The sequence below is a fragment of the Symphodus melops genome (assembly GCF_947650265.1).
Source record: "Symphodus melops genome assembly, chromosome: 1".
Classification (NCBI taxonomy): domain Eukaryota; kingdom Metazoa; phylum Chordata; class Actinopteri; order Labriformes; family Labridae; genus Symphodus; species Symphodus melops.
The window spans coordinates 51,330,890-51,575,544 of record NC_136691.1 but is presented as its reverse complement, the minus strand read 5'-3'; the positions used below and the strand labels follow the sequence as shown (position 1 = coordinate 51,575,544).

The 244,655-nt window shown below is 40.8% G+C and overlaps 4 protein-coding genes and 1 long non-coding RNA gene across 12 annotated transcripts; 1 reads left to right on the top strand and 4 right to left on the bottom strand.

The window, feature by feature from the left end:
• Positions 1–39,733: 39,733 nt before the first annotated feature.
• plk2b (polo-like kinase 2b) lies at positions 39,734–45,416 on the bottom strand. The gene is made up of 14 exons (XM_079371770.1): positions 45,191–45,416; positions 44,984–45,091; positions 44,757–44,873; positions 44,368–44,497; positions 43,987–44,170; positions 43,650–43,848; positions 43,394–43,541; positions 43,063–43,157; positions 42,627–42,759; positions 42,400–42,480; positions 41,963–42,122; positions 41,475–41,604; positions 41,240–41,350; positions 39,734–40,842 (listed from the first exon to the last, which is right to left on the bottom strand). The coding sequence occupies exons 1-14, from the start codon at positions 45,368–45,370 to the stop codon at positions 40,651–40,653; spliced, it is 1,968 nt and encodes a 655-aa protein (XP_079227896.1). The 5' UTR covers positions 45,371–45,416; the 3' UTR covers positions 39,734–40,650.
• Positions 45,417–46,156: 740 nt separating this feature from the next.
• LOC306838745 (adenine nucleotide translocase lysine N-methyltransferase) lies at positions 46,157–52,017 on the bottom strand. The gene is made up of 6 exons (XM_079367090.1): positions 51,954–52,017; positions 49,278–49,458; positions 48,143–48,247; positions 47,848–47,988; positions 47,711–47,761; positions 46,157–47,207 (listed from the first exon to the last, which is right to left on the bottom strand). Exons 2-6 carry the CDS (start codon positions 49,443–49,445, stop codon positions 47,016–47,018), a joined length of 657 nt encoding a protein of 218 aa, XP_079223216.1. The 5' UTR covers positions 49,446–49,458; positions 51,954–52,017; the 3' UTR covers positions 46,157–47,015.
• Positions 52,018–52,556: 539 nt separating this feature from the next.
• Positions 52,557–64,348, top strand: rab3c (RAB3C, member RAS oncogene family). Of its 2 annotated transcripts, none has more exons than XM_079339215.1 (5): positions 52,557–52,664; positions 54,446–54,670; positions 58,031–58,149; positions 61,443–61,567; positions 61,939–64,348. In XM_079339215.1, the coding sequence occupies exons 1-5, from the start codon at positions 52,647–52,649 to the stop codon at positions 62,127–62,129; spliced, it is 678 nt and encodes a 225-aa protein (XP_079195341.1). In that variant the 5' UTR covers positions 52,557–52,646; the 3' UTR covers positions 62,130–64,348. The 2 variants fall into 2 exon arrangements, with proteins under 2 accessions (XP_079195341.1, XP_079195342.1); XM_079339216.1 differs by lacking the exon at positions 52,557–52,664 and adding an exon at positions 53,037–53,239.
• LOC306821059 lies at positions 54,681–60,993 on the bottom strand. Its single transcript, XR_013778744.1, has 3 exons — positions 60,720–60,993; positions 59,305–59,542; positions 54,681–56,727 (listed from the first exon to the last, which is right to left on the bottom strand). It is a non-coding gene; the product is annotated as an uncharacterized lncRNA (long non-coding RNA).
• A 2,417-nt stretch (positions 64,349–66,765) lies between the features above and the next one.
• pde4d (phosphodiesterase 4D, cAMP-specific) lies at positions 66,766–237,057 on the bottom strand. Of its 7 annotated transcripts, none has more exons than XM_079366591.1 (17): positions 236,883–237,057; positions 227,751–227,809; positions 215,056–215,294; positions 90,039–90,230; positions 87,599–87,635; positions 87,421–87,497; positions 87,055–87,104; positions 81,825–81,937; positions 74,535–74,628; positions 73,834–74,009; positions 73,615–73,713; positions 73,348–73,512; positions 73,014–73,113; positions 71,174–71,328; positions 70,910–71,032; positions 69,380–69,562; positions 66,766–69,293 (listed from the first exon to the last, which is right to left on the bottom strand). In XM_079366591.1, the coding sequence occupies exons 2-17, from the start codon at positions 227,793–227,795 to the stop codon at positions 68,766–68,768; spliced, it is 2,376 nt and encodes a 791-aa protein (XP_079222717.1). In that variant the 5' UTR covers positions 227,796–227,809; positions 236,883–237,057; the 3' UTR covers positions 66,766–68,765. The 7 variants fall into 7 exon arrangements, with proteins under 7 accessions (XP_079222717.1, XP_079222718.1, XP_079222716.1 ...); XM_079366592.1 differs by lacking the exon at positions 236,883–237,057 and adding an exon at positions 236,325–236,456; XM_079366590.1 differs by lacking the exons at positions 215,056–215,294; positions 227,751–227,809; positions 236,883–237,057 and adding an exon at positions 209,069–209,849.
• Between the last annotated feature and the right edge of the window lie 7,598 nt (positions 237,058–244,655).

The window sequence follows — 244,655 nt, the reverse complement described above, 5'->3', positions numbered from 1 at the left end:
AGATGGAACTACAAATTGTTATTTTTAAAGACGAAATAACAAATTGCATTTCACAGTGAACCATTCGAATCATTTAATCAAATTATTAGTAGATGTTTGATAATTCAAGCTACAACACACACAACAACAAGTTATAAATGACAGTAAAAGTGATAAAAAGGAAGGTCAGATTAAGGTCTAGATAGTTTTTGTTGTCTATACAGTCTGCCTGCTCCTAACTATATCATATTATATTCATATTACAATGGACAGAGCGGCCTGGGAGTGAAGCCAAATATTTAGCACTCCAGTATATCTAAGCTGCAGCACAGGTCATAAACCCTGCGTGCTCTATGATAACAGGACACGGGTCAAACTATAAAATCCAAATGCACATCAAAACAGCTTCTTCAAACCCTGTGCTCATAATAGTTATCATGTGTTAAATTCATCTTTTTCTCTGAGAAGTTACTTTATAATAAGTTATTTGATGCCATTAAAACAACATGCCGTGATTGTAACCTCTGTTGACCAATTAAAATAAACGTAAGAGACACTGAATTATCCGTAACCATGAGTATATGCTTGAAACCCACGTTTTTTTATTTGTAGACATCAACACCTCGACTCTCCAACGGATACTGCACAGACTCTGGAATATTCTCAATATGTCAGCGGCCATCAAAAGCATATTCTGGCTTTATTATGTTGAATAGACGGAGGCTGACGCATGTTGTCCATTATATACAGTCTATGCTCCTAACCCATTACTTGAACATTAGAACATTACCTGACAGATACTTCTAGCAGAGACAGAACATAATCTGATCACAGTCAGACTGAAATGTATACTTTTATACCTTCATCCTTTGGTATAAAAGTATACTGTGTAGCACATGTAACTCATTCTGGCTGTTATGCAATGCTGACAACGTCACACAAAGCATCTATAAGAGTGTTTCAGTCCAGATGCTTTACATTAAAAAAAAGTCTTGCTCCTTTCTGCACTTTCACTCATACTTACACCTCCAGGCCTCAAAATTGACTTCATTCTGTTGTACTAGACATGTATCGGTGTCTCTCACGTGCTCATACACAAGTACATAAAAACATGAACAAGATGGCAAAATAAAAAAACAAACAAACATATCTTCCCAACTTGAAGAGCATCCATTTAGTTACTGAAGGGATTATTTTGCAGTATTAGGGCAAATTAACCACAGCGTATAAGGAGGCTACAACTGTAACAGCTGCAGTGGAAGTGTAATTCCACGTTATGCTTCAGAGAGGTGCAGGTGATATAATCATAGCTGCTGTTTTTATCACTGAGGAAAAACGCTCATACAGTGAAAGATTAAATTGAACTTTCCTTCCTTTTGTAGGTCTATAGTTTATTTGCACTGCTTATGTGACACCCAAATTTCCCCCATTGGGGATCAATAAAGATTATCCTTATCCTTATTAGCACCTGGTGAAGAAGGAAATTTGGTTCTGCTGCACACTGTATGTCGATGAATGACAATGTTTAGTTAAGTTAAAATACTTCAATTGTATGTTCCAGTGTCCACACCTCATGTGGCCCTGATCATAAAGGAAGGGCCATCAGTGAACCTTTAGATGGACTGGAGACTATGGTGTTCTTGTCTACTCTTATGGGCTCTATATAGCATGCTTACACTTTGACTGACAAATTACGCCTTAAATTTTTTCTTTTTATAGCACAGACAGTTGTGAGAACTTAGCGTGTAGTCAGGGGTCTTTGATGTGTGCATTTAAGTGCAAAGGTGGACAATAGTAATACTTGTATTTTTTATATCGTAAATTTTTTAGAGTCTCGTGGAAGTTGACCCCGTGGCTCAAACCAATATGAAAGAGTTAATCCATTAATAGCACGGCATCGTCTGAATAAAATGTAACTATCTTCTTACTTTTCAAATATTATGAATAAAAAAGGACCCAATATGGAGCCTTGAGGGACACCGTTTCATATTATTTATTGACAAACATCAGCGTGGACGCATTGCATTCTACCATGTAAACATGTTTACTATTAATCAATTATTTGGAAACAACCAATGTTCAAAATCAGAATCTGCTTTATTGGCCAGGTATGCTTAAACACACTAAACTGTGCTCTCTTTGTACAGAGGTATAACATTAAATACCAACAATAAAAACAAAAATAAACAAATAAGCAGAGAATAACATGTACAAGTCTAAATGTTAATCAACCTCTTAAAAACATAATCAAGGGGCATCAGATAGAGTCGGGGATACATTTCCTGTCCCCCCCCAAAAAATATTTTAAAAACAAACAAACATGAGTTTGTTTTGAGTCTGTTGTATTGACAAAGTCTTTTAAGATCCATATTGTAACAGCGACTGTTCTGCTAGTCATTCCTCTATCAAAGTGTTGTAATTCATTATTTATAGATTACCAATAAGGCTTGGGCAGAAATCATCTCCAGTGTAGTTACAACTGAATATGCACTGAATGGTCCTGTAGAGTTTTCAAAAATGTACAGGACTGGATTCACCTTTTCATAACGTCCCTAAACATTCACATATACTGGAATTGTAATTATTCATTTAATCTTTTACAAAACAGAACATTTTCTGAATAACGGGTAGATTTCTTTCATCGTGAGACAGACTTACTCTGAATGAAGCATGATTCATTCAGAGTAAGAGAGGTCTCCATCTCTTTAACTCTAATGCATTCATTAAGAGCACGCACACGAATCCCTCGGTCTGGTGGGGTTATGTGGTGTCTTCTCAGGTTTTGCTGTGGCTGCTGAGCTGCTGAAGTGCATGCTATAACCAAGGGCCTGAGTGTTAGCAGAGCTCCATCTCTACTCGACCCCAAGGTAAGTCAAACTACATACGTAATCTTGTTTTAGTCAGAATTAACACTGGATACCACACTATCTTCTTTTCACTGCTTCAATAAAAACTAAACAGTTGATGAAAAGAAACTATACAGGTTTTAAATCCAGATTAGACCTACGACTCTTTCTTTGTTGTCTGCTTTTCCATTCATTTGCACTTTTATTTTAGCTTAGTTGATTTGTTTTATAAGTCATGCTTAGGCTAAATATTTGTTTTGTATCATTTTATAAATGTTACAGTCACACTTCGATTAAAAATATGTAAAAACAGGGGGCGGATTCTGCTGATTCTGTTTCTGATCTAACACTCTGCTGTGCTTGACCAATCAGACACGTTCAGCAATTCAGGGGCTGCATGTCCTTTTGTCAAAAGCCCCCAGACATTTAGGAAATATATTAACCCCAGCAGGGCCTTTTTTAGGGGTAGATCTCCACCCCAGCATTACATTTCTACCCTAATAGATTTGATGGAAACACACGTAGTTCCTAAAAAAGATCATAGTTCTGGATGATCGTTCCTAGTGTTGACAGGGCTAGTGATAGATACATACTACAGTGTTTATCTGTGCACAGCTTGTGTCAGAAATGTCATTTAAATCCTGTAGTACAAACTTGGCAGTTCAGCAGTTTCTCTGCTCATTTTCCCTCTAAATGTTTGGAACGCTGAACAGCGAGAGCACACTTCAAGGCGGAGAAACAGTGAGTGGGCACGTCAATTTCCTCTCTTTCTGTAGTCAGACGCAGCATCGACTTGTGTAGGTGTTTATATATATCCGTAACTTGCGTCATGCTTCTGAACTCACATGTTTTATATGAGATTGCCTCTCTTTAAACTTGTTTTTTAAACAGCTGCTGTGGAAATGCCCATATCTGTGAGGATGACGCAGAGGGGACACTTTTACTAAAACATGTGTTTCCCATCATTACTCCATATATAAGAATACAGACATAGACATTTTCATTCAGTAAATGCAGATTTTAGGATTTTTTTTCAGATGCATCTCTTCCAAAACTCACTCACATGAGATGCTGCAATTAAAGGCTGTGAGGTGGAGCTGCACTGAACCTCATGAGAATCTCAGAGCCACTTCTCTATGAGGCGAGAGAGAACGTCTTTCACACTTTAGGCAGGAAGTTCTTCTCTGAAGCTGTTTCCATTCAAATGCACAATGTGAAAAGTGATGAGCAACACGCCAAATGTGAAGGATAGAGGAAACAGCTGTGTTGTCACGGATAAGAGGCTGCTCGTGACGAGACATGAGGGTGATTCTGTCTCCATGGTAACCGAAGATTCTACCATAGGAACAGTTTGTGAAAGAGGAGAGAGACAGAAGACGTAGAGGCTGAAAACTTGGGAAATTCAATGTCACACATCTAACTCCCATTCCTACAGACACATTCTTCCAGTTTCCAAATTACAAAGGAGTGCTGTCTCTCCGCCTCCTACACACCAGCTCCCAAAATTATTCAGGAAAAAGTGAGTGGGTTTTCTTTTACAAGTTCATTCAATAGTTAGGCCATCAAAATCTAGACAATCATGTCCCATTTAATGGCACTGATGTGAGCCGACAAGGCTTTTTGTTTTGAATTATAAACTGTCATAGCTCTATGGAGTATCCGATTAACAAGATGTTTACCGCTCGCCTGTTTATTTTTACTCTTTAGAAAAAGACAATTACAAGAACTTATCTTTGCTCAGATCATTAAGATTCAAGATTAAAACTTTTGATTGTTATTGTGCAAAACAACTACACAGGGAAACATCGCCCCAAGCAGCATAGTGCAGAAAGCGTATTAGAAATAGGATGACTGAGACAAAAACTGACAATTGGAATAAAACATCAGAAGGCATGTCAATGCAAATGCATTTACATCGTGGAATAAAAACAAGCTCAGATAGATATGAAAAGAGTCACCACTTGTTAATAGATGATCTTAAGCATTGATGTGTTCAAAATCTAAGTTCCTGAGCAGTGACAGGGATCTGGAACTGATCCTGCTCTTTCCTCCCTGTGAAGGCATAAACATGAGCAAAGTCAGAATCAGAATCAGCTTGACTGGCCAGGTGCACATAGCAACATACGCACATACACACAACACAAACATGCATGCATGCACACACTCAAAGAATTTGACTTTGGTGGACTGTGCTCTCTATGTATGAAAGTACAACAATAAATATCTACAATAAACACTAATTAATAAAAGACTAGCATATACAATACTAAATGAGATTAATGCAATGCAGTGGTGAGTAGAATGATCTAATGGGTTTGTTTGTTCTTGTTCTAACACTTCCACCTGTCAAATGTCCTACATGAACAAAGGTCTATGACATGTTTAAGGGATGAATGTGTAAACATTGATGGAGTTCTTCAGTTCCCATTAGACCCATGAGAAGTTTTTCACTACATTTTCAATCAAGTTTGGTTGAGTTCACAATCATCTGGTTCATTACAGAATAGAAATATTGAATATTGTTATATTTTGCCTACATTTTGGTATAAAGGGATGAAATAGACGTGTCATCCATCTTTATAGTTGTTTTTTTTGTGTTTTACAGTCAATGGCCTCTCTTCATAGAATGTTTCATGTGGCTGACGTGACAAAGATGATGCTGAAGGCTTCCCCCTTTGTCCATGCGGTGTGTCAACACACTTCAAGTTGTTTACACACACACACACACACGCATCCACCCACATGCATACACACGCACACGTCAGCATCCAGAGGCCTCAGCCGATTTGCCGTCTCGTCAGTTAATTTGTGTCTTTGCACAGATTGTTCTCATTACAGATTGTGATTTTAATATCCAGTTGGTACACGCTCTGTCGCCAAATAAATAAACATATCACAACAAATCTTCCTGACCAGGACAAACTTGATGAAGGATTGTGAATGATATTAAATTCTTCCTCACACATTTTTGCATGCTTCATTTCCCATTTCAAAGGCAGAAGATCAACACACAGAGGAATGAGATAAGGACATAAAACACTGTGAAGTGCCATCCTTTCTGATAAAAAAAAAAAAGCACCATAAAATGGATTTAGGGTGTAGCCTGCAAGTTGAAGAGCAGAGGAGAACATTAGGACCTAATTTTAGTCCAATAATTAGTGCTGCCTGATGGTAACTTTTGATGTTTGGCCATCTGGCTCCAGTTCTCTGTGTAAGTTAAGTAACGATTAAAGGATGAAAGCCAAGCTGTTGGAGGACCTTCACTTTAAAAGACCCGTCGATGATTGTCGCTACAGTTCTCTGAATCTATAATGTCTTATATGTATTGCAGTTGAATGGATATGACTATATTTTCTCGATGAATTTGACTTTAAAGGAACAAGAAATAATTTCTCCTGTCTTCACATTGACACACTCCATTACACTGTGCATTCAAATCACACTTATCTATAGTGAGGGGGCTGCCTTTCATCATTATCTCCTCTGTGCTGAATAGGAGGACGCTTATGTAAAGAGAAAGTTCAGATATACTCACAGGTGTGTGTGTGTGTGTGTGCGTGTGGAAGTAAAAGCCGTCTGTGGAGTGTGATAAGGGAGCATAAAAAAAAAAACTATTTCCTATGCTGGAAAGTTGTATCCCCTCGCCTGAAACGGCAAAGCTCTGATTTGCGCTGTTCTCTCACTTCGCCCACATCAGATGTCTGATGGGGGACGATGCTGCAGAGCTGATATCAGATTGTTCTCTGACAAAATATCTCCACATCTGTCTATCTCTGGAGGAGTTTGAGAGAGTGTTCTGAATCTAATGAAATTGAAAGAAAAGAAATGACAAGGGAAGGATTTTACAGCGAGGGCTCTCGGGGAAAAAAGGCTCCAAATTTGTTGGACGGAGGGGCAACCAAGAGAAACTATCACAAAATATATCCAGAATGTCTCTTCTATGTTTACGTGTGACTCACTGATAACCCTAAACAATGCAGTGTTTGAAGTTCCACGCTGTGATGAAAATGTCGGACCTCCCTGCGTTCTCTAATCTTGCTTTTATCACTTCTCTATTTGGAGGGCATTATCAGGAGACCGTAGGTGGGTCGCTTGTGTGTGGAAATCTCTGGTGGAGTAGTGTTTAGTGTTACATTACGTAATGGCATTGGTTTTCTAAGCAGTGCTGCAACCTGTCCTACATATTTCCATTGTCTTAAATCCCTCTCTGCCTCCATCTATTCCTCTCCTCCCTTTCTTATGCACCACTGGAAATAAAGAAGTTTAATAGTGCTTAGAATTAGGCCCTCAAATTCTGTTTCCTGTTCCCAGTTACTATTGGGGTCGATTATTTGAGGGCCAGGAAAGGTCACAGAAAAGAAGCAGATTGGAAAGACGCTTCCTTATCCACAGAGGAGACAAAACAAACACAAAGCAGATTAATATATCTCAGAGATTCTAAATATAGAGCCTGTGTAACATCCTGAAAACAAAGACGACGCTGTTAACTGCCATCCGCCTCGCTGCTCTGATCGGTTTGAAACGTGAGAATGCACATGACAAAGGTCTGCTTGGCAGAGAGCCGAGATTCTCTGCGACAAAGTGTTTGTGACAGTAAAGTGTTAGAAAATGTCTTGATTGATTCCGAGTGTTTGCTCTTAGCTGCAATCGTTTGTAAGCTGCTTTTAATGCAACCTTTTACTCTAATTTAATCCAAACTGTTCATAAGAAATGCTATAGAATGCAAGTACTTAATTACAGGATTTTCACTGTTGCAGCTGAGAGAGAGAGAGAGAGAGAGAGAGAGAGAGAGAGAGAGAGCAGCAGCTGTTGAGCAATGACAGATCTCTGAAGCCAAATCATTTGAAATACTTGGTAATTCACAAAAAGCACACTGAGGAGGATTTCCATTGAATTGGGGGTACAAACCTAATATAAACCTAAAATATTCCCTCTCCATTATCCCTCATAATGAAGTGTGTGGTGCTGTCTGTATGGGCACAGACTCTGACCTCTGTTCTGTCAGGTGTTCTCATCAAAGTGCTTTCAGTCAGTCATTGTGCAGCACACCCAGTAGATCATGACTGCATGAAAATATATTGATCAGACATCGCCCACTCTCTACCCTGTCGCTCTGGAACTTACATTAACACAACTTATACAAGTATTTAGCGACCTGTGAATTTGTGTGTCCCAGCAGGATGTTTGAATGCAACACTAAGCACTGTGGATGGTTTTATTACTGCTTTGGGGAGTAACTACTGTAAAACAATCACAAAAAAACCATCTCATGTCTTTGTTTGAATGCCTCGTTCTTTAATAGTGGTCCCTCTCTTTACTGTACCTCTATGTCACTCGACCACTGCTGCTCTCCCTCTTCCTCTAGCAGCAGCTCTAGACTGGAGGAGGCAGCCTATGAGCTGAGCATCGACATCTAAAGGTGCCGGGGACATTCTGATCAAACAATCAGAATAACAAACACATTTGAATCCTTCTAATGCATCGATGTGAGGAGCAGGGAAATCAATCTAATCAAACACAATCAAACAAATATTTTTTGCTCAGCCCTGTTATTGGTTGTAAAGCGCACATGTAATTAGAAGGGTTTTAATGTCTTGACACCATAGTGAAGAAGAGCTTTTAGTTCATGCCTAAACATGTTACATGTTGTTGAACAGTCACACCTGCCAAACGAGGCTTCTTTGATTCCTCCACAAAGGCCTCTGGAATGAAGGTGTTCCAACATGAGGTTCCCGCAGCTCTTATGGGATGTGCTCAGCACACCCCTCTGCCCTCCGATTCACAAGAGAGGTGCTCTCTAACCTGGGTGGTGGCCGACTTTCACAGTATTGTTTCAGGCCTCCCATACTCCGCCATTTTGTTTCCTGTGGAAGAAAAGGAAGTCCTGCCTGCAGCTGTTCCCAGCGTTGTATGCTAAAGAGCTTTTGCAGGCACTTGTACACACACACACACACACACACACACATACACACACACACACACTTATAAACACATCCCTTCCTTCGTGTTTCCCCTCGACCGAAACTAAGGATACCTCGCTGAGATGTGATGATGACCCCAAGGGATGATGGGAAGAAGCCAAAAGGCACGTCTGCTTTCCTTTTCAAGACAAAAACTCTTTCCCGTATGTTTAGATTCATGTGAGCAAAAGTTTTCCTCAAAGGATGTTGCAGCACACAGAACATTTCTTACAGGCTCAAACACGAGCTGTGGTTAGACTCATATACACAATCAAGTGTTGCAAAATTACACACTTATGCTGAGTAATTAAATTAAAGGTCATGTCAGGATTTGAACCTTATATAATAACGATTAAGTGATTATATAAAAGGCACCAAACCCAAATTATCCAGCAACTTGTTCTCAACACCCCCAAAGTATTAGTGTTTACAATGTTAAGAGCATGCTCACCTTGTGGGAAAGTCTCAACCATATCACAGACATCAGAGCCTCGTGCATTATAAGGCTGATTGAGAAGCCGTGGGAAAACACCTATGACCCACACTCACTGATGAGACTGATGCCCTCTAGTCTGCTTGTGTAAAGGGCCTCCAGAATGGATGTTGATCCTTTCTGGGCATCAACAATTACATCACAGATAATACAATTGGTGAGATACCTTATCAGCTCCGGTTATTGTTTCTGTGCACTGAGCCTGATAATCCTGGGGCCTTTTAGCAGATTTGAAGTCAACTTTAGAGGTACTAGCAGGAGATATACCATATAACAGAAGCAGAAGCTGTGTGTTATGTGATGAAGATAAACATTACTTATAGGTAAAGTGAAACTTGTTTGCTTCCCTATTTTTGTTGAAGCAGGTAAACTGGAATAAACCTCCTGACACCGGAGCAGACTGCTTGACCCTTTAGCCAATCAGCTGCGTATCTCACCCTTCTAACAAATCATTTGCAATTACTCATAGTTTGCTTAAGTCTGCAGGAACCCATTTCAATAATTAAATGTCCTATTAATAATTGTGATGTAATTGCTTTCCACTTGGCCCACTTTTTCCCACGATCACAGAGTACAGGCGTGAAACCCTGAACGCTCTCGGTGTTAGGCAGGAATCCACCCTGGACGTTGTGCTAGTCCATCAGTCTGAACATAAACCTCGTCATTTACCCACGAGCAGTTTGGACTGTGGTTCATTTGATAGAGAGTGCGGGAGGAAGCCAAGTGATTTGGAGGAAACCCATGGAAACACGAAAAGAAGCATGAGCCATCTTACTTTTCATTATTACATAATGTTCATAATCCACTTCAGAAATTTCCAGTAGGAGTTTTTATGCTAATTAACTCAGACATTATTCATGCTTTGGGGACCAAAACATTACTCACAGACTAAGAGAAAACTAAATGTTCTGTGTTGGGAATGAATGATGGTGATGTCGGTCATATTTGAGGAACATTACAGTGTTACTATATGTAGATACTTGTTGCTTTGATCACCACATTTTACACTCACCTCCTGTTGCCTACTGCCTATTAGTTATAGGATGACTGATGGAATTTATTTGATTAAACGTAAACGATTAATTCTGAAAACCTCCGCTGTTGAGTAATTAAGCCAACGCAAAAAAAAAAAAGAAGTTTCAACAAGCCAAGGAATCCATTTAGTTACTGTAATAGCTCAATTCTTTATTAATTAAAATGTTTGAATATTTTTAAATATTGAGGATAAGGATTTTGCATTAATGTATATAGTTAGGGGAGTGGCTGAGTTGAGTGAATGGTGGTTACGTTTATTTGCTTCAGCGTGATAAATACACATATTCACCTCGTTGTCTGTTTCTAGATAACATTTCCCAACACCTCTACAGAAAATCAATAGAGCCTCAACCTCACTTCGTTCGTTTACATGCACACCTGAGTCGAGCAAAGGCCCTTTAATTGCATCACTGTCCTTATTCCAGTGTGCAAGAGCTGGAGGAAATCAAATTATTAAAGGGATCGTTTCTGACTACACTACAGTAGTACAGTCTTTTAGCTAGTTACTACTGAACCTTCTTCCTGTTGACCTATGACATCCCATACCAACTAAGTTGGTGGCAAAACGGTTGTATGTTGGGTTGTGAAAACATTTTGGCAGACACAGCAAAAACTGTGTCTCCTCGTTGGCCCCATAAAATGTGATTCTCACTCTAGCACTGGCCATGTAGATACCTTCATCTTGTTCTGACATTCGACTTCCAGCCAGGTCAAAGCCTGGTGCAGGAACTGTGGAACACGCTCTTAACTAGGCAAGTTTGGAGTTCATTGAGGTTCATCATACATTCAACAGTAAATCGACCCTCAACTAACGTGTTCGTCCGAAGTCGAGTAACCCGACTTGGGATTTCTGCTGAACCTTTTTTAATATCCTGTAAAAGTGAAGACATAGACTACATCCAAGTTTTGTAGTCCATGACTCAATCACGAATGCAGAGAAGGCCCTTCTCTCGTGAATACTCTTCAACAACAAGAAAGGATGCTCGGAGTGAAGGACGTAAAAGTACATTTCAACCTTTTCCAACTGGCAGCAATACATGATGAGCAATTCATGTGACTAATGCAATCAAATGACTCTTGAAGTGTTCTTGACTTTTCTATCTTGTTAAAAAGAGGTACGGTACTCAATATTCTCAAACCCGCCTTCAAAAAGAACACAGTACTAAAGTGTTCGTAAAGCTAAACTCACATTCCTGTAATTAATCAAACTTCCTCTCCCTATCCTTTACTCTTCCTCTGGAGGAGCTGACTTCCTCTGTTCCACCACATGCTTCCTTTAAGGAAGGATGCCTGACACCTCCTCCACTCTGAAGGGCCCACCCTTTCCTCACACTAAAGTCGGCCAGCCCAAGTTAAACAATGAAGCCGATTGGCTGTGCAGTATAAAAGCACTTTTCCATACATTTAGTCCTGATCACCTCTCAGTGTGGAGTACAATAAGGAATTTATGTGCATTATAGGTGAGCACGTACACATTCTTTGTGTGCATGTGTCACGTATGTGTTAGGTGGGGGCGGGGGGGAGACGGCGACCAAAGAAACGTCAGAATTATGAAAAGAAAATGACTCTGAGACAATGTGGTGTCTCAATATAGCCACCAGTCAAATTCTAATGTAATCTCATGTTACGCAACATAGGCAGAATTTTACACCATGTCACCAGGAGGTAATACTCCCTGGACCTGAGCATGATGTTTGAGAGATTTCATCTGTGCATGTGGCGCTCGCATCTGTGAAACAATATCTTATTATTGCCACTCTCTGTAACAAATTCATAGTTGAATTAAAATGGGGACAACATGATGAAGCCGTCTTCTTCGTTATCTTTAAGGGTGGCTGGATGATCTGCACAGTTGTAATAACAGCAGGTAAGCACCGGGGGCACCATCCACCCACGCAGGGCAGCTAAATCTGTGGATTCGTTTGTGAGTCACAGTGAATAAAGCAGTTGCTCTCTGACTAAAGGGGGGGGGGGGGGGGGGGTAGAGGAGGAGGAATGCGAAATGTTGGTCGGCACAAGAAACAGAGAGGAGAGGATTAACTTGCCCGAGAGCGAGCATGTTTGGTGAGTCACCGCTGGGATCCCGTGAACACACAGGTTACTGCAGCCTCTTCCTCAACATGTCCAGAGGAAGCCTCTCCCACGAGGTGAAGAGGTGTGAGGCAGGGAACTTCCTCCTGCAGGGGGACATGTGCATTTGAAAAAGGTGTGGATGTAGTTGGGGTTAGTCATGCAGAACTGGTGTCACTAATTGTTGGTAATTAATTGAAGGCCATTAAATGTTTAGTAATTAAAAAGCAATGATGTGCCAACGACTCACTGTAAAAGAAGAATTGAATGTGTTGGAAAAAAACCCAGTGGTCTGGTCTTACCTTCAAGCACTTGTTACTCTTAGCAATGAAAACCATACACACATCTCCCCCATTTTTTTTTTAAATGGCTTCATCACTACATTGCTGGCATACTTTAAACATTGGCTTGTTTTCTCTGCAAGGCGTGCACCGCATTTTCACACTTGTGTGGGAATGTCCCTGTGAAGGTGCCTCGGCTTGCACAACCGCCATCTGAATGAATGCGTAGTTTTCACACACACCTGTGAGAATCTGTTTAACGTAGGGAGCAGATATCGTAAAAAAGCCTCATGTAGTCACTTCCAGGTTTAGCGACGGGTGACGACAGAGGATGCGAGAGCGAGAGAGATGACATCTTACATCTTTCTTAAGAGTAGAGATTGTTGAACAGGGACAAAACAAAAAAGTAATATAATATTCTACGTTAAGAGAAAGACAGTTTAAATGCAAATAGAAGAGTGCAAGGTAAATCTAGCCTTTAAATACAGTTTGTTCATTTGAAAAAAGTTGCTAACCAGGACTCGATTCCACGATTGTAGGATGATTGTGTCCCTCTATAGGCATGTATAGCAGCTATGGTGTCACATTCACACGGCTGCAGAATAAATCAGGAAGCATGCACCCTCCTCTGATTCATAGGCTTTGTACAAAAGGACTCTGCTCCCACACATAAGAGCACACACAGCCTCGCAGTTTATACCAGAGCTTGAAGATGGATTTGAAAAAGACTGGCTACTGTCTTGTTAAATAACCAAACTTTCATGTTATGGACAGTCCTAAAAAGTGGGTTTTCTGACGTCTTCTGCCAAATAAAAGAGACTATTTTACTAAAGGTCAGGTTATGCAGGAGGGATAAGAGGATAGCTCATATGATCTAACCTTTATAATCCTAAAGCAGATCTGGTAGGGAACTTAAAACACTAAGTACTTTGTGTGTGTGTGTGTTTTCGGAAATGCACTATTTAGACGCAGCAAGTAAACACACGGTGGAGATAAGATATCAGATTCATCTTGCAGCCCAGGGATTGGTCAAGGCTATCTCAAAGCAACAATTATCCTCCTTCAAAATTAAATAAATATTGTTTCAACAACTCAACATTTTTCAAAGATCTTGTTTCTTGTGCATTTAAAAGTTGTGAAAGTACAACTTTTCCAGTTTGGTCTTCAGGACTTCCTGCTTTGTGTACAATTCGATGACATGACTACACATGGGATCTTAAAATTCCATCTGAAAGTATGAACACACATGTGTTAAACTGAATAAAGTAATGTTTAAAGTTGGTGTATGTTCTCTGGAGCCTTATCCCAGAGAACATCATCTATCTTTATATCTAACTACTGTAAGTAGCACAACATTTTTTAACATTTCCCAGGAGCTGAACATGTGAATGTAATTGGCCAAATTGTTCACCTGCCAGCCCGCTAAAATGTCCACCCCAGCCTGCTCACACTCCAAGTGAGCAGGCTGGGCTGTTGCTGTTACCAGTTCTTGACTGATGTGAGCTCTGCCAGTGTTTTCTTGTTTGTTGATACTATGAACATGTCCTATTCCATGCTGCTTTGACATTCATTTTAGAGTTAGGTCTTTAACCTGCTTTTCATAAACTCACTTACGATAACACTTGCTATCAATTGGTGCTATAAAAATAGATTAATTGTCATCATATGTGGGATTTTGAATTTTCTCTAGCATCCTTCTTATATGTTTTGCTAGCCTAAGACCTTCCACCCCCTCCCATTGGACGGAAAACGTCAGGCTGTGAGGCTCATACATGAATAAGCAGCTCAGGAAGATTTCAAGCAGGGCAGGTTGTCCTGAAACATTTTAGACATTTCCAGGAGTAAACTGAAAACAGCAATGGATGCTTGTAAGATTAGGGAAAAGTCACTACGACTAAAACATCTTGCTTTCACTTACTCTTACTAATGGTTATTGGGCCTTTGGGTTATCCAAGCATGCATGTGGTGGAAGGCTGAGTAGATTCAAGTCTAAATAGACAGTCCATCATACAGAAAGTGTAAATCTCATTCAGTATAGAATCTGTGTCCTTGGGCACTTCAAAGGTTGCAACATGAGAGCACATTCTACACAAGGAGCAGTCTGCACACCCAGTAATGACACAAATCAAACTGTTTTGTTGGGTTACATATCAGTCAGGTCTTAATTAATACTGTACTTACCACATAATGTAAAAGAGTGTCACATCAGGACAATGTGATGCATTACATCCCAAACCTTTTGTGACACTCGCCTCCCTCAGGCCCTGCAGGGTCAAATTCACAAATCTGTGCAACAGCTGAGGTTTAAAAACTCCTGAAGCAAAACAGGAAAAGGCTTTGTTGAATAGGCTTTCTGTTGGGAGGTAGTTAGGAAAATAAAAGTGCACACAGATGCTGACCTATTTACACTCTCTGTAAACGGAGTCAAGCACCAGAGGTTGTCACCGTGTCCATGTCGTTCTACAGCAGCCCACTTTTTTTTCCTTTTTTTTTTTTAAGATTTGTTTTTGGCTTTTATTATAGAGGGAGGACAGTGGATAGAGTCGGAAATCAGGGAGAGAGAGTGGGGAGAGACATGCGGGAAATGGGCCACAGGCCGGACGCGAACCCGGGCCGGACGCGAACCCGGGCCGCCCGCGCGTGAGGACTGAGCCTCAATACATGGGGTCGCGCGCACTGCCGCTGCGCCACCGGCGACCCCAGCAGCCCACTTTTAAAGGGTAGTCATTCACAGGTTGAGGGTATGCTGTAATTCCCTGCAGTGGTTTCTATTGACAAACACTGTGGCTGTTTATAAGATACACTCTAAAGTAGACGTCATCCAGTGTGTCAGAGTTTGACAGTGTTCCTGCTCTAACCCTGTAAAACAATGAATGAGGTAACTCCAACAGGCTAAAATGGCCTTTCTGCTAGGGATGTTTTGAAAACACCGAGGAAGGGGGCTGGGGGAGGTGATGAGAGGAGAGGAAGGGGAGGAGCTCAGAGGCCTTGGTTCCCACTGACTGTGTGCAGCTGCAAGGGACAAACAATGATGTGAAACAAGCAGGGAGAGGAATAAACAAGGCCACTCCCTTCTGCTCGGCCCCTGTGTTATCTTCACGATAGTTAGACAGCCGGTGTTTGAAAAGCTGAAACATCATGATCATCACGCGCTTTCCTCCAACCTCTAACGTTTCTCTCCATTCCAGGCTTTTCCAAAATTAGTAAGTCGTCACTTCAAGTAGGTCGGACATGCATCAACCAGGAAGAAACAATCGGAACAAGTGTTTACAAGACCAAAATAACCAATAACAACGGGCTTACACCGACCCTTGTGACCGGCATGAAATCCTGTTCTACTGTGAGGGACTTGTCTCTTCTGTTTGAAGTGTCGACATGGCACTTGCTCCCTTAAAGCTAAAGCACTTTCAAACAGGTGTCATCCTTTTTCAGATTCAGATTTATTTGTCCTTTGCAGGAAATGTGCTTTCACCCTTGTACGAGAGACACATAAACGGAAAGACCTCAAGATACATAAAGACATCACATTACATCCTCCAACATACACATTTAACACAGAAAACAGAAACATCGAACCATTTTCCGTAGGGTTTGTATGTAAATAAAAAAAAAGGCACTGCAGTAGAAAAAAGATGTCAAGTGTGCACATGGCTTTGGCAGAATGATGTTAGCACACATTGGTTAACTCATAGCTTCACATTGTAACATAAATTGACACAGAATGATCTAAACACACTTGTGTGACATCCAAATAAGCCGAGTAGGCTTATTTGGATGTCACTAAAGGAAAGATAAACCTGAAAGTTATCTTTCCTTTAGTCCAGCTCGCACTTCTCACTCATTGTAGACAATCATGACTACTGACTGACATATTGATTTCTGCTGTATATATGTGTGTGAAATCATTCTGTTTTTAAAAAAGCTGAAGTCTCTTGGCTTGTTACACATCAAGAAAAGAACGAAAAATCTTTATAATATGAAATATCAGCCAAGATAGATGTCAGAATAATGTTGTGCTTCTGCAAATTATATATGTGCAGTTATTGTGCGTTATACGTCATAACAAGCATCATGTTTGATCGAGCTCACTGCATGTTAATCATCACCTACGATGTAAGTTCTTTAACCACATCTTATACCTCTTGTCTCGCATCGCAGGTTCTTCTGGGTAGTTGGTGGAAACTTCCTGCTTTGATTGATTGATTGATTAGGTTCAGTGTGCCGACTTATGTGAATTAATATTCTAACCACAATGTGTTCCCAGATATTTGATGTTCTTTCACTAACATTATCAACCGTATACATGTCAGTGAAATCACCAACAGAGGTAGAGCACATTGTTCTAGTTAATATCCCTCAGTATCCAGTTGAGCTTCCTGTGTGCTCTGAGTCATCAGAGAGAGAGAGAGAGAGAGAGCAAATTACAATGTCCTCAGTCTAAAACACTGAAGTGTGACTATTTTCTGTTATATTTTCAGTCTCTACAGTCTGTCCACCAAGCTTCCTCTGCCTCGTTGACACTGCAGGTTGCACAGTTTGCATCAGTCCAGCTTCAATTAAATCACTTCTGTGAACAACAAACCAGTTAGAGAGGATACGAGTAGAGTTTGGGTATGCAGAAGAGATTTATAGATCCTGATATATCAAGACACTGATTGCAAAAAGCCAACATGTGTTGCATCATCTCTTGAGATGGTTCTGATTTGCATGTTGAACACAAGCGATACAAGTATGCCAGCATCTGAACACTGACAATGTAAGGCATCATAGTCCAAACACAGTAGTTCTTTAGAGGTTCAATTAATTTATTGCACATAGCAATAATCTTCTATTGCAGTTAATATATTTGATAAATGAGTCACTTTAGGTTCCTCTCTATTTGCCCTCTTTTATGCCTGACATAGCCAGTGTTCTCCCGGCCTGCTCCCCATAGTGTTTACCCACGCACTACAGAGAAAGAGCCGCCTCTGTACCCACAACCCATCATCTGGCTCCCACCTCTGTTTACCCAGCGACATGTGTCCTCATTAAATGTGGAGTGCAGCTGGTGAGACAACACGCCGGGGATTGTTGTCCTGAAACCTTGTGGTTTGTGGAGGAAAGTTCACCACATCAGAAGGCTAATGGTTTAGCTGAGGACTGCGCTTAGCGAACTGCACATCATGTTGTACAAGATGAAGGGAGATTAATTTTTGTCAGGGGGAATCAACAAGCCCACCTGAAAGTATTCAACAAAACATTGTTTTGTAGTCTATTTAAAAAAACGTAAGTGTCCATAAAGTCTGTGTTGCATTGCACGGAGAATTCTGCTAAATGGCTTGCAGACGGTCGAGAAAAAAAGAAGAAATTTGTGGGATATGGAGAGGAAGAAAACAGAGTGGGTGACCTTTAGAGGACAGACTGTAGATTGGAAAGAGCAGCACCATCCTTTCAAGCTCTCTGACGAGTCACAGAGGATTCTGGGCGGCTTAACTGGTAGTAATTACATGTTACCCGATCTGGATAAGAGGACAGAACAGTCAGCAAGGGCAGAGTGTGAGAGCAACTGACCCTGTGTCTGTCTGTTCAGTAAAGCTAAAAAAAAAAAATCATGGCTGCAATCACCATTTTAAGACGAAATATATACTTACAATTAGTGCTCAAAAATGTCAGTGCATTCTTGAAATGCACACATCAGAGAATGTTTTGGCTGTTTCAAACAGCGGCATCTTACGTTCTTATCAAAAATTCATTCTGTTGATGTTTTCATTTTATTTATTTCCTCCAGGATAACAGTACAGATGACACTGTTAGGCAGGATCTTAATTGTATGATGATTCTGTGATCTGTTTGAAGCAGAAAGTCACAGTGACAGACGTTCAATGACCCCTGTGTAAGTGCTTTTTACATTTCCTCTTCCCGTTTCTCCTCTAATCTGTAAATCTGGTGCACACAGCACAGCAGAAGCCGAGCTGTCAATCACAGCATGTTACCTTTTCGTAGCATCAAAGAAGTCATTAAATTAATTCTCAGAAAAAAAAGGGTGAACTGAATGTTAATACTGATCATGATGATACAACAAAACATTTTTATGACAAGCATTTTAATTTTAAAGTCATGTGCAACCTGTGAAGGAGGCGGGGTTTAGGACCTGTAAGTGCAAGAAGTTGGTAGGGCAAATTCTATCAGACTGTTAACATGTTTTTATGTGGTGTGAAAATACACATTTGAATATGATTATTATCATTATGATGATTATTCTGTGGCTTTTGCAGCAGCCTAAATCAGACACTCAAGTTACTGCAGTTTTATTGCACCTGCTTTCATTGTTCAGGTTGATGCTGATATAATTCTCAATCTTCATTTTTAAGTAAGATCACGTAATAACACCAGCAGCACAACCAATATCAACATTCCTGTTTGCATAGTTTGCAGTGGTATCTTTCTCATAATGCGGCTGCATATCACTTTTTCTTCATTATTCACTTTATTTGCTTTTATATCCTTGTGTCTCAGTGTTGAAATGATGCAGAGGCAGCATTCGCAGGGATTCAGCCGTAGGAGCTCCCAACGTTGACAGAGTTGACCTTAAGAAAGGTGCTATGAAACATCATCTGTGTCTGCGTGTCACCATGGTTACAGTGACAGAGAGCACGCAAACCTGAGCTTTAAAGACACACACAGGGATGTGACTTACAAAGGTCGAGTTTGTCATGAAAACAAGTTTCAAAGAACTATGCTGCATGTCATTTTCTGATCAAGTTTTTCATTGAGTGCATTTATTTCAACTATTTTAATCCTAAGGGCCTGTGTCCACAGAAAGCATGTATTGCTGTTGCAGCATCAGATTTACAGTTTACAAGACAATCTTGCGTTTTCAACTTTTTGTCTACTTGACAACAGCATTTCAGCTGTATGATAATGGGAGATTTTGAAAATAGCACTGTTTCAGTCACCATGCAGACTGGTAAAATGACATTCCTTGATCCGGTGCGACTACAACAATAGCCGGCTCCTGAGTTCTGTTAGCGCTGCTCACTCCCAGTCGACATTTATTTGAGTTTGATTCTCTTTGTAGTAACGGTTACTCGTCGTACCAATCGTCTGCCAACATAATATTTGTGTTTTATCTGATTTTGTACGTTTATGTGTGAAAACATTGAAAACATTAACTTTAATAAGTGACCATGATAAACTCTTCTGTTTACATTGTTTCACTTTTGATGTTTAAATAATGATGAGCTGAAAACAGAACGTACATAAATCATTTGCAAACCACCTTTTTTTTCATGTGAACAAGTTGGGTTTAATTCTGCTGTAAATGTTTGCGTTGTTATTTGTAGCCTAATGGGGATCTATTAGCTTGTGGAGCTCGCCTTAAGTGGCCACTCCAGGAACTGCAGTTTTGGTACTGCACAGCACACACCTGGCTTAGAACAACACTACAATACAGCGGGTACATTGAAATATGTTTGACAGCAGAATAGCTGTAAGTGCCTGCTCCAGGGTCCCATTGTCTTGGCTAGCACACTTTTGCACATTTCTTGACGTATATGTTTCAGCTGTGTTGAAAAACCATACACTGGAAACACCCTGTTCGTTTTTTTTTACCCAACATCAACATTCTCTGTGATTTATATTCTCATTTTGTATTCTTCATAAAACATGAACAGAGGTACTGCGGTGATGTAAGCCTCCAACAGTGATGAAACCATTGTAGTTCGAGGGAGCGGTTGATGAATGAATTTAACATTTCAAAGTGTTATCTGAACCTTGGGAAAGACCTCCACACACTGATCAAGAGGAGGAGGGGAGCATTCATTTTAGAATGTTACGCTGGAGTTGCATAATGTGTGAAACAGCAATGTAACCTTTGTGGCGTAGACTGTCGCAGGAGTTGCTATGCGACCCGGAGAAAGGCCATAAAGCAGAGATGAAAAGGGGGCATTCTATAACAAACTACGGGTCACATCTGGTCATATAGGTCAAAATATGTCAGTCCCGCATTTGCAACATGCCGATCCCTGTGGTGAAACTGTTGCACCTTGTGAACTCTCTGCACAAGAATGATTGTAATGTTTGGAATCAATGAACAGCGGAAATTACCTGCTTTGGTATTTAAAGAATGGAGCTCAACAGTTTCACACGGTCGTGACCAGTGACAAGCCAAAGATAGACTGCATTCTAATGCTTCCTCATCATGTCAGAGTGTTGTCATGTCTCATTAAAAAAAAATATCAATCCACCTTCTTCAAACAGTCTACAACGTTTTTAACAAGAACAAACACGTGTGTCCGTATCACCTAAAATCCCTTCACTGGCTCTCTGTTCATTTTAGAATTCATTTTAAGATTCTTTTAATTACTCTTGAGGCCCTTTCTCACATTCTGAGCTTTTAATCCCTTGTGAACCACGATGCAGTCTGAGGCCCTCTGGCAGAGCCCTACTGGCCAAGGTTCCTAGGTCCAGGCTACAAATGAAAGGGGACAGGGGCCTTTGCTGTCAGAGCACCCAGACGTTAGAACAGCCTGCCAGAGGAGATCAGACTTCCACAGTCAGTCCCTTGTTTTACATCTCTTCTTAAGACATTCTTTTACCAAAAATGCTTTTACTCTGTGATTTTGATTTCACTAGTCGGATTTTATCGTTGGTTTGTTAACTTTCTGTTGCTTTTATTGTCTTTTGAAAAAGCCCTTTCATACTTGTATATACACGAACTATACAAAGAAATATTATGTGGTGTGAGCGTGCTTTCATAATCTCGCCTTAAACAATGCCTGCCACATTTTAAATAATGATTCCTATAACTGCATGGACTGTGCAAAGTCATGGTTGTCTAATCTGTGTTTTAATCTTCATCTCTTATTTTGAGTGTTTTTAATGCAGTGTTTCCTCCCTTTGGATAAGACATGTCTGTTAAAAGAATGGCAGAATATCTAGGGCAATATGGATACTATTTAATGCTTTGTGTGCTTCTCTGTGTACATGAAGATATCTTTGTTTCTATTGTTTGAATCAATGTCAAACGTGTGCAGCAAGATGAATCCAAGTCCAGGACAATTGTAGATTGTGTAATTTATTGGAAATGACTTTAAGTCCCATGCCTGTCGGTTAGCAAAGTGATATCATATCACGGCCTGTAGGGAGACAGCATATAGTGGCGGTAAAGTCACAAGTGTGATGGCGTCAGGATTTGTATTCCGTATAAGATTTACCATCGCCTTCAGTTCTAAGAATATCCCATAGCCACCTTTCTATTACATTTCCACCATGTTCTCGAGTCATGCAGATATATCAGAGACACAAACGTCACACAATCTCTCACTCCTTGACTCAATCATGTCTGAATCTACTTGTGTTGCTTCCTGTCTCACATGGTTGCATTAGCCGACTCCAATTTTGCAAATGTCACTGATGTTGTAGGAAAAATGTTGCCTTTGTGCAGACGGCTCCCAGCGATACATCACTTCTCTGCTTGATGCACTGAAAATACCACCACTCACTTATGTCTAGCATTTTATCTCTTTCATGATTCATGATTCACCTCCTCGACCCCTGCACACCACTTCCTGCATTCAATCCTCAGCTCGGCTTTTTAGCTTTCAGAGATTTCTTTTTTTGTGCCCTTCCCTATGTTCTTTCCTCTCTGACGAGCTTCCTCTTCCACTCTCCACCCCTCTTTACTTTATCTCTTGAATTTCTATCTACTCCTCTCTGTCTCTGCCTCCTGTGCACATTAGTATTCTGTTCAGTCCCAGTCAGTCTAAGCAGGGAGGCTGTGGCTGTCTGCTCCTCTGGTTTGAACCCACTGGAGTGAGGCATCCCAGCATGGCAGAGCGTCTCATTCATCAGCGTGCAATTACTCAAGCAGACAAACAAGCTTGCACAGAAACCCTCAGCTTAATCTCGACCTATCTCTCTATCTCCCATATTCCAGCCTTCTATCTCTCTCCCCCTTCTGTGAGCTCGTGAGGAGTGCTTTTACACTGCGAGGTGCCCTGAGTGCAATTGGCGCTGACAGATTTCATTAGAGCTGTAATGCAGCCTGTCTCAGCGTCTGCCTTGATAAGTCCTGCAGGACAACACAGATCTCAGACATCACGACACAGCAAGCGACAAGCAACACGGCTCTCAACAGCAGGTTACACAAGCAGCATGGCGAGGCAACAAAAAAGGAGAAAAGAGGCACAGCATTACACATCATCTTGACAATCACCTTAAAAATTGCAAACGGAGCAGCTATACTACCAAAGTTCAATGGAAATGTTGTGCAATTACTCCGGTCAAACAACGGCCCTGCATGTGGAATCCAAATGCATCATGCTCTTCGCGTCCTGCAGGATTGGGATGCACCGCAACATCGTTTTTCGCCCTGAAAAATCTGCTGTATCTAAGAAACCCAGATGGTATTTGTAAAGACATTCAAATGTTCAGTGGAGCAGAGTATGCTAATTCCCACGTCAATACCAACTCAGGCAAAGCAGGGTGCTACAGCTCCTTCTGGGGAAACAGGATTTCAAACAAATCCTTAATGACAGAAAGGAAAATGCCAGTCACTCTCTAAAAACTACATATATGGCTGCTCGACAAATCAACAAATATGACCGCTCCCAAATACAACGTATGGCTGTTGGAGAATACCAATTACAGTCATGCCATTCAAAACATGAAATGCGTAGTTTACTTTGTGAAATGGTCACAATTGGTTAAGCAATATTACAACGTTATAAGAAAGCAGTTAATCAGTCGGTTTATATCACAGTTGGATCCGATTCTTTTTTGGATCAGCAAATTAACATCTATATTTATTCTCCGTGCATTAATGCCCTGTGATGTATCACATTGTCTCTGTTTTTGCCAGATCACATTTACTAAATTATGTCTTTGGTCACGTTTGACGAGTGACACACAGCACAGTGCTCAGCTGATGTGCATACCTGCAAAACAGCTGCTGTAACTCCACAAAACTTTCAAATGCATGGTGAACATGTGATGGACAAATCTGTCAATGAAGCTGTGCACACCTCGGATAAAGATTGTTTTTGTACACCACTGACTAACTTCCACTGTACCATCTCATTTTAACACAGTCCATCCAGATGTTAGGTTTTTTTTCTCATTATTTTCATTTCCTGCTTTTTTTCCCGCCCTGAATCTCGACCACCAAGATCCAGACAGCTCAAGATCGTGGATCGCTCCCTTCCTTGACTCTTCTGCGTACTGTATTCAAAATAAAGTACTCACAATGGAGTGATGTTTTTTTAGTGAAGTTCTTGATAATTGGGCAACTGCAGAACTAGTAGGTGCAACTTTTACACAAGAAATCTTAATCTTGTGTAAAGTGCACCCTGCTACTGACAGTGAATTATTGGAAATAAAACAGGATACATAAAGCACAAGACATAATACTTTCATGTGTTTTTTGAAGGTCATACCTCTCACATCACTTGTCCATGGCTGGTTGAACGTCCCTTTTGTCTTCTCAGGTGAATCATTGTGATGAACCCAGTACACTTTACTGCATGGATACTCAGTTAGTAGTTCTTGTTTCCTGCTTGCCATTGAGTTCAGGCTTTTATGTCTTCTCTCTGTATAGTTTTCTCTCGTGTAATATAATGTCTGGTTCAGAAGGTCGATTTGTGACACAAAGCTTCGAGCACATGGTAGGAATAGGCATTAAACCAGCGATCACACTGCTTTCTGTGTGACCCGTTTGTCCTCATTATGTCCTGTCTAGAATGATCTGTGCAGGCCTGTGACTCAAGGTATTTGGAAAAGCAAATTGCCTTTTCAAATGGAGACTTTTCTCTCTTTTTATTCGTCAGCCTGAAATTAATTTATGTCCCACAAAGCCTTTTCAAGCACCATGACAGTCTTTTTTTTAACCGTCGCCCTGTGAGCTTGAGGGTCGACACCCAAATACTCAAATGCATAAAGCCTTGGGTGTATGAATCATTTTTCTGGTTGTCATATTGTCGTATTGGAAGGAAGAATGCATTTTCTACAGGAGTTGTTGTGAGTCACTAATTGGTAAAGTTTGTTAGCTGTGAAGTGTATATTTTATTCACAGAGAGCTGTTTGGTGCAGCTTCTTCTTGATTCTCATTTTTCCGCCTGCGTGCAGTGATGAAGTGAGTCAGACCTGCATGCTGGTTCATTATTGAGCAACTGATAACTGGTGTGAACAGGCTGAAGGCATTCAAAGCAATTACCTCACAAAAGGAAATGTAATTAAATGGCGTGCAGGTGTGTGTGTGTGTGTGGATGTCAGTTTTATACTCTATCGCTTCATAAATCATCAGCTTTATCTCCAATCTGAATTTGATTAATAAAATTAAAGAAAATAACTTCAATATGTTTCTATTGAGTCATTTGTTGCGTCATGTTTTAATAAACTGCATTCGAAAACTGCTCTTTTAGTTATTTCCATTTTTTGACTAACAGTGTAATTGGTTTGTGGTAAGACAATAAAACGCAATCCCCCAAAATAATTAAAGAAGTTCATTAGCACCATTTATACAACAGTTAAAGATTGGGATGTTCCTCGCGACTTATTTCAAAGACGGTTAGACGAAGCAATGTGCTCTGCTTTCTGAGTGTCTTACTAAAATAAGCAGACACTCACAAAACACTCAACATTAACGAGGCATCACATGCCATGACATGGCAGCAGGTAAACAATGACAAATGTGGGGCTAACATTAGCAGTGCTAGCACCACCAGCCTTTAGCTCTCCTTGCAGGTTCACATCGACGTGCCTGTGCTGGTTACACACTGCTCCAGTTGAACTTTTCTATCCAACATTTCTTGATCTATATACTGCTAAATTGCGCTGCTCCTACAAGATGCTATCCTTTCACACTGCCAGTTTACATTCTATTACCTTATGGCAGTACGGCAGAATCCAATAAACCCAAATAATGTCTAATTCCCTGAAACCCACCACTGCAGTTTCCTTCCAAAGAATCAAGTGCACCTGTCGAGGAAAGCTGGGACAATGGGGTAAAATGAGCACATCTATCATCTCCTCTGAACCGTTCCCATCTCTTTACCCCTGACCTGTTTCCTGTTGTGCAGGAAGTGCAGCTAAATCTGCTCCACCCACTGGTCAGAGGGTAAACAGTACATTAGACAGAGAAACAAAGAAAAGGCCAAGTGGAGGGAGGTGGGAACTAATGAGCGATCTGTTACCAGGACTGATCCAAACCAAGATAGACTTATTGAAGAGGTAAAGTTCGAAAATAAATGCATCAAATCAACCAAACAGACTTGCCAGATTTGACAAAGAAATCAAGGTCTCTACAGCTGCACATTTCGATGGTGAGAGGTTAGCAAGGGCTCATTAAGTCAGGAAGCAGTCTGGCAGGAAGAGAAATACTGAGTTAATTTGGGCTGCAGGAAGTCTTGTGCTTAGACAGCTAACTCTTTCCTGCTGGAAGGAAAGGTGTGATCACTTACACACTCACTGATCTGCAGCTGCAGACCCTTTTATGTTCCACCAACAATCCATTCTTACAGATGTTAGTATAACTGGAGGAAGGCTTTTTTCATTCCACCAACACTGTCTAAAAGGGATGTCACTGTACTGCTAAAGTTCTTGCACCCTCAACAAGCTTTATCACTTGACCCTGAAGGGTCGCAGTGGGCAAACGATAAATGCAGCTAACATTAGTATAGAACCTTTTAAGATTGGAAACCTTTTTTTTTTTTTTTTTTTTAATTTTCAGGATTCTTAGCAACAAAGGGTCTGAGTGTCTAATCAACAGATGCTGATTCTTAGGCTCATGCCTCTGTTTGTATACTGCTGAAACTCTACCTTTGTAGTTGACTTATTAACATCATGCTACCCAAAAAAAAGTGTTTGATGTTGGTATGGTTTTATTTGGGAGAACTTTTCAGTAAAGCCCCTCCTGGGCCATCCAGAGAATGTCCCGTAACAGCACCACTGCTGCTTTGTCCTTCTGACTTTCCTACTTCACCTGACTCACAATACAGAAAAGATCAGGGGTTGTATAGTAAGTTTACTATGTCCTTTTCTTATGCACTGTTTAATTAAAAAACAATGACAGGTCCACACAGCTCACCATCACAGAACTTAAATGGCCCTGGCGTTCATCTGCAGCAGCTGTCTTTCATGGAAAACCTGCCAGTAAAATGTGCTTTCAGTCAGCGAATCAAAAGTGGTAGACCAGCTGCTTAAGAAGTGGCACTTCACAGCAATAAACCAAAAACCAAGCAGTGGCATCTGCAAGTAAGAACTGGTACCCACTGTATAACACCAGAGACCACAATAAAAGGACATATGCTGACAGATCAGAGGCATATTTGTCATGTAAGGAGAGGCATACCGCTGGCAAATGCAGGTGAAGCTGCACCTCACTTAAATAACCCTGATATACTGACACAACTGAACCAAGATACCTGTTAGTATCCCTCCCAATGAATGATTCTTAAATTTGTGTACGAGAGCTTTTTTTTTTTCAGCAAACTTCACCGACAGAAGTTTCTCTATTGATTTTGCAGTGTCACCATCATGGTGCTAAGATCGATCAGGACTAAAATGATGTTAGGTATGGTGACCATTACTGGACATCATTTCCAGATTTGTACCCCTACAGTAGGTAGATCTATAAATGTATGTACACGTACAAACAAAGTCACCTGAACCTGATTCTAAATGACATCTTGCTATAATTACCATAATAATAATCTTGATGTTTTACAGAATGACAGATTGGACATTTAAAGCAGAATCTCACAAAAATGTCAAGCATGTTAAAGGGACCAAAAATGTCCCAGTTGCCAGAGAGCATCGGGGGATAAATAACATTGAATGGTGAATTCCTTTGAAAGTAAGTTTCTGGTTTGGATTTGACCAGAGATCCTTCAATTTGAAAGCATCAATAAGTGATTTATCGTCCACATTTAGGAACAAGTAAAACGTTCATCACTGTCGGAATGTGACCTTATAGTAAGTAAGTACTCTTGGGATACTAATAGAGAAAATGTGCTTATAAGTCAACTTTTAATTCAGCTCTCCTCGCAGTATAAATGATTCAGCGTAGACATGAGAGAAGGCTGAAGTGAGGGAGTTTCACATCGGTCCCTTTGGCTGAACAGTGAGCTGTCATTTCTGCTCACGTCACGTTGTAAAAGCTGCTCAGAGCTTCACTTTCTGTGAACTTAAATCTCTGCAGTCTATTCAAAGAGACAAAAACAAAACAATCTCGACACCCTCCGCTAACATGGACAAAGTCCCCTCTAAAAAGCCTATTATGTAATGTGAAAATTGGAACGCAAATGGCACCTTTCTTGTCATTTGGTTGTAAATTTACCCATCAGCACAGGGCATGTCAAGCCGCCACTGTTAAGGTCAAGTTCACTGTGTTTCATAGGACAGTTAAGACCTTTTCTCAGGAACTTTTAACTGACAAGATCAAATGCAAAAATCGTTCTACTGACAGTCCTACTGAGAGCTTTTTGCTGGCACAAGAAACTTTGGTCTCTGTCTCGCTGCTCCATGTGGAGCACAATCATGAAAAAAGTGACGCAAGCATGAACACATATAAACCACCACTTACCGGTGCATTGTTTTCTCTAATTGACCTGCTATACAGCCTACGCGTTCCCCCAGTGATCGGAGTCTTGATTGCTAATAGACTGAAAGCACAAGTCCTGCTGTGAAAGTGCTGCGTCACCTCGTCGTCACTCCAGTCCCCGAAGGTTGCAACAATCACATCCCTCCACTAATCCTCCCATCTTCTAATTGCACAACAGTCATACGTTTTATTTTAGCAGCTCACGGTGAAATAAAACACTTCTATCTGCTCAGCCATCCCTCCAAGAGTCAATGTGCTTTTATCGTTTCGATCGTTTACCTACACGTTTAAAACATGAAGGAATACTACGCTGAGTTTAAAGAATCGTGGGTAAACAAGTCCTAATTTGGATCAACTGGTATTATGAAGCGATTGTTGTTTTATTAAAATCTTAACACCTCTAACGTATTTGACTGTAAATTTCTCCTCAAATATGAATTAAGATAAATACATTTATAATTAGAATAGCCCCCAGTACTAAACCTTGTGGGACTATAGTCCTGACCCCCACTTTGGGAACCAGGGGCCGTATATCCAGCCAGCCTTTATGTGAAAGTGGTTTTAAATGCAGGGGGATATTTTTTACTGCTTGAAGTGTTTGGCAGTACAGAACAACACATTACTAAACACAACATGTCTCAGATGTCTTACACCATCTTTGAAAAGTAAAAGCCTTATTCATTTTTAAAAGACATCAGTGCCTGAAGGCCCCAAGCAGTAAAATGTCTCTGGTTGTGTGATGACGGAGTCACTTCTTGTCATTTAGCGGTGTCTAGTCAGTGCGTCACATTTTATTTATGTTCAGTCACAAAGAGGGAGCGAAGAGGGAGGCGTGTGTTAGGGGTTAAGAATCTTACGCCTACAGATGCAAGGTTTAGTTTTACTGCCAGCTGGAAATACTGTAGTCTGAATCCTGGGAGTAGGGGTGCAAACGTGATTTGATTTTGTGAGTCCTTTGACTGGTGACTAATGACAATAACTGGATGTAGAAATCCAGATGAGAGGCAGCTGGAATTTGGCATTGAAATATGTTTGAGACAAACTTCTGCGGAAGACTGACTCACAACTTATGAAAGAGAAAAAAAAAGGCAGAATGGAAATGTGCCACGTGACGTGCTACATGTGCAGGTATTGAATCAGAGATAACATCACCGAGGATCCTCTACGTGAATTACCCTCTATTTCTGGTCCTTGCTTGAATTGTGACAGTGACAAAAACAAAGTAATTACAGTGCTCATTTCCTTTCTGCTGAATTTCCTGGCTGATGAAAATACTTTTACAGTTGTTACACGTGCGAGTATCTGTGTGCAAATCTTGCCATTACTCAGCGTGCTCCCATCCCTGAATGCTGAGACAAACACATTAAACTGGAAGATTTTTTAATGCGCCATTTCTTCAGAAAAGATAGCCGGTGCCTGCCTAATGACTTCAGACGTACACGCATCTCCACATGGTATCAGGCTGTTATTATCTTCCTTGGGTTTCGGACAATGAATACTCAACATTAAGAGACATGAAGAACATAGAAAAACAGCCTCTTCGGCACAGAGATGGCAGAGGCAGATTGCAGAGAAAAACACTTGAAGACACAGAGGGTTACACAAAGTATCTTCCTCATTCTTGATCTGGGAGGCTTGAAGGTGGGACTCTGAGGCATGTCTGGACTTGTAGGTGCTGCTAGAAAGCCTTGCTTGTGGAAATGGTTCCCTAGGCAGATCATATTTGAGTTTGAAGGGTAACGCAGGAGAATGATTTACACCACTCTGTCAAGAGCTGAGACAGCTGGAGTTGTTAATGCAAAGTGTTGTTGCACTGAATACAACAAAACTCACATGGCTGGTAATAAACTTACATCCATTCTCCTTTCCTCGACAGTTTTTACTTTGTGTGATTTAAGGCCGAAGGGGCTATAACGACGATGAGTGTGTAGTAAAAGAAGATTGAGTGATGAGTCGTTGTCCCCCCCCCCCCCCGAAACCATCTTTCAACACGTTTCATTCCCTAGAAACGCCCAGCTCTCCAAGAGGATACACAGTACTTATTATATTCTTTCTTCAAGCATAATAACAGTGGAACAGGCAACAAAAATGTACAGCCATTAAATTCTAAGTGAGGCAAACAAGTACACAACACAAAGATATACTTTCATTTAGAATTTTTACTTCACTATTATTGTTTTCACACAATGCTAAATCATAACCAAATGTGTCTCATGAGAATAAAATATCGAGCCAGTCGAGACCGTACATTTTGAAATATTATTTACATCTTGAGGCTACCAGTAGCAAGGGAAAAAACATTTTTGTTTTTGTTTTTACAGGCAGAAACCTCGAGCAGAACCAAAGTCATGGATAAACAAGATAGAATATAAATGTTTTAAAAATCAATATTCATCAGTCTGATATGAATGTTGAAGCTTCCATGTAAGGATGATCATACCTTTGAGTTTAGTATAAACTTAAACATGGTTGAATGAAATTCTTTTTTCTTTTACACAAACTGAAATCCTAGGAAATAGGAAAGGAAATTAAACATATTAAAGTGTATATTAACAACTTCTAATTCAGCATGAATTATCCTTGAGTGAGGTCAGCAGCCTTCTGAAACTAGAATTGGGAAACATTAGAAACTTTATCTTTTAAAAAAAAAGAAAAATCCTGCCAAAAATGTCAGCTCGACAGAGGTTAGGCTTTCGCTTGGGGAAACACCTCCAACTTCTAGCTTTTGGAAAGTTTCAAAGTGTTAAACTCTAATAGAATTCTTACTTGTACGAGTGTATTTTACAGGTTTTGACCAAGACCAAATAAACGTATACTAAATAAATTCAAAGTGGGGGACTATACAGGATGTTTGTCCTCTCGTCTTGTGAGTGAACCAGCTGCCTGCATGTCTTTGATCCCACAGAAGAAAACCTGGGAATACCCCAGTGCTTAAAGGAAAAACATCAAAACTCCAGTGAAACAAGGATGAAGCGTCACTGTGCCCTCACTCTGCCTGTTTGTGCAAATCCAGTGCATGTGATATATCAAATAGACTTTAAAGGTGTTAGTCAGGCATAGATGATGGTCTGCAGGTGGGCTTTTAGCTGACACACGCACCAATGCACAGACAAAACTCACAATTAAGTATCAGCCCACTGTGGACTGAGAGTGAGTAAAGCTGTTTGTCTGCACTGAGCTGTGGTAGTCACACAGGTGAAACTAAGAAAAACCTCGCAGTGCGTAATGACACCTGCTCTCTGGTGAGGAGAGTAAACTCATCTGTAAACAGCATGTCCATGTATGGACACACTGGAAAACCCAAACAAACTCATACAGACGGGTTACTTTTAAATAATGAATAGTCCCCCACTTTTCATTTATTTAGTGTACGTTTATTTGGTCTTTCATCATGAACCAAAACCTGTAAAATACACTCGTAAAACTGAGAATTCTATTAGAGTTTAACACTTTGAAACTTTCCAAAAGCTAGAAGTTGGAGGTGTTTCCCCAAGCGAAAGCCTAACATCTGTCGAGCTGACATTTTTGGCAGGGTTTTTCTTTTTTAAAGATAAAGTTTCCAATGTTTCCAAGTTCTAGTTTCAGTTTTGATAAAGAGTGTTTGAGAGTGACTTTTGCTCAGATTGAGTTAAATTAGATTTGAAGGCCACAGTAGATTTAAGTCAACTTCTTCATTTATAAGAAAACAATACAGTTATTGACATTAGTCAACAATTTAAAGGACTAAATTGAATCACATTTTGGTGAAGTATGAACACATTTTATAAGAATAAAGTTTATTTATTTTTTTACCTTTTCATTCTCCTGTAAGACAAAGATCTATCCCCCGTTCAGGAAACCAGTGGAAACACGATGACACAATGCGTGTCATAACCTGCACAGCATCTGATGTGTAACGTCGTCACCACCTGCCTATTTCTGGATTTAATTCTTTATTTAAGTCTTTTCTAGCACATCTAACACACTATCATACAATCTGCTGCTTTTCTATTTCCCCCTCTGGCCATATTAAAAATGAAGGCTTTGTGAGGCTGCTCACCCCTTTGCCTCTTTCTTTTCAAACCCGTCAGGTGAAGTACTAGTTTTTTGTTTTCTTCAAATTTGAGCCTGCCTTGTTCTTTATCTTCCAGTCCTCCACTCATCTAGCTGATTGTTCCCGTCTCCTCTGCAGTGAAAAACAGAGGATATCCAGAAGGATGTTCACTTCCCCTGAAAGAAATACAAACAATGACGACCGCCACCATCAGCCTCGTCCATGTTAACAGTAAACGGACTGACAGTTTGTCATCAGCTATTGTGTCACTTTTAACAAGTTGACGGTTTATTCACTTGTTCTCATGCATTATTTTAGAACATGGCTGCTGCTGCCCATTATTTCTACTACAGTCAAACTGTCTTTATGTGATACAAAGCTTTCCCCTCTCACTCAGCCTGAAGTTCACTTTAGAAATTTCATGGATTCTTGTAGCAAAAAAAGGCAAAATTAGAGTTCAAGAAACTGAATTAGTAATGTTTTTTTCGATGATGAAATAAAAGATTATGGATTGAAGTGAGAGTGGAAGTGAGACAAAATATACATGATTCCAGTAAATGTCATTATGGCCCACTAAACAGGTTTTCTCACCAATTATTAGAGAGACATGTCACTACTTTACGACTCCTCAAAGTGGAGCATATGACATCATTAATGAGGGTAAGGTGAACAGAAGCTGATTGGCCAAAGAAGTTGACGGCAGGATAAAAGAAGAAGTCGGTGAAAAGAAGCTAAAGAATAACTTTAAGAGGGCAAACTGACACCAATATGCAATCGATATACATTAATACATGACCTTTTAAAGTCGTTTTATACTCATCAGTTCATCAGATATCATGATGTCTCATTAAATTATTGTCTCATCAGTGATGTCGAGGTATTTTTGTTATCGTGGGCCACATATCACAAGTCATCCTGTGGTTCCCATCACAAACCGGGCGGACAAATCATGTGGATACATGGAGGTTGGCGCTAAGGGAAGGAAAGTGCTCGTTCAAAATGGAAAGGGGTATGCAAAACAGTGGCAGCCTGACAAGTTCCACAGCAAATGAGTTCATGTGAAAGTTAAAAAACCAAACAAAACAAGACCCGTCTCTAAAAAATACGACACGCAACAACAAACAACAAAAAAAAAAGTAATCAACCTGCAGCAACCTTCGTTTTAATCCGACAAATCCCCTCCATAAACGTAAGCCTAATTTAACCATCTGTTTTTCTGGCCTGCTAACAAACATTTTGCAGAGACGTGTCGAATGATTCAAAGAGCGTTCATGTTTATGAGTGATAAAAAAGTAACTTCTCCAACAAATGTACACACTGTTCAACTATTCTCACCAAAACATGAACACAATGCCGAATGACTCACAAAGAGCAGCCACATGACTTACAACTGCATGGATGTTTAAGAGCAGTCGAGGATGAAGAAACCTGTTCCCATGGAAACAGTAGTGCGTCTCCCACTTAGCTCAATGGGAGAGCAAGTGTGGACTACCAATCTATTACCAGAGATGATGCATTGATTTGCTCATAGATGGGGCCGGCAGACGTTTTTTGCGCGCTAAAGTATGTAGTAATGAATGAATCGGAGCATGTAGACACACAAAGAATGGAGGTATATGACTGCAGACACAGACGTGATGGCAGAGAATTCAAAGAGATGGATCTATTTTGTTGTTTTCAGTAACCACATGCGACCCCACATGTACCATTTGAATGAACAGCACATGGTCCCTCTGTATTGTTAAGATGGTTACATCTTCACAGAATATATTGCAGCGTTTATCTCTGATACAAAACTTTGATTTGAACATCCTTTCCTGAGGCATTTACCAGTGAAACGCGTGCTGCAGAGGGCTCGGGGAGTGCTGAGGGTGCACGGGCTGTGGTGGCACAGACCTTCCAGTTACAACCGCTGAACAAACTTTGCTGCAGCCAGTCGCCAAAACTTCTCAAACTCTCTGCAGAAAGTGCCGAGTAAATAGTTGTAGTAAATGACTATTCAGGAAAATGGCGTTGAAGTAATATCTAGTTTACAATTTAAATGGCTCTAAATTTGGGATTCTGGGAAGTATTCACATTGTGGAAGCTGTCACACTGAATCAAGCTTTAACTGTGTACCAACTATGTTGCATCTGCTGGCCACACTTTGACACATATAAATATGAAAATACATGATTTACATATTGTATTGTTGCTACATAAACACTTCCGTAGCCTGTCTTGCAGTGATTAGGAGTTTAAAACTCCATTATGAATCCAGAGAGGAATATTAACATTCAGCTCTTAACTTGTTGAGCAACACAGTCCCACCTAAATCCTCGGAGAGAAGGGGTGTGTATCTGTGTGTGTGTGTGTGTGTGTGTGTGCGTGTGTGCGTGCGTGTGGATTTGCTTTGTCCTTCTATCTCCTCTGTGAGTCACAGGATTGAAACGCTGCTTTGAAGCCTCTGGTGTTTCCTCCCTCCACAAGGCAGGGCTGTCTTTAAACACTTGCCACACTTCACAGACCTTTGCTAAATGCTCGGCTTTCCACATGTCATGATTCCAACACCGCTCAGATACCAATGCAGCCTTGAACCACATTCATTCACGAGTCATCCAGATGGTATGATGCAGGAGGAATGCACATATTTCTATCAATGTTACTGACATTGTGTGTTTGATGTCCTGCTGAGCCACAATGTAAATAACAATGGTTAAAGTATGTGTCATATCAGCAGAAACAACTGAGTGTTTTAATGACGGAGGTTGAGCAGCTCTGTGATTGACATAAACATCTGTAATAGATGTGCAGCTGATGTTTATAGCAGTCTTTAACTTTCTCTGCTGGTGACTCAAACATTAACTGTGTGCATTAGCTGGATTCTTATTTCGATGAGACAGACGTTCTTTGGCATGGACATCACAGATACACTGGACGAACCAGATGCATTGTTCAAGTGTGTTAGCATGCCTGCTAATTCTCAACACCTGTCCACAGCAGTCAACATTTGACTTCTTCTCAACAGTCAATATAGTGCAGTTTTCCACATGTGACACTGTTGTAGATTCAGCTAAAAAGAAATAAAATGTTATTCTGTCCATCCGGGGTGAGCAGCTCACCCTGAAACAAGTTTAAACTTTGCAAAGTGGAATCTGAGCATGAGAAACGAACAATATGGCACACCCTCTTATTCGCTGGTATGGATGGAATGTAATTTTAACTTTGTTGCATGCTGCCAAAGAAGAGCTCAGGCAATAATTAACTTCCAAGCCAATATATCTCAGTGATCTGTTAAACTGCGAGGCTGTAATGACAGGATGCGGAGGTTGACCCTGCAGGACTTTTTTTGACGAGCTTTGCTAACCACAGGAATGAAAAACCAAAAGCCACATTTCTGGCGTGTTCTGCTGTTGCTTCCTCCCCTGTATTGAACTGAAGATCGAACCGTTCTGATTGTGTTGTTCTCTGTCATAGCATAGAATTGCATGCTAAAGAGGGCTGTGATCTTAATGCATATCATCATACATCTGTATTAAAACGGACTCTCAACAGTTGGAATTTTCTTTTCTCTTATAGCCATTATATTTTACCTTGGTTGGCTTTAACTACCTCAGTGTGCTGGATGGCTGAGAGAGTTTTTCTTTCCCCTTCAGTCTTGTCTTCCTGTCTTTGTCAGAAGGCGTCCCACACACAAGCATGGGATTTTTTCATTAAAGAAGTCAGCGGGTCATTACCCTGTTTCTAGAAAGTCACATTACCTACTGACATCACAGAGGAGGAGCTGGTTCAGTCAGATAAGACTGTCAGAGACTGAACAAAAACACATCTTTTAGTCATTTATAATCATCGGCCTGTGATGTTCACACGTTACATACGACAGGGTTCACAACAAGCCCTCAGCAGCGTGACGTAGGCTGTATGCAACGGTTCATCTGGGTTCACTCCATCTGAAATAGTCTGAGACGTGTGACTAATTTCTGAATAAAGGAACCCTCCAGAAGGTTATGTGGTAATTACATGCTTTAAATAAAACATGAATTCCAAACATCCCAGTAGTGAATGAAGCGCGTTATTAATTTCATTTATGAAAGTCGATTTCCTCCATTAGGGTTTTAACCATTCCTTGATTTTAATTTGGCTCCTGAGATGATTGAAGACAGGGGTGATATTAGGATCAGACTTTTGCTCAGTAACATGATGTTAGAGGAGTTTTACACCATACAATACTTTGTAAGGAGATATTTATCTTCAGCATCATTTACCTCTGGGTATTTCTGGTATTTATTGGGGAAGGGAAGATTTTTTTTTTCTGCATCCTGACAGGGAATTAGAAGTGAAATGATCACTGCATTTACTCAGTGGAGTATTTTATACCTACTAATATTACTACTGCAAAACCAAATTCCCTTTCCTTCTGAACAAAATTAACCTACTAAATATAACTCAAGCACATCTTATTCCTATTGCCTACATTATTTATTAAAATTGCTAAAAGCAACAATTCAAATCCCAATCACAGTCGCCATAAAAGCGTGTGTGCATTAAAAAAACATTTGGATTGTGAGGATAGCAGTATTTGGGACAGAAAGACACCAGCAAGCTAACAGCTGTCTTCAAGGTTCAAGGTTCAAGGTTCAAGGTTCTTTATTTCTGTAGTTACTTTGCATGCACCACTTCACAAAAGTTTCTTATTTTCAGCTTACAGTGCTAACTTACAGTGTTAATGGATCTCGTTCCGGTTCCGACTGTTCTTCCGTTCCTCGTTCTCTTCATTGTTCTCATTATCGACAATGTTTTAAACCTACAGGTCCTCCACATAAGCATTTAGCATCGTCATTGTTAGCTGGAATTAGCGGTCTCTGATGCTGGCAGCCAATAATCCATTTCCGTTTCATATCGAAAATAATATTAAGGTGCGCTCAACAGACAGCTGACTAAGCGTGTTTATTGGTGTTGTAAATCCTCACCTAGAAGGTGTGAAAAAATGCATACATTTTTGGGTAGCCTGAGTACTTTGAAGCTGTATCTGCCAATGAAATTGCAGAACAAGAAGTTAAGATTGACGTCATTAGCGAACTTGATTACTGAGTTTGTACCTCAAATTTAATTAGCCTATACTTTAAATAACAATGCTTATATGTAATTTCTTCATACTTTAAAAATAAAATGGATTTATGTCTCAATAAGTAGGCCTTCAAGGCCATATCATACCCCAATTCTAACTGCCCACTGTCCTACCTCTACTTTGAAGGCACAAAAGCCCAAAAAGACATTTAAAAAAACAACTTTGAGATTTGAGATACTTTTTTTTTAGTCAAACCTGTGTTGTACTTCCAACATTGACTTCTTTGCTTTGCTCATCTCTTGAGTCAGTTCGGTAGGCCTCAACAAAGGATGAAGCTACAGTCATCCCTGTACTCAAAAAAAGACTAATTACTTTAACATATTTTAATACACATTTGTATAAAATCTCCATGTAAAGTAATTAGATTAATCCATTTGTATTTTAGTGCTTTTTAAAATTAGATTACCAAAATACAGTTCAGAAAATTACATAATGACTGGTAAAACAATAAATAAAACATAATGTTAACATTAGATATCGTCACCCATTGTTCGTACCCTAATGGCCAACTAAAATCTTTCTTGTTAAACCATTTTATGCTACTCTCATTTCATGCCCAACCTGGTAAATAAAGTATATATTAATCTAATTAGATTAAATTATGTCTGATCACAAGTATGATATATTTAAATAAAGCAAACATATTTATTTTATGCTAAACCAATTGATGCCCAAAAGCTGTTTTATGAGTGTGCTCTATCAATACATCTGTTTTTGTCCACATAGTAGGAGGAGAGGATTGCTGACATTTGATATGCAAAGGCCTTCTAATCCCTCAGGAGCTTCCCAGTGTATGCACATATCAAAGTAGAGGTTTTTCTTTCTCTCTGGCAGAATGTGCCTACTATCACTTTTAATGCCAAACTGACTCACTCTTCTGCCTGCGGAAAACTTTATGATAGAAGCTGAGGTATAAAGATCCCCGCTGTCGCTTCAGCTTAGACTCATCGCAGAGCTAAGATAGCCGCACACACAAGGCTTTTCCTGTACTGTCAGCGGGGCATAACAGAGGAGCAGCTTTTTGTGGGTTATACTGAAAATTTGCAATCTCATTAGCATTTTTTTAACAGTAGTGACAGTAAGAACATCAAGTGAATGCACAGTCATAGCTTTCTAAACTCCACAGGGTTTTCTAATTAGTTTTCTCTATGTATTGTGCTTAAAGGCGTGGAGAAGGTTTCCATGAGACCAGTTGAGCTAACATTTGCTGAGTCACAGAAGAGATTCAGACATGACCTGAATTTCAGGAATCATTGCAATAGTTAAATGTACACTGGACTAAGAGACAGTTTCACTCCACAGAAACTGTTTTTTCCTCATGCCACCCAGCAGCCTGTTATTATTTTTCTTCATTCAATTTAATCCATGTGATGGAGTAGATCTACTCCATAGCGCCAGGGGGTAGAAATGCCCTAAAAGGCCAGAAAACCTCACATCAACAACAAAATCTATTTCTGTCAGACTGAGGAATCCATTCCATGGGCCATTACTGTCAAAACACAGGCACTCAGACCTAGAGGTGTCGTCATGAATAATTCCTGCTCTTTCTTCGTGTAGGCTACTTCCTGTTCTATCTCCGTCTGTGGGTATGTTCATGCATGAGGCATTCATTATTGAACTCTGAGAAACACAGATATTGTTGGCAAAGTATCTAAAGGGATGACTCAAACATCCATGTGAGACTGGAGGTAGATTGATGTTCAACAGATTAAAGTCCTCGTGCAGAGAACATCGAGAGCCCTGCTGAAAGTCACTCAGATTCAGACCAAATGAGCAATCATTTATCAGAGTATGTCAGGGGTGAGTTCTGACTTTTATCTTTGACTTTTACCAAGTGGCTAGTGCTTGCTTGTTTCCATGGTTACGATCAGTGAATGGGAAGGGATATCTAAGAATTGTAGACACGCTGTCTAAAAAAACTCTGATGCAATTGCTGACATAGTATAGTCTGCGTCATGGTGGCAGCATGTGACTGTTCAGTATTTATTTCCTACCTGCCTACCTGTTGTTCCGTGCCCTTGTTTGTATGCAAAGTAATGTGGGCCTGTCAGTATGTGTAAGTGTGCGACAAGGCCGGCCACATTGCACTGTCTCTGCCATCTGTCTTGTACCACCGATGAGGAAAGTTTTGAAAAAATAAACAACCTTGTAAACAAGCCATCCATCTCTCTCTCTGCCCTTTTCCTGTTGCAAAATCATTTTTTTAAGATTACATACTTGCTTTGAATTGGACCAGAGCACAGATAAGAGTGTAATTACTTCTGAACACACCGTACAGTGCATGAGCACTGTTTATCACATACGAAACGAGGACATAGCTTACTTTCAGGTTGGGCTTTAGAAATCAGAAATGAGGACACAACATGGGATATTTTTCTTTACAAAATGCTTTTTATTATTAAATAAATAAATACTACACAATAAGTTATGTAGGACAGTTTCTACCAAGGTGGTAATGGCTCTTAAGTGACCCTCAGAGGATCCTTGGTACTGTTTTTTTTTTTTTTTTTTTCCATCATTCTCTCCTCCTGCACCCCCCCCCCACACTCATCATCCCTGTTTCTCAGCTCAATGTGCTGTGTCCATCTGTCAGTAAAGAGAACAAATCACAGTTTTTCAAAGTTAATGTGATGATACACCCATCCCACTCACTCGCTCACACACACACACACACACTCTCTCACACATAAAACACAGCCGGACTTTGCAGCTTCCGCAACCATTAGCAATCATTTCTCTGCACTGCTGAGTGGGCTGTGACATTCACTGTACATCATTTACAGGCTTCCACAGTTTAGCTCTGGTTACACTCAGAGCATCATTGTCTCTATAAAACAGTATCCACAATACTGTACACATGTAAGCTGGTGCCAGCCCAGCATTTGTCTTTGCTTTCCAAACATCGTACTTTTCCCTCCCCTAAAAATATGAGGTTCACATTCGTACCAACATACTCGCTCCAACACGCTCAGTCTTTCTTCTCCTCTTACGATCAACATACAAATCAGCCCTTTAGCATTCGATTTCAATGCGCTACATTTCATTTCCTCATCCACAGAGTCTGTCTGTATTATTTCCCCACTGGCACCTCTGCTGAGTCACGAAGGTGCAACAGAGTCAGAATGTTAATTAACTTTTCACAGGTCCATCCTCTTTTGTCTTTCCAGCGCAGATCCTAGTTCCACTGCAGCACTGCAGCAGCCGAACGTGTAGATCAGTCTTTTTTGTTTTGTTTTTTTTATAAATAGTCCAAACATATGATTGTAGGTTTAGCTGGCTCTCTGCAGAAGCATGTTGAGAGAGTAGACCATGCGTTCTCGGAGGTCGTTTGGGCAGCCCGATGTCAGCAGGGAACTCAGCTTGAAGGTTTTGGAGACACGATCCTCATTGATGTACGTCAGCATGTACTCGTCCCTCTGGCAGCACAGGATAATCTTGGTGTGGTCATGGTAAAAGTTGATCTGTGGAGATGGAAAAGGTTTGTTATTTATCAGGTTTTCTTTGTAGGAATTAGATTTGTGTTTTACTTGATAGTCAAGCCCTGATTCTATTTTGTTTGGAGGTTGAAGATGTTATTTCTTAACACACAAACGTGAGTGTGACCGAAGTGTTTACGTGTATGTTTTTTTTTCATACATTTTAGTGTTCTTTCATGTGATTTTACGGCGTTCATTTTCTTTACAGGTTTTATTTCTTTTTTTTTTTTTTTAGATTTACTGTGCAGCACTTTGGGGAACTTGGGCCAAGCCCACATGAATTCACAAAACACTGAATACTGTGTTATGCATTGCATCTCAACCGTGCTCTTCTGAGCATGCCCAGCAACGGCTGCACTCCTGTTATAGTGCTTTTGTTTACCTGGAAGGTGCCGTCGTTAAAGAGCATCATGAGGGCGCGGTCGGACTTGAGCCACTGCAGCAGGTAGAGTCTGGGCATGTGCGTGTCTGTAGTACTACCCAGGTCCCCACCCTGAGAAAGCAAAGGAGTCACACATCAGGATTAGACAGGCTGCAACATGAAAGATATCATTTCCAATGCTGCAGGGAAAGAAAGACAAAAGACAGAGGTGTGGAGGATTAAGATATTTACTTACATCCATCAGGTTCTCTTCCATGTAGTGGGAAAAGTACTTGAGCACAGTCACCTGGCCCACAAAGTGCTCGGGAACCTCGCAGGTGGGGAAGACGGAGCGCTGACCCAGCTCTGCATAGTAATGGATGGTCCTGCAGAGATACAAAGGAGATCAAGAGTTAATCAAGCATTCAGATAAACAAATGTCCAACAAAAAGAATGCATCTCTTCAACATTTTCTAAACTTTTTTAGACAAACAGATTTCTGCGCATCCTTGAAAAAAGTTCAGGATAGTTCTCAGTTGAATATGAGCACTTTGTTTTTCTGACTTTCTGGCTGAGTGAATCAAAAGTTACAGCAATCCCTTCACTTTGGTACACTTTTCAAACCAACTAACTGGTTCTTCAATGCACTCCAGCGTGCTCAAACAAGCTGCCTCCATTATTTTCTGTGACTAACATATTTCAAACTGAAGGTGGAGTGCTGTGAAAGCTTGAAAAAGTGCCTACTTTCTGTCTGGCAGGAGGCTCATGTGAGTGCCGTTGTTGAAGAGTACTCCCACGGTGTGATCAGACAACTGGTAGCCAAAGCCGTACTTGTTGGAGTAGTCCACCCATTTAGTCACCCATTGAAGACTGCAGCTGTTTGAGCTCTGAGGAATGTCGTCCGCTGCAGGGTGAGAGCACAGAGGACGTTGAGGATTAGAATACAATTACAGGAAGGATTTAAGGATGGCATCAACTGAGTAACCTTGAAGGACCCCTGACTTTGATGAAACACCAATGAGATTAACTAACATCCAAAATTTCCTAAAGCTCCCTTAATTACAAACTGTCTACTTCAGGTTTTATACAGCAACACGGTGCTGGAAGGCAAGTTAAGTAACAAAATCAGGGAGTGCATCTTGTAGAACATGAATCTAAAGTATTGCAACAACTGAACTCACCTTTCGGCATATTCTCCAGGCATCCTCTCAGCACACTTGCAACAGTCTCAGCTACACTTCCTGTTGTGCTGTCTTCTAGGCCTTTAAGAAAAAACAATTAAAAAAAAGGGTCATTTAACTTGTTGCCTGCATCAGCAGTGCATTTTTACATTACATTTTTGTTTTCTATATAAAAACCCATTCATGTAGATGCAGGGCTGCAATCGTGTGTAACAAGGTGAACTTACATTCGCTGCTGCTGCTGCAGCTCCCCAGACTCCCCCTGACGATGAGGCGGATGGTGTCTCGCGTTGTTGGAGACTGGCTCTCTGTTGCCGGGGCGACAGGGTTTTCAGCAGATGGCGGAAGTAGACTTCCATTCTGAGGTGAGAATTAATGACGACAGGACTGAGAAGCTGCGAGTTTAGATCATCTCTTCCTACTATGACTCAGCCGTCACCCACAGATTCATAGTGATTGGCTAAGAGGTTGAAAATAAGTGCTTTACAGTTTGTTCGAAAGCTGTGCTTGTTATAAAGCCAAGTCCTGCATCAGAGTGAGTCACTGTAATCTCTTGCAACATGAAATCTAAAATCAACCTCTTCACTAAGTAGCTTTATGAAAAAAATGTGCCAGCAATATATCCAACGCTGTGGTAGATATTGAGTTTTCTGTTGCTCTTACCTCAGAGATGTTTTTGCTCTGTTGTTGGCTGATCACAGTTCTCTGAAGGTCGTGCTGCAGTTTGTAGATCTCCTCTTCCTCTTTGGTTAATTTATCTGAAAATAAGAAAATGACAGAAGACAAAAAATAATAAGAGCATGGCCTCCTTAAACTGAAGCTAAACTGACATTCAAGCAAAATCTGCTAACATGTTTCATGTGCTTGCAATAAGGTAAAAAAAACATTTTATGATTTCTGCCTCATCAAACTGGTATAAAAAAAAACATTTTGGCTGAGACAAGTCTCTGTACGTTTTGGTACATGAGGGCTTAGAGGCTGATGTAATACTCACTCAGAGTCTCGTAGTATTTGACCTTGTCTCTCTTTCCACCAAACAGTGCGGCGGCAGCTTTCTTGAAAAAGCTCTTGGCTGGACTCGAGACGTGGAAATCTGGTGTTGAATGGCAACAGCTCGCTGGCAGGCGCTCTGGACTGAAGCCCTGCGTGGAGAGAGATAGTAGGTCAGTGTGCAACTGGTGGTTCGAGGGTCACTGGTGTAGTCATCGACGTGACATATACAGAGGAAGGAACAGATGATGGCGTCATACCTGCGTGAAGAAGTCGTGCCTCAGAATGTGGTCCAGGTTGGGTCTATCCTCTGGGACCTTTGCTAGCAAGCTGGCAATCAACTGCTTAGCTTGTGGTGACAGGGAGGAGGGCAGGGAGTAACGCGCCTCTCTTATACACTTATACGTCTCCTTCAGGTTGGTGGTTTCAAACGGCGGCCTGCCCAACAACATAGTGTACCTGTCGAAGACCGGTAGAAGTCAGCCAATGTCACTGAAATGAACTTAAATCTGACAACAACGCCAACTCAACAATAACTAGTATTTACAAAAACCGACATGAATTATTTAATGGTTTATTTAAAGTGTGCTCACTCACATTACACAGCCTAGGGCCCAGATATCTGATTCACAGCCGTGGCCCTGCTTGTTGAGCACCTCGGGGGACAGGTAGTTAGGAGTTCCACAGATCGTCTTCCTCCTGTTTCCTGCTGGCTCCAACTTGGCAGCCAGACCAAAGTCCCCGACCTTCAGCTCCATTGACTCACTAACAAAGAAGTTACCTGCAGGGAAGAGAGGCGATGAAATGATGAGCACTCAATATGAGATCAAAGGCTAAATAATGCACTGATCCTCTTCAGGGTGGATCGAACAAAAGCACGAGGAATAAGTGAGAGTCATTCTCTGTACGGAATGCATCTCGAATATTGTGCACATAATGTCGGTGCAATATGTTGTCACTGCTGCATGGATTCCTTACCAAGCTTCAGGTCTCTGTGAAGGATCTCTTGTTCGTGCAGGTACCTAAGTCCAGAGACAATCTGTCGGAGATAATAACGCACCTCTGGCTCTGTAAGCACTTTGCGAGCCTTCAGGATGTGAGCCAACGACTGCAAAGAGTCAGAAGAGAAAATGATTAAAAGGACTTTTTCCATAAGTGCAAATTTTTTCATACATACAAATGTTTCATCTTTTAAAAAATAAAAAGTATCAACAGCTGAATAACTGTTTAAGAATCATTCTAGCAGAGGAGGAATACCTAGCACCTATATGCTGCCTCATTGACTTTAGGTGCAATGCAGCTGTTATCCAAATTTCCATCACACCTGTAGTGGGGACTTAACTCCCCTGTCAGGGTGTTGTACTTACTTTTCTACTGCAGTATTCCAACAGGATGTAGATGTTCTCCTTGTCCTCAAAATGATGATAAAAGTGCACAATGTGTTTATGGTGCAGAACTTTGTGCAGCTCAATTTCTCTGTCAATCTGTTGGGACAAAGAGAAAAATGGTCACGCTGGTTATTTAAGGTAATTCTGGTAGATGTATCAAGACAAATCTGTGCGCGCAGGCACACACCGCAGCCGCGCGCGCTTACCTTCTCGCGTTGATGAGGTTTGGAGACGCGCGCGTGCGGGATGATTTTGGCTGCATACACTTTGCTGGTGGAAAGGTCGGTCATCTCATAGCACTTCGCAAAACCTCCCTGAAATGAGGAAAACAACGTTATAATGCTGCGTCTTCACGTTAAGTGGTATATCCACAAAAAAACGAGAAGTTGACAGATTCTGTGCGTAAGAGCTACCTTTCCCAAAACTTTCCCCCGACAGTAGCACTTCCCCGTGACGGGATCCGTGATAATCCTGGCCATCTCTGAGGGCGCACTGCGCTCATCCATCTTCTTTCGCCGAGGTTCGCCCGACCTCTGCGTGGACTCACACATACTGCTGCTGTTTTTCTGTGGGGTGTTTCTCTGTACTTCCATGAGAGATGTCTTCTACCGTTTCAGACTCTTCAGAATGAAGAACGGAGCCCGTCCCTGAGTCTTTTATACTCTGGCACCCTCCTCCCCCCCCCCTCCCGCTGTCTGCCGCCCTCTCTCTGACGTCACAGTGTGAAAGGAGCGCATGAGGTCTGAATAATATTGATTACCAATGCGTGTACAGTGGTGTTGATGATGGCACTGACACGATAAACGGAAATAAAACAGTAGAGGTTTACCTATAACTCTTAAAGACGGATTGATTAGATCTGCAGTTTCCATTAAAGACAGTAACAATAATATTCCCCAACATGTTTGTTTGCCTTGTTTTCCCAATATGTTCATGGAATCTGAGCATGCAAACATTTTGGGACAAAATATTGTTAAAAGGTGTTTAAAGTCTGACGCATCTGGACAATAAAGTATCTACAATGCAGAGGTTTAACACTATTTGTATTCCATTCAGGCTCGCCTTCTCCTGTGTGTCTGCACCAAAGTCAGTTTGGGCGACTAGCACCCTCTGGTGGACATATTGGATACCATTTAGGGTGCAAAGCAGTTTATGCCATTGAAACCATGTTAACTCGGTGTATATATTATTTGCAATACATAACTATAAGAAACTGACATGTTGGATTTGAGGAAACGATTAAGTAGTCTGCGAGTATATGAACCTGGCCCATAAACTATAGACGTATTAAAGTCATACACAAATAGCAAAATAATCCAGAATAATAATCCTACAGTCACGTCAGGTACTTGAGTAAGACAGTTCCAGTCATGGAAGATTTGTTTATTTGTGTGTGTGATACAACCAAAAAAACAGTCAAATACACACAATCTGAGTTACACACATAACCACAGTTCTTACACCAAATTACATTTTCTCTACATCTTCTGGGTGATGTGCTTTTCATTTTAAACATGGGGGTTTCTGAGGACATCTTTTAAAGAAAGGCAAAGAAATTCACCCTATGAATGTAACTTATCGACAGCCTCACAAAAGGAACATGGGACACAATGAAGTTAAACAAATATTGGGAGGGAGAGCTGTTTGACATCAAGCTACATTCCAGACAGCAGAGCATGTTGATATTCACATAAATGCTGTGCGCATTATGACAGTGTGTTCTGGCAGTGAAAAGATTGAACATATAGTGCAGCTGGCCTGAGTGATGTCAGTATCATCCTGACATCTTGTCTGGCTTAGTCAGAGTCTTCTCATCCATGTGATGTTCAAAGACATCTTTCAAAAGGACAATCTAAATTTAACCAGCACACATGTTTTTCTCTCCTTCACCTCTCCTTATGTACATTATACTATATACGTTTTAAGTCTAATGCTAATGCTAACTGCACAGGTTTAACTTGTAATTATGTTTACTCTTAGTCACATAGGGGCTGCTAAATCTTGTTTGGGGATTTTTGTATACAGAGGGGAGGGGGGACAGCGGGTGTGTATTGTAACTAATGTCTTGTGTCCTGCCTGTCTGTATACTGCTACTGGATGCCTTGAATGTCCCTCGGGATCAATAAAGTATCTATCTATCTATCTATCTATCTATCTATCTATCTATCTATCTATCTCTGATCAGTGATTCTAACTAAAAAAAAAAAATCACACAAACATTATTACCAGTAGTGCGACTTATTCCACACACACCGTGTTGGTCAACTTCCTCAGGTGTGAGCGCACATGGCTTATGTCATAGGCAAAAGTCTGGTCGAGACCTGAGCCGGCACTGGAGTGATGCAGCCAGTCAGGGAAAGGAAAACGACAGGCAATGACCCAGGCGTCATCAGGAAGCTCTTTCAACAGCTTCTCACCGAGAACCTCCATCTAAAAATCAACCGTAAAAGGTGATTTTGGTTGCTATAAGAAAACAAATACTATGTATTTTTGTCAACACATTTACAAAACTCCTAAACATTTTTTAAAAAATATTTTGCTAGTTGGGTGAGCCAATGTGAAAACGAAGCAGGTAATATTCAGAAGAGTTCCCTGCAAACAAGAGGGCAGCATTCATGACGTTTACAACACAGGACCTGGGACCAGCATGCTCGTCGTGAATATATACTTCTTTTTCTGATTGTCGGTATGTTCGGCAAGCAGGAAGCATTGATATAAAGCAAAAAAAAAAAAACCTCAACAAAATGTCAACAAAGCGTCAGGCTCAGATGATTCGTCTGACACTTCTGCACTGTCCTTTTCACGTCATGTCCTGCCTTCTGACACCCTCCCCTCCTGTCTGACAGGGAAAGTCTACATATGTGGACAAACAACTCATGCTTTAAATGTCTTATACAGCGACAAAAAGTGAACAGAAATGCAAACACACTCACCACTCCTGGAGCAAGAAAAGCTGTCACATTGTTGTATGGAGATAAATCCATCTATGAAAACCCAAACCACATAACGATTTCATCATAAACACTTTCATGAGGCTTGAGAAAGGAAACACATCTTGATAAAGTCTTACCTTCCAGAAGTCTTTTTTCACAAAGGTAGCCTGACTTGAGGGGATTCCTTTCCAGTGCGCCTTGTACCTGGCATAGGACACTAAAATGGAGTTAATCTCAAACCCTGTGCACCGGAAACCAGCGGAAGCGGCTGCATACACCTGCAATTTAAAAAAATGAATCATGTAAAATACAACTACAGCACGCATCAGTAAAAACAAAGCACATGAGCGTTGACTTTCCAGACTTGATTTAAACTAATATATGCTCTCTAGTTTTTGACCACGTGATACGTCACTACTTCCACTCACTAACCAGTCTTCCGTCTCCTGATCCCAGATCTGCTAATCGTCCTGTTCGTCCTTCAAGCAGCTTCATAGTGTTCAGTGTCTGATCTTTACTAGAGGGCAAATAAGGAACCTGGACCACAGTGCAAACATACTGTAATTCAATACATGTGTGATCACATGACAACACTTTCTTCGCTATTAAATCGTCAAATACATGAAAAGGTGGATGCTTATTTTTAAACAGAATTTCAACTGCTCAAATAAACAAATACACTAAACTATTTATCTAGTTTATTGTAGATGAGTGTTGCATTCAACTTTAGAGAGAATTTCACTTGAAGAATTTCACCAGCAAGTTAGTAAAAACATTCAGTCCAGTTTTTATGATAATCCAACCAAACATTACATCAGCAACATCTTTCTTTGTGCAATTTCAAATCAAGCTCTCTACTGTTCACAGCAGTCAGGTGTTCTGAGTGCTGTGACTATAACCTTGAGTCAGATCTCCCACTCACTGTCAGAGGAACTGGTTCACCATATCTGGCTAAATGACACACTCAGCAGGGTTCTCTCTCTCTCTCTATGCTATCGTTCTTCTATACCACTGTGATAAAGAGGGTTTAATCTGTGATCTTCCCTATACCACTGTTCATCCTGCAAGACATGTTTGAAGGGATATACTGTACAGCAGCTGGCAGGATAAAGAAAGCGTCAAGACAATCATTTTATTTAAAAAAAAAAAAGAGAAAAATTATTTTACAAAAGATTTTTTTTTTTTAAATCAAATCTTAAGTTACCAACTTCTGATGATCTTCTCCTGATCATCATCATGTTTTCTTGTTCATCTTGTACTGACAGTGAAAGAAAAATAGGGCTATTATATCACAAAAATGGAGTCCTGCACAATATGTCCTCCACCGTAGACGATTGTGCAGTTCTCCCTCAAGCATAATCACTTTAGAGACTTACCAGTTTCTTCTTTATCCACATTTGTTGTTAGCACGGAGCACTACGCTCCAAAATAATCACATTATTGTTAATGGGCAACTTATGTAATGTCAATGGATTTTGTTTGAAACCAAGATGCAGTTTTTATTTTTGAAAGATAGAAATGAAGCAAAGCAGGCAGGCAAAAAACAGAAAAAGGATATCTCAAGAACCTTGAGGTTCAATGGGATTTTGCGAAAACCAGGCAGAGAAAAGAGGCTCCAGACGCCGTACAGGCCTGTGAACACAACGCCGGTGCAGGCCGACACCAGAGGATGGGCTCTGGTGGTAGGAAGGACGTTGCTGTACTCTTGCAGGATCACCTCTATGGAGTCCTCCATTTCAAACAGTCACCTACAGTACAAGGTACAACATAGCGCAGCTTGATTATGGCAGTATTTATAATTAGGATTATTTTGACTGATACTGAGATCAAGATTACTTGAACAAGATCTGCATCGCATCACGTCACATATCGTAATGATGGTGGGGGAATTGATAAAGTACAGTATCTCAATATTTTGCATGGCAATGTTATATTATATATATCAGCCTCAAGTATCAATATAATTTTATCCCATTAAAAGCAAATGTGTGTGTTTTTTAAAATTGCTTAAAGGGTTTCACAATTCATTTTGAAGAAGTTCCATTGTTAATTAAAAATGTCGTCTATACATGTTTGTGTTCAGTCCAGTTTGATTAGACTGAAATACTGACAGTTCAGAGTGTGAGGTGCATGCAGACTTTTACAGGGTTTTACTTTGACCACACTGTTGGTCAGTCTGTAGGCGTCACTCCTATTGTGTAGAAATAAAAAGACTGAAGTGAGATTTTTTCATACTTCACAAAATAGTTTTTAATTACGTTTAATTTAGTGGTCATAATATGCCATTTAAAAGGTTACATTGTAACCGTAATTGTATGGCCATTCTCAGCCCATTGTGATAATATCGATATCTTGGGGCCTAAACTGTGGACCAAAAAAAGAGCACAAGTCATGCAGAACAATAATCCTAATCTCAATTACTGTATATTGTTTTCATGATCGTGAAAAGCAGAAAATTGTTGAAATTGTAAGGTGCTATCACTACTACTCTGGCCACGTTGAAATCTGCAACTACACCAAAGAAGATTTTGTTGGTACCATAACAGTCAGCATGTACAAGGTCTACTTACAAAATGTGGGTGATAATGGATAAACTTCAGTCACTAATTGGATTAGCTGTCTTTTAACAATTTTCACAGCTTTGATAGTTTCATTGACTTTGACTGCAGTGACTTTTTTTTTACATTAAAACTGATCATTTCAAAGGCTAAAATGTCATATTGAATACACAATACATTCAATCTGAAAAGTTATTTTGTATCACAGCAGACTATCTATAGGTACTTTTGTCAAAATAAGGGTAGTTCAACGTTAATGCACTAAAGAGTTTTTTTTAAGTCGCTATGGTGAAATAAGGTTTGAAGGAACTTTCAGTGTTGACTAACTTTAGCTCGCTTGCTAGCTTTTAGGAGGTTCACTGTCTACAGTCATGAAAAAGTGGGGCCAGAATTATGATAAGCATGGATGAGATTCAGAAAGTTTTCAAAAGAAATAAATGAACGGTTGCCATTTACAAAGTGTTAACTACTTTTAACAGATGCCAAATGAGAACATACTGTATATGCTTTATGTTCGTGTATGTCATTTTTACATTATAATGTAGAACCCACTGGTAATGATTAATGAACATAAACAACCCTCTCAATAAAGCAGCTAACATGGATGCAAGAAAAGGCTGCATTAGTGACAAAGCAAAAGACAACATTTATGGGGGAAAAAAAAAATCGGGGAAAGAGAGAGAAAGTTGGGAAGCAAACCCAGGCCATGAGGGACCAGGACCTCCATACATGGGACGCAAACACTAACCACTAGGCTACCAGCGGCCCAACAAATCAAACATGTTGACTCTGTCCTGTCATTGATCAAGACTATTTACAGGTCAAATATAAAACAGTCACTGCTTACTCACAAGTTAAAAAGCTATGTCATAAAGATACTGAAACATTATATCAGTATATCAGAAAATCTCAAAAAACAAGATTGACTCAAAGGTTTTAGTCAAACGCTTTTTAAGAAACCACATATTTAATGAGTTGCCCTTTCTCGTTCAAAGTCAGTGCTTTTAAGAATTCATTGTTTGGTGTAAAAGCTGCATTAAGGTCTTAAGAGTGAAATCTGTTCAAGAATTTTATACACGAGATGGTTCAAAATACATACTATAATCAGCATTCATTGTATGCTAAAAATAGTTTGGTGTTTGTCATCTAGTTTCTGCCCATGATAAAAATAACTAAAGAGTGTCCCTTTGTAAACAGAAATAGCTCACTTGAGTAAAGACCAATGCAGCAACACTTATTTGATGTCTGCAGGTTTTGCTCTGTTAATCATGAACCACAGGGAAGCCTTTGAGAGCAGCCAGGAACCAAATATAACCAGAGCACCTTTACCAACAGCAGGGGGTGCCACTGTGGCCTTTATCATTCAGAAACCTCTAGAAAAGTTTTGTTTACCACGATGAGGTCATGAATTTACAAACAGCACGGTTTGTGAAAGGACAGCAAGTCTCACTCAAGGAACACAAAGCAACAACCCTCACAGGACTATTCCAGAGAAACACGTACAAAAAAAAAACAGATCTCAGAATTCCTGAATTTTTGCAATTGCAAATAATTTATAATCCCTGATAGTACACCTGCTTATGAGACAGGTTATGGAAAATAATGGCACGGCTTACGTACATTTATAAAGTTACAACTCGAAAACATGTAGATGAGTAGAGACAGACAGTGATTTCTCAGCCTACCTGACCCCGCCCCTCTGCTCTGCATCTGCGCGCTGAGTCTGCAGATCATCCAGTCAAAGGGCGATGTGTCACACCACAGCCCGCCCTGTCACTTCATACTCAGCCTATCAGATGCATGCTACTCTGGTTACTGACTGATACTCGTCATGCCTAGAAATGAATCAAATCTGTAGTCCACGCTTATATAAGGTCTGTTGTGTCTAATACTGTGCTGTTTGCTGCATGGTGGACTATCATACATTATGTCGGCCTCTAGTGTTAGTCAGAGAAAAGAAGATGGTTATTAAAATAATACACTGATGTTGTGAAAATACTGGTCCTCACTCACCTATACAAAACGCTACATGTCTACTTTTGTGTATTTTAAATTGATCATGCATGTATTATAATCCGCCTAATAGAGGGGCTGATTTGATTACAATTGCAAATTGAAGATGCTCATTTGTTTGCACTTGCACTTCCATTGAAAGGCCCACAGCAATGATCAGCACTCAGGCCTCTCTTATTTGCACAGGCGTTTGTTCTGCGAAGCAGGGCTTGCTGCATGGGCGGGGGGACGGCGGAGAGAGCGTCCAAGAGTGACGCAAAAGAAGAGGCCATTATATTTGCTTCCAGTAAAAATGCTTCCAGCTGGGAGTTTATTGTAGCGATAAGGGCGGGTTTGAATACAAGTGCATTTAGTTGAGACCTAAAATGGACCTGTATGGGAAGGTAAGATGCATGATTTTACACCATGAAAAACAAACAAGCGAGGGAGCAGTGACAGACTTTATAGGTCTGCAATTGTATTCTAACATTTGTCTTTCTTTTGCATGAATCAAAACGAAGGTAGACAATATCTCGAGTTCTTTTCCCTAAAACCCACAGATGTTATTCCTGCCTTTCCACAGCTGTGAAGCGCTGCATGCTGAGTAATGTAGTCAAATAGCTACTTTTTAAACCAACACCAGCATCAGCGCTGATCAGCCGCAAAAAACTACACTCCCCATGTTTTCGGCCCCCAAAAACCAGGCTCGCGCTGACGTCAGAGCACGCGAACCAAACGCACTTTTCCCTTTATGCTCGTGCTCGTCTCACGCGAGTCAGCCTCGTCAGCGCAGGGGCGCGTGCCACATCTGAAGCGGAGGGGACAGCTCCCAGGTGCTGAAACTGCTCGGCGCTCCAAAGAGAAAAGAGAGAGACGCGGAGGGGGGAAGAGAATCAACGCCTGAATCTGACATTTATATAAAACGCGTATTCTGCAAAACACGGGCACATACAGATAGAGCTCCAGGCCTTCAAAACAGGTTTGTTCACGTAATGTCCTCAACGCATTGAGGTAGTTTCATTTATTAACAGCAGGCTAATATGGAAGAATTCCATTCAATGGTTAAAAAAATGACCTCCTGCCCAGAGTAGCTAGGTTGATATTAGCTGGCATGCAGCTCCCTCTGTCATTTTATCGAGTAATTTCCGGTTATATCCAATGCTTTTATCTCCGTTTGTGTGAATGCCAGCATTGCAATGATCTTTCAAAGCGGTGTCCTTGCAAATACTGCCTCGGTTGTGTGTTTTTATTTCATGCACGGAAGCGAAACCCGGTGCAGGATGAAGGTCCAGCATCTTTTCTAAAAGGAACGGTTGATAGGAGAGACTGGGTGTCCGTGTTTGGCTCTTAGGCGCAGTGGCTTTGTCAAAACATTCACCTTGGAGCAAAGATGACTCTGCGCTTGTCATTTTGCTCCCAGTCCTCATGTCTTCTTTGGTCTCTGACTGCTGACAGCTTGCACAGAGATCCTGTGTATAGATGCATTACTTGAGTTAAAAAAAAATGTATTTAAAAATTTCTTGACACAATATGGAAGCAAAGCAGCTTATAAATTGAAGATTAAAGGGCTTCAACGATTTATAATCAGAAAACAGAAGCATGACAGCAGCAAAAAGAAATTGTTTTAAGACTGAAACAAAATACATTTGCCGTTTTTTTATGAGCTCTCTTTGAGAAAAAACATCTGAATATTTTACAGTTTATACAATGACAGAGTCACAGTAGTATCCATAAGCTTGACACCACCATTACCAATCTCTGTAGTTGAATAATTTTAATGATTTTGCATAAAAAACCTCTTGTTTAGAGAAGGCAAGCTCAGCATTTTAAAACCCTGCTTATCTGATACTCATCAATACAACAGCTTGCTGTGTTGGTCATGCTGGTTTGCCTGACACAGCCGTCTGTCACCTCTGATCTGTGTGGCCTCTAGTACAACTAGCATTCACTCTTTGTGCAACATCAGGCTCTAATGCTGCTTTGTAGTCACTGGTCCGGGGAAGTTCACCACTTTGAAGTTACAGTTCAAAAAACTAGTGAGAGAGAACTAAATAAAATGTGTTTCTCATTGGTCCACATCTCCTGTGCGTCACCGTTCTGAGAAGCTTCACACTAACTCAAGGTGAAGCGCTTTCTGCAATCTGTTCAGCATCTCTCTTTGTGGGCTTTTTTTTTTTTTTTACAGATGGCTGCCACCCAGGATGTGAAAGGGAAGGGAGAGGGAGGGGACCAAAACTTTGACTACATGTTCAAGCTGCTGATCATCGGCAACAGCAGCGTGGGCAAGACGTCTTTCCTGTTCCGCTACGCAGATGACGCCTTCACCTCGGCCTTCGTCAGCACGGTGGGCATCGACTTCAAAGTGAAGACCGTGTACAAGAACGACAAAAGGATCAAGCTGCAGATCTGGGTATGAAATATTCAAATAAAGCATTAAACATTTAGAAGAGAGCCACAAAATGTTTGATTCTTGACCCAAACCAGATGAAAATAGATGGAAAAAAGGTACCACAGATTCTATTTCTGCCCACCTTGCACCTAATGCTTATTACTCCGTTTTTTCTTCATTATTCCTTCCATTTTCAAAGCTAAACTCAGAATATGATTTATCTATAATCCATATTTGGAAAGTTTCCAGGTTATAAAATAGAACGGGTGATAGTTATTTCTTTCATTAGGATTATTTTTTTTCTATGCAATCCTAGCACACTAGTATTTATGACTAATTCAAATCGAGAGCATTTGATTTGAAACCCACTCATTGTCTGGAAGAAACGTGTTTCATGTTGTCCTCTAAGGTCTCCTGGAGGACTATCAAAGCTCCAAGGGGGAAGGGGCTCTTCAGAGATGCCCTCCCCCCTCGTCCCTCCTGCTCTTACAGTCTTTGTGTTCCCGCTTAGTGACTCCTGTTTCCATAAGGCTGTCAATCATTGCCCAGATCCCACCTTCTCGTGACCTCTGCCCATATCTCTCTGCTGATCAATACAATTCAAGGACTGTGACAGGCTGTTAGACAAAAAAAAAAGTCCTGCATGCATGGCATCCTCTATGTGCATTCATTCAATTCAAGTCAGGGGTTACATGCTGTCAGGACTGATCGTGCTTACTTTATATGCTTGGACATACTTTGCTTTTCATGTCTGGTTTCAGGTGGGCTTTGCACTCGAAGTATAGAATGAACAAACAGAGCTAACGCTACTCCTTTCACCAATTTTGCGTTGTACAATAAAGACTAACAAAATAAAGTGTAATGTTATTACAAGGGATCATGCAGGTGGACAACAATTATTAAAAATGTTGCCCTTTAAGTCACATGTAACGCCATCCAGCTAAGTCCTTTTATAATAATACCCTTTACATATCAGCTCATCAATTCACAACAGAGTATGTTCGTTTCTTCGTTCCTTATTCTGAAAAACATGTGGCACATCAGCTGTGTGCGTTATTTGCATAAAACTCGAGGAAAGGCAGATATGTGTTGTCTTGCGTTAACACCAGGATGTAAGAATGGAGGCAGATGGAAGTCTCAAATTTCCTGACAGGAGACTAGTAAGTGTTACTTTGGCACACGGCGGGGAGGGAACACAGAAGCAACACCTCTCATTGAATGTGTGGGAAACTGAAGATTGTCTGAGGGTGGTTTAATTAGGAGTTCATCGGATCTGTTGAAGCATCCTGTAATACCTCGGAGACAGTGAGGGGACTGATACGTAAGCCCTCCTCTTGTTACTTTCCATCCACTCATTCTCATTGTTCCTTCACTAAATGTCAGCTCTCCTTCAGAGGTTTTGCGCTCCCTTGTCATAATAGTTGTCACTTGCAGCAATTAGCCATCCGCCAGACAATTAATGTTTGCTTATCAAAGAAATAGACAAAGAAGAAGCGGCCCAGCAGGATGTGAAAGCTTGATTTGAACAGTCGAATGAGGGGCTAATAGGACTAAAGTGTTTTTTATCATTAGCAAAGCTGAGCACATTCAGAGGGAAAAGGACCACTATGGTGTCCGCATAATTGGCCTGTCCTTCTTTAATTGGGCTCAAAGTGCTGAGATCTGCAGTACTGTAAGCGGCCATTTAACGAGATGGCTGTTGGTCTAATGTCACTGAGGTCGTCACAAAACAAATCTGTTGAGAGATGAAAGCAGAAAAATGAATTTCAGAAGCATCCCCATTATGGTATTAAGTTGAACTGAATGAAACCAAGCGTCGCCGAGAAGAACTTGGTGAAAACATTGAATCACTTTCCTGAATGAAGAGGAGTTCAGGCGACTGTCAGCCTGCGCTCACTACAGCTCCACTCAAAGTAATCAGCCGCTTCTTGGATTGATTTCTGTAGGGCTGCGGACCACGAGCAAAGCGTTTCGAGGAGCTCAGATTCACGGGACTCAGCATCTTATTTTCTGTCCCGCTCCGCCTTTTTAACAGGAAAATCGGCTGGAAACGCAGAGGTCATTGTCGGGCACTCGAGCTGAAATCAATAGGATAATGACGTCTAAGAATACATTCACAAACACAAAAAAGAGCTGCAGAATACTTTTAGAATTGGTGTCATGACTCCGTGCAAGCTAAAAACGTTCAGAATTTTGCCCTACAATGGACGCTTCCATCCTCTGACATAACATTTAAAATGGAGCCTTTTATCTGCAATTCTAGAGTTACTGTAACGCGACAAAAGGTGCTATTTCTGGTGTGTGTGTGGACGCTCTGCAGAATGTGAGCTCTATCTCTGTGGTGTGAAGGTCAGAGCTGTCCCCTGGCTATAACACACAGCACACTGTTGCAGCCATGTGCACAATGACGGGAGGCACAGCCACCGTGGCAAATACAAATCCTGTGCCGCCTGTCGGGGCTTCTGTTTAACGAGATCCAAGTGGAGCAGCCAGAAGTCGTCCATCATGGTCCACGGAACACATGTGAACACACACTTGTTGTGGGTGGGAAATCAGCGCAGAAAAACATGCGGCACAAACAGGAGGCTTGTTGTTTGGAGTTTATTGTTACATAACTTATCATTGAACAAACAAATCTACGCATCCGTTTACCACCGCAGAGGAAGAGAAAGAACACGGACGCATCCCCTCCTTCCTTTTTATGGACAGACTCCCTACAGAAGAGCTTCATCTGTCTGTTTCAGACCTTATTAGCATTTTCATTGACATCTCGTAGCAAAGAGCTGCAGCGTGCGCTTGTTTCCAGGGTAATCTGTGTACAATGAACCACTCCTCGAATGCTGTGTAATCACTCCCTCGCTGTGCCTTTGAGCAATTCGTTCAACCTTATCATAAACCAGCAAGCAGTCTCTCCACGTTTGTAGCATTTCAGCCTCTATTTTTAGCCCTTTTTTTTTTTTTACCTCAGAACAGAATGCTCTGAATCCTGCTCCACTGACTGTCCAACACAGCCGAGTGATGATTTTATTGAGGAGAGGAAACGATCAATCACTCCAGCCTTAACTGAATTGCTGTTTTTGGCATCTTATCAATGCAAAGCCAGTGAGGCAATTAGCATAATGATTGTTTCCACATCATGAACACGACAAACATTGCCTCAAGTAGATGTAGAAATGTAGCTAACGCTCTAAACTATGCTCACATTTGAATCAAAGAATATCTTAGTGTGTATAAATAGCTGCAGATTAATAATGCACGCCGCTCATTTACCATTTCTGACTTGCATATATGTGCTGTGCAGCTGCAGGGTCATGTCCATGTTTCCGAGCCTGACAGTGTAAATATCAATCAGCCGGCTAACATCATGTCGTCTGTTTGTAGGACACAGCAGGCCAGGAGCGCTACAGGACCATCACCACTGCTTACTACCGCGGGGCCATGGGCTTCATCCTAATGTACGACATCACCAACGAGGAGTCCTTCGGCGCTGTGCAGGACTGGTGAGTCTTTGCAGACACTTTTTTTTTTTTTTTTAGTTTTGGTCTGTTTTTGATTTCTTCTCTTATCCTGTTTCCTTCTGATTTTATTGTCACGGAGACAGGCCTTCCTGTGCTTCCTTGTAATTAAATCACTAGATATCCAGCTCGCTTGATATTGAGCATACCCGTCCTCTGTCTCATATTTGGCAGTCTTGTTGTGTGATTGTGGGTCTTTGTCCGACTTGGAGGTCATTCCTGAGTCACGTAACCATCTGCAGGCTGGACGGCAACTCTGAGCCAAACCCAAATGTCACTGATTTATGATGAGGCATTGACGTCTAACCCAGGACTTGGAAGATGGCGTTCAGTTGGCAGTGGAAACCAGGTTTCTGGGTTAGGATTCTTGATTAAGAAATAACAAAAATATTGTCCTGCTGGCATGAACGGCACAGCTCTGTAGAGTTTCAGTCCTGCAGTTAGACATTAAATGTGTGCTTTTATTCCTCCTCACACAGACTCTCTGCAGATGTTGTGGTGAGAAACTGTCATCTTACATTTTATTTACACCCCGCTGTCCTGCGGTTATCGCTCTCTGCCAGGCTGCAGAGATTACAGAGCGCAGAATGAGCATTTTTGAGAGAAAGACTTGTGAATCATCATGGCTTTTATTCCCTTGATGTTACTTTTCCATCAGCTGCGAGTAAATGATGATAGGACTCACATTGCTATAGATGGTGATATTTCTGCAGTTGACGTATCACCTACATGCCCTATTTAGCCCTATGACAATCTCTATTAAGGCCAGTGTCTGCTTGGCTGTTATTGTTTAGCTAGCAGCAGTTCACAGCTCCTTTAGCAGCAGCTGTCATGGTGAAAATAGCTACCTTTAGCCTGAGTGAAAACACATTCACAGTTATTAGCTGGGCTATTGTTGAAATTAAAAGCATGCTTCATGTTCAAATGTTCCGTTAGCAGCCTGACTTGTATTGAAATAAATGCCCCACTAAAGGAACGAGGCTTTCTTGTAAAGAGAGGTCAGAGCCAGACACACCTATTATTCTTTTACAGCCCGTCTGACATTTTGATGGACGACTGCAGTCTGAGCACTGTCTGTGAGGGGTTTCGTAATTAATCGACCAAAGTGTGTCACTGGCAGAGACTATCCTGAGGACTTACCTGTGAGTTTACCAACCAGACAGAGCACGGATCAGCCAATGAGAGCAGAGAGTGCTGGGTTTTTTCAACCGTCATATAAACAGATATATTCCTTTCTGCCTTTGCCACAGGCTTAAATCCCACTTTCTCTTTCCCTTGTTCCTTGTGACAAGGTTGTTGAAAAAAGAGGTAGTTGCCATGGCAATGGCTCCTTCTCCGACTGTGGCTGAATTAAGCCTGTGACGTGCTCATTTCCTGCCTGTGACAGAGACGGGATGAAGAAATATAGAAATGCTGACATAAAATCTTGGACTTTGAGTTTTGAAGATAAATCTTTGCAGAAGACGTTTTATTGCAGCAACCCAAAGAGGAAATTAAATATGCTTTTCCCTCAAAGCCTTTTCTTTGTTACGCTGGTAGACTTGATACAAACACCGTTGTCTTTTTGTCACTGAACATGGTCAGCAGTTGAATTTAAACTGACCCACATATGAACCACTACAACAAGTCTGAACTGGACAGAGAGGAGGAGGAGTGCCAGCATCATGCTGCTCTCGCTCTCTCCTCTTCATCATTGTTTCTTCCTGTCTGTCTTACTAGCTCTCTCTTTCTACCGTGTTCAGCCTGTGGTATGTAAGCTGCCCTACTTTTAGTCAAACTGCTACACCACAGGAGATATTTTTGTTCCCTAAAATCCCCCTCCATATATGTTTGGAGGTTGGAGCAGTGCAGGCACCATCATCTCTGCTGGGCAGTAACTTTCCTGCGCAGTAGATATGGATGTTAAAGCTGTTGTCATGCAGGAACATTTGACATGAATCACCTTTCTTATAAGCAGAACAGTTTGTATGTTTCAGGAAATATCTAAATCTACAGCATATGATAATCAGATTGTCCTGTCTGAAAGATAACTATTATAAACCCATCGCAAATAGTTGTCCTTATTTGAAGTTTTAAATATCTGTAATCAACATGTTTCATCCTTGCACAAAACAAACGTATAACCCTTAGAGGTGTGAAGTTAAAGAAGAAAATGATCCCGCTACTGCCCACTCACGACTTGAACTGTGCTTTCACTCTCTTTCTGACTTTAAGGGCCCCAGTGACCAAACACAGGCTATCTTAATGATGGCTGTAGGAACTAAGACAGAGCTCAAACAATCATCCACCCACAGTGAACATTAGCAGCTTTTCTGTGAATTTGGTCATTAGGATGAAAAAACGTTCAATGATTTTTTTTTGTTGTTGTTTTTTTAAATAGAGTAACAAAGGTAATTGATCTCAACATTTTAATCCAAGTCACCAATCAGATGAAACAAAAGCTAATTGCCGTCAAAAAAACAAATGCACATGTAGGATTAAAGTTATGAAATCAGAGCAAATGAAGCATGAACTTATTAAATTCTACTTAAGCTTCTTAAACAGAGGAAACTTACCTTTTTTTAAGCACACAGTAAAAACTATCAGGAGTGAGGAGGCATTCACATGAAGCCAGCCAGCTCCATTGTTCCCAAACTGAGAGTCTACAGCAGGTGAGCCAGCTACCCTTAATGGCTCTGAAGCTCCGCCCATCCAGGAAACACAGAGCCAGGTAGAGGAGAGTCAGAGATCGAGTGGGGACATGAGTTCCTGTTTGATCATTAAAGTTATTTATGAAAATATCGAGGCTACATACATTAGCTTCTGATTGTTTTAACTCCTATGTCACAGTGTCTCTCATTTGTGATCAAACATCCTTGTGGTTTTTAGAATTGCTTTTTTGTCCATCTTCTGTATTTGCCTCGGTATCATTATGAAGGTGTGATATGTATCTATATGTTTAATGACTGAATTCAACTTAAGTTTGCATTTTGAACGCTACAATCAAGCAGCAGACCAAGAAGTGTAAATATTAACCTACATCTTCAGGACAAAGCTGTTGACCCACTTTTTCTCTGCCTCCATCAATGACTCAAACATTACATGGTGCAAACAAAAGATTATGTAATGACATGTTCATGACCGGTCCAAATGGGCGAACACACTTTACCACATGTCCTTCTTGTCTGCCATCTTTTGTGTTCATTTCCGGGGGACCCATCTAATCATAGCTGCACAAAAAAACACAACAACAGCGGCTATTTAACGGTGAGTTTTCTTGTTTTTGTGATGGTGTGCAGGTCAACCCAGATAAAGACCTACTCATGGGATAATGCACAAGTGGTGCTGGCTGGAAATAAATGTGATATGGACGATGAGAGAGTGGTGTCAGTGGATAGTGGCAGACTGCTGGCAGAACAGTTGGGTAAGTCTCACGAAGACATTCACCCCGTGTATGTTATCTGCATTGGCGTGTATCATCATAACACTGTTATGAAACACAATTGAGAAATAGAGGACAAGCATTCACAGTCTTATCACAAAATATTTAACCGTCAAACATTTAAAAATCGTGTCTTTCATGGCATTGACTAACGAACTATAATGATTGAAATGTTAGGAGTATTTAACTTTTTGTGCTTTTCAGTACGAGTGGCTGCTTGTCCATCTTCTCTTGCTGCCGGTATTCGATTAGCCTTAACCTTTATGATTGTACATAATCTCCACCCTCCTTCTATGACATACAGTTCAGCCTTTTTTGACTTTTTTTTTTTTTCCGCTCATTCTCCGCCCAAGGTTTTGAATTCTTCGAGACCAGCGCCAAGGACAACATCAACGTAAAGCAGACCTTTGAACGCCTCGTCGACCTAATTTGCGACAAGATGTCCGAGAGCTTGGACAGCGATCCGGCCGTCACTACGGGAGCCCCCACTGCCAAACTCACAGACAGCGCTCCACCACTGCAGCAGCCCGGATGCAACTGTTAGTGACCGACGTGAGGGGAATCAAAGAGAGGGCAGTGCAGGTCCTGTAAGGTGTCAGAGCGTGCAGAGTTTTTGTTTCTCCCTCAGCGTTATCACTCCTGCTAGTGCTGCCTCCCCTGGACTACAGTTCAAACCCAGTTTAGTAGTAGAATTACAAAATGCTGTCATTATCTCTCAATCACCTTATATCAAGAGCAAATAACCAGACAAACAATCATAGCTGTGTCAAATGTGTAACACGACAGGATACTACAGCATAGAGACACCATATTCCCATTCTTCAGCTCATTCAGTTATAATCTGAGTGTGACCGATCAGGCCATAATCAGGTGTACAGATAAACCTTTAGACCCTGAGAATCTTTAGGACCTAGAGTACTAATAAAATGAGGGATAGAGTGAGTGCTTTAATAGTTCTTATTTTTTGTACAGTATGTATTTTACTTTTATAGGATTACTTTTTCTCCTAATGCTGCCAAATCTATGATTTTGTGCACTAAAGGATGTAGCGGCTTTCTTTTGCGTCCAGAGTGTGTGGCTGTTGTGTGTGTCTGTGCAGTATGTGGGTGCATGAGTTTTAATTCTGAGTGTGACTTTTGTCATCAAAAAAAAAAAAAAAAAAATCTTCTACCTTGGATAAAAAAAAGTGGCCTTTTAGCATCTCCAACACGGCCTCTGTAGGTTCCTCTGTCATGCTTTCTTTGGGAATGAATCCAGTGTGTTATAATGTTGATGTGAGTAGTACTCCACAGTTTGCCGTCTGTACATGTAGAAGTGTGATTTCTCGATTAGTGTATCTGTAAATCTTCAAAGAAAATATTTCTATGTGCTTTGCCTCTAAGATGACCCTTTATAGTTTGATGCGATGAGCATGCTTAGGAAAACTCAATCATAAGTACTGTTTTGTCTTCAGATAGAATCAAACTATGATAGTGACTATCCAACAATTTTTAAATAAGAGTCTCACACTGATAAGGCACAGAAGAGTCTATAATAATCTACTGATCAGCTCTGGCATGGAATAAACAGCCATATATTAATCACATTGCTTAACTTTTGAGTCTGCATGCTAAATGTCATGTTTATGTGCTGAAAGTGTGTCCCTACTTCAAGAAAATACATTACAGATGTACAGCTGGAAACAGCTGGCATAAACAGCACAGTAGAGCTCATAATAAGAACTTTAATCCGTAAAGTATAAAAGTTGTAGTTTATTTTCAAATGCCTCTCAGTTGTGCATCTCAACTTGAAAAAAAAAAAAAAAAACACACACATATGTGCCAAAACATCATCGTTCCTTTAGCATTGTTGGTTGTTTGTTGCATAGTCGAAAAAAATCCCCCAAACATTGCATGAAGTCAACCCTGACTTATCCATGTAGATTTCTATAATAAGATGTATATATCTATAAATATATATCTCACTCTGTGTTACAGAATTAGAAGCATTGTCACAGCACTCGCTGTGACATGCAATGGGCCAATAAGTGCAATATTTTATGAATGAAACCCTGTACATAGTTTCTCCTGTCCTCTATGGTGTGTTTGAGCGACAGTATGGTCAGAATGGCTGATGTACAATCTGGTTGAAAAAAAAAAAAAAGTGTGTGTGTGTTGTTTAACTGCAGCCACTGAATGTGAGACTGTGTGTGTGTGTGTGTGTGTGTGTGTGTGTGTGTGTGTGTGTGTGTGTGTGTACCTGCCATATTGACCAGATAAATGACGTGATATCGTGTATTGTTTGTGGATACCTTTTGTACAAATATATTCACGTACTATATGCTGTTCTGCTAAGTGTTGAGTGTTGGTTAAAGTTGTGTTTTCATGTCAAAATGCAGTGTTATTGTGAGCGATAGTCAGGGAGGTAAACTTAGTCCATGCCATATGCCATACTGTAGTAACACCAAGAAAAAGGATACACTTACAAGCCCCTGTGCATCTGTGTGTACACATGCCCTGTGTGTGTACATGTGTATGTGTGTGATATATCATTGAAATGCTAATAGCCATGAAATGAGTCATTCTACTGATCTCCAGCCAAGATTAATTAAATAGAGGAAATGTTATGTGGCAATTTGGTGCCCAAAAAAGATACTCTGGGTCACTCTCATTTTAGATCAGTATGACTTTAACTATAACGGAATATATTTGTTTCTTGGAGTGCAAGCAAAGTAAGAAATATGTTTTTGAGATTATAGGAAATAAATTAAATTATATCACTGAGTCTCTGTGTTTCATTTGTCTCTCATTCTGCTGTCCTCTGCTCTATGTAGTCTTTAGTAAGCAGCAGAAGCCTTGCTGTATTACTGGACAGTGTGCGCCACCCAGTGTTTGAGCACTGCAACTGCAGCATCGTGTCATGATCTAAAAACGACTTTTTAGTGTTGACTGACATTTTCTTATAAGCAGTCGATACAAATATCTTTGCCTGGAAGTTTTCTTCATGTGACGCAATATGACGCTTTTTGCATCACATGAAGAAAACTTTCAAGCAAAGAAAAACACATTTTTCTCGTCTCAGGGCAAAATGAGGGCTGGATTCATGACCATTCAACACTACTACCATGTTTCTAATGATACACAGCTTCATGCAAATGGGTGAAGTATCCCTTTAAAGAGTGTTCAGCTGCTTATATTTTCCTGAAGTTGTATTGTAGGACCTTCATTTTAGGATAAAGATGTGTGTACAAGTCCTACGATGTATTACATGGATAGATAGCATAAGACAGACTCTCTGTTATAGGTCACAGGTCAATTCAGGTTGAGGCTCCACTACCTCTACTTACAGTACATTAATTATTCCATACACACAACTGTACCAGCTTTATCTGTACCAACTTATTCTAATTTGTGAGAAATAATTTTGCAATTAAAATGATTTCACAGATCGCTGTTCAGTGTAAAATTTTGAGGAAGCCAGACAGTGCACGTCATCACCTTTAGAAGCTTCTGGTTACACTGGCACATTATGTTCATTTTTAGCCAAGGCGTGTGACAAAATGAATTGAAGAATGAAGCTGACCTTCTGATAGGTGTATAAATAGAGATCTCTGAATGAAGCTCCAGACAAAAATAAACTGAGCGGACCCTCTGGTGTAGGTGTGAGACACATCTCACACCCGAATGTAATGCCAAATGTGGAGCTTGTTAATATACTCACACTCTCCTCTTTCATCAGTAAACCAGGACAAACTGTCACATACACGACCTGGAAAAAATGACTACAAATCACGAACATGTAGGCAGAATCAACCCATGCTTTTATTTAATCCATTGCATATAAAAACTTTTTTTTTCATCATTTTTCGTTTTTCTACACAAAGTTGTATGATCTACAGTGCTATCCAATAGACTGCAATTAACAAGTAATCCATTAAAATAACAATTTAATTGTCTTGTGAAACTTCCAGACAAGTTGGCATTCTAAAGACATAACCCAAAAAATAATTGTCCTGAAGACCTTTTTTTAAAGTTACAGTTTGTGTTTTTCCTTTCATACCATAAAAATAGAACACAGAATGAGAAAAGAACCCACTGTTTCCATTGGTCCAGGGCTGTTTAGAATCTACAGTATGTGTGTCAAAACAAGAGTCCCTGTTTCGGGGACAATGATGCACCCACCCGAACCCTTATCCAACCCCCTCCCCCCTTTACTAAAGAAACAGACTAAACCCTCATCCTCTCCAGGCAGAAAAATGTCAGTGGTTTTGGATATTGCAAGTAATGACAGTGGAAGTGTGGGCCGAGCATAGATAAGCAACACACTGTCAGTGTTTCAGCCATAATTAATGCAGCAGTGGCTGAACATGCAGATGTGTCTCAAAGCCTCTGTGCGTTGTAGACCGAGGTCGAGCAGAAACGACACACTCCTGTGGCATCCTGTTCAGTGTTTGGAGATGCGATTAAACCTCGTGGATGCAGAACACACCGCAGTAACTCTGCACAGACTGCAAAGTTTCTCCAGTGTCTTTTAAACCCGACGGGCCACATCACATCTTTGAGTGTATATCCAGGGCGTTAAGGAATGTGGACGTTGTGCACGCCAGGTCTACAGCAATTTGGACTCTTGGACATCCGGCTATAGGCCACACATCACTCAAGTAGTAAATCTCCGACTCGTGGCTGGCCCGAATCCCTGCGGAAATTCTGCACTGACGACATCAATTACAGTGCCATCGATAGAGCAATTTGTGTTTGGCTGTGATAGTAAAAAGGCAACATGTTCAAATTCACAACATGAGATCAGGCCAAGCCGAGCCACACAAAGATTCACTAATGCAGCAAAAGAGAACTAGAAAATCAAAATAGAAAACAAAAAAGGCTAAACGTAAATGACATGCGTTGAATTTAAGGCACAGCCCATGGGCCAAGGAACAGTTTCTTTTTAAAAAACAATTTGGCTTTCCCCCTCTCTTCACTGAACTAGTTCTCAGGTAAGCAGACGTGTCGATGGATCACTTTTACACCGAAGCTCATGTGTAAGAAACATTCTCTCAACAAGAGGTACATAATACAGCCACACCATCACCAAAAGGGATGATAAGAATCCACCATTTACAACAAACGGCATTATGATAGTAATAACATTAATAATTATATATTATATACAGCACAATAAATATATGTTTGTAAACAGCGATAAAACCAGAATCTTTTATTACAGGTAAGGGCATTGGGTGAGGATGAAAAGGACAGAGAGGAAAATAAAAATCTTGGCACAAAATGAAAGATTAAATAAAAAGGTCTGAAATGACACGTTATTCAAACAAGCATTCGTAGAAAAAGCAGTGTGCAGTATTTCAAGTTTTTTTCTTGTTTTTTTTTCTTACACATTGTTTTTGTATGTACACGGAGAGGGAGGAGTCGGATATTTGGGTATTGTTACTGGCAAGCCTGTTCTGAGGTTTATGCTACAGTGAAATATTTACTGTACCACCTTTATATTGCAAAACAAACAAACAAAAACAAGTCAACGTATAGAAAAATATAGCAATAAATAATAGCATCAGGTGTCAAGTGAACGGTAAGAAAACACTGAGAAAGAAGGAGACGCTTGAAGGAGTGTTTTTGGCGAGTTTCAACATACAAAATGTGAAAGTGGTGATATGAGAATATATCAGTTTATTAGAAGAACGAGCAACGAGAGGATAATGTTCTCTAATGACGACTGAACGGAGCTGATTGTCTAAAAGACAAAACAGCTACTGTGTTTCATGTTGCGATGTAAAAAAAATGAGTTTGTCGAGGAATAAAAATGTCACAAAGAAAACAAAGTGGCAAAAAAAAAATCAAGCACATGTGTAGCTGCTGCTTACGTGAGAGTTCAACACATGGGCACAAAGAACGAACGGAAGGGCAATAAAAGCTTCTCAAACATTGGTATCAATTCATCCCAGTAGTTATTATTTCTGGATTCTCAGAGCACTGATCAAGCTTCTACAAAAAAAGGTGCTTTTTGTATCAACTACAAAGCATTGCATTGTCTCAGAATGTGTTCAAAAGAACTGCAGGCAACAATAATAATAATGATCAGAATAAAATTCAAAAGGCTTCATCCACATCACTCTTCCTTTTAGAGTAAAGCATAAGTCTTCAGGTTACTGCTTCCTTATCAGTGAAAATGTTCACAAAAATAGCAGTGATCATGAAAACACTCCAAATTTAAACTCACAGGATGAAGCAAATATGAGCGTAGTGGCATGGGTATTGTAGTTTTAAATGCTATTGGTGCAAGTGCAAACACCTCAGAGCACACCTTAAGTAATCCAGCCGTGGAGATATTCAGTGAAGTGAACATACTCCGAGGTTCACTACACTGAATATCAGAGACACATTTCATGTCACCCCATTGGTTCCCAAAAGTTCTTTCGTCTTCTTCGCTAACAAAACAAAGCCTAAGATAGCAAAAGTAAAGTCTAGAAAATATCTGAATCTTACATACAGTACAATACAAAAATTAAAGAGGTCTAGGACAGCGTCACAGCTGTGTAGAGTTGAGCTTTGTATCAGTCAGGATTCTCAAGGAAGACTTCCACACATAGAAATGTGTCTCGAAAAGCTCCCCGGTGTGCTGCAGCTTTCATCTCTGCTCCGTCCCGTCAGGTTTTCAGCAGAACGGCAGCTTTAAATGCCTCCTAATTCGCAGTGGTGAGGAGATGGCCTAGCCAAGAGGGGGGATTCTTCTTGAACACACCGATGAACCGTCTCTGGAGTAGAGTATGGGCACTTGATAAAAACACAGAAACACTGCTAAACTTTCAGGCAAGGCTGAGAAGAAGCGCAGGGAGGGTAAAATTGATATCATGTGTGGTATGAACGCCGCCGAGCAGGCTGGGAACTGCTCGTCCATGTCTATGAACAGAAGCTTATAACGGAGAGGTGTAAACGTGAAATAAAGACACACCACTTCAGTACAAACGGGAATGGAAAGGAGGTTTCCTGAGTGCAAAAAAACTTGAAGAAAGTACCGTAGGGCGTGTCTGAAAGCTGACAGGAGGAGTGGTCACGGTGGAGAACGCACGCTTTGGAACCATAAACATAGATGTATAAAAAACACAAACTGCACAAAAACCCCAAAAATATTCTATAAATAATCTGTCATTACTAAGAAGAAAAGTTCATCAGGTGCTGTCCAGACACTGCTATGTGTGGGGGTGCTTTTCTTTGTCCTCCTCCTCCTCTTCCTGCCGTACCACCTCCTCCTCCTCCACCACCACACACGTTTGCGAGCAGGGTGTATCCCCCTCCTCAGGTACCACCTCATCCTCATCCTCCTCCTGGTCCTCCCCCACCTGTTCGTCCAAAGGAATCTCTGTGGATTCAGAGTCCTGCGTACAGAGTGTTTTCGAGTCAGTACAGCTGTTTTCCTCCTCCTCCTCCTCCTCCTCCTCCTCCTCATCCTCTTCCTCCTCGGGCTGGCTACCGCTGTCTTTCTCAGTGTCTGACTCCCCGTCCTCCTCCAGGGTGAGCTCAAACTGGAACTTGTCCCCTCCTGGGGGTCGAGTGCCGTCTTCAGGCTCATCCAGGGTAGGAGAGGGGCTTTGGGGGATGGTGCTTTGGTACCACTCCCTGTTGTCCTCCAGCGTGTCCAGGATGTCCTGGGCGTCTGGGTGGACCAGGTCAGCCCACGTCTCCCATAGAGGGTGAACGATATAGTCGATGAAACCCACCTGCAGGGTTCACAGGAGAAAATCAAGTCGTTCAGCGTGTGTCTATAAGCACAGTTACTCTTGGGTACTACATGTTTGTGCATTACCTGGCTCTTTTCTACTGAGGCGTTGTGTTTGTCACACATCGGGCTGATCTCCATGCCTCGCTCCCGCTCTCGGTCGCCCTGGCTGAAGAACTCCTCCATGATGCGATCCGTCCACTGCCGGTACAGCTGGAGAGGCTTGGTGGGGTTGCTCAAGTCTGCACAATGCACCATGTTCTGGAGGACCTGGAAATAGCAAATAGCAGGGTCTGAAACACCGGGCCAGGTCGAGCAGACACGATCCCTGACGCACCCCAGGTAGGAGCGTAACACTGAAATATTAGACCACAACTGTGAAGTCAGTTTGTTGGCTTCAGAGATGGAACAGCTGCACAGCTAACCTTGATGGTGAAGAGAAAAGTAACCAAAGTTAAAGATGAAGGATGCAATCATGTGACTGTATCACATGCTTAGAGTGTTTTAAAGAAGTGGATATAGCAACTACGAGTCGACCATTTGTCAATGGACCATCATTTCAGAGTCTTTGGTTTGGTAATAATTTCAGGGAGGATTTCGTGTTCTGACTTTGGAGCCACGAGTGTCAACATTAGTCAACATATTCTGCCTCAAGTCTCTATCTGCATAATAATAATAATAATAATAATAATAATAATAATAATAATAATAATAATAATAATAATAATACATTTTATTTGTAAGCGCTTTTACAAGAGCTCAAAGGCACTCTACATGTAAAAATCACAATGTACAGTTAAAAACAGAAAAAAACAGTATAAGACAGAAAAACAGAAAGAAAAGAAGGGAAAGAAGAAGTTATGTATTAAAAGCTAATTTAAAAAGGTGAGTTTTGAGCATGGTCTTAAAAGTTGGGAGGTGTGTGCAGGAACGGATGGGTTTGGGGAGTGAGTTCCAGAGGGAGGGGGCAGCGATGGAGAAGGCTCTGTCTCCCCAGGTTCGGTGTTTGGTCCGTGTAGGTGGGGAGAGGATGTTTCCTTCAGATGAGCGGAGGTCACGGGAGGAGGTGTGGTGGTGAAGCAGGTCTGTGAGGTAGGGTGGGGCCAGGTTATTTAGTGCTTTGTGTGTGAGGAGGATGATTTTGAACTGTATGCGGTGAGTGATGGGGAGCCAGTGGAGGTCACGGAGGACGGGGGTGATGTGGTCTCTGGAGCGGGTGTGGGTGAGCAGGCATGCGGCTGAGTTCTGGATGTATTGCAGTTTATTGAGGAGTGCATGGTCAGCCTGCTATGGTAGCAGTTTTTATCATAGTTGACCAAGTCCCTCAGCTCATCTTGTTTGATTGTAAATGTAGCCTTCACTGGACCATGGATGTGAAAAAATACTCGTAAAAAAAATATTTTTCTCATCTCCATATGATAGAACTACTTTTTAAAACGAGTTAAGTCGCCCCCTGCTGGTCATCAGATAGAAGGCAGGTTTTGCACACATTTGCATTAGTTTTCCTTTTGAGACCAAGAGGCTGCATCCACTTTTCAAAGACAGGTCACTCATTTAAGAAACGTTCACATCCCAGCATCACGGTGATGCTGTTAGTGTTCAGCAGCGTCCACTGACCTGTATTCTGTCCGAGTAGTTGTCCAACAGCAAGACCCCAGAGCTGGTCACCTTCTTGGTTTCCACCATCGTTTTCAGATCAGCCAGGAGGTTCATGTGCTTGGACATGTCTGTTGCTAGTACCTGGAAAAACATAAACAACAAACTGTTCGTATGCAATCCAGACTACAGTCATTGAATTGTATCGTACGGATATCGTTTCCCTGCTAAAGCACTAACTCAGTTGACTTCACAAACCAGAGGAATGTTCATCTTTTCACTTACGATGTCAATGACCATCTTTCGCAGTGATTGTCTTTGTTTTTTGGTCAGGTTTTGGAAGATGTCACAGTTCTCTTCTTGAAGAAGCTTGAAACCGACTGCTAGATGGTGGTTTTCCAGCACCGACGAGTCATTGTACATCAGCGCTAGCTCGGAATCTGAAACAAAGGACATCACTCATTATTAAAGTGTGTAGAAGTGTGTTTTGTTGCTGGTTTTTAAAACAAGGGGTGACAATGTGTCAGGAGCAAGGTTATCTTAAAAGATGTCTCATTTTCCCACATTTGAACATCTATCATCCATCTATTGCTCAGTGATTGGCAGAAGAAAGCACCAGCGTGTTTCCCTTCTCTGGGTCATCTGAAGGTCCTCTATCTGTATTTAGATTTTCCATTAGGATGCATTAGTCTTGGCCTCAGAGGAGGCACGCAGCAGACGAGAGAAAGGGGATCCTGCTCTGTCGCTCTGTGGCTGACAGAAGATCATTCTGCTGGCTCCTGACACGATGACTCACACTGCCTCCTCTGCAGGGATTCCCCATTTGGGCTTATGGGAAGCACAACACTTTTTGTGCATTTAGTGTCTAGACTGTCTCGTCGGCTCTGATAAAGGTTTAGTAATACCCTTACATAACACTCCTAGTGGGTCAAAGAGTGGCCGTTTAAAGTGATACCCAGCGGATATTAACTTTATTGGTGTTCTCCTCTAAATTGTAAAGTCAAGGCGATATTTGTGGAGCCTGCAGCCGTGAGCGAGCGAGTGAGTCAGTTTCAGCAGAGGTTCAGTCGCTCGCCTGAGGACGCTTCAGTAACAAACACATGATCTCCATTAGTCTAGTTAAAGGCTCACTTCACTTCACGTCAACAATGTCCACAGTGCCAATGAGACTTTTCCACAGTTGCTTTGAAAATCTTCAGAAAATGTCAGGACAGCGTGCATCTCACACACAGGCTCACCCTGACTTCATACTGAAATGTTACCAGGTGGCTGGCAGGAAGGAGTCTCGGTGAAGTTGTTTGTGTTCCCACATGCAGCCCTTGCCTGCATATGTTCAGGAATCTTGCAAAAGTGTGAGAAAACCTCAGTTCTCCAAAACCCCTAATTGGAGAGATTTATCTTGTGGTTTTCTTTACTAACATAACGATGTGAAGTAAATACAATTATATTTCTGGTTTGTATAGAAATCACATTTCAGAAATATATAACGTTGTTGCATTTAGTGTGTAGTGAAAACCACAGAAAAGTTTTATCAGTCTACATTGTATAGCAGCCTTTTTTCTCGACCTTTCAAAGTTTTGTGAAAACGGGTCCAGGTTTGTGACGTCATCTTTATGAGATGACGTCACAAAGTTTGCCACACAATAATCAACCTGGTAATTATCAACTCTTTCAGCCACATCTACTTTAGACTACAATTATGATTAAACAGCTCAAGGCTAAAAGCTTCTGTTGTTGTTTTTATTTCTGTGAACATGTTAGCTTGAAAATGTGTTTTTAAAGGAAAATGGCAGCATTCAGAAAAATATTGATCTCTTCTCTGCACTGCTCAGCCCAGGCATCACATGTTGAAGCTTACACACCCGACTAAACAGCACATGCAGGTGATGCCACGCACGTGTGCCTCGAAATGTGCACCACTTCTGCTATCAAGGTACTGGAATCATGCACCAGAGTTTGGTTCAGACAAGAACATTAATTCATGTGAGACTAATGAAATCATGATTGTGAGGTTCCAGTGTGTGTGTTCCCACCTTGTTATCAGGCTGAGTGTGTGTTCATGTTTGTGAATGACACTGCTGAGGCACTGACGTAGCTGCTAACACGCCGCTGTTTTTAGACTCACTGGTGTTGATGAGGAACTGGTTGGAGACTCCAGGATGGTCCACGTCGTGAATTGCACTGGCGAAGATGGCAGCAAGGATCTCGAGGTCTGTGAACACAGCCTGGAAGAAGAAGAAGAAGCAAGCAGAGGGGGTGGAGAGGGAGGGAAGGAGGGTGGTGATAAGCCGATCAAATCATTGGACGAAAAGAAGCATTGATTGGACTTTGAGCACGAGTTTGATTGAAGCTGATTGTAGAAGCGTGCTGTCCATGTGTTCATGTGCCACATGTGTGTGTGTGTGTGTGTGTGTGTGTGTGTGTGTGTGTGTGTGTGTGTGTGTGTGTGTGCGCCTCACCTCCAGGGCAGGGGTGGATAGCAGCACATGTGTTGACTGGGTGACGTCAGCAGCATGAATGTTGTTATGGTAGGCCACATCTCCGTGATAATGGTCTTCTAAGGTCATCAGGTAGGTGATAAAGGTGTCGAGTGGAATCTTAAATGTTTTTAACAAGTCTCTCTCCTGCAAACGTGGGAGAAACACACAAGAGGAAATCGTGAAGTTAAGAAGGCAGCGTTTCCTTGTGGGGAAAGATCATGAATAAAAAAAGAATTGGTTGCCCACCTGGAATATCGTGTACATCATGACTGTTAGTGGCCGATTCCCAGAAAACTCTGAGATTTTAAAAACATTAAGGCCCCATTTATTAACATGCTCCAGCTCCTGAAAAAAAGAAAAGACACAGTAAGAAAAGGAACAGTATTTTTCTAAATCCATACCACAAAGATTTTTCAGAAAGTGCTCAGCTCCTGCTCGGTCGTTTCCCCGGCACAACAAACCCACCTTAGCTAGTTCATCCTCAGTCTCCGTCTTGACTCCGAAGCGAGGGATGTTGGAGTTTGTGAGGCTGGACGAGTGTTGTAACTTTTTAACCCCGCTGATCTGAGACATGGGCTTGTTCTTTTTCTCCTTTTCTTTCTGCGTCTGTGGGGACGGCATCTCCACTTCATGCTGCTTGTCTGCACAGAAGCAGATAAAAAAATAAGGGGGAGGGTTAATATGAAGATGTTTGAGTCTGACATTATATCATTTATTTTGTGACTATTTTATAAAGACAGATGAGAGGGGAAACAACTGAAGGTTATGCTTTGACTTAAATGTGAAACATTCAAAATATCATGAGGCGTCATAAAGTAGTGACGTGATGGGTCCAAATTTCAAGGAAAATCTGTAAAGGGCGCCTCATTGTTTAAATTCAAATATCAATACTATGAGAGAGACGATAATGACATTGGGTTTGTCAAAATCCCTTTCACTCTGTGATAGACAAAGAGTCCTTAAATCATCACTAGACTCACTGCTATTGTGTTCAGCTCATGGCTGAATGATGCAGCACAGTTTTTTTTTCTTCAGTGGTAAACCTGTTAATAGCTCTCACACATTGTGGAGATGTGATGCCAAAGATTTTTTTTGTTTTTTTGGGGGGGAGGGGAGATTTTGTACTTTTCCAAACCAGTGAGTCCATCATCTTCTTCATCACTCACCTAGGAAGGTGCTGGAGATGAACTCAGACACCTGGTTCCCCGAGCGGCTCATCTCTGATAGGTGAGTCAGCTCCCGGTTCAACATCCTCTTGAACTGAAAGAGGGACAAACACAAATAAATGAGTGGTTTTAGAGTGGCATATAAAAAAAAAAAAAAAAAAAAAATCTTTTCTATTAACAAATGTTTAATCAGAGGTATCTGCAGCTCGGTAATTCACAGACAACGGAGCATGAAAAGAACCGAAACAAAAAAACATAAACATGTATACAATAAAAACACATTTTTATGATTTAGTTTGAACATCATAGACTCTCGTTATGGCTGGAGTATTTTTCAACAAGAGATTCATGAAATGTTCCGTCGTAGGAGCTGTTACCATGAATGTCCCCATTTCTGGGTTAAAACACACATTTCCACACACACACACACACACACACACACAGCGGGTCAGAGGGTTAGTGCCAGAGAGACGTACGTAATCACTAACCCACTTTCCTGGTTTTCTTTTTTCAATTTCATTTTTTTTTAATTCACTGCCTGCTGCTTTCTGTCTCCCCCGCCCTGTTTTCTCTGCTCTCTCTCTTGTGCCTAATTGGAGTGGTGGGAACCAAATTTAGCCTCGGCTTCTGATTTGAAGATCAAACTGATTGATGAGAAGGAGGACACTTGAAATCAGGTATTTTCCACAGAAGTTACAAAACAACAGAAGTCCGAAATGGACAACAAAAAAACAAAAGCAGGCACGGACCCAAATCTATAATGTCGCTTTATTGATGTATTATAGGAATCAATAGTGAATGATCGCTTAGAATATACCATTATAGCACTGCTGAGTGCTTACTGCGCAATTGTGTGCTGACAGCCTATTCAACAACACCCACGGGTATTCACTGGGTGGCTTTTAAAATAAAGAGGCAAAGGAGCTGCTGTTTGCTTTTGTTCAACCTATGAGTAGAGAAGATACAGACACAAGTTCTGAAGAGCTGTATGCACTACACACGTTATTATTATTAATAAGAAGAATCATTTTCTAAAAAAAATAAAACTGAAGGTCAAAGCAATGATTTAAAGGAATTGTTTTTTCAGGTCTGTTTTTGTAGTTTATCATAACAGCCCTTGGTACGTCAAGAAACATGAAACTACAGCGACTCCCGGGGGGACTCCTGACCTGAAAGACATCAAACTCTTGAAGAGTCTTTGTGGTTTTGGAAATCTGAAAGGTCAGTCATCTGTTTTAAGAACTTAAGAGTGGAATAAAAACCTCTGTGCTTTTAAATGCAGACGCGCTCAAAAATGTAACCTCAGTGTCTTTTTTCTTGAGTCCTTTTTCTTCATCTTTCTAAGTACAGTGCGAGCAGCATCAATTCTCCCCATAAAAAAACAAACCTCTAAACACAAGGACTGAGAAATGACACAGCTCAGAAGCTTTGTTTCATGGGCGACATGTTGGCGAGGAACGAAATGTGCCTTCCATCAAACCTTTCATCCGTCTCTGTGCCAAAGACAAACACCAGTTTCAAAATAAAAAGAAAACAAATGAATTTCAATCAATCTTATCTTAAAAAAACCCCCCAAAAAAACCATCAAATAAATCAAATTCACCGATCCAAACCACATCTTACCTTTATATATCCCCAAGACACAGACAGCAAATAATTTGCTTCAGGCATTTTGATGAAACAACTTATTCAATCCAGAAAGAGAAAAGGAGCAGGTCTGTAACACAAAATACTGTTCTGATGACGAAAGCTCTACGCAGATAGTGAAAGAAAAGAAATTCTCAGTTCTGGCGCTTAGAAGTCCTCAACAACCTGACTGTAATTCAGCTCTTCACAGTCCATAAACGAAGCATCATGGTCCTCTATTGTGAATATCCACAGAAACGGTCCCATGTCCCAGGAAGCAGAGAGGAAAATCAGATTCTGAGGAGATGAGCGGTGATCATGTGGCACCACAAACATCCCATGAAAGCGTATCGTGACCACACGAGCTGTCATACACACTGCCTTATGAGCACACACTCACACAGACACACTCGGATAGAAGGACACACTGCTGAGGTCGTGAATAATTGATGATGGTGCGGATGCTTGGTAGATGCCAAAGCACCAGGACAGCAAAAATGTTTCTGTCAACGGCGTCCAAACAGAGCTGGCTGCCTGCTTCTGTGTGTATGACACACGCTCCCATGTGAAGAGCGCAGGCTGCTCCACTCGCTGTGTCACGCAACAGCAGCCAATCAGGGCCCAGACATCGCAGAAGTGTGAGCTCATCATCACCTCTGATTGGTTTGGATTGGAGCGGAGTTGAGGTCACCTGCTGTGTGATTGGCTGCGACTGAAGTCAGTGGAAAATCTACCCTTTCCCTTTTCCTTCCATTCCTGCAGCGCAGCGGCATGTGATTTTGCGTGTGCATGTGCACATTAAGTGCACGTGTGTATGCAAGATATAGTAACTATCACATGCAATAGTACGTGGGTGGGTAAGTGTGTGTGTGTGTGTGTGTGTGTTGACCGATCTAACCTTCTGTACAGTATGATGCACAAGCACAGGTTACCTCATCTAGCATGATACAATATGAAAAAAAAACCCACTGAGGTAATGCTCTTCCTGGACAGTATTCACAGGAGGTGAGTCAGAGGATTCTCACTGTTCAGATGATGTAAACACATGAAAACTAATGAATGTAGCAGAAAAGAAAGAGCGTCAGTAAGAGAGAAAACCTTCCCACAGGTGTCTGCTTGTGTCTCTGAGCTCGACAGGCCGTCGCTTTGGACTGAAAGACAGATCGAACCTTCGTGATGAGACTGTTTCATTGGACATTTTGAAAGCATGAAATACAGAAGAAAAAAAACCCCTCCCTGAGTACATTTCATGTTCAGGCAACAATTTCTTATGTCATTGCTGCTTTAATGTCTTTTAGTTAGTCCTATAATCTAACAAATATATAATACAAAATCCTTATTTGTCCAGAGAAAAATGAAAGGTTTAAATCGAGACCTCAGATGCAACCCTCGGATATGACAAGCAACCAGAACTACAAAAATCAATCAATATCAATTCTGTCCGCATCTTTATTTTTAGATAGGACAGTGAGAGAGAATCTGAGAGAGAGAAAGAGAGAGAGAGAGTCACAAAGGACATGCGGGAAAGGAGCCACGGGTCGGATTTGAACCCGGTGGCCCCACATGTTCAATTTAAGTATTTCATTTAATAGCTTTTCAGAGAAAAAAAATGCGCACTGGGAACTTCTCTATGACTCTATGATTTATTTCCCAACCCCATACAGATAAAAGGTGGATCTTTTTTTATTCACAATCTATGAGGCTTTGATTCGAGCAGGATGTCTTCATTTGTCTCTCGGCGTGTTTGTGAGGTCATATGTGTACAAGCATGTGTCGTGAGTCTGTGGCGGTATACACTGGATACATGAATTGAAAAGGGACCCACTCTGTCTCTGCTTACTTTACACCCCACCTGTACGGGCAGCCTGGCACTGAGAGTAATTTACAGCTACACTGGAGCAGATGAGACAACAGGCTCACTGAGATCCAGCAGCTTTGATTGACTCTGAGCCAAGCAGGCCGACACAGGCCCACCGAACACACACACATACAGTTTACTCCCTACAGAGGCAAAAACACAAACATAACCCCCACAGAAACACTAACTCCCACTCTGTCAGCCAAATATAGCACACACACACACACACACACCGATAGCTCCACCAAGAGGCGTGAAAGACAAACTATTGGGCAAAAATTGACAAGTGTCACACCAAGCGAGGCTGTGACATGAGTGTAATTTGTTCTTCGGCGATGCCCATAAATATCCTCTCCCTGCTGTATATAGCCCAGGGCACCTCCAAATCTCTGTTGCATTTGTTTCCTTTCTCCCGATACACTCCTACTGTGGTGGCAGACACCTCCTCTGTGCCACAAAGAAGAAGAAATAGCTGCTACTGTTTCAATTAGAGTACCACTGACTTTGAAAAATCTGCTCTCCGCTCATGATCGAGGCAAAATATGGAGAGAACGTACACCGTAGGAAGCTCGATTTCAATTTAAACAGCAACACAGAAATGAGAAACAGTCAGTCAACAAGCCCTCTATAGGAGATGGTCAAAGAGTAATTCCTATCAAAACAATCTGCATCATAACACAGCTTATTGAGAAACCTGCTCAGTCAATAAAACTAACTTAAAGCACACTTATTGAAGAACCACTTTGAGCTGCATGGGAGGAGCGATGACTCTCTAACAGGGGTGGGGGGTCTTTCATTGAACAGGGCAGCAGTAGAGAGGATTGGGATATGACGTGCTGCAAAGAGGCAGAGGTTGGTTTCGACCAGGACTAAAGCTTCTATACATGGGGCACGCAGCTAAACGAGGCTAGTGTCCTGCTTTTTGGAGCGCTGATACGCCAACAGATGGGAGAGGCCTTCAGCAAGGCGAGGAAAGGCTTTTACTCTTGTGTTTCAAATTCACGAAACCACAAGGACATGCGTGAACGGACTCAAAATGGATCAGGTATCTGTGAGAATGGAACTGATCCTTGGCTGCTGTATTGTATTTCATCGATGGTCGAGGCTGAAGGAAAAGGGCTATGGTGTATTTTCTGTAGCCGCCCCAAAGCTCTGGAATAGCTTTCGTCTTAGCTTCCTGTGGTCTTCAGGCTCTTTAGTCTTAGTCTCTTTCCTTTCACCATGTTACGCTCACTTTGGCTTTATTATCTTATTGGACAGCACTTTGGTCAACTCCAGCTGTTTTCAGATGAGCTTTATAAATATAATTGTCTTTGATTTAATTTGATTTATTAAAGGTCTATTGTTTTGAAGCAGTGGAGGTAGCATTACAAAGTACAACATCGATATGGAATTAGTACTCGTGATCAGTCAATACAAAGGGTCCAACTATCAGGAACTTGGCTTAATGACCATACATCCCTGATATGGTGTACGTCTCAAAAAAAAAAAAAAAAAAAAAAAAAAAAAAAAAGTTTTTGAATTCACTTTGGATAGAAGCAGGACATAACACTCAAATAACAGAAGATATATAAATGACAAGTTATAGCTTAAAAGCACACTTAAGTTGTTTTCTGTATATCACACCTCACAATACTCAACGATGTCACCATAAAAATGCTTATATTTCTTATATTGTTCAGGTCTACACAGGAGCATCCGAAGTATACTGAGTTGTTTATCGTTACGTTTCTATATCAGCTCTGTATGACGGCTATGGCAATCATAACAAATCGTATACATGTGATCCTTCTCCGGTGAGATCCTTCAAGTCAGAAAAAGGAAAGTCCCCATGTTTGACCTGGAGTTAAAGAAAGCCCTGGCCTTAATTTGGGAATGCTGATGTGTCAAAGTGAGGTGCATCTGTTCCTAGGCTGTGTCAAAATCTGATATAGGTCATTAAGGAGGGAAGAAGAAGCAATCAGCGTCAACCTGGTGTAACTACTTCAGGACACTGAGGAGTTGTATGCTCAATGTTTAAACAGGAGGACACCACATGAAGACTCTGGATGAATGGAGAATTATGTGGAGTCCTGATGAATGAAAGTCTACAGGACATAAATGGTGTCTATGAGTGGGAGATGTAGTGACTGTCTTACCTATAATGTCTGTGTGTTGCAAGAGGGAGGCTGGTTGGGCCTGTGGCTGTTGCCATGACAACCAGCCTTAGCTGTGCTGGTAAGCAATAGTGAGGCAGTTCATGCAAGTGTTTTTTTTTTTTTTCCTCTCTCTAGTCTTTTTACCTAAGCGTGAGCATGACCCTCATGCATGTGTTTTTGGTAACATCAGATCTGTGTGTATGTGTGTGAGTGTGAGTGTGTGTGCATTTATCTAATTCCTTTGTCTGTTTGTCCTCCACGCCTCTCCCCAGTCCATCCTCTCGTGTGTGACATCACAGAATGTGACATCACCAGAGCCCTGAGCTGATCAGCATTCAGAGCAGCAACGCAGCTTCCCTTCTCTCTCTCTCTCTCTCTCTCTCTCTCACACACACACACACACACACACACACACACACACACACACACACACACACACACACACACACACACACACACACACACACACACACACACACACACACACACACACACACACACACACACACACACACACACACACACACACACACACACACACACACACACACACACACACACACACACACACACACGTCTGCATGACGATGCTATCACTAACACACATAGACAATACAACACGAACAGGCCGATGTTCTCTGTGACCGCTGATTGCAGTAAAAGGCATAAAGCATATCAAACATCAACACTGAGCTAATCTGACAAGCTTCATTCACACTTGACCGTTAAATAGAAAGGCAACAGAGCGGATCACGCATTCACAAATTATTTTTGTTTATATTTAATAGGAATGCTGACAACAGAGAACATGTTGGGACAGAGAGCAGGGAATCACATTATACCAAATAGTTACAGGACCAAAGTCAAACCTGTGACCTCTTACATGAGGCCCCAAGACGGATGACGGTTCAATATGATATATATTACTAGCTGAAATCAGAAGCATCAACAAGCTATCATATACCAGGGACCAAACTTCTTGCAATGTAATAAAATCATGCTACACATTTGCAAGTCTCATCTTTGAGCAATAAAAACTATTTCTCCACTGAGGAATGTGAAAACAACACCAGGGGTATATTCAGAGAACACATCCAAAAACAACATGTACTGATACAGTGCTGTTCACATCCATCCTGAGTTTTAGGTGTTTGGGAAAAAAGACATTCTTTCACCAGGAAATGAAACACTAAATATGGGCGCTCAAGTGGTGGGTGTGCAACGTTTACAATTATTATTTAAGTATCTAAAGGAAGAGCCTGGGCTCATTTTTTAATGCAGGCACTTTGCTGCATTTTCATCTCTGTCTCTGCATCTTCAGCTGGTTCTGTTCATGACAGGTGAAACAAGCCGAACAAATAAATGTTCTCATGACCAAACAAACAGAGTGTGTGATATCCAGCATGTCATAATGCATCCTATTAGTAAATATAGAAATGTATTTATTTTGTGTTTCATTTTGCACTCCTCTTTACACAAACACATTTCCAAATTACCACCATGTTCACAAGTACAGTATGTTCACTTCAGCCACAAAAACACACAACTAAATCCATGGTAGCAGCTCCTGCACATGTTTCCATGGGTAACATGGACTTTGCGCTGACAGTCGAGAAATAAAACGTTTGTTTGATAGATAGAAGACCAAACTTTTTGGGTTGTTCTTACCTTGTTGGAGGCCATCTCGCTGACCGAGTGTCTCGTCTGCAGAGTCTCCAGCTGGTCCAAACACCAGTCGAGCTCCTCCAGGGTCTCAGTGGCCAGTTTCTGGTATGCCTCCTCTGCAGGGGCAAGACAGGAGGGCAAGGGGTCAGTAAGAGCCCGCTTCAGAGGGCTAGTGGACGGCCCAGGCCCGGGGTCTCCCACCCCACATACAGCTAAGCTGGGATACCCCGAGAAGACACATGGGTGACTCTTCATACTGGACAGGTGAGCCAGCTGTGGGGGCCTGGGAGGAGGGCCTTTGTTGTCCTGTACCTTTACCCACAGATGAGCAGTCACAGGTCAGATGTTGCAAAAGAAAAAGAAAAAAGTATATATATGCAGCTCCAGTGCTGTCCTACAGTTCAAGTCCTGGATTCTTCATTTTACGAGGATGTATAATTAAATCCTACAGGTGCAGGCGATGGATGGCAAAGAGCCACCTAAGTCAGTTGTGGGTGTCCGAAGAAATGTTAATAGTGAAAAATTCACAGCAGAGGCGAAAAGGAGCTACAGCAAGAAAGACAGACTCACTCATACACAACAAACGCACATCCCAGTCAGCGATCTAGCTGTACAAGGTTTAAGCTGTCCTTTATGAGGGAGATGTAATTCCAGTCATGTAGCAGGATGAACAGCAGTCTGCTAAGCAGGCCCATGTCTGCCATAAGAGGGATGGAGGGGAGACAGGGACGGTGGGAAAGAGCATCCAGAGAGCAGCTCAGAAACAGACAAGACGTATGTCAATGCTGTCCAACACGGAACAAGTGCCAGACTGTTCATGGCACCCTGACATGCTTAACAAATACAAAGACATGTCACACACATACATGCATACACACACACATACATACACACGCACACACTCACACCAGACGATGTGCTAACCAAAACACATCCTGATTTTGTCTCCTTAGTCTCTCAGTCAATAAAAACATCCATGGTATCCTGGAAGCAAAGGGTATAATCCCGTTCTGCGTGTGTATGTGTGTGAGATAGTGTTTCCTGTAGATGCTGTGTGTATAGGGGGTGGGCTGCTGTTGCTTCGGCGTCCCTGGTAGCCAAACGTGCTGCTCTCCCCAAGCTGTACCTAAAGCCTGAGAGGACTGCACCGTGGACGGGGGAGAGAGAGCGACAAAACATGGAGCGGAGTGACAGAGGAGCGGAGCTAAAGCCGGGAGCTCCCTGCACTGTGTGTGCACGCATGCAAATATGTGCTCAGCATACTGATTCACCTTTACAGAGACGTAAACAAAAAAGATGATGGAGATATGGGAAAGATGGAGGACTGTGGCGGTGACAAGGACAGCATCAAGACATTCCTTCTATTTGGAAGTGGAGACACGCTCCTCTCAAAGTCAGCCTATGTTAACAGAAAATGTCACCTTGCTGGAAGCCAATTAATATTGATGCCCTGACTAATTTGGGAAAGCTCAGGCTTTTAATGCTATGTGATCTGAAGGGGGGGGGGGGGGGGGGGGGGGGGGGGGGGGGGGGGGGCAGTTTAGCTGTAATTGAATTAAACAGAAAGATCAAAATACACAAGGAAGACATTTAAAGACATCTTTTAAAACTTGAATTTCCCTCGGGATCAATAAAGTATCTATCTATCTATCTATCTATCTAAAACACGCTGTATGATCTTTAACATGGTTTATAAGACAACATGCTCGGCTCGTTTTTATATGTTGGGAGACAAATGATTCTAAAATGTAATAATGCAACGTCGTAAAGTGCTCGAGTCCATCGAGTATCTGATGTTTACTGTGCTTCAGAGTCAAATGTTGATTTTGGATATTAAATGTATTTAACTATTGAGATTAGAAGTGCAAGTAATGGAGTTAATAAAGATGTGGCTAAATGGTGAAACGTTTACAGCACTGGGTTACATTATGTGTCGTTTTTATGTCACTAGAATGTCAGGATCATTCAACTGGTTAAGGGATCAAACTGATTATTTTACTTTTCCAGTAACACATTCTAGTATATAAACATAACCACAGACAATGTCTTCAGCTCTTCTGTCACATCCTTTACTATACTGCACCCCCCCCACCTCCCCATTGTCTTTAACATATCTCTCCTTCCATTACTCCCCTTCCTCTCCCACGCTCCTTGTTTCCTCCACTCATCACTGAACATCCTTCCTCCGCCCCTCTTTTGTCTCCCTTTTCCCCCCTCTCCCTTTTCTCTCCTTCTACCTCTGTCTCTATCCCTGGTGTGGTGTCAGTGGCTGGGGTGCTACTCTTTCTGACAGCGACTGCACTGACGTCAATGACATTCTTCTCATGCTTAGTGCGACATCAGACACCGGCGCTCGGAGAGGCCACTCTGCTGCACAGACGCAGGGCTGCAGTCAAACTATGTACCGGAACAGCTTGACAGTGAAGCCGGACTGAGAGGAAGAAGATGAGAGAGGAGGAGGAAGAAAATTGGCAGATATGACGAGAGAGCAGAGGCTGAACTTCAAAAAAGCTCTTCCAATTTGTCTCAGATACGTAGATAAAGGATTTGTAGTAGTTGCAGCAGCAGTAGAAGTCGTGGAAGTCATCATTTATTTCTGTCTGTCCTAACAATTCCCCCACCAGGATCCACTTAGAAGTTAGTCATAGATTACAAATAAAACACACCATGGGGTGAGATAAAAAAGAAAAACAATATTATTGAAGGATGTAGACTGAAGCTTCAGTTAATTAGAGCTTTTCTGTTTCCTAACATGTACTTACAGGTAAGCCTTTAACTTCGAGATTTCATAAAGACTATATCATACGTCACACAGACCCACATGTCTTATTATTCAGCGGCGGAGGTTACATCTGAAGTTTTTATCCTTCCTTCATCACTTACTAATGTGACTCCAAATAAATACTAAAAATACTATCTAAGAATTCAAATATAATTCAGGGTTCTGTATGACCACGTAATGCTGCTTGACGATGTTTCGTTTCTATCTTTCCTGTTCAGTATCGTCCACACTTGTTTTGTCTCGACACATGCAGCTTCAGAACAAGCTGTGTTCTTTTGTGAAGCCCTTTGGTCTGCTTGTTTTCATGTCTAAAAGCTGCTGTATAAATGACATTGAGATGAGTTGAGTTGCGGTGGTTCAACTTTGACCCCCTACACTCTGCCTTGTAATGAGTGGGAGAGAGGACGGCCATTCTTTGAGACTGAAGAGCTTTGACGAGGCCTGGGCAGTTTATTTTAGGAGGCATATAAACGGGATATGTGTCTGTACATACATTGTAAATAAAAGTGAGCATTTGTTGGAATAACATAAAAAACAGAAGAAAAGCGAGGACAGGTAAAGGACATACAGTATACGTTTGACTTCTACCTACTCTTTTCTAATTTTTAATAGTTTGTTTTTTTATTATCTCATTTTAATGTCTTGGTTCTAAATGGAGTGTTTCATTCATTTAAACATTAAAATATTTTAATTTAGGATCCGGTAAAGTACTTTAGCACCTTCAGCAATGTTGTTTTGGGAATGGTTTAAGAATATTGTCTGCACACGTCATCAAAACTTTAAAACGTTATCCGGTCCCCTGTGCGCAATCTCTCTCTTCAAGCAGTCTCTATTTTTAAACACAGAAGGTGAAAGATGACACAACGTATGGAGTTATTGTTTTTCCTCTGTATGAGTGTCATATCTCACTGTGACTCAGTAGCTTATGACGGAAAAATGCCCTGACATGTTGAAGAAGATGATTTCAGGATGATGAGGGTGAATAGGAAAGTAAAGAAAGAGAAAACGATCATCAGTCTAATCCTCCTTTAACTCACTCCATCCTGTCATGACTGATAACCTGAGCTACTGAGAATCCGGCCTCCATCACTGTCTTCATGGAGACAAGATGCAGGAGGAGTTACTCCGCCTCAGCAAACCTTTACATAACAAGTCGTCAATACTCCCGAACAATACTGCTCATGACTCACAGCTGTCACCAGTTTATGGCAGGGCCCATAATGGTTGAGCACCAGTATGATCGTGTTCTAAATATAGCTCGTCACCACTTCCTCTCATACTGTATAGATTGAAGCTAATTATGGAGCACAAAGGTGAATCTTGGTAGCAATACAAATTGAATTAAGGGAAGACGGCAAACCAGATTCCTTTCTTTCGTTTTGAGCTCTCATGCTGATGCTAGCATTGTGCTAACACGCCTTTCAATAATCATCAGTGCTTGTGAGTCTACTGGTGTCAGTGCTCAGGGCTGAGGGATCATTTTCCTGAACAAACTCATCAACGATGGAGGGAACATTTCTTCTTCTTAAACTTCCGCTAGGTTACAGCCATTGATACTGGCAAAAGAAAGTGAAGTGACTTTTAAGGAAGATCGTTTTCTTGTTCTATGTTCACATCACTACACAAAGAAGACTATCTGTTGAGTGGTTACAACACACCGGCTGTTTATAGGATGTGACGGTGCATAACTGAAGTGCTGATGCATCTATGGTTATGGATAAAACAGAGAAAAAACATGGCTGCCCCCTGGCACTGTGGCATCAAAAGTAATGGAGGCTAACAGACAAGAGGAAGTTTCAGCATAAAGCTTTAAAAACCAGAAGACCAGTTCAAGGAAAGAAACGAACCATTATAACTTTAGTTCTCTTTTTAGAAACTGACAGACTGAAATTATGCAGCATCATCATCACAAAACGCTTCATCATCCCATCTTCCCCCAACAATAGTAAACCAGCAGTTACTCACAAAGCTTTTTCTCTTTTATCCATTAAATCCATTTTTTTTTTTTTTTTACATCTACCTTATATATTATTTGTATTTGTATTATGACCAGGTTGAATATTAGGTTCCTGCTTTCTGGCTCCCTGCACAAAGTGTCAGCTGTTTCTGATCCCTTATCACTGACAGGCTGACGACAGACCAACAAGAAAATCACAAAGCATCACCAGCAACATCTAATCTATCGGCCTCCAGTTTTATGTTGAAAAGTGCAAACTGCTGCAGCTTCGACTCATGTGGTTTCACTTTACTTTAAACCCCCCCCCCCCATTAAGCAGTTACACGGGATGAACACAGAGGGAGTCATTTATAACATGTTATAATGCTTCAAGAGGAGATATATATTTTATTTCCATGGCAAAATCTACTCCTGATTCACAGACCACACAACTTATCATACACTACAAGCACGCGCACACACACGGCATCCTGCTTCTCTGTTTGTCCACATACCTGTAAAGGTGGTCTTGGTGATGGGGGGTTGGTTACACATAGGTGATCTCCTGAAACAGGGACGAAAACACAAAGATATTTATTTCCAAAAACAATCTGTGGCGCCCTTCAAAATGTTTTACCTAGCAGTGAATCACTCATGTGCAGGCCTGAGAAAGTTAACTGTTGTCAGTGTTGTTGTAGTACTCAACATGAACAGCAGAGGGGGCACAACGCCTGACTAAAGTGGACACAGTATGTAGGAGCAGCGTGTGAGTCACAGTGGCTGTTTAAATGTGATGTGTTGACATGTTGAACATTGTTCTCTGTAATACAGCCTCTTTTTTTCATGACACTTTTAATGAAATGAAAAGCTGGCCAACTTACTTGTTGGACGCTCTTTCTTGCTGTAAATTAGTTAATGCACCAAAGTTGTTTCGTACTGTTCTCAAGCTGGCGAGAACCTGAAGGGAAGCAAGTTTCAAGAGGAAGAATCAGAACTGACTTAATCCAATCTGAAGCCAATGTCTGAACAAACAAACTGAATACTTTTAGAAGCACTCACCTGTGCAAATGGCGTTACAATCATATCGTCACCATGACTGAAAGACACAAAGAGAACAGCTTTAGGGTTACAATACTAACCTACAGTCCATAATGACATTGGACGGCAAAAGGAGCACGGGTCATCACATTGGATGAGTGTCAGTGTGTGTGATGCACGCAGTCACAGTGACATTCACTCATCACATCACAGAGCAGCTGAGGCCCCGACACAGTGTGTGATACTTTCAGAACAGCTCACTTTGGAAACATATTGAAGGGTGGGACAACATATCCATACAGCATTATATGATGTCCCCAAATGTCTCTGCTAATTGTACCATCCACATCCCTGCTGCATGACGCCTCACAGTGGTGCTACTGTATGGTGCTAATGAAGGTTAAAGAAGTCTGAGAAGAGGTAACACTGGCACCACATTAAAGTGAATAAATACACGAATCCTGCATTTTACTGCAGTTCATATTCTTCAGTTATGTAGATATCCTGCTGTATCCCTGTATGATTATCCTGCAATAAATCAATGAATCGCTGCATTGTGATGCCATTGTTATCGTGGGTCATGTATTTGGTATGGTTTTGTCAAGGAGGTACTCTGCGATTTCCACCCTGACACACAAAGTAGGTTAGTAAATGCTATTTCAGAGATAACATCTCTGCATGGACACTGAAGGTAGAAGCTTTTTACCCTCCTTAAAAGATGTGACCCCTCAAACAGTCACCTTTTCTCAACGTCCTTTCCCCACCTGTTGTCTGGCCCTTTGATATATAAAAAATAGGTCATAGTTATCTTTTAACACATCTTACAGTTGTTTTTTAGGGACATTGGACAGCAGAGCAGTTATGTTGCACGCCCCATGTGAGGAGGCTTTTGTTGTCATGTGGTCGACCTCTGCCCTTTGCTGCATTTCATCCGCCGCTCTCTCCTCAAATTACTTTCTGTCTTTCTTCATCTGTCCAAAACAAAAAAGTATAACGCAACAAAAAAAGCCAAAAAGGCCCCAAAAAGTTATTTTAAAAAAGGTTTTAACCTAGCATGAGAGTTGTGTTCTGTCTTGGTGTTTTTTTATTGTAATATGAATCATTTAAATATATTTGAACAGTTTGGCCCACTCTGCAGTCAGTGAAACAGTCAGTTCAGGGGTTTTGTAACATGGCTGTTCTTATTGCTGTGATTTTGAAGTTCACAATTAATACACATGGCTCCTGGGGTAGAGCCTTGCTCAAGGGCGCCACCTTGTAAAAGGAGAGGACGGGACTATGCATTACATTCCAGATGAAGGAGATTTTTTTACTCTGAATCTGGCTGACCTCTGAGCTTCACCATGATGGTTCACGAGTCTGTCAACAGTCAACATGTGTTCACCTGACAGTCACATGAACCGAAATGCCTGAGGTGTAAGTCAAAGAGAGGTGAGAGGCTTCTCATGTGCTCCTATAGAAAAACACATTCACAGTATTTGAGGTTAAGATGAAAGGTTACATACGTGGGCTGGATGACATTGGTGGAAAGAACTTAGTAACTTAACCTTTAAAGCTAAGGTAAGAAAGGGCCACCCAAGGTCTCTATTAAGAATGTACTTCCTGGACTTTTTAATCCTTGGAACTGTGAACATTTATCTTTGGTTCAAAAGTTAAACTTGATTGTGAAACTGTATAAACATAAAACATAGATGTTTTTTTTTTGTGATACTGGTTTCTAGCTTGGTAACGTGATAGTGGGTGTAGGTCAAAGAAGGATTACTTGTACAATACTCAAAAGCAAAAAGCAGCAGTGCGGAGGAAGTCTAAGGTTACAGCAGGACATCATTTTTCATCCTTAAGTCTATTTCTCTTTCTTCAGGCTGGATCGAAAATGCTTTTTTCAGTCAATACATTTAGATCTTGCAGCGCACATTGTATGTAACTGGATAGCCACCAATGTGTGGGAAACAAGGAATGCACAATTTACACTCAACTGAATAGATAGCAGCTGGTTTGTGTGTGCGCCTCTGAAAGCTTTTAGGTGCTAGGGGGCTGAGAGTTATAAAAGTTGAATGATTACACAATTCTAGAATGTAAACAGATCAAATGTAGCTGCAAAAATCCAAGCAATTGTCCTCATAAGCTAAACAGACACAAGGCACTATCTGGAAAAAATATTTCAGCGCCAAATAAACTGTGCATGTGGATACGCTGTGGCTGACCACCATATGTATGCAACTGGATACGGCTAAGAATAGATGTGACACCACACAATCAGCTGTCATGCACACTTCCCATCAGTGTGGCAGTTATAAGATCAGGTCTGAGAAACATCCAGCCTCGACACAAATTCAAAGAGGCAGAAAAATGGATTAGCCAGCACATGAAGGAGCATTTGGGTGTGTGTGTGTGTGTGTGTGTGTGTGTGTGTGTGCTTTTTTTATAAACATGTAGAATAACAAGAGAGGGAAAGACTCACATGTCACTGGCGATTGAGGAGTTTCTGGACATGGACTTCGGCGAGAGGTCATAGTCACTGTCCGAGCGGTAGAGGAATGACTCCCGCCGTTGGCTGTGGACAAAGTTGGCCTGCAGGATGAGGCCTGAGCCCGGGCTGGCCATCGGGTCCAGGGGGCTGCGACCTGACGATGTGCCATTGTCCACATCGAAACTGCATATAGAAATTAGAGGAAGACATAACAAAAATCAGAATCTGAGCATGCACACTTGGTCATTTGTACTGCAAAGGAACACATTTTGTAGTAAAAATAGAGAGCATGTGCATGAATTAAATTACATTCACAGGTTGTTATTAATGCTTCATGATGTGACTCAACTCTCCATATTTCCATAAATCACAGGCTTTTTGCTGACTTAAAAACATATAAGAGTTCTTGATGACTTCAGAGACTACGCACATATCAACACATTCATGTTTTTCCCCCCCATATGTTCCCTGGTAATGAGTGGAAAATTCAAAGCAGAACATGACATGCCCACGCTTTGCATGATGTGCAGACTGCATGTGGGCCCTACAACAGGCACTTATATGTACATATGCAGGCTGACGTCCATTTTCTTAAGAGCTTAACCATTCACATTATGATTAGTAAGTGCTTCATTGTCCTGTCTGATTATGGGATGATTATGTGCATTAAGCGTTGCACATTTCAACACTCAGAGATAGTAAGAGATAAGTAACCTAGATTTGACCACAGGGAATACCTCTGCACCAACACAGCCACTGACTCACAGTTTAAAGTCTTTTCATAAGCAGAGATAGCGTCTCCCTCTGGGATGTCATGATGAGCTCCTTAGTCTCCTCGGTGATCAATCACCATGGTGATGACTAACCCCTGTCACCAGGGATATCTCCTTTATCACTGAGGCTATCAACCTACAGTATATCCCATAATCCTGTCTGGTGGGGATGCTAAGGTCAGTAGGGATTCCCCAAGGTGCAACAGAAACCTTTAGGATGACGAAGGCATGACGTCTCCTTTGTGATCATCCTCACCATTTAAAGCGATAGCATCAGTCAATCATGCGCAACCACCTGATTTCTGTCCTTTTTAAACCTTAAACTCGTGATTTTTATCAGGTTATGTAAACATAAATGATCTCATAACTAACCACATGAATCTGACTACAGGGATTGTCTTTAGTCATATCCTCTATGACTATGCTGGAGCACCTTGCTCATTGTAGTGTTTATAAGTTATGTTTGTTGTATCTGATGTTCCAGGAAGGAGGAGGTCTAAAAAAAGTTTTAACAGCAGAAGAACATATATCACGCTCCAAAGAAGAATAAAATCCTCCAAATGATGCTATTACAGGAAAAGTAAAAGATCAAAAACTCAGCTGAAATAAAAGTAACTCACTGAAACAATATTTTGAGGTTTTTCAAAACTAGCTAAAATGATTGAGCAGATGTCTTAACTTCTGGTCATTTTGTGACTAATATCACTGTGACGGTGTGTTGTTGTTGTTTTTTCTGATTATTGACATCCCTGAATTCTTTTTTTACACTAAAACTAAAATCATCTAGATAAAACTAAGCATTTAAAAGTAAAGCTAGACTAAAGTTACAAATAATTTGAAAAAGGCAACGCGAAAAGAAAATAAACACTAATAAAGAACTTAAAGTATATAATCGTGACTTCAACAACCAGGTAAATTATTCTTTGTCGTTACAAATGACCAATATTTACGGCTGGTATTATTACTCTTCCTGAACAACAGATGATTCACTGACCTAAGAGGTGCCGTTTATGATCATTTCTTGACATATTTAGCAGGTTTCATCCGTGTTTTTTTTACATGGTTGCAAACAGGAACAATCTTGGAGGAAGTCATTTTTCTTCAGAACAAAAAAACAAAAAGGTTGTCTGTGTTTGTGAACATGGTTGGCACAGCCACAGAGACACACAGGACATGCCAGGCATATTTCCCACAACAACTTAATGGCTCAAAGCTGTGCTATCTCTCTGTGATCTCTGTGAGGAGCAGCCGCTGAGTGAGTGTGAGGTTTGTTTGTGGAAAAGGATAGCCTTGATATCTTCCTGATGACTGAGGAAAGGGCACATTTGGTGTCCTCATCCCTGTCTCCAACTTGCCCTCTGGCAAACACACAGGTAAACTAAAGGCCGTCAGAAACTTCCACTCTAGAAACTTTTCATCTTTCCTGTGTTTTTCTTATTTCGGACATCGCATCCCGAACCCTTCCACTGTTCCCTTCATAGGACGATCCAGTAAGTGTTATAAGCATAAAGATTCTGATAATTGTACAGAATGGGAAACCCACAACAGGACAGTATGACATTAAATCAGCGATTGAGCTTCCGAGACTGAACGTGATGCCTCGTGAGAATAGATTCTTCATCATCACTCCGTCCCTCTCCTTCAGTGTGAAATCATAAGCATGCCTATATAAACAAGCATAACCTACACATACGCACACTTTAAGTGATTCATCTGTTGTCTCTACGGCAGGTGCCAAACCGCAATCACACATCAACAACGTAATCATTTAACGAATAGAATAGAGAATAAGCATTTCATGTCCGCCAAAGGTGTACATGTGCCCTAAGCCCTCCAGATACACATAGCAACATAAACAACATTCAGACAGTTAAGACTTAAACAAACAGAGCAGCTAAACTTACACAAAAAATAAAAAAAAACACTTCATGTCATGGTTTCGATCTCCTCAGTTCATTTTGTAAGGTTCAGAGTTTTTCTGGCGCTTGGGATAGATGACAGATCAACTTGTTCTCCAGCTGTGTATGAGTGTGAGTTTCATGTTCATGCTAAGATAGCAGAGACAGTGAAAGTGCTGAAACACAACACCCAACATATGTTTTACCGGCTGTTTCATTATCGCACCTAATCTGACGTCACAGCTGACACAGATCTCAGCCAAAGCTCTGACAAGTAAGTACGCCAACTGTGTGTGTGTGTGTGTGTGTGTGTGTGCGTTTGTGTGTAGTTCGACACGCCCTCTTGGGAGTTACGGCAATGTTTTCACAACTAGTCCTCTCAGGTATTGCACCAGTTTTTACATCACAGCGGGAACGTCTGGCCTTTTTTTCCCCTCTTTGCTCTGACAGCCGTTGATGCGCGAGTTTGAGCAGAAAAAAAAAGAGAACACTTTTCAACGCCCCTATGACTGTGTTGTGAGAAACAACTAAACGTATGAGTATAACACACACAGGTGTTTTTTTAGACACTTGACGTCATGTCTTAAAAGACAAAGACCAAACGTTACAGCAGCTTAGCCGACAAAGAGTTATCTAAAACTGAGATGTAATCATGCAGGAACGAGAGAGAAGAAATGATGAACCTCCCTATAGTCAGCTATCAATCAAACTGTGTTCTGTACAATTATCAATAATGGAGTAAGCAGCGATAACATAGTTCTATGTGATATCTTATAATAATAATCCAAGAAGGTTGTAAAAGTTTAAGAGGGAGGAGGTTAATACTTAATAACAAACATAACAGATGTACCGAGCTACCACAACGCTCGCTATCTACTTTATAAAAAAACACATCACAATTCATTTTTGCCTATAATTAACAGCTTCTTCCCTGATGATTTATAGTTCCGCATTAAAAGCTCCAGGTTAAAAGATTTTGTTTTTCTGTGGCCTACAGTTAATAAAACACTATGTGAGGTAAAATGTGTGATTCTGGGATTTTAATATCAGAAACTATTACTATTCTGAAAATTGATTAGATTACATCTCATCGCTACCTGATGGCTTGTACACTAAAAAAAGAAGTGGTTAAAAATACAAGATATTGTTCACCTCTTATAGCCTTTTTTTATTTTAGCTGTAGAACTGTTCACATTAGCAGTGTGAGCAGAAACACAGATCACAGAATAGCTCTCTATGCAGATGATGTGATTGTTTCTCTAAAACGATGATATATTTATACCCATTTCTATCAGATCTTATTGACATTTAGTCAAATGTCTGCATATTTTCTTCTACAATTAAAACTCTGACACATAAGTACTTTATAAAAAAGCAGATAATTTGACTTATTTGGCCATTAAAACTGTACCTCATTGGCCTAATGTTATATAATGGACTCAGTTTTCGCCTATTTCTCTCATTGGGTGATTGTAAAACTTTGACCTGCTGAAGGCAGGAATGTATCTTTAATATTCTATGGAACAAATTATTCTAAATTTTATGGATTTGGCAAACATTATCTTTTTTATGGTTGTTAACTTATCTTACTAATAATTAAAGTCAAATATTTGTCTGATATCTCGCAACAGTAAACTGTAAAATGAAAATGAGTCAGTTCAAACAAGAGTATCAGAGGACCTCGAATGGCATACAGTAAAAGTTATGAAGCCTCATTAGCCTGCAGTTACATGAGAAGATACAAAGACAGCCTGTAAAGAGTTTCATGCTTGAGTTCATAAAACAGGAGGGAACTATAAATGAAATGATTGAAATTGATGAGTGCTGTTTATTATATGAGAACACTGTACATCTCTTTTAACCTCTGGGATGAGTCATTGACTACCATCACTTCTAATTTTCTTTCTTTCAGATTCTTATACGAACACACAAATTGCAAAGATCAATGACTCATTCATTTGTTAGCCCTGTGACACTCAGGCAATTATAAACACCACAGGAGCTTGTGCAACAGCGCTGTGAGGAGGCGCACTAGTGACAGCGACCAGGACAAAAGTGTCTTTGATAAATAATCAGCTGAGGTGAGGATTGTGAAAGCTTTACAACCATTATTTTAACTGGGGGGAAGGAAAATGCCAACAAATCAGGGAAAAGGTTTTTTTTTTATAAGAACCAGGTGTTTTTCTCTCTTCTCAGAGCTTGAACGAGTGCAAGCAGTAACAGAATATTTTGAGTTTTTCTCAAAAGTGCTTAAGCTTGGGGTAAAAATAGATCTCAAATGTTGACACAGGTGTATTTTGAAGGTTGGGGTGTCTTAATAACAGCAGAGCTGAGTGTTGAAGCAGAAAGAGGGAAGACGACACTCGATTTATTTTAGAAAGCAGAGAGAGGTGCAGACAGAGAAGGGAGGACAAGGAGACATGTCAGAGCTGTGTGTGTGTGTGTGTGTGTGTGTGTGTGTGTGCGTGTGTGTTTGTGTGGAGGTTGTGTGCATCCAAGTGTCTCTACTCGGAAGGATTGAGGAGTGTGTTCTCCTGCTTGCTGCGGTAGTGTCAGTACGTGATCCTCAGCTTGTGTGTGGTAACCTTGACCATGTTCTCAGCTCAAAACAGCAACCCGTGAGACAAAAGGTGACACAGAAGAGTTTAGACATACTGCAAATGATTGCAACATTGTTTTGGTTTGCTATCCTTTTCAGAGCCACAACACCTCAGCCTTACACATGCTCACTTTGTCGGCTCGTCTAAAAGCAATAAAACATGATTTTAACAGATGTTAAATGCCAGCGAAATGTGTAATACCTCGCGACATGCATTACAGGCAGTGTTAGCACCATCAGGTCATCTTGAAGATACACATGCATATCACAGTTTACCTGAGCTGATTCCGTGAGATGCCAGCCTTTCCCAATGCTTATTTACATACAGACAGTAGCAGGTGCATTAACCTGAGCTATAGTTATGGCTGGGGGAGGGTGGCTGCGTCCGACACAACAGTCAACAGGCATTGTGGACCTGCATTAATAAAATGATTAGTTCACGAGGATAGTTAATTTGGGGCCAACGAGTGAGGCTGCAACATGTTCTAATGTGACCATGATTCAGTCCACTGTTTGTGCACATGCCTCCATATAACTCACTCTGACCACCAACAAGGCCACAGGAGATAAGAGTGTTATTCAGGAACACTTGTCTATTATTAGCAAAGCAATAGAATACTATCCTCCGCATGACAATGTATTTAAAAGTTTGATATGAATATGTAATCTTGTCAATTAAAGTGTGAACAAGGAAGGACCCAGTAAAGAACCTTGGGGAACGCCCTGTGACACACGGAACATAAGAGTGGTTTATCTGATGTGCTGTCTGATCAGCTTTTTGTGCTTAGATATCAGTCACTTCCCTGTATAAAAGTGTTTAAGTTTCTTTTGTGTTCAATCTAAAACACTAGAATGAAACACTCGGGAGTTGTACTTGAATTTAGGTTGTACATCTATCAAAATGTATTACATTTTCTTTGGAACAGCAGATAACCGACTCATTAATCACAGATAACCAAGACACATTTTTTTCTATCTGGCAAGAAACTTGGAAACACATCTTAGTAACACAGTCACACATGAGAGGAAAGCAACCATACTCTGACAAACAGGCACAAAATAAAAATTAGCTCTTTAAAAATAAATTGTAATGGGTAAAAAAAGTAGTTTTTGTTCTATTCAAGGTTGATAACAAATTTGTATTCAAAGTTAAAAAGCTGCCTCAGATTAATAAAGAGGATTCTGCTCTGTACAAAGAGCAGCATGAAGAGAGGGTAGATTCTTGTTTGCACCAAACTTCAAATCTCTCTTAATGCTTGCCCTGTCTCCTGCTCTCTTCCTTTCTGTTTTTTTCTTGCCATGTCAAAATAAGCAGAGAGAATACTTCCCTTAAGTCGTGACAGTGCTTTAGTGTCTGCCGTCACTGCAGCTTTTCAAAAAACTCAGTCATGTAAGAAAGAGGTCTCCATGGCAATGTAGCGTCATTTCAGGTCAGACAGCTCAAAGAAGAACAGCTTCTATATACAGTACATAGGGGTCCACTTAACTATGAACCTATTTTCAGGACTATTCATCATCTTAGGTCTGGATTATTAAAGGTCAAATGTTAGATAACTTGCACGTTGTTGTGCCGTTTGAGAGGCCAGATAACCTTCAACATTTACGGCCTGTCAGAGATGTCCAATGGTGCACTGACAAAGGCCAGATATGAACTCTTGTGTTCGAAATCACACGTCACTCACTCCTACTATATTTATGTGTATGTGGGATTTTATGTGGAAAGGAGGTGCTCTTAAACAAACAGACTCAACAAGACTTATTTTCTTTCACAAATCCTGATGTGACAGAACACCTTTCCCAAACTCAACCTAACAAGCTAATGGATACTCAAACGTAGATGCACACAGGCCCACATTTACAAGTCTACGTGGAGTGGAGTCTGTTCTAGTTTGGTCACGCCGGGATGGCGCAGGTCAAATACACACACTACGTCAATGACTGAAATACACAAAGATGTAAAGACGTTAAGCACACAAGCACTCGTGTAGGCACGCAAAGACCAAATGACAGAAACTACAAGCCAAAAACACAGAAACCTACGCTGTGTTTAACTTGCAAATTAAAAGACAGTAAGGAGATAACACCTGCCTCTGAATGTCTGAATGCATACAGCGCACACACCCAAACACAAACAGCTGACTTACTATCCTCCAATCACGTTCTAAGGTGACCGTAGGGGTAAACCACGATAGAATATGATATCATGTGATCTGTTGCAATCAGATAATGAAACATCAGGGTATCTGAGTTATCAGGTTAGAAAAACGAAGAAGGCAAATTCCAGGATTATTTCATTTACTCTGTGCAATCTGTTGTCTGATTCACCTCTTAGCTTCTTTTTATGATTGTGCAACCTCATCCCGCCTTCTTCTTCCTCTTTTTATTTATTTTGCTGTCAACCTCTTTAGCCATTTCACTCAACCCTCATTCATGTCATAAGCACCACTGTGAGGAGGCACAAAGTGGTATTGCTGTGATTCAAATTGGCAGGGAAATCGGTTTGAAGGGCTGCTTATTCTTTTTTTAAATAAAATGCATTTATTTGGCACCAACAATTTGATAATTGTGTCACACAAGTCAGGACAACAATATATGGCTGTCTCTATGTTTTGTTACAGCCAGAGTGATGAGGCTATCAGGACACAATTCAGCTGCCCAGTTCAGCCTCACACACGAGTCAGGAGGATATATGCTACCTCATTGACGTTAGGTGATACAGTTAAAAACGTACTCTAAAGCTTGTAACGGTTTAATAATAATAAAAGACAACGGAGCAATAAGAGAAAGCGAAGGAAGCCTTGATAAAACTGCGAACAACAGAAGATATGCAGGCAGGACAGATGGAGGAGGCGGTATGTTTTGTCCAGCTGAGCACTGCTTTTGGTAGCCATTCAAAGAGATGGCTCATACAAACCAAACATGGACAGATTCTCTTTTCACAAGAGAAGAAGCTTCATTTTGTTGTCAGATCTAACATTGGTGACTTGATTGATGCAAGTACCAAACGGCACGAGCACATCTGTGACCTGCTCCACCCCGTAAAGACATAATTAATACGTCTTCATTTCACACAAGCGTCACATCCTGCTGGGGAGCAGATTAATAAACTGACAATGTGAGAACACTGTGAACCCTGCAGGGAGGTCCGACAGGGATCAGACACAGGCCGCCGGGCAACCATCCACTCAACCACACTCTATTCTCCCAGAGTTGCTGTGATCCATTTACAGCTCTGCCCCACTAGCAACAATGGAAAAAAACTGTGAATATTAACTTCCAATGTGTAAGCTACAGGGCAGCTCTTTAGTTGAGAATGAGCGCTGACAAGCAAGGACAAGTAGGGACAGGAGAGGGAAGGAGACAAGATGGGGGGAGGGCAGAGCTGTTTGTGCCCCTGGCGTTGCATTGTGCATCCTGCATTTAGCTGGAGCCATGTGCAGACAGGAGGACGTATGGAGTGACACCACACATTCTTCCACGGACGATGTGTACACGACCTTTTGCTTAAGCGGAATTTCCCAGCTAAATACAAAGTCGGTTGTTATTACAGCAAGTTGAGGGTCAAGACAGCTACTGCAAGTGTCATGTCGTTATTGAATAACTCTGATAAAGTACAACATGCGCTGGAGTTCAGGAGAGAACTAATCTAATCCGACGACAGAACATGCTCTGCCTGGCTCAGAAAAACATGAAAACACCGACATATCTACAGGATACAGAGTATTTTTTATTTTTTTTTGTGGCAACGCATGCGAGGAAGAGAAGGAGACGTTGGACAAAAAGAAGAGCACTGACATTTAAAAAATCCAACAGGGATGACAACAAAGAGAGAAGTATTGCCGACTAAGCTGGTGAGGCAGAGGAAAGGTATTTCAAACAGTAGAGGGAAAAACAACAGGCTTACACAAGCAACAGCGTTAACATAGAAATGGTTCCACTAGAACAAAGTTTCTCGTCTTATTTACCAGATTCCCTCCGTGTTCTTCAGCGAGCTGGTTGAGCGCGACCGTGGCTTCAGGATGATACTCATGGTCTGACTTTTCCTGCCACATGCACGCACACACACACACACATACATACACACACACACACACACTCCTTCTGCAACACCTGGAGCCCTCTGACCAGCCCTTCTTCTTCTGCTGTGCTCAGACCAAGACAGCAGTGGATCCTGCTGCTCGGATCCAAACTGAGCTTAGTCAGATCAAACCTGCCATCCAAGATTATTCCACACTGCTGCTACTCCTGCTCGAGCTCAAAGCATATGACAGTAGGTGGTTCTTTTTTCCGCCCCCTTCGTCTCTCTCTCTCTCTCTCTCTCTCTCTCTCGCTCACTTGCACTTATCTTACTTGCCAGATCAGCCTATGATCTTCCTCTTTCCTAATCCAGCCATGTGCTCAGTCTGTTACTCCTTCTCACCCTTCTTCTCTCTTACAAGTCCCCCCTTCTCTCCTTTTTTATCCCTGACTGGTGGAAATAAGATCTCCCCTACCTCCTCAATGGCCCTTACATGACTCTCCTGTTCTCTCTCACTCTCTCTCTCTCTCTCTCTCTCTCTCTCTCTGTTTGTCTGTTTCCCTTAGCTGCAGCTCGGTTATGTGTGAAGTGGGAGGGGTTGTTTTGGTTGTAGTAATTCATTGAAGGGCGGGACTTGTATCTGTGTAAACCACTTGGATGCCAAAGAAAGCTAAAAAAAAGAAATTACACAATATTGGGGGCTTAGGACTTCAACTTTTGTTGCAGAGGCATTGAAGCAGGTATTTTAAATTAGTTTGATTTTTACAAGTATTGAAGTTTAAAGTTTAAACTCTGGGGTCACGACCCCAGTTTTACTGAACTGTGTCAAAAAAACAGCAGAAGGGTTTTGAAATTGGCTATTGACTTTGAACATTTCCTTTTGTCAGAGATGACTCAATAATTTGGATAATTATTGATACACAAACCAAACCAAAAAACCAAAGATGCAAAAAAATGTGCCTCAATATCTGACATCCTTTTTAGTACAATTTATTCACTGTGTAGTTTTTTTTTCCTCTACTAAGAAGAAAAGCTTTATAAACAAATAAAAGATCCCAGCATCACAGATGACATTCAGTTGCAACAATTATTTCCCCAGTGTCTAACATGCACTTATGAGTTTTGTGACTGAACAGAATTCATTTAAGCACTCCTTTCACAGAACCTACAATTGAATTACACTCCACCTTAACAGAATAATTTAGCTATAATAATACTTATTGTCTGTCTTTAAAAAATATATATTAGCAATTCTTCAGAATCTATAGAATGTAAGCGCTTTGAGTAGTCAGAAGACTAGAGAATCGCTCTACAAGTTCAAGTCCATTTACCATTTACTGTGTGAAGTGTGAAGTTCAGTTGATTAGCATTCCACCAGGAAGACAGGTTTGTCAGCTGTCTGGCATGTAAATCACTCAAGCATGAGGAAAGTCAAGAGAGACACTCCACCTCTGTATGCACTCCACTTTATATGTGTCAAGTTTGGAGCTTCAGTATGTTTGTAGCATGGGGGTAGCAGCACACACACAAACACACACACACACACACACACACACACATCTCTCCATTGGTGCATGTCCACAGGATCCTCTTTGTGCATGTGTGTAGTTCAGCCTATGTGTGTAGCATGATCAATAACAGAGGGTAACACTGAAATTCCCCTTGAGGGATCATTAAAATTAGAGGAACCAACAGGAGCAGAAACATCAATCCAATAAGCAAATTATTAAGTACAAAAACAGACAAACATGGATGCAAAAAGCAAACAGTTTGTATGCACTATTTTAGTCTGTTTTTTGTCAAAACATTGACATACATGCACAAAACAAACAAATCTAAGGATTCTTTGTGAATGCCAGATGAAGTAGCTTCATTATTGTCCATTTCCATGTATTGTTCTGCAGTAATAGCACATGACTGCCACTTACACTGCAGAGAATAGTTGTATGCGTTTCTCTCCATCGCAGCAACACGTCGGTAAAAAAGTAGGACAGAACACAGCTGTGTCCACTCCCAACTGTGTCTCCAAGAAGTACAAACTTCAAACCAAAAGCAACAAAGACCGAAAATCAAATACACAACAGATGTGACAGTAAATCACAGACATCGGTGTACTGATGATCCCAGACCTCTCATCTGAGAAGTGGGGATATTTCCATGTCATTAATGGTGCAGCTGGCTGTAGACGTAAGTAACGAGGACATGACATCAGTCAGAGGACGCTTCCCTTTTGTTCCAGAAGAATGAATTGCTTAATGCAATGGAGTGATTATACTACAACCACTTCATTGATGCAGATGCTGCAGAGTAAATTACGTGGATGAGCTTTAATGTCACAGAAGACAGCCGGCAGACCTGAGGAAAGAGCAAGACGGATGTCATATTATGCTAATTTCTTGTGTACGCACATGCAAATGCACTCCCATGTAGCAAAACGTACACAGATGACATAGGAGCAGACGCATGCTCTCAGCGAAACGTGCCGCATCTCCAAAAAGTAAAAACAAAGAGATGCTTTTCTATACAGACAGCTGTACTGCTGGTGTAAGTTACATCAGCTGTGTGACCATGTATTGATGTATTGATTTAAACGATGGCTTCCTTCTATATACATGCCCATCAGTCTCGAATATCTTGTTAGACAATACATGAACAAAAAAACAACAACAGACACTACCGAGGCTTTCACTCCCAACCCACATCTCTTCAACAATGCAGATGATGAACATCCTTTTATGTCGATCAGCCATACAGCTACAAATACGACGGTCAGTTTGAAAGCAGTTACACTGAGGTGAATATGCACCACCGATGCTTTCACTGCAGCACAGCAGAATAAAGTAGTTCATCGCTTGGTGTTGAAAGTAATCCTGTTTCCACAGTCTGCACTTTCCATGTGGCCTGGGAAAGAACAACAAAAGACAGGGGTTTTGTGAAGGAAACTGGGGAATTCCTGCAGACTTTCCTCTTCCTCAAAGCCACATGATACTCGAATGAAAACAGAACCAACGACTTGAAGACAAGAGCTATGAAAACTATATTAACCCCATTACTACACTGAATTCAATATCTCAATATAAAACCCGCATTACTACTCTGTAGAAAGAGATTTGTATCGGAGAAGCAGAAAGCACTTCACATCATTTCTTAGAGTTCAGAGTTTAGTCACACTACCATCACTTCTTTTCTTCTCTCTCTACTACAGTCCAAAAATCACACTAACACTTAGTATTTACTTTAAGGTTACACTGCTGCCCCCTTCAGGAAGTAAGAGTGTAGTGACACACAAACCAAAATGATGAACTTTTCAAGGGTTGACAGCATGAAAGACTGTTACTTTGCCCCAAAATCACTGTTGAATTGTAGATTAATGACACTTATTTTAGTTCTGTCAGTTTAGTTTTGAGCATATACGATCCCAATAGCTTTGTGTTTTTTTTTGTTTTGGTTTCAAACTAGAAGGACACGTCTCTCGCTGTCAGTGCAAGCTAAATGCATTCATGTGTGTGTAGTTATAGCATGAAAACTTGAATTTCCCCTCGAGGACTGATAAAGAATGCGTTCCTCTGCTTCTTCTTTACTGCAATGACATGCAACTCAGAGACACCACTGCCACCTAGTGGTGAAAATGAAACATTTTTTTGTCATTAAAATGCGGTGTATAGATTTAGTGACCACAGTAATTGACAAAATGATTGATTTTGTTAAAAAAAAGGGCTCTTCCTTGAACCATGTTCAGTACATGGTGCAGATAAACAGGCTCAGTAAATGCTGATATAAATAGCACTTAACCAGTGAGCACAGATGGCTGGTCCACAGTATTGACAGGGCTCCATCCATATCTCTGTCCACAAACGCCACCAGCCATTACTGTTGCTTCATATCCAATATACTATAGAAGCACACATACACACACTCACGCACTGACACACACAAGTCAAGAGGTCACAGATGTGCATCTCATGGAAGCTCATTTTAGTTTAGTCTGAGATCACTGAGTGCATATTAGTCAGAGAAACAGAAATGCAGAATGAAAACGGGTCAAACAGGGTTCTGTGTGAGCGTTAATGGACAGAGAGTGCTCTGATGATTAGCTTACACGCCGCTCTGGTTAGCGAACGCACCTGTCCTCATGAACAACTTGATGCTGTAGACGATGACTGCTTATTCATCAATTACTTTTCTCTTTGTAAAAACAAAAAAAGCGGCTACTCGTGGAAAACAGACACAAACATGAACATGCACTGTGAGGTTTGTCAGAGCGAACGGGCGGGCTGCAGACTGAACAGGGCTGAAACAACGATAGCAAGCACAGAGCAACAAACAACAACACGACTCTCAGGTTGTGAAGGCAGCTTTAATGTTGTGTTGTCCTGATGAAGCTGTTAATCAGACAATGTTCTGATAAGGAAGAACCAACACTCTGTGTGTATTTATGCTTGGCAAACAATCTCATAAAGCTACACACAAAACATTTCTGCAGCCTAACTTTTCACACGCAAGCCAGCATTGAATATGACTTCATGAAAGGAGCAATACAACAGGTGGCTGTCATCAAGCAAGCGTAGTGTGTACTTCCCCAAAGCATGCAAATGTAATATAGAATAGTCACACACAAAAACAAGTCCTAATAATCTAGTTTCAACTAAGAAAACTCATAAAAAGACTGATCATCAATGCAGGACAAACAGTTTCAGCCCGAGTGGGCATCCATACCCTCTTCTGCCCCGAGGTTTGATGTCGATGGGTTTGTTGGTGGCGTACGGTGAGCCATTGGAGCAGGCGTGGCGGTAGCGAGCTATCCTCTCCAAAGATAAATAATCTGAGTTCACAGGCAAACTCATTTTTGGTGGTAAACCGCCCGACTACCAAACACTCGTGACAAGACAGATGAAGAGGGAGAGAGCAGACAGAGGGACGAGCTTGATAAAGCTGTCAGAGTAAAGGGGGGGGGGAGGGAGGGGTGAGTGAGTGAGAGGAGGTGGGTGGGAGAGGATGGAGGAGTGGGAGGAGTGGGGTCAGCATGGGTGTGACTTGGGCAGGAAAAAGATGCAGAAGGAGAGAGAGAGAGAGAGAGAGAGAGAGAGAGAGAGAGAGAGAGAGAGAGAGAGAGAGAGAGAGAGAGAGAGAGAGAGAGAGAGAGAGAGAGAGAGAGAGAGAGAGAGAGAGAGAGAGAGAGAGAGGAAGGAGCAAAGTGCAGAGGTAGGGCAAACTAATTTGTTTTCTCTCAGGTAACCGTCAAAGCTCAGTACTGACAGCCAGCAGAAATACAGACCAGCTGCAGAGTTTGTGATGGATGACGCCAGAATGAAGTCCAGCTAAAAATGTAAACAACACTGTGGTCATCCAAAGTGCCGCTTTAAACCGAAACATATCAAACTCACTAAATGTCCAAGTATACTTACAAATAGAAAATGAGCAACATGTAATATCATCTAGAAGTCTAATTAGTTAAAGATTAGCTTTAAAGTTAAGTGTTGGATGAAGAAATACAAACTTCAGGTGCCGAGATCGTCTTGCTGGCGAGTTGATACTCAGTGGTAGAGTCGCTCGCCTCTCAACTGAAATGTCAGAGGTTCGATCCCCAGCTCCTGCAGACACATGTCACGAGCAACCACTATTTACTCCTGCTGCTTTGTATGCAGTGTGTGAATGAGTGTGAATGGAAACAAGTTATGTACTTGTGGCCACCTAACTTAGCAGCCTTTGCCATCAGTGTGTGAATGAGTGGATGGGACCTGTGGTGTTCAAAGAGATTTGAGAAGTGAGAAGACTAGAAAAGTGTTTTTACAAGCTCAAGTCCATTCAGCATTTGTTACTTGCGGTGTTTTCCCCTCCCCTTCTCTCCTGTGTTCACTCCAGATGCTGCTTCCTCTCACTTACAGCAGGTGATCAAGTTTAGCTGTGTCCAACGGACAAGCAGTGGCAGAGTATAAAGAGCAGGAGAGAGGAGGCAGCCAATGGGCAGTAAGGATGTGAGTGTGTCTTGATGTCGAGCTTGTTCTCCTGCTTTAGAAAAGGGGTATTTATATTGATTTTATTTTTAATTAATAGTGTTTAAAATTCAGAGCTACATCAACTTTTGTTTTTAGTATTTTGTCTTAAATGTTGCTTTGTTGGTATATACATTCCTTTACGTTCTCTAACACTTCCTTGTACCAACATTCTTTTTTCTCGGATTGGATTATTACTATTTCCCTTTTGCCTGGATACTACAATAAATGCACAAACACATTTAATAATCACACACACTAAAAGAAAACTTGAAATGATCTCATGTTGGTTAATGAGAGAGAAAAAATGGAAACGTTCAAATGAGATCTAACAACCCAACCATGGCTAGAGCAAGTTTCTACCACTAGGTGGGAGCAGAGAACCAGTAATCTACAACCGTCAGTGCAAAATCATGTTAGGGACAAAGAGAGGCATCTCTGGTTAACAGCAGCTAAATGCAAAACGTACAGCTAAGTACAAAAGGAATCAACACATTTGCAAAAATGAAGTCAGGCATTTGATTTGAGTAATGCTCTTTGTAAATAAAGATATGGATGTGTAGGTTAAAAGTGTAACATGTAAAGCTGTGAGTAGAATAGGACAAGCCGGGTGTGAAGCTTGATGCTCTTTTATGTGAGATTCTTATCATTTTACATTGTGCAGCATCGTTTTCAGACACTCCACACAGTCCAGATAAAATCTAAATCACTTTCACTGATAAATATCAACTGTCCTCTGTGGCCAGCAGGGGGCAGTCTGTTCTGCAGAGAAACTCCAGGTACAAGGAGGTACAAGCTTCAGCAGCACTAACACACAGAGGCGTGAATCTCGGTGGAGTCACAGCCTTGTGCTCAGCACTGACAGAAGCAGCCAGCATGTGACAACAGCTCCTGTGTGGACGACAGGCTGTCAGAGTCACAGACGAAGCGACTGACACGATTTCTGCACTCGTGTACTGAACATCTGAACATCTCATGAGCACACACCCACACATAAAACCAGGAGCTGGTTGAGTGCAATTATAGTCACACACAACGACGACGCAAACAGATTGATAGAATGCAGACAGATCAATATGACAACACAAATCTGTACACAGCATGCAACACAAAAATATGTCTGAGTAAGCTACACACTTCTCCGCACATCATCAGTGCCAGCGACCAGGTGGAACAGAAAAATAAAGCAACACTGTCGTCACTCGGTGTCCCTGTGGCTTAACACCATGAAACCAGAACCATCGTACCTGAACGCACAAACGTGTACACACAAGCTGCATCTACTTTTCATACTTTGTGTCGGTTTGTCAGCTAAAATATGTTCTTCATTCTTATGATGTAAAAAAGATCAGAGAGCGTGGACAGTAGAGAAAGATGGAAGTCAGGGAGTATGACATTATTAATTCCACACTCATATTGCCATATGCCATTTTTCTGTCCTGAATGTTCATACAATTATACTACCAACAATTGATCTTTTATCTTCAGTTCAGTACTTTTGTGATACATGTTTCTGATTCACCATGTTGGCTAAGGTCATTTAAAAAGAAACAAAGTTGCATGGTGTAATCAGTGGTTAAAATGACCAGGTAAAGACTACAAGTTAAGTACAAAAGTGCATAAACAGCTAATTGACTGGCTTTGTACCAGTAAGCCAGGGAGCACCTTTGTGGCGCTCCTCTCATGACTGGTCGGGTCAGTGACCTCGTTAGGAGCTTAGGGACAATAGCCTAAAAGCCTGGGACCAAGCCAGATGCACCAGAGGATAAAAAAAGAAGTGTTGGGTCATACGGAAGAGTATTAGAAGTTGTTGTAAACTAAGGCTTGGGGCGTTGATACTTTATAATTAAAACAGGCCGATACACTGCCAATGTTTTTGTGCAAATTTAGACAGTGTGCTTAAGTTTGCTTGAATTTTTTGTTCAATAAAACAAGATATTTCCATATATTGGGTGCCTATAGGGTTTCTATTTTTGTTGCTGTGGAACGGAATCAGGTATCAACATTTTAGTATTGTGACAAAGCTATTTGGGTTTTACTTAACTTGGGGATGGTAGCACCTTCATATGTTCATTTCTCAGGAAAGAGTCTCACCAAACCTGAACTTGCTTATAGGAGTCAAATGTTTAACAACTAAACTGATTTCTTAGTGTGTAAGCTTTACGTTTTTTTTTTTTTTTTTTTTTTATCAGCCTGAAGAATATCACAGAGCTGGAGAACTTTAGCAATTAGCACCAGTTTTAGCAAGTAATGCTTGTTTCATAGTGTGGGGAGCGTGTCTATGCTCCCTCAAGCCCATGTTCCCTCAGGATCACTACAGCAATGAAAACAAGTCAGATATCCGAAACATAAAATAAAAGCTGGGACCAGCCCTGAGGCTGGGGGAACGTAGGCCTGAGGGAACGTACGGACGACCCATGGCATGTTCAGACCTTCCAATTAGTATCAAAGAAAATTAACCGGTTTAACTGGTTTTTAATCACCTGTTCTGTTGGTTTTGGGGAGTGGGGATCCTTGAGGCTTTAGTTTAAAATCTTTCCTACAATGCTCACCTCCAACGAAGCTAAGGGCCTGAAAACAAGCTAGCAGCATGCTAGCTCGGCCTGCACACCCCCAAAAGAACTTCTAGGAGATGCTGATAGATTTTTATTATAACATTGATTCATTCATTATTTTTTTACCAGTTTAAATCACTGTCTGATTGTTTTAAAGAGGAGGAGAACTCTTGGGAAAAATACAGCCCCTAGTGAAAACCACAACACAATACACAATGACCCATTTCTTGTAATGATAGATATCAAAATAAAATAACTCTATCAATGTAAATGACAACCAAACTGCAGCAACAGTACTGACTTTTTCCACTTAATGTCTGCCCTTACTGAACATATTAAAAATGGATCTGAGGAGTTACTAAATTAAAAAAGACACTGGGAGCTTATTTGGCTGACGCCCTGCTGTACAGCTTTGCAAAGAGACAAACACAGAAAATGACAGAGAGGGGAAGGATTTTCTTTCTCTGCTGTGTTCAACAGAAGGTTTGTCAATGAAGGAAGCAGATCCATAAAATGATGAAATAGCCTATACGCATGAAAACAAAAAAACATAAAGAATAAAACAAATCAGGTATTCCAAGCTTAAAGCTTGCCTAAAGCAAAGTGTCATAGAAACAGCACCATGACTGCCATTGCAAGACAACTCAACATGATGAAAATTAGTTTAGGTTATGTGATTAGGAGGAAAGAATGCAGTTACAGACGTATGTATATGCGTAAATAGAAAGGCTCTCAGGCAGTCATGCAGCCTGAGAAACAGCTGTTATTATGTGTGTCAAGGAGCAATTCCTTCGCCTCAGCTACACTCGCACTTCCTGCCTGCCTTCACAGTCCCTTGCTACATTCATGTTTATAATGGGGTTGCCATGGTGACCCGGCAGAATTCAAAAGGGACAGGTAGGTGCTGACAACCAATCAGCCTTCAGTTGCTATGGGCACAATGGCAGATTGTGTAATGAGGAAACGAGAGTGACAGTGGGCTACTCAAGGGGTCAGGAATAAGGAGCGATACAATCAGCGCTGATTGTTTTAAGGTTTAAAGACTAAAATGTTAACATACTCTCAAAATGATCAACCCAAACACTTTATCGTAGGGTATAATTCATGTCAAGAAATTATCTTTTAACAGCAGCCACTTAATTTTTCAGAGCAGCCATGCATGACCTAGCTGGGCTCTATTTATAAATGACTAACTCGCAGACAGGAGAGAGGATTTAAGCTAGCTGAGCTATTGTTTGTCTCACATGCAGACTCATTGGGCACAGTGGAGGAAAAGCAAGCGAACCCAATACAATGACAGAAAAAAAAGTCTGAAGAAGCGTGACAGCTGCAGATAAGACCAACAAAAGCTCCTTTCTTGTGTGTGTACCATAAGTGTGTACCGTGTGTGTGTGTGTGTGTGTGAGAGAGTGTGTGAGTGTGTTCATCTTGCTGCGTACACTGACAACATGAATGTGTCGTGATGTGTTAAGGCTGGAGCGATGCTGGACAGAATGAATGTGAGAACCATGTACTGAGAGCAGCATGAAGAAATGTGGCTCAGAGGCGAAGAAACACTTGTCAACACAGCTCTCCGAGTCACAGTCACATCAGAAAACTGGCAAACCAGCACGACAGTATTCCAAAAGCGATTCTCATTATCGGTTAAGTTGTGAGCTATTGTACTTTACTTAAATGTTAACTATGTAGCAAAATATCAACAAAGATTCAGGAAAAGGCGTCCCAATTTCCCCAAAGTGATTTCATTTTGTTATTTTATTTGACTGTATGACCAAAAAGCTAGAGGTCTTAAACAGGTCCTCAAAGCTCAGGTGAGCACTTTCAAGCTAGTTTTGAAACAGACTGAGATGAATAATGATGCCACTTCATGACATATAAGAAAACAAGCTCACAATTAGATTTCTATACTGCAATTCAAAATTTGTCCCCGGGGGGCAATTCAAAGTTCAAAGTTCAATTTTTAAACTGCTGCCATAGTCGAAGTGGTCGACAGCACGCTTCAAAAACAGCAACAACATGTTCACTGGTAAAGATCCACCTTCACTGATATGTTTGGCTGCTAACAGATAAGGATCAGATACATTGCTTCGTCCACAGGAGGCGCCAGAATCAACCCAAACACAGAGTTCTTCACAGGAGCTTTGATACCTGCTGTAGTGTCTCTATGAGCTATTTACAAGCCTATGTGCTAAACGTCTGAAACATGGGCCAGGCATGAGTCCTGTAGACTGCACTTGTTTTTTTTCCACCTGTGTGGCTTAAATTGCTGTTCAACAGGCCTCAATTTTTTTTTTGAAAGAGCAAAAATAATAATAAAAAAAAATAGCAAAGGTAATCTTCATAAAGTAAACTCAAACACCCGTGAAGGAAAGCAATTTTGTTTAAGTTTTTCCTTTAGGCATTTAGCTTTTTAGTGTGTAAGCAGGGGGTTTGGATATCCCACATGTTTTCTCAGACTTTTGGCTCCAACACGAACAAAAGCAATTGTGATCCCAGCGTCAGCCATTAATCTCAAAAGCAATTTTGCAAATGAGATTTGTTGTGCCAAGTCGGGCACAAAAAACCCTCAGATGAAAAGCCTTTCTGGGCGTCTCTTCATGTGCCTGTTAGTTATTGTGTGTCTCTGAAGTGTACACACCTTTGTGTGTTTGCAGTAAAAGATGAGTATTATTATCATTATAGTGGAGTGCCACCAGTCCCGCTGAGCTCATTGAAGATCTGTAAACTTCACCACACACTGTGCTACAAATGGAGCGACGGACAACACTGCTACATTGGCAGGCAAACTGAGCCTTGTTTTGATGAAACAATGGACAGATGAATGGAAGGATGATAACTGGACTCAGACACCCATGTTCTGCACAATTCTCTCAATCGGCTCTCCTGGGCACACACCCGGCTCAGGCTGTAGTGCATTGAAAGCACATGGTGAAGCTAATAGGTTTAACTTGGCAGCAGTCCCGGTGATGTCAGAGTAATCCCTCATTAAAACCCTGATGACATCATTGCACTGGTGAGTGTGTACTGTATGAGAGCTGAGGCCACATGCCCATGGAGAGGCTGGGAGAGTGTGTGTCCATGTATGTACAATATATGTGTGTGTAGGTGTGTTCGTGGAAGAGAGAGAGGGAGAGAGAGAGAGACAGAGAGAGAGAGAGAGAGAGGGAGGGAGAGAGGGAGGGATACCCTGCCGGTCACTTCAGTCCAGGTAATCCAGGGTAAGCTGTTGCTTAAAAACACGCAGGGAACACTGAAACACCGTCACAGAGTTGCCTTAATCATGCTGCTCGTATGCAGTTTACTAAGTAAGCACACATCCTCACTCTCACAAACAAGTGCCACATCCAGGAGTTAGAGGAAGAACAATGCTGATCGGGCAGTTAGTAACCTGTTAGGTCTAAAGTAGACAGGTGCAGGATGAAACAAAAGGCAGCATACGCAAAAACAAATGCCTGCAACTCAGCTCGTCTTTAAAAGATGCTTTAAGTTGTGTTACGATTTTGAGTTTCAAACAGAAATAATGAATTTACACTAAAGTCAAATACAGAGAAGTATCTGATTCAACAGTTGGTTTTTAAAAATGTAGTGGATCTCTGAAAAATGTTTTAAGTAAGACCGTGCTTTTCAAACAATGTCATCATTATCATAATACGAGCTTAGAGGAAGAATGTGCCGCATTTCACACAAAAGTATAGCAGAACACAAGTGTATCCTGTGTAAATGTCTCTCTGAATGATGAGTGTTTATAAAGGGTGAGAAGCTGGAGTCCTGCTGTTATCGGGCCGTGCTCACATCATGTTTCCATGGATGGGACGGCCTTCTGTATGAGGCTGTTTAAGGACTAGAGGAAAGACGAATAGCATCTACTCACTGCTTCAAACATATATTCTATAAACAAGATGTGTTTTTCTCTGAGTATCTGAACATTTCACCTGTGGGATGGATACCTTTAGTTTAATGGTCATGCTTACACAACACGTTGATGCAGGCAGTTAAACCCCAAGCTAGTCAAGACAGATACCAGCTGTTTTTTCTGTTCATGATCGATTCAGGAGGGACACATTGCAAACATCGAGAAGTATCATTGAGTGCTTATTTTAAGTGTTTCTTTATTGCACTCCTTAACACTATCTTGATAATGAACAATGTTATTATCCTATATTGTTCATATATTGTGCAGGCCTGGTATACAAGTTGCCTCATTTCTGTGGATATTTCCATCACTTTATTTTTTTTGGCTTTTGATATGATTGATATATCCATAAAAAAACCCAAAAAAAACCCCAACTCTGCTGCTACAACCTCTGAGGCGCAATGGGACGTTCAACTGATAGCTGTGCAACAAGTAGGCAAATAAAGTATGCAAACACAACGGGGACTGAGTGATATGCAGAAGAGCATTGCCGAGCATATTTTCCTTTTTTTCGGCAGGGATGAAAAAGATAGGATTAAAATGAAACAGCTGAAGAGGGACTCTGACTTGTCTTACAACATGGTTTATTAGGATACAGTGGCAGAAGCACAAATCGTTCCTGTCAGGTGACAGAGTTACTGAGCCCTTTGAGATCACTTTGTTTATACTGCCAGGATGATAAAAGGAGAAATAGGTTAACTAAAGCTTGCTTCAGCACCCTGCAGATATAACATGCCCTCTCAGAAGTACGGTAATACAGGATGAATGTGCTCCTGGAAGAACAAAATCCACGTGGAATGGGCGGCTGCTGTAAAGTGTATAAGTACTCATTATGTGCACCAAATGAAGCACGTTTTTAAGTGTAGATATTCAGTGTTGTCTAAACGGTTCTGTTCATTCCTGTCCTGCTGACAGAGTGTTATTCTCCACCCTGCAATCTGAGAGTCTGTCTGACCGGATGGATGAGAAGTCTTACATTGCTGGCTGTGCAAGGGAGGGGAGAGTTTCCTCTAAGGAAGCACTGTACAATTGAATCAATAACATGCTAGTGCATGTTCACACACAAAACAATACAAAGAAAGGAGGCAATGTGTAGACTAAACATCGGGTATAAAAGGAGCTTGGATACGCAGCGATTGGAAAGGAAGCCTGACACACCAAAGAAAAAAACCCATCAAATAATCATGACATAAAACACTGAACTGTTTCAGTCAGCTCGACTCTTTAATACTCAATCATTTCCTAACATTAAGAAGACAAATATGATGTAAGAAGTTGTTGGCCTTTAATCTCACAGGTTTCCCTGCAAGTGTGAGCTGTAAGAACATGTATAAGTCTGTAATATCTCCAAATCCAGCCAGGTATGTGTGCAAACACACACACACACACACACACACACACACACACGTGGGTGTGTAAGAGGGGACTCCCTCTCCCAGCCTAAGCTTCCTCCTAATCTGTTTGTACACCGCCTTATAAACGCTTCCGTCATCATGGCAATCTTAATCACCACCATCGTCACGAGCAATTCTCTCCTGAGATGAACATTGTCATCATCATGGGTCCCAGCTAATAAGAGGTAATTCTCTCAACCTTTGTACAGCAAAGCAGACCTTAAGGGTGGAGGCTGAACTAAAAACAGCTGACGGCCCGAGTTCCACTGAGAATAAGTGTCATTTTCCTGGAGAAGTCAAAATCACGGGGAGAAATCAAATCTAAAAAGGGGTTACCCATTACGACGCGGCCTCTCTCAGAAGCAGCAGCAAACAAATCAAAGCCAGATGACCCCCTGCCTACACAAACACACACAGACACACACACTCAGACGGAGATTGAGCAGTGACGCATATACCTTTCAGTCTGAGAGTATCCTGAAGAAAATCCCAGGGCTCGGCCCCCTCACTGTTTTTCCTCGAAAGACCTCTCCACGTCTTTTTGTTTCATTACCTCTGTTTGTTTTTAGCTGCGATGGTGATGGTGGTGGTGGTGGTGGGAGTTTATAACAAGCCGTTCTCAGAGAGCTGCTTTGTTCCTGCAGGAAAGGGCTTGGCCATGATAACATCTGTTGGCTAACCACAGGTTTTGTTTGGGTCAAAGAGTGACGTGCACAGCTGCACAGCGGCACCCCGGCTCACCATACACTGAGTAATGATATTTCCTCATTTGTCCCTGAATCAGCGGTGACATTTAGAGGTCAAGAAAATTAGCTCAAAATATATATCCGGTGTTGTTCAATGAGACCTTCTCAAAGTTTTGTCGAGGTGGTCAGGGGAGCATCAACATCTATTTGCTTTACGTTGGAAATTGACGCAATGCAACATTTTATCCGAAATACCAATTTCAGATTTCATATCAAAGATTTGTTGAAGGAGATACAGAAACAGTGGATGTTGCCTCTTCAACAATGAACCTGCTGCAGACCTCACCGTGCCCATACGAGCGCCCGCAGAAATCCCCCGCCTCCAACACGTCTGGCTGTCGTGCTTTATTCTTATTGATCTGTCCATCTTTCTGCCTCTGTCCCGGAGATGAACACGAGATTGAACGCCCCATGCAGCAGCTGGCGTGTGGCCGGCTGACAGGGACTGCACGGGCCGGGATGAACAAAATGGAAAATGGAAAATGGATATTTGAAATGAATGTGATGTCAAGGCAGCCTGCGGGCTTTTCTTTTTCAGCACTGTGCTGTTGTTTTGAATGCTTTTCCTACGTAGTCCGGCGGGCACGTTATGTAACTATAGTGTCACACAGCGGCACCTGTTGAAGCCAGTGGCACGGCTGTAAAGAGTGTGCTGCTGTTCCCTGCTGTCATATTGCTCTGTATTAATTAATCATCATAATTAACAAAGGACTAAGGGGCTAAAGCCGCTTGTTCAAGATTGATCCAAGTTGACAGTAAAAGGTACCAAACTAACCCCCCTGAAAACAAACAGACAAATATGCACCTTGGTTGACTCGCACGTTTAATTCTTTTAATGATGCGAACAGATCAGCCCATTGTTGTCTGCTGAAGTGAGAGTGTGTTTTTGGCTTGGAGATGCTGTAATGACTAATGACAAATACTGTCTGGATAAGGCTCAGTCTGCACTGCATCTCATCTGACCTGAGGGGTATGTTTGCCAGTCTGGAAGGTATTTGTGTGTGTGTGGGTGTGCTCAAAAAACACGTGAAGTATTTCTGTTTCACACATGGAAGAAAATGAGGAGTGGGGGGGGGGGGGGGGGGGGGGGGGGGTGGGTGGGGGATCAAGTGTAAGTAAGTGAATAACACAATAAGGAATCCAAGAGCGGTAATGTGTGAAAGAGAAATTGGATGATGAAGCAAGTGGGAGGGTTTGGAAAAGAGAGAACAGCCGAGCTCAGGCACGGAGGGATTGAAGACAGCCAGTACTGACTGAGTCACAGGTGTGCGTGTGCGTTCAGACGGGCAACACACTTTATAAGATATCCTTCAAAATAAGCATCAAAATCAAGAAGTGATCGTCAAGTAATCCAAAGAAGGGTTGATGGAAATTTCTCAAACACCAAGAGGTGAAACAGTGGAGTCTTTAAGAGTGTTCTGTGCTGATCAAACAGAGCGGCAAACACATCAGGGGGAACTTATCGATTTAAATCAATTTGACACAGCACTGGCTCATCAATGACAACAAGTTCTGCTTAATTCTCACGCCACTCGCTGCAGACCTGTGTGAGACTGAAGCTGGTGAAAGAACAAAAGTAGACGCAGGGTCACAGGAAGAGATTCGTCATGAACAAATAGACCTCAGACAGGACTGACACATCACACAGATGTTTGTATGACATGAAGAAGTAGTGTGTTTTCCATTGAGTTGAATCAGAATGCAGCCTGGTAACACTCAGGTTATGCTAAAACTCCCCTTCAAAAGGAACACTAAAGTTGCTACTGGGGCTGTCACGTAAGCAGAAGTTGAAACTTTAGATGATACTATTAAAAATGTCAATCTCTATTTCAATACAACGGCAACAAAAATTGCAAGCAATCTCCTGCAAACAGTCTGAACTGCATCAATACGTTGGACACACGTTCTCTCTCTCTCTCTCTCTCTCTCTCTCTCTCTCTCTCTCTCTCTCTCTCTCTCTCTCTCTCTCTTCCTCTCTCTCTCTCTCTCTCTCATCTCTCTCTCTCTCTCTCTCTCTCATCCTCTCTCTCTCTCTCTCTCTCTCTCTCTCTCTCTCTCTCTCTCCTCTCCTCTCTCTCTCTCTCTCTCTCCTCTCTCTCTCCTCTCTCCTCTCTCTCTCCTCCTCTCTCGCCTTTGGTTGAAAATATGACTGAAGATCTGTAGTTGCTTAAAAGCTTGAGAACTTTTACACACTCTTTTTTTAATAACATATCCCATGAAAAAAAAATAATATATATTTTGACAATCTTAGTCCGCTAGTGCTGGACGTGTAAAAACCCCTTACCAAGCTATTAAATGGAAATAACTCAACCCTATGGTTATACCGACAGTTCCTGTTTCAGAGTGACCACAAAAAAATCTATGAAAACACTGTGCCCACATAAAGGTAAAAAATAAAAACAACAACAAAGTGATGCTTATCAAGCAGCAAACAAAGGGCAGAAAAGAACCTTCCAATACAGTATGCAGTTGTAGTTCTTCCTGTATAATGCACTACAAAGACATAATAATGGGCTTTCTCACTGTAAACAACACACACTATTCATTTATCAATATTCATCTATCGTTTATCGTGTATGCTAACGACCCTGAGATGGTGAAGCTGCTGCTCATGGAGAAAAAGGAGACACACAGATCACTGTGTCCTCAAAAGGCTTCCTATCCCCTCTCACATGTCCTCTTTCTCAGACTAAACTGGCTGTTTTCTGAGGGACGATGAAGAAGAAACGGCTAAAAGAGAGGGAGAAAACTGTTAGACTGTGTGGCCCTATCAGGCACCTTGAAGAAAACTGAGTTTATCAGAGTAACCCTGCACAGCAGGCTGCAGAGATTGATGCTGCAGTTGAGCAGTGGCCCTGTTTTCCACACAGGCACATACTGGCGGTCCGTTGAGACAAGAGTGAGTGATGACTTTGTTTCCTCAGAAGTGACAGCGGGTCTCTGCTGTCTCCAAAAAGCCATTTTAAAAGCTTCGCCTCGGCCCCCAAAACAAGGAGTAATAAAAAGTAATCTAAAGTTTTGCTGAGATTGACCCTGCAGCGCTGGAATCAATGACAGTGTGAGGAGGAGAAAAAAGCCTGGAGACAAAAAGTGTCTCGTTATCTTACTGACAAAATGTGGTTCTTTGGAGGTAGCCACACTTGAGGCCATAGACAGAGGCAGAGAAGTGGGGTTGAACGACTCTGTACCTAAAAGAAGCTGAAAAATAAAATGACACCTTCGAACATGTTGTTGTCCGAGGGCTGTACAAATCCTCCAATATTTAGGAGAGAGAGGGAGAGAGAAGCGATGCATTTCCCATCCCCGTTTTCTAAATATAGCCTCGTCTATCCTCTCTCTCCCCCTGGTCTCTGAAGCGCTGGATTCACTTAATTGGATTACTCCACACACTTTTCATTTCCTTTCTGGTTAGTGTTTAATAAAGTTTCGACAATCACACATCTCAGCTCATTCACTGCGTGGCTGCAGGCAACGCGCTGATCATTTAGGACGTAAACAGGGTGGCAATTATTACATCACTCCAGAGACTCTCTCTGCATGTATAGTTAATTATGCAGACTAGGGTGTGTGGTGATCGATAAAGATTCTCGATGTGACAATAGGCTTCTAATGGAGCAAAGTCTGCAGAAAAACAGAGAAGGAGAGAGAGAGAGAGAGAGAGAGAGAGAGAGAGAGAGAGAGACAGAGACAGAGAGAGAGAGAGAGAGAGAGAGACAGAGAGAGAGAGATAGCATTTGTAAATAATATGCAGCATTGCTTCCATACACAGGAGGGAAAAGCATGGGAAATTGGCAAGCATGAACAAATAAATGTGTTTGTTTGTAAAGGCCCGCTGGATGCATATTTCAGACACATATTCAAAATTGTCTAATCTTTATAAGCCCCTGTGTTCTTGTTGCTCGTACCCTGCAGGTCTGACAGGATACAAGAAACGGATCCATTATCAAGCTATAATGAATAATACAGATCCTCTGAAAGCTGCCCTAGACGTGTGCGCACCCTCCATGCACTGCACTGGTGCATGTAGAGACATAACAAAAATCTTGCATGAGGTTTGAAAGGGGTGTGACAGGCTCATCTCCCGTTTCTAGAATGCTAATGTTCAACCCTGACAAGCGTGACAGCCCCGAATTATTGTTGCAACACTGTCACTGGTTTTGCTCCATCCATTCAATTTAGCAACACGTCCCAGCCGCACACTGCAAATGACCTCTTTGATTTCTCTCCAAGTCATAAAATTGCAAGAGATGTTCCACAGCTAATGCATGCTGAAGCAATACAAGTTTTATTCTACTTTAACATGCATTAGCTAAAACATCTACGGTAATATATTGAAGGATTTACTGTCTGATACATTTATTGACTTTAGGTTACACACAAAAATATACACTCAAAACACTACTTGGGGGTGTCAAGGATGACATTTGTTGATTGACACTAGTTTTAACCGGCCACAAGGTCACTCACCTTAACCTTGTCACCACTATCAGCCTACCTGCCTCTGACTTGATGTTTATACAGTCAGACTGAGCGTGTACGATAATCCTGCCAGTGTGTTTCAAGCGGAAAGAAAGGAACAAGGATGTTTGGCTTTGTTTCTGTTCTGACATAAATTGACGGGCTTTCAAGGGACGTGTGACATCACTTCTTGATTCAAAGGACAGACCTCTTTTATATAGTGTGATGTACTGTGCGAGCTGGTTTATGCAGCCAACTAGTTTTGTTGTTTTCTCTGCACAGACACTACCTCGGTTTCATTTTTCACTCTTTACTCCCTTTACTCAGTCTATTAACAACAACAAAAAAGTGCTCATTTTCAGAAGGCACATTGATTTTTTTTTTTTACACTCAAACTTATTAAATGACCTCATCAGGAACATGTTATTCTATGCAGCATAAGCATTTGCAGCATACAAATCAATGACTGCTATTGATAAGTACAAGCTGTCCCAGATTCTATAGACTGCATTGACCTTGGATCTAGAGCTCATCTTTCCACATACTCCACCAAACGTGTAAAACATGCTGTCCATGTTTGTGTTAAGCTTTAAAGTCAGAGAGGCCAAAAGTTTTACGTGACTGAAAATATGACAAAAAGTGAGCTTAAAGACTTTGGTCAAGTAAGAGGCACAGAATGTATTTGCATGTGTACCAAAATACCACACAGAGGAAGAAGTTAAAGAAACAGGCGAGTCTGACAGAAGGAGAGACAAGTATCGCTTGTCGGATTCCTAACTTTCCCTGATTAGCATGAAAAAGCCAAACCAAGGGAAAAACTTTGCTGGAAATCAGGGCATTGTTCATATCCCAAGAGCCCACTGTGATGACATCACTGACTCCTCTGTGTCCCTCCCAGTTTATAACGTAGTGAGACAACAATTCCCAAAAGATACCCAGCCTTAGTATGACTAATCGAGACAAGCAAAGAAACTCAACAACACAGCACTTTTGTCAAGATGTTTTTTTTTCTTCACAGACACTTTTGCTCCATCTCAGTGACACAATACCTGTGTGAGCGTGTGTGTCTCTGTATGCCTGTGTGTGTGTGTGTGTGTATAGTGTCTATTTCTGACCACCCCTCCCATTTATGGATCAACTTCAGCGTTTAGTGTGGGAGAAAATGACAGGAAGTGTCTGGCCCATTTAACAATAAATTTCCCTGAATGCATCCGAGCGAAGCTGGGGAAAAACTAGGCAGGGCTAACCTTAAGGGAGCTCTAACCTCACCACAAAAACAAAACAACACTCACACTGATCTATCTGCAGAACAACTTATGTTTCCCGTATTTGTATTACACAAACTCCCTTATGTACACTGTACAGACAGAGGTCAACCAAATTAAAGAAAAAAAGGTCAACAAATGAACAAGTCCTGTTTTATATCCACTACGTTTACTCACCATATCCAGGAGTGTCTTCTAAAAGGAAAATGGCTTATTTGCATCATGGCTCTTTCACTGGGAACACCCGGACATCTTCCAGGTTTCATACCGAAACTTCGCAGGACTGATGGCCCCTTCCTGTTACCTTCCACCCCTGGAGCCCTTCTATCTGAACAGCTATCTACGTAGAGACTCTGCCCCACAGTTTCTGCAGGCCCCAGCACAATATGTTGTGTCCCATTCTGTAGTCCTCTGCTGTGATGCTCCCATTCAGACCAGACTTCTGAATTCCAACCTTCCACTGGTTTGGTCTCAGTGAATCACTGCAAAAAGCCCTGGCTTACTTCCAACAAAGCATTCTTAAAAATCAAACTAGACAGCACCATAAAATCCCCTGAGTTCCTGGAGAGAAGAAAAAATTCCGATAAACTTGACAATATAAAAAAAAGAAAGAACTGGAAGCAGATTTAATCCCAGTGTGAACTCTTGTCTGTCAGAGAAATTCTCAGCAGTGCAGGCTAACGGGTGGCCACCCGGCAGGACCAGCTAAGTTCTCTGGCCGCTGCTCTTTTTTCCGTGGGATTCTTCCTGCAAAGGTTTGGAAATTACTGTCCCACAACCACATGGTGAACCGGTTCAGGGACTCATTCCTCCGGAAAACATTCCTTTTTGCTGACAGAAGACGACGCCGGTTGGAGAGGCAGCGGTAGTCACAGCAGCATGACAGAGCATGTTACACACAGAGTCACTCACACACGTTGGCTTTCATCCACTCAGCTCTGCCCCCTTTTGTCCTCTCCTACTCTGTGTCTCCCTCTCTCTGTTCTGCCCTTTCACAACCTCCCAGTGAGGGAAGTGAGGGAGAGAGGGGGAAAAAAAAACAGTGAAGCCCTCATCGTCAGTGTCTTCCCTCCTCTCTCTCTCTCTCTTGCTTTCGTATGTCTCCTTCCCTCGTCCCTCCCTCACCCCCTCCCTCCTTGCTCCAGTCAGTGGGATGTCCTGACCCTTTGTAAGAGGTGTGCCTGCTCCTGCAGTATCCAGTCAGCTAAAACCTATTGATCCTCTTACAACACGCTGCTGCTGCTCCTCATTCAGACAGGAACACGTCTGCACATGTACAACCTGCATACACACAGGAGAGCACAGAAACACACAGAAACCCTCGACTGTAGAAAAGAAAGGAGGCAAAATGTTGACACAAGTAATTCACCTCATTTCTTCACCTCAAATCCACCGTCATTTTTTTCTTTTCTTTAGCATGCTTGTCTTTATAGCTCTAATTTGTCATAACAACACTGCCGTTCCCCTGCCAGTTAGTGTTTTTGTTTTTCGCTCACTAAGCGCGCCCTCCGTCTGTCTCTAGTGTCTGCATGCACGCCAGTGAACCGTGTAAATTCAAACCGCACAGTAAAAAATGGAATCTTATTTTTCTGCTTGTTTGGCGTAAATGTGGCATAGATCGTGTGCGTGCTGCTGTGAACGCATGCAGGGGGGTCTCTCGTGTTTGAGACGCATGTCTGATTCAACAAACTTGTTGTACAGGATGTCATTGGCCTTACTGCAGTGTAATGCGTTGTTCTTTTCTCTATTCAGCCGCACATGAAGAATATAAACCTTTGTATGAGCCAAACAGGAGTGTAAATAAACAATACAAGTAAAGTGAGTTTATATTTGTTTATCTTTAAGAGAGAGATACAACTCTAAAGATAACGAGGTTAACCAAAGTCAATCTGCACATCTGTCTGTGTGTGTGTGCATGTTTAAGTGTGCATACCAAATCGGGGATCTGTATTTGAGTCAGAAGTTATGAGTCGAGGTTGAGGTTAGCACACTAAGGTTGTGAGTCTGTGTGTGTGTGTGTGTGTTTTGCATTATAAGCCATAGCTGTGGCTAGGCTCCAGTTGCTGTGGTCTGAAAAACAGGATCCAGCACTGCTTCTTACACACATCCTGCCCGACACACACGTCAGCAGCCTCTCAACTGCTGCCAAAAGTCAAACCACCTCACAGCCTCTGTAAGCCTGCACCTTCAGCCACAACAGCCACCCTCAACAGGGCGGAGGAGCGCTCAATGCTGAGGAATCTGCTTGTGGGGGGGGGGAAGGAAGACAGATGGAGATGTGGATAGAAGTTGTTCAAGGAGATGCAGGACTGACAGTTTAGACACCAAAAGGGAGAACAATTCAAATTTAAGGGGTTTAAATGTTAAACAATAAAGTAGCCAAAGCACCTGTTATTTATCATAAAACCAAATGATTCCTCCATCTGTCTAAAAGACGTGTTCTTAAGAACAATGCAGGCATCTCACATTCAAATGGAAACTTGGACCAGCGCTCTAAAAATAGAACATGCACTGTATGGCTCTGTGTGTATGTGTGGGGCATTGCATAATCTCAGTGGCTGCTTTGGGGGGTGTTAGCCCCTGCTCTCTACTCAATGATGGTGAGCAGTCACGACTCCTACTGCAACCTAAGAGAGAGAGAGAGAGAGAGAGAGAGAGAGGGAGAGAGAGAGAGAGAGAGAGAGAGATATGGGGGGATGATGTAACAGATAGATAGAAGAGGATATAAGGAAGATAAGGAAGCACAAAGCAGTAAAGGAGATGAAGGGGATACAGAAAGAGGGTCATAATTTGAATATTTATGCACCGACAGCTGTGCCAGTTCAGACAGTAACATGGAAACTATTTTATCAGTATGAGTCTGAAAATACAACGTACTGACTATGATACAAGCTTTTTTGACAACATGAGAAGATTAGCCACATATGGCCAATTTGATGCTTATTTTATAAACATGGCAGAATAAAACCATACAGTATATACAAACACATAATGGGCCTGTATAGAGCAGAGATTAGTGTCAATACAAGTGCAGTGAACTTCAGGATTTTAAATTCAAGATCATTATTATTTCTAAATGAAAACGTATCTCAAGTTATCAAATTCTATCAACTTAACATTTTATGGCCATTACTTGATTTTTTTTTTTTTTACAGTTTAAATAACTAGTTTAGGATGTAAGGCTTTAGTCGTAGTACCTGTTGGCAAGTTGTTAGCCTAACGATGAAAATATAATAATCATAATCCAAATCCTGTTATTTACTTCAAGAAGACAGGCGGGGTCGGGACAATATTTTAATAAATATATTTCTTTGACACTGAGTGTCTCAATGGATGTTTCTGTGACAGCGTGCCACACAAGACTTCATATCTATCAACGTTCTGCTCCGTTTATTGTAAACAAACCACAAAGCCAACAGTTGGCGGGACGCGATCAACGAAGAAATGCTTGGCTCAACGTAAACAGGATAATGTTAGATTATTTATGATTTATTAGTCATGCCAACAACTTATTAGTAATATTGGAAGACGGAGTTATACGTTGGAGTATTTTGTGTGTGAAAACACAATAACAGTGTGTTAGACTATGGATCTCAGGAAGATTTTACAGCTCTGTCAAACTTGTTTCCTCTCATCTCCCACTCAAAAGTTACAATGTTGCCTCCAAGCGTGCACTTAAAAACTAGCAGTGAGCTTTGCTGTGTCATCACTGAACAGACTTGTCTTTTTCTCTGTAGAGAAAAAATAAATAGTTGAGGTTTGAAGCTTATTGAGACACATTTCAAATTAGAATAACACTGATGGCGTCACGTCTCTAACACAGAGCAAAGTGAGATCAGTGCTAAGACGATGATAGACGGAAAACTAGAATAAACGGTATGTGCCGTTAAAACCATAAGGTGAGAGCACAGTATGAACTCACCATTATGTGTGACCCACAGAACAATCTATTTCCATCTTGGAAAAATTTTAAAAAAATTATATATATATATATATATATATATATATATATATATATATAATTTTTTGAACCAGCAGACCTTTTCCATTACATTAGTGGCCTGACACGACTTTTTGTAACAGGGCATCAGGGAGAGAGAGGTCGGATTACACAGCGGAACTAGTACATATCGATTTCACGTGGACTGACATTTAGCAAAGTACTTTTCTTCATTTCTCTGCAGATCGATGCTCGGAGACTAAAGCAGACCTCCAGAGACTGATCCCAGAGCTGGTCCAACACGACGGCCTGCCAGCTGCATGACTGCTTCAGCTCCAGGTGCTTTGCAAAACAAAACAGACGTGATGTAATGTGCTGGATATTAATCACTTAACAATGCAGTGCAGCCAAATCACATTTCCATTTTGCAGTAAATGAAAATCACACAAGCAAAAGCATTACCAGCTTAAGCTGCTCAATCTTTGCATCAGTGTGATTATTCAGACTTCACATTCAAAGTGGAAAGCAAATCTCTCTGGAGACTAAGAGAAGACCCTCGTGCATGTTCTGTTCCTTTGAGGTAGGCCAGGCTGTCCATCACTGCGTGTGTCGCTGTGTGGAAATGCCTTTGGCCCGCTCCTCTGCCGTGCCATTCACAGATGGTTATGCAGTGGCATTTGAGCAAAGGTTAACTCATTCCCCCTTTCGAAATCAGATATTAGTAATTAGATTCCAACATCTAATGGGGATGTGGATGCTTCAAGGGCCATTTGTAGATCGAGAAGAATGTTAAAGTGCCCAAAAAATTGCTCACTAGAGGGGCCGAAAGGGTTTTTTGGCTCAGATTTTTGAGAAAACTAAAAAAGCAAAAGGGAGCGACTTCGCTGAGTAGAAAAACACGGACGACAACACCAAGCTGGAGCTGAAGTCAATGGTGAAAGATGCCAGAATGTTCTTAGAAATACTGAAGCTTTGTTGAGCATTTGATACAAATGACTCTTGCTGGTACACTTTTGGAATTTGACTGCCAGCTCAATGTGTCTGTTAACAAGAGCACTGACAAAGCCCCACTATTTGACGACTATTTGGATGTGAGATTAGGCTTACCATGCTTCACATGCATGAGCAGTACAGAACAAATAAGAATTTCCAGTTTCACATGTTTGAGACAATAGAGTCTGTGTTAATAACATAACAAAGAAAGAATTTTGCTTGCTCTGTTGTGAAGGCACCTGAGGTAACATTTGCTATGAATTGTTTAAACATAAATAAAGATTGATTGATTGATTGATTGATTGATTGGTAGGCTGTATGAAATGGTCTTCTGATCACAACTGTAACTACTCACAACCAAAATGAACTCAAAGTAAAGATGATCCTTAAATGGGTTCCATTCATGCACCTTTCAGATCATCACCAACTCGGATCGTCATGATAACAGAGTTTTAAACTTCAATACGGAAAAATCAAAACAATATTGATACCATTTCTGACCTTAAGACCACGGCAACATACGTAGAAGTCCTTAGCACTAAAATATTTCTAGTTCATAACAAAACAACTGCTGCACTTAAATTGCACAAGTTCTTTGGCAACGTTTAAGTACTGAAACCATGCCAATTTATTTTTTCAATTTGAAGAATGTCATCTCTTTTTCTCACCTGTCTGTGAAAGACATAAATGTAACCTGTGTGTCTTTGTGTGACTGATATTAAGACTTGACAGGGTCAGATTTGACTGACCTGTGGACCACTGTCACTAACGGCAGCTTTGGGTTCACACATGACTGAAGGTGTGTGGTTACTTTAAAACTATGGTAGTCTTCAATACCATCAATCATTTAAAAATAAGATGGTGCTGTGTTAAACATTTGGGTAAGCCTATAGCCAACATTTATCTAAACTAAAACACCCGGCTTTACAAAGTGCAGCTCAGTATTTATATGTCTTGTTTGACTTAAATCCGAAGCCTAGCTGACTTAAACACTTGCTGTGCACTTTGAGTGATGATGAAATAGTTAAACCTAAGTGTGGCATGTGTAGGGTAGGTGATTAATTTAGAGGGTTTTTTTATTGGACATTTATTAAAACATTCTTGACATCCGAGAAGCTCTTCTGACACCTGCGGCTGTCTCTGTTCTGTTGAAGGTAAGTCCAACCTTTTCAATCAAAGCCCGCTGAAATGACTGAAGGGCTTAGCTGCCTGTGTAGGGAAAGGAGGTTGTTAAACACACATCACGCAGGTGCAGGAAAGAGCAAAATAATCAGCAGACTCAGGAAGAAGAAAGGCCTGCACACTTGCTTAAATGCAACAAGGAGTTTGAACTCAAGAAGGCTTCTGGTCCAAACGTGATGGATTAAAACTTTTTGTGACATTTGAGCAAGTGTGCAGGCCTTTTTTTCCCCATTCTCTTGCCTGCCTGTATACCCATCGGCATGCATTTTGGGTGTGTTTTACTTAGCAACAGATAAGACAATAAATCTGCCCTCATTTATAAGTCTGTTCAAGCAGATGGTGGGCTGAAAACATTCTGAATATATTGGTTACAAACGAGCAGTGAAAATGCTCGTACACATTTTGACTGCTTCAAAAGCAGGTAGAGACTGAGGCATGGTGAAATATCATCGGCCTGTAACCCGAGGCGATCTCCACCAGAACACCATCTGTTGAGGACAGTCTCACTAACAGTTGGTGCAATCAACTCCTCTTTCCTCTGATAACTTTGTTGTGTCATTTCATGGACAGATAAAACAGCACCTTTACTGGTTTATAGAGCCAATACTGACATCAACAGAACACTTTACTAACACTGCCTTGTGTTCACCGTGATGAACATGTACTGTCATTAGTGGAAACCTGCCAGTAAAGAACGTGTTAACAAGGTTGTTAAGAACATAGTGTGCACTACACAGTTTGCTCTTGTTCAGAAATGCATTGACTGAGCACATAAGGATTCAAAAACGCTCTTATTCTATCGCCATTTTAAAGCAGTGCCAGTTCAGAGTGAAAGGCGGACTGCTGACGAAGACAAACAACAACCAGATCGCTGTAAACATGAGTAGGATGTGTAGGAATTTAATGCCGCCTCCGGTATTTCCCTCCATTGACGTCACACAAATTGCAGAGGCATGTCCACACAAGTGATAAACAAGGAGGGTAGAGAAGCCACAGGCGCTGGCTGTCAAAAGTGAGAAAAAAATCTTAATTATAAGTCAGAATCATCCTCCAACCTTTTTTTTTGTATGTTTTCATCTGTGAGGCTCACATGATTTTCATGTGTGTTGTACCTATACTACAACACATACTGTGAGTTTGAGAAGCAAACATTCCCTGCTTTATTTTTTAAAATTTGTTTCATCCCTGTTGCTGGTTCTGCTTTCAATGAAACACTAATCCAGAGCTGCAGCACTGCGGGATTTATTGCAGGTTTTTGGTATTTGCCACTTGACGTCACAAACTGCATAGGCGTGTCTGCACATAGTCATACACATAGGGAAACCATATGTTAAAGATTCACTCTCTGAATATAAATGTCAGCCTTCTGAATGTCTAACAATATAAGAGCGCTCGAGCTTCTGCAACAACATTTAGTTATTTCTTCTTATTTTTCTGAAAAGATGAGCTGCTAGCTCGGTGGATGAAAACGGGCCTGACTGAAGTGTTACGTAAATGAATCGAATAAAATTGGAGAAAAAAACTTTTTGGACATGACATGTGGTTGTTTTTCCCAGCTTTGATACCGACAACTTTTGAGGCACATAACAATGAAGTTTAATGAAGCGAAGAAGTTATAATGTCATAAGTGAGCATGCTGACAAAAATGTACTGCATGGCTACATGCCTCATTTTCCTCACACTATCTCAGACACATGAACACTCATCTCTTTCTTTGTCCAATTTTTAGACTCTGGAAGCACAGTGTTGTAAAAACAGAAATGTTTGGATGTGATGTATCCATTTAACCATCCAAGGACTCTTTAGGTATCTCCACAAATCCCAATTTAGCCCTGTCACCATAGCAACAAAGCTCAAAGGTGGACACTTCTTAGCTCATTGAAAGATGACCTAAATCACAGTCAATATTAGCTGGTTTGTCTTGAAATTAAGTGTTAACAGGAAAACTACAATCAAACTATGGAATATTTTTAGAAAAAACTACACGTCTAAAAGTCTCAAAAACAAAAGTGGCATTTTTTATCTGGTTGGTTGGTGTTCACAGTGGTTGTCATAAAAGAATATGTATAAGTCAAGCTCCCAGAGGTTGACCACTATGTGGCTAACATTTCAAGATTGAATTGAGCTAAAAACAAAATGCATAAAAGATTCAATGCATTTAGCTTCACCTTCTGCAGGGTAGTAGTTACTGCTTTGCCTGGCGGATGACTTGCATGGCATACTTTCTTTAATAAGACATTTTTAAGGATTACTAACTGCGTATGCTAAAACCAATATGGCAGAAAAAAAGGGAATTTTAAAGACAGAGTTTGGCACTTCAGTTGAACACCAAACATTCAAAGTTTGACAGACGTTTATTCACTCTGAAAAAGAAAACGTGAATGATGGAGGAGAAAAGCTGGACAGCCATCAAAAACCATCACAGTAGCTGAAGCGTTGATTATGCTCTTAAAGTCACTGTCAGTGGGCATGAACTCACACAGATCACAGCTTCAAGAAAAAGTTACATGAGGAGGAAAAGGAGAAAAAATGGAAGTGGTGTCTGCCTTACTCAAAATACAAGTTCCTTAACATTGCCACTACTGTTCTGTTAATGTCACTGGTTCACACAAGAAGAATGTTTGTTTGTGTAATGAAAGTCACACGATAAAGTGTTTGTTGCTAATTGTCTGATGAGAATTTTACCCGCAAGCTGTTGTATGTAAACAATGAAAAAGAAGGACAGATTTGGATGTACATGTTGCTTCGTTACGTGTAGGGAAAAGTTACACGCTTCCTGCATACAAAGTCTCACTACTGCAGCAACCGGTTTCTAAACCTCTGTCAACCTGTTGTGTGTATTTACACGTTCCTCCCAAACTAAGCCCCTAAATATTTGTATTCATCCCACCCAGTACTCTCCACACCTCCACTTGCAGCCACGATGTCGGCTCTGTAGCTCAATCCTCCAAAAATAGACTTTTCCTGCATTGCACCAACGTTGTGTCACTGGTGCAGCTGAGGCACTCGACTGGCTCCCCCTGCACGGGCTAACTCGTCTGAGTCTTAATCACAGCACTGGTTGGACCGAGTGTCTTTCTGGGGATAATTAGTAATTCCTCTGATGGATGACATGACCCGATGATGACCTCCAGTGCTACGCTAATTACTGAGAGCTCAGGGGGAAACACACATCTGCTGTTTTACTAAATGAAGAAGAATGTATTATATTAAAATACTCTCCAGTGGACTTTGTTTTCAGGCTTTTTTTTAAATCTTAATTATCATTATGTGTGATCATTGCACATAGTCCCCTGATCAATAAAATAAATAAGTATCTGCTGTTGAGAACAAAATGGATCTTATGACTGAAACGCTATTACAGGTTAGTCAAGCTCTAGCCTTATGCACATTCCTCGTCTATTCATGACAGTCCTTATCAAACAAAAATACTTTTATTCTAAGTCACTTTCAATGAAAAACAATCTAAACAAAGGGTTTTGAAAAGTCAACAATCACAAGACGAGGAGATTATAGTGAGTTTGATGATTTACAAAGTGTATAGAAATCAAAACTGTCAGATATTCGCTTGGTTAATTGTTCATGCAAAAACAAGAAGATACTAGAAAATGTCAGGCTCGATCTGGGAACAAGATGTCTTCTTTTAAAAATACACTGCGGATAGAGCTGAAAGGGAATCTTTGCTTTTGAGGAAAGAAAAAGATCCTCTATAACCAGTCAGTGGAAGAGCCAGATAAAATCAAGAAAACTAAAGGCTTATCAAATAAACAGAACTGTAAGTTAGATATTTTTGTCGAGACGTTTGACTAAGAAACATGAATGTTGGAGTCACCAGGCTTCATCTTTAGGAACTGTAAACGTCTGCACAACAAGTCAACACGAGTTGTTTCTATACTGGTGGCAGTGCCCGCCTCTTCTACAGCCTGAAACATGGTATCTGCTCTCTGAGATAAAACTGGTCAATGCATCCATTCTGAAAACTCTCTCAATGTACATGAGATGTGAACGAGAAACTAGACACAATTATTTGTAAGGACCTTTATGGAATTGAAGTTCATTGCAAGGCCTTTCTCTCGTGTTTTTCCTCTAACGTCCCCAAATTCCATTAAAGGGCATGAATTATAAAGAAGGAGCAGCATGGAGGGAAGAGCATGGTGGGGGACTTGTGTGACATTAAACTGTTAGAGTAATTACAGGTTAGGATGATGAGACTAGTAGACTGTAAAATGATCATACCATCAAATGACTAAGTCTGTGACTTTCTCTCAGCGCACCATCCGACCCGACCCTTTCACACAGAGCAACACACGCCTTCTCAAATATATATCAAATGAGCAGAGTGATAACAAAACAGCCAAAGCACACAACAACAAAAAAGCAGGCTTATAAGGCGCCATCTGCTGGGACAGAACACCTGATGGAGTGATGAAGAGGAAAAGTAGTAGTAGAGCCGTTTCAGTTACTTTAATATTCACATTTAAATACAACAGGAGCAATTTATGGGCATCAACATCTGAAATTAGGCTACTTTGGTGAGCTAGCAGTCAGAAAATAATCTGGAACCAGGATAAGTAAATACAAGATAAAATGGGCCATAGTGTGTTCTGCATCTCTGGCAGATTCACAGCTTTTTTTGTACATTTTAAACAAATGCATTTATGGAGTTGTTTTTAGTTTGCCTCATATATCTCCTCTGTTTATATGGCTAAATATAAACATTGATTTATAAACAGAATGCTGCATGTGGGTGGCACACCTAAACAGATTTATCCTCAGCCAAATGGATTGTTGTTCTATTTCTGGCCTTGCTTTGAAAGCCTGTGCAGTTTCAGTGGTTTAATACCATTAAATGGAGGTGATATACAAACTAGGGCTGTGCTTGATTAGCCGGTGAAACAAATACACTCTTCACCATCGTCAGTCTGCAGCAGAAGCACTAATAAGTTAAACTAACTTTTAAAATGACTTGGCTTCAGGCCCGCTTTGTTGGTCAAATGCTGTCTAATCTGAGCTCCAATGAATGACTACTGCTTTACTGCCATAATGCTGATGTAAAAAAAAGCAAAGTGAACAGATAGCACTTTGTAGTAGCAGCACAGTTTGGCAGTTTTTTTTTTTTTTTTTTTTTAAAGTTTGACAAGAATTGACGATCTTTTCTAAGAAATAATGAATTTATGTGAAGGGACTTTTAACCTGAATCCACTTTCTGTCCACTTTTAAATTGTTATCGCATTTCATGTTCAACTAAAGAAAATGGAAATCTGCACATTAAAAGACAAATAAATATATATATATATTTTTTTTTTTAAAAAGGTAAAAATCAAATATTCAGGACAATGAAGTGCTTGAAAAATTCTGCTTTGTCTAGTGGCTAGTAGTAACATCAGTTTGAGGCCACAAAGCCTCAAGCTGAAAAGGAAAATGTTGACTACAAAATGCCTACTTGAGAAATAAGTGAAGTGCATGTGTGGCTCCATGATCAAAATTCTATTAAGGGAACTATATCTGTGTGACACCGAATAGATAACTACACAGTGTTGTTGTGATAATAGCATTCTGAGTTTGTTTGACGTCCCAGACAAAGCTGAGGAGCAAAGGTGGCCTTCACACCCTTTCTGCTTCATGGAAACCGTGACATTTAAAAAGTCCCCCCCCCCACACACACACACACCTTTCCTCCTCATCACACCATCAAAAAATATAACATGTCAAGCTGCAAGACACCACTGACAGGAGAGCTCAGCTGTGCAGACAGCTGAGAAGAGAATATGACAAAGAGAAGCAGATAAACTCAAAATAATAAAGAAATATCAGAGAAGAATACAGAAGGTCCTCATCATTCAGAGAGAGGTACTGTGAGTGATCGATCTGAGCTGAGTGATCTGATAGATATCTAAAAGACTCACAGGAAGAGAAGAGAAAAATATGGGGACATTAAGTGGAGACTGTTGCAGTAAATGTTTTATAAGATGCCGTGTTGAACATCTGCAGCTGTGATGGGAGGAGAAGGGAGTTTTATTGTGATGTATAGAGATTCTGTGAAAGTCAGTGTGGAGGGATCAGGAGACAAACTGTCCCTGTAAGGCTTGTTAAAACCTGGAGCAGGAAAAGGGCCAGAACAGTATGGATTTCTGGGGCCGATACAGACGTTGATTTTAAGGAGACAAAAATCTGATACCGACCATCCGTAGCGCGAGATAGATAAAGATATACTCATTTATTGCGTTGATCCCTCAAACGCAGTTATCAAACTCTTGTGGAAAAGACATATAAGGAAGCCAGGATCGCCACTCATCTGAAGCTGTGACAGTTCATGTACATGCATCACTGCTTGACACTCAGGAGAGTGATAATACTTGTTGTAGCCCATATAGCTCACTCTGCTGGTGACAGCCAGAAAGAGAGTGCAGTCATTAAATGAAACTCAATTGAAATGACATTAGACTAGTGAATAAATAATTTTGGCAAATATTTGCAATAAAATAAGCCAATACTGATAATCACGTGATAAGATACTATTGGTCAACTCTAGCAAGAAGGACGAACAATTATAACTGAGCTACTCATTCAGTGTCAAACTGTCTGCTGTCCATGTATGAAGATGGTGTATATATATATATATATATATATAAATAAATAAGAGAGTGGGCTTGTTAAAAGGAGTATTATTCAAGAGAACTTTGTTTAATGGATTGCACTCAACACAAAGAAAAGTTGAGTTGAGTCGAGAAAGCCGGCGTATCCATTTCAGTTTTGCACGTGAACAAATGGTTGAAAACATGCAATCGTAAACGACTGTGTGTTTACGTGTGTGAAGAAGCAAATGGCTGCTTTACTGTAACATCTGTGCATGCGTGTTTGATGTAGCTGCAGGTTCAGACAAGCATTAACCTCAACTTCAAATTCTTATAACATGAGATCAAAGGAAGAACCTGCTGCTTTACTGGAAACTATAAACCATCTGGTGGATCAAAATTAGTACAAATGTTTCACTCCTGGGTAAACTGACTCAACGGGGAAGAAGACTGAGCAAAAATATCCTCGATTTATCTTCAGGACCCCCATTCGCTGACATGTACTCATCCAACTGAAGAGACTACAGGGGAGAACACTATCCTTGCATATGTTACATAAAAACCCTGATGTTCTGTGAATTCGAGGACACATTTAGTCATCTAGTGGTTTACTCACCAACAACCTGTGAGCGAAGGGGTTTAAGTGCACATGAACAGAAATGAAGAAATTGTTACGGTTCATTTTCAATGCGAGGATTTCACCTTTACCTTTATATTCGTGCAGGGTGGGGATCAGTTTGAAACTGAACCAAGTTATTTTTTCTAAATCTAAATGTTCAGACAGTGGGGTTGTTTTCTGTGTTTTCTTCCAAATCTGGTAGAACCAAAATTCTTGGCTCTAAATGCGAGTGTTTAATGTTTATTTTAAAATATTTAATGGTACAGAGAAATACAGGGGTTTTAGAGCCAGCTGAATCTGAAATGAAAAAAGTGGGGAGGCTTTAAACTGAAAAAAGAAAAAAAAACTAACTGAAATAGTTTTGTACAGAAGAGCATTTCAATCACCAAAGAATGCAATCCAAATACATTTCGACCCTTTATGTCTTAATTGTGAGATCGAGATCTTGTTATGACAAAATCTTTTTTCATGTAAGTATTACATAGATATTTCATAAATTTCATGATGAGGCTCTGATAACCACAACATAAAAAAAACATGTAATGAAGAGATCGCTATCTGGCAATTATGAAATCCTTGACGTGTATAATCGTATTTGAAATGAGCAAAGTAAAGGTGGGCTGCAGTATCAGCAAGGCAAGACGAAATTCTTGTTGAGACTCTAATGTCATCTGGCAGGAATGACAGGAGGGGCTGTGTATCATCAGCATAGCAATAGAAACCATTAGAGTGGATTATTCCACCAAGTGAGGAGGTGTACATTGAGAAGTGAAGGGGGCCGAGCACTGACCCTTGAGGCACACTGTGGATAAATTGTGCACATCAGATGCCTAGGCAGATGCCTTCCAAGACACTCGAACATCTAAGACCTCCCTGAGAGGTAGGACACCCACCAGCAGAGGGCAGATCCTGAGATGCCATGTTCAGAGAGCATAGATAGAAGGATCTGATGGTTAACAAAGCCAAAGGCAGCTGACAGGTTTAGTAGCAAAAGAACTGACTTTCACTCTTTTATCTGGCTAAACATAGCAATTCTGTTACTGACAACATTGCAGTCTCAATAAAGTAGCTATGCTTAAAGCTTGACTGATTTGGGTCAAACAGATTGCATCTCCAAAACTTAAAAGACTGTGCTCTTACATATTTTTTGACAAAAAGGGCAGAAGTGAATAGTTTTTAACCTGGGCTGTGTTGAGTGTAAGCTTTTTTTTTTTAAGCAGTGGAGTGACTCAAGCTTGTTTGAATGCAGTGGGAAACACAATAATTGCAGCATTAAGTGGAGAGGAAATGGTCTGTAAGAGGCTTGAATGTATTTGGTCGAGAGGACAGGCGGTGGGCTTAGTCTAGCATTAGCTTAGAGTCCTTGATCAAAGGGTCAAATAAGGTGAGGAAATATTAGTTGATGCCTTCGGGCTGAGTTGGTCAGGCTCAGAGAATTGGTTACTGAAGGTTGACACCTTTGGAGTTAAATATTTGGCAACATGTCTGAGTTTAACATGACACAGCCAATACAGCTACATGAATCAACATTTTCTTGATCAAAACACTGCTAAACTGCTGTGCTCTTACTATGAGATGCTATACATTCACTGTGCTTGTTTACATTGGGGTAGTAGAGCTTTAAGGATAATGTCCATTACTCAGAGTTCCAGCCAGCTACTGCCCTGGCGAGTGGCAGGAGACTGTGCTGCAGTTTGAGCAGAGACGATGACCTGCATGGAGAGCCAACGCGTAAAAATATTTAGAATTTGTCAAATGCTATGCTAATATTTGTCAAAATAATTGTGGTGCTGACTCGCAAGGAGGATGATGTTGAATTGTTAAATTGGCTGAACTGCTCATCCCTAGTTTCTCCTTTTCTTATCAAATATTACAGAGTAAATTAAATTCTCTGTTGATCCCCTTCCTATTTCATTGCTGTCTTTTTTCATTACGAGAATCCCTGACGTACAAGTGAATTATCTTCTAAGTGACTGCATAAAGAGAGAGCTCTGCAATCTTCCTTTTCTCTATCCATGACCCCAGCTGTATCACAAGCAGGTATGCTGCAGAGAATGAGTGGGTGGGGAGAGTGCATTGATACACAGTCCAGAAGGAAACTGTTTAACTAAAAGCAAAAAACAGGCGGAAAGAGACAAAGAGAGCAAAGCAGAGATGAAAAAGAAAACGAGAGACCGAGCAGAATACTGATTGGACACCTCTACGACTTGTCTGCTGCATTGTGGCACATACTTCAGAGCCACACGTCAGCACAAGAGACTCCCTGAATCTCACCGAAAACAAAAAATGTCTACACTCTGCACACACGTTCCCAAAAAACATTGAAGTATAAATGGATGAGGAGAGAAAGAGGGAGAAAAAGAGAGAGAGAGAAAGAAAAGGCAACAGTGTGAGAGCAGCAGAGTTACATAACAGGCTGAAGCAGCATGGGAGATACCAAAGGGGAGCTCCTGGGCTTCTGCAAGTCGCAGAATGACGCATTGGCCTGACACACACACACACACACACACACACACACACACACACACACACACACACACACACACACACACACACACACACACACACACACACACACACACACACACACACACACACACACACACACACACACACACACACACACACACACACACACACACACACACACACACACACACTGCAGTACATGGCACACATTCATGCTGATGTTGTCAACAGCCACTCCCACACATCCATCATCATCTGGAGCACAGCAGCTTTTTAAAGTGACGTTGTACTCATTGCAAAACTCTGAGCAGAAATGCAATATGCTATTTGAATTTAATCCTTAGACTTTAAAGGCAAGGATCCACAGAAGCTAAAGAACCACTGGTGTCATGCAAATAAATAAGTAACGAAAAAAAGAAGGAAAAAAAGAGTCAAAAATCTTGCTTTGGCTCATTTCTACTTAAACAGGATTAGAAGATTCATGTAATTTTTAATCTTCATGCAGTTTGACTGATACTGAGCGTTGAGATTAGGCACGTTTATCTCAAGTGCTGGATGTTTGACACTGTAGAGATAGAGCTCTATACTCACTAAGAACACTTTCAAGAGACTGCTTATACAGTCGCTCACTCAGGGCAGAAATAAGACATTATCAAAAATAATTTCCAATTGCTTAAAAAAAGTGAAGACAACATATACTTCAGCATCAGCCTGATTACCATCCAACTGTTTCAGATCTGAACCCAATTCCCAGAAAACAGGTGAAAGAAGATGAGGCTGTTTGTGGAGATAAAACACAACAGGGACCTTTGTCGTTAAAGGTTTGCTGATGACGGGGGCAACAGCAGAATAAGTCATATGACACCAGACAAACTTTGAACTGACAACAATAATTTATTTGTTTCATGTATTCATTGAAGAAAATGGCAGTCCGTTTATTGCTCCACAGATACTTCTAATTTCTTTCTTCAATATCACTTTTGACTTTTGTTTGATAGGATAGATGAAAAGAGAGGAAATGTAGAGAGAGAGAGTGTCGAGGTTGATGTGCACTAAACAGCAACAGGATCAAGAGTGGAACCTGTGACCAGTGCAATCAGCCCTTTACATGTTGGGCACCTGCTTTACTAACCAAGATAAACCAGCGATCCAGAGATAGAAGGTTTTCATGTGGTGCTTTTTTAAGCTTGTTTGGTGAAGGTAAAACTTTACTGCACCTTTTGACTGTCATATATATATATATATATATATATATATATATATATATATATATATATATATATATATATATATATAATATGAGCATCTCTTTCCCGAGAATTTATTGAAGTGTATTTATTGGATCAACAAGGAGCATAATACACTATGTTTTAATCAATCAGAAATCCATGAGCTTATGGCTAATAGTTTGATTTTACTGCTTTTTCAGAGATAGAGTGCTAAAATGATTTTCAAAGCTAATCCTTTTCAATCTCAATCCATCTCTCTGTTTTTCTCTTCAGCTGTCTAAGAACATAACATATGTCTCTCTAACAATCATTATGCTGGGGTAGCTATTTTTACAACAAGGCATGACTGCAGACACACAAAACATCACGCACACACCGCACAGCAACCTTAAGCTGAGCCTGGATCGATGGATAAATTACGAGGAAAGCAACCTGCATTCCTCCCATCTCAGAGTGTAAAAGTGAGCTGCTGCAGAGTGCATTGCTATAACACAGAAAATCAATATCCTGCAAGTTAATGAGATAGACCCCCTAACCTCAACATCTGATTAGATAAACAGATTAGCAGCAAAACACAACACCGCCATTAGGTGAAAGCACTACATGAACACATTGCTCATGCTAGGCCCATTAAGCAGACTGGCAACCTTACAGTCAGTGCTCAAAAGAAGATGAGATGTTATTATGTAGCCGCTGCTATGTTCTGAAAGATAATTCACTGTATTTCATAAGTTTTCATGGTATTATCATGTTTAAACTAGTGCTGCGTGATTGCCCGGATCGCTAAACGAGAATGTGAAACGACTTAACTGCACAAAAGTTTAGATTTGCTATTGCTGCACTATAGCCTACAAAACAAGCCCCGCAGAGGGTTGTGGAGATGTCACCTCGGAAAAGCTTGCATCCAAATGAGGCAGAAGACGATAGAGCTGTATAACTCGGTTGGACTTTTCATGTTAGTGCTTGAAGCATCTTAGTCGTGATCATCTCACTAAATGCTCGTCTTAAATCTTGTTGTCTAAGTCAGAAAATTATTTGTATATATAGGTCAAGTATGAGTGCACATACCAGAGATATTAACATTACTCTCAATGTACACTAGTATTTCCCGACTGGGGATGAATAAAGAGGATCTTCTCTTAATGTACAAAGGGACAACACTTAATTTTAAGTGAGAAAATGGCGCCAGCTGCTATAGAAAGGCTGTGTGGACATCTGCTTCCATACTTTGTCACCATATACTGTAAATACTGAATATAAAACTGCTTTAAATGTTTGAAACTATATACATTCATCATACAGTAGTTACATAGCATGAATTCATGCTGAGAGTTACCTGCTGCTATACTGTATGTCACACTGCTATGTTCCTCGGTTGTTCATATAAATGTAGGGTGCTACATGCTAATGCGATCTGGTTTTTGTTTTGGATTTTGCTGTTCAACAACTGATGAAACAACAGCCATATTCCAAAGTAGTAGCCCATGTTTGCTTAACTGGCTGGCTACCGTTACATTAGCATTCAACCATTTCATAGCTAACGTTACATCAAGGGAGTTTTTACCAGGTCACACTACCAGGTTACCAGCGTTTTTGTGTCTCGTAGACAATGTTGTAATATTTGGACAGCAGTCGAATGGTGATGTTAGCTGTCTCTATTTCAGAGCTAAGACTGATATTAGTTAGCTAGTCTGAAGTTGGCTGAATAGTACACGTGAAAGAAGAAGTTAGCTTTTGATAGCCAATTTGTTAAACCCAGGTTGCAAACGTGTTTATTTTTGCTCTAACAATGAGCATGTTAGCATGGGACCTAATGGGGCTCCACCTTGTGCTTTTGGAACCAGCCTCAAGTGGACATGAAGTGACAGCAGATTTTTGCACTTCTTAATTGGCTTCCTCTTTGAACATTAGAAGGTTACTACTTGGTCAGATGTAGCTTGTATTAAATACTGAGTTTTTTCTTCATATTTCAGTGTTTGTCATGTGGTGATCAATCCAGGTGCTGTGAAAGGGACAATCATCTGTCAGACACCGCTGAGTTTATATTATTTACAACCTAGAGGCCAGCAGAACGACATTTCAATAGCATTTGAGCTTCATTTCTTGAGTATGACATCAGAGGAAAATGGACGCGTCTCAGAACAAAATAGAAAAAGCTGCAATTATGACATTACCTTTACAGGCATCCCATGTTCAGATACAAGCTCTGCTGTTTGGTTACTTACCTAGAAGAGAAAAGAGATTGAGGGAGGGAGAGAAGGGGAGAGAAAGGGAGACAAGGGAGTTATCAGAACAATCTATTGACCGCAGTGAGATGTAATTTGTGCTTAAACAAGCATCGGGGCAAAATGTGCATGACTCCTGAAACCTATTCTGCTCTCGCGACTTAGTGGATACAGCGCCTTACAAACACACACTCAAAAACACACACACACACACACTTGAGTAATGAGAAATGCTGGGAGTGGATATCAATATACTGCAGAGGTGAGAAAAGTGTGAAGTGAAGCCTCCCATAGTAACTCCCACCCCGATTTTCACCCCTTTGTTATCTACTTACAAAGTCCTCCTCTGGGAGAAAAATGACTGCGAAATTATAACGATTTCACGGATGATGTCACAAATACAGAACAGGGGTAATATGACAAAAAGCCTGTTAATGATAAAAGAATATGAAAAATCAGACTACAATGACTCTCAGATTATATTAGATATATTTTCCTCTATATAGCAAAGCATCGTTCAGATTACAGCGACAGACAATTAATGAAGTGACAGACAGTGGGAGCATGTTATAGGAGTTTAATACAGATTTACGATATTACAATATAAGTGATACAATGTTAAATGTCAGAAATGTTTTCATACCATGCATACAGTACAAATCAATACTTCAATATCAGTGGAAGCATTGGACAACTGGGGCTAATTCTGTAAATCAATCAACCAAGCTGCTTTGTATTTATATTGGAAATGAAAATGATTTATCGCCTGTGGCCATGAAGGCCGTATTTTAGTGCTGGGAGCGCCAATTATTAATACAAAGCCAATGCAAGTCAGCATTTTAAGCGCTCAGTGTCCCGGGCACAATAACTCTGTCAGTGTTAGCGGTGTTGTGTTGCTGCGTTAACAGCGCTCTCAGTTTGAAACAGTTCCACTCTGTAACAATGTAGTGCTCATCAATGTCACTTCTCCATCACCGACCAATCAAAATGAAGAAGGGGTGGGACATTAGACTAAATGTGAAAGTTAACGGATGGAGTGAGAATTTAAAAAAAGGCGGACTAAAGGACCTCAGACAGTCTTGCTCAGTTAATTTCTAAGTTCAGTAATACATGCAGACACACATTTACACATATTAGAAATACATGAAAAAATAAAGAGGAACTAGGAGTAGGAATTCATCTTATATTCCCATGTCTCTATCTTTATCTATTGGCTCGCAGCCACTAGTGATCTGATTGGACATTTAATAAGCACTCAGAATGACTTCTTAATGTCCCTACTGGAGCTAGGAAGGGAAAGCGAAGGCATACTTAAACAGGGCGTTTATATATCCTAATGGAATATATGACCAGGCGCTACTCTATTGAAAACATAATATGTTGGCTGTTGATATGATTAACAAATGATTAATGATTTTAACTCAACGGTTGGGGCTTAACCACACATCCAATTATATTATGTTGTGCAACTGTACTATTTCATCACAGAGACTTTAGTGTCTTGCACGATTGATTCTGTTGACAAATGGCTCAAAAACAAAGAGACAAGAGGAACATTGATGACTCTTTCATAATCAGTCCACTGTGTCAGCCATTATTCACTAATGCTGCTGAGCTGTCTTCTAGTGGCAACAAGCCTTCTAATGGAAGACGCTGGTAAAGATGTCACATCATCCATCCACAGATCGTCAGTGGTGACGTTTATCGAGGGCTAGTGGGTTTATGAGCAGCAGGGACATCGGTCCGCGCTGAAACAATTCCAAAAACGTTTTATTGCAGCTGTGCTCTTTGCATGATTTCTTAAGGGCTATGCTGGACTGCACAGAAACAATAGAGAGAATATAATCTTCTTCCATGTCATCCCATGCTAAAGCCCATACAGGACGTGTTCATGATGCAAGACGACAGACACTGTGAGCATCATGAGCTTGGCTTCAGAGCCAAAGACTAGGCTGAAAACTTCAGTGACTAAGACCCGTTCTGGACTCTGCAGACTGGGCTAAAGGACAACACTCTTTAGCCTTGTTAGCTTATTCTAATGAGGCCTGTTTCATAGAGACGAGATTCTCAGCTAGTGATTTATGGCATCTCACAGTCATCACCTTCAAAGCGTCTGGTCTTAGAGTGAAGGCCGACAGCTTGTGGATGGGAGCAGCTGTAGAAAACAGGTGTGTGCTACTCATTATGGGCATAGCAAGATAACGATGGCTTTAACTCACTAGCTGCAGCTAGACGTGCGTGTGTGTGTGTGTGTGTGTGTGTGTCTGTGTGTGAAGGTTCTTGGTTCTGTGCGATTTTCGCTCTATAGAAAATGGATTTGCATGCAGGAGATTTGCATTATGCATGTGTGTTGTGTTAGAGTGGTTGCATAATAAGAGAGGGAAATCAACAGGGAAATAAGGTGTGAGAACAAGTGCTCCTCCCCTAGAAACACACTGAATGCATCAAACGGGAAAGCTATGACGCAAAGACCTCTGGTGCTGTAACCCGGTTTTTCAAAAAAACTGAAAGAAAAAATATATTTGGTTTTCTTGCATAGATTAAAGACCTTTTATCTTGTCCTTTCACTCTCTTTTGTGCTAGGCTTGAGAGGAGGCTGAAAGGAAAATTGGATGGAGGGGGAGAAACGGGCAAAGAAAAAAAAGAGGAAAAATGTGCGTCTGATGCTTCACCTCTAAGCAGTACTCGCTTAAGAACTTAAGCTCCACAACAAACAGAGATAGCAGACCAGAGCTCTACCTAATCATAGCAGCTTATTCTCCATGCCTCTGTTTACAATTGGGAACCCACCAATAGCTGCTTTCCCACCACTGGCAGAAACCACCAATGCCTTCACTTTCTCCAAATAAACGGAGCGTTGTCCACACGAAGCTCAGACACATCTGTGTAGCTTTATGCACAGACACCGAAAAAAAGGTTTACAAAGGAGTACTGATGTGCGCATTCATCCACATAAAAAACATTAATGCACACACTCATTTAAAGACAAACAATTACACTTTTGTCAATTTGATGTCGACCACAAATTAGAAAATATGTAAGTGGAGTGATCAACTCACAGGCTTTAAGAAGAAGTGGTAATTTCACGCCTAAAAACATGAATTAATACTTTAAATTACCTGGTAATCTATGCTGTTCTCTTGACATATAATTACAGAGCTTTGTCCTATTTTCTCCAGGTGAAATTGATACCGAGCAATTATACAGAAGCACACGTGGTGAGTGGGAGTGTACAGAAAAGTATGCATTAATGTCACATGGTTCCACATGATACTGACCGCCTTTCACGTCCAGCATCAACGAGTGGCCGAACAAACCTGTAGGCGGCAATTATTAATGGAAAGAGCCACAGTGCTGAGAAGGAAACAATAGATGATATCTTGAAAAAAAAACTAAAGGCCAGCAGAGTCGATGATGATCTGAGTGGGTCGGTCTGTGAAAACGATTACTGACACAAACCTCAACATCCATATGCAAGGATGGATAACAGGAATACACACACACACACACACACACACACACACACACAAAATTTACGTTTCAATGTACAATTTCTAGAGCTCACAGTAAAATCCTTAAAGTTCTTGCTTTTGTCATTGAAAGACTACGTGTTCAGCAAACGATCGATGGCAAACTGACGAAGAACACTAATACAATGTTCATAAAATATGTAAAAGCTTGTGTTGTTTTTCTGTGCTTTTGTTTTCTAATGTCAACCAACAACCTGCCACACACACTTTCTTTATCCCAGGGGATAATAAAGCTTTCATCATCATCATCATCCTCCTCATCATAATGGCATTACTCTCACAGCATGTTTCATCTCCCTGAATAATGCAGGCTTCCTCTCTAACGTGGCGACACTCTGTGAATGCTAACATTACGAATGTGGTCCCTGGAAAATGCTAATTTCAGTTATCTGACAAAATATTCAAGTGAAAAATTCTAAAAGCTCGGTTTTCTCTTTGATTTCACATTTCATAATTCATAACAAACCACTGATTCACATGAATGTGTATCTTAGTGTTTGAACAAGGAGGGTGAAAATGGAGATATCACAGGACTTCTATTCCCTGTATATCTTCCTTGGCTCCAAGTAAAATTCTTTTTGCTGCATCACACCTAAACACATTGGTCAGCAACTTAAGAAAATGGTCTTTGTGGTCCAACTTGCTGATGCATGCAAAAATCAGCTGTCTGATTTATGGTAAATCCTCCACCACTCGCTGTCTCAGCCCTTATCAAAGATAAAAGGCCGTGCTTATCTTGTTTATGTCTCTGCTTAGCGTGGACTCCGTTTATGACTCCTTGCGTAATAGCAGCGTTTTCTGAAATCGTGTTCGCTGTGAGGTGACTCAGGAAAAGCCACGATCATTGCTCCAGTTTTTCCTCCTGACGGCCGTTTCATCAACCTTTTATTGCCAGTTGCATCACACTGCAGAAGATGAAAAGAGGTCTTCTAAGAAAGATAAGAGAGTGCGTACAGTGTGGTCTGTCTGAATCTCAGAGTAGCCTGGGAAACAGAGATGTGAGGAAAAATTAAATACTGCTGGGCTGTGATAAAGGGAAACACAAAGAGACGGAGAAAATTTGATTTTAGTTTAAAAAAAAAATAAAAAATAAATCAACAGTTTTTTTTCCCCCAAAGGAAGATGAGGGCCACACAAGTCTCTCCACAAATTTTTGGTTTCTTATCAGTTTCAATCCCCGATTCAGAATCTCATTCAACAGAGACAGACGAGCTAAAGATGGAGGACTTTACAATCTAATGATTAGGACAATGGGGCTGAGAGACAACAACTGTACAGCACACAACAGTTGGTAATTTTTAATGTGATCAGCTGTTTCAATGAATCTGATGACAATCTTGTGAGCTCTGCCATCTTGCAATGGCCGCAATTACTGCGATGGCATCTCAGTGTCTGCTGCAGCCTGCTGCGTGTGACAGCAGCACCCATCGTTGGATTAATGGTTTGACAGCTGCTGATGAAGATATGTTTATCAGGTGATCTAAGCTTCATGAGGATTTTAAATAATAGTTATTGGTAACGGCCAGACTTGGAGAAATAGAGAAAAAAAAACTTGTTTCTGAAGCGCTGTGTGGTACGAAGCTCATTTAAGTTTTAATTATTTAAGAGCTGCATAAAACGCTTTTTACAAATCAGTCCTATCTCTTACAAAGGGAACCAATGGTCCCAAAACAGTTACTGTGTATTGGTGCTTCATTTGGTAGGAGGGGCTAAGCAGACCAACGTTTTCGTTCCGTTGACATGTTCATGTTTCAACGGAACTTCAACGGCACTTAAAGCTTTTAGGTCTAAGATTCATTTTCATCTTTAAAACTAAGATCAGACTGAGTGATGTCTGCAGTTGTAGAGTTCTGTATGACTGGGGCCCCAAACCATTTCAACTTGGGTAATAAAAAGCTGCTCTTGCTTCTTTTGCAACAGTAGGTCTGTCTTATTTAAGTGATTTTGCTTCAGTATACAGTGCACCCTTCTCTAAGCTCTCTTACAGTGTTGAAAATGTGTTTCTTCGTTTGGCTGGCCTCCAACACCACAGATTACCATTCCCTGGATGCAGCGCTCCTTCTTCATCCAGCGGAAACGAGTAAAGTCTAAACAAAGAAAGTCGATGCACAATCGGGCCTATGACGCAAAAGACACAGATCCCACTTTCATTCCTTTCCTCCTTCTCTTTTTTTTCCCTGCCTCCTCCAACCTCCTCCTCCTCCTCTCTGGCTTTGGAGATAAGCTTTCTGTCGAATACCAATTTTAAAAGAAGATTAAGCAGTTCTGGCTCTCAAATCAATTTTACCCCCCACTGCAACATGAAGACAAGAAGTGTATACACACACACACACACACACACACACACACACACACACACACACACACACATTCACAGCCACAGACCCCAATACACACTTCATACCACATGAGAAGCATGGCATTAGTGAGCCATAATCAAACACACACAAGAAGTAATTAAGAGAATCTGTTATTTCCTTAGTCAAATATCAGGATAGATTAGATTCTAAAATTAACTTCCTTACAGCGTGTTATCAATATTCCTACAAAGACAGTTAGTGGCGTTCTATTCCTCTGTGTTGACCTAAGTTGTGCAACATCGGGTATTTGAGCACATCTGCAGCGAATTACCAGGGAATCCTAGGAGCAGTTTAGAAAACAAACGACTCAGGGACTAAAATAAGTAACACCTGTAGAACATATGCACTACAGCAAGAGGCAGCAGAGTGAGTGCTGAAATTGGGTTGAAAACACCCTGGATTAGGGACTGTTGACTAGACGCGCAATCAAACGTCAAGCAGAGAAGAGCGAGCGCACACAGTGCTCCAGAAAGGTCAGCTCTCCACAAGTGACAGGAAAAAAAAAAAGAAGCAGAGGGGGTTTGAACACAAAGCCTCCTAACATGCTTGGACACACAGAGCTCCATAAAGATGTTTGCAAGAAGAGTTCATATACAGGTTATCTGACTGTTGTCACGCTAACCAATGAGTTTGTCTTAAAGAGGATGATGCACTGGAGCATCTGTTTTTGGAAATCAAAGAGCGATCCAGATGTCAAAGATCCTCTGACGGGTCCTTCAAATGAGAGATGTTATCGTCGAGAGGTTCACCGCATCCTGGGATGTCCGCGAGGCCATCAACCTCGAGGAGACACTATTGCAACCATAAGTTCACTGACACAAAACGTAAAGTGTCATCGATGCTTTTAATGCAGGCTGCCAGAAGAGCAGGTCATTCAGAGTTGATGATGTGTGAATCTCTCTTCTCACCTCGCTCTCAACCTGTGGCAACATCACAAGAATCGACAGTTTATATTCGGGGTAAAGGGATGTGGAGTGCTCTTTACTCAACAGTCTTTTCACAATAAAGGTGCAATATGTAGAAATATGTATCTGAAATCTAAAATGATTAAAAATGGACAAAACCTATGTTACGTATGTATGTTATAGTGCTTTCACTACCTCAACTATTTCCAACAGAGACGCCATGTTTATCGTTGCCGTAGAAACTCTGGATGTTATGTAAAAGACCGCTGCATACACGAGCGGTCTTTGACTGTTTCTTGTTTCCAAAAGCATCAACCTTTCAGTGGGCTAAAACATGGCTTAGCTTCCCATTCCTGAGAGGCATGTAACAGATAGAGGTATTAAAAGCAATCAGTGGATGGATCACGTTTTACCAAAAGTACCGTCAACAGGACAAATATTAGCCGATAAGTATACTAGTTGTATAATATATATCTATATCTGTGGATCAGTAAGAAAATAGTATTTGGGATGAGCCATTATGACAAACAAATGTCCATTGATCCAATTTTGTGTCATGGCATAAATGTTTTTTTTTTATTGCATTTGCTTTCGAGAACACCGTCCTGATCGATCACATGAGCTGACTATGTTTATTTTTTCAATTTTGCAACTGAGTCCAGGATTCCTGTGGAGTAATCGTTTTGTACACTGAGTAAGATGACAGCGATGATTAGCGTCTTATATGAAACTACTGTTAGCAGTCGGTAAGCTAACGGTATTATTTAATACCACCTGGAATCCAAGGGAGTCGTTTAAACTCTCTTAAAAAAGTAAGAAAAAACCCCCACATAATTTCCCCAGATGGCCGCCACTTTGATAGTTTCAAATTAAGAGTGCTGCCTGAAAGCAATGGATGACAGAGATGATGGCAATAGCTCAACACCACGTGGTGCTGACTGACTGGCTGACCGTAATTTGTCATCAATCACTGTTAGCTGAAGTTAGTTTATCCGTGATGGAGACGACAGCTGGAACACACATTGTGAACAAATTGGATTATGTTACACCAAACAAACTGTGTTGTGAAGATTTAACTTAGCCAGCAGCTGCAGGTTTAAAAGCATTGTTTGCTTGGAACAGCAAACATTGCTGTGACCATGTATTCAAACATTAAATATGATGATGGATGATCAGGTTCTAACCTTTTGTGTGGAGAGTTTTGTGAAGGAAATAAACCCCCCAAAAGCATTGTCTGTGCACATGTATGCTTTCCAACCAAATCTCCCCTGCAGACATTGAGCTCTGCCAAGGTGAGCATCTGGAGGGTGGGTTTTTTTTCAGCCTCCGACATATCTCTCATGGGTGTCTGCAAACTGAGCTGCAGCACAAAGGTAAGGTAAAAACTAAAAGTCTGGGAATGAAACGCACAATGCTCTCCCAGCACATAAATACATGTAGCAAAAAGGGAATGATACAAAATCAGTTTACAGTTTCTTTTGATTAATCTACATCTATATAGCCAACAGCACTGGTTATTCAGACATTGTTTTAAGCTTTCCTGACTGAGAGCATTGGGAAAAGAAGACCGTGCCGACAACATTATGCTGACATTTAGTGCTTCAACGTCAGAAATGTTCACATTTTAGCCACCTAAAGGGACAAAAGCAACTCAGCAACTTGCCATATGGATATATAATTTTCTTGTCAGTCATGTTTTCGAAAGTGTTTGTTGCCCCATCATTATGCAACGACAATCCCACAGTTATAAAAACCCTTCCAACGGCACAAAAGACAAACTGTCACTGAGCTACAAACCAACCTGTATGTCCTTTTCAGCCAGACAACACATACAATTACATCCATCCTTCCAGAGACATTTTTCCTTAATTTAACAAGAGGACATGTAATTACAGGACTTGAGTCTAACACGGGTAGCCGAAAGTATTCTTGGCTACATACCTGCAGTTTTTTGGAGGGTGTGCGTTTGTGTGTGTTTGTACGTGTTGTGGGGGAAGTGTGATGTAACTGTTTGCCTGTGTTTCCTGTTTCCCTGTTTACTCTCTGTGTGTGGGCATTGCTGCAGTGCATGTTGCCAAGCTACTGAGTCTCTGCAGAAATTGTTTGCTGCAAAAACTTGCCAGGTAATAAGAGATGTCAAAAAGCAACACCAAAGGTCAGTTTTATCAGGAGTAGAAAGGGCAACACTAGGAGAACTGTCTCACGTCTCCACTGTGTTTAAATACAGTGTTGGCTTTCTGCAGGGAGAACGAGGAGGATGGAGTATGAGGTGAAATAAGGCTAAATACGTCGAGGAAAATAGAGACTGGTCATGTCATGACGAGAGGTGAGACAAAATATAGACAAGCAAAAGATCTCAGTCCTAATCACTCGCTAGTCTCTCATTATCATAAAACAGTAACTACAAGATTTAAAGTACATTTTCAACAAAGGCTGGTACAAACTATCAATGCTGCAATATGCCGTTGTCTTCATACATTGATTGAATATTTCAACGTTAAAAAATCTGGCACTCTAAAGAGAGTTCCCTGCCCATTTGACCCACTGCGTCACATCTTCATGACTCCTCACAGTGGCCCTTATGACATGAATGGGGGTTCTGGAACCCTCAGTTTATTGGCAATATGAAGCTGACAAAATGGGTTACAGATGAAGAACAAGCCGGCGGGATAAAGACGGACAGCGCCGAACAGACAAAGCTTGATGAGAGTTTATATTAACACAAGATTGCAGTGAAGTCATTCTTCAAACCTGCACCTGGGAATCGATTAACGTTAAAATCCAGATTCTTCTGGCATTTAAAAAAAAATTAACAACTTCCAAAAATCGTGACTCCAAGAACCGAAATCAAGACACCAAAGACTCCCAGATGTAATAACCACTACCAACGCCCTTAATCAGATGTTTTATGTATTACAACATGATTGTCTTTCAAATGATGAATTATGACAGAATAGCTCTGTGTTGACTTTAACATCATTGTGGACCACATATCCTCCCGTACCGTGAGTTACTCTGAGATTCCCCTGCCCAGTCAAGACAGCCTTTATCTTGGCTTACATGTACTGATCTCCTCTCTTTCCTCCATCTTTGACTGTTGTTCGGACAGACACTCTCCATTTGAGGCCTGACGTGGTCCAAGGCGGGGATCTGTTTTAAGTACCTGCTCAAATCCATCCATCACACGTCAATAGCCGGACTCCGTGAGAGCTGGGGAGTGGACTGTTTCTATACATAGAACCAGACACTGCACGCACAGCTGGACCTGCAACACACTCACAAATCCATTTCTATGAATAGAAATGTACAGGAGGTGTTAAGGGAGACAGAGAATCATATCAAAACAGACAAGAACATTTCCCGTGTTATGAAGAGAAGCTGAGAATCTTTCAATGTTTCTCCTGTGAGTACTGAATTTAGCAGAGATAATTACTACATTATAAGTCCAGAAAACACACAAGAAGCATCGTCTGATTGAATTAAAAAGTGTTTGAGAACGACATGTGAGGGTGGTAACATGTTTTCTTCTTCTCAGAGGCATGATGTGAGAAGACAACGCTTGGACCTTAAAGGGATACTTCACCCATTTGCATGAAGCTGTGTATCATTAGAAACATGGTAGTAGTGTTGAATGGTCATGAATCCAGCCCTCATTTTGCCCTGAGACGAGAATATGACGATTTTTGCAGAAAACTTTATGAAGAAAACTTTCAAGCAAAGAAAAACATATTTTTCTCGTCTCAGGGCAAAATGAGGGCTGGATTCATGACCATTCAACACTACTACCATGTTTCTAATGAGACACAGCTTCATGTAAATGGGTGAAGTATCCCTTTAATGTGAGCTGATGTCAAATGGGAGCTGTTAATCAACCGTGATCTTGTATATGCCCAAAATACTAACACTTGTTTGAATACCTTCCTTAGTCCCATCTCAAGACATATTTTTATATGATAGTATTTGAGTCCTTTACTTCTGAACAGGCGGTTCTTTCAGGTTTCAGTTGTTGCTTTCATTGCCTCTTCCATTTATTCGATCAGATTTTCTTTTGTGTTTTTGTGGATGTTGTGATCCCGTTTAAACTGTTTCTTTCATGCATTGTACAGCACTTTGGTCAGCTGTGGCTGTTTTAAATGTGCTTCATAAATAAATGTGACGTGACTTAGCCTTGAAGCAACCTTTCATTCTGTCCCTGAAGTTTCTCAAATGTGAGCGTCCTTCCTGTTCATCTCTTCGTAAATTCATTATTTTGGTTTGAGATAACATATTCAGACCACAAAAGCAAAAATAAGTTGTTGCCAGGAGCTTGGTCACTTTGATCTGCATTTTTATGAGTAAGAAAAAGACATTTCTGGATAACTAGGTATCCATTGGTTGCAGCCCTATTTTCAGACATGTGCAGGCTTAGTTCTGATTTTAAACAGTAACAAAAATAATGCGAGATCACTGCCGACTGCAGAGCTCTCTCTTCACCTGGTCTGTCCCAGTTGAGTTGTTTGGGATTTCTCTGACAACAAAAATACTCTAATTTTCTTGCTGGGCAGCCTGACAGAAAATTTCACCATCCCTCCCCGTTCTCCTTATCCAATCAACTTCTCCTTCTCCATGACACCTTCTGTTTAGACGTAGTGTGTATTACTTCAAACCATCTGCTGGCTCAGATAAACCTGCCACTTCAGCATCTGTTCTAAACAGCAACGTAGCTTGAAATAATCAGTGTTCCCCACACACAGACGATACTCGAGCTGGGCTCCTCGGTATATTTACAGCTGCCCAAGTATATGTGCAGATTTTTAATCTATAATTGCCATTACGTGTGTGTGTGTGTGTGTGTGTGTGTGTGTGTGTGTGTGTGTGTGTGTGTGTGTGTGTGTGTGTGTGTGTGAGAGAGAGAGAGAGAGAGAGAGAGAGAGAGAGAGAGAGAGAGAATAAAGTCAGCTGAAACATCCCTCCATCATTAAGCAGTCAAACAATGAAAGGTAGCACATCCCTACACACAGAACACTTTAAGACCTGAGTTTCTATCTTGTTCTTCTTCGCCCTTTGCCCCCCAGAGATACGAGAGAGGAGCGAACAAGTCGCCTCATTCTCAAGGTACGCTGCTCAATTCTCCTCTTTTATTACTGCGTGCGGGACCTTTGAATCAGTGTAATCAGAGGAGACAGTTGGGGTGGTCAGACAAACAGACATCAGAAGAGTGGTAATCAGAATGGGAACTGACACAAACAAGTACACACCCGCTTGTAAAGAGGCTCACACATCGACACGAACACATGAATGTTCAGAGGTTATTTGCACAGTCTATATTTGCACACACATAAATGTGAGCACATAAAAGATGAAAACACAGCCCTCATAAAGAACAGGATATTGGAGGCAGCTGTGAAAAATGATCAAGGGATGACATCATTAACGGGATGGCTCTCGCAGCACAGGAGGCAGCTGCATCTTAATTGGACATGCAACTCATTAGATCTACTGGCGATGGACACAGTCTGGACTGAGGCTCAATTCAGACACAGACAAGCAGGCTGAGGTTTTTTACTTCTGCCTCTTCCTGTCCTTCATCATCTCTGCAATTGCCGTACGGATGACAAGATGCAGCTTTCCGTGTCATTACATATCTGCTTTTCAATGAATAAAAAGTGAAGTGATGCGAATTCAAAGGGATGAAACGAGGATCCTTGATGACCCAGCCTCAGAGAAGGCGCACACAGTAAAATGTCCTTGTATACGCTTCTTCAATATCAGAGCTAGCCTTGAAAAGCTGATATACGATGTGGACAGAATACTGTGCGAGAAGTAGCCAGAAACCAGAGAGAGGAAAAAAAGAGAGAACGTTCTCACGACTTTCTGACCAAGGGCAGACTTCTCTTCTCTTTCTTTTTTTTTTTTGTTTCCAACTGATGTCTACATGTTTCTGAAGGGCATCATTTTTTATGCACAAATACATCCTTGACCAGTCGTCTGTCAAAAATGTTTTTCACTTTTGTAATGAAGTCACATCAGTGTTATTTCTATTGCTCTGCTGCTGTCTTTGCCCAAAAAAACTCAGCAATGTAATCTGTATAGTCCTTTATTTTCTTCTGTGTTTTGGGATTTGCTACGGCAGAAATTCTCCATGAACATTTTTTGCATTGCTTTTAAGTGCCTTTTAAAAATAACAATGGAAATAGAATAGCACAGAAAACAATTAAGGCTTTTAGTCTACAACAAGTATGAATAATAACCAATAACAGCTGACTACTAATTCACAGTGAAAACAACTTTAAGAGATCTTGGTTGTATAAATTAACCACCTGAATGGATTCAAGGCTCTGAACTGAATCATCTCAAATAGAGCCCTCTCTTTTTTTCCAGTAATCAAAGAGTCTGATTCTATGGAAGCCCGAAGCAGACGTGCATCTATACATTTGATTTATTCCATTTTCCTGTGATAACAAGTTATACAGTTGGTTTGTTCCGATCTTGAGTGATTTAGAAATAGACTAAACTTACCTCATTCGTGTGGCAGCATGTCATGATGTCATGGCTAGCTTTTTGTTTGTTTCTTTAGATTGCCAGAAAATGATCCTGTCATCGTGTGAAAATCAGCTCTGCTATCTTGACATAAAGAGATAAATTAGTCTTTACTATAATTAGAATTTGAAGGATAAAATGGGACGAAATTAATTATAATGGGAAAACTAGTTTGGCCATCTTGAGCTAAGTAAAGTAAAGAACAAGTGAAATGAACTCATCATGGGAAAACCAGCGTAGTTATCCTGAGATGACGGGATAAACATGTGGCGATCTCAATAAAATAACTCGTAAATAACTCCTTTTCACAGGAAAATGGAATGAATCAATTAAATGTACGTGTGAACATCTGCTTAGAGATAAGTGTTTATTTCAAACATGGAAACCTTTTAGACATTGGTTGTCAGGATATTTGTAACTCTGCTTCCCTCTGGTTACTTGAGCTTGGTTCTACTTGCATTGTTTGTTTGTAACTGGAAGTGTTACCAAAGAAAATTCAATTTTTAAATATTCAAAAAAGCTCATGAATAAAGGTAAGTTGGCAATATCTTTTTAAAACAGTCTCTAAAATGCAGTTAAAAGCAAATCGGTGTGGCTCATGAATGATTAAGATAATACGAATTAGAGGTTATAAATAGAGCACAATCGATTAATCATCCAATCGATAATATCAGCCGATATTAGCATATCCAGTGACTATCATTATTGGCTAAATCTATCACAGCTAAGTAATGATTTTACAAGGTTTATTTACTAGTTACATTTTATCTGAGTAATGTTGGCAGTTCTCTTTCTGGCTGTCACCAGCAGAATGTACTATATGGATAACAAGAATTAGCACTACAATCCAACCGATTTATCGTATCACCCTCCCAAATATTGATATCGGTATCGGCCCCAAAATTGTCATATCAATCGGCCCTAGTTTTAAGAACGATGTGCTTCAGCTACTTAAACCAGACAAATGTGATCAGTTTCGACTGAGTTGTAATTATTCTGTCCAAACACTGTTTTAGAGTAACTCCTCCTGCACCTCATGTGTTTACTTCTTTGAGTTACCAGATGGGTTGTAAAGTTTACCAGCTGTCTGCTTTTTCTGTGGAGAAAAATCCAGCTACACAGCAGTGAAGTTCTCATCTGTTTCTATGTGCTTCAACTGAGACAGATTTGAATAAGTTCAAGTTAAACAATGGTGTTCCAGTTCAGAAAAATGAACATTATGTCTGTACTTTGGATTGTTCTGTAATAAGCTGATCCTGCTAAATATAACCACACATGACCAATGCATTTACCACAGCCATGCTTGGAGCTCACCTCAGGCTATTAAGGCTCTTACAGGAAAAATATATATATATATAATGAAAGCTTAATGCCACCTTCAACCATTGCCATTTCAAGTGATAAAAATGTGATATTTTCTCTTTGCCACTTCACAACAGTGAGAACTGGGCTGTGAAAGGGGATAAAAATATAGCCAGCACCTCTCAACCTGCACAGTGCCACTGTATAAGATATGCACAAAAGAGCGCAGGGCCATCTGCAGTCCATTACAAAAGATACTCGCAACTATAAAAAAAAAACTTCCCCTCACATAGGGAGCCATCTTCTCCACTCTCTCCATCCTCAGGCTATTCTGCCCATTCCTCTGCTGCAGCTGCATTTATCAGAGCAGCCTCTCTAATCAGTGACTGAATGCTCCCCTGGCAATAAAGTCAAAAGTCTGGTGGTGAAATCAGCAGAAACAAAAACACAGCTGGGGATAATGGCTCGAGAATTAAAGAGCAGAGTGAGACAGAGCAGGAGCAGTCCACTAATTAGACAGATCGCAGAAACCTTGTAAGCCATAAAGTGCAACAGCCACACTGTCTTTCAAATCACTCACACCACAGTTGAGATTCCAAGAGAAATACAAAGTTCAACAATCTGTCTGTTTTACATCCTAAATTTAAGAGGTGGGACAAAACATCAATAAGGCAATATTAGTCCTGACTCTAAATAAAATTCCCTGCCGATCACCTTTCGACCAGACGCACACAACATAAACAGAAGTTTATTGGTCAAAGAAGTTGGGATAAGTCAGGTCTTTTACCTGCTTTTTGTAAATATAACAATGAGAAGGCTCTTTTGTCTTGTTAACAGACAAAGAGTAAGGTCCTTTACCGGATGTTTTTGTAAAGCGTCTTGAGATAGCACTTATTATGAATTGACGCCACACAAAATAAAGATTGATTGATTGATTGATACAGTGGGAAAGAAGAAGAAGATGGCCAACAATTATCGCAGAACCTGTACTTGGTGGTATATTCATTATTTTTGGCCGCGTGTCGCATCCGATCATACGTCCAGTTAATCTGTGATTTCCACCTCGACGTCTTAGTCAGCATCCATCTCTCTGTTGTGTAAAATCAGTTCAATAAAAGTTGACATCAACTGCGTGCCAGTAATCTTATATCTTAAATCATGGAAGAAGTAAAGCACTCTTTGTACATAAAATATACATAAATGTATGAAACCTCAGACCAGATGAAAGCGACTCTACGTCAAGGGGCGACATGTTTCAGAAGGCTTTGACGGAGCCTTGCAGTCATTTTGTGAATCAAAAGATATGAACATATCAAAAGGGCTTTGATGAAGCCCTGCAGCTGTGGCCTCTTCAACTCACATTCATCCCGCTCATCATTTAATTAAATCTGGTCGCACGGTAACCGCAGCATACACTCCTCCATGCGTCTGGACCTGTTGGGTGCAAATGATTATCACATGCACAAAGCCATTATTTCACTTCAGCGAGGATGTGCTGAACTGAAAATGAGCCGAATGTCATATGGATTGAGGAAAATGACAAACCAGTTTAGACTTTGTGATGTAACTTTTTCAAAAGGTCATGAAGAAATCAGATCTGCCAGTGGAACTGGGGCGATGTTTGTGTCCCCACTGTTTTTTTTTCAACAGGGTTATAGAGTCTGACAAGTTATGGATGTGAGCGTGACTATTTCTGGCACCGCACTGGGTTTGATGATCACGATGTGAGGAAAAAATGAAAAGCAGAGGAGGGAGATGGAGCCGATATGCCGCAGAGATTCACAGAAATTTGGACCGACTCTGATGCACAAAATGGAAAACATCCTCTGAAAACACTTTTCCAAGTCAAAGTGCACAAAGGGCTGGTTTTGACTTTTTCTTCTTCTGTCAGACAGAACGTTTAGTTTTCACAGTGCATAAAACGATCTGGTAACGTGAAGTGGATATGTGTCAGCACATATGAACCTCAAAGAGAGCAACGTCTGCTGAAGTTAAATTTTGTGTTAGACATACCTGGCCAAAAGAGTCGATTCTTGATCGCCAATATGTTCCTGGATTAATCCAGCTAATGCAGTGTAGTGTTCTTTTATTCCACTATGGAGTACATATGAGTGTTATTCGACAGTTCTGCTAAAATATAAAACAAATGGTATCAAGTTTTTAATGTCTGATATCCTCTCAGTCCTGCACATGTAATGACGGTAAAACCAACAAAAGTGGAGGAGTGGAGACAGGAGGTGAAGGAGGGGGAGCTGAGGCATGATGGAGGTGTGTCTGACGAGAGCATTGTTTTGATCTGAAAATCTGCTCTGGAAGTCACAAAGTCAGCGAAGCGTATCGTATCTTACTGAATGACTCTGGGATGAAAATATTCTCCGTAAACCTTTGAGGGCAAGGCTTCACACTGGTTGGCTGAATCACTGTCATAAAGAACTTGAGTCCTTTTTTCAAAATGAAAGTGGATGTGGTGTACAGCAGGTGATGATTTAAAAGCTGAAACACGACAAAAACTATGTTTTTCTTTGTCAACTCTGAGCTTGTTTGCCGCTGCTTTCAAAACATGGCTTGATGACTGAAAACGTCACATGAATACAATTGTTCCCAAATACAGTGTGAGGGAGCTTATTCCACTCAGACCTCAGTGTTTCAAAAAAGAGCCCGGATGTCGTTCTTTATGGATTTATAGAAGCTGTTCAGCAGCTAAAGGTTCCTTTGTCGTCATCTTTTCTAGTCGAGGTAGAAACCCTGCCTTTTGATGGAGAAGTCTGCCTTTAATATTGAACACCCATTCTTAATAATTGATTGGTGTGTTGTGGTCGTTTGAGGTCACTCAACAACACAGAGAGCAGCATCAGGAGTTTACACGACACATTCAGAGGAATGACAGGCTCTCTTTCTTTTATATGCTCTACAAAAGATATTGTACATTTGGTTGAATATGAAGTGAACTTTGATTATATGAAAATTCAGTTTTAGTATCAGTCTCGATCATTATTATCCTCTTTCTCTCTTTTTCACAGTTTCCTCCTGTCACACAGTTATATAATCTTAGTTTTTATATTCATCTCAGCCAATACTGACTGGACCACAAGCTCAGAATACAAAGTCAAAGCTGAGTCATGTAACCATGGGTCCTGTCTAATTCTCTAATGTCTCTCTACCAGTATATGTTTCTGTGCAGGTATACAAATTATTTGTGTTGTATGCGTTCTACCCGTCTTTGCAAATGAAAAGCCTGCACTGTGTTGATGTGTCATGCAGCCCGCACTGTTAACACAGGAGCAGCAGCACTTCTCAAATGCTCATATGTATGCAAATCACAGGTGATTCATTCTCCCAGGTGGAGAGCAGTGTTTCGGATGAGAAAACCTGGAGAAGCCTGCTTGCTGCACAGCAGGATGACAGCTGCAATTCAAAGCCACCTCAAAGGAATGAAGGTAATTACTGCAGCATAGCTACACCCTAGAAACAAGAAATGTTAAGAAGGTACGGAGCACGGACTGGCAGACTGGGAATATAAAGGAACAACAGGCAAACGGTGCTCACTATAAATAGAAATGTCATCTATTCTAAAGCCACAGGCAGAGGTAGCATTAGAGTCCTATTCGCACATCAATGGATAAATCCCCTGAACATCAGAGGACGGAGAAACAGAAACATTGTGGCAGACAGTGCTGAAATTAACCATCTGTGTCTATCCATATTTCCTTTTTACTGATCAGGGAGGTTGACAGGCTCTTTGTCTTTTATTTGGCCCACTGGGGGCCGTTTGAGTTTCAGGGCTTAGCTTGAAGGGATTTGTTACTTCTGTACCTTAAACTGATGTGAACTGCTAAGGAAATGCAAACTGTCCACAGGGAACTATCTTTGTGTATGCACACCAGTGTTGTAGCGCGGGAGTCCAAGTGTGACTGGAGTCTTGATTTAAAGGCTCAGCTTAGAAACACTGAACATAATGAAATAAGTAAATAATGGGCAAAGTTTAAATCTATCTATCTATCTATCTATCTATTAGAGAGAGAGAGAGAGAGAGAGAGAGAGAGAGAGAGAGAGAGAGAGAGAGAGAGAGAGAGAGAGAGAGAGAGAGAGAGAGAGAGAGAGAGAGAGAGAGAGAGAGAGAGAGAGAGAGAGAGAGAGAGAGAGAGAGAGAGAGAGAGAGAGAGAGAGAGAGAGACTCTGATAGTCAAGACATCTACGAGCCACTTTCTCACAGTTTCACTGGAGTACTCTCCCCGAGCAGTCAGGGTCAAAGACATTATCCTTAAAATGTCTTCAAACATTATTCAACTCTAATGAGCATCAAGCCCAAGTCTCACTTTTAAACGTTCCATCACAGACGGGTTACCACGAGGGAGTCCTTCACCCAAATGAAAATCTGGATTTGTCACGTTTCAACACTTTGATGCTTTACTTGTGTGTTTTCTCTATATTTTCATTTGTGTTGCTTGTTTGAGCTACAGCGTTGGAGATGCTCTGACTCAGTCGCCTAATCATTAAACCGTGGCGCTTGTCAAAGTCATTCAAATGCTTATCCTTTCCTATTTACCCAACACATCACCTACAAGGACAAAATGTTCCCTTGCTGGCTAAAATGTCCCACACACCGACAGGTGCGATCGTAATGAGACGATCACTTTCATTCACTTCACCTGTCAGCGGTCATCATGTTCGGAATGATCGGTGTATATTCTACAACTTTGACACCATGTGATGAAAGCTTCCATCAACAGATGTGACAACATCAAGGCTTTGTGTGTCCAGAGGGTCTGCAGACTTACACCTCAAAGGCTCACTGTGAAACATGTCACATCATTTGTACAGAACACCACAGCAAAAAAAAAAGAAAAAAAAGAGAGGTGTGGTTTGTAAAGAAAACAATGTATTCTGGACGATGGCGTGGAGCGGTGACCTTCTTTGCCTGACATAAATGGAAGTCTTTAAAATGCACGTTTTGTCAGGCTCCATCTGTGCCCTACCATGAGTCATATGATAAATAATTGTGACACCTTGACCAACAATTATAGGAACTGAATCAGCTTCCTCAAAGAAGAAAAAAAGGACATTAGATAAAAAAGAAACATAAAAAGACAGATGACATCATGAAGTGAGAAGTAAAGAGAGTCTTGCTCTGCTTATATTAGCACCACTGTGTTTAGCTTAAGGTCACGTACTCCCACTCTCTCCCTGTCTCTTCTGCTCTCCCTCCTTCCCTCCAACCCATCCTGACTAGATCCATCCATCAATCACTCGTCCACCAATCCATCAGTCATTTGTCTTCATCTGTCCAACCCTTCAGCCAAAATAAAACCCTCAGTTGGACCACTTAGCTGAAGAAGCAGCAACATCAGCATCAGCAGTGGGAGCCACCTGTTCTCCCCTCCCTCAAACCCCCACTCTCCTGTTACATAAAGAGACACTTGCACTGTTGCAATGCAGCATCAGACGCTGTTGTGCAACAGCATTAAAAATACCTCAGGGTCAGCAGTGAGGGAAAGTTGAAAGCAGGATATAAACAGAGATATTGTGACTGAGAGGGTGCAAACACTGAGTCGTGAGTGTCAGTCTGTCTGTCACTGGGCCTGAAGGCAACCGATAATCAAACTTTGTAAGACGACAGTTCTGAAGCCAGTCTTCCCACACGTGCAGGAGAAGTTAATCAGTGATAGCATTCTTGGGGGGGGGGATCTGTCAACATGCTGTCATTATAAAGAGGACAAGTAATTAACCTCCGGTCACACTGTATCACCAGACTAAACATGTTAGCATGCTAAAGACAGGGCTGTGTGCTGATAACGAGTCAGAATGCGGTACTTTCACTGCATTTAAAATAAAAGCATGCATTTAATATGTGGGGATCTTTTTTTTTTGCAACTGCTTTAAATGTAATTTGTATCTTTCACATTCATCAACCCATTAATCTCCGACTAATGGCAACTTATGTTGGCGTTTATGTTCCTTAGTCGTCGTTAAAAAAGCACTCAAATCCTTTCATAGCCGAGCACAAAGTAAAACCGAGTCTCACGTCTATTGTCAACACACCCAGTTTTACAGATACTCCCTTTAAATCCATGTGGAGAGCCACTGTAATGCTTGGAGGTAGCACTGCAGCTTAGGTTGTAATATTCTGGCAACAATGAAAATGATCTACCAAAATCTACCTTAAATCCTCTCAGGCAAAAAATAAGCTCAGCTCAAATATTTACAGCTTTCCCAACTCTGCTTCACCGCCTTATCACGTTTGTCAACATTTGGGGCTTGTTTGGAGTGAAAAGTCTGCAGCAAAAAGAGTCCAAACTCTCTCTCATTCTATTAAATCCTGTTAAAGTACCAGTTTTTATGACTTTGCAAATAATTACCACCAATCACATTCCTTCAGAGATGAGATAGCAGTGTATTCTCTGAAGTATTCACAAAGTGATTGTAAAACAATTTGAGCATGCTATTTTTTTTTTTTTTTTTTTTTGACGGTCTTCTGTGCCCACAAGACGAGAATGAAGCGGCACATCAGGATAATGGCTCGATGGAGAAGGATTGTCTTGTTAATGAAGTGTGGAGAGGAGCAACAGAGGGTTGTGTGTGTCACCAGATTTACAGCGCCGCAGCCCTGTGCTTCCCTGCAGCTGTAAAACAATGAGGAGGTGATTGGAGTAGATTACACTGCAGTTGTCAACCTCCCGACTCCTTACAGCATTTTGATGATGTCTCTCTCTCCTGCAAAGAACTCATCTGCCTCCTGTGCCCTCGCTCACACGTGTGCACACCAACACAGACTATTCTGCCTCTAACCTCCCACACTCTCTTCATCTTCGTCTGATAGTCTGTCTGACTCCTGCTCACTCAAATGTCAGAACAATAACAACACATGAGCGTGACCACCAAGTGATAAAGTGGTTGTTTTGGTCACTTATTGTTATTGCACTTTCCAGTTTCAGTACGTGGATCCATTGTACATTTTAAAACTGCACATTGTCGCTTAGTTAAACGATTGATAGAATCATTAGGTACTGAAGCTTTTGAAAAACTCTCGTCTCTCAAACAGAAGGTCTGGGGTTCGATCCCCAGCTCCTGCAGCAACATGTCTGATGTGTCCTTGGGTAAGACACTTCACCCCGAATGGCTCCCACTGCTTCACCAGCAGCGTAGGAATGTTTACAAATGGGATTAGTTACTTCTGCTGGTCACTTTACACAGCAACATCTGCCATGATGGAGTGAATGTAAGTGAATGGATATAAATGGGGAGGTGTGACACGGGGAGAAAAAATGCTTAAGACTAGAATAGCACTAAATAAGCTCAAGTCTGTTCTCTGTTTACAAATCTTCGTTCTGTTCTTTAACCACAAGTGCCAAGGAAAATACAGAGAGAATCTAAATTGCACAAATATATTGGCAAATTTGTGCAATTAAGAAAGTTTGCAGGAGTTTGCTTGGAATTGTTGGTCATCAGAAACAAGAAATTACTAAATCCTGGGTGCCGAGGACTTGCATTTATTCATTGTGTTAAGGAAACGGGTATCGATATTTTGTGATTTTTTTCGGTATCATTTAAAAGTGTTAAACGTTCAGATTTACTGTACGTGTGATACGTGGGAGCAAACAAACTCCTTCTCACTATCTCATAAAAGAGATGTTTTCTGCTGCAGGCTCAGGTGAAGGCCAAACAGCATCAAACACCGACTGTGAGGAATGTGAGAGCGGAAACCAGAAAGTGTTTTATTCAAATTCTGAAGCCAAGGATAAACACCAGGATGAGTGTTAGCTGTGAGATTTGAAATACCCAAGACTGACATTTAAAACAGACATTTGAAGCCTGATGACTCATTTCGATTGCAGCTCAGGATTTTATCAAGAATCCCCTTGAAAAAAAAAAAAAAAAAAAAAAAGACACCTAACACAAGCATGGAAATCTCTTTAACGTATTCAAGATGGAGCCTCAACCTGCCAGTGCTGGAGATGAATATGGAACGTAGTTAAAGTAACATATTAATACTTGTGTTGTTGGTTTAAACATGTATATATATAACTTAATCCTTAAGATTCCACTTACTTTACAGGTTAAAAAAACGTATACATTATGATTTAATGTCATTAAGCAGCTTCTAATACAGTGCAATTATCCTTACTGATTCCATCTGGAACAATTAAGTAATAATTATACATTAATGCAATCATTAGTATCTCCTTTAATTGACTTTATTATTTAAAAAGGTCTTCTCTTGATTTTATTCATTCATGATGTTTTATTTGTATTATTTATTATCTCCTTTAGTCGACCATTACAGCTCCTCCTTTATTTAGTTTTATGGTAGTTATGTGTATTGTATATTTTACTGTCTGGATGTTTCTGTTCTTTAAAGCTTTGATGACATTGTTACCACAATGAGGCAACAGGAAAGAAAGCCTGCATTGGGCCAGTTCACTTTATTACTTCTTTGACTTTAAGTGCTGAGTAGGATTTGATGCTGATTCTTGTGTAGATAAGTAAGTGTAAGTTCAATCGTGGTATCAGGAGCTCTTGTTGTAGAGTACTTACGGTGATATTGCTGTTTTTATATCAGTTTACTTTTAGAGGGTTTTGCTTCTGACCGTCCCAAGGTCAGCGATAAATTTCAGGGCCAACCGAGGGATTTTCAATATCAGCGCCAAAGCTCTGGACGGCCCTCCCTGCACATGTTTGTCTTGAAATCTAACCTTAAAACACACGTTTATGCTTTTGGCTCAACTTAAGAGTTGACTTTCATTCCTTGTATCCCTTACTATTTGTCTTAACATGTTTTTTTATGTGCTACTGTTTTACATTGGTTTGTGCTGTATTGTGTTTTTTTTCTTTGCTTGTACAGCACTGATTGTTTTGTTCTTTATTTGTAAATTTGGATTTATTAGGTTAGTTCAGGTTTTTGTTTTTTTTACTGGATAACCAATTAGCGATTCTCGCTATTAATGGGCTTCTTCTTGTCAGTCAACTCAGGCAACTTCTCAACCTGACAAAGAGTGGCATAAATGTACAAATGGACGGGTAAATCTACTCAGACATACTTGGAAGGTGCTGAGAGACCCTTGAGACATCACTATGCTGAGGGAAAAAAAAAACTACCAGTAAATCTCATAGAGGGAGAATGTGTGAATCTTAGATTTGACGGTAATTAAAACCAGCAGTTGGGAGAAACATTTGATTCCCTGTAATTAAATGGATAACCATGAGACACCCCTCCATGTGCATACTAAATAACCTAACTGATCATGCCAGGCAGCATATCATTAAGTAATAGAGGCAAGCAGTTGGCTGTTTTAAAAGAAAATCATGGCTCCTCTTCCTTTCATTAATGACTGCCTCAACATGCCACCAGCACTTCTCTTTTTATCTTTGCTGTTTTCATCATCCTCACATATTTAACAAGTGTGACTTTATTGAAAATGAGGCTCACTGGCCACTCTGTCACTCTGATGGCAAGGATGAGTGTCAAAGCAGTAACAAGGAAAATCCATTTCCAGACCGAGTCTTTTCTGCTGCTTAATATGAAACTGTGAGAAGTAGCTTTCTGCTTAATGCGGCACCAGGGAGATGGTGGTGATGTGTAAAATTACATAATCTGTATTAACAAACCACACACATTCATACACAGTGCAATTTTGCACAGAGATAATTAATTCATAAAATGTAAATTATAGAGACACACATAAAACAGTGTGCAATAAAAATAGAACAAAGCTATTGGAGCAATGAGGTTTATCTCCTTGAGCTATTTGTGGCACCATTGATAAGAGCTACATAGACAGCAAAGGAAGCAGGGAGGGGAAAAAAGGAAAACAAAGGAGAGGAAAGTATGGCTAAGGAGCAAAACTGAAACTAATGAAAAATTGGGATGTATCACACAGTTGGAAATCAGGGAAAGAATAGTGAAGAAGAAGAAATCACGAGTGCATTTAAGTGTGGGAATTTGAGATATATTTTTTTTGAATACGCCATGAGATAGGAGAGAAGGGAGGTGCACCATGGGAAAGGTTGGGAGGAGACAAGAAATGGAGAGAAATCAAAAGTAAAAGAGAGAAGAGGGGAAAAAGACGGAGAGGTGTGTGAGACGCTAAAGATGGAGAACACTGGGTAGCGAAGGGGATGGTTTGAGGGGGGAGATAAATTGGTTAGAGGGGAGAAAAAAAAACCCCTGAGTGGGTAGGGACGCAAGAGATACAGGAGGGGGGGGGGGGGGGGCAATCGAATAGGTAATAGATAAAAGAGGGAGGGAAGGGACGAGGCGTGGGCGAGTGCAGTGAAGGCTGATAGACAGCCAGGAATAGAAGCCTAATTAATAGTCAAAAACTGCAGGCAGGCAAGTGTGGAGAGAAACCCTCAGCAGGAGGGAGGAAAACGCAGTGATGGATGGCTCTACCTATCGAACAAGACAGGCAGCTTTGGGCTATATCTCTATGCATATTGCACTAGTGTGTGTGACAGAGAAAGAGGTAAGATAGAGGGAGTGATAGGAGCAAGAATGGGTAACAGGCACACACAGGGGTGGGGGGTGGGGTGGGGGGGGGAGTATCGGGATTAAGCTGGCAGGAGAGGGAGAGAGAAACTCATTATTGCAGGTGAGAAGAGGGTCTCCTTGGAGATTTGACGTACATTACCAACGAGAGACGTTTGCTCGCTAACCTGCCAACCATTTCTCAACAAGACAAGCGCCTTTGAGTTCAACCGCAAACAAAGTTTAATTACTCAGATGGCAAATCAAACACCGCCACCCCTTGTGCACAATGTTAAACAAACACAGTCCCAGCCTTGAAAGTTTGCTGCAGGTGTGCTAACATGCTGTCCGACAAAAGACAAACGCACTTCATGAGCCTATGCACCAGCTATCAATTCCCCAGCCTCGACCTTTACATGCGAGTCTCACCATGTGTGCGCGACGGTGAAGCGCCTCTGTTTGTGGATGTTGTTATTGAGCAGCATGCGACGGAGCAGTCGCGGTGAGTTGCGGGGGGAAAGGCGGGGGGAGATGGAGGAGGGCGAGCGCCGGTGTCCTCTCGGCCTCTCTGGCTGCAGCAGGTTCTCTCGCAGGATCTTAACCAAGTCTTCATTCAGGCCTGAGTGTTTGGGCATAGGGGGCACTGCCAGGGTGTCTTGGTGGGTCACCCCCATACTCGCCTGCTGGGCCATGCCGGCCCCCGGCTCCTGTACCACCAGCACCAGCACTACCCGATTAAACAAACAGTAAAACTGCCAGGATATATCAGGAATAAAATGATGAGCACAAGCGAAACGGAAGTGTCTTCTCTGTCAGAGTCCAATGCTTTCCTCAAAATGTAGGAATCTGTTCATAAAAAAAAAAAAAAAAAAAAAGTCACGCATCCACAAATTCCCCAGATGATACACTGAAAATCTCTGCACTTAATTCCTCACACAAGCAGCTCCGGCTGTACAAAAAGGAGGGGAGAAAAGGAGAAGAAAAATCCCTTTCTCCTTTCTCGTCTTTTAAGGAGCGAGCAGATGAACAGAAGCACTGAAGGCTGCTGCCTTTGTCTGCTCTGCAACACTGGGTGTCTGCTGTGAAAGTGCAAGAGAGACGATGAGGGGAGGATGGAAGGAGAGAGAGAGAGAGCGAGAGAGAGAGAGAGAGAGAGAGAGAGGGAGGCAGGGAGGGCGGGATGCAGAAGAAAAAAAGAAGAAGAGGGAATTCCATCTATTCCAGTCCTTTCCCTCCTTGGCCTGCAGACGAACTCTGCACAGTCCAGTTAGACGAAGCCAGGAGAGAGTTTAACAAAACTAGTGGAGTTTATTTGATCCCAGAACAGCTCAGCTCTCTCTCCTGTCTCTCTCTTTTTGGATCTCCAGGAAAAAAGCCACCAATCCAGTAGGATTCAGTCCAGTGAGGCTTCGCTGATTTGAGTTCCATCCAGTCAAAGCAATTTATCCCCTCCTTCCTCCCTCTCCCTGTGCAGAGAGACTGACTGCTGACTGCAGCTGATTTATAAGCTACTGATCCTTTGGAGCTGAGTGGAGCGTGAGGGTGTGTGTGCGTGTGTGTGTGTGTGTGTGTGTGTGTGTACTGTGTAAACAAGAGAGAGGAGACAAAACCATGGAGGCATGAAGGGAGAAACAGGGTAAGCTGAAGTAAGAAATATAAAATTGTTGTCTGCATGCACCAAGAGAGTCAAGGCACAGCAGAGCAGTCTAAAAGCATTCTTTACTTATTAAGTAACCCTCAGTCCACACTCAGCTTAAGAGGAGATCCCTCGGAGAAGCAGATGATGCAGTGTGTCTACATTTGTTTGTTTGTGCGCATGTGCACAGATCGTGCATTTACATTGTTTTTTTTGTTTTTTTTACGTGTGCAAGAAAAACTAAAGGCCTTTTAAGCAACCATCATCATTTTGCCTCAAGCTCCTGCCACTCCCTTTTTCTGTATCAGTTTTTCAAGACATGTCTACATGCCAGTGCTGCTGAGTCTCACATGTTGTGATCGAGCCCGATGTTTCCTCTAGGTTGGAGATGTAGCAGCGGTGGTGAAGTGAAGTGGAGCAATGTTTGAGTTTCAAGATACATGAAGGGGAAATGCTGATCTTCATCCAAGCAAAGAGCAGCTTGACAATTGGAGTTTATCTCCAACTGTCCGTGTCACCGGACAGATTTAAGATGTACTGTTCTTACTCCCAAGTGTTAACTATTCCACTGTTATATTAGCACTGTATCTGTGAATGCCTCAAAGCAAACACACTCCATTCTTCTTCATAGGACGGCAGAACAACAACCCTCAAATGTTAAAAACGCTTACTCAAAAGAATATTGATCAGTTCATGGTCCACATGTTAAAACAGGCTGAATTAATATTTCTAAAAATGAAAAACTGTTTGTCTTTTTACTGGCAGTTACTCACAGTAACCGATTAAGCTCCAGCTCAATGTACAGTAAGCTGCTCCGAACGAAGGCTTTCCAAATGTGCAGAAACAAAAAAAATGTGAAAATGCAGATCAAAACATGATCAGGGGATTTCTCTCTGGCTAAAGTTCAGATTCCTGAGAATTAGGGGAGCAAGACAAACAGTCAGGCTAATATCATTGGCACAGTGGTGTAGTGACCTAAATGCCCACGTCAGCGTTGCATCATTCTTGCCATAACAATGAAAACATTTAGTTTAGTTGAATTCCACAACATAAATGGAGATTATATTGACAGACATTCCTTTTTATCTATGATTCAAACAATTAGATATTTTCCCCCGGCCAGCTTGCAATTTTCTATTCTTACTAATTATACATTTGCACTGTGGATGAAATGTAATTTATGGTCCCTGTTTACTGATGCAAGAAAACATTCAGACAGGTGTTCCTGCAAAACAACACGAAAGGTTTTACATGTTTTGTGTTGATTGTTGGTGCAGAGTTTTGTGTATCCTGTTTATACAAAGACTGAAGCCTTGAACCAAAACTAACCATACCTTAATACTCATGATATAGTACATTCAGTTCTGTGCAAAGACAGCTTTAAAAACCAAAGTAAAATACAAAGATAAAAGACTGTGTATCATTTTCTTCTGGAGTCAAAGAACTACCCATCCCACAATCCACTGCGAATGATGCCTTCTTAAATGTAACCTTTGTAGTGTTGAACAATCTTGTAGTTTGTGTTGTTGAATATATAAACGACATCACTGCGGACTAGCAAAGTTATTAAAATGAGGTTGTAATAAGAACTACTCCAATGTGCGCACATGCAGTACCTTTGTTTTGCACACAGGTAGGCTCGAGGTTAGTCTACCGTGGATGGTTATGACATCAGGTGTTTTCAGCAGAAGGAGCATTTTTATTGATTCTGCACCGCAGGAACTACGAAGTATTTTAGTTCCTAGAACCCCGTTTTAGAGGAACCTTTTTGGCTCCTGCTTCAGAGTAGGTACCATGGTGGTGCGAATGCAGAAAAGGTCCCCATAGTGTGTAGTTAAAGTTCCCAAAACTATTGGCTTAAATTAACCTTGTACGGCTCATAATCAAAATCTACTATGGAGAAAATGAATGGGAGTTTTACTTCTTGAACCACACTGTCGAGCCCAACTCTGTGTGATCATAAACCTTGAATGGTTTCATGTGAATAAGTGAAATTCACTCTTCTGCAAGTTTCATATAAACGTTCACAAAACAGGAGTCTACAACACTTATTTACTTTTTGCCAGTAAGTTTGCCATTAGAGTTTACATGAACGTTAAATGAATTTCAAAAAAAGCAAAACAGAGGTGAAAATAACTTTATAGTTATAAGTCAGCCAATAAGTCAGCACACAGACGTCGAGCCCTGAGCATTGCTGGCCTCTAGTTCTCTAGGCTTTGTTTCCATCAAAAGATGTTATGCTAGCTTTTGACGCTGGAACAATTACGGTACTGTTTAATTGTTTTCCTTTAATTAGAAAAAATAAAAATGTTTCTGAAGCCATTAACGTTTGAGGCTTTTGACCTTAACATGCAACATCATCACTTAACAGAAACCAAATGACATAAATGTATTTTTTAAAGCAAATATATGTTGCTGTTTTTTTTGTTTCTTTTGCATCAATGACGTATTCCATTGCCGTCATTCTTTTAGTCTGTCCTCTCTACTTCTTTGTTTCCTGTCATCTGCTACCTGTCTCGTTTCCTTCTTTCATTGTAAAACGTTTTTCTTAGCCCCTCCCCGTAGCCGTGCATGACGTCTATGTGCATTTCCCTTGGTAACCAGGGGCAACATGGATGGAGAGAGACAAGTGGGTTTGTCAAGAACTAAAGGCTGACAGAACAAAAGCAAGAAAAGAGGAGCCAATCTGCAGGGCAAAACTGCAGACACTCAAACAGACCCCCATTACACAAACAGCACGACGTACACACAGCGGCGTACAAAAAAAAAAAGGCATGCATTATGAACACATAGGAAAGAATGATGTGTCCCCATAGACACAGGAACTGAGTGCAATCTTTAGAAATACTTTTAAAGTAGAAAATATTTTAAGATCATTGCCATAACGGAAGGTAAAGTCATATTTTCATCTTAAACAATCTGACGTTTATAGCTAGAGCTGGCTATTATTCAATTCAAAAAACTCAAATGAAAAAAAAAATATATTATTCACAACCTCACAATTCAATTCAATTTCAATTATTTGGATCGCGATTCAACATCGATTTGATTCAATATAACTGATCAACATGCCCATATTGAAATAATAATACACATAGATAAAAGAAATACCCAGAAAACTAATCACAGTACCTTCTGATATATGATAAATAGTGTGTGCATTTTTGGTACTGGCTTGGAACAATCTGACTCAAAACTAGATAGATAGATACTTTATTGATCCTGAGGGAAATTCAAGTACTGTATTTTAAACTGTATTTTAGCATTGGATTATTCTTTAATAAACAAAAAGATTAAAGTATAGTACGCTGAATTACAGCGGCATCCAAAGTGTCGCTGGAGTGAGGCGTCGTTACAACAGAAATAATCAATCTCAGCAGTTCTAACTGCACTGCATTGATGAATCAATGTTTATAAGCAGCTCTTTATCCCTGAAATAAAATCTAAATGTGGGGAGGAGTCTGAAGCTTTCACCACTGTCTTTGTAACCAGCACCTGACACATGCTGGTGTGACTGTGAAATAAACACACTGACAGAAGACAACAGCTTAAAACATGAACAAACACATCTCTGAGGGTTTCAACTGAAAGGGCACAATGAAGGCTACCAAAATAAAGCTTTGTGTGTAGGTGTTGGAAATATAGTCTCAAACATTGTGTGCTCTATGTTCCAACTCAAAGGATACATAACAGATGTATGATTCATACCTGACAGGTAGGCAATAAGATAATAGAGAAGATACTGTAGCTACAACATGAAAACAGGAAAATAGAGTATCAGAGCTTTTAGTTTTTGAGTTCGATCATCTGTTTTTCTCGTTTCTTTCACATCTCTTTTCTTTGATAAACAAAAACCCTGAGGGCCTTTATTAAAGGGGTGCACTTCAAATACCTCAAATGTGTGCAAATCAAAGCTTTTCACTGAAAGCAAAGTGTTGTTTAATCCTGACAGACTGGTTGTGTTTCTAAAGCATGGGCTCCAGTCTGCGTCTAACAGGTTTCTCTGCGCTATAGCTGACCATCAAATCAGCATTATTTCTATGCGTCGACGTTTTCCACACACACTTACTTTTTGTGTTACCGCGTGTTTTAAAGCTATACCATCTCCAGTATGATCCACAGTATGAACAAACTGATCTTCAGTATTATGTTTCACTTTGAGCATGTCGTAAAGATGTCAAAGTTATGTTTATGCCTCTTTCAAACAATAATAAATACAGTGACAATATTTTCACATCAAAACATTGCAAATGTATTTGAATAACTAACATAGAGTGCAGGACCTTGTTTTTCAATTTTTGGGACTTTAAAAAAATTAGAAAATACTCGAGTATACAGAATATTGTGTAAAGAAACAGGTTTTGATATTTTTCTATTTTTCTTATTTCCAAGTTTAAAATCTTGTATTTTTACAAGTCTAACATCTAAGGACATCTAAGATGACAAAGAAATATTGCCTTCTGTTGCTATAGTTACCACTCACCATTCATATGCTATTAGTCGGCTGTATCGATGTAAGGGAAACGTGTTTGTCTATAATGAATATATTATTATATTATGAGAGGAAGGGGCAACAAGCTAAAAGCTCACAAGAGCAGCAACAATACTGAACGAAACTAAAACGATGTTTCCTCTACAGTTCAATGTAAACCCAGATATTTACAAGCAGTTAAAGGCTGAATGAGTCTAAAAGCTCAGTACAGCTCTGCCTCCCTCATGTGGACATCTTCCACCACTGAGAGATAGTGGCAGGTCGAGCGCAGAAATACTACTGCTGCTGCTGGATTTGTGTTGTTTATAATCTTTCTTATCTACCTTTTTTGTCTTTTATTTATTAAATGTCTTTATGTTATTGTATACTTTATTAATCACTGATGTGGGAAATTCAGGTTTGCACTCAGTTATTAAGAGACTCCTTCATATTGAGTGTCAGAGTCAGGGGACTGCACACGGTGGTCTAGTGCCTTAAATGTTAAAGGTCACATTTGCAGTGCTCGGGATATGAGCTGGCATCTCTCCAGCAACTAGACCATTTACCAGGATGTCAACCAGAGACCCTCCGATTCCCAACCCAAGTCCCTACCGACTGACCCCACCAAGGGGGGCTCTGGTTTTGGCACCCAGCATAATGCAAGCTTTCACACAGTGACTAACAGTGCTCCTCATTCTAAATAAACATCAAATGAAGAGGACAACAGGAACATATTCAATGATTAGCTGACCAAACATTACAAAGAGAAAGAATAGTGCTGATCTAACTCGTCACTCACAGCTGCTTCTCAACAACAAGCTAACTGGGCTTTCTATGGAGGGAATTAAACAGCAGTAAGAGGATTGCACAGATTTATCCAAGTTTATTTTCCTGTTTCGTTAAAAAGAACTCCACCACCATCAACCTGTCAAAAAACTCGTAAATCAAACAGAGACACAAAAACACCATCACATCAATCCATTTATACTCTGCAGTGGCTCTTGTGAACTATGAGTAAAACATGATTTATCCTGAATTTCCCCCAGAGGATGGACTATCTATTTATGTAGCTCGAAACTGACAGTAGTGCCTGGTTGTGTAGAACAAACGTTCTCACCTGGTCGAGCCTCAGGACCCACCACCAACTGCTTCATGTGAAATCCTGACAAAATTTTTTGATGTTTTTCAACCAATTAGATTTATTTGATTTAAAGATAGTATAAAAACATGACTGAATAGAAGTACAGAATAAAACAAGCATGTTGGGAAGGCTCCATATGAACTTTTTGATGGAACACTTTTTTTTTTTTACATTCGCGGCCCACTTTTGGGTCCCGACCCACCAGTTGAGTACCACTGGTGTTGAACACACTTTATGAACTGTAGCTATCATACACTCAAAATGCTGACACTTTGTTTATTTCCATGACGCGTCTATATCTTTGTTGACTAAGATGAGTGAATGCCTTCGTTATTCAAGTTTAAAGTTTCAGTCTATTTATATATATATAAAAAAAACAGATCTGTAAGAAATGCTCAACCTACTATCTAATTCACTTCAAATAAACCTCGTCCAAGCTGTTCTGGTAAAGAATACCACACCAACTGTTTTACCTTTGACCAATAGATGGCAGCGTTTGCTAACAGATGTTTTCAAAAAGGCTTAAAGTCAAACAGTGACATGAGTGTGTACAGTGACACCTCTGTTAGTTTCTAATTTGATATCAAATGTTAACATCTCTACTCCTCAGGCCGTCAGGGGTCACCACCGCTAACATTATACTTCAAACATTACATCAATTGTAGTTTTGACATGACCACTGTTAAGAAAAGAATTATTTCCCTCCATTTGGGCATTGACATTTTTTCTTGATGGTTTTAACATTTAAGCAGCTCTTTCCTCAGATGAATCACAGCGCGCCGTGAAAGCAGTCGGCCTTGTGAATGTGAAATGGAGACAGTTCATTCTGTCTGGGAGGGAAAAAGACACACTGGCGATTGAATATGAATTTTAAGCGTCTTTTGTACGTTTTTTTTTTTTTTCTCCAGGAAAAACAGAGCAGTTCAACCAACTGACATAAAATGTGGTAGCGAGTCCTCAACTGAACCACGGCTCTGCATCACTGCTCCGCTCCAGTGTACATCACAAATAATCCAGCGCTGCCTCATGAGAGTGAGATGAACACTGACAGGAGCAAAACAAACCTGTATGCAGGAATATCATGACAACAAAAAAGGCAATCCGACACCGACTGTGGGGATGTAATATGCCGTCCTAAAAAGGAACTTTTCTATTATTATCTTGATCAAAAAAGATCTGTTTTTTCCCCTTTCTTTTGTGTGTGAAAATAAACTATCTGTCTCTTTGGTTCTTCTGTCTAAACAGGAAAACGCCTCCTGAAGGTCAAGTCTGAGGACACATATCGCCAGGTTTCTCTCCCTGACAGTCGACTTTTTTTCCCTCCCAGCCTCCAATTAAAGAGACAGGTTTGAGACGATGAAAGCAGCTCGTGTGCAATGGTGATATGGTTTACATACTGCGACTGTTGTGATCTTCAACAGTGTAATGAAGGTGCTTCATATTCCTTTCTTTCAGCTTCTGTGTTGATTCTGTGAAAACATCTAATTACTGGGAGAACAGCTGAAAAGGCAGACACACAAAAAAAAACTCATAGCTCTGACTCTGTGGCTTCATCTGCCATCTTGGGTATGGGTATGTTAACACTGACTTATGTAGCTTCCTTTTCACAGCTCCTGGGACCCCTCCCCCCTCCTGACAGGAAAAAAAGCTGCCACAATGTGAAACGTGTGAAAGAGCAAAACGGGAAAGAATGCATATGTAAAAAAAAGAGCTGTGCAGTTTTTAACCTTTATTTCCTGCCCTTTTAAAGCCTCTTTTTCTACCTGCTTTGCCCTCTCTCATTATTCAGGTCTATCCTCCTTCAGAGCTGTGCGACCGTCTCTGAGCTTTTGTGAGCCAATCTCACGGACACTTTAGTTTAGCACCGCTGTCATATTGACCCTCACGATGGCTACGCTCCAATTCCTTTTTGTCCCAATGCAGCTCAAAGGTCACACCCTCTCCTCTCCTCTCCTCTCCTGACCTTCAAGCACATGACATGCACACACACAAACATGAATTACAACTGACAGTGGGACTGTGACGTGGCACAGCTGGCTCATTCAGTTAGAGATGTGAAATTCAAATTTGTCTCCCCATAAGTCTTGTTTTTAAATCCATCTTAATAAAGTCATGAGCAGTGTTCCTTTCTTAAGGCAGCAGGATCATTTTCTAAACACATTTTTTTTAAAGAGACACACTGATCGTGAAAATCAGGGCTGAGAATGCTAACAATGACAACGTAGCTGATCACAACACCAACGTTTAGTTTTCATTCGTTTTCCTTCCTGTCTTTGTGTCTGTTATTCAAAGGAGCGATGTGATTGGACGTCTAACTCACCAGGGGTTTTTTTCCAACAGTGGACTCATTCTGATTCAGCAGTCAGGTTTACCTGCTGGCAAGCATTACAATGATTCACAACACAACAACAGAAACACGTTGGCTTATGACACGGTGAGTGCTACAGTACTGGACGATGAACCTTGGGCGACCAGCGGCCAACACTGAAGCCCGACTTATACATCGGTGCTTCTTGATTATTTCGAGAAAGAACGTGTGACAGAGAGGGAGCGTCTCTGTTATAACAACTCATATGACATGACTCTATACATCACTGCTGTCTCTGAATGTTATCTTCGAAGCTGCATGAACCAGTGGGGTTCAACTTTTGGGAGTCCTGTTATTATTGGGTTCCCTGCCAAAGAAAGATGTAACATATGTCCCTAGCCAGCTCCATTAAAATGCACTGCTGGAACATTTTATTGAATGTGTGCATCGCACTGAATGGCAGCCTTTATGTCTCAGTCTGCACTTATTTTCAGAGCATAGCAGTCGTTTGTTTTTTTTTCATTGAGCTGCACTCTGGCATGCAAAACAGCCTGTCGTGATGGGAGGAAACAGGCAGGGGGGAGAGGCAGAGCAGGGCGAGGGAGGAGGACGAGGGGGCAGCGTGCCAAGAGAAAGAGAGAGGGAGAGAGGGGGCAGCTCCAAGCCGGCTGCATCTGATGCAGGGTAATGAAAGTGGGTGAATACAAATGACCATGGGGATAAGGAAGAAAGGTCGAGAGGGGACGAGGGGGGAGAGAAGGACAGGAGGACTCGGGCAACTCCAGAAATAGCCCAGGGAGGCTGAACCTGGTCCTGTGTTGGTCTCTAAGCAATATGTACTGTACTCCATGAAAGAAACTATCAGATTTGAATCTAGTTGGAGTACATCTTTAATGAGACCGTGTGCGTTTGTTTGCATGGCTGTGCAAGACTCATCTCTTCTTTCCGCTGTTCACATATGGTAAAACACGGGGACGTGTTTGCGTTTTTGTGTGGGTGAGAGATAAGAGGTGGGACGAAAAGGTCAAGGCACTCCAGAGGTTAAGATCATATACTATAAAATGTAGTTTATGGTTTTTACGATGGATGGAATAAATAAAACCTTAGTGACTTTTCCCCTCCAACTCTGATTCTACCTTGAGGCACATTTGACATCCCGTGTGTGTGTTTTGCAAACAAAGAAAGTTCTGCTCGTGCTAAATTAGATACACTGACTGCACACACCCAGTCAACAACATATCAACGGGAGGAAACATTTCAGGTCAACACAAACAAAGGAATTACTAGACTCATTACCAATCATCTGTCAAATGAAACTGGAGTGTATTCTGATACGGTTCATTTAGGACGAGAAGAACAGGGGGGATGATGCAGAGATTTTCAGAGATGGGTGTAGAGTAGCCGCTGATGCATAGTGAGAAGGAAATTACTCCTTAAAATTGTCACTGAATTATTAATGACAGTATGAATGCTCATCTCTTCTCAAAATAACACCTGGGGGAATCCTGGAGTTGTCTGAGGAACTTCTCGAGACTTAAAAACTATTTAATGGAAATCTGCAGAGTGACTCTGATACTTCTAAATATTGGAATCCAATATTGGCAAAGGTGGAAAAACTTGAGACAATCGCTTGCCAAGTTTTTCTTGTTTAAGGACAAAACAAGGATGAGTCAAGGAGCCATGAATACGATAACAGGCCTGGAGAGTTGAAGCGTAAGCTGCACACTCGTACTACACTGTTATACTAGACAGCCAGAGATTCTGTCCGTCTGTCAGACTTTCTTCTTTCTTGACAAAATCAGGGGTCTAAATCCAACTCTGACACAGGTACTGACAATCCTATCAGAAATGTAGCTGTGTTATCCTGGTAGCTGCTAATGTAGCCTCCAGCCTCCAGCGAACATGAGGGCCGACATACAAGGATAATGTGAACTAATGCAGAGTGTTCTCAAACGTTGTCAGACCATGGAGCCCTTTCAGGTGAGAATCTTTTCCAAGGGCCCGCTCATTATTATAAAGTTGATACGCATATACATTAATGCACTATGTAGTACTTTACAACGATAAAATTAGGCGACATTTATACTTTCCAAGCAATTCATTTTATAAACTTTGAGAATATTTTGGCTCTGAGGTGTTTTTGATTTTTATTATCTTTGTGACTATGCAGTGACAGACATGTCACGATCATCAGAGTTGAGTTAGGTGGTTGTATTGGACAGAATAGCAGATTTTATTGGTGGTAGATTGTATTTAATTTTTTGTATATTATTCTGCGGACCCCCGAGCTATGGTTTGCGGACCCCCACTTTGAGAATCACTGAATTAATGTATCTGAAGCTCCACATCCAAAAAGTTTTTGCTTTTTATACTTCCAAATTTGGACTTCGACTTGGAGACCATTTATAAACTATGCAAAGCATAGCGAGCACCTAATCTTGTTATAATTGGTGGACCAGGAAAAAAAGAAGAAGTTGAGCATAAGTGCCCTTTCTGAACGCCACTCAGTGTTGAGTTTGGTCTCATTATCCCATAAATTAAAATTAAGATTCCACAGACTTCAGCGGTTTCAGCTACAGGAGGGGAACATTGAAAGGACCGAAACTCATCTGACATTAGCCAGAGATTGGTCACAACATGAACTCATTGATTACTATAATTATTTCAAACTGAGTTCTAATGAAGAATCTAACAGTGATAGAACAGTCCATCGTATTCTATCCAACATCTCCTCTTCTTCTTTTATTTCAAAAGCTGTTTTTTTATAAGACATGAGTTTGAAGTCAATCTATGAGTAAATACGATCACTTTATTTCTCTGACAAAAGGAAATGTCAATATCACTATTACTCACAGTATTTTTCAATGTAAATGTAAATTAAATTGAACTGGCAGAGGAGACAACTTTCTCAGACATTTTAAATTGTTCTCATTTTAAGCGCTTCATGTGAGACTTACATATAGCTCCTTTATAAATTGCCATGGAGCTGACGTTATTCTACAGTTGTATTATTTAAAACCTGTTTGTTACCCCAGCATTGTTTGACATGCTTTATTATGATTTACCAGAGAGCATCATAGCATCTTCATAAGACCCCATTAACATTCAATGATGGAGGAGTCAGGTGACTACAGGTAAAAATCCTTGCCAACAGGAAACAATGTACTAATTGGTCCTCAAGCTGCTCTGGTGAAGATTTGAGTTGTTTAGGGGTCATAAATCCTTGTCCACATATGCGACCAGCTTACTGAGAACTGAGCTTGATGTATTGATCTTCTGATGGTATTATCACTTTTGGTCCAGCTGATCGTGCTTTGACTGGTACTGATCTAGATTTAGCAAAGATTTTTAGAGTGGCACAGCCTGCCTGAAATCTTAAGTCCAGCCATGATTTATGTCTGAGAAAACCCCCCTTAAGAATTACAGCCTGACCCCTGACACTCCGAGGTCTGATAACAGGATTTCTACTATCACAATGCTTCTTTCACTGTGCTCTGGAGGAAAACTAAACACCGGCTCCGAGCCTCTTAAGAATGCATGAAATGAAGGACATCTGATCTGTCTTTTAAAAGGAATTACATTCGTCAATACTAGATATAAACTTCACAAAGACTGCTGACTTTGAAAACATTCAAAATATTAAAGAAACTTTCTCTTTCTTATGTGTCTGATTCATTTCAGGTGAAGGATGTTTCTCTGACTGTTGTATTGGCATATACTTCACAGTTCGCTTTAGTTTCACAGATATTTCGATGGACTATCATAATCTTTAACATTTTATCACATTTTAAACTCCAAACAGCTTCCTCTTACTTGCCTGACATTATTGTTTACAATAAGGCTAACGCTATGACGCCTGTGGACAGTTTGGTTCAAAATCAAACATCCAGTTTGAAGCTTGAACTAAAGAAATCGTGTTAAACTTCCACAAGTCTCTGCAATGGTTTGACACATTTTGACACCAGCCAAAGCTAAGCCCTCCAGTAAACAATTTTTGAGCCAGTGACACAAGAAAAGAACGCAGAGGACGACCAGGGAAACTGCCAAATGACTTGACTTTTCTAAAGTGAGTGAAACTACTTTAGAGCTATTTCTTTCTGCTGATCTCATTACAGCAGAGAACTGAAAGGCAGTGAAGACACAAGAATACATTTAAAGGTATAGTCCCAAGAAAGCTAACCCTTTTCTATTGTTTATTTCATTACAGTTAATATAAGCAGTAGTTTCTTGAACTTCCCTCTGGATCAATAAAGTATCTATCTATCTATCTATCTATCTATCTATCTATCTATCTATCCATCCATCCATCCATCCATCCATCCATCCATCCATCCATCCATCCAAGCAAAGATGGACTTGTGGTTGTGGATAATGGACACCAAATGTATTGTTGTCCAGCCTCCACAATTGGACTGTGTCGTCCCCACAACCACTGCCGTCCTCATCTATGTACGACCCGCTCCGATCTCCACCTCCGCAGCAAATTAGAGTGGACAACAGAATGTGAGGAATACAAATGAGAAATCCTTCCTCATATGGTCTTAAAGCATCTCCACACTAATCACACACACTAATTAACTGACATAACTCTATACCCCCCCCCCATCCCTCAGGTTTGTTTGCTTGTGTAAGTCTTTTGGCACCGTAGTAATACTTTTTTTTTCTTCTACCATTGAATAAGTTTGACGTTGGCTTTATTTTCCACCGTTATTGCTAAGCTTTCAGTACTGAGTCATATCATGGCGTCACGTTGGCAGCTAAACACATTCCCTGCCAAGTTGCACAAAAAAAAAGGAATGAAGATGTCGATTATTCTGGTTGACAACTTAATCTCTTTTATGTTCGCAAAATGAGTCAAACGGTAAAAATCAATTTTCTTCACCAATTGAACATTTCTAACAGACATCCAGCTCTATATATATGAAAAGCAGCCATTCAGAGAGAGACAGGGCGCATTGGTTAGTATACACATCACTGACAGTGTCGATGTTTGCTGCCTAAACAGCAATAAACTCCCGAGTAATTCTGCAATACTGCAGTGGAAAAATCTAAATACTGTATATTTACATTTCTTTCAGATGTTTTGAACTAAAAACCCACAGATCATTCTTATCCACAAAAGCTGCACAGATGTCACATAAAGCCTCATGGGATTGTCTCACATCCACACAAATAATTAATCATCTGGAGGAGAGCTGTCTCAGTGCTGTGAAAATCAGTCATTTATTTGTGAAGCACACCAGTAAAGTACGATGTGTTATTATTGTATTCTAGATTGCCAGATAGGAAAAACCATTATGGCTAAATAAAAAGAGTTGTATAGCTTGTATAAGGCTTCATACTCTTCTGTGTTCTTGGGACAGACAAGTCAAGACTTTGAGAAAAGAACAGTAAAAAAGTAATTACCATGGTTAGGAAAATCTGTGTTTCTTTTTTGAAATGAGGAGAAAATAAGCTCAGATCTCAAGATAACATCCAAAAAGAAAATTACTCGTAATCACGGGTATATGACTTGAGTAAATGTTTTAGATGCAAGGCTTCTGTACTAACCATGGATCAGTTTATTCATTTAATGCACCTAAACAAGATCTGCTTTTGCAATACCATTGAAAGCTTCCTTCCAACAGTCACAATTTAATGTTCAATAATACCTTTCCAAAAAAAGAAGCACATTTGTTGCTGTTCAAGTTCCATTATATGTGGCAGACACTGATCCAGGCAAAATGAGTAATTTTGTCATGTTTTTAGCTCACAAATGTTCCACATAGCTACCGGCTGCATATGTTAAACGGTAAATGGTAAATGGACTAGAGCTTGTACAGCGCTTTTCTAGCATTCAAACTACTCCAAAGTGTTTTTACACTGCAGGTCACACACTGATGGCAGAGGTTGCTGTGACCACCAGTATTAATTCATCACATTTATACACATTCATACGCTGACGAAGCAGAGAAAGCAATTCAGGTTTAAGTGTCTTGCTGTGGCTGCAAGAGCCTTCTGGTTAAGAGACTCTGAATATGTCCTTTTGAGAAGAAGGAAGATTTACCACACTGACAGGTTTTAATAAAGAATTCTTATTATTGTTTATTAGTCTGACTAATAAAATTCAAGCTTCTACGTAACCTCTGAGAGGTGTGAATAATAGAAAGCAATTTGGGATGTGTATTAAAGTTGACAGCTGTCATTACAGCTCTAATTTATTTAAGCAGTGACTTTTTGCCTCCTACAACGAGTGTGTGTGTTTCTTTTTTAAGATACTGAGCCAAAGTGTTATCACTCCAGCTCCCTCGCGACATACCAAGACGGCAATGTATTTGTATTTCCTGCATGCAAGAAAGACAAATGAGATCACAGCATGACATGTTGAGGTCACATGATAGTTGATGGTTTGCATTTTTCCTGCCTTAGTTATGTGATCATTTTTGAAATGATTGGGAAAACCGGGCTGCCTGGGAGGAATAACGATCAACGCCTCCTCCCGAGGCAGGGATATGAGAAAGTATGCAATGTTGATGTATAGCCGGATCGAGCTTCATTAACTCTGCCACAACAATCTAATGGATTCCACATATGTTTAAATATCAGAGTTGGAGTAAGGGTTTCTATCCAGTCTTTGCTTTTTACGCAGCACAATCTACTCTGGCCGCTGATTCCACCGAGCTCAGAGTGCAGCATCATCCACTCTACCTCCCACTGCTTCGCTCCCCTTTTTTTCGCATCCCTGTTTCCCTCCAAGCATAGCCTCTGTCATTCTTGTGGCCCCAGAGGACACGGCTGGTGTGACCCTGTCTCAGCTTGATGATGGTGGAGCTCGGGATGGGAATGGTTGGTGGGAACATGTTCAGTGTCTCTCTGCCTTTGTTCAGGCTTCTCTGGGCTGTGCACATGGTCTCTGCTAGCACTGAACAATAAGCTGTACATACCTGCTGTGCTCTTGTCCTTTTGTGTCAGGTCTGGACTAATGTTTGCAGTTTGCACAACTAGGATTTCCTCACGACGTGAAAGCAACAATGACAAAACTAAAAATCCTCCTATTGCCTTTGTTCTTCATGTCGATTTGTTTTTCAGATTGCTGCCGAAACAGACCTCTAAATGTGTTTCATGTAAAGATTAGAAACAGATTAGTAGTATCCATATTGTCACCACTGTGTAATATATTGGCAGATATCGGCATAGATATGGCACTGAGTATATTGAAGGTGAATATGAATGCAGATTCAATCGCAGAGGGACGTCCTCTGATGAACATGAAGTGTTTCTGAACATTAGCCACAGCTAATGTCCCCGTCAAATGTTTCAACCTTAGCCTTCAGCATCAAATCTACGCCATAGTGTCCTTCGCCGTCATTAGCATATACTTGTGTGTTGTTGCATCTTTATAGCTCGGCACTACCCCCCCTCGCAAACGTTGGTTGGCAGTCAAGGTTATTTATTTTCATATGTTCATGTTGTATCTGTAGCAGAATTCTAAAAAAAATGGCAACGACTCCAGGATCGTTGTGAACGCAGGAAATACGAAGCTACCCAGCTGACTCATCACAGGGCTTGCAGTCTGTGTTGTTCAGTTACTTTCTTTAGAGGATGCACGTCGGGCTGGATTCACAGGCTTCTGGTACAGGGCAAACCTACAGCGTATGCCAGAGCGTAGATTTGACAAGTGTAAATCAGGCTTATTTTATGGGATTTCAAATCTCCATCAGACATCTTTAATCAATAAGATGTAAGTTTAATTATTGAGTTGTTTAATGACGTTACCCTTTCATTCCTTCGATAATGTTTTAACCCAAAACAACCAGAGTTTCATCTGGTCCTTCTTTGCTGTAACGTCAGAGGAATCTCATTGTCATACGACATCATTTGTTATCATGTTGAGAGACCACAGGGACAGAAAAACAAAGTAATGTCAAACTTCAACTTTCCTGAACGTCTTTAACGTCTGAGGTTCATATACTTAAAAGCACAAAGTCCTGTTGGGCATGATCCTCTTAATGCACGGACACAAGCTTTAACATGCAGGAGTCTTCGTCTCCTGTTGCTCGGAAATTCTCCTTCACAACAAGAAACCTCTCAAGGGGTCCTGCTTAAACACACTAACACGAGCTGCCTCACTTGACCTCTAACAGTCCATTTGTACCACTTTGGTAGAAAAGCTCTCTATTCCCTCTACAGTGAAGTTTGAGTGGACACCCAGCGATACAAAACTTCAACCTCACATGTCAAATGCTGCGTTCCTTCAGCTTTCCTAAAGAGGCAAGGCTCCATCTTATCTTAAAAGAGTGCTGGATCAGGCCTCAACAACATTACTCTCTGAGAGTGCAGACCTGCTTGTGGTAGCTCATGTCTCGAAAAGTAATATGGGAGGTCGAGCCCACTTATCAGGCCCCACTTATTTGGAATCATCTACCAATCAGGGTCCAGGAGGAGGACACCCTCTTAACTAAAGAGTCGGTTTATAACTTTTCTTTTTGATCAAGCTTATGTTTATAGATTGGCTCGGACCAGCTCTCGGTTATGCTGCTATAAACTTCAACAGCCTGCCTCTCCCTCCCTCTCTCTCTCAACCTGTGTGCAGTTCCCCAACTTTAATTCTTCATGTCACATTAATGTTTCCATTCAGCTTCCAAGGAGATCGTGAGCTCACTTACCTCATAGGTCCCTGTGGGCCGTTGCTGCTGGTGTGGACCAGTCTGACTCCTACCACTATTAATATCAGGCTTACTTTTATTATTACAAATGCTACTGTTAGCCTAAGAAGTGCTCAACTCCAAATGCTATAATGGACATTATCAGTCATAACCCTTTTACTTCACCTGTTTTCATTATCATGATCGGTCTATTATGTATCATTACTTTGCTGTTCCTGCTAATAATACACATACTTTTACCATTATTAATGACACTGTAGCCACCACTCTGTATTAGCTGTTGTTACTGCCGTTCCCTTTTTTTTGTCCGTCTCTAGCCATATTTTTTTTCTGCATCACTTCCTATCCAATCCAAGTGGCAGCAGATGGCTGTTCTCCATGAGTCTGGTTCTGCTTGAGGTTTCTGTCTGTGAAAATGCAGTTTGTCCTTGCCACTGTAGATGTTGAGTCGTTTGCTTGTGCTTGGGTTAATGTTGTGTCTTGTCGTTGATACAACAAAGAGTCCACCTGCTCTCTCTGAAAATAATAATAATGTATTCGACTTTTACAGCGCTTCTCCAAATGCTCAAAGAGTGAAAAACAATACAACAAAGAAATAATGTCAAACAAGTAGGAGGGGAATTGGATCCTTCAGTGGTTTTACGCGATGCTGAAGAGGTTTTTAAGGATTTATTGAAGGTGGTGAGTGAGTGAGGGGGATTCAATGTAGAAGTCACTGTCCCCCAAAGACAGATGGTTGGTCATGCAGACCTGATAGTGTGCCAGTGGAGGAGCTCAGAGAGGTAGAGGGAAGCCATGTTATTGAGGGCTTTGTAGGTGAGGATGAGGAGGATGGGGAGCCAGAACAAAGAAATAATGATTGATTGATTTTCTAAAAATGAAATATGTCAATGTATTTCTTAAACAAAAACAGAGTTCTCCTCAAATTCTTACAAAAGAAAAGTCATAAAACAATCGTGTTGAAAGAGTTGAACTGCAGACAGGTGTGAAACGGTGACGTGAGAGATCCAAAGAGCGAGGGGGGGAAAAACAGAGATTGTAACATGACAGACAAGAGAAGTGGAGTGGCTTATGTTCCTGCTGCATAGAGGAACACTACAGCTCCTCTCTGTTTGCTTCTTACTGAAGAGTCACTTCAGGCTCTGAGCTCGGCTCCACTTTTATCTCTACTGGTGTAGAGCTATCAGACATTTAACTGTCTCTCACTACTTCAAACAACAACCGACTCTCTCAAAGGGCTTCTCCCTGTCTCTCTCATGTAAAGCCTATTAGAACATCCACGTACAGTGTACGGCGGTCTTGACAGGGTCAACACGCATTCATTTGATTTGCTCTTGGCATCTTTTGTAAATATAAAATGCTAGCAGACATCTCCCACACATTGACTAATGTTGTTTGTGATTTTTTATTTAATCATTTAATGCCTTTTTTGCCTTCGGAACAAAATGCTGATTGAGTTTCAGATCACAGAGAATACTCAGCCCGGCAATTTCCATATTTCAACAAAACATCTGTGATAATTATTTGTCTAATTTCCTTCGCATTGGATAAACTCAAACAACTTCAGCTCAATCCTTCAGACTGCTGAGCAGCTTTCCTTACTACATGTGGCTGCTAAAAATGCCATGCTCAAAAAGCATATCAGCTAAATCTAAAGTAAAGACAAGGCTGTTTCCCGTTCATTTGTTCTGCATTCTGATTGTGCTGACGTGACTGGAATAAAACGGAACATGAGAAATATAGTAGCTCAATCCCTCTGCTTGACTCGTGGCTATGCCCCCGGTCATGCTCACACATCAAAAGCCCAACAAACATGAACAGAGGCGGAAGCGTCGGAGCTGCAGCACCTTTGTGTGAGGTAGCAGGAGAATAGGAAAGAAGGTGTTAGCATGCGTGGACATGGCTGAGATGCTGAGCTGAGGAGAAAGAGCATAATAGTGGCTCCTCATTTGAGATGTACTGTTTATTTCATTATCTTCTGACAGGCCGAGGAGGAACAAGACTTGGCTGTGTGACTGACAGAATGCTGAGGTGCTTGGCAGATGGTGAATCACCTGACTGGCAGCTTGCTACTGAATGCATGTTCTGTTGGGTGGCTGTGTGTTGTCTCTTGCTCTTTCTTTCTGACTGGGGAATTGATTATGTTGCTGCCTGGCTGATTGGCTGCCTGGCCCACCTTCTGTTTCCCAGAGCCACAGAACACACACGCGGACACAGAGACACATCACGCACACATTTAACCTTCCATTCTGCTTATTCTAAGCTGTTTCTACATCAGATCCCAAGGGTGTTGTTAATAATAAGCGCCCTGGAGAGGCACGTTTACTTCTGCACAACGCACACTTTCACACCAATGTCAGAGCTTTCTCTGCTACTCTTACTACAATAAACTACTGACAACACACACTCACACCTATCTATAAAGGATTGTCACAATGCCAGAAATCTAGATTTGGCTTCAGTCAGGGCTGTGCATCCTCACTTGTCTCACTATTCCACAGTCATAAAGGCCAGTCCATACTAACCCGGACCAAGACCAAGTCAAGACCAAGATAGGGGGGAGCTAGAGACAAGACCAGGACCATAAATATCACAGAAAAATCCTCATCTAATATGTAGTGGGCGTGTCATTCACTTGTCTTAGACCATAACACTGGGAAGGTTGCGGATAAAACAAAATTATGAATGAATTTAAGTTATGTAATATTTTAGAGAGAGTGTGTGTTTTCCTTCTAATCACAGTGATGATGCAGACAAATAGCCAATCAGTGGTGGCCGTGATTTAAAATCAAGAGACCACCAAGTCTGAGACCAAGACAAGAATTCGATTTCTTGTGACCTTGAGACCGGTCTTCAGCCTGACACCGATTTTGAGTACAACGCTAGAATTTGATGAAATTACAACCATCGTGCCAACGATTCATTTCAAGTTATCATAAACGTCCTTCATGTTCTATATTACTATTTTTTTATCAGGTAAATATATACTTGAGGTCAATATCAACCATCGAGCAAAATCAATCAATCTTTTGCAGTAAACTTCTGCAAGAACGACAACAATGTCTAAATAGCACAAATACATTGAAAGTGTATCCAACATATTGTCCAACATATTTGTGCAATTTAGCCAGTGTTCTTTCTTTTGATGAGTGCAGCTTTTGGTTAAAAGATGGCTTACAATTGTAATTGTGTTTTAAAGCATTAAGCTTTTTGTTCTATGGCTGATTTAAATAAAATGAGTCATGTGACATGAACACGTATTCAAGTATCCAACATTTTGACGACTTCACGTGTGAAAGGTCGGCACTAAGAAATCCTGATTTCACTGTTCAAAACCACAAAGAGGGATCCGTGTAGAATGAAGAGGTTGAGTTCTTTTTATTGACATCCTGTTTTCTCACTCAGCATGTGGACGTTTCGCCTATCAGCTTTGGCCATTCAGTCACAGAAACCCTCCAGGTTTATTCACGTGACGTTAGCGGTGAAAGAGAGCAGGTTCAGGTTCAAGGGGAACGATACACAAAGTGTAGGTAAGCACATAGTACAGGTATATGTTCATATCAAGCCGAATCACTCACATTCTGTCAGTGTCTTTACATTCAGCTGTATACTACAATCTTTATTGCCAAGCTGAGAAACAGGACTCAACACGGAGCTCTAAGTGCTCCAGCAGCATTAACAACATCACTGGTCAAAATTGATCGGTGCTGGTTAGAAAACACTATAACATCCCACACAGCTTTCGTGCACGCCATCTGTAAGCAAAGAGCCGCATGACCTCTATGAAATGACCTCAGCTGACCTCAATACCACGTGCTCTTGACAGTATGCTCTTTGTATAGAGATCGCATATACCTTTCAGACAACCCTCAGAGGAAAACGTCATGGGACAAAGCTCCCCACGTGTGTCCTATCCTTCAATTCATCTCTTTAATATGAGAATGTCACCTTCTCCCTGAGATCCGAGCGAATACAAAGTGAAGCGACGCTGGAATGATGGAATGCAGGGACTGACTTTGACCTCCTCTTCCACCCAATCACCATCAATGAGGCAGACTATAAGAAAATAAAACTGAAAAAAAAACTTTAACATGAAACAAACACTGACTTTAGGATAGGTGATGACATTGATAGGAGTCCCAGGCTGCTCATATTCAGTTATGAATTTTAGAAGGAAGAATGTGTGACTTTTTAATCCAGTAGATGTCGCCCTTGAGCACCAGAATTGAACCAAAAAAAACAGCTGTTGGGCGACACCTCAGCTATTCTCAGGCCTCCGCTCTGCTCCAGCAGCACGTCTCCAACCCTACTCCACTCACGAGCACACCAAGGAGTGATTACAACGTGCCACGATGAGGCTCCAGTAAGCGAAAGAGGCGGACGGGAGTCTCCTTAGCTTGAGCTGCAATTGGCCGTGGCCTGCATTGTTGTGTTAGCAAGCTAATGTCCGCACACTTTGTTTTAACTCATAGCTTCATCTTGAACATAAATTGTCACGGAATGGCTGTGAGCTAAACACTTACATGACATCCAAATAAGCAGTTAAAAAGGCAGCTTTTAACCACAAGGAGAGAAGTCGGCCATATAAACACGATGTAAACACTGCTCCAACAGTCCAGCTGCCAGGACTCGTCCGTCGGGACTTCATTCGCTCCTTGCACCGTTTTTTAAAAAATGTTTTGAATGTGTGCTAAGCAAATAAACTAAACTAAACTCACTGATTGCAGACATTCACGACTCAGAGAAACATTTATAGAGAATATACTTGATGGTTGTGTATTTAAGTGTAATATGTTCTTACTTTAAAGATATGTCCATCTGTTGTGACACTATTTGTTTAGAACCAGCTGTAACTTTTCCAGCTGAGTTGCAGTAGCTCCTCCATTGATTGGACCACCATCGGGCAGCCTTTGCTTCACCTATGCATCTCTTCGATCTCTGTGGTTTACTGGTCTTCCTTCCTAGGACCACTTTTGTTTGTAACCGACCCCTTGTGGACCGGAAACACACCATAAGAGCTGCAGTTTTATAGATTGTCTGACCAAGCCACCTTTTATAACTGAGTAATATTTGTTGGGACAAATAAGAGTCCATCTGGACTTCTGTGTTGGTTAAGAAAGCCCTCAACTAATTAGTTCTGAAAAATACAAATAGCCGCCAACTATTTTGAAAATGTGTTCATTGGTTTTAATATTTCTTTACGGAAAGGAAAGTCTAAATGATTTAACATTATCTCTGGATTCTGCAAAAATCTAATACTATGGGATATCATCATTAAATATTTCAGCCTCGACAGCTAAATGCAAAAAGGTAAAAACTTTGAAAATTGAGTGGATTAATGTAAGAATCTACTTTTTTTTATTCTTTTTTTTAGCTTTGTTACAGCCTTGAAACGTATCCAGCAAGCACTCAGCTCCAAACTGCTGCTGATAGATAACACATTTAACAACTCAGTCCCAAAGGGGATTTAATCTGCATGTACAACTGCAGCCTCCAAGGCATCCTCATCACAGACAACTTAACTAACAATGACAATCTGGAACAAAGCAGTGACAGACAGCAGGGGTCACCGGCAGAGGGAAAAGCATGGCACGAGATTGTCTGCCTGTTAATGTGGGACTACAATGAAATCAGGAGCTCTTTGAATCTCTGCTGTAATGGAAACATATTCATCGTGTGCTGTGTGATGCTTAACCGTCAGCAACTGAGTCCACTAACGGACAATATGAAGATTTTTTCAAAGTAATGTTCAATGATAGTGCTTCATTGAATCACTGAGCCTGAACATCCATTGTCTTCTGAAGTGATAAGGAACAAAGCACATGACGGAGATCCACTGTCATATCTCACATCAGCCTATTCCATATGTTACATTAATAAAAAGGCAATGACGATTTCATTATGCAGCGCTGAAAGGATCCAGAGAGGCTGCTAATTTTGGATTCCAGTTAGGTCAGTTATTAGTGCAGCAAAAATCAGGTGACAGGCTTCTGCAGAAGACTGCACCATGCAACGCCTCGACTACTCCAAGCAGATGGCTCCCACGAAACCAACTCCCACAGGGACTACTGAGACATATCCAAACATGTCACGCAATGATCCGCTGTCAAGATCTGTCATGATCCACTTGGAGATAAGGATGGTAAAGGCAGGGTTGGTTATTTTCGAAAACTAGTGTGATTTTAAAAGTAGCATTCCCTCAGTGCTCCGTCTGCACCGACATTCGTTTACATTAACTTGATACTTCAAGCCAGACGTTGGTTGAAGTTCTTACCGCTTTACAACCACTCCAGATGACAGATTTGTTTTTGTTCCTCTTTAAGAGCACATGAATTACTCAATTCTGTCAGGACCTACAGACAATGTCAAACAAAATCTTAAAAAGTGTATCTGGAGTGAAATCATCACTTTGTGTGTGCGGATGGGTTTTTTTTCTCATTAGAGGTGGAGCAAAATATCGAGATGGAAATATATTTTTGTCAAGACTTTTGTGATACAAATATTGAGTCACTGGCAACACAACATCAAGCTTTTAATTAAAAAATAAGGGTCTCTAAACAGATTTCTCTGCCAATTTGACTCACATCCAACTTCCTGATTCCTCACGACGCACTGAACGGAGTGTAATTGGCCAAAGACGAAGTTAAAAACAGGATGGAAGCAGAAGAAGCAAAAAAGATAAGACAAAATTAGGAGAAGGAGACAAAGGTGGGAAAATGTCGAAGCCATGAAAGAAATTAAGAAATTAAGCGTGAGAGGAAGTGAAGCTGCAGGGAATAAATGCATAAATCATGCACTTTATCTTTTTAGGGTTATGTTGCAATATGTCAAATACTGCTCAATTCTTATGATCATCGTGTTATTCTTAGTCACATATCATGTATTGAATAACCTGCGGTCCCAAACCCAGCTAATGATATAACTGAAAATTGAATTATTCAACCTTATCAAACTTTCCTCAATACAGGATTTAACTTTACACATTAGCATTTAATTAAGAGTCACAGCCACCTGCTCTCTGCCCTGCACTCTACCAACAATCTCAAAGCCACAAGTTCATTTCTGAATAATGTGTCAGGAGATTTTGGTGACATTCAAAATGTCACGAGGCAGTTTGTCCAGGCTTCCACCTTAAATGAGAAGTGTGTATTCAAACATGAGAGGTCTCATTCTTTTAGGGACACAGAATGAAATTTAAAGTTTTGTCCAAGGTGGGAGCCATTTAAACGAGTTGGATGATTGTTTAAAGTGGGTTTCTGGTTGTCCTCATACATCTAACTGTGTCTGTCCTCTGCAGGGCTTCAAACTAAAATAAAAAAGGTCATTTTCTGGGTTGGACGCACAATAGCCTCTGTCGTCTTAATCATTGCCTATCATAAAAAGTAATCAGGTTGAAGTATTTCTAGGACTGTTTGTTCCCTAATTGGAGAAGTTGGCCTTTTCATGGGTCAGTTTAGTCTTTAATGGTAGAGACGCTTATATACATACATGTGAGAGGCAGACGTTCCTTAAAGCCAAATCTTTCCATAAATGATCGTTTCATTCCTTTATTTAGACAGAAATATTTAATGTTGTTCTTCATTTTGAAGAAAAGCTGTTCAATGAGGAGAAAAGTGATCTGCTTAGTTATTATAACCTAAAAAAACATTGATTCATTATGTATTATATTCTTATTGATACCTGACAGGATGTGACTGTTGGAAATGGAAATGTGAAGCTGTTCATTTATTTGATACTGATAACATAAGTCCATATATTGTGTCCATATGGTGTTGAGTCTGCTCACCGGTGTGGTGACAGTATTTGAAATATATATATTCATGGAAACACTAAAGGCGTCGCCCCTGACCAGCCATCCATTGAACATACAGAACCAGGAAATGTAAAGGTTACAGAGAGACAGGGCCGAAGGGTTTCTTTCAGAGCTGTTATCAGTTGAATGTCATCGGCAGGGAAGAGACAACAGCTTCCTGTGTGCGCTGAACAAAGCAGCGGACTCAGCCATCGATGGAACACGGCCCACCTTACCTGAGAAACATCGATGACTACTACAACACTCGGGGCTTTCAGTAAAAACAAATCAAATAAGGTGTCAAGTCACGAATCAACAAACGTCCAAATGGATTCAAAGGCTTCAATCCGCTCAGATTTGTTTAACTAACTTTGCAATTAGGTCGAACATATTTTTCTTTTAAAACAAACCCTCTCTGCTGTATTTTTGCTACTTGTGTGTACCATCCATTTTAAAATTCAAATGGAAACTGTGGTCCTGTTGATAAGAAATGATATTGAATATTTCTGTGTCTCACCAGGTAACCGCAGAATAGTTAGGCTAAGATTTAATTATTTGATTAAGACTTGAAAAGTCTTAAATGAGAAATATCCTACTCCTAATTCTTCATCCCTTTTCTTTTAATAATTGAAGAGTTTCTTTGCAACCATTTTATATGGTAATTTTTTTGGTTCATTCATGGAGTTTCCTTGGTATTTTTCCCCGTGGCTATTTAGACCGCTGTTTCATATATGTCATTATTTTCTCTGGAGAAGGACAACTATGGAATGAGTTACTGGCTTGTTATTGACTTTGACAAGACGACTATAAAATTAGGGGTACAGCTCAAGAGTAGCAATCTAACTTTAACTCAACAAATAAATAAACGTGCTTATTATTTGCTGTAAATAGACTTAACGTGTATGTCAAGCAGAGTTGTGCTTGTGGGACGTGCCAGAGAAGGACTGTGATTTGTGCAGTGGAAACACAAGCTTTGACTATAGAGGGCCCAGGGGTGCTGATGGGACGTGAATCAAACATGAAAATGAGATCTGGTTCGAACAGTCACATAAAAGATAATGAGGGAGTGTTCGTCATCATTTTACAGCCTCTTGTGCTTACAAAGAGCGTCAAGAACCACCCATGATCTTTTCTGTTTCCCTCACAATAAAAGACGAAAGTTTTACCCAGAGGCCTTTAAAAAGCTCTTTGTTCACAAGAAGGCAACGATTCACCAGGAGAAGCTTTATCCATTCTTAGCTCCAAGTCTTCCTCTCTTTGGAGCGCCACAGACGAGTTTCCCATTATAGCAGTCAGACACTCATCAAGAGGACCGTTCCCCGAGCTCCTGGAGAAGCACCTCCACTTCTCAAGCATGCAGAAACACATTTACTCAAGTCGACTCTGATATTCATCACTTCTGGAATGTTTGCATTCTCCTGCTACCACATGCTGCAGGTTAACTTTGCTCTAACTGGACCAACAACCCGTGTATAGCCTTATAACTTCTACATAATTCATACATTGGTTTCGTCAATCGCTTGTTTTTGGTGAATCACATAAACGCTTAGTTCAAGAGAGAAAATTAAAACAATTGGATCGGCAGACAAGTGCACAGCTGATTATTGTTCCAAAGGAGGAACTCATCCAAATTGCTTTTTTGTAAACATAATGATGAGCATGGTCTTGTTACCTGCTCTTTCGTTAATGTTAACAGACAAACAGTAAGGTCCTTTACCTACTTTTGTAAAGTGTCTCGAGATAACACCTGTTATGAATTGACACTATATAAATAAAGATTGATTGATTGATTGATTGATCCAAATCTAAGCAATGCATTATTCAGGGATGAAGAAACTTGGGTCTCATGTTGACCTCCATGTTGACCTCCATGCACATGTCTACATGTTGCATACAACCTGTATGTTTTGACTTTACCTCCTTGAAGAGAAATTAACTTTTTAAGTTCATAGTAAAAACATCACCATTATAAGACAGTATATCTTCATTATGACACAGTTTGATACACTGTTTGTCTTGTACTGGCCATGAATGTCTTTTGATTGGTCACTGTGATTTTCTTTAGCTCACCGCTGATTTTCTGTTTTGTTTGCATGCCTCTTAGTCTAAGCTACATGTTGGTAAAATAAGTCATTCATGTTTTCAATGGCCAGGTCTACTACCCAGATGTAAACTAGCATAGTGAATGGACGGTATCTTATTGTGCAGAGTGGCTTGGTTGTGTTTTTATCTAGAAAATTGAGGGAAAAAAACATGTGACCACTCGACCACAGCAAACAGAAATGTTAAGTTGCCTGAAACTTCAAACTGCAGATTTAGATAAATATATGGTCTGCCACCACTTCCCATCACAGGCACTTTGAGCACTTTAAGTCTGAAGGTCACTGTTTGGTCTGTGTTGAACATTATCGTCACCTTTTATAATGTTAACAGTGTCTGTGTCAACTACATTTTATGTTGTCGGTTGGTCATTAATTGTTTGGTATGCTTTGTCTTTGTGGTTATATGTAAATGTGTATTTGTGTGAAAGACCAACCTGCCAAGGGACTACAGATGGAAATTATCCTTTAGCAGATTTGCATGTTTTTTTCATTAATGTGCACTGTCCTTGATTTAAATAGATACACAAATAAGTCCAATTAATGTTTTTTATTCAGTGATGTTTCCTGTTATAAACAGTTTCATGTTAAAGCATTCATTCTGTAATGTGAATTAGAACATATCCTACGTTTATTTTTATTTCTATCACAGTTAAACTGGTTTGCTTATGTGTTTCGATTAAAAAGAGTTCGTCAGCTCTGGTGATTCTGTCTCTTCAGGAACTGAACTGTGAGAAGGCACAAAAGGCTGAATCTGACAAAACACCAATGATGATTTAGAGGATTTAATTACTTAAGACACCAACACTGTTGACCCATGGGTAATTACTGGCAGCACATTGCTCATATTGGAAGACTGCAGATAGAGTGTAACACTCTGGAGGCTATATGATCGGTTACGTGATTAAAGGCAAATAGACAGACGTGGATACTAAGTATCATCAAAATATATAAGTATTGAAGATTGTATTTAAAGTTGAAATAAATCAAGATTCATTTTCATGCCACCCGTTTACCCAAGTTAACTAAACCCGTGTAGTCAGGCGTCAATCCTGTCCAATAAAGCAGCACATTTCTAAAACTTCACTGAGGCTGCAATAGATCCACTTTATGTGGCAGTGTAGGGACTGGTTTATAGTCACTGTGTATTTTCTATGGTTTAAACCCTGACTTCCGGAGCACTAGTCATCCCCGGAGAATACAAAGAGACATGAAGGAGCTAAGACACAAGGATATGGGGGGTGGGGGGAGTTATACACACAAGCCCTCTCTGGGGAGGAGGTGAGACATTCAGAGAGTGAGAGAGAGATGTGAAGTCACTTACAGACAAAGCAAGAGCATTAGACTGTCAGTAATCACAAGTGATGGAAACAGTGAGTGTGGTCTACACTTGAAGAGAACTGCACATTAAAACCGTCCAACAGCCCGACTAATTATTCAGCCAGCCAATAGCATCATCCGATACTAGCATATGCAGTGACTATAGGTATCGACTCATTTTATCGTAGCTCTTACTTGATTTATTCACCAAACAGAGTTTCATTGTTTAAGCCTAACAGTCCTCTTTCCCCAGCAGAGTGTGCTTCATGGAGTGTAAGCCAGTGATGCTGTGCTGTATATGAGTCACAAAGACTTCAGACATCAGCCGTAGATATTATGAACATTCGTTTTGTCATTCGTTTGTAATAAATAAATTACAAAATAAAATCAACCATAAAATAACACACTAACAGTATTATACTTCGGCTCATTAGCCACCAATATGGCAGCCACGACAGCTACTAATTTGAACAAACATGGTGCTATAAAAAAAGATGACTCCAGTAAATAATAGTGCTGTTGGGTCCTTTGCAACATGGTATAAGTCAAGCAGTGTTTGTTATTTATCAGTGCACAGCCTCCGCTCTTGACATCTCTACTCTTTTATGTCACCGCTGACTTTTATCTCGAGTGACAGTGAAGGGCAGAAAATAAGAGACGCTCTCTTCGTGGTCAGTTATTCACTGTGAAGGTAGTGAAACATTTAATTGTGATTTATAGGCGAATTATTCACTGCATGTCTGCCTACACATCTCTATAAAATCTATAAAGACACATCTAGGATTTTTATTAGAAAGCAGTTAGAGAGTGTAGTGTATAAACAATAAAGAATGGAGTCAGTCTCGATCGAGCTGAAAAGATTTATGCTGTGAGCCACCTGAAAATAAAAACAACTCCTGTCTGTGTCTTCTCTGTGTGCCACATTCAGCCCAGATGATTCACATTAGGGTCTTTGTGCGTTTGCTTAAATGACAGGTAGATTCTCACACTTTTTGTTTTAAAGGTTAAACTACATGAAGGCACTTTTCTGTGGTCCAAATGCTAACACATTGCTTAGCGAGGGTGCATCATGCCATGCCCTTGTGACAAGGACAACAAGGGTGCAAAGACAAACAACAGGGGGAAAATACCTCATACGTTCATACACATTATTATAACAAATGGCCACCATGATAAATCAATATTTCACAACTACATTGAAGAAAATACAGTTGGCAGAAAGAGTCTAAAGTCAAATGACCCAGTTGTCTGTGTTTTATAGGCCTGGCTTAGAACCAAAAGATACACAATGATTCAATATGAAGGACGGATCTACAGTCTCATTAAAAAGTGGCTCAGGGGAAATATGCTGGAGGACATACCTCTCTTATTATGACACAAACGCTCTGTGTAATGTTTCTGAGCGCTGCAGATCACAACTTTCAGGACTCTATTTAAATTACAAAACACAGGACCTGTGTCATAACAGAGATCATATACAGCCCTGTTCTACATGAAATATTTGTTTATGAATTATGGGGAAAAAAAGACGTACTCAGTTTTAACGTTATGGCTATTTTGTAGATGTGGCAGACGTGAAACTCATTTCCTCTCTCCATCTACTGGTGGTCAGTCGTGACCATACCTGTCAGGTAGAAGTGAAAGCACAGCTGGACGTCAGGTCTCTAAGACTTGTGTTTTAGGTTGAGGTTGTAGAAAAGGTTTACAGCATTGTCAATCTTCATTGTGTTCGAAGGAGACTTTGTGTGATTGCACTTTCTCTGCACATACACGACTCGAGGTGTTATTTGGTGCCTTCAGAACCAGCAACAAAAAAAAAGTCAGAAAACAGCACAACTTAATTTTCTCCTACATTTTTCTTAAAATCCTGCTGCACTTACATGTTACGTTGCCAACTGCTTTGAATTTCTTTTACATCACTGTGTTTAAATAGGGAAGATACATGCAGAACTTCTTTGCATTCCCATCTCACTCAGCTGGTAAAAAATGAATATCTGATATAGTGTATTCCAGTTGAGTCTTGGGCTAAATGATGGAGATGAACACAGGCAGGTAGGGCATTCCAGAGGGAAAGGATGAAAGTAGGGCACACTCCTTCTGTGCTCAAGATGCCCTGCAGACACATCACTTTTTTTTTTTTTTATCCCTGCTGCATCTTGAAACAAAAACAAAAAAAAAAATCAAGCAAAGCAGACTTCAGCATTTAGATGAGCCCACCTCACTTTGTGTATATACAGAAAGAAAATCTCATTTTAAAAAGGGAATAAGCAGGGTCTCTACAATGTCCTCATTAGATTTCCTCCGTTGCACCGTTCAAGCAAAAAAAAAAAAAACATGCTAACATGGAAACTTTTTGTGATATTCAGAAGGTTCACAATGCTCAGAAATGCTGTTTACAGTTATCCTAATATGGAGAAGGAAATAAACGCAAAATGAGTCATAACAGTTGGTTTGCGGCAGTGATGCAGCATTCATGATGCATCCTTCTTTTCCAGCGTCACATCAGCATACCTCAGCATGCCGCCACGTCGAGGCCGCGTGACATGTATCTGATGCACTTTTCCATTGATATGTTAACCTTTACTAATCAAACAGAGACTCTCTCTGTGGGCAGACCCAGACTCATTTACTTCTAGTGTTTCTCCTGCACTGTCGATTATGATTAATATTTAAAAACGAAAAACATTTGACCATTTCTGCACCTTCTTTGTCTTTTAAGCGTTGAACTGTGAGGCCCTGTCAGAGGAGTGCATCATTTGTCTTTCACAGATCAAAACATAGGACAACAATGTCACAATTTCAAATGATTTAGACAGATTTTTTCTGACCTTTTTGATTCCACATTCTTCCAAAGATACAATCTCTGTTAGTTTAATGATAGGCCTGGTAAGCCTGTGCAAAACAATATTAGGAAGATACCGTCTGATTCACAAAACGCACACTGAGAGTTAGCTGCATCATTAACTGTGCAGCAGAGCAAACCAGTGTTGTTTGAGCTTCATCATGTCTGCTCAGAAAAGGTTGGACAGTTGCTTTCATGATGGATAGGAAGTGAAGCTCAAAGCTGCTGTGAGAGAAAACGACAGAATACAAACAGGTTAGCAGACCAAGAGTTTTAGATGAGAAGCTGTATAATGACTTTTGGGGTTAAATCAAGTAGAAAGGACAACAAGCTGTTGTTGTTACTTTAATCTTCCTGGGAGCGCACAGTCAGCATCAGTGTTTTACAAACTGATGGCAAATACCCTGTAAACTTAAAACAGTATGGGAAAGGGATTCGAACACTTATGTAGAAAAGGACAGGAGGGGAATTTTGGTGGCCGAGGTTGGGTGGTCAGTTAGAGACGCAACATTACAACATGATGCATAAATATTACTATACACCAGTTAAACTACACAAAATGTTACTTATAGACAATGACTATTGTTGGAAGTTTAAAAATGATAAGGACACCTTTTTGCATTAAATTTAGGAATGTTCCTTTGTTTCTATGTCCTCGAAGCAAGTAATTAACATAGTGGGTGAATGGCTGAGTAAGTTTGTTAGGAGACCGGAGACTTGGACTGGCGTTGGCAGGCTTCACTGCTGCTTCCAGGATTGTCCTCTGTCTCTGGAAGAGCTAGACAAAACCAGAGATTACTGAATGGCTCAAGCTGATGACTGTCGCTGCTGCTTTCGAAGCATTGAGCATTGATCGCAAGGACTACTGACAATCCAGGAAGGTTTCATGATGTCTGATCGAAGTTTCTTGAGTTTTTAAAAGGAGCGAATTTGGGTGGGGTAAATATTCCTCCAGTCCCTGAAGTTTTTCAGCGGCTGTCTTCTTTGTAAATATGTGAACCCAGACTGAGAATACTCTTTACCAACTTTTTGTCTGATGGTTTGTATATAATCTTTTAGTTTTTCCCGAGAAATGTAATTAGCTTGACGTTTTTATTACAGCTACATTTTATTTTAGCTACAGGTTTTATTTTTCAGGATCATTTTTGTAGTTTTCATTTTTGTTTTGTTTTGTAGGGGTTTTTCAGCTGTTTATTTCTGTAAACACCTATTGTTGATGTGCTAGCTACTTGGCATTTTTTTTGCAAATGACAGAAAATAAATAAATTGACAAAAAAGAACACGGACAGATTGCACAAATACTTTGGCAATTGTTTTGTCAATAAGTTAGCAACAACTTAACCGTTTGAGGAAAACTACTTTGGACAAGGCCATCTTCGTCTCGCCAGAAATAATCTCCCTCAAGTCACTGTCCTCAAAGCATCCTCTCCTCATGAGATCTCATCACTAATGAAATCAGTGCACCCCTTTAACTAATGTAGCCATGGTGACTATTTCCCAAATGAGCGAGGTGACCTTCACTGAATGCTTTCGGGGAAAATGCAAGCAGATTATGATTCACATCAAACAGGAAGGATCTATTTCATATTTAATAAATCTAATTTAATGTACACCCTGCTGCCGAATGGTGCCATGCCAATTAACAGTACAAGTCGAGGTGTGGATCTAATTGTAAAAAGGAAGCCGTGGTCAAAATTATCTCTAATGGAGGCTCTCACGTTGCGCTCGATTGTAGTACAGATGTTCCATCCATATTCGTATTACTGTCATCCAGTGTGACAGACAGCAAGTGTCCTTTTCATGTCTGTGAAGAGCTGCTGAAGGTTTTCTTCTGCTGGAAGCTTCAGTCCCTATTTTGTGGGGTTTAGTCTTCTTTCTGCAGGAGTGACATCTTTGATGTTCATGGAGTAAGACTTCAAAAAGCACAGATCAAACTGATCTAATGGATGTCACAGCAACATTTCATATCGGTGCCAAGGACAACACGAGTATTTATGTCTAACGTTAGATTGAACAAACAAAAAAAAGGGAAACACTGCAGGGAGACATTGAAGCAGAGAGTCAGTCAGCCTGTTATAATAACTAGGCCAGGAGGAGCTCTTTGGTTTTTGAACCAGTTTCATGGCTTAACTTAAAAGTAAAGACAGACAGATTGAACGGCAGCAAAACAGATGGACGAGAAAATAAGAAGTTAGCCAGGCACATGATGTGACCAACTCAAAGGAGCCAGAAGGTTTTCATTTAAACTGTGCCATTAGTGCTTTGAGTTTTAATAACATGCCGTTTAAAAACCCGAGTGCTCGAATTACTTGAGTTGTAATATGACGAGTTAGAAGATATTAGGGATACTTCATCCCAATACTCTTTGCTTCTTATCCCGTTTGACTTCAATAACTACGGTTTTATAAATTAGCACAATCCCAGAAATATGTTGCCTTGAGCATCACTTCAACCAATCAGTCTTCATTTGTATAGCTCCAATTCACAACAAATGTCATTTTAAGACACAAAACTTGGAATATATTACATTTTATTGTCTTTGCATTTGTGGTTAACACACCATAGATAGTTTTGTCAACTTCCTATCAGTCCACAGCTTACTGTCAGTATAAAAAGTGATGTTGATAATTCTTGTTGTTGACATGTGCTGTGTGACGGAACAGTCGACTATGATCCAAATAAGTACTCAAACAAGATTGTGACACAATCTGAAGGGTTCCAGTAATGGCTCTGGAGTCGCCCAGACGGGCTTCTTCTTCTCTCTCTCTCCCCCATGTGTCTGATCCAAAATCCATCTCCTCCTATTAAGCAAATTGTCCACAACAGTTTTATTAGCCAGTCAAATCCCTGCAGTAAAGTCATCTTTAACTGCGTCTCCACCTATGTTTTCTAACACACACACACACACACACACACACACACACACACACACACACACACACACACACACACACACACACACACACACACACACACACACACACACACACACACACACACACACACACACACACACACACACACACACACACACACACACACACACACACACACACACACACACACACACACACCTGTGGGCATGGAAGTAAATTCAGTCCTCTAAAAGAAGAGTAAAAAGGGAATCATGTTAATGAAAACTTTTTTAAACATCTCAGCACAGCACATTTTTCTTCTGTCACTGTGTTTGTCCAAAACACCCTGCTTTCAATAGAAGCCTGTTCTGGACTCAGTGCTGTATGAGTTTTACATTTCACAGCAGTCCACATACAATGTATATATGTATATATATATATGTGTGTGTGTGTATATATATATATATATATATATATATATATATATATATATATATATATATATATATATATATATATATATATATATACACACACACTGTATATATATATATATATATATATATATATATATATATACACACACACACACACACTGTATATGACTGCTCTGACCGTCCAGACAAATAGATTGTTACTGCAGGCAACAGTTCAAATCTATGAGAGCGTGGAAATGACAGCATCCATTTGGGGGGAAAATGGGTTCAATGAAGTCTTCTCACAACTGGGAAACTTACAGCGAGTCTGCGCCTTTCTTTAAGACTGACTTAAACAAAAATAGCACTATTCTGATTGTATATCTAGATCATGCGAAGCATGCATTATTCATGCTCGTCTTCAGACAGGCTGCTTTTCTTTTTCTTCGTCTCACAAAAACAAACATGCAAATTATAGACGACCTTGTGTCTCTGGGAAGTTAACTTTACGCCACGAGAGCTCTGGCACCTCGCCTGTTCTTTCATTATTTTATATTGCAGTGTAACCATAATCACCTCCAACTTACTTTGTTTTTCTCAATTATAATCTAATAGCATTTTCTTAATGGCTTTCATAACATTGAAGCTGCATTCTTCTGCAGTGAAAGAGAAACACAAACCAACCCTTTGGTGATTCAAGCGTCTCAATGAGGTTTACTTCCTTCCGTTGAGTTGTCACAAGACTTAGCGTGATATAAACGTGGTCATCTGCCCGGGTCAGCATGAGTCTGCATGCAGCCTCAAACGCATTATCAAATAGTCTGTTTGTTGTTTGCAATGTCCCCAGTTTAAGTCATACAGGAGACCCTGTTTTCCCCACTCACCAGGTTCTGGTCAAAAATCCCCGAAAAACCCATTAAAAACTGATAGATCCATTTACTTTTTTCTCTTCCATTTAGTGTCGTGAAGGAAACACTGTGTGCTTTTGGAAAGTCTCAGCATGGGGTCCAAGCAGGCTGCTTATTAGTGCGTGGACCCTTCTGTGCCAATTAGATTTGACCACAGTTCTTGGGTGCCGATGCGACTTATGACTAAAATGGATAATTGTAAATTTCCTTTCCTTTTAGCACACAGACAAAAGTGAAATCATACAATAGGAGAGAGTGGAATAAGAATAACAAAAACAAGTCTGTCAGCCACTCTGCTTTTTCATCAGCTATTTGTTTTGTCTTACTGTCCATCAGAAACTCAGCTGTAACGTCATCAAGGCCGTCTAGTCCCACTAAGTCCCACTATAATTTTCATTTCTGTTAATTGTCTGTATGTTGTGAGTCTGACTGTGTAATGTTTGCTGCCTCTTGGCCAGGACTCCCTTGAAAAAGAGGTTTTTAATCTCAATGGGATTTTTCCTGGATAAATAAAGGTTAAATAAAAAAATAAATAAGTCATTTTTTTCTGTGATAAAAGATCTGCTTTTCTTTGTTACCTGCAGATGAGTCCCGCCCTATCTCGTATTTGATTGGTTACCTGGTGTAGCAACATTTAACACCTAGCTGAACAGTAAACACTCACGCTCTGAAAAAGAGACGCTAGGTTACAGTAGTTATTTTCCAAGCAGCAGCATGATGATGATTTAGCTCTCTGTTCACTTGGAACAAGCTCTGCATGAACATGAACAGGAAGTGTGTAAGCTTACCACTCCAAACCATAGCAGGCTAAAGTTGATAAATGAGCACCTCTTTACCACAACCACATTCACATGTATTTTTTAAGTGATTTTGAAAATCCTTTAAATATTTTAAATCCTTTAAAATATCCTGATACTTTATTAAATCTTAGCTGAACCATCATAGTTTTGATTTTAATCAACCAGAAATCTAAACAAGTGAGCTTAATGCAACTTCTAAGTTTAAGAGAGCCTCGTTTAGTCCACAAGGAATTTAAGAACACTGTTGGACCAATTACAGTTTTATGTATGGAAAATGTATTCAGTAACACAGGGCTCATTTACGCATCATCTTTTTACACTGATGAAGAGGTTGATGAAGGCTGTTTATGTGGAGGGGGTGCCGCCCATCACAGGGTTACTTTCATGTTTCTTCAGGTTGGCTCAGATGTGTGTGAGGTGAGAACTGACAGCTGTGGCAGGAGACGTGTGGGCCTCAGAGGCAAATCATTCAGGCCCCAGATGCTGAGAGGGAAAAAAAAGGGGAATCAATAGACACAAACAGCATCTGAGCGAGAGAAAAAGAAAGAAAGAAAGAAAGAAAGAAAGAAAGAAAGAAAGAAAGAAAGAAAGAAAGAAAGAAAGAAAGAAAAAAGACAACGGCAGGGGTAAAAGAAAAGATTTTTTTTTTTTTTCCAACAGCAGTGGGTGAATCAGTGGTTTTCTCAGTAAATCAGGAGATGGAGGAAGATATACATCTCAAGAGACAACACTGTTTGGTAGAGGGATAGAAAATTGGCATAGTGAAAAAAGGAATAATCAAAGCAGAGGAAAGTAATGTGAGAAACCAAGCAGCGTGAATGGGGTATTAAAGCTTTGCATGACTGACAGTTCCCTTCATTACAGTATAGTGAATGTGTAACAGCCTGATCATGTTTCTGGAGCCTTTGTCATGTTGGCTCTTCTCAGTCCATTTCTTGAAGACAGAACGGTACCTGCCGACCCAAAATCTCTTGCAACCTAACTACTCTATTACAACAAATGGGCGAGATATGAGATTTCCAAATGCAGACTGCTTGATCAGCATGCCATCAGTAGATTACATTAGAGGTCGACAAAAGCTCTCTTTTCATCCCAACTCCTGCCCTATACACCTGTTGATTACTAGCACAAGAAATATAGTTGTGTAGTATTACACGTCCATCTGCTCAGTCTCACAGAGAACAGTCAGATATAAAAATTACTTCTATAATTACAGTAAACGTGGGCTCATCTTATAACTGGTTTCTAGCCAGCATCTGTTCAGACAGAGAGTGTACCACTCGTGACTGAAGCCAGCCGTCACCTACGACTACAGTGCAAGCGGGAGAAAAGATGATGGTGCGGAACAAAGCGGCTCAAAAGTAGTTCACGTTTACCGACAAGTGAGGCCGAATTATGACGCCAATTTGAAGAAAATGCTCATCAATGCAGCGAAGTAACGCTGCTTCCGTAAATCTATGGAGAAATATGGTGTTACAAAAATTGCGTGCCCAAAAAAACTGTCTTTCAAACACATAGAGTCTGTTCCCGGGGTTCCTCAAAGTGGATGCTTTATAGAGATTTAAAAAGAAGAGTGCGCGAGAATGTTACTTAAAATCGTTTCCAATCGCTCCGGCTATCGCTATTTCCTTATTAGCACTGTGCGATTACATTGAGGACAAAGCAGTCATACTTCGCTAATCTGTAAGTGTACACACTAACTGCTAAACTGCCTATGACAGAATTTAAAAGCACTGCAGCGCAAGAGTAGGATGTTTATCAATAATAAGTGATTGATGTTACATTTTGACATGCATCGCTCTGTATTCTTGTGGGTGCCGAGGGGAGGCTCAGCTTTTCTTAGATACAAGTAAGGGGGGGATCTGAGGATCGCAAGTTAGGAAACACTGTGGTACTGAATGTTCTGCTAGCCTATGGCTAACTTTTTTTACGAATTGTACTTTCACTTAAAGACAATTCAATGACAGCACACGCATGCTTCAGCAAGCCTCCTTTCATAATCATTTACACAAAACTGAGTTCAGATGTAGATGAAGCCCCACATGTACACATTACACAGAATCAATACACCTATTCTGAAGACTGTGATTTACTTTGCAATTTCAAGACGCACAATTATCAATTCTTTGGAGGCAAATGCAACAACACATCAATGCAACATTGATGACTATTGAATATGATGTAAGTCATGCAGTTCTGCCACATCAAACCCAAGCGCTGCTTTAAAAGTTTTATCAAGGCCGACAAGTAATTTCTGTTTTCATACCTCTCTGCACAGCTTTAATACAAACAATCTGACAGAAATAATCAATAATTCATACTTCTGTATGGTCGCTCACAAAGCTATCAGCAGGCCCTAGACCGAAGCAGCAGTTAGCCCAGCTAGAGTCTTTATCACCCTGTTGGGTGTAATACGATCAGTACAGCAGAGCCAGCCAACAGCTCAGGGAATCACCAAGCTTTGGCTTGTAGTCTTTTACAAGGCCGTCCTTCAGAGACGGCTTTCATGCATTTCATCAGTCCAGTGGACGACTGGTGAGCAAGACGCAGCCGAGGGAGAGACATGAAAAGCGAAAGCCTGTTCCTGCTGGTACAAATTAGATGACCAGTCCTCTAAGCATCACTGTTGGAGCTCTGTTTCTATCTTAGATGTTACTATTTCAGCACAGCTCCTCGCTGTTACTAAGCATCAATGTTTTCCCTGAGCCAGTTCCACTCACTGGCTTATGGCTCCTGCTGGACACTGTCAGGTTTTCACATCAGATGAAAATATCAGCAGTGCTGTACAACAACAGGAGTGTGCATTAAATATTAATTTTCTCCATTTAGAACTTCAATTAGTATTTACTTTGGACTTGGCTCAGACTGTTTTAGTATTCTCCGTTGTTGCTGTCATTAGAAATTAACAGAAGAACATGATGATCACAGAGAATAATCTTGCCTCAACACAAAGAAAGCCAACCCTGCAACCGCTTCCTTTGTTCTGACACTTGTAATAATGGCAATCAAAGAACAGATTTGCGTTGTCACTTTGCACTCCAGAAATGAGCATCAGAGGCTGCTTAGCTGTCACGCTGGTACTGCTCGTGAAATGTGCAGACTAGATCACACGGAGCATGCCATTTGGTTTGTGGCATTTGTAAGAGAATTTATTTGAAGGTTAAAATAATTCTCCCTTCATAAAACAGACTGCCCTTTTCTACTCAGTGTCCTTTGGTTAAATAATAACTTGCTAAAGATATGTGAGAAACCTTTCATTATCTAAAATGCTTTTTTTTATTTTATTCTGGGGATCAAATCTGGCCATTGTAGATTTAACAGTAACTTTACCACCAATAGAGACATGATCCCTGATATTTTAGGAAACTTTTAAACTGAATTACAATTTAAGTGTGTCACTTCGCACTGACAGACAAGGCTGACAGGCAGACCGGCTGAAACACTGACTGTATATACCATGGACTTGCTAATGGATTCGAAGTAGCTGTCAAGTAGCAGGGATTTTTATGGGTTCTGATGAGGATTTTTGGCTATTTTTCATCCACTTAGTTAAAGGCATAAAAAAAAAAAAAAAAAAAAAGGCTCTCCATCAGTTTATCTGCATGCTAATTTTGTCCGACCAGTGGCACTTGATATGCATGTTTGTAAACCCTTTCCTGTACACGCTAAGCAGCTTCTACAGTCTGATGGTGCCCTCGGCAAAACTCCATTGGGGGTTGTCCAACCAACTAACGTTCATCATTTCTACCCGTGCCCTGACGACTACCCCTCTCTTTTTTTCCGGTTTATTGTTTTCTCTCCAATAGAATGATGATTCCTCCTCTTTTTTTCCTTTGTTGACTTTAATAGACAAACTTTTCACATCAACATTGCAGGGCAACGAGAGTGAGTGCTGTCAGATGTTGACAACTTAAGGATGTTTTTTTGTTTTTTTTCCTGTTGCAAAATTTGCACATTTTGGGTCACTGCTATGGCTTAAGTTTCGGGAGCAATCAGGGGCCCCCAAGCAATGCCCTGCCTTGCCTCTGATGCTATGGAAGGAAGGGAACTCATCTCTTGTAGAGCTAGAGATACAGTGTGTAGCTCTCTGAAATAAAACACAGATTCTACTAAACTTACTTTTGATATTTATTCCGTCTGTAAGCATGACGCGTTCACAACACATTGGCAACAAGGCTCAAGACTGCAGCACCATCACCCGCTTATATAACAACACACCCTGAATGGTGTGTAACCTTTTCTACTTTAGTAGTAGTAGCTTTGGCTTAACTACATGTTCGATGGTCAGAAATTGTCTTTCCACTTCAAATGTGTCTGCTTCAGTAACTGCCTGTCTCTAAAAGCCTTAGTCATTCACAGAAGCACAAACTCAATACACCTTACTTTTTTTTTTGCCTGAATGCACGCATGTCAAAAAAAAGCGGAGAAGAGGTTAACATTTGCATAATTATTGGCTGTGCCTGAATTTTAATAAAGACACTAAACACTACAGAAAAATGTGTGAGTCATGGCCCAGTTCATTACCCGATGTACATTATGTTTAATACCTAGCAGTGCTAATGGAATGCTTCACACCATCTTGATTATGTGTTCATTAGTACGTTCTGGACGTCTTTCACATGTCTGGGAGTGCAGACAAATGGAGTATTTGTTTAGCGCCTGTTCTTTAGCAGCCTTTGCAGTATGACTATGATTGTGGCCGGGGATAAAGTTATATATAGCAATGTACCCAATTGCAGTTGCTGCTTTTTTCTCACTAACACCCTGGGGATCTGGCGACATAGCCAGGGGGTTATGCTGTTATACTGGCTAAAGGCCTCTCCTAGCAATGAAAGCCCCAGGAGGAGGAGGAGGGGGGGGATGCTGGAGAAGAATTCAGCTACTTTTCAATGCTGAGCACTGAACAGAGAGGGAAGGGATGCATTTTCCAATCCACTTTTGATCAACAGACAAATTGTCCTGATGGAGTAACTTCCATCCAATCTCCGTCCCTCTTTCATTATACTCGGTCTTGACATTTCCGTTTCCACCCACTGAAATGGCCAAGTTTTGATTGGGATTTGACGGAGAGAAGTGAAATCATCCTCCTCCTCTTCACATCTTCACATATAAAGAACCACTCTCCCAAACCCCCCACCCACCCACCCACCCGCAGCGTCCCTATGGCAGGCAAGCAGTGGGAGAGGAATGGGAGAAATGCCATCTCCCCATAACAAGATGCTCCAGATTCATGCTGAGGTCTCATGGAGGCCTGGAGCAGCATCCCGGCCCTGCCCACATAGTGACACATTTGGGTGATGTGTTTTACCTTGGGGCTGCTGGACCTTGCACTAAACCAGCCGCTCGGCCACACACAGCAGCGTCGGCACTCCTCTGAGGGAGAGATCTGCTGTCTCTCTCTATACGCAGGATTGATATCAAGGGAAAGTGTTGAGCAAGTAGCTGGCTCTTCTTATTAGTTTTCTACAAGCACACCGCCTCAGAAGTTGTCTTGATCCGTCTCTTATAAATCAGGAAATACGTCTTGTGTGTTTAACTCGCAGCAACAGCTTGATTGCTAAGATTTCCATGTGACTGTATGTGACCTGCTTTGACTCAAAAAGTCAATTCAATGCTTCGACTAAAAACTAAAATTGGCCACCACTTCTGTTTAAAAGGTCTGCCGTGTCTGCAACACTGCAACACAAGCCGAAGACGGAGAGTTAGCCTCCATCCATTAGCTTAGCTGCATATCAACAAAGGCCATTGAAAGACTTTTGAATCAATACCAACTAATCCAATAAATGTCAGGGGGCAACTTCAGTCTGAATGATACAATCAATAAGGCAATATACCAAGCAATGTAGATTAAACAATGGATTAAGAATCTTAAATTTCTATGAATCATTTTCTATTTTTAGGTTCCAGTAAATTGTAACGCATGAAAAGAAAAGCTTGCGACGCAGAGGTGCATCTGTCTGCTTAACACGCTTCAGTGCAGCTGTTCTGCCTAAAAGAAACAGCTGCTCTTGTAATTGTCTATAAAGATGTTGTGCTTGGTATTGTTTTGGTGAACAATGAGCCACAATAGGAGAGTATATTAAGATGCAGATTAGAAGATGTGTTGATTTAGGTGAGTGATCACGGGGCCAGAAAACCCAAAGATCAATGGTGCTAAATAAAACAACACGAATCATCTATTTATCCTGTGCAAATAATCGTGTGCAGGGCAGTGCAGTTCTAACATTCAGCGTGGTGTTCATGCTCATGTATATTCGCTGGAGTGCAATGTGTGGCATATTTTATTAGCCTAATGTGTTAAATTGGATTGTATTACATTACTCCAAGTGTAACACACCCCCCCCCCCCCCCCCAAAAAAAAAAGCCAATGAAAAGTGCCTGATGCATTAACATTTCCTGTTAAATTTCACTTCTTTATTTTTTACTCAAACATGTTTAATGCAGCACTTTCATAGAGAGGGTGTTTTTTGTGCTGCACACCACTTTGTAAAGTCACTTCCATCTGTTCTCTTACCCTCCCTCCCTCCTTCCTTCCTTCCTTGGCTTCTCCTGCATGTGACTTGCTCTAACTCTGTGACAGTGACCGTTCTGTGTGTCAACTAGACTTCTCCACTTCATTGGTGACTGGACCTGCAGGCAAGTATCACTCACACAGATTAGCCACCTTTTTCTATCAATGAAGAGCGGCAGAAAGACAGAGAGAAGCTGCGATCTGTTACATCCGCGACAGTTAACCTAAACTGGGGAGCTGAGGTGACCTTCTCAGATTTCATTTTAGTAGCTCTTTTTTTTTTTTTTTCTCCCTCCTTCCCAGAACAAGTGAGTAATTAGAGCAGAAACATTTCCCCAACCGCCAGGGCTGTCTGAGTGCAGAGCTGCTTTTGTGACTGATCTGTATGAAGGCAGCCTTCATCGAAAAACATTGCTGCCGTTGTGTTCACAGTAACTGCTCTGTTCACGGCGTGCAAAATAAATAATTAACATCAGAGGAAACACTTCTCATGCGTGCACTGGGATTATCCATGTTGTCATGTGCAGAGTGTCAGATTATGGAGTCACTTCAGAGAATGTGCTCAGTCTGTTAGTGGGGTAAAGTCATCACACAGAGAGAGCAGGTGGGTCATTTAACTGAACAAAGCATACACGGATGCTGTGTGTGTGTGTGTGTGTGTGTGTGTGTGTGTGTGTGTGTGTGTGTGTGTGTGTGTGTGTGTGTGTGACCTGCTTTAGGTTAACGCCTACTTTTCATTTCATCAGTGTCTTTTGTCACAATAAATCAGGGACATTCCCCCTTGATAAATGAACCAGATAGAGACTAAATAAACCAAGTTAACATTCATTCAACTCTGCTTACTCTGTTCAACTCCCTTCCACTTAACGTTTTGGAGGCTACTTTACTTCGTCACCTTTTTCAGCTGACATATCTTTCTGACCTAAATAAGGATGTCCGTTCGTTGACTATTGAAACACAAGTTTCTGGATATTGTGACTGACTGTGCGGAGAAAACAAAGCGAGTCGCTCTTAAAACGAAATATTATACGTCTTGTTCTTTGTTCACCTTTTCCACATCAGCCGATAAAGCATTTAGCCTACTTTATCCACCCTCTTGTTACAGTAGTGCACACTGAGAACGCTCTCCACACAAAAAAGTGCCGTAAAACAAAAGGTCGACCGCAGACTGTGCCAAAAAAAAAAAAAATCAAGTAAATGACCTCAAAGTTGGGACGAAATACAAGCCAAAACACTTCCAAGCAATCGCGCATCAATCACACACACACAACGCCCATCCTCGCAGTCCTCATCGAGGGAAATTAGAAAGAGACACAAGAAAAGGAAAAAGCAGTTTCCTCCCTCGTTGCCCTTACCGTCGAAGACCTTGAAACGACGACGGCCAAGACATCCGAGATTTCTTCAGGCCGGGACGGTGGCCCGTGTCCACTGCGTAAGTCCGATCCATGTTTCTTGGGCTGAGGTATCTCTCGGTGTCCGAAAAGCCTCTTTGTCTCACGCGGTCGTTCTTGCGCACTACCAGCGCGTGGTGGAGCGGAGAGAGTGCTGGCTGGTTCTGCTGCCTCCACAGATGTTTGGGCGCCTTCGCACTCACGCCAGTTCCGCCGCCGGCGACCAAAGACGCCGTCCCCACATTACCGCAAGCAGGGTCCATCCTACTCCAAACTTTAGATTTATATTACAGCCTATCTTTAAATAAATTAACACTTAACGGGCATTAAAGGGTGGAAGTAATGCATGTGAGGGTTTTATCAAAGCGCGTTTAAATGTTTGTTTTTTAATTTAAAAATGTATATCCTTAATGGAAATTTTATACTCATTAGTCACCAAAACAACTTTTTTTTCGTTACAGTGGGTGCCTCTTGTCCAGTTTTATTTTTTGGAGCTCACGTGATGATTTGAATTCCATCAACTTTATCCCCACTGCCCTGCGTAAAAATATGGAACAGGGGAAATGTTAATCCATTTACGCATGAAGATATCACCTCGCAGCTCGCGGTTTGGGACAGGGAAGTGTCCCTGAACGAGAAACTGTCAATCGTATTGGGTGTCCAAGTGCTCCTCGCTTCCCTCGTGCACGCCCATTTCAGCAAGGTGCAGCGACACACACAGAGTGCAAAATGTTCAGTTCAGGACGGTCCACACCGGCGGATAGTTTCTCTACGATATCACACAAACTTCCTCGAACCCCAGAGGCTGATGCTCACTTAACGCAAGGTAAACCCACCGCGACATGACAACAGTGTTCATCCCAGTCCATGTCCCCTGCAGGAAAAAAGGGCGGCGGGATATAGGGAACAGGATAGTGCATTAAACATGAGGGACCCACCCGAAGCACCTCCCCTGAACGCCTCAAAGAGGGGAGAGCAGGAGGTGGGAGTGGGCAGAAAGCCAGGTGGATACAACAAAATAACAATACACCAGCTAAAAATGAGTTGATCATAAAACAGTTTTGTGTAGTGTTTCTCAATCTGGGATATGTTTTTAACTGCAGACATTAAACGCACCACAGGTAAATAGGCTCACCTTTCAATGACTTAATTACTAATTGTGGGTTATTGCAGGATGGAGGTCTGTGTCTGTGGTGTGCAGGAGGTGCAGATGATTGCAAACATCCAGCAACCTTGTTTCATCTCTTCTCCTCTGTTCGTGTTTGTCATTATTTCCAGGGAGAGGGGACTTTCAGGGAAGACTGCTCTCATTCCTCCCTCTCCCTCCTCTCCCCTTGCTGCTCAAACTAACAGTGTGGGGAATGCAATCTCTCCTGCTGTAACAAGCAGAAAGGTAATCTGGACCGAGGAAGGCGACTCAGAGCAGAAGTGGCAGGTAAGTGTGATGATGGTGGGACAGCACGTGTGGGGCATGCATGCATGTGCGGCTCATGTGTGGACTCTGTGTGTCCACCTTAACAGTCCTCCTTTCAGGGATGCACTGATACAGACCATAAAGCTGACTGAATACTGTGCACAAATTCAGGACTGACCCATGTATTCATCTTTATATTTATTTATTAGTATTGTGTACTTGCAATTGTTTTCCTCTTTTAATAATTGGATAATGGATAACTGTTAGTGTGGTTGATAATTACTCATTTCACCTAATTGGTAGCTGTATATATTTAGTGTGAACGTAAACAGAACGCAACGTCCTCCACTTCCACGCGTTATGTGATTTATAGTACCTGCCAATAAGGCTCTCGAGGGACTACAACCTACAGACACAATCAATGCTGATGTATTTTGAGGCAATTAAGGCTATAAATGATGTCAAAATCTTTGACTGTTGTATGGATTTAAAAAAGCTGCTGACAAGTGTTGTTTTTTTGTTTTGTTTTTTTCAAATTAAGAAGAGGTAATAACAAAAACACTACTAAACTACTGTGTGTTAATTCCAGGGCGAGGGCAGGAAGTGTGCAAACAGACGCATTAAGCCACATTCAAAGTTAATGTGACTAAATTCACTTATTTGGAGCATTAAGTGTTGCACATGCTCCATCTTTAATGCTTCGGGACAGTTGCATTTTTCCTCGGCTCTGTTGAATTATTGATGAATTGAGCGTGAAGTAATATTTAGATTTATGGTCTTTGTTGAAATTACATAATCACATTTTCTTCTCCTGACAATGCATTATTTCCCCATGTTGCTCCTACCTTTCAGGCCTGTTTATAAAAGCAGTCAGATGAGCTTGATGTGGTGTTCACAGTGGAGAGTGATTGATGCCCCACATGCTGTTTGAAATACATGGCAAGTTCATTTATGAAGCACCATTAATATAATACAAAATACTGGTACCAAATAGTGATAGTTATATTTTCTTTTTACCTTGACTTACCGCATCACTACGCCCTGACTTCTCACGGTTGTGTGTCTTCTGTTAATTAGATATCAATGATCACAGAATCCCTTTATCAGTGGGCTTCAAAGACAACATTCTTTCAAGTTGTTGAATAAGGCCCACTGAGAGCAAGAAAAGAAAATTCACAAAATTATTAAATATAAGATCCAAATGGTCTTTATCCTTTTTGCAGGAAATGGACTTGCGATAAAAACCTAAAATGTCTTTGAGCAAACACTATATTGTGTTACAGATCACTCTGACTTCACAGCACTTGTACTTTTAATTGGCTTCTGCCTGGAAATGATGACAGAGAAACTTCTTCTTTGAGAGAAACAGAACAGAAGAAAAGAAGACACCTTATTGAAAAATGGTCTGAAGTGAAGAAGACTGTTTCAGGCCTGTCCTGCCTTTGGCTTCCTTCAAATAATCGCACAACATCAATTTAAATTTAGGTGAAGCTTTTCTAGCCAAAGTGACACGATCTTTAAAGAGGGGTCAGTTTCACACACTTGGGAAAAGTTTGCCCTTTTTCTAAAGTTCACATCAAACTTTTTCAGAGAGGAATGTCAGCCGATACATCTACCACCTTTCATTTTTTGGCATTGTCAGAACGGCTGAAAGTAAATTATTCTGTTTGGATTATCTCCCTTATGCCCAAAAAAGCTCAACAGCTAAACTAAAAAAGAATAGTTTAGCTGGGTGACGCACCTTGAAAGAGATATCCGTATCTGAGGCTTAAACCACATGTTCTTAAGTCCTGAAAAGATATTGATATTGATATTAGAGCAGAAGTTAATAAGCAGATGAAGTGTTGTTCTGGCCTGTCTAAATTTGTAATCTAGCACTTAGTGACGCCAGCTTTTCTTGTTTTCCTAGAAGTCCCAGAGTCAATAAGACTTCTTGTTTTTAAAGTCTGTCCGTCTTTAATATATTCTCCAATTAAAGCAGTTTTTAACAAGCTGGGGTCCTATTAATAAGCTGTACCTCACTGCTCTTTGTCTGTTGTTTTGTTTTTTCTCTCACTGAGACACTGCAGGTCCTGTCATCCGTGACAAAAAAAACAGAGAGAAATCCGTAGGAGGAACAGGTATGTGGGGAAAAGGAGTGAGCTGATGCATTTTCTTTCTCATCTGGCACATGATGAGCCAGCGTTATGCAGGTAGCACAACCTTGATGACAGCCAGGAGAGCTTGATGGAGACACAGAGTCTTTTGAAGCATGCGATGACTATCAAAGACCAAGCAGAGAAGCCCCACTTTCTCTTTGATGGACAGGGTAGCAGCTCAGGATAATGGGGACTTTCCACTGACAGATAGGTGTGACCACTGAATTCAGAAGCTATTTTCCGACTGTCTGGATATATTTCTGGACCGCTCACTAAGTAAAATCGTGACACTCCCACCGGGCCGCTTCCTTTGATAAAAAATGCTGTTTGGTATGTTTGTTTCTGTCTCTCCTCAGAGAATCAAGCTGGTTGGAGACTGTGTTTCTGTCTCTGCCAAACCTCATTTCATTGAAACCACTCTGACACATTCTCCAGCGGGCTGGGTGTGATTCTTCTCTCAGCCGTTGTATGCTCATGTTTTCCCAGCACGAGAGAGTGCAAGTGCAAACTGAAAGTACTGCTCAACATTTCCAATACATGTTCCAACTCTGTTTTTTTAAATAAGAAAAGTACAAATATCAGATTTTAAGGTCACACATCCGTTTAAATAGTTTAATTAAAAAAAGAATAAAAGACACTGAACATTAAAAGAACTTAAGGTTGTTTTGTTGGGGGGGGGGGTTGTTTGTCTTGGGGGGGTATGCCTTTTTATTTAGAGATAGGAAAGTAGGACAAGATAGGACAAGAGAAGTTGGGAAAAGAAGGAGAGAGAGACAGTGGGGCACAAAATGCGGGAAAGGAGCCACATGCAGACCCAAACCTGCACCGAAAGACCACATCCTCTGCACACCCACCACTAGGCCACTGGCACCCCACATGAAATTTAAACCATTGTGCAGCATGTGAAAATAACTCTGCCGTACAGATCTATTCCTCAGTTTCCTGAGAGGTTGCCTTTCTTCTGTGCTGGGGTTTCGAATGTTGAGTTGCATTCTGTGTTAAGATTAGTAAGTGACAGTGGTGACAGAAATAAATCCACAGGCCTTGTTATTTGGTGAGTCACTCTCCTTACAGCATGTAATCAGTCGAGCATCATTTAGATACCAGTGGTCTGCATGTTGTTAGTCGACTACATATCTAGGATGCTTTGAATAACTGCCAACCAATCAGACCATTATTGATGTCCCGTCTTTCTGTTGATTTCACTAAAGTATGAAACTCAATATGCAGAGACTGGAAAGCTGTGTAGCTCAGTAAAGGTAATCCATCACAATAACAACCTGACATGTTTCCCTCCACACAGAAAAACATTGAAACACCTTTACCAAGATTAATTTACAGCCCACTCAAAACTTTAAAAAGTTCAGAGGACCTAAGTGGACGTGATGGGGTGTAGGGGGTTAAAAGGTCAGTTTAAATAAGGGCGGGGCGAGACCATGCAGGGACTCAAAAACACGCACTAGAAGAGTTCTAAGATTTACAGGGAGCCAGTGAAGGGAGGCGAGTACAGGGGCGATGTGCTCTCTTACCAGTTAATAATCTTGCGGCAACGTTTTGTACATACTGCAGCTGTGAGAGGGAGGACGGACTACTGACTCCCATATAAAGGGAGTTGCAGTGATCCAGACGGGACATAATAAAAAGCATGGACATGTCTTTCTGCACCTTGGAAAGATAAAAACGGTTTTTACTTTCGTTAAGGTTTGTAGCTGGAGGGAGCAGCCTTTGACAAGTGAGTTTATTTGTCAAATTGAAAAATTGAAAAATCACGACAAGATTTTTCGCACAGGGTTTTAACAGAAGAATACAGTGGGCCAAGTGTTGCAGATAAAATTGGTGGAGTCAGAGGGAGCCAAACAGAACTATCTCCGTTTTTTGTTTAGTTTGAACACATTTTGTGCCGTTCAGTCAAGTCGTGGTTGCAGGGAGTGTGGATTAGTGTTTTTGAGCGGGAGATATATTTGTGTCATCTGCAAAGCAGTGAGAGGATAAGCTGTGCTTCCTAATAAGGACACCCTGAGCCCTGAGGTACCCCACAGGTGAGGGGGGCCGAGGGGGAGATGGTATCTCCAAGTGTCTGTTTAAGTTTCAAGAAATGCATGTGTGCAGACTATATTAATGAGTAAGCATTTCTTATAATCATGATCTCAGTATCAACCTGGATGATCGTGATTATGATTTTTTGCTATAACTGAGCACCGGTCACTATTCAACATGCAAGACGAGTGTCGGGTGCTTAACTGGAGACAATGTAAGTCCTCAGTCACCGCTCACAGGTGCTGTATTGATCTATGAAACCACTCCATCCTCTCACTTCTCCAGCTCTAATTAGCCACTCCACTGACAGACATTTTGTTCACAACACACACACACACAAACACACACACACATTGACCTACCTGCTTGTGTCAGCAGAGGTAATGGCGATGAGTGGAGGAGTGCGTAGTGGCAGTGTTGTTGGCCGCGGTGGGACTGTGATTGTGTCTGGCTCCGATTTACGATCACAGTAGTACTGTTCTGCCTGTCTGAAGGCCAAAGGGGGCAACTGGACGGTCCGGCAAGACAGCCTCCGCACGAGGAAAGGTTCCATGCAGGTGACGGGCCCCGGTTCAGGGGAGTCAGATGACTCATCGGACACCTGGATAAGGAGGAAGAAAGGGTGGTTAACTTCACATCGAAAGAATGACACTGAGGGAATGCAAGGACAGATTCACCAGATCTCCATCAGACGATAAAATCACAGAACACAGAAGCTCTTATCATTAAAGATTTAACAAAGAATGTAAAATAGTAGCAGGACAAAAAAAGCAAAGGTGAGAAAATAATTAAATCACTGTGCAAATACTACTCAGGTTCAAACAGTAACATGTCCAGAAGATAGTTTTGGATAATGCAGTTCAAAATGTAAGTATTAAGTTGGCAAAGTTGTTGAATAGTAAACTGCTATTGAAGTTATTTATTAAAGTTATTTTTTACTTTGACAGAAAAGGCCATAAAACACAAGAAGGCGAGCTTTGTAATGTCAGAAAGCGTGACATTTAGGTCGACTAAAGACAACGGAGAATAAGTCGGACTAAATAGTTGTGCACGGTGCAGGCGAGACAAATCAGGAACCGTCCAAATCGAGAGCAATTTATTTTAAATTGTCTGCAGGTAACGTTGTAATTTGTTTTTTTAAAGTGTTGCCAACGTAAGCAGTACCAGCATCACCTGGCTTTGGTACTCTCAGCAGCTTAACATTTAAAATGTGACCATGCATTGCCACAGTCCATATGACAGCTTAACCTGAAACATACATTTGTTTCTCCATTTTTCTACATCAAAACGCTGCCAAACCGCGCTGCTATCTGTTCACTGTGCTTGTTTACATCCAGGTCTTAGAGCAGGAAGTGTCGGCCCATAAACCATGTCTGTCAAGCTAAACCGTTTAGTAAATTAGTGCCTATACCTAATTTGCAAAACTATTTTTTGTTGTTGCATTTTGGATTTCCTTTATTTATATTTATTAAAATTATAGCATCTTGGACTTTATAAATGGTTCATGTACTTTAATTTCTTCAGTACAACAAATTTGAAAAGGATAATAATCATGAATGAATGAACAGGAAACGTAAATAAGTTACTCACAAAATAGTTTCAAAGTGAACAACACATAACTAAATAAATAAAAGAGGAAACCAAAAGAGCAGAGAGGGAGGAAAAGGAGTTTAAGGTGCAGCACCAGTCATCTGAAAGCTGTGAAACCAGAGTGAGAGGAGAGAAACTCTTTCTACAGTAGCCAGTTAACCTGAAGGAAACACTTCAGATGGCCAATGTGTCAATAAGTGGTTATCTGCAGGGCTGAGGATTCTGCAGAGACTGCAGGAGCTTCTTTCAAAACAAGAAAGTCTTCCAGCTGAAAGTCAAAGTTTCTCACTGACTGAATGTATGCTCCTGGAAATCAGTTAAAAGACATCAATCTTATTTTGAGAGGGACCAAACTAATTACTTTGACTGTTTTTTAAATGCAAATTGATTTTTTTCTCTCTTTTTGTTGCCCTCAAGCACCTTTTTTTTTGTCCCTGCTGTTATTGAACACACAATACAGCAGTTCTCTATTGTTTCTTTGTAACTCTGTCCTGAGGGAAGACAGAGAAGTAATCACTTGTTTGCGTATTGAGTGGTACCTGGACTATCTTTGATCCAGGATCTGAATACACAAGCACACACGTGGAGTGAGCCAGTGAGGCAGCATGATAAATTGAAGGTTTCATTTGTTCTGCATGAATAACAGTGTTCCCCCAGTCCATACAGTGAACTTAGAAGTCACCGCTTTTTCCCCCACATTAAATCACAGATGCAGTTAAAAGCCATGGCTGTTTGACTCTCTGTATTTCCCTCTATTCTTCTTGCTGGAGCCCCTGTCTCCCAAAATGTTCAGGCTGAGCTGCATGTGTGAACGCAAACAGATTAATTCTTCACCAATACTGAAACAGAAAATTCACCACAAGCAAGACAGAGGGTTTGATGATAGTCGCATCTTCAACTGGTGCATGACCGGGGCAATCTTTGTGCCCAAAATAAAGCTACTTCATAGTTTTGTCTGCTCGCTAAATCGTTCTTTCCCACCTTCTCCTTGCCACTGTTTCTGAGTTCTTGCTAACAGTGGATCATGTTTGGTTTCTGTGAATAACAAAACAGAGAGAACAGGCTATTCTTCTCTTTATGTCAAGTGTGATTATGTGCTTTGATTATTTAATCATTTGCCATGCAGTTGATTGAAAATGTTTTAATGTCGCTGAGGTCACTGCTTTGCCAACTTTGTCAACAGGGTAATATAGTCCTTTTTATAAAAATATAGAAACAACAGCAAGCTGCATTAAATAAACTTGTTCTTGGTTTCACCGTTTAAATGTGTGGTCAGTTTTCATACAGTGGATTGATTTGCTGTGCTCAGATTTGCTCAATGGTGCATGCCTGGGGCGGCCTGCAGAGTGAAAACACCTTTCTGCCCTCCAAGTGCAAACAGATGAATTATCCTGGCAGTTAGCACAATGTGCTGCCCCTTACAGCTTTATACTTTATAAATCTCTATTAGACCAGTAAGACTTCTTACAGCATCACTGCAGTTTGTGTGTGCATGCGTGTGTGTATGTGTCTTTTCCTCTTTGTCGTGGCTGCGCTACCTTGCCCCAAATAGAACAGCAAAAACACTTCACCCCCACTCCCCCGCCCCTCCACCTATCCACCCCCTGCATCAATCAAGATGCCAATCTTCATCCAGGAAGCCATTGAGCCTTTCATTCCTACATAATTACCTGTATTAGACTCATTGCCATAGACTCCCATTAACAGAGGAGCCAACATGATTAACCCTCTCTCTTCAGCAGGCTGAAACTTAAGCAGATGGATGATGGTTCTCAGGAGTCCATAAAGCCAAGCCAGTATTGGACATAAACTCCTTTGGCAACATTTATAGAGGCTATTTAACAATTTAAGTAATGGTCCATTGCTCTTTTTGTTATTCTACAGTGGTTAGAAAACTGCTGTTATGCTATTTAGTTTCTGCACTGCACCTAATAAAAGGGTCTGAGGCGCCCCCTGTGGACATAGTAGTACTTCACACTAATTTTTACTAAATGACCTTTGTATAAACAAGTGTGTTATCATGAATTTAGTTCATGTACCAATTTCATTTTAACAACCGCAGAGCAGATTGAAATTTGAACCCTCCCTGAGATCTTTGGCGTCCCCATAGGGGGGCCCGGAACCCCAGGTTGGAAAACACGCTCTACAGGGAATAAGTGAAGCGTGACTGCTGAAAAATGTAGTCACTCTAAATCCTGAGCTGTCTCTTAACAACTGAGGGCATACAAATGTCATGACAGAATATGTTAATAACAGAGTCCCTGGATAAAGAAAATTAAAATGAACGGCATGCTTAAACAGTTTTGTTTTGGTCGCCTTAAAGAGAATGACACAAGAGAGCGCACTGAGATCGAATGTTAGTACATCCCGCTGTGTGTGTGTGTATGGTGTTGTGTTTCTGTGTATGTGTGAGTGTGTTTTACGGGTGCAGCCGATTGAACAAACCGTCCTTCATTTTCACTCACTTGTGCCTGTGAAGTGGCTCTTTATGATAAGTGGGATCAGTGAAAGGTTAATTGGTCTGCTGTCACTTCTCGGTGCTCTCGTGTGTACTTCAGGTGACGTGGTCGGATTGAAATCAGTTCATGTTCTCACCACAAACTGCACCTCATCATGCTTTAGAACTTTGAAATCAACTCATTTAAGTTTGACATGTAAGCAATCTGAAATCTGTTTTGACATCCAATTCTGGCTTGACTTTTTGCAGAGCAGACTTTCTAAGATCAATTTCTTTACAATCAGGCAACATATTCTGGGTTAGTCTTTTGTTAGATGATGTTTACATCAACATGTCACATTTAAACATAATTGCCATTTAATTTTTGTCTGTGCAACATTCAAGATATCACATTTACACAAGATGTAGTTTTGTTGCCACCTTTGGAAAACTTTATCAACTGTGGCTATGAGCCGACTAATCATCGCTTCCAGGAATCAGTTAAAAACAAGAACACAGAGGTGAGGTAACGCAGATTTAGTTTGCATTTAGCAGAAGTAGTTTAGTATTTTCAATCTGATTGGTAAAAATAAAATAAAAATACCTTGAGCATGAGGTCAAGATTTAGCTGAACATGCTTGATTTGCAACTGTTGATGGTGCTCAGTCCAAAATCCTCTTGAGACCTAATGATAGCATCCTTTATGTCATCAACTGGTGGCCAGAGATTAAATCAGTAAATTGAGTCCTTTTTCTGATTTGAGTCCTTGACTTGGGGGAACATTTGAAAACAGAGTCCTCCCTGGCCCTCACTTATCAAACAAACAGAAAACTGTTGTTGCGAAAGGAAACTGAAATCTCAGCTTGTGTACGCATGTTTTCAAGTCAGTGTGTACTTCGGATGCAGCATCGTGAATCTGTCCGAGAATAAGTAGATGGTAGTAGTACAGTGCTCGTTCAGAGGAAAAGAAAGAGGTTCACATAAGATATGGCATCTTGGTATGGTATTTTTACATCTCTATAAATCCCTGTAGGCTATACTGCTTTTTCAGTAACGTTGAGCAGTTGTGTGTTTAGAGAGGCTGTGTTCAGTAATTATAAACTCTAAAAACTGCACACAGGAATATCATTGCAGCAAATATTGAGGAACATTTAAGCAGAAAAACTAAAAGCTATAGTTACGGCTGGAGACCCCTGGTGCCTTGTGCTGAATCATCTTGAAGAGATATAAATAAACTCTGCAAATCTGTAATTATTTCTTTGTTTGATATGACCAGATTTACAAAACACTCCAAGCTATTAAATATTTACCATTACCCATCTGGAACACAAGTGCAGGTCAGTGTGTGTCCTGAAATTGAGGCTGAATTCTGATCAGTGGAGCTCCTCGTTCAAGCTGGTCTCCTCCAGTCTGGATAATGCTTTTTTTAATGTTTATTTTTGGGCTTTTTAGCCTTTAATGGATAGGATGGTGGACAGAGTCGGGAAGTGGGGAGAGACATGCGGTAAGGTTGCCGCGGGTCGGACGCGAACCCGGGTCGCCCGCACGAGGACTGTGCGTGCGCAGTGCCACTGCGCCACCGGCACTCTCGGTAACGCTTCTTTTAAGAGCTGAAACACGCTTCTGTTCTGTCCCCTTCATATTAGTTCAGTCCTCTTTTGTCTTTGACCTGGACTTCTTTTCAGAGCTCCATCTCTTTAATGGTCATGCTGCACGACAAACGTCAGGCGTCTGTTTGTTTACTGTCCTTTTTGGGGATGTGCTAGGTTTTACATATAATAGATTTATGTAGATAGATAGATAGATTTAAACCTAATAATATAAGTTTAGTTTTCATGACAACATTTTCTGTTGACCTTTTTTTTAGAGATTACGATCACTTGGGTGTTGTTTGCTGTTTTACCTTTTTTGACGTGAGTTCCAAGTGGAAACAGCGTACTGACAAGACCTCAGTCTGTCAGCTCTCTTTGTTTCATGATGGTCACGCTCATGTCGAACTAATTAAATTATTAAACATTTCTGGAGTGGGGGCGCCTGTAGCTTAGTGGTTAGCGCGCAGACCCCTTATACAAGGTCAATAGTTCAGCCCACGTTCCAATCCAGCCTGTGGCTTCTTTCCCGCATGTCATTTCCTATCCTCTCTCTCTCCGGTTTCTGACTCTATCCACTGTCCTATTGCCAAGTAAAATACACAAAAAAGCCCCTCAAATAGATAGTAATAATAATAATGCAGGGGAATCTATCAGTATTCAAAGCATTTGTTGACACCTGGAAGAGCTCTGTTACCTGATGCATCTTCCTCTCAGCATACTTTACCAACACCCTCTTCTGAGGCTGTGTGTTACCTGAGGCGAGCCGAGAGGCATTGCCCCCCTTTGCTCCTTTGGAAAAAGTTATCATTTTTTTAGTATTTGATTACATATAGCAATGCATGTTTTATGATTGTACTTCCTAAGACCGGAGAGCAACTTTGTCTGGTTCTAGGTTAATGAGATGAGTAAAGATTTGAGTGTTCTCGGATCAGTTTACAGAACATACTGTCCAGGATCAAACCCAGCTGAGTGATTCGGCTATTCGCTGCTTAAGAAATCCTAAAATGCTTCTAGGCGAAGATTAAAATACATAAATTCTCCATCATCACTTCAAGCCAAGGGTGCACCCTTCACTATACGATATAGTATCATCAGTGCCATCATTCATCTGTGCGCTCTAAATTCAGCAATTGATTTTTATCAGAGAATGAATCTTAAATGGATTCTTGGTAGAGCCTGTGAGGGGCACAAGAAGAGGCTGTCAAAGAAGTTAATGCCGACAGAGGTAGGAGGAGAGAAAGAAGGAAGGAGAAGAGATGAGAGAGGAAAGATTGCTATGGGAGGAGATGCACTAAATTACCTGCTTGATAAAAAAACAATTCGGGGCTTTCATTTATCTTTTAGTTTATAGACGGCTCTCAGCTTTCTGAAAGAAAACACTCTGCTAAAAGGGGAAAGGAGAGAGGGACGAAGGTTATTTTTTATCATCAAGCTCATTTTATTTACGGCTTCTTTTCTGTCTTCTTACACTGGCTCTGAAGGTAATGCATACTGTATGCAATCTGATTTATTCAGACACATCTGATATCTCCGGCTCGTGTTTCTCTGCAGTCTGAATGTCTCCATCAGTCCCTGGTTTGTTTGGCACATTCTCTCTCAGGGAAAGCGCTGCCTCAACTACACAGGTGTATCTGCTCTACTGCAAAGAGGAGCTGGTATTTACAGCCATTTCTGTGTGTGTTTTTTCTGCTTGGTGTGGTGGCTCATATAGCTGTAAAACATGTTATTCAGCAGGGTAATAAAAATGAGCACAGTTCACCTCCTACAGTACACACAGTGGTCAGGGAATTGATTGGGTGAACATATTCAGCTGTTTTACTTATTTTGTAATAAATCCACGTGTACAGGTTATTATTATAGTACGCTTCATGATTTCCAAACATGGGAACAGTGTTTTGCATTGGAGGCAGCACACTACAGTGTATAAATAAAACATGAGCTTGCTCCTATTGGACTTGGAAATGACATGAAGAAACACTGTGTTTCTTCATGAAAATAGGAACGTGGTTTTTAAATGTTCCTGACTGCTGGTGAGAATCCAAGCATATGATACAATACCCAATGCACTGCCCATGATAAAGACCATTACTGTCCTGACACAGTAATGGTCCAATCATCAATATATTACAAGAAAATCATAAAACGTTACATCACATTATCTCATTAACTGGAGCAGATAAAATGCCCCTTAAGAGTTCAAAATGTTGGATTTTTTTTTTTTTTTTCAGTTTAAATTTTCACCGTGCTGTCAGACATTGTCCCTCGTATTGGTCTTCTTGTTCGTCCTTTATCCCATTGTCATTCTCTCCTTCATTAACTTTGGCTTACATTACCCTCATTCATGTCATCAGCGTCCACTGTGAAGAGTCATGACGTGATGACGTGCTGAGTCAAATTGGCCAGAAAATCTATTGAGAAAGCTGAATTTGGTTTCTACTAAAATATCAGTGTGGTTCGATTATTTAATTGCATTTACAAGTCACGGTGACAATACAGTGCCGTATTGACATTACCCCTCCCCCATTTTTCTTTTTTTTCCCCCTGAATTCCGCAAAAATTATTTCGCCCCTGTAATGGTCTTGCTCTTGACTTAATTATACATTAATCATCATTATACCTCAGTTTCATGGACAATTACAGTGAAATACTGTTATGTATGCAGTGTTACAGCACATGTGATGAATTTAAACCTTCCTCCAAATTATTTATCTACAGCTGGTAGGAAATCAAACACCTCCTTGCTTCTGCTGCTGCTGTCATATGCAAATTGCTTTTCTATTCTTAGACATTTATACAGGCATGAAGCCATTATTCTCTCCCCCCCGTATTTACGTACCTACAGTCATTGTGTCTGGCATTTCTCTTCATATTTGCATCACCCCTTTGGCGCTACAATTTCAATAAACATGTTTATCTTCATTTTGATGTGACATAGCATGCTGTGAAAAAAAATGTATTCCTCTCTAGAGGTGGTGGATGGAGTCCAATTTCACAGCATTAAAGCAAACCTTGGAGTTGTTCAAGAAAACATCTACACAAAGGATACTATAGCAGCACATATCGTCTTGTTCCCTTTTTATCTCAGCAGCTAAAGTGAGACGTGAGTAGAGATTAAGGGCAAGAAAAACCAGCGGGAAAGGTGATAAAGAAGTTACTGCGGTGTGCTGAAGTGTCATATTGGAGGTGAGGGAGATGAATCCATTTGATTCAAAGAGCCCCCCTTGAGTAAGCTGGCAAGCAGAAGAAGAAGAAATGTCTGGAAGGAACAAGACCGACGGTATAGTCTTGCTGTGCTTGAGGCGTGTCCCTGTGAAGTATTGCTCTATATGCGCGATGAAATAGGAGGAAATAACACGGAATGGCTGCAAACCTACAAGGAAGGAGAAATCATTTGCAGAAGTAGAAGCAAACTAAAGGCCAACAATATCAGCTGATATTAGCATATCATGTGACCATTGATATTAGCTAATTTTTATCTCCAATATAACAAGGTTTATTTAATCTGAATCTTGTCTTCATTGCATCTCTTTCTCACAACTGTTTGAAAACTGCATTTGAGGGATCAATGCACTAAAAGTGTTTGTATCATATGTTCCTAGATAGATCGAAGAAAGATACCAGCTGATGCATTGGTAGCTGGTGTAAACAATGTATATTGTCTCATACTTCCTTATCATATCACTAAATGTCAAGGTCACTGTGCTGTAAGATAGAGTGATGAGCCCACTTGTAGTATTGTGGATCTACAGTCAATAAAAGGAGCTGTGAAGAGAGTATTAGTGTCTGGATTGTGTGGTAATAAGAAAGTGAGAATGAAACACACTGCATGTGTCATCCACCAATCAAATCTTGGTAAACTGTCCCACTAACTGGGCGGCAGACTCATCACCCCATGAATCCTCCACACCAACCTTCCCGGAGAGAGTTCACACACTGCTCTTCGTGCATCAGCCCCACATCTGCACTGCCAAACACCTTACGCACGATTAATCACACTCTCAAAGCAGTCAACAGGCTGTGAAATGAGAATGGTGAGCCGGTGGTAATGTTTCCTTACGCCAGGTGTAGAGAAATAAATATCTAGCTTGCCTTCCCATTCTGTGTGTGTGTGTGTGTGTGTGTGTGTGTGTGTGTGTGTGTGCGCATCAGTGCATGCGTGAGTGCGTGCGATTGTGCTCGTGCGAGCTCCACACAGAACCTGGCAAGCACATAGGGGATGAGATTTATAACACAAATTTTTCCCGGGTGTCTGCCTGCTAATTTAATTACATGTTTGAAATATGCAAAAGATAGCTCCATTCTTTTATAAATACATAAGCAGGCAGATAAGCAGTGGCTGAAAAACAATTAACATTGTTTGCACTGGGCCTGTCAAATCCGTGATAAGAGGACAGTTATCATCAGGTTTATAGGAACAATGACTGCACTGTTTATAAAGCAGTAAAATGTTCATTTGAAGGAAAAATGTTCAAGGTTTATTAAGAGGAACAATAAAGAGTTCTTGTTCCCCTTACGCTGACATATTAAAAAGGGATGGGTCATGATGTTTTCATACTCAAATAGTTATTCATTTTTGAAAAATCAAAAAGTTAATTCAACTATAATGACATGCATGCTCTCCATTGCTTACAACCACGTCTGGTTGTAATGGGGTTAAACTGCAAGTCGGTGGCTGTGGCACGCCTGAAAGTGGTTTGCTAACTGCCATTAAATAAAAGAAGAAGAAAGCTTGAATTTCCCTCGGGATCAATAAAGTATCTATCGATCTATCTATCTATCTATCTATCTATCTATCTATCTATCTATCATTAGTGAAAGATGAGATTTAGAGCTGGAGAAAAGTACAAAGACTTCTGCAGTGTTCAAAAACTGTAAAAACTCTGAAACTCCTTTGAAAAAAAAAAGCAAGTAAGGTCAAGTGCAAGCCTTGCCAGGTAAAAGCTTTTTTTTTTTTTTTAGCATTTCTTGTAAGCCCACAACAACTTGTGTTAGGAGAGCGAGGCACCCAGCACAGAGCTACGATGACAACGACAAGATTTGTCAACATATGAAGTAGGTGCATAAATTCACAGTTTATTGTACCCTGTGTTTAATGTGGGTCTTTGGGGTAATGTTTGACATAAAAATAAAACCGACACCTTGAATGTTGTAACATGTTGTCAGAGCCCTTTATTCCATTAGCCTTGTCCGTTTTGTTGATTCGATGTCTTGCAGCTGTCTCGCATCCTGCTCATCCTTCAGTCACTTTTCCGCTCCTTTGAAAACGCTGGCCCCCTCTGATCCTGTTCAATCTAATTTGTCGGCTCTTTTCATTTAATATCTTGTCATCCCTCCTCTACTCCAGCGAGACCTCCCCTACGTGCTGAGTGTAAACTGGCTTTATTGGTCATTCATTTTAAGTTAGAGAATCACTCAAATGCTTCTGGCATTAAATCCCCTAACATCATCTACCCCCTTTTTCTGTGCACTGCCCTTAAAACAGCCTCCTCCCCGCTCCTGAGGTCTGAGCACATGGCCTGGACGCTCCCCTGCTGGGCTGTAATTGGTGATCAAGATGTGCGCGGGAAGAAGACGGAGTGGCGTTTGGCCCATTTCTATTCCCTCATAACATTCACAGGTCCACAGTCACATCTGCGTAACCATGGTGACGCTGATAAGGTGGCTCATGACTATTCATCGATGGCGCTGCCTGATTGGACGGCCCCCGAGAGCCCGTGCGAAACGTATTCATCAGCACTGCCGCCTGTGTCCCTGCTCTACCTCGGTGCGCTCTTTAGGATGAGGAGGGAGCATCTCTGCTGCTCTCATTTCAAGTCATTACCTCGCCCTCCGCCTCTCTGCTGCTCTCACCTGTCCTCGCTAAACGTGCAACCATTTTCTGTCAACACTTGTCTGTCCTCTCTCCACCTGGTGCTTTACCCTCATTGTTGAGTCTTTCCACTTTTTTCCCCACACTAACAAAGGCAGAAAACAAAACCAAAAACAAACCAACAGATTTTTAAGTAACGTGCGGTTACGCAATTTCTGCCTCCGAAAGAGAGAATGTTAAATATTCAATCAGGTTTTATTCCATGTTTAAATGTTGCCGACGGGTTATTTAATAACTTTATTCACACAGCTCTTTTTTAACATCGTGCCTGTGGGATTAAATGGTATTTGTTTTTAATGTTTCGTTGTGCATTTGTTGCAGCTGCTTATCCTGCAGGCAGTCAAGTCTTTGAATTTTCTTTCCCAATGGAAATGCAAACAGTTCATCAGAAATGGCATCGTTTTAGATTTTCATTGTGTTATAATTACAGTTTCCAGCACAGCTAAGTGCGTTTGAACTTCCATACAGAAAGTGATACGATTTCTATAAAAACACAGAGATGAGGCTGATGGATCAGGGGAAATCAGCACAAGACTGAAAGCTCATGATGACCATTTTGTCTCAGCATTCACTATGAATCATATGAAATGTGGACCACGCAGCAAACCTACATCAGGACTGGAAATTGATTTTTTTTTTTTTTTATTCTCTTTAAATTTGTCTTTGAGCTAAATCTCCCACAAGACTCAGAGAGAATTCTCTTTCTGCATACTGAATGTATTTCCTCTTTGTTGTCAGCCAATTTAAAAGACCTGCACAGTCACCCCACGGTTGAACTATAACTCAAGGTCAACAGGCTTACAGTATGATTGAATATCTTATTCATGCACGGGAGGATCAGCCTGTCAGTACGTCTGCTGCTGCTCTATCTGAGCTCCATCTCTGGTTGAACACAGCAGCTCTGACCTCTCCTTGTTGGTTGCGAGGATTTCCAGGAACCTGCCCATTAAATCCAGATGGATAGCGGTAGCTGACTGACAGCTTGCACACAACTCCGACATCATGTGAGAGCGCAGATACAGTGGAGTGAGACGTTTATGGTAGAGTAACTGTTGGGGGGATGGGAAACGAGAGAAATATACAACCAAATAAGGAGAATGGAGTTTGTATAAAACAGCACAGGGACCCGATTGTTTTGTGTTATTTATAACCACAAAATGATCCTGTTGTCAAAAGAAAAACTTTTCTTGAGAAAAGAGATACATTTATTCTATAAAATGTGTAGACCAGATTAGGTATCATTTATGCTCATGCCGCTAAATAACCCTCAGAGTCGTTGACGTGCCTGTAGTGTGACAGCCTCCACCCTCAGTGTAGGACTGTGTGTAAGATTAAGGGTTATGTCCCTTACAGTAGTAAGTGCTTTGAGTGTTCGAAAGACTAGAGAGGCACTACTTACAGTAAGTGCTGTCTAGTTACATACTGACACACATAATGGTGTTCATCATAAGACAACTTGAGGATGGCTTAAACACAAGAAGAAGGAGAATGAAGACTTCATAGGTAGCATTATTTAAGACACAAGTAGGATTTAGGACGTAAATGTGAAAAAAATAACCTGTTACTTACACTGTCTCGCTGACTGTCGTCCCCGGACCGGTCATTCTTTTGCATGGTGCGTGCCACCTCTGAAAATGAAGCAGGCGTCAGACACAAAGAGTGAATCAGAAAAACAAACGAAAAAACAGTGAGCTAGAAGAAATCAAAAGTTAAGTCATGTGGGGGGAAAAAGCGAGAGGTTGTTTCAGGTAACAAGTGGCCAAGTTGGAAAAATAAACAAAGACTCATTTTATGAATCTTTAAAGACTGCATGCGGTGTTTGGGAAACGTGTTCATTATTTTCAAGTAAGATTGCTCCGTCAGGCTGAGATAAGTTTATAGCACTTCCTCGAGCTTTTAGTGTTCGAGAATATGAACGCTTTGATCTCCTAGACAACCTTGAGGGTACATGTGTATGTGTGATGAGGGGAGAACATAATGGATGCATGTGTTGGTAGGAAAGGAGAGGTACTGGGATTCACTGGCCTATTAGGATGCATGAGAGTGAAAGAGGTAAAGGTCAGAGAATTATCAGCCAGTTACACAACCATGTCCACTTAACCTGTCCAAATATACCAGATAACACCTGCCCCTTTCTCCCATATCCCTTTGTCTCTCTGTGACACGTACACACAAAACACAACACACACTTAGTCGAGACCAATGAACTGGGTGTCCGCACACAGAGAGTGAAGTGTAGTGATGTGTGAAAAATCCCTGAGAAGATCAGAGGAGCCAAAAATCGGATTCTTCTGTGGTTCGATTGTAGAAATCAGTCTATTTGTGTTTTCAGCATTACTGTCACTGCAAAGTTCCCTTTTGTCGTTATCGCTAAACCACAAGAACTATCAAAGAAGCAAACCGCACAGGAAAAGTCATTTTGCTCCACTTATCTTCCCTCCAGCTGTCTGTTTTCATTTCTATCAAGTTTTTCTCTGAATAGTATATTTTCCCTACAACAGTGACTTCCTTTATGGTTGTCGGGTTTCACATCATTTCAGCCTATCTCATAGGTAGCAATCAATGTATCTGCATGACACTCGTAACTCTACTATAAAAACAACCCTGCTGTATGTCTGCCAGGACTCTGTAGCACTGTATGTGTTTTGAATGAGATCCGCCGATAGGGTCACACATTATCCCCCACTCTGGTTGTCTAGCTAAGGCCCATCTCCAGTAAATAGATGTGAAGTGGCAGAATGGCCAGGTAATTACCAGACTGAAAAAAAAAAACAGACAGAGCTGGATGGGGAGTCTCCATCGATTGGGCTCTGAGGGAGAGAGAAGTCAGAGGAGGGGGATAGAGAGGAAGAAGATAAAAGAGGACAGAAGAGGACAACATAATAAAAACTGAGAGACAATAATATAATGATGCATCTGATTCACTGAAAATTATAAAATGCCACAACAAAGGTAAAGTGCACGGCTAATGCATTTATTGACTACTGAATGATTTTGTGTTGGTGGTATTTTTACTCTTATCACGCTTTGCGACTTCTTCTTTTTTAACCTGTGAACTTCTTCTTCTATCCCGTTATGTCAACTTCTTCTCTCGCCAATTAACTTCTGTGCATGCTACTTGCCCTTATTCACATGTCGTAATTGCCACCGCGAGGAGTCACAGAGTAGTGTTGAGATGAGTCAAACTGGCAGAGAAATCTTTCTATAGTGGGTTTTTTTTTTTGTTTTTTTTTTCCAAATTAAAAAGTCGTCAATTATTGCATCCCATCAGTTGGGACGAACAAACATTGTTGTAGATTGCTGTCGACAAGGTTGGAGGAGTGGAGAGCAAAGGCTATGACACAAGAGTAGAGGAGAGCAGAGGGATTGGTCATAAGTCGTGTCATGGTGCACACGCTCTGGCTATGCATGATGTTGCCTCTGGGATAAATAAACTGTCGTTTGTTCATGACAAATATTTTGTAATAAGGAGCACCATGTGCATCGTGTGCAAACCTGTGAACACAGACAAACCATTAACCTGCATTTAGCATGCACACGTAATATTATACAAACTGAAACAATACATAGACCTTGTATTTTTGAGCCATCTTTCTGCTCGACATCAGTGTGTTATCAAACAAAAAAAAAAAACATCAACTATATTTTAATTCATGTATTCATTTTTTAAGACTTTTATGATAGCAAGTCATTGCAAAAATGTGGATTTAGTCCTGTCCTATGTAAGTGAACTACAGAAGGGTTTGATAGAGGAGTAACTAAAATTCAGAATAGCTACAAATGTACGAGGTTTTTATGCCATGAGAAGCACAGGCCATATAGTCATGAATAACTTTGTGCTTTTACCTTTTGCTCATAATCCATTTCTACAAGTGTTAAGTGCTACAAACTCTCCTGTTGAACCACAGTCACAGACTCTGAAGTCAAAGCTGCAGATACGGTATACCAGATACCTCTTAACAGAACAACATAGTGTCAATAGATTTTCAGTCTTAAAACTTGGAAAGGCTGTCCTAGGAACATTCATTGCAGTTGCACATCTCCTGTACTCGTAGCTGCCTAGAAACCACAGTCCATGATTTCAAATTGGTCTTGAGCTGTGAAGTCGTGAACAGCTATTTCAGTGAACGTTGCCACTCCTCTAGTTGTGTGTATAAGAGCTCTGCACATACAGACAGTGCTGAGAAAACGTTCATTAACTGACAGAATGGTATAAACTTTCTGAAATGTGGCGACACAGCTGACATTTTGCATAATGTCAAGACCTCACTATCTTAGTGCACCCGCTTTGTCATTAACTGCCACTTTTAAAACTTCACAGTGACATGATAAACTTTGCAATTTATTCCTGACATCTCAAAGCCTGCTAAAGGACTAGAAGCAGGCGCGGACCCTGTGTGTGGAGCACCGGGACATTTTCCTGTAGCCTGAAGGTCTGTTGAACCTGCTGTGAGCAGTCAAAAGTGATGATGAAGAAGAGTTAATATTCCTCTCTGAATACATGCAACATTACATTTAAGTGTGACTGTGCCACCTGGTTGATTGTGCTTGGTGAGTTGTGATAGTGTCCCGGCTGCAGTCTGCAAAACTAACGTCACAGTGTCCCTCACAACGCACTTAGCAACCGTCTACTTGCTGCTACTCAACCATAGACTATTAATAATAATGGCATAAGCCTGAATGACATAACCCATCTGGTACTGCACGGGGCTCTGGAGGCTCATTGGCGGCAGCCGCCATGCTGGAGATCCTGTTTTAGTCTAATTTTTAGAAAACCTAACAACAGGCTGAGAGCAGGAGTTGAGGCAGAATTAAAGCCTCCTATCCAACCTCTACAGCGCGTCTGTCTGTCAATCAGGTCAGCCTTGCACCCTACATAACTCATATTGTTCTTACTATCAAAACAGTTGCATGATAAAAATCTCATCCACTGTACATGATGATGATAACGAATCAGACCAATATCTGTATTTCGTATCAGGTTGTAAAACATGTTCATTTCTGCTGTTAAAACGGTTCTTTTGGAAAAGGGTGTGTCGGCCATGTGACTTTCAGTCCTCTTTGAGCCGGTCTCAAGCAGACCATGATGAACTGTCCTTTCTTACACTTCTGCATAGGTTTCATCTTTCGACACTGCAGGTTGCTGCTTGTTCTCAACTGAAGATTCACAACATTATCGCCAGGTGACATGGATGGTCAAGAAAAGTAAAGGTGGCTCATAGAGGCAGAGGTTTATTTACACATACTGTATGTAGGAAAATGCTTCCAAATAAGTGACATTTTCACCAGTAAGGGACGAGGTTAGTCTACACGTATCCTTCATGGCTAACTAAATAGCCGAGCTCTCTCTCTCTAGTTGAGTCTAAATATGATGACCCTTATAAAATAATGTAGGTTGCATCCTTGAAAGCACAAGGCTAATTTAGCACAACTGAATCCGCAGGACACACGGAGATGATTCAAAGCACGCGGACATAAAAAAGGGATGAAGACCATCACTATCGGGATCTTAGAGAGACATTATTATTCACATTATCTGTTCTGCTGAAAGGTATTTTCAAATGCAAATTCTCAGTTGAAAGTGACTCCATAAAATGACTCCTGAGACATTTCAAAGCTTTGCTATATTCCTGAACTGAAGTGGATTGTAAATATTTTCCACTGATGTCGGCTCTCTGTGACGCAAATGTATATTTTGGACTGAATGACAAGTCACTAAAAAAAGAGATGCACTTCAGCAACAATTTACTTTTCAGCACCAACATGTTACAGTGAGGCTAACATGTTTGTTTGATTGTGTGTGTGTGTGTGTGTGTGTGTGTGTGTGTGTTGCAGCTGTGTTGCATAGGTGTGTGTGTGTGCCTGCAATGTAACCACAGGGGGTTGATTTCAGTCTCAGGGCTCTAGCATGAGGTGTGATTAGACCTACATATCTCCCACTAGAGAGCTTCAGAAACAGTGTGTATGCATAAAACACCATCCCTCTGAAAATGCCATTTCTTCCCCTGTCGCTTTGATACATCCTCTGCTAGTTTTTTCAATTAACTCCCTGCCATCTTTAGGAGAGCGATGACAGTTTATCCTCTGTGATCATATTAAGCTAGGGAGGTAAAAGAAAGAGAAATATGTAGCTCAGCTATAACTTCTCTACAACCAGCAGTAGAAGGTCACGGCAGTTTAATATGCTCTAAATTTCAGCGTCCGTGTGAAACGGCTCTTTTCTTTCTTCTTGTTCTGCCCACAGCTGCTTATTGAATAATCGCTCAAAAACTCTCTCAGGCTTTTATTGTAGCCGCTCAATCAGTGGAGACGAGCAGGCGCTGAGGCGGCTCTGAAATAGCCAGCCATTCTCCATTCTCTTTATAGGCCGTTCTGTATAGACGGTTTAATCGGGTACACTTTTGGTTCAATTTGTCAAGCTAATTTTTGCAGAAAAGCAAGCGGAACATAATCACTGACATTAATGGGCGAGTTTAGATTGTAAATAGTAAATTAAAGCAATCAATAAATAAGCAACCAAAGCTGCTGAAAATCTCAAATTACTCAAATTAAAATAAATGAATCTGACTTATATGTTCCATCACAGTGTTTTCACAGTAAACAGGCAGTGACACTTGTTTGATGCTCACTAAAAGCTCCCCATGTGCCAGCAAATCAGTCTCATTCTGCAGCTGTTGGCTGAAGTGGATTTTTCCACTTTATGGAGTTCCTTCATTTATCAAAGAACGGCAGAGCAAATTATCATCCTATTGATTTAGTAATTGTATTTGGGTCACTGATTGCAGCTTTGAGCTCACTGCCGAGCCACTTTTCAAGTAAGATGGGCTCCTGCAGGGAGGAATTAATGAATTGGGAAAGATGCAGAGGCAACCAACATAGCAGTGGCTCCTCCAAGTGGTGCTATAGTAACTAGACAGACGTGAGAGCTAAAATAAAAAAAGATGATCACCGGCTGCGTTTGAAATGTTCCTCTTGAGCCGAGAGATATTCCTGAGGAACAGATTTTCATTTGTCCCTGTCTTTGTTTGGCTGATCTTGTCCTGCCCTTTACACAGAGGACTTCCAATAACTACCTCATTCCAAACATCACATAAATCAGCCATGATAAAGCCACTGGAGGGCTGTCACCTCCTGTAATACAACTAAAAGGCATGCTAACACACCTCAGTGCACACAACCTTGAGAAACTAACTGAGGATGAATTTGTGCTCCAGACAGACTCGGGCATTATGACACTCCTTAAGAACTATGTGCAAAACAATGCCTCTACTAACTTCAATTCAACCTCAGAAAGAAACTGAGAGTGACTACTATTAAACCACAACAGGCAGAACAGCTCAATTTCCTTTGTCGACGGTCGTGAGCTCTTTGTCTGCTCCAAACAATCTCACAGCAAAGGGACCAGGCATGACAAAACAATAACATTTACTTGAAATGCAAATTATCTCTCACACCTCACTTGGAAATAATTGTCTTATATTCCACATATTGTCCTGCGGATGCGAGTATGAGTCACCTGTTTGATTGTTTGCTTTTTGTGCTGTGAAATTGGGTTCATCAGATGCGGTAGTATTTTGAAAACAGTCTGATATCAGTGCACCAGCGATGAGGCTCTACTTGAATCCCTTCTACTGCAGGTTCTTCTGACAATTTCTTGTTTCACTCACGATTTTCTTTGTATAACTTTTACTGAAAAGCTAAAATACTTTCTTTAAAAATGTCTTGTCGTTTCCATTAGCACTTCATAAAGCTTTTGCATTTTTAGCAGAACCACTCATATCTTTTTAGAATTTATTAAAATTGTGAGAAAGGGATTTTAGTCAAAGCCTGTGCCATAAAAAAAAACAAAATAGGAAAAATGTAGAAGGATGATGATGATGATCAGGTGAGTTTGATGGGCCTTTTGTGCATTCAGATTAACTGGAGCTCTCTGGTGAGCACGGCAGGAGATCAGCTGCGGCTGCACCTGGCAGGATTTTATATTACACTGCGACTGCATCATTAGTCTGATGGAAGCTGCAACAGAGAAAAGCTTTCCATCTCCACTCAGTGCGACATCATTTACCCAGGTAAATGTCTGGAGAGAACACATGAAATGTCTGTGGAGGATTTTAAATAAAGACTTTTGCAACTGAGAAAAGAAATGTCATCTCCGAGACAATGAGATAACGTGCATACTTGGGATCAAATGTTTTCAGGGAGGTCCAAATAGTTTTGTTTCTTTTAAAAAGAAAAGTAAAGTAGTTACAATTTTAAACTCACGAGTTTGTGGCATCATGAGGGTTATCGTGCTCTGCAGGCTTTCAAGTTTTTACACTTTGCAACTCACACTGGTTTAACATAATTAGGGGATCCCTGTCCTAAATCACTCATCAGGGCCAGTCCACGAAAAGTATTTCCTGAAGAGGTGATGTTTAAGACAGCTTTTAAGCTTTGTATGCCTTATTACAGGGATAGGACATGGGACAGAGCTGGGAATCAGGGAGAAACAGTGGGGAGTGGCATGTGAGACAGGAGCCATGGAGCGGACTGAAGGACTAAACAGCCTCGGTATGAAGGGAGCGACAGCTAGCCATCGAGCAATCGGCGCCCCGCCGAAGGAGTATAAGTTCACATCACATGCAATTTGGAATTCTGATCATCTTGTGAAAAATGTCCTGTAGCTCTAACAGGAGCTGCATAAAAGTCTGATTCTAACAGACGGGGACATTTGTATGCAGAGAGGGCCAACTTAACACCTATCAAGTTGATTTATGGGAACTGTGTGTTACAGTTTATCTGCCAGAAACTAACAGACAGGGTTTCTCACACTCTGCTGTCTTGATTTAAGGCATCTTTTTTTAACAAGACATTTGCACACATATACTGAGACCTGACTTTATGGAAGTGCTGTTCTTATTCACAAGTATAATATGTATTACTTCATACATTTAAAGAAAAATATACAGACTCCTAGTCTTTAATATTAATAAATACTGTTCTTATAAATGGTGCAGGTTGAACAGATAAAATGGTCAATATATGTTTCAAATTAAACTGAGGGCCTTTACATATGCAGGACACAAACATCAACAAATTCTTCTTAATGCTGACTGATAATTTAGGAAATCTCTCTGTCAGCACCATTTCATAGCTCACTGTGGACCAACAGAAAAGGCTATTAAAAAGCCTGCAGTGAATAACTAAACAGTGTCTGCAGTTATCAGTAAAAGCTTAACATACATTGGCATGTAACAGTGGAATTCAGATGAATATACTGCACCAAAAACATGTATGTTAACGCACCACAGATACCTACTTCTGTTTAAAAAATACTGCAGATGTGTTAGTGTGTTTGTGCCTTAAAATGCCACTAGAGGTCTACAGAGAGCTGTAGTTGCCTTTATGTCTCACACCAAGTTTGCGCTCAAGATATCCTTTCTGTCTTCCACAATTAGAAGGGAAATAAACCTCAATGTCGACATCTTCAAATCTACAGCAGCTACTTATATAAGCGTAAGAACAAAAGACAGACATCAGACTCTTTATCCACAAGTTATTTGGTAGTTTTCTAATTAAAAAGCATTGTTGCCATTATTGGTGCAATACCACATTACTCTTATAAGCTTAAAACGAGAGCTTCTTTTTCCATCCTCTTACACACAAGGCATTGTCTACTACACGTGGCTCACTATAGCCTAATGACATCACTGACCAAAGGCAGAAGTAGGCCCTGCAGAGCTACAAATGAGTCACATCTATTTGTACTGGCCAGCAAAAAGCAGCAGGCACGCAGTGGTGATCTGAATCCCTGCCATCAGATGTTATTCAATATGGACACTGATGGCTTACAAAACAGCAACACAGCTTAATGTCAAAATTGCAAACACGGACCTATCGTGGTTTCTTCCATTCCAGTGACCCCGCTACTCGCAGAATAACTGGCAGTGCAATTAATGCTTTGTGCCCCCACAGTGCTTCTCATATGTACATAGGCTTGGAAATGTGACTCAACACATATGCAAGGAGAGATCCACACATGATTGACAGCAGGCCTAGCTCACATAAACTGTAGTAGAACAATCTTGAAAATGTAATAATTGCACTGCAGTGTCATCACAGGGCCTTAGAGCCCTTTGTTGTGCAGCTTATTGTGAAGCTCACCTTATATCAAGAGGTCAACTGCACAGAAAAATCACTGATGCTGCATCCAAGTACACAAGAACTTTTTCAACCCAGGAAAGACCAGACTTTTCCCCAGGCACAACAACAGCTCCAGCTGCTGTGAGACTTTGACCTTTTACCTCCTACAAAAAATTAAACAGGCAAAATATTGAAAAGCACTCAGACTTTTCCACAACAATAACAATTGATTCAAAATACAAAAGTAATGGGTGTATGTATGTTAATAACCTTGTGACCACATAAGGCTTTGGACGGTCTAACGTTTGCCTATATTTTAATATTTTCCAGTGGGAGTCTGAAGTTTTGTTGCTGATGGTAATTTAGTTCACAAATATGAGGCAACTACTTCTGGGCTAACATAGCTATTCATAGATTTACATTCATTCTTTTTATTATTTTCTCTTGACTATGCTGCTGGACAGTAGGCCAGTTTTTTTGTTTAATGCTACTCAAAGTCGTAATTTAAAAAATAATAATAATACGAGTGGGCTGTTGCTTTATTATGGTAGGTGTTGTTTGGTTTGCTGTCGGTCTTACCGGGATTTCAATGAATATCTCGTCAACTTGTGCAAAGTGGAGAAATAGGCTAAAGATTTAGCCCCTCTATTTTCCAGGTGGCTTATGGTTTAATTTCCTGCTTCAATGAGAGCACGGCACTTCATTAATCCTGAATGCAGCGTGGCTTAATCAAATCATGCTTGCAACCGGTGCGTTGATTCCTGCAAACAGACGCGCTCCCACAAGGGTTAAAGTAGTCATAACACAGTGAATGGTGGTAGACTATGTCTGTGTAGCCCACTCGGATAGGGGGCGTTTTGCATATCTCTGCTTGTATGAACGCAATTGGTCTGTTTATGGTTGACCTGCACTGTGCAGTTTACAATTCACTACTGCTCTGGCCTAGCCTACAACGACCTAATACTATATGTCTGTATATTACACAACTTAATTTTAGGCCTCGTAAAGGTAGCATATAATCTTATTTAGTTAGTCTTTATGAGACCCTTATAATAAAGCTGGGTTAAAGCATAGCCATTTCACCACACCCTTCAACCCTGCATTTAAACAACAAATACAGCTCTATTTCTATTTACATTTTAATGGAGATCATATTAAAATCCTATTCAACCACCCTCTGTGTCACTGTACTATATGCCCAGCAGGTGCCCAGCTGAAAATAAAATAACTGAATTGTTCTATATTATATCACATATAGGTAGGCATTTAGGAGGATTTCCCTCCTGAGAGCAGGTTACTTATGGGTTCAGGTGAGCAAAGCAGACAATAAATCAATCGTCCAAAGTAGGTACTTCTAAAACACAATTGTCAAATATGTAAAATCTGATTTCTAATTATATACAGTATTTATTGTGCTTCTAAATTAAGGCCAGGCCTCTGAAGCATATTTTGGCCTGGAATAATATATGAAGAGAGCTATAGGAAGCTGATTAAATCACTCATTTTATTTTTATAGGAAAAAAACAAACATTTCCATCTCGAAAAATACATCTCCAGTGAAACACTGCATGACCAGATATGCCAGTTGGATGCATCAAACCAGAGAGAAATGCTGGCATTTGTCTACAAGCACACTGCCAAACACCAAACATTTCCCAGCAGATATTTTTCCACAAATTAGTGCCTGTGAGGAAACACAATTGTTATTAATTAGGGCTGAGACTTAAAAAGCTGTAATCAAAGATAAAAAAGAGGCAAAACTTTTCCTTCCTTATTAAATAGAATCTCTGCAAATTGATGGTGATGTACTAAATAGTACATACATTTTATTTCACAAAACCCCACTGACTTCCAAACCTGCACACTCCACATGACCTTCATATGCAGCAAAGCATATAGTTTATATTTAGTAAACAAAAGAATTCATTTAATTATATTCTTTTGTGAAATATGTACCTTGATTATTTTGCTGACTGATTAATGAGACAGAACAAAGTTGAAACCCATTTTTATGAACATGTAGATCTGCCTGAGACCCCTGAGAAAACATCCATAGATGGTCAAATGGCATGAGACCCTTAAACTTTACTGAAAGATTTTCCACCCACTAGGCGGTGAGAGGAACAGAGAGTAGGAGTGAGAAAGCAAAATAGAAAGTGACGTTTTACAACAGGGAGCGTTTATCTAGTTTGAACCAGCTAACCAATGAGGCCAGGAAAAGGGCAAACAGCCAAAACAATGTACAACTTTAGTCTTCACAAGGGTCTTATGCTGCATTTTATTCCCACCATAAAACTTAGTGTATCTGTCAAATGCCATCTCACATCCATGTATGAATAAGCAACATATAGGATAGGAGGGTGAAATTATGAAGAGATATGTCAGATATATATGTTATGGTGAACTATTGTTATTGTTTTAGTTTATATAAAATATGGCCTTACACATTAAAAAGTGACTCTACACAATAAATTTATGGCGGGTCGAAAATACCTAAATTACAGTAAGTTGGGTGGATCAACTCCATTTACAAAGAAAACCTGAGAGAATCTAGAGATTTCAAAAAATCAAAGACAAATGTCCTTTTAAAGACTATCACAGACCAGTATACTATAGGTGCTATCTTGTACTGAGTCTGGTACTGTATGTCTCGCCAGTTCAAGTCCCTCAACAAAATAATAATGGAAAACGGACTGGTTGCTGATGAGGTGCCAGTTTACTTCAGAAGTTGCCAAAGTGCCCTTTAGTAAATGACTGAACCCCCATCTGCTCGCGGCGCCAGTCCATGTGAAGCCCCCTCACTCTGACATCTCTCTACAAATGCATGTCTATAGGATCATGTCAGTGCATGTGTGTATCTTATAGGCTCGTACATGTGTGGGATGTCTCTATAGAGGAACGTAAACCCCAGCTTTCCCTCAGATAAAATAAGCAAAATTAATAACTACATCACATTTATTTGATTTAGTAACTCCGAAATAAAAAGCCTCTCAATGTCTTTACATTTTAAAATAACATGTGCTATCAAGTGGAAAAAGTAAGATTGGAGCTGACCTAATATGACAGCAGTCAAGTCATTACCTAAATTTAGGGTGTCACACAGCAGTGCTCGCCCAAAAAGAAAACTTGGCCCTGGAATCTTTGGCTCAAACTGTTCTCTTACTACTATTGGAACATGACATAATTTTAACCCCTCAGCGTGTCCCCTTTAACAAGTCCCCCACATTTTTCCCCAATACTCATTACTTAGCTGAGAAATAAATGTGATGGAAACATACACTGTACATGTAACAGTCTGTGTTTAATCTGTTTTGACTGACTGCTTTGTGGTCGGGTGCTGGGTTGGCAGACTAGCCATGCTACACAGTATGCAAAATTATATTAAAATATTTTCTGTATACAAAATAGTATGAGTTAATGTTTCTTTTCCAGTCGTGTATTGCTTTTAATTCTTGTGAGTTCAATCATCGCTGTAATGCTTGTGGTTGAATAGTTGCTTGATGTTTGTATTTGGAGAAACAGAGACAAAATTATTTTTTTAACCATGAGTCTGACTCTCTTTCTTATTTTATTTTTTGTAAACTGGATACTCTTATGACTTCTTGAGACTAGATTCTCAATCACTGCCAGATCCAGGTGAATCTTACCTGCAATGGGATCCTCTACACTTGCTTGTAAACATCAACTATTGCACGTCCTTGGATCCTCTAGTATTGTTTGTTTAGAGATGGATGTCATACAAGTACTTGTCAGTGGTTCTGATTCTCTGTTAGGCTATTGCTTGTTCTTGGTGCAGGCCTATGATCAGTGCTCATTCTTGAGTCACGTCTTTTATTGCTGGTTCATTAGTCAGAAATGCTTTATTGCTTTTCCACAATTATGGCTTCTGATCAGCCATTATTGTTTTTTTCTATTAATCAGATAATCTATGATTTCTCGTAAACAATGTACACGCTTCAGGTCTAAAAAACTCTTTCTTGCTCAATGTTTCACTTTTCCAAAGGGTTTATAAAAAAACTAGTCTGTACTGCACCAAGATGCAGATGAAAGTTGATAACTAGGTTGCATGAAAGCAGAAACAATCAGCCAACAGATATAAATGCAACTCAATCAAAATGCCAGCCTCTAAAGTTCAATAAAAACACTCTCCAAACTGGTATTAATGACAACATTATTTTTTTTTTACAGGCACATGAAAGACGTTCACTCAAGTTCAGATCTGTTTGACTATTAATCTGTGTTTTTCCAAACCTAAGCCCTAAAGTGAGTGTACTTTAGAAGAATTTTCCAAAACAGACGACGTAGTGTTCATGCAACGCAGTAATTGGGTATGTGTGTTTGGATGAAGAAAGCAACTTTTGTTTGAACTTTGCTCTCAAGTTCTCCTGCATACAGATAGATAGATAAATAGATAGATAGACAAATACTTTATTGATCCTGAGGGAAATTTAAAGAATTCAAATAAAAAAAGACTTATACAAATAAATGTACATAACCCGTGCAGGGATATAAAAAAAAAAAAAAAACGTCCATATTCTGGGAATATTCTGCATCAGAACTTGAACCGGCAACAGTTTGGATAACATAACAATAACATCAATAACATAACATTCATGGATGACCGTCATCATTTATCAGCACTTGCACTTGGATGCCACAAGGTTGCGTCCTTTCACCTTCAATGTTTGTATTAGTAATCACAATAAGTGTACCTTCATCAAATGTGCACATGATGTTGCTCTGATAGAGCTTTAAAGCTTTGAGATAAATTCCTTTATTGGTGCCTTAATTTACTAGATTGTGGATTTTGCCATACATTAATCTCTCTCCCCTGAAATGATGAATGAAATGAACTTTGAAATAGTACAGGAGTAAAAAGAGTCGGGAGTCTTATATAGACAAAATACTGACATGGAATGGAAGATTTGTAAAAGCGTCTTTGTTCCTTTGGGAAACTGACACATTTAAATGTGGTTTTATTTGTGTTTTACAGAGAACAATGTTTAACATGACACTATATCTTTACCTTTAAAGGTGACCTGATATTTTTTGTTGGCAAGTTGGCTTGATTCCATAAACCGTTTCCTGTTTTTATGTACCATTCCTAATGGAGTTATGACCTCATAAATATATAGGACACCTGACTAACTGCCCTGGTTTCATAGCCGACGGTAAATTGTCCTTACTGACAAGAAACAAGGAGGGTCTCGTTCAGTTTAAGGCTCAATGCAAATATCAAGCATTTACCAAATCCTTTCTGGCTCTGTTTCAGGAGAAAAAAAATCATATTGTGTAATCCATATACCACCCCTTCTGTTTATTCATCCAGTCCTTGCACAAACACTCGCTGTCAAACCTACTCAGCTGTGATTATTCTGTGGAGTGTGCTTGCTCTAAGCAATGCAATCGGTTCTCAGTGAGAGACAAGTTGATATGTTCCAGTGCTAGTCTCTCCAGCTGTTTGTCTCTGTCATAGATGATGTGCTGCTGCTGGAAGAGTCCTTAAATACTGAGTGCACTTATTTGATTGTCCTGAACAACTCTAAAAACTGTTCAAAGTGATGCTTTTTTTTTTTTCACGAGGTTCTATTGTCTCGTTATGATAGTCGTGTTAAACAGCTTGTGTAAGCACTTGATTCGAGGGTGACAGTGAGAGCGTCTATATAAAAAATCAACACGGTTTTGATTTAAGAGAAAACACTAACTGTTTAGCCTGCACTAGTCTGCAGAAGCACAAAGCTTTTCTGCTCTTTAATCCAATGATTCTAAGAGCAACATTACCCTGACCCTGTACAAACATAGAAAATGTCAACTTTTGTTTACGGAAAGTTTCCTGCTGCACAGGCAAACAAAGTATTTCATATTTGTTAAACGAAAAACCAGGATGTGCCGTGCGAGAGATGACCAAAAGATGACCACCGCATACCATCCATCTCTGGGGACATTATAAAGCCCCCCCCCACCCCCACCCTTTCCCTTCAAGATCCAGGTCAAGGCTGATCCCAATCATCAGTTGTGCGCCTGCAAATGTGGTCTGTAACTTTACATTTAAGAACAGCTAAAAAAGCACAATGACAGGACTTCCAGTGTAACAAAGGGGAACAAAGGGAAGTACAAGCACGTTTGAGGCAGCAGCTGTTTTTCTCCTCTTCTTCTTCTTGACCTCTTTCGTGTCCCTTGGAGGTCATTCTTCCTGCCTAACGCAACAAAGCTATCACGCACAGATGCTGCAGCAGAGGCAGAGAACCTCAAGTTATCGTCATCTGTTTCGTTACTCCCTGCTAATGTTATCTAGGTGACATCAATTAAAGGCTAAATCTGCATCACTGCTGACCGCAACAGTGTGGCTTAATAGTAAACCAGTGTGTTATGGTTCCCTTGGTACCAGCCAGCTGTGCTCTACTGCAGCACGAGAGAGAAATACAGGCATAAAGGGGGGATAAATTTATCTCTGTGTATCTTTCCTCTATAATGTTTTAGACATGTCTGTATAACTCATTATGTGTCATTGGACAGGCCTGTGGTGCTGCCATTTAAGGGCGTGTAGACGGAAAATACTCCAGTAAAAGTTCAAATGTCACACTTGTTTTCAGATTTCATATCTAACAGCACATTCTTCAGCATTTATGACATCTGGAGGCAAGGAATATCTTCACCTAACCATAAAGATACCTAAAACCTGTCTCCTGTCACTTCAAAGTTAAAATGAGATGTAAACATTAGTGTAAAAAATACCTTTTAAGCTTCTATTTTTTAAAGAGTGGACTTTTACAATAAATCCACCAGCACCAACGTTAATGTATCAGAGGTTAAATAGAGCAACTAGTCCCAAAAATGGGCCTCTGAAAGCCCTGTGTAAACTCTCAAGCTTACTGTTATGAGAATAGAGTTTCCAATAAAAAGACACTTGGATGCCCTTGGCGTCACTTGCTTGTGTGTTTGTATTTGCATGTCTGTGTGTGTGTATGTATGCATATTGCTATCCTTCTACCCAAGAGCTCTAAACGACTTTTCAGAGTTTCCCAAGCCAGGAAAAAAAACAACAAGAATAACAAACATTGGCTTTATGACAGTAATGAATATGCTTTGGGAAGCAAATGATACCATTTTCCATTAACTCCCACTCACGAAATGTCAATTATGGCTCAGGGAAACCTGTGACATTTGACTTTGTTGGCCTCAAACACTGTGGTCCTCCGCCGTTACTTAAAGCTTGACCAAGCTATGAAGCTATTATGAGTACCCCAATATAAATTTATCAGTGTACTCATAATAGCTTAGAATCCCTCACTTCATCACTCATGGCTGCTCTGCTAACAGAGACATCTGAATACAAACAGACCACATAAACACTTGAGCGGTATTGTCACTTTGGGTTTGTGTCTTACTGATCATGTGCAGTGAAGCAAAAGGATGAATTGGACGCACAACACGTGGAGACACGCACAGCTATAGAGATCCTCCTTAAGAAGACATGAGCAGTAGTGCAGATGCTTTTTGTCCCTGTACAGTACACACAGGGTACATCGAGCCAAGCTCATTACTCTGTGCTCCCATTCACTCACTCCGGCGAACAGCGACACTCATTCAGAAAATAGACCCTTTTTCTGTAGTTGTCTACTCAGCACACCAAATGAAATGTGTCAAAATACAATTGCACTGTGCATACACATCACATTATAACAGACACAAAGGAGAATGCATAGGTTTTTTACTAAATGTACACTATTATATACATTATTTTATCTGCTGTACTAGTATACAAGGACTGACGAGAGACTGGTGGGATTGTAATCTCAGCGAAGAATGACTCTTTGAAGACATTACTGTGGGAAAATTTGGTATAAAGCCTGAATTATAAGTATTTGGTTGACTGTTCAAAATTGCAGAAATGTTTTGGTAATTCACACATACATAGAATGCACGTGATTAGTTTGTCAGGACAACATACACAGAGTATGTTCTATATGACTAAATATGGTAAATTAATCTCTGACTAGTCAACTAGTCTGAATTTCCCTCGGGATCAATAAAGTATCTATCTATCTATCTATCTATCTATCTATCTATCTATCTATCTATCTATCTATCTATCTATCTATCTATCTATCTATCTATCTATCTATCTATCTATCTATCTATCTATCTATCTATCTATCTATCTATCTATCTATCTATCTATCTATCTATCTATCTATCTATCTATCTAGTCTTAAATTAAGAAAACACAATATCTCTTCCTTCAAAAAGTCCCGGGCAATGAACATAATGCTTTTTGAACACCTTGCAAGCGTTCGTTTTGCCTGAGTTTGAAATGCTTGCATATGAAGCCATATTAACAAGAGCAAACAG

Bases quoted from the DNA above. Each gene is read 5' to 3' on its own strand.
- rab3c (XM_079339215.1), top strand. The intron at 54,671-58,030 runs GTATGAAATATT...GTCTGTTTGTAG, and splicing joins GGATCAAGCTGCAGATCTGG to GACACAGCAGGCCAGGAGCG. The intron at 61,568-61,938 runs GTAAGTCTCACG...TCTCCGCCCAAG, and splicing joins ACTGCTGGCAGAACAGTTGG to GTTTTGAATTCTTCGAGACC.
- LOC306838745 (XM_079367090.1), bottom strand. From the start codon at position 49,445: ATGGAGGACTCCATAGAGGTGATCCTGCAAGAGTACAGCAACGTCCTT. The intron at 47,989-48,142 runs GTTAGTGAGTGG...TTTAAATTGCAG, and splicing joins GATCAGGAGACGGAAGACTG to GTGTATGCAGCCGCTTCCGC. The intron at 47,208-47,710 runs GTGAGTGTGTTT...GTTGATTTTTAG, and splicing joins CTTTTCTTGCTCCAGGAGTG to ATGGAGGTTCTCGGTGAGAA.
- pde4d (XM_079366590.1), bottom strand. From the start codon at position 209,367: ATGGACCCTGCTTGCGGTAATGTGGGGACGGCGTCTTTGGTCGCCGGC. The intron at 87,105-87,420 runs GTAAGTTGGCCA...TCCCTGTTTCAG, and splicing joins CAAGAAAGAGCGTCCAACAA to GAGATCACCTATGTGTAACC. The intron at 73,114-73,347 runs GTGAGGCGCACA...TTCTTCTTCCAG, and splicing joins TATCCACCCCTGCCCTGGAG to GCTGTGTTCACAGACCTCGA.
- plk2b (XM_079371770.1), bottom strand. From the start codon at position 45,370: ATGGAAGTACAGAGAAACACCCCACAGAAAAACAGCAGCAGTATGTGT. The intron at 43,542-43,649 runs GTATGACGCCAT...CTCTCCACGCAG, and splicing joins GGCACGACTTCTTCACGCAG to GGCTTCAGTCCAGAGCGCCT. The intron at 43,158-43,393 runs GTGAGTATTACA...TCTTATTTTCAG, and splicing joins CAAATACTACGAGACTCTGA to ATAAATTAACCAAAGAGGAA.